Source organism: Eulemur rufifrons, chromosome 17 (assembly GCF_041146395.1).
Source record: "Eulemur rufifrons isolate Redbay chromosome 17, OSU_ERuf_1, whole genome shotgun sequence".
NCBI lineage: Eukaryota > Metazoa > Chordata > Mammalia > Primates > Lemuridae > Eulemur > Eulemur rufifrons.
The window spans coordinates 70,138,982-70,427,339 of NC_090999.1; the positions used below are offsets into that span (position 1 = coordinate 70,138,982).

Below are 288,358 nucleotides of genomic sequence, written 5' to 3' on the forward strand. Positions count from 1 at the left end.
AAAACCCAGAAGAAATTTACCAAGAATAAAATATACAGTTCGGCGAGCCTATTCTTCTTGTTCGTGTTGTTTTTTTTTTTTTTTTTTGCCTTAGCGCAGCTCTGCCCCTTCACCCCGAGCGCGGCCCCGGCATATCCCGTACTCCTGGCGTTGGTTCAGAGACCAGAGGAGGGCGCCGGGCAGAGAGAGCCGCTCGGCACTTTATGGCTCCTGAGCGGTTTCGCCCTCGCTTTCAAGATGGCGCCTGCAGAGCTCTGGGGCTGGAGGAGACTGGCTCCTCGGCAGGCAGAGACCACCACTGCCCGGGGGCTGGCGAGCAAGGACGCGCACCAGGGGGGTCACCGGCTGGAGAACCGCCGAAAAAGGCAGCACGGGCAGAAAGAGCCGCTGGGCACTTTTTGGCTCCCGAGCGGTTTTGCCTTCGCTTTCAAGATGGCGCCTGCCGAGCTCCGGGGCTGGAGGGGGCCGGCTCCCCGGCAGGCGGAGACCGCCACTGCCCAGGGGCTGGCGAGCAAGGACGCGCACCGGGGGGTCACCGGCTGGAGAACCGCCGGAAAAGGCAGCACGGGCAGAAAGAGCCACTGGGCACTTTTTGGCTCCCGAGCAGTTTTGCCTTCGCTTTCAAGATGGCGCCTGCCGAGCTCCGGGGCTGGAGGGGACCGGCTCCCCGGCAGGCAGAGACCGCCACTGCCCAGGGGCTGGCCAGCAAGGACACGCACCGGGGGTGACCGGCTGGAGAACCGCCGAAAAAGGCAGCACCGGCAGAAAGAGCCGCTGGGCACTTTTTGGCTCCCGAGCCGTTTCGCTCTCGCTTTCAAGATGGCGCCTGCCAAGCTCCGGGGCTGGAGGGGACCGGCTCCCCGGCAGGCAGAGACCGCCACTGCCCAGGGGCTGGCCAGCAAGGACACGCACCGGGGGTGACCGGCTGGAGAACTGCCGAAAAAGGCAGCACGGGGTACAACGCTATTTGCTGTCCGGGAGTCTTTTGTGTTTTTCTGCCCTGGGGCAGATCCGTCCCTCCTCGCCAAGCGCTGTCTCAGCTGAGATCCCCCAGGTTCTAAGGTAATTTCGCAAAAAAGCCTCCTGTCTGCAATGCGCCACGTATCCCTCAGTGATTCTGCGCTGGCCTGGGTCAGGGCTCTATTCAATTGGGAGCGGCGGTCAATGAGGACAAGCCGCTTTCCCGAGAGGCTGCACCCGCCCCGGCTGGGGGCGGGTGTATCCGACCCGCGCTCCGCTGGCTAGTGTCTGTCCCGCGTTCCCAATTTTCGTTCACCTCAGACCTCACTCGCTCCGTTTGTCCCACGCTGATTCTCCGTGGATTCACACCGCTGCTCCTGTGTGGGAGCGGTCTTCTAGCGTTGTGGCAGGTCCGGATCGATGCCTTCCTTCCCAGGAGCGCAGATTCAGGCAGTCACCACCACTCCGCCATCTTTGATTCAGCCAGCTGTTTAGGTATTGATACAGTTCATAGGAAAAATGTTTCCTAAAATAGAGTCTCATATACAAATTTATATATGTCCCCTGCTTACTCTCATGTATAAGAATGCATTTTATTTCCATCAATCACACCTTTCCAGTCTTCAAATAAAACATCATGAAAGAAAAAGAGAAAATAATTTTAAGTATAAGACAAGGAGGTAATGTCAAGACAAATTCAAATGCATTATACAGGTTGAATATACTTTATCTGAAATGCTTGAGACTGAAAATGTTTTGAATTTTAATTTTTTTTCAAATTATGGAATATTTGTGTATATACAATGAGATATCTTGATGATGGGACCCATGTCTAAACACAAAATTCACCTGTTTTTCATATATACTTTATTCACATAGATTGAAGGTAATTTTATACAATAATTTTAATAATTTTGTACTTGAAACAAAATTTTGGCTATGTTTTGACTGCAAAGTATCACATGAGGTCAGTCGTAGAATTTTCCATTGTGATATCATGTCAGTGCTCAAAAAGTTTCAGATTTTGGAGCATTTCAGATTTTAGATTTTCATATTAGAAATGTCCAACCTATATATATTAATCTTCACTACAAATTGAAAAATAATTTCATGCATTTGATAGAGTAGATATTGAATCTGGGCTTGATGAGTTAATCAGTCATTGTCACAGAACTAACTGGTAAGAACCCAGCTGAAATTGGAATCAAAGACCAACTTCAAGCCCATATGAACATCCTAGTCCATTTTCTTTTTACCACAATACATTGCCCTTAAGATTGCAAATTTCACATACCTTAGGATGGACACAAAAGAATACCCATAAGAAAATACCAAGGGATACCAGTAAGTTTGCACATAGATTTTCCCACTTCCCAGGTTGGGCTTTAAAAATGGCTCTCTCTACATCAGATGTTATCCATTTTGCTCTTCCAAGACATGAACAGTGTTGGACACCTACAAATATTGAGTCTGAAATTTCTGAAAATGTATATCTTGCAATTTTCATTAGTGTAAATCATGTTCTTTGCAAATATAGAAACATTCTCATACCGTTTAAATCCATATATGTACTAATTCAGGAATCCCAGACATGTATGTAGATGGGGATCCCCAACCCTGACTATTAAATACCCAAAATCAGATATATAAATTAATGAAGTAATGTAGCCTTTAAAATTTGAAGTAGGGAAATTGAAATAAAGGAAACATTCTCTATCCTGATAAATCTCTAGAGACATTTTATGTAAGTAATAAACAACCCCCTGTGGTATGATTGTTAGCCCAAGTCTGTTTGTAAAGTTTGGGTCTCTGGAGTGAAATATAAGACTAAGAAATTTTATGAGTGAATTTTTTGTTAGTGCTTATTTCTTGAAATATAGTTTCAATTGATTTTATATTTGTAAAATATTTCATAGTCAAAAAAGAACTTGTGAGTAAATTGTTATATGAACTAGTTTAGTTAAAAGAAAAAATCAGAGAAGTAGGAAATTTGGAAGTGAAAATCTGTTCATCTTAGGTGATTTTTAAAAATAACTTTGGGTTATAATGACAATTAGCATAGTATTAATATGTGGTAAAAACTGCAAATATTAAATCAACTATGATGAATTCATCAATATATACCATTCAAGTACATTTTATGTGCTACATTCCGTTGTTTTGGGTTCTGCAGCTTAGTGTGTATGTCCATTTATTTGTAGTCATGTGATTAAAATTTTCCCTTAAAGATTCATGTCCTTGTCATCCTCTGCTTGCAATCACAGTTAGTCAACAACATTTACTGATCAAAGTTTATCCAGCCCTCAGAGGAATGCTACTCAGCAGGGTGATTCAAATTTTGTTGTATGCATCAAGATTAGTTATGGAATTTATTTCCCTTTAACTAACACAAAGATCTGATTTCCTAAAGTCATTCTGAAGCCAAGGTATTCACAGAAGCCTGTGTTATAAGTTTTAGTTTCTAAGATATAAAAATCTTCTTATATCTTATTATGCTTTCATTAGTTTGTTATAGTGTTGAACTAATTAGTTTTATGTCCAAGACCAAATCTGCATATAAATAATGGAAGTCTATAAGGTTTACTATGATTCATAACTATCACTATTATGAATTTTTGTTATTAACATTTTAGTAGTATTACATAATCATTCCAATTGCTGAATTTCTTTAGGCTAGGCAGTATGAAAAGAAATTGAATTCCTTCTTAGATTTTGGTTTTATTCCAATATGGAATTTATATGGTATATATAACAAATATAATTTTATAGTATTAGTGTATATATGCATGTTGATATGTATATATTCCATTTCTATATATATGCATATAGGGTACATACACATATAATTTCTATATCTACACACATATCTTGTTCGTTGATGAAAAAATTTGAGGTAATTGAAAATGAGATTTAATCTAGTGTATGTTTACTTATGTGGAAATATTTAATTTATCTTTATATGGGAAAGAAATGCTGTTTTATATAATTCTTATATATTGCATTTATTATGTTCTCTTATTTTGTAGTGTATATTTCCTTAAGATTCTCTTATTGGTAATAATAACGCATTATCTACAAAGATAATGATAATTTGAAGAGCATTTGTTGCAGAGCTCTTACATTAAATTAAGAAAAATCCTTCAGTTGCAGAGGAGGTATAATAAAATTCTAATTAGTTCTCTTTCCCTACTTAACTATATAGAAATAAATAGTATCTGAGTAAAACTAGATGCACCTTAATCTATATTCAAAGACAGAGCCATTGAGACTGCACCAATAATTTGGATAATAAACGTTATATACCATGGTTTATCAGATAAGATAAACATTTATTTAGTGTATACTATATGGACTGCAAAGTAAGAATAAAAATAGCCACTGCCTTCAAGGAGTTCAACATATATTAATAATTGAGGAAAATAACAGCATAAAAGTTTAAATGACATTTTACAACTATAATGAAAGTAATGTCACAAAGAACTATGTGAATAACCACCAGATGGATTATTCAATAATATTGTATCTGGGTTATAAAGGAAAAAGTGTCCATGTTGATGAGAATGGTCTGGGACTTCCTTACGGGCAGAAAAGGGGAATGGAAGAAAGAACAGGCACTGCACAACCCTGCTGGGGAATTCAAGAAAGTCATCTATGAATAGATGAATTTATTCTTCCCCTGGGTTAACATCATAAAAACAAGTTACCTTTGTATCTCTCTTTTGGAACTGAATTTATGAAACCCTTAAAGCAGATAGAAAAACTTTAGATTCCATCTCATCCAAAGAAAGGATGATGATGTGCTTTCAAGGAGTTGCAATTAGCATTACAAGACATTGCCAAGTTTCCCAGTCCTCCTTCAAAGGTAGCAAGTAAAATAAGAACAAATTACCTAAACTTTCTAATGTGCAGTTCAGAAGTATCATCACTGGGGGTATAGCTCAGTGGGAGAGCATTTGACTGAAGAAGTATCATTATATTTTAGTATTTATTTACTCAATGAATAATAAATAAAACAAATTTATTGAGTGAATAAACAATATTCATTGAGTGAATAAACAAAATAAAATAAAAGTCTTCCATTGTTGGGCTTACCTTCTAGTGAGGGAGAAAAGCACTGGGGAAAAAAGTCTATAAAATCTGAAATGTTAATATGTGTGTGTATATATATGCACACACACATATATGTAAAATCTCTCAGTGATAAGAAAATGCAGCAGAGTAAGAGAATAGAGGATGAAGGGAGGAAGGCTATTTCAGACGTGGTAGACAGGTGTGGGCACTGTAAGTGTGTGGCGTTTGAGCAACATTCAGGTCTCAGCTCCCACTAAGTTTAGCGAATCAAATTATTGCTCAAACTTCTTTCTGGATGACATAGTCTGCACAAAGGAGTTAATAATTAAAGTTGTAATAATGTGTCCAGTGGGTACATGTGAATGTGTGTCAGTAGAGCTCTGTTCTAGAATGGTTATATGTTAGAGATTTATGTTCCCAATGTAAGTATATATGGCAAATGTGTCATAATGACATGTCACATTCCCTGACACAAGTGTTAAAAGGGAAGTTCCCTGTGTAAATATAATGAATAAGATTAAAGTGGAATTTAAAAAAGCGGGGAATAGGTAAGAGTAAAGAGAAAAACTCCAAAAAATCTTAACCTTAAAGCAGCCTCAGAGTAGCCTCAGTTATAAATCTGGAGCTGAGGTACCATCTGCTAGCTAGGCTTTCCTGTCCTGTCTCCTTCACATGACCTTCTATGGGTAAAAGGCAGATTGAGCAAGTACTCAGCTCTTATAAAACTAGGGTGCTTCAAGAGAACATTATGGAATAAGTCTTTTCTGCTAAATATGGTATCAAATTTTGATTCTTTTGGTAGTATGAGGCTATATATAAACCATTTCTTTCTAAAACAAACAAACAAAAAAGCATAGTCTCAAAAGGAAAGTTCCAGTCTATAATCAACCATAGATTATTCACAGTGCCATTTTTACCAACGAGGGAAACTGAGAGCGGGAGGATCAGGTTACATATCTGAGTTCACACACACAAGTTCTTTCTTTTTTCTCTCTTTCTTCCTCCCTTACTCCATTTCATCATTTCTCCCTTTCATCCTTTATGTCTTCTTCCCTTTTTTTCCTTTTTTTCCTTTCTTTTTTTCCTTTTTTTCTTTCTTTTTTTCTTTTTTCTTTTCTTTTTTCTTTTCATTCCTCTCTCCCTTTTATCTTTCCTTTTCCTTCTTTCATTCCTTCCTTATTTTGTTCATTTTTTTCCCTTTCTTTAATTTTAAATAATAGGAGAATACAATTGTCTCCATTTAAAGATCCAGTTTTTTTTCATGTTGCTTCTCAACAAGGAGCACTATCATCTATCACTTAAATCCTAAGCACAAATACTTCTCCATTCCCTCTTTAAAATTAATTTTGTTTATTATAAATTCTACCTATTTATAGAGTCAATTAAATTTCATTTTCTCCATTAGATAAGGAAAACTTTCCTGGCAGAATGACATAGTAAACTGTCCTTTCTTTTTACTCCATTGCCTTTTTATTTCTCCTACTACCTAAAGTTATTCACTGCTTTATGTTCCCATCTCTCCCCTTTAGTAGGAATTTTGCCAAAGAGGTCTATGCATAGGAAGTACTCAATAAATGTTTCGCCAATGTAAAAGAATGACAGAAACAAAAGCAGAATTTAATCTTTACTTTAAAGGTAAACTAATAAATGTTTTGAAAGTATCTCTTAAAATTGGCTTTATTTTAGTTTTATTATTTTAATTCAGTTTTCCATCCAGCTTATATGGGAAAATTTTCCCATCAGACGGCATATATGTTTTTTTAATTTAAAACAATACAAACATATAATTTTAAATTCTCTCTGGGAGACCATTAAGTACACACACACAAAAATAAGACCCTAAATTTAAGTTTTTTTCTTAAGTATATTAATATATCTATGTGAAAACAGTGTATTCAAAACTTATAAGTTGATTTTTTAACATGCCAATCATATAATGATTTTACTTTTATGAATTCACATCATTCACTGAGCATTGCTAAATTGAGCTTGTTTTCTTATTAAAATATCCACATTTAAAGTATAAATCAGTGTGCAATACATTGCTCAAGCACAAGATATTCCAAGGCATGATGTGAAATTCATAGTGCATTATTAAAGAAACTCACTTTACATCCAGGACCCAAAACAAATTGATTTTGCAACCTTCTAGAGAGTGCTGAAAGCTTGAAGAACTCTTAATGAGAGATCAATTCAGAGTTCATCACTGAAATGAAACACACAAAAAAAAATGCCAGCTTTATGAAAGTAAGATTAATTTTAAGTAGCATCTTTTATTTTATTAATGACTAAAATAAACTATAAATAGCATTTATTATACATGTTTTAAGGATAGAATATGAGCAGAAGAAAGAGTGGATGAGGGGAATATGTTTACATTAAGACAAACACCTACGTCTTTGCTTTTGGGAATATAAACTTTCTTATGCAAAGAGAAGTAAGATTTCTAGAAACATACTATTAAATGAGTTTATAAGCAGGTTTATATCCTCAGACATAGTTCCAAGATATGTCAGCACAATGAAATTATAGCCACCTCCTGGTAAACTTGAAAGGTGGTAAAGGTGATATTTGTTAAAGACCCCATCTGAACAAACACAAGAGAAAGTTTATTAAATAAATCTGTGAATGTAGTAACCAATTTCTACACGTACAGCCATGTCTATTAAAAATTTTTATTCCAAGAAGAGGCAATAATGTGACATTTCTAGTAGTACTGTTGTTTATGATTAATCATACAAATCTACTGTAGCCAGGGAAAAGTAGAGAAACAGAAAAGGTAGGCATGACCTGCTTTCTGGGCTTTAACTTCAGCCTTTCAGGAAACTAGCTTTCTCTAGTCTCTTTCTAACGTGAAAGGGCAGAGAAAAAGGAAGGGCAACTGGATGTTGAATAGAAATATCTTGCTTGAGTTCTGACCACCGATTAGGGGAACAAGGGTACAAGTTTTTATCTACACTTTTGCAATGACTGTTAGTTTGGCTTGGGAGCTCTGGGGCCAATACAACTGTCAACACCGCCTCACTGGGAAAGTTGAAAGCTTGTACTAGGAACGGGGTAAAGAACCACACACAGCACAACAGCCTTTGTTATTTAATCAGTCAAACTGAATACACAAAAGCCCACAGGATCATACACACACTACCCCAACCCTCACTCTACTGTCTATGTTCTCATTTCACTCATGGCTTAACTCTTTGTCATATCTTGAATTACCCTGAGAGTTACAATTCCCTCTGTCCCTTAGTTCTTGCCATTTGTTTTGTCTTAAACAAGATCAGGTGCAGACTTATCGTGCAGATCGTCCACCTCTTCTTCATGGGGCGCATCTTGGGTGCCTGGGAATGTCCGGGAGGCACCAGCTTCCTCGCCTTCTCTAGATAGAAAGGTTCTGTTCACTTGGGGGAGATTACAGCCCGGGGGAGGAAATCTCTAAATGCGAGTATTTCGTGGAGCTGGCATCCCCGCTGCAGGTTGGAGGATCCGTGGCGGCTGAGCCCTCCCTGATCTCCGGCCAAGCCCGGCGTCCTCCCTGCCAGTGGGCGCTTGCCCGGCCCCAGACAGGGTCGCTCTGCGCCGCCCCTCTGGGGCTCGGGTTTCCTTTCTGATGATCCGCCTAGTGCATTGGAGGGGGCAACCCATTCTGCAACTGGGCTCGGAGATGTTACTGGTCCTTCCCGGTTTCTAGCAGGGAAATGAGCAAAGCTGGCCAGTCGCCAGACTGGGGGTGGGGGGGAGGCAGCTATTGCCTGGAGTTGCAAGTGCCGGCAGGAGGCCGCAGGGAGGTCGCCAGGAGGTAGTCAAGCCTCCCTCCCAACCACTAAAGCGTGTCCCTGGACCCGGGAGCGCTGAGACAAGTATGTCCGCAACAGCATGGAGAGGGCACCTCGGCTGGGGACAGATTAGAGGCGCGTCCCGTCTGCGAAACGCTTCAGATAAAGCAAGAGGGGCAGCTTCTTCCAAACGCCTTTGCTGAACATGCACACGCGCACAGGCAGAAGCGTAACCTCTGAGGTGAAGTGAAACCAGGGAGGGAGAAGGAAGGAAGGGGAGATTTTTATTCTGTGCACAGTTCAGTCTGGAAAATGCAAATGCACACATGAACCGATTAGCCCATCGCCCACTCAGAATGGGTGGATGAGGACCGTGGCTAGGATTCTGCAGAAACACGTGTTGACAGTTCCATTAGGAACTTTGTATGTATTTACACAACTTTCATTGCCTCGTGGATACTCCTGCAGAGAAGTGAAGGAAACTACGTTCCCACTCAAGGTTCCCTGCGAAGAAACAATTTTAGGTAAAGGCAGCCAGCCCCTGAGAACCTCCCTTTTAAACTCGGGGTGCCTGCCTACATCTACATTTCCTACTCAAAGGAGAGAGAGAGAGAGAGAGAGAGAGAGAGAAGGGAGGAGGAGAGGGAGAGGAGAGATATCTCAGCAATCATTCGTTTTTTTGTTTTGTTTTGTTTTGTTTGTCTTTGTAATAGCTAATACTAAAAGCTGTTATGTTACAACCCTTCAATCCTTATTGAGGGAAGTTTGCTGTTCTACTTCTCCCACAGACTGGTACCATCTTTTACCTGCGAGATGGTTAGCGTGGAAATGGGGAAAGGCTTCCAACCTGATCTCCGCGGCCGCCTGTCTCCACTGCAGCTTCTTGAACTCCCAAGTCTTCTCAGGATGGGTAGTGGCTACAGCCGTGGATCAGCCCTACCTTTAGATTTTATGGGGCCTCTTTTCAAAAAGGCTAGGCACAACCACTGATCCTCTGCCCTAGGGGAGGGAGCTACCATCCCTTATTGAAAATTTAAGAAGTTAGATCTAACTGGAGTCCAGAACCTGTCCTTGCTGAAAAGTGAATTATGGAATTGGATCAAAAGTGTTCTAAGGAGCCAGTAATTATGAATGTTGTTTGACACATTGATTGTGTCTTTGGGAGCATTTCTTGTTTATTGATACTTGGCAAATCTATTGGCACCACCGCATTTCTGCTACTCTTGACTATTTCTCAGTGAACCAAAACTGTAAAGATAAAACAAGTGGAGATTAGTATCTGTTGTGGTGATTTTGGTTAGAATCTCAAATGCTCTACATTATTTTTTTTTATTTTGAAAACAGCAAGTGTGTATATTTTGAATTAAAACACTGATAGCATGAATATGAAGAAATGTTCAGCACTTAATTACATTCATCCAGCCTTGCTTGACCAACTACAATGGGGCAGGCTGTGTGAGAGAGTGTGGGAATATAGACATGAATATAGTATAGCCCCTGATCAGACAAGAAGGTTATTATCTCAGAAGGAAGTCAGAGTTTGAAAAAAATAAATTACAATATTTTGCAGCTCACTAACAGTAGCCTTAGAAGTATGTATCTACTACTTGGCTAAGCTCCTGGAATGATTAAGTTTTATAAGCAAGGGGGTTGGAGGAAGGGAGGACAACTGCTTGGAGGAGGAAAATTCTAGGCTATGTTTTCAAAGATGACTAGGGAGTTTGGCAAGCAGACAAAAGATAAAACATCTTAAACAAAGAAGACTATGTACAGTCAGAAGCACAAAAAGTATAATGCTTCAGAGAATATCAGGCTGTTCAACACAGCTAGAACAGTAAGTTGAAGGGAAACTCTCCAAAGATAAGGTTAATCATTCAAGTGAAAATGTTTCATTGTAGCAATGTTTTATCTAGCAGGAACTCTTTCAGTGGAACAGTTAGTTGGATGATAAACTTTAGATAAAAATCAAAACAAAAACAAAACACAAACTAGTCAAGAAAAGCAAGTTATCCAAGCAAGAACTTGTTATGGGAAAACCATAAAAAATTTAAAATCATGAAGAGAAAAGGTGAAACTGAAATTTTATAACATTATTCCTCCTGAAAATTGTGTATAATGTCACGTTTTATAAATACCTAATCAATACCATATCAGTAAGAATCCAGGAATTCTGCATCCTTTATTAGGACAAGATAGTGACTAGAAAAGTGTTTGTTACTTGGTTAATATAATAGGTACATGAAATACACATCCTGCCAATTACAAAAAATGTAAGATCTAACACTTACGACAAATTGAAGACAATTTGACCCTACTCAACATGCTGTAAGATTCCAGAGCTATACAGATTAGGTAAATAATGCTGTCCACAAAATGCATTTTTAAAGCATTTCTTCCACCTAGAATTATTTAAATCAAATGTAGTGAAGCAGGCAATATGTTTTACGTATTCATCAAGAGCTTACTATTCAGATAATTTTTATAATGCAGAGATCTTCACTAACTGGCAGCTTGGGTATGGGCATAACCCACAAAAGTGTTGTGTTTTTCTGGATAATATTTTAAAAATATACAAACAAGTTGCAAAGATTTCAAAACCATGAAATTTCACATGAAACAACTAAGATGTCACAATTCTCTTCCAAAAAAAAAAAATGCAAACTTGGTAACATTGGCCTAGTTTTCCCCCGTAATAGTAAATAGCAATTGTAGTTAAGAAGCTCTTTTGAATGGGAATCTTCCTACATTTTGTACCTATTGCATTCTTGATACTAAATATAAAAACTTTTCTATTTAACATCTTACTTTCTGTATTATTTTTCATATACATGCTCTTCTTTATTCACATATTTTAGCTACCAGTTCTCTTTCTACATTTGAATCTAAAACTTTCTCAATCAGAATTTCTCATCTGAACTATAATATAAGAAAATAATGTTAAGTGGTGATTTTCTCAATTTTTCCCAAGATGTTTTATAACTAGCACCATTCTAGATGCATAGGAGAGAAGTTAATTAATTATATATTATACAATGGATGCCTTAGGGTTTTAGGGCTTAATTCTTTCATGGACCTCACTTCAGAAAGGCTTGGGATAAACATTCTTTGATTTTCCAGTTTTGAGGATATAATTTTTCATAAACTGGGTTTACCTGAGGTAAATGAGTAAACAACCAAATGAAGCATTTGTGACTTAAAATGTAAATGCAGAATTTAGGAGAAGTCACATGCTGAGAATAAATCAATGACTACTTACTGGTGGAGGCCTAAGGGCATAAGAAACAATAATGAGTCTAATTTACATCTGACCTGCTTCTACCCAGAGTAATATAAATAATTGATCTCTTCTCACCACTGCCACAATTATCTTTCTTCACATTCCTCTCAAATGTTTTTGTCGATACATATGGATAACTTAGGGCAAATTGTGCTCTTGTAGTATGACAGCTTAACCAAATGGCATGTTAGTTACAAGTGTGACCTATAATCAGAAGAGTCAAAAAATCCATTCTAAAATTCCTTTAGGAAAATTCAGAATGTATCTGCTTGTTACCTTCAGTGAAACCTAAAGTGTAAACTACTTGTCTTTTAGTTACATGCCTGGATTGTTACAGAAGACATTGCGGTGGAGGCCTAGGGTTGGGAATAGGATGAATCTGTTTACCTAGGAGATATATGCACACACATACACATATATATAAAATATTTAAATATATAACACATTTACTATATTATACATGATAAATATAAAATGCATATTACAGATATCTTTATATATCCATTTACTTATGAGATATATATGTATGAATATATGATATATAATACTATGTATATATTATATATGATATAATATATATGTATCATAAGTAAATAGATATCTTCAAGGGAACGAGTGCACAAAAAGGAGAGTTCTCAGTATTAAATACATTAATTAAACATATAGGATGGGTATAATTCCTATAAAAAGGCACTTAGAATTTATAGAAAGCTTGGTTGCTTATTTAGGATACTACAGATACACATCACATTTCTGCTAGAGTAATTTTTTACAGAAAGAGGGTGATTGAACTGCTGATTGCTTCTAGCTTCTTGATGGATAGGCTTCTTTTTGGAATTAAAACAACTAACCCGTAAACAAACGTAGCCACCTCAAGATCCAGGCTTGTCACATCTATTCTCTGAGAAAAGAAATAGCAAAACAAGCTTAGTCACATCAGAGTACTACAAATTCAACTACCTGATCCCATTGGTAGAATTACTCAGACAGAGTAGTCAAGGAGTTGGAGTTGTGATTAGAATCATAGAAGAAACTTTGCATATTAGGTAGTTCAATCCTTTCATTTTACAGTTGTGAAACTTAAAGTAAAGTAGTTTTAACTGATTCACATAATGTATCATTCATTCCTTCTTTCATTCATTCATCAGAGATTTGTTGTCTACATCTTGTATGCCAGCCATTATGTCAGGCTTTGAGGATAAAGCAGAGAACAAAATAAATTTCATTCTTTTCTTACTTTCAAAAATGGAGGTAAAAATACAAATAAAAATACTTGAGAAAACAATTTTAATACGCGGAGAAAGGGAGGGGTACAATAGGGTGATCAGAGAGGGCCTTTTTGAGAGGATGACATTGATGTAGTGCCTAAAAAATAAGAAAGAGCTGGCTTTACAAAAGATTGGTGAAAACAGCAAATTTAAGGCTAGAAAGCATACAATAGATTGGCTAAAATGGCTGAAAATGAACATAAAAGCGGCCATTATAGCTAGTGAAACAAACTGGATAGCAGCATGAGAGGGATTTTGAAATATTTGAAAACTAAACATCTATTTACATCAGAATCTGGAATCTCTACCAAATTAGTAGAGACTATTTCTATTCGTTTTGAGGGGATAGATTTAAAGAAGCACCTTTCATATAATACATTTTGCCTATTCAGGTCTAAGTACAGACAATACATATGTGTTTGATTAAATTCTACAGAAATTGGGTATTTGTCAGGCAACATGACAGCAGGACAGAGAGACAGGGGAGGAGGGAATGTTGAAGGTGAATTATGCATCATGATTATAATATAGATAAATAATGGCCAAAACTGGGGAGTAAAAATAGAATAGAGGTGACAGATATAGAGGAATCAAGAACTAAATTAAGTGAAAACTTTAATGATGTAAAAGAATTATTATAATGGAAGTACTAGAAAAAGTGAGCTGAGAATATGAGATGGTCAGAAAATGGGGTGTTAGAATGTGGGATTTCAGAGGCAGGGCTGTAGGTAGTGCAGCAATGTAAGATAAAGGGTGTGTCTGTGGGAGTGGGACACGGAATGAATATAAAAAGACCATTTGCTAGAGCTGAAGAAGTGGAGAAGCAGAGAGAAGCCAGTGTTTTAAATGGAGCCTCCCTGTGAGTATTTGAAGTCATTGAGAATTACAAGTGGAATAAGTGTAGCAGAAACATGGAGAGGTAAATTGCATGGAGAAGCCCTTCAGTGATTGTGGGTGCAGGAAGGACTGGGAGCTAAAAGCAGGAGAAGAAACAGAGGAAGGCACCATTGATGACATCACTCTAGAGAAGCTGGAGTCTTTCTGAAAGAAGAAGAGGGAGGAATGCATTGAAGTTTATAATGGGAAACAAGAGGCTAACTCCTCCATTTTCTGGCCAGGTCTACATGGGTCGCAAGAGAAAATATAATCTTGGCTTGAGAGTTCTGCCATGGAAGGAGAAGTATCTCCTCAAATACTAAGGACTGATCATTAAATATTCAGAAGATGAGTAACTTCATCTTAAGTTGTCATAATCAAATGGCAAAGAAATCAAGCTTTTTAACAATTGTAGATTGTCTAGTTATATCCTCTTTTTTAATATAAATTTTAAACTAAATTCATTTACATTTTTGACATTTTAAGCAGTATTTCTCTACTCTGCTTTGACACATCAATTAAAATTGTAATTTATAATTACAATTCAAATACCAAAATATTTTCTTTCAGTTAGTGTTTCTTACATGAGTGTGTTAAGTTTATCAGCTAGCTTTATTTGTAATAAACAAATTCAAAATCTCAGTAGCTTACAATATGCATTTCTTCTTTCTTCTGATACTTGTCAATAACTGCAAGTCAATGGCTGTGACTCTGCTCCACACATCTCTTCATACCACGTTCCAGGGTGAAAGATCTAGACCTGTTAGGACATGGAAAAAATATTGGGCAGAAATTTCTATTGCCTTTGGTGTTACATTCCCTCAGATATCACTGGCTGAAGCTCACAGCATGGCCAATCCCAATTACATGGGGCATGGCACCGGTCACTTCCCTCAGTGGCACCATTTATGTCTCAAAGCAAAGGTTAATGATATAAATACCCTTCATGGAAGGTGAAAAATGAAAAAATCTGAGCCAATAAAAACAATCAAACACAAAAAGCACTGCAAATTTGCCCTAAATACATTACATAATTCCAGGCAGTATTTGCTTATGAATTAAACCCAAACTCATCTGGGAAATATATGTCTGTATAGCATAATGTCTATACTAACGAAAGAGATAATGAATATAATGAAAAAATAGATGTCGAAATATTTTTTTGTTTATATCATAGAAAAAAAATTCAAGTAAAATAATGTGGTTGTGCTGATTTGTTGGAAAAGGACAGCTGGCCAATCTGTATCCCTAAAGTCTTCTCCAGAGGGGAACCATTCTTTGGTAAATTTCTCATGGTTCATTGTTTGGCACAACATATACTGGTTCAGCTACATGGTTTGATCATTATTCTGATTTAGGGTCTACGCAATTGGAAGAAACGTATTTACCTTAGAGTACACAACTGACCAAGCAATTGAGATGTCATTTTAGGAGAGAGTTTCAGATTAACCTAGCACTCCTCTTTCAGTTAGCTCTTTTAAGACAGATACCTTGATTTTATGTTAATGAGTATTTTAGGGCTCCATCTTTGTGTTTATCATCAAAGTGTTTCCTATATTTATCAGGAAAATTAAGTAAGCTGATTCAAGAGCATAGCGGTATTCCTTCTCTGCTGTCAACTATGTTGACATATGTGCCAGCTATTTTAAATAAACTGTACCATGTCACATTCCTATGCAGATTACAAATGTTTCTTTGAAGAAAACCTGAACTAAATAATAAAAAATCAGCTCTTATTTGAAGCCTTTTCTAGAATATCACCCCACCAATTCTAACAGTTCTGAGGCCTGTACAAAAAATTAGGCTGCTGAATTAATTCCTAGAAGCCTATAAAGTAGATAGAAAGAAGTAAAAAAGGATGTAAAATCCATCCATGTATTACATGTGGATTGTGTACATCTTGCTGTTCGAAGCATGTCATTCTTAACCTTCGGATATTTCATCATTAGGCTTTTAACTTTCACATCAAATTTAATGCCACTGAGATTCATAGTCTTACCGAAATAAAGGTGTGGCAAACATCTCAAATTATTCTTTCTTTGCAGTGAGACAATAATGCTCAGAGCCATTGAACTAGCTATTATAGTATAATAGCACCTTATGGCTCATAGCATAATATCCCAAAAATGATATGTGCAATATAGTATAGTACAATATGGCATACTCTAATACTATATCAAAAACCTCACAGTAAGTTATTGCAAAAATTATGGTTAAATAAAAGTGCTTTTTGCAAGTCATTGCACATTCAAGCCTACTGAATGCTCATTGTGGCATTTACTTGAAAGGATGATGTAGGATTTAAGTAAAAGTTCATGAATAATCACACAACTGCACATTAGGTTCAGAAATACCTGAATGTTTTTGTATTTCTAAGAGCTGCATTAACGTGAAAAGCTATAAACACATATTTAAATGATGGATTAGCAAAAATAAATCTACTGTGTATTATTCTAGGCATCATCTATCTATATAACTTAACGTATTGAGGGGTCCTATGTGGGTTTCTAATATAAAACAAATATGGAAAGAATTTTAAAAGAATGTTTACTAGACTATTCCAAAGATTGAAATTTAAATTAAGAAAATGCAGACATATCAGGTGCCATTATATTGAATTATTCTCAGATTAAGGGAGATTAATGGGGGGCATTTACACAACGAGTATTTCAGAAGCTTGCAGTAAGTGGAAATGGCCTGACTTAGGTTTGAAAGCCTGAAAGGGTCCCAGTTATGGCTGCCCTCGAAACAAAAGGAATAAAATTCTTCTCTCTGTATTCTCTGTTTTTCCAGGTTAGAATGCTTGACTGAACAACAAAAATAACCCTGTGTTCACTAGTCAGGGCACTTTGCTGTGTAAGGCAGAAGGAACCTGTGGCAAACAGGAGGTCGGTACTTTCTATGTATCTTGGGGAAAGCAGAAAAAAGAAAAATAATCTTCCTGAGAAGAATGTCATGCATATCGTTGAGAAACTCACTTTTTGACTCCTGTCCTGGGACCTAAAGAGATGCTCAGACAAATGTAAAAGAAAAATCACCTACTTCGTATGGGCTGGGATGAGAGTTAGTTACATAAAGAGGGGAAGCAGTCTTTTTATTTCCAGAAAGAACCTGTATAAAGACAATTGTGTTTTCTTTTTGGAAATTTATACACTAACAAGTGAGGTACAAGAATTTCCTGTCCCTGGTTTGCTTAAAACTGTTAATGACTTATACTATCAACTTTAGCATGTGATCTGGTACAGTTTCTAAAATAATTATTGCTCATGAGTCTTCATGGGTGTACATGTGGGCCCCTGACTGGGGATGCCGTTTTGATAGCAGTACATACTTGAGTTATTTAATTAAAGAATGAAAATATATCACTGGAGTTCTTTCAAACATCTTCTAGCTGAGTAATTCTCATTTCAGTGCATTTGTCCCATAACATTCTTTTCTTCCTTTTCATTTCAAACTCCTACTATTTTAATCACATGAATATTGGTCAGATTATTAGTCACATTCATTTTAAGCCCTCTTTCTTCCTGTCTTTGTTTTATCAAGTTCTGAAGGGATGAGCACATTAGCTGAATTTTATGTTGTGAAACTGTACAGAATTTAGCCATACAAATTAAATCAAAGTAAATTTGAGAAAGTTAAACCCTGTCAAATAATTTATCCTCTCATTGTGTTCATTCTTTAATGGAAATAGCTTAGTCTCTTAAACATTCTTTGTCTTATCTGTTTAATGGAAACACTGATGTCAAACATGAGTAACAGCAATTCTTCTCAAGACAAGGGCAGCAAAAGTAACCCCCTCCTATTCTAATCCAGAATTGGTCCTATATAAAGCAATGGGGTTGGAGGGAAAAAGTAAAAGAAAAAAAGCAAGGAAGAATTTTCACAGTGATTCTCTGTCACTCTTGTCAGCCCATGGAGGGTGTCCCGGGCCCATGGCCCCAAACAATTCTGCCTTTGCTGTCTTTCTCCTATTATCCTGATGAATAGCACCTGGCCTCCTTTTAACCATGGTCATCTCTTTAGCAAATGCACCTATGCCCACATCCTTCGTATTGTCTCCTGAATAGGCATTTTAAAAATATTCTTTGCATGGCTAAGATGAAAATTTTCCAAATCTTTTCACTCTGCTTTCCTTTTAATTACAAATTCCATCTTTAAGACTATTTTTTTGCTCTTTCATCTCACTACGTGCTGTTAAAATCAGCCATAAAGCATACTGAATGCTTGGCTACTTAGATATTTCTTTTTCCAGATACCCTTGTTCATAACTTTTAAGTTTTATACTCCATAAAGCCCTAGAAAACAACCATAATTTTTCTAAGTTTTTTTTCTGCTACTTTGTAATAAGACTGACCTTTACTCCAGTGTTTCATACCTTATTTTTCATTTCCAATGGAGACCTTATCAGAATGACCTTCACTGTCCATATTTCTGGCCACAAGCACTTAGGTAATCAATAAGAAGATTCAGATTTTTCCTATAGCTCTCATCTTTTGAACCGTCACTGGATTCATGCTTAATGTTACAATCAAGTCAATATAGTCTTTTTCTAGCCTTCTCCTCCAAATTCTTCCCGCCTTTACCCATTACTCAGCTCTAAAGCTGCTTCCATATTTTTCAGTATGTGTTATAGAAACAGTCCCCTTCTTGGTACTAATTTACTATTTCATTTTGTTTTCTGTTGTATAACAAAATGCTACAGACTCAGTAATTTAAAAAGAAAAGAAATTTATTTCTTACAGTTTCAGAGGCTGGAAAGTCCAAGAGCACGGTGCCAGCAACTGGTAAGAGTCATCCCACAGTGGAAAGGCAGAAGGTAGAAGGTCACACATGAGATAGAAAGAAAAAGGTTCCAAATTCCCATGATAATTAACCCACTCCAGCAGTAATGTCATTGATCCATTCATGAGGGCAGAACCTTCATTACCTAAGTATCGCTTAAAAGCCCCATCTCTTAATATTGTTACAATGGCAATTAAATTTTAACATCGGTTTTGGCAGAGACATGCAAACCATAGCACATATATACAGCACTTCAAAATAATTGTTACTTAGCTATATTTTCACTGTAGAGACATGCAAGTACATATCTGGTTTGTCAGCATGTATTATGGTATGTCTCTATTGCACAAATGTAAATACTGATTCAGTTGAGAAGAATTTAATTAAACATATAGACAGACTATAAAATAAAAAATGAAAACAACACCAAAAGATTTGGAAATATATTAAGTAATAATTTAAATGAAAAATCACTCTGAAATTTATTTTTCATACATATAATAACTTTATCTTAAAATATAGGATAAGTTTAATAAAAATTATATTTTAATATGTGACTTAGTATATTTGAGTGCATTTTAAATATACAAGTAATTATAATATTTTTAATTATAACAAACTGCATTTATCAAGTCAATTATCTTCAATAATAATTCTTTTTCCAATAACTTTAATTTTGGAAAGTTTACAGGAGCACTGTTTCATAGGCATGCTAAGTACTATTACCCAGAGAATTAGGAAAAATAATTATATAAGAAGCCATTTGTGTTATATACATATTTAGTTTCCTTCTTCCTCTTTTGTAAATCTGTCTGAAAGTTTGAATCAAACAAAGTAATCATCACAAACAATGCATCTTTTGAACAGAGAAATTTCTGCATTCATAAATTATCTTCTACACTTTTCCCTCCTCACAGGCTTTTGTTTTATTAATATTATGGTCGACAGCCATCATATGAAGATTGAACTGAATTTTTGTACGTCTGGGAATTAAAAAATAGAAGACAGCAATGTTTCCTTCTTTCCAATAAATACTGTGAGCAACTGGATTAATTCACTGTGCCCCTGATTTTTTGTGTAATTAGAGAAAAGGGCCACATTTTGATTAAACCTTTCAGTCCCAGTTGCAAATGATTGAAGAAGTAAAGGTTAAGTATTTTATTTCAAGACTTCTGGAAGTACTGACATTCAATTGATCCACACCTGACCAAACTGTTCAGAAAACTGAATATACTTTTAGAATATCCTTAACATCTACCTCTCTATTCTCAACACATAACATCACTGAATGTTTTTTGAATATTGTACCCTCTTTTGTACCCCTTTTGTACAACATGGTAACTATAGTTAATAGCAATTGTGTACTTGAAGATTGTTAAGACAGTAGATTTTAAGTGTTCTTACCATCAATAAATGTGAGATAATGCATATATTAATTAGTTTGTTTTAGCCATTTTTACAATGTATACATATTTCAAAACATTGTATACCATAAATATATAAAATTTTATTTTCCAATTAAAAATAAAGAAGTCCTTTGAAAGCAGTATAATATATTATTTATCTTGTATATTCAGCTCATTGCAAGCTGTCTGAATCTGTGAGCTTAAAAATAGTTGTTGAATGATGCATAAAGAATGGACAAATAGGATGAAATTATTACTAACAAGGCACAGTTTATCTTCCCTCTTCTGAAATGTCTGTAAATACTTCTGCAGTATTTTTTGTGTGTGAACACCCTCAACACCTGTCGGAGCTCTGATTCACCTACTCCTAACACCGTAGGCATACATGTGCCTTTTTATTTCTGTACTTCACCCTCATCTTATGTCCATGTCTCTTTCTAATGTCTACTTTAGACAGCTGCAATACATTTTTTCCTCCATATCTCTACATTTTAGCTCTCCAATTTTAAATTGAACTTTTTGATAGTGTGTTCCTTTTTGGAAAAAGGTTTTTATTGAAACTGTAGTTCACAAAAGATACTTTGTAATTGATTTGCAAGCAAAGCATATAGTTGGAAATTTGATAAGTGGGAAACCACTAAATGTTTTTTTTTTCTTTTTTTCTTTTTTTTTTCAACTCACTATGGGGGTACAAAAGTTCAGGTTATATATATTGCCCATGCCCCCCCAACCCCCCGAGTCTGAGCTTCAAGCATGTCCATTCCCTAGACAGTGCACATCGCACTCATCATGTATGTATGCACCCATCCCCTCCCCTCACCCCTCCCCCCCAGTCAGAACTTCAAGCATGTCCATTCCTCAGACAGTGCGTATCGCACTCATCAAGTAGGTATACACCCATCCCTTCCACCTAGCCCCCACCTCTGTCCGATACCCAATTGGTGTTATTCCCAAATGTGCACTCAGGGAAACCAAGTACAATTTACAACATATAACTGCATATTTCTACCTAAACATACAAATGTACACATTTAAAAATGTTTCAGAAAGAGAATAATTTCAATTTTAAAATTTTATTTTTAGCATTCTTTTTTTTAATCAAAGCAATCATCATGAATTATGCATATTTTGAACACAATATAAAATTATAATAGAACTTGAACTTAAGAATCGCTCTGTATATATGGTTCATAATTGTTTATATTTTAGAACATTGCTCCTTTTCAGTCAATAGTATACTCTATGTAGAGCTAGTCAAGCACATTCATTTAAGAAGCTGTGAAGCAGTGGCAAATTTAGGAAAAATAATGAAATCAAAACATAATAAACATTCTTCTATCCTTGGTCTTTGGAGGAGGCTAAGAAGAAAATTACTCTCTTCCACCACATAATTCCCTACTAGAATATAAAAGCCCACCATCTTATGGACCAATACCCATGCTCAACTATGAAGGAATGGCCAAAATGGAAATAGCCTTCATCTGGTTACTCTTATCAGTAAAGTTCTCCAACATGTGTTCCATATACTTTCCCAAAGCTAGGCAATCCAGGGAACCCAACGACTTTTTCCACAAATATAAACATTTATATCTGGTACACATTATATATATATATGTATATATACACATTTTCTTTGTTGAAGTCTAGTGGTGTTCCCATTCAAATTTATGTAGACTCTGATAAGAGCGTTAGATGGAAAAAGAGGGTGTATAAGAATGGAGTCTTTTCTGCATGTTTTGTTTTTGCTCCTAAACAATCAGCTAACAATTTGTACTAAATAGCTGCTTTCCTCAGACAATTGTCAAACTACTTTTGTGATTCATGATGGTTAATAACAAAACAAAACAAAAATGTACCTTCATATGCTAATTTTGCTTTTTGACAGATTTTTATTTTTAGAGCCGTTTTGAGTTCAAAGCAAAATTGAGAGGAAAGAACAGAGATTTCTCATACACCTCCTGCCCCTAAACGTGCATACTTTTCCCTATTATCAAATTCCAAAATGCATTGTCTTCCCTGTTCTCAACATCCACCACCAGAATGGTATGTTGTTGTAATTGATGACTGTACACTGACACATCATTATCACCCAGAGTCCATAGTTTACATTTGGGTTTACTGTTGGTGTTGTACATTCTGTGACTTTGGACAAAAGTACAATGATGTGGATCCTCCGTTATTGTATCACACAAAATAGTTTCAATGCCCTAAAATTTTTCTGTGCTCTACCTATTCATGTCTTTTGCCTAACTCCTGACAACCACTGATCTTTTTACTATATCCATAGTTGTGCCTTTTCCAAAATGTCATATAGTTAGAATCATATAGTATGCAGCCTTTTTGAATTTGTTTCTTTCACTAAGTAATATGAATATAAATTTCCTCTATGTCTTCTGATGCCTTAATACTTATTTCTTTTTAGCACTGAAAATATCCCATTGTTTGGATGTACCAAAGTTTATTCATCTAGTCACCTACTAAAGGACATTTTAATTGCTTCTAATTGTTCACAATTATGAATACAGCTTCTAGAAACATCAGTATCTTTGTTCATTTGTATTGCTATAAAGAACTACCTGAGACTGAGACTCAGATTTACAACAAAGAAAAGAGGTTTACTTGGCTCGTGGTTCTGTAGGCTGTGAAAGAAGCATGGCACCAACATCTGCATCTGATGAGGGCTTCAAGTTGTTTCCACTCATCACTCACGGCAGAGAGGAAAGGGTCGCCAACCTGTGAAGATCACATGGAGAAAGAGAGAGAAAGCAAGCGAGAAAAAGAGAAGGAGGTGCCAGGCTCCTTTCAATATGCAGTTCTTGTCAGAACTAAGAGTGAGAACTCACTCACTCCTCAGAGAATGGCACCACATCATTTTTTTAGGATTCTGTGCTCACAATCCAAACACCTCCAACACTGGGAATCAAATTTCCACATGATATTTGCCAGGATCAAGCAAACCATATCCAAACCATAGCAATCTGTGTGCAGGTTTTTGTGTGGACGTAAATTTTCAGTTTCTTTGGGTAAATACCAAGGAGTATGTTGACTTGATTGCATAGTGAGAGTATGTTGAGTTTTGTAAGAAACCACCAAATTGTCTTCCAAAGTGGCTGTACCATTTTGCATTCACACCAGCAATGGATGAGAGTTCCTGTTGCTCCACATCCTCACCAGCATTTGGTGTTGTCAGCATTATGGATTTTGTTTTAATTTGCATTTTCCTGATGAACTAAGATGCGAATCATCTTTTCATATGCTTATTTTCCATCTGTATATTTCCTTTGGTGAGATGCCTGTTAAAGCCTTTGGAAAATTTTTTAATTGAGTTGTTTTGTTATCTTACCAGTAAGTTTTAAGAATTCTTTGTATATTTTGGGTAACAGTCTTTTATTTAATACACTTTTTGAAAATATTTTCTTCCAGTCTGTGGCTTGTCTTTTCATTCTCTTGACAGTGCCTTTCCCAGAGCAGAAATTTTTAATTTTAATGAAGTCCAGCTTATCAATTCTACTTTTCATTGCTTGTGCCTTTGGTGTTAGAACTAAAAAGTCATCGTCAAACCCAAAGTTTTCTACCTTTTCTCCTCTATTATCTTCTGGGAGTTTTAGAGTTTTGTGTTTTACATTGAGGTCTATGATCCATTTTGAGTTAATTTTTGTGAAGATGTAACATTTGTTTCTAGATTAATATTTTTGCATGTGAATGCTCAGTTGATTCAATGTCATTTGTTAAAAAAAAAAAAATCTTTGTTCTGTTGCATTGCCTTTGCTCCTTTTTCAAAGATCAATTGACTGCATTTGTGTGGCTTTATTTCTGGGCTCTCTGTTCTATTCCATTCTTCTATTTATCCATTCTTTTATCAATGTCTCTCATACTATCTCAATTACTGTAGCTTTATAGTAAATATTGAAGTCAGGTAGTGTTCATCTCCAACTTTGTTCCTCTCCTTCAATATTGTGTTAGCTATTCTGGGTCTTTTGCTTTTCTGTATAAACTCTAGAATCAGTTTGTTGATATCCACAAAGTATTAATAGCTTGCTGGGGTTTTGATTGGGCTTCCATTGATATTTTTCATCAGAATTTTGTAGTTTTCCTCATATAGAATGTACACACATTTTGTTAGATTTATACTTAACCATTTTATTTTGGGTGAAACTAATATAAATGATATTGGGTTTTTATTTTCAGATTTCACTTGTTTGTTGCTGATATATAGGAAAGTGACTCACTTTTATGTACTAACATTGTATCTTGTAACTCTGCTTTAAGTGCTTATTAGTTTCAGAAGTTTTTGCTGCTGTTGTTGATTCTTTTTTGGATTTTCTACATGGATGCAGATGCTCATATCTTCTGGATAGTTTTATATCTTCCATATATGTACACTTATATATATAGAAAATATGGCAAAATACTTTTTCTTCTTGAAATACCTTGTGAGTTATATGTTAATATACTGAATTTTTTCCATCTCTTCTAATATGGTAACTTTTCTGTTAAAAGATAGCATTTAATATCTGTTCTCATACGTATGTCATTATAGAGGAAATATGATGACATGAATTGACTTGTAGTTGCTGTACCAAATAAATAAATAAACAAATAAATAAAGATTCAAGCATTTTAGCAAGGGCATTCTTAGTCTTGTATTATATTAATCCATGATAAAATATCTGGAAATTATATAACAATGTGAACATGTGTGTTAAAGAATCTGTTGTTTCTCTCACCACTAACATTAAATTGAAATGAAGTGCCATCCAATTGAAAACTAGCTATGAGGTCCAAATTATTTGAAGATATTTCAATGAAACTTCTAGAAAAAAAGCAAAAAATATATTTTATTAGTCATTTATAATCGTTATCTAAAATATAATGTATTTTTTGCTAATAATTTCTCAATTAATGTGACTGTGGAATAGTTGATAACAAGTTACTCAAAAATAAATTTGAAAAAATAGACTGGTATCATGTCTTTCTAGAAAAACAAAAGTCATTAAAATGTCTGAGTATAAGAATAATCATATAAATGAAAGTTAAAAAATGGTCTACAGTTGTTTATAGGACAAACTGGAGGAAAAAAACAGATTAGAGAAGAAAATAACAGAATATCAAAATTATACAGAAACAGTCATAATAAAACAAACTTCAGTTGGTAGTGATGACTAAAAAATAGAAATGATAAACTTAAGTGATTCTAGGAATGTTGTATCAACCTGATTTGATGTAAGATGAACTAAAGAAATGGGAATCAAAAACTTCTCTAGATTTTGAACCTGAGTGATCCAGAGAATGATGATTTGAAAAGTGAGTAGAAGACAAATTTTATATTAAGAATGCTGTAGTTAATGCACTAGTAGTATTTAGTTTAATCGTACTAGTGGTTAAAAAAAAGATTTAGCAAGCAGTTGAAAATTAACAGCTAACATGGAGGAAATTTACAAGGGGTATAGGTATAAATTATGAGATTTTGGTGCTTATTCAAAACAATATTCATAGGTATCACTGTGACAGAAGATAGAAGATGACGATAACAGCAAATCTATTTTAAAACAAGTTATATTAAACATTAAAATGTACCTTTTCTGAAAAAATTGGAAAATGTATTCATACTATGTCTACAATTTTGGAAGTGGGAGAGTCAAGAGAATCCTGCAAATAAGGAAAATTTGGAAGGATGTAAGAGAAATAAAGAAAATCAGGGAGAACTAGCTATGTGACAATCCTTTGGGGGGAATTTGGCACTGATAATGCAACAAATATGAGAGCTCCTTCACTACAAAGGCAACATCCTTAGCCATTCACTTCTTTGTTCCTTGTCTAAATTATATAGAATTACAGTTAGGGTCACTTTATATCTCGTTGTCAAGTCCTATTTTATGAAAATAAAAGTATAAACTGGAACATTCCTGGTCAAACTAGGCCAGGTGATTACCTAAGCTATATTGTTTCAGCAGAAGTATTACTCACTGCAAGTAATATTCTGATTAATATAAGATATTCACTTTAGGATGGGCACAGTGGCTCACACCTATAATCCTAGCACTCTGGGAGGCAGAGGCAGGTGGGAGGATTGCTTGAGCTCAGGAAGTCAAGACCAGCCTAAGCAAGAGGGAGACCACTTCTCTACCAAAAATAGAAAAACTAGCCAGGACTTGTCACATGTGCCTGTAGTCTCATCTACTCGGGAGGCTGAGGCAGGAGGATTGCTTGAGCCCAAGAATTTCAGGTTGCAGTAAGCTATGATGATCCCCTCCACTCCCACCCCCAGCACCCAGGGTGACAGAGTGAGACTTTGTCTCCAAAAAAAAAAAAAATTCACTTTGGTTCACTCTGAGTTCAAGTAAGTGATGATAATAATCCATGGCATTTGAACTTTATGTTTAAAATATTTCCCCTGAAAAAATAAAGTAAGTACTTTAAATTTACAAATCATTAATAAAAATTTTTTTAATTCTGCCTTGTTCACTTTACCATGATTTGTTCCATCTCATGTCATTTCACATCCTGAATTACTCTGTTCTACTAAATTGTTTATATCCATGTAAATATCCACATTATAGTGATTGTTATTAGGTCGTCTCCGCTCACCTTGTCCTACTTTAAGAAGGCTTTTACCTTCAAGCAAAGAATTGGAATATTTACACCTGAATGGAAAACATTTAACTTTCTAATAAATATTTCCACATGAATACCTAACTGATTTGGTAAGGAAGTATTAAAAATAAAGGCTACTGAAAATATCCTTCAAAATTATACATATCATGAGATCCTTTGTAAGTCTATTACCTATAAATTTGATTTGACCTCAATTACAGACTACTAATTAGTCACATAACATATTTATTAATAATATGAAATATCTCCTATAACTTAAATAGTTATATAGTGGCTACAATTGAAACAGCTCTTATCAGTAGTTTCTTTTACCCCTTATAAACTTAATTTTAAGGAACAAATTTACATAAACAAAAAGATACAAATGTTACATATGTGCACATAATTAATCACCTTCACATATACAAATTTTTCTAAATATCTTCATTTATAAGTGAAACAAGTCTTTCAGTTCTTAATAACTATCCACATGGAGACCATTAACTATACTATGCTAATTCATTTTCCCTGCTGCAAAGTTAATTATAAGTAATCACAAGGGTTTCAGAATTGGACAGCACCACTAGTACCTAGCAATTGACAAGATCCATTGTTCTGAGGAATAAGTAGGCAAAGGAGATAGGGCAAAGGACAGTGAAAATGGCTTGGCTATATCGTTCTAATAAACCTAAATTGTCTGTGAACATTACAGTTTTAAATTCCTTTTCCAATAGTCTGGAAATTATCCACTAAAATTCACTGCATATGATAAATTGGCACAAAATCCTAAGGAGTATAGCAATTAGTTCTAATTAAAAGTTTTTAGAACAAATGCATTTGGCTGATTTTTAGTAACAGATTTTTTAAGAAAACCAATGACATAAATGAATCCAAGCAATCCAGTAGCAGAAAAACCCATCCTTAACTTTAATGACATACTGCTGCTTGATCCTTACACTATGAATAGAAGGTGTATGGCCTTGTTTTTCTACTCTCAATCTAATCAAAAGCACTCCAGACCTTTTAGTATTTTTATGTTATTATGAAACGAATCAATATTTCTGATTAATATAAGCCATTCTGTTTGGTTCAGGCTAAGTACAAAGTCAATGCCATTTATTATTTTAATAATAAAATATTTTATTTGTTGGCTTATAGAATGAATTTCAGATCTTAGGCAATAGAGGGGTACATAGTGTTATGAAACATGTGCTACAGTCTTTTTGAAATATCTGAAACAGAAAGATCTTAAAAGAATAATTAGAATTCTATATAACCCCAATATGTATTTTACATTGCACAATAGTATATTAATACACTTTATGTATAGCATATTGAAATCAATACACATAACTAATTTTAGATTTAGTTTTTCAAAGTATTTCTGCAGTCATTATTTATCTAAAATATATCTACAAAGAATCAATTGAAGTATAAATCTAGGGATTATTTCATGCATGTATCCAAAGAATATAAACTTCAAATTGCTAACTAAGGTATCCAAAAGTTTTCCTTGTATTCTTTTCTATTCATAAAATATAGTAGTTTGGAGCAAAATAGCTACTTTAAAATCATAATTGCTCCTTATCACTGACAAAATATTTGCCCAAAATGCAAGCATAAAGGACAAGGTCCCATGGATCCTGCATTTCAAGTATCCCATGCACAGCTTCCTAAGGTGCCACATAGCTATTCAAGATTACAGTACTTCCTGCTTCTTCAATCTATTATATACACTCATACTGCTATGCTTTTCCTCATCATCTATAATATCACTTCCTACTCATCACCCAATATTCAGCTTTACTATCATCTCAATTCTGTAGACAAATCAATAATCCCTGATTTGTGTTTCCAGAACACAGTAAACCCATAATGAAGGAGAGATAATGCAGGAAACAAACAAATAAAGAAAACACTTTAAGGTAAATATAGAAAAAGTCAACTAACTGGCTAACCTGGTTAAAAATAAAACCAGGCAGATATATTAAATATGGAGATTCAAAAATAGCTAAAAAAGAAGAATTGCAATGTTTTCAACACAAGGAGAAGATAAATGTTTAAGGTGATGGATATCCCAGTTACCCTGATGTGATCATTACACATTGTATATATATCTCAAAATATCAATGTGCTCCCAAATGTATACAACTCTGATATGTCAATAAAAAATACTCTGCCCAGAAAACCAGACAGTATTTTGGCAATAACTGCAACTGAAATAATAATAACAAATTATGACAATTCAAAGAATTTCCATTACCACAAAATGAGTATAAACATTTCTCAGATACTTACACAATTAGGATCAAGCAAAACAAAAATTAATTACATAAGATTAAATAATTGATGAAGATAATGAGATAATACTTTTATGACTTTTATTTGAAACATTTTGGATCTTTACTTAGATGATTTGTTTTCCAGATTTAAGGAAACTTTCTCTTAAGCTATCTATAGTTTACACTAATTTGGTATACTTTTATGAACAAAAGTGGAGACATTTACTTCTTTACCATACTTGAGCCCTCCAAAAGTCAGAAATTATTTCTGAGTATTCTTATTTTTTATGGAAATATAATTGTTTCAATTAGTTCAATAAGCATTTTTTCTCTTTTGGAAATTGAAAACATTGGTTATATTTGAAATATATTACCAAGGCTTTGCCTGGAATGTCATATTTGAAAATATGCATAGACTGTCTAGCTTGAAGGGTTCCCAGTCTTACAGTGAATTAGCAAAAATCATCACCTTCTGTCAGGCCTGGGAACCTTAAAATTGTAGATTAAATCTGAAGTTTGCCTTGATTTGTCTCCCTAGCCTCGAGAGCATTGTAAATCTGAGATTCCTATGTAATCAATTGCTCTCTTTGCTGCACTTACGTAAATAATTAAGCAAAATTGATGGGACTAAACTTATACAAAAAAGTTTGTTTTACTCTGATTATCTTTTGGAGAAATAAAGATGACTGTGCAGAAAAAATTATGTTTCTAAAGAAAAGTATAATATACCTGTAATTATAGATTGTTAATTAGATTGTAGCCCTGTGCTTTGTTTTTGAGTTTTTATCTATGTATAGACTAGACTAGATCCTGAGTTCTTTTAGTTTCTTCCAATTCAACTTTCTTCCATGAAATTACTAAAAATAGGAGCTCTGTTCCTGAAGCCCTATAAAGTGAAATTTTATAGAGAAATTTTAACGGACAAATCTGGTGCCTGATGTGTATTTCTATTGCAATGCTCATTCCCAAATAAATATCACTTTCTTTTAGAGATTCCCCCCATCTGTTATTTATGTTGACACACTATGTGATGTCTGAGGTCCTTGCCAGTATTGTTTTGTCAATTAATTGCCTTAGAATAGCTGTACTTAAAGCCTTTATGGTTAAATTTTTTTTTCCGTATTATAAAAATGTGCCCTTTACTGTGTTTAATTGATTTCCTTTCCCAATCTATCAGGCACGCTACCTCCATCCTCTCTCCAGATGATCAAGTGCAAAGAATTTATACATCTCTTCTCAGTCTTTGGTCCTGAATATGTGGTCATGCCTTAACATCTGTGCCTGTTTTTTAGATCTTTTCCCCAAAGTTACCAGAAGTCCTACCTGAATAAAATGAGGATCTCTACTTTGCTGATTTGAAATTAATCATTTACCAAATTGGATACAATTAGACTTTTCAGGATCATCATGAGCTGTGGTTAGTGCTCACTTTCTAGAATCAGTCATCAAATGTTACATATCCTTTCTTCAAAAATTTTTGAAAATCTGTTTTTCCCTAATTAATTCCTCTTTTTAAAGATTATCTGGGCTAGTACAGTAGCTCTTTTGTTCTACAGCCCTTCTTAGTTTCAGTTTTTTCTGACTGCAATCCATATTGTTGCAGGATTCTTAAGTAGGATTCTTAAAGCACAGCTTAAATCATGTAGTTCTAGTTAAATGGTCCTCTGTCTCTTCCAGGGGACTGTATAGTATAGTTTTTCTGGGAGGTGTGTAGTGGTATAACAATGTAGTTTTAGTTTTCATTTCTTTAATAAAAATTAGGTTGAGTACTTTTTAGGTGTTTATTGGCTATTTATATAATTTCCTCTGTGACGTATCTATTGAAATTCTATTCAAGATTTTTACTTGTCCTTTATTTTGATTTGTTAGTATTGTATTTTTTCTAAAAAGTCTTTTCCAGTCTGTAAGTTTAATTTTTACTCTCTTGATGGTGTCTTCAGAGAAACAAACATTCTGTTATTGAAACCGAGTTGATCAATATTTTCCTTTTTGGTTAATGGTTTGTTAACAAAATTAACAGAACTTTGCATACAGAAAGTCATGAAGATAATCTACTATTCCATCAGCTCAAACTTTTAATATTTTACCTTCTACATGGATATCTACAATCCATTTTAGAACTAATTTTTTTAGCATGATTCGTAATATTAAGCAAGTTTCTTTTTCTCACACTGATATCCAATTTTCTGAGTATAATCAATTAAAAATGAATTCTTTCCCTACCCTGAACACATCTAATTCCTAGAGATGTCATATAAAATATAAGGCTCCCAGTTATATTTGAATGTCAGATAAACAACAATTTTTAAGTGTAAGTATGCTCAAAATACTTGCATTAAAATATTCCATGAGACAAATTTGTAGTAAAAAATTTGTTGTTATCTGACATTCAAATGTAATTTGATGCAGTATCATGTATTTTTATTTGCTAAATCTAGAGACATTCCCAATTTTAGAAATTCAGATAAAGATAAATAGAACCAGCATTTAGGGACCCACAATTTAATTTGTTTCTTTATACCTTAAAATTACTAAGGAAAAAAGTCTGTTATCAGGATGGGAGTGGGAAAAAGTAGTTATTCTAGATGTTTCCCTGTTCTGCTAAAGGGGTAGAATTATGAACTGTGGTCTAGGGCAAGACTCTGTAATAGAAATACATTGTGGGTCATGTATATAATTTAAAATTTTCTATTAATCATGTTTAAATAGTACAAGGAAACAGATACCAAATTTTAATGTTATAGTATGTTTTCTTTAATCAATATATCCAAAATGTTATTTAACATATAATTAATATTACAATATAGTAATGAGGTATTTTATATTTTTTCATAGGAAATCTTTGAAATATAAGGTATATTTGACTGTAGATGCTATGTTTTTTCAGAAATACTTAATCTCTATTTAGATATAAAAATAAACTTGCTATTTAAAAAGTAGACCTACATATCCAAATTGTTCCAAAGTTACTTAAAAGTTTTGTGATAACTGAAATAAATGTCTGTGTTTAAATTTAAATTTAAAATAATTAAATTAGGTGGGAATTAAAAATTCATATTGTCAGTAGTACCAGTCACACTTAAAGTGCTCCTACAAAATTGTTTGATGTCAAAAGTTAATTTTCTTTCTGTTCCATGCTACCAACCCACCAGACATTGTCTAATAAGTTTCTTTTTCATAGCTCCTCCTTTCCTACTTCCTGTGTCATGGTTTAGGTGGCTGTTTATCAAATTTCAAAGGGCAGAACGCTTACCTGGGAAGTAGGCTTAAAACATATAATACATGATAGATCTTGAATGGATCTTTACCCTTAATCAATACTTCAGAATCAATGAACTAGGATCCCATGGTGAGAGGGACACAAACTCTGTGATCAAATGTGCTTTATAAATATAGAATTTAAAACTATTTCTTTTTTTACTATAGGAATTGTTAGATACTTTACTAGGATGGTATGCCTTTTGAAACCTTAATCTAGAAGTATAGAATGCAGATTTTTTTTTTTTTACAAAATTTCTATCAACATATTTCAAATCACAACTTTCTGATTAGTCTTATGTCTGTCAATATTTTAAAGAGTTTTTCCTTCAAACAAAATCATATTATTATTATATCCAGTCACAAAGTTTTCTGTTCACATAAATTTGATTTCATTTCTCATATTCTACTAGAGGATCATGCTCAAAATCTTCCTAAGGCATATTTTGAAATGCTCATGATTCATTAATATTTTCAGGTTTATTAAAAAGTTCTTTCTAGTTTTTCTTTTTGGTTTATTAGTTTAGTTAACTTCACTTTTGTGAATTGGATAATTACAAGTATTAAGATAATTGAAATAAATATAAATTTCTGACATGTTTAACATTTGGTACTTAGGCATAAACATATGGCTCTAGTGCAGATGTTTTCAGATATTTGACTATTGTTCCCCTGTGAATCATAAATCATGGTTACAACCAAAGACTACAGAGCTGAAGTTAGGAAATAACTAACTGAATAAATAAATAAATAAGCAAACAACAACTGATATAATTTTTTTAAAAAACAGAGAAAAGGATTCCAAGTTTTAAAAAGTATATTAATTCTCCATTTATTTATCTCCGTAGTTTTTATTTGTTTGTTTGTTTTCCTATACAATTAATATTTTCTACCAAGATCATAAAGGGTCAGGGTATACAAACAAGATCTCACATTTCAAATTCTGTTATTTTCTGGTTATCCCTACACAAGATTATGAACACACTTATGATAGTAATAGTTAATGTTTACTCTAAGTTTAATCTGCAGAAGGCACTGGTCTGAGTGCTTCCCATATATCAACATCTTTACATGCAAAACCTCTTCGTGATATAACCTATCATACTCTTATCCCTATTTTCAAGACAAAATTGAGAAGCACAGAATCTGAGAAGCCCAATTTCACCTGCTGGCAGAATCCCTATCCATTCCAGGGAGTCTGACTCCAGAATCCACAGCCTGAATACATGCTATAGTACTTAGTTTTATGGGTTCGCTTGGCTAGGCTACATCATCCTGTTATTTAAAAAGACACTTTGGGTACATGCCCAATAATGGGATTGCTGGATCGAATGGCAGGTCTACTTGAATCTGTTCAAGATATCTCCATAATGCTTTCCACAGGGGTTGCACTAGTTTGCAGTCCCACCAGCAGTGTATGAGTGTTCCTGTCTCTCCACATCCATGCCAACATGTGTTGTTTTGGGACTTTTTTATAAAGGCCATTCTCACTGGACTTAAGTGATATCTCATTGTGGTTTTGATTTGCATTTCTCTGATGATTAGGGATGTTGAGCATTTTTTCATATGTTTCTTAGCCATTCTTATATCCTCTTTTGAGAAGTACCCGAATGTTTATAGCAGCACAATTCACAATTGCAAAGATGTGGAAACAACCCAAATACCCATCAATTCATGAATGGATTAGTAAACTGTGGTATATGTATACCATGGAGTATTACTCAGCTACAAGAAATAACAGAGATACGACATCTCTGTGGTTCTCCTGGAGAGAGTTGGAACCCATTATATTAAGTGAAGTATCCCAAGAATGGAAAAACAAGCATCACAAGTACTCACCAGAAAATTTGTTTCCCTGATCATCACCTAAATTCACATCTGGGAATGATACCAATCGGATATCAGACTGAGGTGGGGGGTGGGGGAGGGGATGGGTGTATGCCTACATTACAAGTGCGTTGTGCATCGTCTGGGGAATGGTCATGCTTGAAGGTGCTGACTCGGGGAGGGGGGGATGCGAGGAGGGAATGGGTATATACCTACATGATGAGTGCGTTGCGCATTGTCTGGGAATGGACATGCTTGAAGCTCTGACTCGGGAGGATGGGCAGGACATGGGCAATATATATAACCTGAACTTTTGTACCCCCATAATAAGCTGAAATTAAAAAAAAAAAAGAAAGAAAGAAACACTAAGGAAGGAAATAGCACAGGTGATAAATAGATGGAAAATCATATCATGCTCATGGATCAGTAGAATCAGCATTGTTAAAAAGTCTATACTACCCAAAGTGATCTACAGATTCAAGGTAATCCCTATTAAAATACCAATATCATTTTTGGAGATCTAAAAAAAATAATTCTGCACTTCATATGGAACCAGAGAAGAAGCCATATAACAAAAACAACCTTAAGTATAAAGAACAAATTGGGAGGCATTAAGTTACCAGACTTCAAGCCATCCTACAAGGCTACAGTAAACAAAACAGCATAATACTGGCACAAGAACAGAAACATAGACCAATGGAATAGGACTGAGAACCCAGATGTAAAATCATCCTCATATAGCCATCTGATCTTTGACAAAGTAGAAAAAAACAGACACTGGAGAAAAGAATCCCTATTCAATAAAGGGTGCTGGGAAAATTGGATAGCCACATGTAGAAGACTGAAGCAGGATCCTCACTTCTCATCTCTCACAAAAATCAACTCACGATGGAAAACAGACTTGAACCTAAAACATGAAGCCATAAGAATTCTACAAGTAAACATTGGAAAAACTCTTATAAAAGACATCAACGTAGGCAAAGAATTGATGAAAAAGTCTCCAAAAGCAACCACAGCATCAACAGAAGTAAATAAATGGGACCTGATCAAATTAAAAAGGTTCTGCACAGCCGAAGAAACTATCACTAGAGCAAATACACAACCTACAGAATGGTAGAAAACATTTGCATGCTATACATCCGATAAAGGACTGACACCTAGAATCTGTATAGAAGTAAGGAATACCAGCAAGAAAAAATCAAACAACCCCATTGAAAAGTGAGCAAAGGACATGAACAGAAACTTTAATAGCCACTAATAGACAAGAAACATATAAAAAGATGTTTAACGTCTCTAATCATCAGGGAAATGCGAATCAAAACCACAATGAGATATCACTTAACTCTAGTGAGAATGGATTTTATCAAAAAATTCCAAAACAACAAATGTTGATGTGGATGCAAAGATATAGGAACACTTGTACACTGCTGGTAGGACTGCAAATTAGTACAACCTCTGTGGAAAGTAATATGGAGATACCTCAAAGAACTAAAAATAGAACTACTATTTGATCCAGCAATCCCACTACTGGGCATCTACCCAAAGTAAAAAAAGACTTCTGTAATAAAGACATCTTTGCTTGAATGTTTATAGCAGCACAATTCACAATTGCAAAGATATGGAAACAACCCAAGTCCCCATCAATACATGAGTGGATTAATAAAATGTGGTATATATATACCATGGAGTACTACTCAGCCACAAAAACAATGGTGAACTAACACCTCTTGTATTATCCTGGATGGAGCTGGAGCCCATTCTCCTAAGTGAAGTATCATAAAAATGGAAAAACAAGCACCAAAAGTATTCACCAACAAATTGGTACTAGTTGATCAATACTTATATGCACATATGGAAGTAACATACATCGGGTGTGGGGCAGGTGGGAGCAGGGAGGAAAGGATGAGTACATTTACATCTAATGGGTGTGGTGCACACAGTTTGGGGGATGGCCATGCTTGTAGCCCTGACCCAGGTGGTGCAAAGGCAATATATAATATGTAATCTAAATGTTTGTGTCCTCATAATATTCTGAAAAAAATAATTTCATAGGAGGCCAGAAAGTAGTGTAAAGGCATGATGTGTCATTCCAAAACTGACCTGACTTTGCTGAGCTGAATTAAAAGGAATGAAGCAAGGTGTTATTTCTTTATAAAGTTCCTATTTCACTAAATAGATTCACTCCAAGAATTCCACATTCAAATGTCTGCAATCTCCCCCAACAAGGGTAAAATGTACATAACAAACATAAGTCACAGTGGAAAACTTGATGCTTCCAGAAATTAGATGAGTTATCAAATGTCTTTACTATTATGGCAGTTTCCCTGCTAAAATTTAATATTGGTAACTTAATGGCTAATCAATCCAATTAATGAACAATGGAATATATGAAGTGGATTTTGTTACATGAGTAAAGTCACTTAGCCTTAAAATAGCTGTCTTAGCAGCTATTCTAAAAAGTGTGATCAATAAATTATCAATAAATTATTTCCTACATTAAAAAAGAAAAAAAGAAAAAGGAGATGCCCTTGATAATTCTATGATCCTCATACAATCAGTTGAGAAAACATAAGAGCAAAAACAATTTTCCCAAAGAAATTCTGCTTCAAGATTGACGCATCAACTCCTGCCCAAATTTTCAACCTGCCTGCCTGTCCTAAAAATTTAAGACTCGCCTGATCTATGAATTTGAAACCTGCCAGCTACCACAATCATGTGAGCCAATTCCTTAAGATAAATCTCTCAAAATATACACATATATTTCATTGGTTTGCTTTCTTTAGAGAACCTGCCTGATACATACACTGTGCTATAAAAGGCCAACATAGATTAGGTTTCTCCTCATTGCCAAAATGTGACTTTACTGACATAGGCCACCTAATAATGCTCAAAAAAAAAAAAAAAAAGCTGCCCTTCTCATTCAGCAGTTCGCTATCAAAGAAAACCTATTACACTGAGGCAAATGGATTCCTAAATCATGTTCCAACAGCAAATTCTGCTTAAATAATACCCTGATGTTCATCTCAAGGGATAGAGAAGAGTGCACATTGATTGGTGGCTCTTCATGCTCTTTCCACTTGCTAAAATTCTACTTATCTTTCAAGACCTGACCTAGCCATACATCCTCCATGAAAGCCCTGCTGATTATTCAAGTCACATTAATTTTTCTCCCCCTTGAAACAACTAAGCACATATTCTACACTTTCCACTTGCCCTTTAATTATTTATGACTGTGTATCTCAGCTCTACAATAGAATCCTCAGCTCCTGAACCATACCTGGCTAATATCCATGTGGCTTTTAACAGGCGATCCACTAAACAAATATTCAGAAGGTACTTGTTGGTTTGTCAGTTTAACTTGTAGCAACCTGAAATAAGGCTGGTTTCAGGAATATGGCCCTTGCAGTAATACCTGATCCCCAAACAATAACTGTCCTCAAACAATGACATCCTACTCAACTGACCATGAAAGCCCAAAATAGAGTACAGCATATTTGCAGAGACAGAACAAAGGATGATCCTACACTATACACTAAATAATGACCCAAGTATGTGTTGAAGTTCCAATAAGATTTTTAGTTATATTTATGATTCACATGTTATCTATTATGTGAAATTCTTTTTTAATTCATGTAGATTTCTGGTAATCTTGTCTTTGCTCTTTTTTCACATATGTCAAACCACCATAAATTTTAATTATCTTAGTGATATTTTACATGGTCTGATTATATTAGACTAGTGACATTCATGGTATGTTTATTCAGATGCATTTATGAATATAAAAATTCACAATTTTCTTTCTATTGTACACTTTTTTACATATTTATAACTTAATCCCTAGAAGCCATCATTGGTAATTAAATTTATTTTCAGTGACTTTTACATACAGAATAAATATTAAATCATCTCAAGGGAGTTTTTTCCATGTTCCAAGTAAAAAGAAGTGATAATTCATTGAAGTATACATGGTAACTGTCAACTGAGTAACTTGCTTCCTTATACAGATGTGTTTCAAATTTATAACTCAGAAAATTCTCACTTTATAACTTCTCCAGAATTATTGAGAGTATATTATTGGTGAAAATGACTACTATAAATGTCTTAGTTGGTAGATTTCATATACAATTCTATATGATTTATTTAGTGACAAAAAGATATTTGTCAACATAAGTGTATTTCTGCATGGGTATCACTAAGTAGCAGTTTTCTCCAAAGACAAGCATTTGTTCTTTCATAGACTATAATCCCCATCTTATTATATTACAACTGATCAAGGATAGTCGTTGAAGTGACCTGGTTGCCCTCTACAGGATTCTAAGGATAGTGACAAACTTTATCCATACTATTATTGTAGTTTCAGTTTCACCTTTAAGGTCTATCACCTGATTCATGGCCCAATATATGTGAGATTTTCACTATAATTTACTTTTTCTGTTCTACCTTCTCCACTACCATCCCCTGTGATATTAGTCTATAAAATATAATATTACTACTGAAGTCCCCACGTTGCTTTAGAAGATAAAGGGTATTTGCTGAATTGTACATTGGACTATATCCCCAGGACTAGTGATTTTAAAATTCACAATTTTTTTAAAATATTCTTACTGAACTACTTGCTTCTATTTTCTCATTCTTATCACTGAAAACTTATGCAAGGAAGGAGTTGACAGAATAGTTTCAGAGTATTATGGTAATAAGTTATTTAACATTTATTTTACTTTAATTAATTGAAAGCTTTGTGTTTTCATCAACAAGAAATCTCTACATGAAGATGTGATTTCACTGATAATAAGAATATTAAAATTTAGAAATGCAAAAGTGGCATCTAGCTGAGTAGACTGGCTCCAACATTAAGCATATCATGCTGCCCAATATGACATGTCTATAGCAGAGTAGGAGTTAGTTAATTCATCAACACAACAGGCTAAAAGAAAACCCATTGTGTTCATTGTCCTCATAAACAAAAACAATGCCTCCTTAGTCCCCACCATCATTGTATCCAGGCAGTGTCATGTCTGAGAGAATAATAAGTGATTTCACACACAGTGCCACACACCACACACAAAGAAACACTTTTATCTCTCCTTACCTCAAGCAACAAAGAATTTGTCCTGCATTGCAATATCTGAGTCATGTTTCTGAAAAATAAAATAGAAACACCCAACAGGTAAAAACTGAGGAGGAGGTCACATGTGCCAAAAATTTGAGTAAGTAAGAAGTTATTGGTGCTATCTTTCTTTCATCTTCTATTTCCTTATAAAATTTAAGACTGTTAGCCTGTCATTTCCAATTTCATGCTTGCATACTAATTTTAGCAACTACTTACCATCATGTTACAGACAAGGGACCAATAGGAAGAAGTAAAGTGTTGGATATTTTTATTTTTCTAAGTCAAATTGACACATCTCATTTATATGGCACACACAATACATGAACAAAATGTTTGAGGAGTTATTTTTTCCCTAAAAGAACAGACCAAGAGGAAAGCTACTGCTTTTTAAGTCAGAGGATTCAGCTACACTAGTCACTAAATAAGGGATTTTATCTAAGTGATATAACCTGCCCGAGCTTCATTTGGCTTTCTTATAAATAAAAGATAATAATAGAATACTTCACAGAATTATAAGAATATGTGAATATGAATATATAGATAAGCTGTACAAATGTCAATCTAAATTATAGCATATAGCATAGGTAGTAGAAATTACTATCCTGCAAATACTTCCTCACCTGAGATCCTTGGATTTTTCACAGTACTCCATCCCACTCCCACCAACGCCATCAAGTACTATCATGTTGAAATCATGTTGACTGTGGCCCTGTCTACAAGGGAAAAAATCCAAATCAAAAGCTTCTTCTTCCCCAATCCACTCTTCACTTTAGCTGGATAAATCTACATCCCATTTGATCAAGGCCACCCTAGGAGCTTATCAAATAAAGTTTTATTGCAAAGTTATCACTGGATCAAGGATGAATCAAAAACAAAAATAAAAATGATAGCAGCAATAATGAGGGCAAATACAATGCCAGGGTTTTTGAAATGGACAGCAGTCATTTTGCATGTATCTTTGTTTCATATAAAACTTGTATATGTAATTTATTTGTACATATTATCTCTTATATCTCATAGATATCACCTTTATTATTTGATATATAGAAAGCCCAAGTATTATCACCTTTATTTAAGGTCATACCAAGACTGAGTGCTGGATCTGAGCCAACAGATACAGTTTTTTATTCCCCAAAGCTGTAATACAAGACTACCTCTCTAATTTTGAAACAAATGGAACACAGAAAGTTCCACACAGTGGCTGTTAGCAGAAAGCCTTTAAAAGATTTCTCTTGGCAGAGTAGCCAAATGACTATCTTCCCAGACTACACAGAGGGCTGGAATAACATTCAGGCTGGTCTAAACATGTAATAAAAGGAGAAGATGTGAAACAATCATCTGGATGAGTGTAGAAGTCAATACACATCATCACCTAGTGTATTAGGGTAATGTATTCTAGCTGTCCTAGCAAAGACATGAACAGATCTCAGTGGCTTAATTATAAAAGTTTATTTCTCACTTTTTGTAGTCTGATGCAGATCAGGCATTTTCCCCAGTCTCACACCTAGTTAAATGAACTGTAAAACACCATCCCATGAGTATGTAGCAGGGAAAATGAGGTATGAAGAAGACACATCAGCTGCTACAGGCTTAGATCTCAAAGTTACACATTCACATCATTTCAAAAATGGCCACATGAGACTATCTTATTGAAAGGGAGGCTGAAATCACAGAAAATCTATTGTGGACATTCCACAGAGGGAAGATGGACCACTTGATCCAAAATTTGATTGAGATATCCAAACTGATGATATCACACATGCACCAAGCGGGTATGAAAAGATTTATTATTCATATAAGAAAACTTTTTGGAAGAATGCAGGGAAGAGTTTCAGACAAGTCCAAAAAAGTGCAGAAAGGGCCAACTGCTGACCAAAGTATCAGAGATGAGTGATCAGCTTGAGGTTTTATAGTTTTGAAGGGACAGATATAGGCTGAAAGTTTCCTCACAAGAATCAGGTTTCAGCTTCCCACCAGCACCAAAGGAGACAGTTTCTGAACCTCTTATCAGCATATCCACCTATAGGAAAGACAGGGAAAGGGGGTTAAAAGCTATCAGCAGTTGATCATCAAAATTGGACTCAAATTCTTTATTATAATTCACTCCTAATGTTTGATAGACAATAGAAATGTATCCTGTTTCATCTACTTGTATTTGAATTTGCTTATATAAACCACCATGGTACTCTATGAGACCTGTAGCCTCCGGCTGGTAAGAAAGGTAAAACTTCCATTGAACATCTTGTTTAAAAGCTAATTTTTTTGTATTGTGAGTAATGAAATTAATACTTTGGTCACTATGAAAAGTGACTAAACTCTGAAGAGAATAAGGATCACCAAGGTGAGGATGCACATTATTGTTTTAGTATGTATAGAAACGTGTGTTTTTGAATTATAGTATGTATTAATATTTTCAAAATCTGTGAGCAAGAGACTCCAGAATTCTTTACCCCAAAGGAGAAAACAGACAAGAAACTGTTGTGGTTTCCACTGACCACATCAGACAGCCAAATCAATGGAGATGGTCCAAGAATCTGTAAAAATGGGCTTATTGTTTTCCAGGAAATCCATTAATAAGATGACTACTTGAAGTGCTAATCCTTGAGCCTGATCATTTATCAGTGATTCCAATTAAGAAATGAAGAGCAGATCTATAGCAAGCTTCATCCCATGTAATGGTGGCACAGCCATTCAGAAGTATACTTTCTCTTTGATGTTCACCAGGGGTTCCCCAGGTAGCCAAGGGGTCCAAGAGATGAGTGACCTCCTCCAGTATCATGGGATTTGGCAAGGGATTGAAGATAGGAAAGACCCTTCTTTCTACAGGTATGATACATGAGAGGGCCCAGTCTTGGATCTATCCTATAAGTATAATTTTCATTGTAGCAAGGAGGCCACTAAAATTGTGCCTACCTTACAGGGTGCAGTTTCTATGAACCAATGCATAATGGGCATCTGGGTATGAAGGGTCATAGTTTAGGACCTGTGAAACAGTCTATTTCCAGATCGAAATATGTGATCACCAATTGCCAATCTGGTGGTGTATAGCATAAATTTCGGAAGTCAATTTTTTGCTCAGGAGCCAATGGACCATTTACAATCATCATGAATGGTACAGAGACTACAGGAGGGATGAGAAGATGTTAAGTTCTCTACAAAGAAAAAGGTTCTTGTGGGTAAAAATGAGAGTGGCCATTGTATTGCAATTTAGACAGATTCCAGGGCCTTTTTTATAAGGATTCCATTTAAGGTAAACCAAGTTTTAACACCATAAATGGGCTTAACAAAATTTGTTAAAAAAAGGAATTAGTAGCAACTAGAAAATATAAAACCCTAACAGATATTGGGCTTTTGAGCTGGTAAATAGATGCCTTGACAGTGTCTGAGGTAGAGTGGCCCTCAGATTACCAAGTAATTTCCAAAAATTAACTGAAGTATTATGAGGTCTTGCCTTGTAGTATGTGTGGGACGATGCAAAACTCTTTTTTGTTTTCTTCTTTTTGACTATTTGCATGCTTTGAATGAGTATTGACAAATGAATCTCAGAGGAAAAGATATCAGTGTGATGTCACACCTGTGTGCCTAGAAAAATGTGGATGGAAGACATGAGGGTACTTCAAAAAGTTTCTGGCAAATGGGATTAAAGAAGAAAAAATATATGAATTTTATTTCCCAACTTAAGCTTTATCAAGTGTAAGACATTTTGTAAATGATGATACCAGCCATTTAGTCCATCCTTAAAGAACTGAGGATCCTGGAAATTTAACCATGTCAATGCAGACTTTTTACATTATTAACTGAAAAATATCTGTGTCCTTTAAAGATATTTTAAGATTAGGAATCAAAAGGAAGTCAGAAGGAGCCAAATTAGGACTTTGAGGTAGTTGCCTGATGATTTCCCAGTGAAACTTTTGCAAAATTGCCCTTGTCTGATGAGAGAAATGAGCAGAAGCATTGTCATGGTGGAGAGGACTCTCTGGTGAAGATTTCCCAGGCACTTTCTACTAAAGCTTTGGTTAACTTTCTCAAAATGGTATCGTAATAAGTAGATATTATCATTCATTGGCCCTCCAGAGAACCAACAAGCAAAATGTCTTGTGCATTCCAAAGAACTTTTGCCAAATGCTTTGCTCTTACCTGGTCCACTTTTGCTTTAACTGGACCACTTCCACCTCTTGGTAGCCATTGCTTTGATTAATTATGCTTTATCTTTGGGATCATACTGGTAAATCCATGCTTTATCTCCTGTTATAATTCTTAGAGCAAATGCTTCAGGATCTTGATCTCACTTGTTCAAAATTTCCTTTGAAAACTCTGCTTTTGTCTGCAGCTGACCTGAGCACAGGGGTTTTGATACTCGTTGAGTGGAATCTTTGCTCAACTTTAATTTTTCAGTCAGAATTGTGTAAGCTGAACCAATTGAGGTGTATATAGTGTTGGCTATTATTTGTTCTGTTAATCATTGGTCTTATTCAATTAAGGAGCAAATAAGATTAATTTTTTTCCTCACAACTCAATGAGGATGGTCTGCTGTTGGGGCTTCATCTTCAACATTGTCATGTCCCTTCTTCAAATGAGTTATCCATTTGTAAACCGTTGATTTCTTTGGGCCGTTGTCACCATAAACTTTTAATAAGGATCAATGATTTTACCATTCTTTCAGCTAAGTTTCATTATAAAGTTAATGTTTGTTCTTGCCTTAATTTTAGCAGAGTTCAAGTTGCTCTGTCAGGAACTCTTTTCAAACTGAAAACTTAAAGTTCTCAGTGCCTTCAGCTAGATCCTATTCAGACATGCTATAACAGATTAGTACAAGTTTATTTTTGTGAAAAACATTTTGAAGACCATGCAAAGTTTTTTGATAATATGCATTTTCAATGAACACTGTGAAGACTCCTGATATTCATAAATTTTATTATTTACAGTAATCTCAGTTTAAAATTTGGAAGCTGAAAAATACTAGCTGTCCATCAATTCATGCAACCTTTTTAAATAAGCAATCATCTTTTGCTCCAAATAATCTCTCCTGACTGCCCCACATGGCCTTCAAAATCTTCTCTCTCTTTTGATATTATCACTCCACCTTCTCCACTTCTCACTGCTTCCTGTATGCTCTACTGTTCAGTAGAAGTAGTGTTTATATTTCTTTAGATTTACCCCTCCTAACTCAACTTTTTTCATTTATTTCTGTACCTTTGACAAAATCTGGCAGATTTCACTGCTCTCAAATATATTATGTGCCCTCAAAGCACACTTTTTCCAAGAAAGACTTCTTGGATTGAGGAACAGGCACAATGTCCTCTCAACCATAGTCCCTCAGAGAACCATTTTCTTAGAATTATTTCTTAGAATTATTTCTTAGAATTATTGAATATATTTGTATGTTGTTACCTGAAAGAAAAAATTCATTATTGTTTATACATTTTTATAGACCTTAGAAAGAGCTTTCAAATATATATCTTCATTAGATTATTAAAACAGACCTAAAGTAAAGGTAGCTATGTTTTATGTCTTAAAATAAGAGAGAACTGAGGATCTAGAAGGTAAAGTGGATTACTTAGGGACACGAAGCTTCTAAGTAGGAGAGACACAACACAAATCAAGTCTTATCATTCTCTGGCCTATTGTAATGTGTCTTGTGTTTGAATTCAAACCCCATAGAGTTATGTTTGCACCTTTCCAGGGCTAAGACCCTGAGGACTTGCCTTATATGTAGGTAAATAGGAGAATGTTTCCATGGCATATTTAATGGAAGCCATTAAAAGACTCTAACATTAAATCTTTTCCAGCACCTATTACTGTGATCTCACTCTGCTATTAACAATACCTCCATCTGAATTAAACCATGCTACATTCTAGAACTAATCTTGCAAAATGCAATTAGAAAAGAAATTCTCTTTAAGATATTACATATAATTGTTAATTATGAATTAATGTGCCATATTGCTTAGTGAAGATGTGAGAATATGGCCTATAGAGAATAGAATAGATTAAAAATTTGAAGATTCCAATTTTAGGGGCTACACCTAAACAAAGTTTCATTAAATGGTTCCTTAATAATACAAGGTCATGGTTTCAGGGGTAAAATTAATTGAAAATATGGGAAAGCTCATAAGATTATCTTTACCAGTCTTAAATTTTTGTGTAGGTTTACTAATTTCACAGATAACAATACAATATTAACATCATTTTAGAAATAGTCTTTAGGCCATAGTAGAATTTCAAGCAAACATTTTGAAATCCATAGAATCATAAATAGTTGAAATGTGAAAAAAAAATGTAAAGAACTCATTTGTCCACATCACTTTTCAGATAAGGACACAAGATCAAGCTAAGTAACTTGTTCAAAGTCAGAGAGAGGGTTTGGACCAAGGCTTATGTTATTGCCATCTATACTCTATAGTGTGGCCCCAATTAACTACTTGAAGTTCTCAAATTTGGATCATGTTCTTTTTCCTCTTTTCTCTGCCTATAAATCTGCTAAAGTCCTCTACTGTATTGTGCACAAATGGGCCCTACTTCTCTATAAGGCTAAGTTTGGAGATCTCAACATGGATGAGGGCTCTGTCTCAGTCTGTTTTGTGCTGCTATAACAGAATACTATGAACTGGGTAATTTATAAAGAACAGAGATTTATTGCTTATTGAATAAATTTATTGCAGTCTGGAAAGTCCAAGATCAAAGGGCTGCATCTGCCGAGGGCCTTCTTGCTGCATCGTAACATGGCAAAAAGCATCACATAGTGAGAGAGGGCATGTGAGAGAACAGCAACGGCCCCAACTTGCTCGTATAAGGAACCCATGCCTACACACGCTAAATTAATCCATTCGTGAGAATAGAGCCCTCATCTTCTAATCACATCTTAAAAGTTCCACCTTTCAACATTGTTTCATTGGTGTTCACATTTCCAACAGAAACTTTGGGTGACCCATTAAAACCGTAGCAGCCTCCTTTGGTATGTCTTTTTAGCAACATAAGTGTAACATTAGCACTTATCACAAGAGGTTACTTAAATGTTATTTACCTATTTTTCAGACCACACTTATAACCTTATATTCTTAAATGCTATTCCTCTTTGTATCCTTAACGCTAATAGCTATCCATAATTCCTATCCCTAATCCCTCAGTGGCTGACACAAAGTAGGTGCTAAATAAATGTTGAATACAAAAATGAATGGATACTTGTTAGAATTTTCATTTTATACAATATAAATTGTCTCTTCATATTTCTACTTAACTATAAGAAAAACATCCTTCTATGCAATATCAAATTTAAAATAAACCCATTCTTTTCTACCAGATCACAATTTATATTATAATGGATACTAGTATTTATTATTTCAAGTTTAATAATATGTCTCTTCACCACATGTTAATGAATTTATCTTATAACTTTAAAATCACTATTATTTCTCAAACTTACTGTAGCTCTGCCATTTACATTCCCCAGTAAGGTCTACAAAACAGAATAAATCTATTTAGAAGGATGCATTATAATTTTCAATTGTCATAGTTCCATTCATTTATTCTATATACCCGACAGGCATTTCCCCCTATATTTTGACAGTTTCGGTTCCACTGAAATATTCATAATGTTCCCAGCCTCAAGCAGTATATCTTTAGAAGCTTCTGTAAATTCAGATCACATCGGGAGGATAAGACATTTCAGGTTATTTCAACTATTTTGCATTGAACACAAACACATTCATCAAATTAAAGGGACATTGTCAGAGGCACAATAGAGCATTGGGACTCTCTGCAGAAAAAAGTAACTAATATTTCATATTTAGAGGAACATTTCATAAAAGTTTTATCTTGATTATTTTCCAAGTAGGAAAGAAAAGATAGATATTTTATCCAAGTACATGACAACTATTTTAATATTCTAGTATGCTCAAATTCTGTTATGAAAGAAATTTCCTTTGGCTTCTCTAATTATATTTTATTTAAAGTGTATGAATATATTCAACAAGTGTGGTTTAAATACTACACATTACACACTTCCTCAACCATGCATTCTATGAGACCACTATCTAATTCAAATCAATGTCTACATCATTTTCAGAGGATGTATTATTTGAAGTTTGTATTTATTGCCATTTTAAGACTTTAACTTAAACATATCTGCAATAGTAGAAAATGAGGTTGTGTTAAATTATAAAATCTGTAAAGTGTGGGTTATATCAAGAACTATAAGGATCTGAGATATCAAGCTACTCAAAACTAACAAATTAGCTTGTCACAATGTCATGGATATTAGAAGAATACAAGATATACTCGGACAAAGAAAGAATAATTTCCTGACAAATTTAAAAAATTAGAATCTTTCTATCCACTTCTGTCATTTACTTTCTTAATGGATCCCTCCAAAAACCTTACTAATGCCTAGAAAAGCATATAAGTATTTGTTTAACACATATACATGTCTCTTTATTTATATCCATATCTATCTATATCTATATAGAGTATTAGAAAGAAAATGATTGAATGTAAGTTATGAGAAAGGGTAAGTAAAAGTAGTATTTTTAAATGCTTTTTTTAAATTCAGGATAATAAGGGGCTACAAACATTTTGGTTACATGAAATGCATTTGCCTCACTCAACCAGGGCCACAAGTGTGTCCTTCCCCTATACAGTGTGCCCCATCTCCATTAGCTGTGAGTTTAGTCCCCACCGGCTCTACCCCCACCCTCCCACCCCTCTCCCTGACTGGCACCCAGTGAGTATTACTGCCATGTGAGCACCTTAATGTTGATCAATAGTACCAGTTTGATGGTGAGTGTGTGTGGTGCATGTTTTTCCATCCTTGTGATACTTCATTTTGAAGGATGGGCTCAATCTCTATTCAGGATAATATAAGAGGTGCTAGATCACCTTTGTTATTTGTAGTTGAGTAGTATTCCATGATATACATATACCACATTATATTAATTCACTCATGTATTCATGGGCATTTGGGTTGTTTCCACATCTTTACAATTGTAAATTGTGCTGCTATAAATATTCGAGTGCAGATGTCTTTATTGTAGAATGTCTTTTTTTTCTTTGGATAGATGCCTATTAGGGGGATTGCTGGATCAAATGCTATTTCTATATTTAGCTCTTTGAGGTATCTCCAAACTACTTTCCACAGGGGTTATACTAATTTGCAGTCCCACCAGCAATGTAAGAGTGTTCCAATCTCTCCACATCCACACCAGCATTTGTTATTCTGGGACTTTTTGATAGAGGCCATTCTCACTAGAGTTAGATGATATTTCATTGTAAATTTGATTTTCATTTTCCTAATGATTAGAGATGTTGAGCACTTTTTTGTATGTTTTCTGGCCATTATTCTGTCTTCTTTTGAAAAGTTTCTGTTCACATCCTTTGCCCACTTATTGATGGGGATGTCTGATTTTTTCTTGTTGATTTTCTTAAGCTCTATTAGATTCTTGTTATCAGCCCTTTATCACATGTGTAGAAAGCAAATATTTTCTCCCATTTTGTAGGTTGTCTATTCACTCTAAGGACAGTTTCCTTGGCTGTGTAGAAGCTTTTTAATTTGATCGGGTCCCATTTGCTTATTTTTGTTGCTGCTGTGATTGCTTTGGGGGTCTTCTTCATAAATATTTTACATAGGTCGATGAGTCTTCCTCGACGTTTTCTTCTTCACATTTTCTTTCAGAATTCTTAAGGTTTCACAACTTAGGTTTAAGTCTGATATCCAACGTGAGTTGATTTTTGTGAGAGGTGAGAGGTGGGGATCCAGTTTCAATCTTCTGCATGTGGATATCGAGTTTTCCCAGCACCACTTATTGAATAGAGATTCTTTTCCCCAATGTATACTTTTGTCTGCTTTATAAACGATTAGATGACAATATGAGGATGGTTTTATATCTGAGATCTCCTTTCTATTCCAAAGGTCTATATCTCTGTCTTGTGCCAGTATGATGTTGTTTTGGTTACTATAGCCTTATAGTAAAGATTAAAGTCTGGCAGACTGATGCCTCCCAATTTGTTCTTTTTGCTTAAGATTGCTTTGGCTATATGAGATCTTCTCTGGTTCCAGATGAAGCATAGAATTATATTTTCTAAATCTGTAAAGAATGATGGTGGAATTTTGATAGAAATTGCATTAATTCTGTAGGTCACTTTAGGAAGAATGGACATTTTAACAATATTGATTCTACCAATCCACGAGCATGGTAGGGATTTCCACCTGTGCACATTATCTATAATTTCTTTTGTCAGTGTTTCATAGTTCTCCCTACAAATATCTCTCACCTCCTTCGTTAAATATATTCCTAAATATTTAAATGTGTTTGATGCTATTGTGAAAGGTGGTGCATCTTTGATTTGATTTAGGCTTGACCGATATTGGCATATATGAATGCCACTGATTTATCTGCATTAATTTTGTGTGCTGGGACTTTACTGAATTTTTTTTTTTATCAATTCCAGGAGTCTCTTGGCAGAATCTTTGTGATTTTCTAGATATAATAGCATATCATCAGCAAAGAGTGAGAGTTTGACCTCTTCTGCCTCCATTCAAACACCCTTTATTCCCTTCTTTTGTCTGATTGCTCTGGCAAGGACTTCCAGCACTATGTTGAATAGAAATGGAGATAGTGGGCAAACTTTTCTGGTTCCAGTTCTAAGTGGGAATGCTTTCAATTTTTCCCCATTCAATATGATATTGGCTGTGGGTTTGTCATATATGGCCCTAATAATTTTAAGGAATGGCTCATCTATGCCTACTTTGTTGAGGGTTTTTATCATAAAACTGTACTGGATTTTGTCAAATGCCTTTCTATGTCTATTAAGAGAATCATATGGTCTTATTGTTCTTCCTTTTCTTATGTGGTGAATTACATTTATAGATTTGTGTATGTTGAACCAGCCTTGCATCCCTGGGATAAACCCCACCTGGTCATGGTGAATTATTTTTTTGATGTGCTATTAGATTCAGTTTGCTAAAATTTCTTTGAGAATTTTACCATCTATATTCATGAGGGATATTTGTCTGTAGTTTTCTTTTTTTGCTACATCCTTTCCTGGCTTTGGTATCAAGGTGATCTTGGCTTCGTAGAATGAGTTGGGGAGAATACCATCTTTCTCGGTGTTTTGGAATAATTTCTGCAGTATAGGTATGAGTTTGGTATGTTTGGTAAAATTCGGGTGTGAACTCATCTGGTTTGGGATTTTTTTTTTTTTTGGAAGATTTTTATTGCTGCTCCAATTTCTGCACTTGATATTGGTCTGTTCAGGAGTTTCTATTTCCTTCTGATCAAGCTTAGGGAGGTTGTGTGTGTTTCTAAGAATTTTTCCATTTCCTCCCCATTTTGTAGCTTTTGGGCTTGTAGATTTTTACAGTATTCAAAGATAATGTTTTATATTTCCATGATGTCTGTAGGACCTCTCCTTTTTCATTTCTGATTGAGTTTATGAAAGTCCTTTCCTTTCTAGTTCTTGTCAATGTAGGAAGAGAGCTATCAATTTTGTTTATCTTTTCAAATATCAGCTTTTGGTTTTATTGATCTTATAGTTCTTTTCTTCTCAATTTCATTTAGTTCTGCTCTAATCTTAGTTATTTCCTTTCTTCTGCTAGGATTAAAATTAATTTGCTCTTCCTTTTCCAGTTCCTTGAGATGGTTTATTACTTTGTTGATTTGTGAGCTTTCTGTCTTTTGGATGTGAGAATTTAATACTATTAGATTCCTCTCAGGAATACTTTTGCTGTATCCCACAGGTTTTGATAGCTTGTGTCCCCATTATCATTTAATTCAAAGAATTGTTTGATGTGCATCTGAATCTCTTCCTTTATCCAGCAGTCATTCAGCAATAGATTGTTTAATTTCCATGACTTTGTGAAGTGGTGAGCATTTCTCTTGGAATTGATCTCTAGTTTTATACCACTATAGTCTGAGAAGATACATGGTATAATTTCTATTTTTTTTTAAATTTGTTGAGATCTGATTTGTGGCCCCGGCTGTGGTTGATTTTGGAGAAAGTTGCATGAGCTGATGAAAAGAATATATATTCGTCTTTATTTGGGTGGAATATTCTGTAGTTGTCTGTTAGACCCATTTGTTCTAGAGCTCAAAGTCTATTATTTCTTTGCTTATTCTTTGTTTGGAGGATCTATTTCAGACAGTGCGGTGTTGAAATCCTCCCCTACTATGGCATTTCTGTTTATAATGCTATTTAGTTCATACAAGGCTTGCTTTATATATGTGGGTGCTCCTGTATTGGGTGCATAGATATTAAGGATTATTAAGTCTTCTTGTTGGATTTTCCCTTTCACCGTTATATAATTACCATCTTTTTCTTTACTTTTGCTATTTTAAAATTTATGCTGTCTGAAATCAGAATTTCTACCCCCACTCTCTTTTTGTTTCTATTTGCCTGAAAATTTGTTTTCCAATCCTTGACCTTAAGTCTGAAAGCATCTTTGTGGGTTAGATGTGTTTCCTGGAGACAGCAGATACTTAGCTTATAATGTTTTATCCACTCAACCAGTCTTTGCCTCTTCAAGGACAATTCAAGCCATTTGCATTTATTGAGAGGATTGATATTTGTGGTAGATTTCTGTTCATGTTGTTGGGTAAGTTTTTATTGTTTTGTTTTACCTCTCGAGCCATTGTGGAATCCAGGTTCTGGGCTTTAATTCTTGAGTGTTTTTAATTTTGTGGGTGTCATTGCACTATTCAGTGTATAATGCAGGTCTGAGTACTTCCTGCAGAACAGGTCTGGTCTTTGCAAATTCCATCAGTGATTGCTTGTCTGGGACAGTCTTTGTTTCTCCCTTATAGATGAAGCTCAGTTTTGCCAGGTAAAGAATTATAGATTGGCCATTGTTCTGTTTAAGAAGATTGTGAATGGGTCTCCAGTCCCTTGTCACTTATAGGGTTTCATTTTTGAAGTCTACAGTTAGTCTGTTAGGTTTTCCTTTGTAGGTTATCTGTTGCTTTCATCTTACTATGTGAAGGATTTCCTTTTTTGTGTTTAATTTAGGCAGTCTGATAATTATGTCATGTGGTGTTTGCCTCTTCATGTTGAGTCTCCCAGGAGTTCTGTGTGCTTCTTGTATCTAGATATCTAGGTTTCTGGACAAGCCAAGAATATTTTCCTCCAGTATTCCAATACATAGATTTTCCAGCCCTTGTGTATTTTCTTTCCTCTCCAGGATGCCTATAATTAGTATTTTTGTCTGGCTTTGGTAGTAGCATAATGCTGGCCTTGTAAAATGAGTTTGGAAGAATTTCTTCCTGTTCAATTTTTGGAAAGAATTTGACAAGATTTAGCATTAATTCTTCTTTAAATGTTTGATAGAATTCAGCAGTGAAGCCATCAAGTCCTGGGTTTTTTTGTTGGAAGATTTTTTTCTACCAATTTAAACTTTGTACTTGTTATTGGTCTGCTAAGGTTTTCTATTTCTTCATAATTGAATCTCTTTAGGTTGTATGCATCAAGAAATTTATCCATTTCTTCTAAATTATCCAATTTATTGGTGTATAATTGTTCATAATAGCCTCTGATGATCCTTTGTATTTTGGCTGCAATGTTTTTTTTTTTTTTTAATTTTATTTATTTGAGTCTTCTCCTTTTATTCTTTAGCTAAAGGTATCTCAATTTTAACTTTTCAAAAAAAAATACCTTTAGTTTTTTTTATCTTTTTTATTGTTTTTCTAGTGTTTATTTTATTTCTTTTCTGATCTTTATTATTTTCTTTCTTCTAGTAACTTTGGGCTTAGCTTGTTCTTGTTTTTCTAGATCTTAAGGTACAACCTTAGGTGAAGATGCTGCAAATTTTGTTAAAATGGCAAGAGAGGATTTAGAATGTTACCTAAACTTAGTTCATAAAATGGTGAAAGGGTTTGAGAGTATTGACTCCAATTTTGAGAGAAGTTCTGTTATCTATCAAATAGTATTGCATGCAACAAAGAAATATTTTGTGAAAAGAAGTGTCAATTGATGTGGCAAACTTCACTGTTGTCTCATCTTAAGAAATCGCTACAGCCATCCCAACCTTCAGCAAACACCACCCTGATCAGTTAGCAGCCATCAATATCGAGGCAAGATCATCTACTAATAAAAAGATGATGACTCATTGAGGGCTCAGATGATCACTAGCATTTTTTTAGCAATAAAATATTTTTAATTAAGGTAGTATATTACTTTAAGTTGTTGTACACTTAATATACTACAGTATAGGGTAAACATAAATTTTATATGCACTGGGAAACCTAAAAATTTGCGTGACTTAATCTATTGTGATATTTACTGTACTGTTGTGGTCTGGACCTGAACGTACAATATCTCTGAGGTATAAAACAAGACCCAATGCAAATTTACATGAATTCACAAACTACAGAATGATGCGACTAGCTATTTCTTAAATGACTACCCTATGGTATTGAACACATGACATTGAAATAACTGAAACCATTCTTCTAAGTGAAGTATCACAAGAATGAAAAAACCAAACACCACATGTACTCACCATTAAATTGGTACTAATTGATCAACACTTATGTGCACATATGGAAATAACATTCATCGGAAATCAAGCTGGTCGGGGGTGAGGGGAAAGAGGGGATGGGTAAATTCACACCTAACAGGTACAATGCACACTCTCTGGGTAATGGCAACACTTGTAACTTCGACTCAAATGGTACAAAAGCAATTTATGTAACCAAAATGTTTATACTCCTGTAATATTCTGAAATAAAAAAAAGAAAACCTAAAAAATAGAAATAACGTGTGGTACCTTTACTTCCAATTAAGTCAACAAATCTAGTTAACATTTGTCTTTTCATACAAAGGAAATATTCCTAGACATGAAAATGCAATTGAGTTGAGAAGTTTCTTCTTATTAGTTTTTTGTCAGTAAATAAATTGTAACTGCTCAATTCTCCTTCTTATGTAAGGGTGTTTTATTTTCAGTGCGAGTTTTCATTTTTTATTAAAATGAATAAGGCTTATAGTCTTGCTAGAATGCTGTACAATTTCTTTCTATATTTTCATATTTCTAGAATGTTATACATACAGCATATAAAAAGGCTAAACATTTTAAGGGGTAAAAATAATTAACAATAGTAAATGAAAGCAGGATTCCGATAACACCCTTTATGCTTTTAACATTTTTTTCTACACACATATTTACAATGCACTTTACCCATAATACACCTGATAAAAATTTATCCTGATATTCTTGTACTTTTATATTAGCCATTCAGGTAATAAGATGATGTAGTAGTGTGGTTTCATTTGCAAATCAAGGAAAATAACTTCCCTGAGTGGACGAATGTAGTTGACTCAAGGTTATACACTTTGATTAATAAGAAACAAAGTCAGCTGGCTTAAACAGGATTGTGAATTTATTGATTCACGTGAATTAAAGTTTAACAGTGGATTAGGCTTCAGGAAAGTTAAATCAAGCAATTAGGTTGGTTGCAATTTTCTCTGCTCTGCCCTTTTGTATGTACTGATTTTATGGTTTTTTCATGGTTACATGATGGCTGCTAGTAAGACCAAGCCCTACATTTTCTTTGTGCACACCCGATGGAGAGAATATTTCCTTCTACAATTCGGAACAAATGCTCTCATCCTTAGCTGGATTGTACTAATAACAGAAACATTTTACTGGGCCAGTGAGATGCCCTGATTGGTTTAGGCCTGAGTCAGTGCTCATTACTAACACATTTACTAACAAGTAGACTCCTACCTTGGGGCCAAGTCAATAGCAGCCCAACAGCATTGCTGCTACCTAGAAGGAGACACTGATTACCTGTAGAAACATTTAGCTATTATTTGTAAGAGAGAGAAATGGATACAAAACATCTAAGAAAAAGCCCAGTTTGTTTTAATTTTCAAATTTGTTTTAGGAAGACCACAGCTGCCTTCCCTCTACTCCTACTCTACTTCTTTCTCTCACAGAAATGCAGAAAAAGGATAATAACAAAATAACAAATGCAAGTAACAAAATAATGAAGACAAAACAAGAATGATAACACCAAATCATATTCTTAATATGTAACCTATTTGAATTTTTTTTTTTATTTCAGCTCATTATGGGAGTACAAAAGTTCAGGTTATATATATTGCCCATGCCTCCCCATCCCCCCGAGTCAGAACTTCAAGCGTGTCCATTCCCCAGGCAGTGCGCATCGTACTCATCAAGTAGGTATACACCCATCCCTTCCCCCCAGCCCCCACCTCTGTCCAATACCCAATTGGTGTTATTCCCACCTATTTGAATTTTTGACGACTGTCCACATATTGATATCCCTAAAGCTAGAAATGTGAGGATCAATTTTATTTTTGCCTTATTCTTCATTTCCAGTTGGTAATAAAGTACTCTTAAGTAAATCTGTTAAATATTGCATAAAATAAATAAATGAATGTTCCTTTTCCCTTTTTTGATGTTACAATTTCTTCCTGTCCTGCCCAAATTAGTGCAAAGGCACCATAAGTGCTTTTCCTCTACATTTTCTGACTTACCTTTCTTTCTTTGTTAGTATGATTTATTTAAAATTTTCTTTTCATCTAAGTTACACATATATTATGCTGAAGGCTTTCATCATATGACTTTTATTAACTGCTACTGAACATATAGTTATGTTTCTGTTTATATTCCTATCATTTCTTTGTATTCTCTTTTTATAAATCTTGCCATTTAGCCTAATTTATAATATTTTAAAATGATTTTATATTTTACTTTAATTTTAATTCCATTTTATTTTACTTTAGCTTTCATTTTTATTTTTATTTTACATTATTTTTAATTTATAGATTTAATTTCTACTTTTTCTCTAATATCTTCCCCTCATTTTGGACGGTTTACTCTGCTAAGTTTTTCTAACTTATTAAAGTCTAAGTCTCTTTTTTATGATGTATGCATTTGGGGCTAAACATAATCCTTTAAATATAATTTTAGCTACATCTTCAAGTTTTATTGTTAACTAAAAATATTTTCTAATATAATTTGACACAAAGATTCAAAATTTTTTTATAAATTTCAAAAGTTAATATTTAATTTTGCATAGTTCTTGTGTGTGTGTAATCTTAAGAATTTTATTATGTGGTATTATGTCAATATCTGTATATTTTTCTTCTGTGCTGTATATTCTCTAATTGTTGGCTATGAAGTGCCAAGTATATTGGAAAATGTATGTCTTTTACTTGGCTAATTAACTTACATTTATTTTGATTACTGTATGGCCACAGTTAGTTCTTTCAAATTATTTGATATGTTTCTCTTTTAATTTTCTTTTCTTATCATATTTTTTCTTTCCTGATTTATAGAAATTGATTATTTTCTTATTCTCCATTTTTACCTTATCCTTTCTCTACTACTACCACAAAATTCATATATTTTTTTTTTAATTTCAGTTAGTTACCTTGTTAAAATCCTTCAAGAATTCTGTATTTACCTAAAAAGATAAGTTACATACATTGAGCATTCCTACTGTTCAGTAGGAGTCCTAATATATGACAATCAAATAAAACTGCTTTTAATATAAAAGGAAATATTTTTAATTAGTAAAAGAAAAATGACTTTGTAAAATTCAATTTCTTAAAATACTTCTGAAATTTAACATTACTGAAATATATCAAGTTTAAATATCTTTCAAGCACAATAAATAGTGCTTGCTAAAGGCTAAGAAAAGAAGTAGCTATTAAGAAATATATAACTTCATTCTCCATGTGTGGACAAATAGCATTTAAAGCAGATTACCACAATTTACAGTTTTTAAAAATTCCTGAGTGTAGTACACAAAGTATAAACACACGAAATGTTTTAAATATAGAGAAATATTCAGTCAAATATATTTTTTAATGATAATGCATCTGCCTGAAAATGATGTTTAAAATGGACTGTTTTGTAGTATAGGTAATAATGAGAAAGTAATTTTAAATTTACAATATTTTATGCTTATTTTTGTTCTCCATCTTGAACTATAGAGAAGAGAATCTCTCCAAAGCATCTTCCAGCACTAAGCACATTGACTGGCTCAGGGATCTAAGCATTCTTGGCCTCATTTCAGAGGCTTGTAGTGCTTATAACCACAAATGTTAATTCTGCCTTGGTTTCCTCAATGCAAACACAGTGGAGGAACAAGGACGAGAATGAAGAGAGAAAGACAGAAGCTGGGGAAAAAGAAGAAGAAATTCTAGCCTGCATGTTTATGGATTAATCCAAATCACAGAATCAGGGCAAAGCTCCCAAACCTTTAGGTTGCATGGCTGAGCCTCCCTACCCTGTCGTCTTACTATAGCCATTACAGATAGACACATATGTCAAGAACGCTTCGCATATTAACAGCAAAATGGAGTATTATACTGTTTCATTCTCTGTATATACCCTTTTGAGCTCATGAAGATAAGTGATATATATTTTATTCTTTTTTTTCGGTTTATTTGGGTTTTTTGGGGTTTTTGGTTTGTTTGTTTTTTTTTCTTAAATTATTATCTCAAAGCCATGATTCTCATAGACGGCACTTTTTCCATTTTCTAGAATTCCTTGGTGTACCTTTACCCATACATAATCTTCTCCCATCTAAAACATGGACCCTGGACTCTACTGCTTGTAATAAGAGTTAAATGGTCATCTTTTATTATTTAGTTTATGAATGCAAAAAGATAAGATTAACATCTGACTTATCTCAATATCGCTTAGAAAAATATATGACATTTGATAATATTAAAGCATTTTTCTAACTTCATTTTAAAAAGAAACACTAAATATCTAAGAAGGGGAATAACATTTGCCTAAGTGCCTCCATTATATCAAAATAAATTTAAACCTTCATCAGTTCAATTAACTTATGAGAAATCAAATTGAAAATGCCACAATCAAGTAGGAATTCAACTTAGAGAAGAAAGGTCAAGTCCTTTAAACAGCAATTTTATTGAATACTCTTCTCTAAACTTTTATCATGAAGAACATAAAATACTTTTAGAAAAAAATAAAATTGTTTTATATTAGTGTTCAGATAGAGATAAGTAAATCCTCTTAAGAAAATGTTAATGAAATAGTTACATAAATTCTGAGATGAAGAAAGATATTTATAGTAAGATTTGTTACCACAACCTGTCTCTGGTTAGTTTATATAAGATGTGAACATTTCAGCATAGGTGGGCACTATTATCTGCCAGTATTGCTCAATGTTCCATTCTTTTGGAAATAGAAGCAATATGCAAACATAAAGTGTTGTTTATCTCCAATTTTTTATATATATATATATATATATAAATTCTAAATATTTAATTTTCTTTGATGCTATTGTGAAAAGTGTTTCATCTTTGATTTGATTCTTGGCTTGAGTGTTATTGGTGTATATGAAAGCTACTGATTTGTGTGCATTGATTTTGTGTCCTGAGACTTTGCTGAATTCATTTATCAATTCCAGGAGTCTCTTGGTTGAATCTTTGGGGTTTTCTAGATATAATATCATATCATCAGCAAAGCGTGAAAGTTTCAGCTCTTCTGCCCCCATTTGGATACTCTTGATTCTCCACTCTTGTCTGATTGCTATGGCAAGGACTTCCAGCACTATGTTAAATAGAAGTGGAGATAGGGGGCTGCAGATTTATTGTATATGACTTTAATAATGTTGAAGTATGGCCCATGTATGCCTATGTTGTTAAGAGTTTTTATCATAAAAATGTGCTGAATTTTTTCAAATGCTTTTTCTGCATCTATTGAGACGATCATATGGTCTTTGTTCTTGCTTTTATTTATATGGTGAATTGCATTTATAAATTTGCATATGTTGAACCATCCTTGCATCTCTGGGATGAAGCCCACCTGGTCATGATGAATTATTGTTTTAATGTGCAGTTGAATTTGGTTTGCTAAGATTTTATTAGAATTTTTGCATCTATATTCATAAGGGATATTGGTCTGTAGTTTTCTTTTTTCATTATGTCTTTTCCTGGCTTTGGTATCAAGTCGATATTGGCTTCACAGAATAAGTTGGGGAAGATTTCATTCTTCTCAATGTTGTGTAATAATTTCTGCAATATAGGTACCAGTTCCTTCTTTGTAGATTTGGTAAAATTCCTGTGTGAACCTGTCTGGTCTAGGACATTTTTTTATTGGAAGATTTTTATTGCTGCTTCAATTTCTGTGCTTGATATTGGTTTGTTCAGGAATTCTATTTCTTTGTGATTGAGCCTAGGGAGGTTGTGTGTTTCTAAGAATTTGTCCATTTCCTTCACATTTTAAAGTTTGGGGGCACAGAGATTTTTATAGTAGTCAAAGATGATGTTTTGTATTTCCATGATATCAGTTGTGATCTCTCCTTTTTCATTTCCAAATGAGTTTACTAGAGTCCTTTCCTTTCTACTTCTGGTCAATATAGCAAGAAGGTTGTGAATTTTGTTTACCTTTTCAAAGTACCAATTTTTTGTTTTATTAATCTGTGCAGGTCTTTTATTCTCAATTTCATTTAGTTTTGTTTGGATCATGGTTATTTCTTTTCTTCTGCTGGGTCTAGGATTAGTTTGCTCTTCCTTTTCCAGTTCCTTGAGATAGTTCATTAGTTTGTTGATTTGTGATCTTATTGTCTTTTGGATCTGGGCATTTAATGCTATTAGTTTTCCTCTCAGGAATGCTTTTACTGTGTTCCACAGATTTTGATAACTTGTGTCCCCATTATCATTTAGTTCAAAGAATCTTTTGATTTCCATCTGGATCTCCTCCTTGACCCAATAGTTATTCAGCAAGAGATTATTTAATCTCTATGACTTTGTATAGAGGTGAGTGTTTCTGTTGGAGTTGATCTCTGATTTTATTCCACTGTGGTCTCAGAGGATATACGGTATAATTTCTATTTTTTTAAATTTGTTGAGATCTGTTTTATGGCCTAGGATGTGATCAATTTTAGAGAAGGTTGCATGAGCTGATGAGAAGAATGTGTATTCAATGTTATTTGAGTAGAATGTTCTGTAGATGTCTGTTAGGCCCATTTGTTCTAGAGTTCTGTTTAAGTCCATTGTTTCTTTGCTTATTTTCAGCTTGGAAGATCTGTACAGTTCTGTCAGTGGGGTGTTGAAATCCCAGCTATTATGGCACTGCTGTTTATCATGTTCTGCCAATGATTTAGATGTTTTGCTATTGGTATCTAACTCTGGCGCATTCTGACAAATATTTTAACAAAATAATGTAGAGAACTGTATATATATTTTATTCTGGAATCAGAATAAAGAATTAGACAAGTAGATGAGTGATATTAATTATGAGGAGTAAAAAAAATTAAGAAGTAGTGGAAAAGAAATCACATTCTATAATCCAGAGATATAATGACTTTAATGAGGTATATTCACTTCACATTTTGTATATTGAGCAAAATTGTAATTAACTATATCAGTGGAAATTATTTGAAACATTAAAATCCATATCAAAATATTACTTATGCATTAAAATAAATGCATTTTATATTGAAGAACTTGGATGAATTTTATGAGTCTATCTTGACATAAGATGCACATAGGGCTTTTTCTCTCAAAATCATTAATATATTTTGATGAAATGTGCACTAATGTCTGAATAATTGATGAATTCTTGATTATAAATCAAATGGCAACATTTTCCTTCTGTTCCTCTACATTTTTGTGAGTGATGCTGCCTGCGTATAGGCAATAAATATTTGAATTAACATTCATATCTGATACATCTGATAAAAAATGCCAAAATATTGCCCTAATAGCTATAAAGATCATGACAGTTTCATGATTTACTAAGTGTCAAAACAATTTAACTGCTTAAACTTGTGAGTTATATGAATAAAAGTGGACTCATTGAAGAAATTAGGTCTATGATTAGCAATGTATAAAAATAGATTTCCTTAAAATAGGTTAGTATGGATTACTATGGTAACTTACATAAATGTGAAAATATTTCATGAGATGTTTACACGCCTATTTTACATTTAACATATTTGTACATCTCTGTACGACTAATCTCCATTATGATTGCTCACAATACATGTGACATTCCTTTAGTTTTCTTTCATGGGAAAACTATGGTTGAAATTTCTGTTGTATTCAAAACACTGTGCTTAATATATTGTCTAGGCACTCTTGAACTAAAAATTCACTATACATTACTCTACATTTAATGTTTGCTAGATAAGCAATGTATTAATAAAATTACTAAACAATATGGAATTAATGGATTTTGCCTTCACTTTTTGAGAAAATCAAGGAATGTTGGCTCACTATTATAATATTTCTTTCATGGTGTTTTGAGAGGATATTTTATTTTATCACAATTGACATCTTTGAAAAGTAGACCCAGGAGTTTTCTTCTTACATTATAGCATTTGTCAAAGTGTTGTGTATCTTTTGGTTTTTAAACTGAAAATATGTACCATGACATTTATATATCTTTGGGAAGACTATGCCATTTAAGCAGTACAGTCTAGAATATCACATATTAAGGATACCATTTTCTTTCTAAGAGAAAACATATTTAAATTGACTAATGCAATTTTAAGTTTTCCAGTACATTATCATTATCAGACATGAGGGGCATGGTTTAGAAATGTTATTTTTCAGCCAAATAGAATGAAACTAAATGCAGGTATTTTATACTCCATAAAGTAATTTAGGAAATCACTTAGCAAACACATTTTCATCAGTTTTACAATTCAAACCATTTCATGGCAGTTGCATTTACAATTCAATTTCCATAAAAACAGCCTACAAAACCACAAATCATTGGTCCACTAAGTAGTACCTGAATGTGCCAAGAGTTACACTTAATGTGCTCTGTGGATTGCTGGACTGCAGGATACAATGTATTCCTTTGTACTTCAGAATCTTTGCAAATAATAGGATTATAGCTGTTGTGTTTGACTATTTGTATTTTATTGAGTGGAAGAGAGTAGTATGAAGGAAGAGAAAGATGGAGCTCCTGAAATCCATGTGAAATAAACAGAAATATAATCGTACACGTTATTCTTTCTAAACTCATCCATTCCTTACCCCTTTGTATTACTTCATTGTGCAAATTACTTGCCTATATTAGGACATTATAAGACTGAGAGAAAAATCTGAGTGGAAGATATTTCTGTAAGTACCTTCTTCTTGCAATGGACCCATCACATGCTTATAAACAAAAGAGGTAAACTGGTTGTAACCATATTTATTAAGTACCATTTTTTGTAGAACACTAAGTGTTAAAAAGAAATGTCATTTTGGAATGTCTATTGTATAATTTGAGATTAACTTTGGACAGTGATAAATTAATTTTTCCCCTGATTATATTCTATTTATTAGGTTATTATAATATTTAAATCAGACTCAGTATCTAATATTCTCCTGGCCAAAAAAAATTAATGCTCTTCCACATAGTGATTTTCCAGCTCTGGTGATAATTAACACATTGGGAGAATCAGATTTCTTTTTAAGATAGAATTTATTCTATTTCATTTGATTCTGGAAGTCATGAAAGAAGCATTTTATGTACCTAAAAGCTAGTCTATTAACTGAAGTCATGAAATTTCTCTACTATCCATCCTGCACTTACCTTTTTTTTTTTTGTATCTATTTCTTGTTGATTTGGTTTCTCATAAGCCATTATGTAGAACTAAACAGTATAAACCTGTCACAATTTTGCACTATATGTTATGCAGTGAGTTTCTAAATAATCTTGTCATAAAAATACTTACTTCAACTTGTGCTTTCAGCAAGAGATATTACCCTTCATCTCCAGTGGCAAAATTATTTGAAGCTGATGAGTCATATAATAGTTCTCAACTCCCCAAAGCACCTTCATTATGGGAAACTACTCCTGTACTGTCATTTTGTTTGTGAAATATGAAATGCTGCTATGTGGTTTCTTCTCTGAATACCTAAGAGAAGAAAATATAGATGCCAATTGCTCACTAGATAGAAATCTTGAAAGGTTGAACTTATACTATTCATGCTAAATTTCTCAAGAGTGCTCTCACTTAAACTTAGGGAAGACAACCATCTGTTAGTATTTTGCTTTGCCGTTCAAAAATTTAGTTATCAGAAATAAAATTCCATTTTTAAAAAAATCATCTGCTATCTCTTCATTATATAAACTGAATATAATAGAAATCAACTGAAATAATAAGATCTAGAGAAAAAAGACACTATTTGAGTCTCACAGAAGGACAGTTTAGAAGACTGATTAATTTTCCTATTTATTCAAGATCCACGCTGGTGGTAGGAAGGTATTAAATAACATGATCAAACAGAAGAGAAACAACTTTAGGGTAAACAGAGCATTCTGTACACAATTTAATAAAATTTAAAATCTGAGAATAAAAGTAAAAAACATTTCAACTTATTTTGTAAGTTGATGTTATATTTTCCAGATACATTTATGTTGTTTAAATTTGACATTTACTTGTCAACTTTAATTGCCATAAGACTTTTCTCATTGTAATACTGCATTTCTTCTGTCTGATCAACACTTGAGCCATTATTCATGCTGGTTTAAGTGCAAGGGCAGATAAAAGAAAGTGAAGGAGAAATATAGAAATGGGCTCAGTTTGAGGAGAGAGATTGAGGAATGATTTGCAAATGTGAGAAGTAGCCGTTGTGCCATGCAAGGTAATGGTACCCAGCAGGAAGATAATACTAAAGTAGTTGTGTTCTTTCAAAAGGGAATTTTCTGCTTCTAAGAAATAGGAACACTCATACAATGCTGGTGGGACTGCAAACTAGTACAACCTCTGTGGAAAGCAATTTGGAGGTATCTCAAAGAGATACAAGTAGAACTACCATTTGATCCAGCAACCCATTACTGGACATCTACCCAAAAGAATAAAAGCCATTCTATAAAAAGACACTTGCACTCGAATGTTTATAGCAGCACAATTCACAATTGCAAAGATGTGGAAACAACCCAAGTGCCCATCAATACATGAGTGGATTAATAAAATGTGGTATATGTATACCATGGAGTTCTACTCAGCCACAAAAAACAATGGTGATATAGCACCTCTTGTATTATCCTGGATATAGCTGGAACCCTTTCTGCCTAAGTGATGTACTCCAAGAATGGAAAAATAACCACCACATGTACTCACCATCAAATTGGTTTTAACTGATCAACACTTAAATGCACATATAGCAATAACATTCATCAAGTGTTGGGCAGATGGGGAGGAGGGGATGGGTACATACACACATAACGAGTGCAATGAGCACCGTCTGGGAGATGGACAAGCTTGAAGCTCTGACTCGGGTGGGGCAAGGGCAATATACATAACCTAAACATTTGTACCCCCATAATATGCTAAAATAAAAAAGAAAAAAATGAAAAAATTCAAAAAAGTAAAAGGAAATTTTCCTTTGCCACATTTTGTGTAATTCAGAAAAAAATTAGAATACTTTACCATGACTTTGAATATTTAACAAGGCTGTCACTCAAATAGAACGTTGTACTGATCTTGGCTGCTAGACAGATTAGCTTTATGCTTGCTACATATGTTAACTAGCCAAATCCCTTTTGGAATTGTGGGAGGACGTAAATAAACATGTAAGTGTGACAGATGAGATTGCTTCCTAGTATAACGTAAGAATTCCATAAGCTTATTAAAATCTGATGATTAGGTTCTCAGCCGCCATCGCTCTCAAGCGCCAGCGCCGCCTCTCGCTCACGGAGCTCCAGCCAAAGGAGAAGGGGGCTAAGTAAGGAGGTCTTTCTACCATGGCTAGTACAAAGCAGACTGCCGGCAAATCGACCAGTGGTAAAGCACCCAGGAAGCAACTGGCTACAAAAGCTGCTCGCAAGAGTGCGCCTTCTACTGGAGGGGTGAAGAAACCTCATTGCTACAGGCCTGGTACAGCGGCACTCCGTGAAATTAGACATTATCAGAAGTCCACTGAACTTCTGATTCACAAACTTCCTTTCCAGCGTCTGGTGCGTGAAATTGCTCAGGACTTCAAAACAGATCTGCGCTTCCAGAGAGCAGCTATTGGTGCTTTGCAGGAGGCAAGTGAGGCCAATCTGGTTGGCCTTTTTGGAGACACCAATCTGTGTGCTATCCATGCCAAACGTGTAACAATTATGCCAAAAGACATCCAGCTAACATGCCGCATACATGGAGAACATGCTTAAGAATCCACTATGATGGGAAAACATTTCATTCTAAAAAAAAAAAAAAAAAAAAAATTCTCTTCTTCCTGTTATTGGTAGTTCTGAACGTAAGATTTTTTTTTTCCTCCATGGGGTCAAAAGGTACCTAAGTATATGATTGCGAGTGGAAAAATAGGGGCCAGAAATTAGGTATTGGCAGTTTTCCCGTTTTCATTTGTGTGTGAATTTTTAATGTAAATGCGGGGATGTGAACCATTAATGCAAGTTAAATGTTTCAGTGAACAAGTTTCAGCAGTTCGACTTTATAACAATTATAAACAAACCTGTTAAATTTTTCTGGACAATGGCAGCATTTGGATTTTTTAAAAACAAGTAAATTTCTTATTGACGGCAACTAAATGGTGTTTGTAGCATTTTTATCATACAGTAGATTCCATCCATTCACTATACTTTTCTAACTGAGTTGTCCTGAATGCAAGTACGTTTTTAATGTTGTCTGTCTTCTGTGCTGTTCCTGTAAGTTTGCTATTAAAATACATTAAACTATAAAAAAAATCTGATTGTTCAGCAAATCTATTTACATGCAGTTAAAAGCGATATTGTTTTATTCCAGGAAATGGATTGCTGTTATTTTAATAGAGAAAGAGAGATCAAGAATTATAAATTTGTGAACCACAAAATTTAAATTTCTTTGATTTCCTTTGAATATTTCAGAACCCTTTAAAAACCACTAATTTTGATTCTACCGGAAAAAACATGACATTTTTCTAGACAAAACAAATTTATACAGATAGGTAAAGTTTTGTTTTATTTTATTTTATTTCAGAATATTACAGGGGTATGAACACTTTGGTTACATATATTGCCCCTGTACCACCCAAGCCAGAGCTATGAGGATGTCCATACCCCAGATAGTGTGCACTCCACCCATTTGGTGTGGATTTACCCATTCCTTCCTTCACAAACTGCCTAGCACCCGATGAATGTTGCTTTCATATGTGCACGTAAGTGTTGATCAGTTAGTACCAATTTAATGGTGAGTACATGTGGTGTTTGTTTTTCCATTTTCATGATACTTCACTTAGGAGAATGGGCTCCAGCACCATCCAGGATAATACAAGAGGTATTAGCTTACCATTGTTTTTTATGGTTGAGTAGTATTCCACGGTATACATACACCACATTTTATTAATCCACTCATGTATTAATGGGCACTGTTGCGACCCGATTACAGAACGGGGGTTGAACACATAAACATACATACAGACACACATAGACGGTAAAGACTGCAGTACGGAAAGCAGCAGTCGCTTTATTTTTATACACCTTTTGTCCAGCAGCTATTTCCTGGTACGTGACTATCTTTAGAGCCCTGAGACTACATGTTCCATTTCTTATGGAAATTGCTCAAGGGAAGGCAAACATTTGCATCTTAACCTTTGGACTTCATTACCCATGTGCAGGACAATGAAACACACCTTGGCTATTTGCCACAGGAAACAGTTTGTCTATTTCAATAGGCCATTGTCCTTTAGCTCCAGGAAGCATTCAGCAGTCAATGGGCCTGTGTCTGACCCATTGACTTCTAGCCTCAAGGAGCATTCTGGACCCATTGACCTTTGGACCCAAGAAGCACGTCCATCTTAGCTGACTCTGAGCTCAAGCCAATTCTTGCTCAGGGAGGATCCCTACAGGCACTTGGGTTGTTTCCACACAATTTGCAATTGTGAATTGTGCTATTATAAACATTTGAATGAAGATGTCTTTACTGTAGAACGTCTTTTTTTTCTTTTTTTTTTTTTTTCTTTTTTTGAGACAGAGTCTCACTCTGTTGCCCAGGCTAGAGTGAGTGCCGTGGCGTCAGCCTAGCTCACAGCAACCCCAAACTCCTGAACTCAAGCGATCCTCCTGTCTCAGCCTCCCGAGTAGCTGGGACTACAGGCATGCGCCACCATGCCCGGCTAATTTTTTCTATATATATTTTTAGCTGTCCATATAATTTCTTTCTATTTTAGTAGAGATGGGGTCTCGCTCTTGCTCAGGCTGGTCTCGAACTCCTGAGCTCAAACGATCCGCCCACCTCGGCCTCCCAGAGTGCTAGGATTACAGGCGTGAGCCACCGCGCCCGGCCTCTTTTTTTTCTTTGGGTAAATATCCAGTAGTGGGATTGCTGGATCAAATTGTAGTTTTACTTTTAGTTCTTTGAGATATCTCCATATTACTTTCCACAGAGGTTGTACTAATTTGCAGTCCCACCAATAGTGTATGAGTGTTAATATCTCTCTGCATTCACATCAACATTTGTTATTTGGGATTTTTTTTATAAAAGCCAATCTCACTGGAGTTAGGTGATATCTCACTGTGGTTTTGATTTGCATTTCCCTAATGATTAGAGATGAGTATTTTTCATGTGTTTGTTGGCCATTAGTCTGTCTTCTTTTGTAAAATTTCTGTTCATATCCTTTGCCCACTTTTTAATGGGGTTGTTTGATTTTTTTCTTGTTGATTTTCCTGCATTCTATATAAATTCTAGTTATCAGCCCTTTATCAGATTTGTAGCAGACAGATATTTTCTCCCACTCTGTAGGTTGTCTGTTTGCTCTAGTTATAGTTTCCTTGGCAGAAGCTTTTTAATTTGATCAGATCTCATTTATTTATTTTTGTTGTTGCTGTGATTGCTTTTGGAGTCTTCTTCATAAATTCTTTGCCTAGGCCAATGTCTATAGAGTTTTTCCAAGATTTTCTTCTAGAATTTTTATGGTTTCATGTCTTAGATTTAAGTCTGCTATCCACCATGAGTTGATTTTTATGAGAGGTGAGAGGTGCACATCCCATTTCAGTTTTCTACATGTGGCTATCCAATTTTCCCAGCACCATTTACTGTATAGGGATTCTTTTCCCCAGTGTATGTTTTTGTCTGCTTTGTGTTTGTTTTTGCTTTTGCTTTGGTCACATGTTTAAAGTGAATTCACTGTTAATTGCTTTTATGAAGGAATTTCTGTTCTTAATTAAATCTTTAAGTTATGTTTTAATGCATTTTAAGATGATGAAATAAAAGATTTCATACCCTTCCCATCTATCAATGTAAGATATGCTATTACAAAGCAACAGACAATTCTATAATTTCAGTGGCTTAAAAACACCAAATATTCATATTTCTGCTCATGTTACTTGTCCATCACAGATCACTGGGTGGGGCAGGCTGTGGGGGTGTTCTGCTTGTTGTAGTCTCTCAGGAACCCAGGCTGATAAAATTTTTCTGCTGGTACATCCTTCTGTAATTACCAAGGCAAGAAAGTAAGACATGGTGAATTTTGCTTTGGCCCCCAGCCCTCCTAACTGTATGTAAATGTGATCATAATTATTCATATTTCATTGCCAAAAGCACATCAAATGACAGCACTTAATTTGAAGAGGACTGGTAATTGAAACTCTACATAATATCCAGATTTGGGCAAAACCGGGAATATTGGTAGCCTGTATGAATACTTGATATATCCTAAAAAAGAAATATTTTCTATATAACTCTGTAATAATATGTAAATCTACAGAGCAAACAAAACCAACATAACATGTAAATTTTAGTAGGAAAGGAATTTTGGTGAAGAGCATGGAAAGCGGGTGAAAATCACAGTCTCAAATGCCAATAAAGAAAACTTTCTCTTTCTTTCACATAAGACAAGTAATAATACTAATGTAACCGTTCAGAAAGAATCTGATGTATGTTATGTGAATTTAAGCATTTGTGATGTTACTAATACATTTTCAGGTCATTAAATTTGGCTTAGTAAGAAAAGAAATTTATTTGTGTGTACATGTGACATCATGACTAAACCAAATTTTCTCTAGCAAGGGATGACTAAATCAGCATTTCATTTTATGTTTTCACATGCATTTATTTTCTTCTTCTTTTTGTTTCTAATTCAGGAATCTCATAGATTTATCAGCAGTGACTTATTTTTATACCTTTTTCATACCTATTCCTATTAAACCATGATGACATTTTTCAGAAGCATCTTGTGGACTCTATTTTTTTCTTCATGACTTTTCCTTTTACCATGTTTATTTACTCCAGGTTTGATTATACTGTTACATCCATATGATCTTATAAGCAATATTTTCTCTACCCCTCCTGCTTCTCTTATTAAATATTGCATTTGTCTTCCACAAAGATCTTGCATACTCTGTCTATTCCATATGGCTTTTGATGTTGCCAACCACTGCCATTATTCTATTCATTTATTTCCCTGTTCTTATCTGTGCCTTGGTTTCTGAGGTTTGCATTAATTAAAAATTCTGTAACAGAAAAGATGTATCTAAAATTCTCTTTCTTGTATTATATTCTACACTAACAGTAATTGTGTATTTGTTCTATATGAAAGGATGCATTTCCCAGCAGTGCCACCATGAGAATGATTTCCCAGACAATAAAATAAGCACAGTGATATTGCTCTTCTCTTTAAAGAATTCTTGCTCCTATTATATGAAGCCAAATGGCAAAAAAAAATATTACAGAATTATTGAGATAAGAAAAATTACTCTTTCTGTTTTACTCTTTGTGTTTGTTAGCGCAATAAAGGGAATGAGGCATCTTTGACATACACCTTGATATCAGCTGGAAGAGTCTTGAATGTGTCTTGATAGAAAGCTTAAGGTATAGTGTAATAGCACCTGACTGCACATTCAATATGGCTAGAAATGTATTTCTACTGCCATAGTTAATCAAACAGAGGAGGGAGACATGTGTAAAGGACATCACTTTTGATAACCATGGTTTTCTTGTATTGCCTGTACAAAAACAAATAATATTTTAGTGAAGAAACTAAATAAGTTTTTGCCCAACTGAAGGGAAAGTTAATGAAAATGATAAGCTATTTTAGCTCTATATAGGGAAGCAAAAAGCAGAGGGTAACCTGAATCCTATAGAGAAAGAGATAAAGACGAACTCAATAATCCATAGATCCAACACTCCCATTGTGCATTGGAGGAAAACAGAGTTAAAAAATATATAGAAATTTCATTCATAGCTGAATTAGTTTCTAAAGCCAGTGTAACTAAGTACCACAAATGAAGTGGCTTAAACAGCAGAAATATATTGTCTCACAATCTAGAAACCAGAAGGTTGAGATCAAAAGTTCGAGCATAGTTTGCTACTTCTGAGGGATGTGAGGGAGAAGTCTGTTCTATGCCTCTCACCTACCTTCTGGTGGTTTGCTAGAAACATCTGAAGTTCCTGGTTTCTCTACGTCACTCTGAATCTCTGCTTTCATCTTCAAATGGCGTCCTCTCTGTGTGCATGACTGTGTCCAAATTGCCCCTTTTTATAAGGACATCAGTCATATTAGAGGCCCACCCTACTCCAGTATGACCTCATCTTAACTTAATTAATTACATCTGCAATGATTCTATTTCCAAATGAAGTCAAATTATGAGGTCCATGAGTTAGAACTTCCTATGAATTTTGTAGGCACACAATTCTACCCATAACACTAGCTAATGTCAGTACTTCTATTTAAGATACTTAAATCAGGATACTATCTTAAATAGAGTTTCAAAATCTACCCACTATTAGAATAACATGAGGACCTTTAAAATTACCTATCCCTGTGCCCCATTCCAACAAACTGTTGTTCAATTGGTCTTCAATGAGACTTTAGTGTCAACATATTTTTAAGTTTCCCCACATTATTCTAAAAAGCGGAAGAGATGAGAACCACTATGCTAAAGGAATCTGAAGTCTTTTAATAACAAAGCAACTAACAGTTTAGGATTAATAATCCATTACTCAAACCTGATACTGTTTTCCAATATTTGAAAACTTTAATTTAGGTTTAAAGTTGCAGCATATTTTCTATTGAAAGACACTAATTCATCTAAGCTTACTAAATTTTAAATTTTGTCTGTTTTTAATCTTCCTGTAAGTGCTAGTGATTGCATAGTTTGTCTCAGTGATGTGCATTTTACTACTAGATACAAGGGTGGTATTCAAAATAATCATTAACTGGTAGAGCAAAGACACTTATCCATCAGAATAGACAGCAGACTGATCAGAAGAGAAATGGCCATACACTGAGAGGCCATTCTAACAGGTGTCTGCTAAATGTCAAGCATGTGAATGTGTTTTTGCTCCACCTGAGATTGGCTTCTCTAATTACCCATTTATTAATTTGTGTGGTAAACTATTACTGCTGTATCACATGTCCAATCATTTGGTAGCTTCTGCTCTAAATCATGCTGCACAACCCCAAGGAAATTATATTTTCAAAAGCCGTGTTTACCTAATTCAGACATCTTAGGGAAATCTAGTTATGAAAAAGAAGGTTGTAGACAAAATGGTTCATTGATTTTTAATGGATGAACCAGACTCCACCGCCCCCACAATACTCAATTTCTTAGACTCCCTCTCTTTCTGTTCATTACATAGTACAGTGACTGGAAGAGCAGAATGGTTAACCGGCAAGGTGATCATGTATAGTGACAACACTATCTTTAGACACATCTGTTCGAAAATTACTTCAGTTCCCTCAGTTTTCATTGCTATAAATCAAGTAACAAGTCAAAGTACTGTTGATAAAGTTCTTAGGTAAATTAGACAAGCAGGAAGAGTCTTACAAAAACCATAAAATGGGCTAAGCTTTTTTCTTCTATTCATTAGCTTCGTTCTTTTTTCTTTTACTAGCTCATGAAGATATATTAAAACAATTTTATAATAAGGTGTATCTGAATGATGAACATGTTGGCATTAGGCTGAAAGATTTTGAGGGACTAAATTTTGTTGAAAAAACTATTATTCCCTGACCATGAAATTTCTTCAGACTGTTGAACATTAAAATGAAGCAATCTTTCTTTAAAATAGCTATCAAGAGTAAGGGAAGGTGAAATAATATATCCTTCACCAACTCTCCAGGAAAAATAGATCTACTTTGTCTATCAATTCAGCTCAAGGGAATAGTTAAATGTTATTTTTACTATAGCAGTTTGTCACAATGATCATCAAATCTGAAAGAACCTAGCTAAAAAGCTGAAACTAGGCATGTTATTGTAGTCTAGAAATACGTTATCATGGACATAAGAATCAAAGAGCTTCCTTCTCTGGTGTAAACTCTCTTCCAAAAGGTATCATTGTGATTTCTGTGACATCCAATACCTGGGAAAACTTAATGATTTTTATAATTCACAATATGCCTGCATCTTGAACTAATTCTCTCTGTGCAATGATGTTTTCTTGAGTCTTTGCCCAGTATGTATGGAATATTGCAGGAATGTAATATCTTTTTGAGTAAATTACTTCTGTTACATTACAAAATACTCTGCATTAGCCAGTTATGACTGAATTAATAAAATACCCATAGATAGGGTGGTTTAAAAAAAAATTTATTTATCACACTTCTGGAGGCTGGAAGTTCAAGGTCAGGTTCCCAGCATGATCAAGTTATTGGTCAAGATCCTCTTCTTGGTTTACACATGGTCATCTCATTTTATCCTCAAAGGCAGATAACAGAGAAAGGGTGAGCAAGTTCTCTTGTGTCTATACTTATAAGGGCACTGATCCCATTCATGAGGGCTCCACCCAATGACCTAATGACTTCACAAAGGCCCCACTTTCTAACACCATCACATTAGGGATTAAGACTTCAATAATAAACTTTTTGGGAAACACAAACATTCAGTTTGTAGCATAATCCTAGTAGAAGAAAACAAAGTCTCTATTATCTATATCTATTTTATCTCAGACATAATTAAACTATATGGGAAGGAAGTAAACATTTATGACTTCAGCAAGTAGGTGGGTAAGTTTCTCCTTATAGCTGTTATGTAATTCCTGCAAACTTACTCACGGTGCTCAATTATCATGCATTATGAGATAGCAAAGTTGACCTTGTTTATACACTTCCATGTTCGCTCTTTCTTTTTTTTTATTTCAAAGTATTATGGAGGGTACAAATGATTTTGGTTGCATAGATAGCTTTTGTAATGCATGAGTCAGGATTAAAAGTGTGCCCATCACCCAGATAGTGTTCATTGTACCCATTAGGTAGGTTTTTGCCCATCCCCTTCCCCCCAGTCTCTCCTGCTTGATTTCCATTGAGTTTTACTTCCCTCTATGTACATGTGCGCTCATCAGTCAGTTCCAATTTAATAGTGAGTATATGTGGTGTTTATTTTTCCATTCTTTAGATACTTCACTTAGGATAATGGTCTCCAGTTCCATCCAAATGGTTGCAAAAGGCATTAAGTCATCCCTTAGCATCTTCATTGCTAAGTAATATTCCATGGTGTGTTTGTGTGTGTTTATATGTACATATATATCACGTTTTTTTCATCCACTCATGAATTAATGGGCACTTGGGTTGTTGATTCCATATCTTTGCAATTGTGAATTGTGCTGCAGTAAACATTTGAGTGCAGGTGTCTTTTTGATAAAATGACTTTACCTTTGGGCAAATACCCAGTACTGGGATTGCTGGATCAAGCAGTAGGCCAATTTTTAGTTTTTGAGGAATCTCCATACTGTTTTCCATAAAGGTTATACTAATTTTCAATCCCATCAACAGTTTATAAGCATTCCTTTGTCTCTGCATGCATGCCAGCATCTATTGTTTTTGGACTTTTTAATAAAACCCATCCTGTCTGGGGTCAGGTGATCTCTCATTGTGGTTTTGATTTGCATTTCCCTGATGATTAGTGACATTGAGCATTTTTTCATATGTTTATTGGCCATTTGTCTGTCTTCTTTTGAGAAGGTTTTGATCATGTCTTTTGTCTGCTTTTTAATGGGATTGTTTGATTTTTTTCTTGCTTATTTGCTTGAGGTCTTTGTAGATTCTGGTATTAGTCATTTATCAAATGTATAGCTTGTGAATATTTTCTCTCATTCTTTTGTAGGTTGTCTACTTGCTTTGTTAATTATTTTTGTGGCTGTGAAGAAGATTTTTGATTTAATCAAGTCCCATTTAATAATAATCATTTTTGTTTTTGCTGTGATTGCCAATGGGGTCTTCTTCATAAATTCTTCACATAGGCCGATATCTAGAAGACATGTTTGCTCTTTCAACACAAGATACTTCCTCTGTGCTGACAATGCTGAAGTACATTGTTATTAAAACCAGTTCAGTCCCTTAGTCACTACCATCTTGCCATTAGGTAAATTCCAACATGCTGTATAAAAGTTATCTTCTATTGTGTACTGAACTTTCTTGGGCATCTTTCCTGGATCTGCTTTCATTCTGTCTTAGTGAAATAAACTGTAGAATTTTTTCTCTCTGTCCAGTCTCTTATTTACATTTTTGTTCTTCTAACTTGATCTTCAGTATTTAGTTTTAGAAGAGAGTACTTGAAATGTTCTGAACACATAGAAATGATAAATATTTGAGGTGATACTCTAAATACCTGACTGGAGCATTTAGCCATTCTATGAATGTAACAAAATATCACATGTATCCCATAATATTACAAATATTATGTATAAATTTAAAAAAATTGAAAAGGGCCGGGCGCGGTGGCTCACGCCTGTAATCCTAGCACTCTGGGAGGCCGAGGCGGGTGGATTGCTCAAGGTCAGGAGTTCGAGACCAGCCTGAGCGAGACCCCGTCTCTACTAAAAATAGAAAGACATTATATGGACACCTAAAAATCTATATAGAAAAAATTAGCCGGGCATAGTGGCGCATGCCTGTAGTCCCAGCTACTCGGGAGGCTGAGGCAGTAGGATCGCTTAAGCCCAGGAGTTTGAGGTTGCTGTGAGCTAAGCTGACGCCACGGCACTCACTCTAGCCTGGGCAACAAAGTGAGACTCTGTCTCAACAACAAAAAAAAAAAAATAAAAAAAATAAAAAAAATAAAAAAATTGAAATGTACACATTTGGCTTTCACAAGCCCGGGTTAGCGGACTATAGTATACCGCTGCCTATAGTAACCTCAAAGCCAAACAAGAACACAAGGTCTCTGGTTGAGGTCAGGCTCCCAGAAACTGAGGTTAGATAAAAAGGGAGCATATTTTAAATTCCCATTCTGATATTTCAAAATCTCTGCCAGACTGAGTCTGGTCATGCTACTTTCTTTGTTTCTTCAGATTGTGACTTTTGCCTTTTAGGATGCTATGAAGTTTTTTGTTGAAAGCCAGATATGATGTAGCTGGTAAAAAGAACTGAGGTAAATAGTCCTTTAGTGTTAGGTTCTATGTTTATTTGGTTAGGATTTAGAATATATTTACTGTTTGCTGTAGCTATAGATGTGAGAAGCTAAATTTTCTCTAGTGTTCTTGCTTTTGCCTCCTCTGTTGTTTTTAGGTTTTCTAGAGACTCCTTCTTCAATAGGGCTAAATCTTGCAGTTCTTTTAGCTGCAATCCACTGTTACCATACAGGATCCCAATGGATGTGATGGTAAGATGTGGGAGGAGGGGAGCAGTCTATAATCCTGTAATTAGGTGTTATTATTTTAGTAGGACTGTAACCCTGGGTCGTGACCTTCACAAGGGATTCTATCTTTTCCCCCAATCAGGTGAAACAAGAAGACTGCAGGGGGCTGGAGTTGGGTATTTCCCTTTGTGCAGGTCAGTTAGTTTCTGGTAAACCCCAAATTGGTTAGGCTTTGATAAAAGTTTTCTTAAATGATAGACATTTGTTAAGGAGAACAGAAGCTCTGCATGTATTTCAAAATTGGTACTTTTGTGCTCCCCCTTCCATAAGGGGATTTTTCTCCAATATTCTTAATGTGAACCTGGTGAGGTTCTTGGAGGAAAAACTCATGAAAATTTGGCAACTTATCTAAGGCTGGGCCTCCAGGAGCATTTATATCTCCAACTAGTTCATGCTCAGTCTCCAGAAATTAGTCACTTACCTTTTTAAGTGTTTTTACTTATATTGGCTCCAGCTGTTGGCTTCTGCTCCCTGTATAAGTTGTTCTTCCCTGTATTTGCCTATTTCTCTAGTTTTTAGGGTAGCACTTTACCCTATGACCTCAATTCTCTAGTAGATTAAAGGAGAGATGTTGATTTTCCATTTGCCTAGCATTTTTTCTTGTTTTGAAGATGGGAGTGACAGTTTGCAAACTCTTTATCTGTCAGACCAGACCATTTAATTTTTATTCTTTTCAGCAAACTGATTGTTATCACTTCAAAAATTATTAAACCATTTTGAACCCTATTTTATATCGCCACTGGGAAGGAAGCTTTGGGTTCAGATGAGAGGCTTGAAAGACTTAAACTGTATATTTCACAATTAACTGGGAAGACCTTGGGGACATAATTAACCCAGCTTCTCATGATCTCCTCTTCTACCAAATGGAGTAATAACAATTTTCATATATGATTTAGATGACTGTATGTTGTTTTATTTGTTACATACTCAGGCATCCAGAGTTGGTGTTGGCCAACTAAGATCTGTAGTCCATATATAGCCTACCATGTGTGTTTGGGTAATTAAAGTTTCATTACAACACAACCATGCTTTTTTTTTTTTTTTTTTTTGGAGACAGAGTCTCACTCTGTTGCCCGGGCTGGAGTGCTGTGGCATCAGCCTAGCTCACAGCAACCTCAAACTCCTGAACTTAAGCAATCCTCGTGCCTCAGCCTCCCAAGTAGCTGGGACTACAGGCACGCACCACCATGCCTGGCTAATTTTTTCTATATATATTTTTAGCTGTCCAGATAATTTCTTTCTATTTTTAGTAGAGACAGGGTCTCGCTCTTGCTCAGGCTGGTCTCGAACACCTGAACTCAAACAATCCACCCGCCTCAGCCTCCCAAGTGCTAGGATTACAGGCGTGAGCCACCGCGCCCGGCCTCAGAAATGGGTAGTTGTGACAGAGACTGTGTGGAACACCATGTCGGAAATACTTACTATCCAGCCTTCTATAGAAAAAGTTTTCTAATGCCTGGTCCAGATCATATTGGACTTATTCCACCACCATGTAAGTTTAAGGTTCTCAAACTTTACTAGATATCAGAACCACTTAGGGGCTTCATAGAGTACAGATTACTGGACCCCAATTCCAGTACACTTTTGATGAGGCCTGATAATTTACATTTCTAAAATATTGTTTGATGATTCTGATACTGCTGGTCCAAAAACCACAGTTTGAGAGCCACTGACCTAAACTATGCTATAATAGAACTAAGAAGCTGAAGAGTACATCTACTTCCTTTCAGCTGAGCTCATATTAACTTGTTTTGTTTTGTTTGTTTGAGTCTGATTCTTCATAGAAGCAAACAAAAAATTTCTAAACTCAGGGACACAGCTAGGAGTACTAGAGAGACTAAACATGACTTCCCATGAGATCTTTCTAATTCATTCCTGTCTCTACCTGTTTAAGCCATAAACTATTCCCAGTATCCTTTTCACCCCAACTTCACCTTTGAAGATGTTTCCCAGTCAGTATCTCCTACATGGTATTGTCTCTTAAAATCAGAAGCTTTTACAGTGGTAAGAACAAATCTTCCATAAGCCTGACCTAGGAAACCGTAGGTTACAATAACCAAAAGCTAGAGGAGCTCTTCCTGTGAACATAGGAGTTAGACAATTTTCTACTGGGAAATTTTTCTTTTTAATGAAGTCCAAATGATCATACTATGAATGAGATATATATTGAAGTTAGATTGACTTAGTTGTTACAGGAAAATATATACATTTTAGTTACTGGTTTTGGTGGTATGGGCTAATCCTTTCATTATATAAAGAAAAATGCATTTCAAATTATCAATTCTATTTGCAATTTTCTTTCAAATTAGACATTTTAAATTTTAAACAGTATAAAATAGATGATACAAATTATAGTTTTTAATCAGATGTCAAAATTTCCATAGACTCAAATGTATGAATATTTACTGAGCAATTCCTAACACAAAGAAAGCACTATGAGATATAAATAAAAAGATCAGTAAGAGACCGATTTCCTTATTTTTATGCATTTATATAAAAAAAGAATATAAATAGTACATAAGTAATAATATCATGATGTGGAGAAAGATAACATATAATTGTATGGGAGATCAAAGGAGAAGACAAACACCTATGGTAAGAGAAACCCAGCAAGTTACCTTGACTATGTAATGATGGCCATGGGTTTTGAACAGTGGTGGTATTTCCACAGGTAGTCATCTTGGATAAAGGCATTTAAGTTAGAAGAATCTGCATAAGCAAAATCAAGGAGACACAAAACATAAATTGTTCAGGATAGTAGGTAGTTTGACTATACATATGTAGAGGAGAAATAGAAGAAGAAAATAATGAAGGTAAGTTTTGTGGAATATGTGATTACTCTGGGTTGAAATAAGTAGCCATTTTTGAGTAGAAAAATATTTATTCAGAGATAATTTACAAGTTGCCAAATTCAGAAATTAGTTTTGCGCCACGTGAGAATGAATCAGAGATAAAAATATTAAAAAAAAATAAATATCTGAAATAGGGCAGTAGAAGAAGTTATAAAAAAAGGAGGTGAAAAATTAAGTGCCATATACTCTGAACATATATATCATGGTATATAGTCAAAGATTCAATGTATATAATTTCAGATACTATAAAATTATACGTACTTAGAAAGTGCTTAAAAACAAAGTGTAAATTTGATCTATTTTCTATGAAGCTGACATAATGGTAGAAACATTGAAATATGCATGCCAAAATATAAAAAAGGAAGAAATCCTGTTTATATCAGGATATATTATATAGTAATATTGGAAGTAATTTTTATTTTTCCTTTTTGCTTATTTCTACATTCTAATTTTTTCTACAGGAGACTGTGAGTTGTATTATAAAAATATTGAAGTTCATATTTTAGAATCATGCATACTCTTGAATTTCATTGTCATCCAGACTATTTTTTAAAAGTCTTCTTTAATGTGTGTGGCAAACCACTTGTTAGGTCAAAAGAAGTATGACAGCATAGTGATATTAGCTAATCACTTGTTAACGTTATTTATATCTCATTTCTTTATAATATCATGCTACTGAAATCCAGTCTGGGTATTTTTTCCACTTAACATTATCACTTATTGTAGAAACTAGTAAATGTTCTTTGTCATAAACATGAAAAATACTAAGGATAAAATTTTATAACATACTACATTTTGAAGGACTCTTTATTTTTAAAGGAAAATGAAATTATTTCAATGCCATTAATATTTTTTTAATTAATCACAACATAAAAGTAACATTATTATGCTTGAATATCAAAAAGAAGTATTCTTACACAATTAGAAGTTGTTGGTTTACTCAGGAAAAAGGGAAAATAAAAGACTATAAGTTAGTAATACTTGTGACTCTCATTGACATTATGATGATTCTATTTTCATCTTATTCAATTTTGCTATATTTTCACTTATTCCCTAAAAACTTCAAATGTATATTTTTATGATAATGTGAAAATTCTTAGAGATCATTATGTTAAATAGTAGCTGCAGCATTATATTTCTGGCACTTTGCCATTATTAAAATTAATTTGAATTAATTAATTCAAAGTAAATTTGAATGGTCATAAACTTAAGGCTCTAACTTATGTTGCATAAGTTATTTCAAATATATAATTCATTTATTTATTTATTCATTCTATCAAATAATTAAGCCCACACACAAACACAAACCTGAATTGTTGATATGGACTGAGTGTGGGGTTGATCACAGAAGCTGGTTAATACATAGTTCCTGTTCTGGAGTACCTTACAATATAGGAGGACTATACATTCACAGGCAAAAATTATAATAAAATATATCTGATAAATGTTCAGTAGAGAGATGTACAAAATTTACAATCTCACGCTAAATCTCCTCAGCTATATAGCTTTCTATACCTTGCTTAAGAAAAAAGAACTTCTGTTAGCATTATAGTTGGAAATTTAAACAAACAGAACAAAACAAACTAAAACCTTGGACTGTGAGTTAGGAGATTCTACTTCTGCCCCTGGCCCAGACACAAATGAGAAATGGGCTTTTCTGTTAGTCATGTGATCTCTCTAGACCTGAACTTTCATACACTCCCAGTGGTATGAATATTGAAGTTAGAAAACTAACCTTGGTTTCACACATGCTGAAAATACAAAAATAATTGAGATTACTAGTCAATCACCATAGCTTTAACATTGTTATCTTTGTTCTAGCCCTCTCTTCCAGTTATTTTTTGAGCTTCTTTTTTCTTTATTTTGTTTTTTAACCATGGAGCTAAAGCCTTCTTGTTCTCACCATCTGTACTCACTCCCGAGTGGTTCAGTTGACAGCTCTATGCAGAAGGCACAATGTGCCTGACTTTTCAATGGTTCACTGTCTTCTGTCTACTTTTGGTTGTAGCTCATGAATTCCCTTGATGTTTTTCAAGGAAAGAAGTTAAATTTTTATTACTTTCCTTGTTTTCTTTTATTCAGAAAGTAGATAGAGGTCATATCCTAGTAGGTTTTACAAAAATGCACATAGAAAGTACATAGACTAATAAAATGAGTTTATATAATATTTTGCCATATAAATTGATATCTCATAAAAATAAAATATATTTAAAGTAGCTAAGATAATTTTTAATATGCAGACTCACAGTAAAAGGTTAAGAAGGTAGGTGTAAAATTGCATCTGTTAATATAAGTTAGGTTTAGTTTTGCTAAGCCAAAACAACCATTAAAAAGATTGACAATTCAATTCAACAGAATATTTGATTACCATAAAATTATTTTGCAATATCTTTTTAAATAATCAAATTGACCTATGTGTTAGCATTAACTCCTCCTATGCTGAAATGGTTACTCCTCATATTTTATTTATTCACAAACTTTTCCAAAACAAAATCTTGCAAATGTCATACATAATCTATAAGATACGATCTTAATTTTCACTTTTGTATCTAAGGCATGTATAGTTTTTCAAACTCTCTTCCTTATTGTAATTCAACATAAATAGACCTCCTCAATACCTACATATGATATAATTTACTGATTTTAAGAGCTCAATGTGAAGATGCTTAGTGATTTTATACAGTTCTGTGGGCATCAGCACAATCTAATTTTAGGACCCTTCCATTACACCAAAGATTTCCTTGTGCCTTTTTGCAATTAAATCACTCTTCCATCCCTGGCCCCAAGCAAACACTTATCTAATTGCTGTCTCTAGAGCTTTGCCTTTTCTAGAAATTTTATATAACATATGATGTAGTATGTAGTCCTTTTTTTTTTTTAGCATGGTTTGAGATACATCCATGCTGCTGCATGTCTCAGTGGTTTGTTCATTTATATTGGTGAGTATATTTGATTGTATAAATATATCACATTTTGTTTGTCCATTCAACAATTGACAGACATTTGGATTATTTCTAATTTTTGCCTATTATGAATAATGGAATTACAAGTATTGACTTATAATTATTTTGTGGACATATGTTTTCATTTCTCTTGGGTAATAAAAACTGTGTCACGTAGGTAACTGCATGTTTAACTTTTTAAGAAAGAATCCAACTATTCTAAAATGACTGTTACATTTCTTCTGGTAATGTAGAGTGTTCCAGTTTCTCTATATCCTTGCCAACATTTGCTATTAGTCTTTTTTAATTTTATCCATTCTAATGGCTATCTCCTCTGCTTTGAACATACATCTCCCTAATGGCGTTCATTATGGTATTCACATGCACTTCTGTACTGACTAATGATGCTGAATCATTTATACATCTTCCTTAATGAAGCACCTGTTTCAATATTTTGCAAATTTTGTTCTAATGGGGATGTTTATCAATTTATTTTTCAGCTATGAAGTGTTTTATATATTATGGATAAAAGCCCTTTATCAGATATATGATTTGAAAATATTTTTACCACTTACTTAGTGGTATGTTCGAAAAACAAACATTTTGAATTTGATGAAGTCTTATCAGTTATTTGTTTTTATTTATTGATTATGATTTTCACATCATATTAAGAAAGCTTTGCCTAACATTTAGGTCTATCGTCTATTTCATTTGTAGTTTTTTTTTTGTTTTTTTTTTTTTTGGTTGTTTGCTTTGGCTTTTGTTTGTTTGTTTTGAGACAGAGTCTTACTCTTACACCCTGCTAGAGTGCTGTGGCATCATCATAACTACTGCAACCTCAAACTCCTGGGCTCAAGAGATCCTACTGGCTCACCACGCCCCCACTCCCCAATAGCTGGGACTACACACCTGGCTAATTTTTCTGTTTTAGTAGAGGGAGTCTCACTCTTGCTCAGGCTGGTTTCAAACTCCTGAGCTCAAGCAATCCTCCCTCCTCGGCCTCCCAGAGTGCTAAGATTACAGGCATGAGCCACCACGCCCAGCCTCAAGTTCAATTTCATAAAGTGTAAGACAAGAGATGGGGTTAATTATTTTTATATGAATATTTTCCAGCACCATTTTTTGAAAACATTTTTTTCCCTTCATTCAAACACCTTGTCTACTTTGTTAAAATAAATTTTCTGCACAGGTAAGAATCTATTTCTAGATTCTTTACATTATTCCATTGATCTGAATGTTTAATTTTATGCAAATAACACACTCTCTTCATTACTGTGTTTTATAATAAGATTTTCAATGAAGTGAAAACCCTTAATTCTGTTGTTTTTCAGTATGTTTTGGATACCAGATATTTTGCATTTCCATATACATTTATGATCAGCTTATGAATTTCTACAATTCACAAGTCTGTTGATATTTAGATGGAGATTTTATTAAATATGTATGCTAGGGAAAAATTACCATCTTAACATTTCATTTTCTAATATGTGAATTTTGTGTGTGTGTGTATATATATATATCCTTTTTGTTAAATTTATCCCAAAGTATTTTATTCTTTTTGGTATTACTGTGAATGAAATTGCATTCTTATTTTTATTTTCAATTATTTGTTGCTAGTATATAATAATGTAACTGATTATTTTACATAATAGTCAATTTCTGTATTTACTAAGAAGAATGTGATTTTTGTTATGTTAATACATATTAATATATTTAATTAATTGATTTGTGGATAATAAATTGCCCTTGCAATACTGAGTTAAATACAACTTAATCTTGATTTATACTCTTGTCTATGTTGCTAGATTTAATGTGCTAATAGTTCTTAAGGACTTTTATGTTTAAGTTTGTGAGGGATATTGATTTGAAGTTTTCTTTCTTGATTTTTTTCTTATGACTTTAGTACAAAGGTAATACTGGAATCAGAAAAATTGGAAAGTATATCCTTGTCATTATTTTTGGAAAAAGTTTTTGTAGGATTGGGATTTTTTCTTTTTAAATATTAGACACAATTTACCAATAAAATTTTCAAAACTTGGGCTATATTTTGTAGCAAATTTTTAATTAAATGTTACTTAGATTTTCTATTAATGTCTCCATTTGGTTTTCATAAATTTGTTTCTAATCATTTTTTATTTTATCTAAGTTTTACAGTTTTTTTCAGAAAGTTTTATTTTTATAATATTGCCACATAATTATTTTAAATTCTGTAGGTCGGTAGTGCTATATCACTTTTCATCCCTGATTTTGGTAATTTTATCTTCTTTTTTTCTCTCTCTCTCTTTTTGGCCAGTCTAGCTAATTATATATCAATTTTGATGATACTTACCAATAACCAGCATTTGGCTTCACTGATTTTCTCTATTGTTTTTTTCTGTTTTTATTTCATTGACTTCCACTCTGATTTTATTGTTTTCTGATTTCATTATTTTCTTTCATCTTCTTGCTCTTGGTTTAATTTGATCTGTTTATTTTCTGGTTTATTTGCTTATTTAGGTTTTGAAGACTGAGGCTTTGTTAATTGAGACTTTCTTTTAATGTATAAGTTTTTTTCTTGTTTTTTAGATGCTGTGCCAAGGATTTTAGTATTTATTCTTTTTTTTTTTTTGTCTTAATAGGATGCCAAAGATTGTTTTTTATTATTTCTGAATGTTTATGGCAGCACAATTCACTATTGCAAGGAAGTGGAAACAACCCAAGTGTCCATCAATCCATGAGAGGATTAATAAAATATGGTATATGTATACAGTGGAATACTACTCAATTATAAAAAATGATGATGGAACAAATGGGCATGGCTGATATCTATAGGACATTCCACCCAAAGTCCACAGAATATACATTTTTCTCATCAGCTCATGGGACATTCTCTAAGATTGACCATGTCCTAGGACATAAAGCATGTCTTCAAAAATTCAAAAAAATAGAAATTATACCATGCATCTTCTCAGATCACAGCGGAATAAAAGTAACAATGATCACAAACAGAAACCCTCACTCTTACTCAAAGTCATGGAAGCTAAATAACTTTCTCCTGAATAATTATTCTATAAAGGAAGAAATCAAGATGGAAATCAAAAGTTTCTTTGAATTAAATGACAATGGAGATACAACTTATCAAAATCTATGGGACGCAGCTAAAGCAGTCCTGAGAGGGAAATTCATATCCATAAATGCCTATATCCAAAAGACAGAAAACATGCAAATAGACAACCTAACGAATAGACTCAAAGAGCTGGAGAAAGAAGAACAGAACGACCCCAAACCCAGCAGAAGGCGAGAAATTACTAAGATCAAATCAGAATTAAATGAAAAGGACAACAAAGAAACTATAAGGGAAATTAATAAAACAAAAAGTTGGTTCTTTGAAAAGATAAACAAAATAGACACACCTCTGGCTAAACTAACCAAGAGCACAAAAGTAAAATCTCTAATAACCTCCATTAGGAACATGAAAGAAATCACAACCGATGCTACAGAGATACAAGATATCATCTATGAATTCTACAAAAATCTTTATGCACACAAACTGGAGAATGCAGAGGAAATGGACAAATTTTTAGAAACACATAGTCTTCCCAGGCTCAACCAGGAAGAAATAGAGTACCTGAACAGACCAATATCAAGAACTGAAATCGAAACAGCAATAAAAAACCTTCCCAAAAAGAAAAGCCCTGGTCCAGATGGGTTCACACCTGAATTTTACCATACATACAAAGAAGAACTGGTGCCCATCCTACATAAACTATTCTCCAATATTGAGAAGGATGGAATTCTCCCCAACACGTTCTACCAAGCCAATATAACATTGATACCAAAACCAGGAAAGGACGCAACGAAAATAGAGAACTACAGACCAATTTCTCTCATGAATATAGATGCAAAAATTTTCAATAAAATACTAGCAAATCGAATCCAAGTACTTATCAAAAAAATAATCCACCACGACCAAGTGGGCTTCATCCCAGAGATGCAGGGATGGTTCAACATACGTAAATCTATAAATGTAATTCACCGCACAAATAGAAGCAAAACCAAAAACCATATGATACTCTCATTAGATGCAGAAAAAGCATTTGACAAAATTCAACACTCCTTTATGATAAAAACGCTTAACAAAATAGGCGTAGATGGAACCTACCTAAAAATGATACGAGCCATATATGATAGACCCACAGCCAACATCATTCTGAATGGGGAAAAATTGAAAGCACTCCCACTTAGAACTGGAACCAGACAGGGCTGCCCACTGTCCCCATTACTTTTCAACATAGTATTGGAAGTCCTTGCGAGAGCTATCAGGCAAGAGAGCAAAATCAAGGGAGTCCAAATAGGGAAGGAAGAGATCAAACTCTCACTTTTTGCTGACGATATGATGCTATATCTGGAAAACCCCCAGGATTCAACCAAGAGACTCCTGGAATTGATTAACGAATATAGCAAAGTCTCTGGCTACAAAATTAATATACACAAATCAGAGGCATTTATATATGCCAACAACAGTCAATCAGAAAACCAAATTAAAGACTCAATACCCTTCAAAATAGCAACAAAGAAAATAAAATATCTAGGTATATACCTAACTAAAGAGGTAAAGGACCTCTATAAGGAAAACTATGAAACACTGAGAAAAGAAATAGCAGAACTTGCAAATAGATGGAAAAATATACCATGCTCCTCGTGGATCGGAAGAATCAACATTGTTAAAATGTCTATACTACCCAAAGTGATCTACAGATTCAATGCAATCCCTATTAAATTACCAACATCATTCTTCACAGATGTAGAGAAAATAATTATACACTTTGTATGGAATCAAAGAAGACCCCGTATAGCAAAAGCAATTTTAAGCAACAAAAACAAAATGGGAGGTATTAATTTGCCAGACCTCAAACTATACTACAAGGCCGTGGTTCTTAAAACAGCCTGGTACTGGCACAAGTACAGGGACACAGACCAGTGGAACACAACAGAAAATCCAAATATAGAACCATCCTCATATAGTCACCTAATTTTTGACAAAGCAGGAAAGAATATACTCTGGGGACAAGAATCCCTATTCAATAAATGGTGCTGGGAGAATTGGTTAGCCACTTGTAGAAGACTGAAACAAGACCCACAGCTTTCACCTCTCACAAAAATCAAATCACGGTGGATAACAGACTTAAACCTTAGGCGTGATACAATTAGAATTCTAGAAGAAAATGTAGGAAAGACTCTTACATACATTGGCCTAGGCAAATAATTTATGAAGAAGACCCCCAAGGCAATCACAGCAGCAACAAAAATTAATGAATGGGACATGATTAAATTAAAAAGCTTCTGCACAGCCAAAGAAACAGTCCAGAGAATAAACAGACCACCTACAGAATGGGAAAAAATTTTTGCATACTACACATCAGATAAAGGACTGATAACAAGAATCTATTTAGAACTCAGTAAAATCAGCAAGAAAAAATCAAGTAACCCTATCAAAAAGTGGGCAAATGACATGAATAGAAACTTCTCGAAAGAAGATATAAGAATGGCTAACAAACATATGAAAAAATAAATGCTCAACATCCCTAATCATCAGAGAAATGCAAATCAAAACCACAATGAGATATCACTTAACCCCAGTGAGAATGGCCTTTATCAAAAAAACCCAAAACAACACATGTTGGCGTGGGTGTGGAGAGACAGGAACACTCATACACTGCTGGTGGGACTGCAAACTAGTGCAACCTCTGTGGAAAGCATTATGGAGGTATCTTAAACAGATTCAAGCAGACCTGCCATTTGACCTAGCAATCCCATTACTGGGCATATACCCAAAGGAAAAAAGGTCATTCTTTAACAAAGACACATGTACCCGAATGTTTATAGCAGCACAATTCACAATAGCAAAGATGTGGAAGCAACCCAAATGCCCATCAATACATGATTGGATTAGTAAGCTGTGGTATATGTATACCATGGAATATTACTCAGCTATAAGGAATGATGAAGATACGACATCTCTATGGTTCTCCTGGAGAGAATTGGAACCCATTATATTAAGTGAAGTATCCCAAGATTGGAAAAACAAGCATCACATGTACTCACCAGAAAATTGGTTCCCCTGATCATCACCTAAATACACATCTGGGAACAACACCAATTGGATGTCAGACTGAGGTGGGGGGTGGGGGAGGGGATGGGGGTATGCCTACACAATGAGTGCATTGTGCACCGTTTGGGGAGTGGTAACACTTGAAGGTGCTGACTCGGGAAGGGGGGGTGGGGAAGGGAGGGATATATACCTACATGATGGGTGCAAGGCGCACGACCTGGGGAACAGACACGTCTGGAGCTCTGGCTTGGGGGGAAGGGCGGAACAGGAGCAACGTATGTAACCTGAAATTCTGTATCCCCCATAACAAGATGAAATAAAAAATAAATAAATAAATAAATAAAAATAAAAAAAAATAAAAAATGATGGTGATCTAGCACCTCTCATATTTTCCTGAATGTAAACGTTTAAAGCTATAAATTTCCCCCAAACACTACTTTGCCTGCATGCCATATATTTTTATATGTTGTATTTTTAGTTTTCATTCAGTTGAAGAAATATTATATTTACCTTATTGACTTCTCCTTTGATACATGGGTTATTTAGAGCTGTATAAGTTGCCAAATACTTGGGAATTTCCCAAATTTCATTTTGTTACTGATTTATCATTTAATTCATTGTGGTCAGAGAACATACTGTGTGTGATTTCAATCATTTCAATTTTATTAAAATATGTTTTAGAGCCATGTATATGGTCTGTACTGGAAAATATATCTTTATGCTTGAAAAAAAAGTATATAGTTCTTTGTATGGAATATTTCATAAATATCAGCTAAATTGTTTTACAGTTTTATTCATGTCTGTTATACCCTTATTGATGTCCTGTCAGTTATTAAAAGTGATGTATTAAATATTTCAAATCTATGTTATTTTCTGTATTTGATTCTTTCAATTTTTGAGTCCTATAATTTAAGACTTTGCTGTTGTTTGTGTATATTTATTATTTTATAACTTTCTGATGTATTGACCCTAGTGCTGTTATAAATATATCTCTTTTTATCTAATAATATTCTTGCCCTAAAATCTTTTTTGTCCAATATTAAAATAATTGTTCCACCTCTCTCAAGGCTACTATTTTCATGGTATAAACTTTACTATAGTAATTTATTTTTATCTTCCCACTTTCAACAAATTCTCTTATTCTTAGCTGTTAACAATTGCACTATGTTGCATCTATGTGTTTATGTTTATCCTATGTTAGAATTGCTGATATTCTTAATATTTACATTCATGTTTCTTATCAAATTTGGGGATTATTTTTACTATTTATTAATTTTTTTCATGTGCCTCTCTTTTTTCTCCTTCTGAAGCCCTCATTCTATATGTATTGGTGCACTTGATATTGCCCCACAGGATATTTTCTCTGGCATAGGAGTTGGGTATGTAACCTTCTCATATGTAAAGTCACTGTTCAACTATTGTGTCCTCCTTCTTAGAATGTCTTAGAATCTTTTTGTTGTTGAAAATTGGACATTTAAGGTAATATACTGCTGCAATTCTAAATTCTAATATTTTTTTCATAGAAGAGAATTTTTTTTTTTGCTTCTTGCTATTATTTTTAAGTAACTTAAGAGATGTGTTGATTTTCTCTCCCTCTCAGTATGCATCGGTTGGTGTTATTGATGTATCTGTTCAATTTTTTAATTCTTATTCTTATTTTTAACTTGGATCCCTAGGGAATGAGCATGTGTTTGCATAGCTTATCCACAAGTTGGATAGAAGTTATGTTTGAATACCTCAAATTGTTAATAGTAAGGTTTTCATTCTGTGTCAAAGGATCTCACAGTGAGTTGGACAGTGCATACAAGAATTAAGCATTTTCCAAGCCCATCCTAGATTTTACTTTCAAACAAGCTCTTTCTGTCACATTTGTGTGTGCATGCAACTTCTTAGTTCATAACTTAGAAGTTATGAACTTCTTTAAGAACTAAGTTCTTAACTTCTTAGTAAGTCATGAATTTATGCAAAAATAGTCCCATACATAATGGATCACCTGATTTTTGAAAAAGATACCAAAGTAATTCATTTAGAGGAGGGCATAAATTCTGATGGACACTTTACAAGAGACTTAGAAATGGCCAATAAGCATATGAAAGGATGGCTAACATTTTGGTCATCAAGAAAATGTAAATTATAATAACACTGCATACCACATGAATGGATACAGTAAAAAAAATTCCTAAAATCACTAAGCTGATAAGGAGATTGAATAACTTCAACTCTCATACATTTCTAATATTTATACTAAACATAAAACACTATTGAAAAGTGTTTAATAGTTTCTGTTAATTAAAAAATCAATAAGCACTTGCCATGTAATTCAAACATTCCACCCTTAGGTATTTATTCAAAAGAAATAAAAGTACAAAGGCTAATATACAAATGTTCATTGTAGCTTTATTCATAGTAGCAAAACAAAATATCCCGATTTCTACCAAACATAATGTTGTATACAATAGAATGCTATTTGGTAATTTAAAAATATATACCAGAAAAATAATTACTAATGCTTGCAGTATAGATTGATATAAAAATCAGTATTCTGAGTGAAAGGAGCTAGACTCAAATAAAAATTTATTTTACAATTCCATTTATATAGCTCTAGAGAATGCAAATGAATCTGTAGTGACAAAAACCCAATCAATGGTTGCATGGGCGAGTGATAGCATCAAAGATCAGCTGCAAATGGCCATGGGGAAAGTTTTGTAGAGAATGGAATCGCCCTGTATCTTGATTGTAGCAGTGGTTTCATTTGATAAAACTCATAAAAATGTAGATTCTAATTGCTGTATTTTATTACATCATATGTGTATAATATCATATTCATGTGTATACAAATAAATATTATATCTCAGTAGAATTGATAAAATATAATTTTTATGCATGTTATTACCCTTGATCATTATTATTCTGAATTATGTAGCCTCTTTCTCTTGGTAAACCTACTTATATAAATTACAGTCATCTCTCCATATACCAGCAGGATTGGTTCCAAGATCCCCACATATAACAAAATTCAAGTATACTCAAAAGTATACTTAAAAAGATGTGAACTTTAAAAAGGGAATGCTTTTCTGAGGATATATTTGACTAGTGTACGTATGAAAAGGAGTCACCTGTGTGACTATCCCCAGGAAGAGCATTCACAAAATAGGTCATAAATAGAAAGTGCAAAGTGCTGGGGACCAGAATGGGCTCCATATGTTTCATATACAGAAGGAAGCTAATTGAACCTAAAGATGGTAAATCAGACTGAGGTTTGGAGGGGGAGAAGTTGGGTGAAAAGAGTTGATTTACTAATTAATTTACCAAAAAGTATTTTTCCTAACTAAAATTCCAAATTCTAATTCTGCTAAAATATTTTTTAGCTTTAAAGATGACCATGTTGTAGTACAGAATACACATTCTGGATATACAAAAAATAAAAGCTAAATAAAATCTGAGAAGTTCTTGCAAAATGATTTCTTTAAACAACACAAAAACAATCTCTATAATTACAAAACCTACAACTACTTTAAATTGCATGTTCAGTATTTGCCTGGCTATTTGTTAAAAATGGGAGATGTTCACTTCATTAGTTGAACATGAGATTTAAAAAATTAAATTGTAGTATCTTGTTAATCTGAAACATTGATGTACACATTGGCAATTCAGATCTTAGTTTATCTGGAGCTCCAGGAAAAGAGCAGTTTAGCAATTTAAAGTGTGAAAGACTGTCTTTACTTCAAGCAGAAATTGCTCTTTTGATTTAACTTAAATCTTTCAATAATTTTCCATAATTTGAGCAAATGTGTGTCCAATAAAAGATGCATGTGCAAATATGAAGTTTAATTTCATATTCACTGCTCGATTGACTTTAAACTGCTCAGAAATCTCTGGTTGGCTGATTTGAAAGCTTTAACCTTTGGAATTTATTAAATAAAAATTTCATCATATGGCCCCAAATAGAAGATTTAATTAATGTTTTTAAAATATTCATTGCCTTAGCCACATTTATAATACTACTTAAAAAATCCAGCTTCTTTAACATGTCAGCTTCTAAGTATATAGAGTTCTAATATCAAGCAGGACTTCATGTGATGCTTGATTAGTGATCTTTAGCCAGCAGCTGTCTCCTTTTTTCTAGTCCCTTGAAATTTCTTACAGGATACAAAATACAAGTTCATTCTATAGGTCATAATCTAAAATAAATAGATTCTTTATTGCTAAAGCCATGTTTCATTGAAGAAAAAACTAATCTTGAATAAATAAATGAATACATAAACAGATATATACATGCATAAATAGATAACTAACAAAAAGAAACAAAGCAAGAAAAGAATTGGGGCCATCTATGAGGTAAGTAGTAAGGGTTAAGCATGTGGCTGGGTGCTGAATATGCATTGTCTTTAAAACTAAGACCTGTTATGGATATATATCATGATCATATCACATATGAAATGCAGGATTCCAAAAAATTTAGTTAAGCTAAATGTTTAATAAAGGCAGAGAAAAAACAATTCAAAATCAAGTGCTTATGACTGCAGGGCTCTGCTATTTCCTTTGTGCCTTGCTTCCACTAGGTGCTTTAATGTTAAAAGCTATGAATGAATTGATCTTTTATTGCCAGTATTCGTCTGCCTTTGTTTCATGTGTTGATAGATATGAAAATTTGTAATAGTATTGTTCATGAGGATAGTAACTTGGCCCTTGCCCTAGGCAGGATGGAGGTCATGTGTACCTACTGGGCCTCAAATGGCTCTTTTCAGGGCCCTTCATTTCACAAGTCACCAAATGACTGTCTCCATTTTATTCATCACCAAATGTATCTAGCAGCAGTAAAAACAAGTATTAATATTAATCAAAATGCATATTTTAACTCTTATTTTTCTACCTTTGCTCCTTCTTTCATTATCTGAGGATGGTTCTGCCTTATTTTAGTTAGTGTTTTCACTTTAATCTTCTAAAAAGGGTCCTATCACCAGGAATTTTAGCTGTAGGATTTAGAGAAACTAGAATAATAGAAATGACAAAAAGTATTTGATTAATTCTAGACAGAAAGGTTGCGAGAGCACAAGAAGTGCTATGAGTTGTGGAAACACAGGAAGGTGAGAGAGGACGGAGTCCAGTGGAGTAAGGTGAAAGCGCTGAAATGGCCGTGAGGACCAGTGTTGAAGGGAGTCTTGTCTGCAGTTTGGATAGTGAAAATCTGTGGGATCTGATAAGTCGATGGTGAATTTATGAGTTGATAAAAGGAAATTTTAGGAGGTTTACAGATGATTTGGTGTCCTAGATAATGCAACACTTTCATGACAGTCTCAGGCCGCATACCATTTGCAATATGACAATGCATATCCAGCTGTGTATATATGGACTCAAAACCTGTTGCTGGAAGAGCCTGGTACAACGAGCGATGGAATATCTCTTAAATGGATCTGTGCCCCCAGTGAGAAAGGAAAGTGTGTAACTGATTATCATTACTGTGGATGGCCTTGGGTATAAAAGATTGAGGCTGTTTCTTCTAAATTAGGGTTAGAGATGGTTAGACTTTTGAAGCTATTCCGAAAGAATGATCTTATCATCAGATTCTATTTCTGATAATGATTTACTCTCATTTTGAATACAATATGAGGTACTTTGTTAAAATACTCTTCTGTCTATGAAAGCTGCATATCTCATCCACTGTCTTGTATAAAGAATTTATTAAATAATCTATAGCCTAACAAGAAGAGAGTCTCTTACCAAGTTTTGAAAAACTATTCCTAATACAACACCCCTTAATTCTTTAAATATAATAAATGAATTGATCAATTTAAAAATCAGTATATAACTTTGGGTTATGTTCTTTTAAAAAAAAAAAAAAAAAGCCACAAAGCTGAATCCTATAGTTTAGGTTCATAAAGTTTACAGAAAGATAAAGAGATAGGGGAAATGAGGAAGTAGATTAATGAAAAGTGAGAGTAGTATTAAGTGAAAGCAGAAATGGTGTTATGTGGGAGAATATTAAGAGACCTAAACCAGCACACTCTTATCTCTCATAACACAAAAGGACAATATAACTTTAATTGATTAGAAAAATACTACAGTAAATTATCCATTTATGAGATCATTTCCTTATTTTTTTCAAACGGACATATAGTGAGCAGGTAAAAGCACATTAGGACATCACGTATGAACTCAAAATCATTACTTCTGGGATCTTATTTCAGAGCTATCACCTTGTAAAATACAGCTTGCAGGGCAGCATCTCTGTCTCAGGAATTGCCCAAGCAGTCAGGTGCACAAACGAATCCAGAGACAGTTTGGCCCACTCATTTGCTGTCATAGAAATCATTGCCAAACCCACATTTTCTTGAATTCAGTGGAGACATGAAGAAATAGACTGTGAATAACTCCATAAAATGGATACAGTGATATAAGCAAAATTTTAAAACTTGCTTGAGAAATACCTAGTAAAAATGTCACAAAACACTCAGAAACATAAAGCTTTATGTAATAGTAATTGATATTGTTTCTACCAACACACAAAATGCAGTAAACAGAACGGCATCTTTAGTGCTTTGGAATAGCATGAATACTCAGTTATATGTAAAGTATTTTAACAAAGTGATTTAGGCCTTTTCCAAAATCTTCAAAATAATTTTCAAATACTTTGTTAAAATATATATAAGTTCAAATATAAAACTATAGATATAATGTTATAATTATAACTCAATATAAAACTAAAATGCATTTATAATAAATGCAAAAGAAAAAAAAAAAAAGGAATAGATAGAATCCTCAATGTCTGTTTCTGGATTTCTTGCTTTCCTATCTCCCTGTCTGGAGCCACAGGATACTCAAGGAACCCTACTGTTGAATTTTGCAAAGTGAGTCTCAGCCTTGAAATTCTCAAATATCAAGGGGAAAACAAGTGAGAATTCCAACTGCAAAGGCTATGTAATCAGCAATATAAGACTCATCTTGCTTTTCTTAGATACAGGTAGAAAATGCAGTGGATTTCAAGGTGACCTGAGCCAAAATTGCTGGTTTATTCCATCAAAGAAGAATTGTAGGTGCCAACATGCTATTTATACTCTTGAAAGGCTTTACCTGCTGACATATTCTGCTAGAATAAAATAACAGCCTCCATTATGTTGGGAAGTAGATGCCTATCCCCTGCTCCTCCTGGCGGGTCTTAGCCCAGAGACGTGCCCTTGTCAAGACAGTAAATCTGCCAACTCATTAGCTACTGGCTCACGAAAGAAAAAGAAAACAAAATGAAATACAGAAACAAGACAAAATAGCAATGACAAAAAGATAACTTTTTTCTGCCGCTTCTGATTTATAAGGTGGAAGTAAAAAAAAGAGTGAGAGAGATAATATTCAAAAAGCAGAAGAGGAAGGAAAATGGCATAATACCACCAAAGGGTCAAGAATAAAGCTTTCAGATAAGCTTCAACTTTCAAAATTTGAACCCAGAAAACAATGCCATCATATGAAATAATGACCAAGATAAAATTGTATAACCAGTGTTATGGGTTGAATTTTGTCCGCCCAAAATCCATAATCCCCAACGTGATTGTGTTAATGATAGGTCTATAGAGAGGTAACTACTATTAAAGGAAATTATAAGGTTGAGTCACTAATAAGATTAGTATCCTTAAAAGAAAAGATACTAGAGTGGGTGTATGCCTTTTCTCTCTCTCTCTCTTTCTCTCTCTCTCTCTCATTTCTTTCTCTCCTCCCATGCACAAAGAAGTCATGTGAGTGCACAGTGCTGTGGCAGCCACTTACAAGCTGAGACGTCAGAATGACACCTACCTTGCTGTCATCTTGATCTTCAACTTCGCAGCCTGCAGAACTGTGAGAAATAAATTTCTGTTATTTAAACCACCTCGTCAGTGGTATTTTGTTACTGTGGCCTAAAAAGACTAACCCAGACAGCAAAATTGATCTCTCCAAATAAGACAGGATAAAGGCATTTTTGGAAAATAAATTTAAAGAATGTTCCACTAACAGCCATATTATAAAGGCATTATTTAGGAAAAGAATAAATGAGATCAGTTCAAAGATAAAGAAGGTAAAGAGTGATTTCTAAGAATTAACATGAGAAATCTAAATTAATATTATCTATGTTAAATTATAACACTATTGTTTGTATTAAATATATGTAGGATTTAAACTGGGTATGCTTGGATAGTCCTATCCCTCTATTTTGGAGACTCTAATGATCTAAAAAGATGTTTCTAATGTGGAAATTCCATGTTTATATTCCTCACACTTATTCAATGCTTTTATGAATCCATAAAAATGCATATTTTAAAAAATAAACTTTTATGCTAGGACAGAAAGTTCCCATATATCCCACAATCAGTTTCTCCTATTGTTAACATCACTATGCCACATTTGTCACAAGTAATAAATCAATATGTATGTGTTATAATTAAGCAACATATATGCTTTACACAGATTTCCTTATGTTTTAACCTTTTTTTCTGTTCCAGGTCCCAATCAGGACACTACATTACATTTAGTACTAATGTCTCCTGAGGCTCCTCTTGGCTGTGAAAGTTTCTCAGTCTCTCCTTGTTTTGTATGACTTTACAGTTTTGAGCACTATTGGTCAGCTATTTTGTAGAATGTTCTTTGATTTGGTTTGTGTGATATTTTTCTCATAGTTACAGAGGGGTTGTAGGTTTGAGGAGGAAAACCACAGATGGATTTCTGTTAAGATTTCTGCATTTGCTGAAGATATTTTCTCCATGAGTGTTTTGCTCATTGTAATCTTTCAAATGTGAAATAACAACATATTTAAACAATGATAAATGTTCAATTAAAACATTTGACTTACTCCAGTAAGTGTTATATCAGCCTAATTCCTTGTGAGAAATCAAGTGAACATAATTGGGTGAAGAATTGTCACCACTGAAGAGCAAGTAGAGCATGTCTATTTCTAGTTGAACATTATCTTTCCTTGGGGACAAAGAACTTTTATGTGAACAAATCTGGTAGGTTTTTTTTAAAAACTACTGTGTTAATACACTGAAAAAGTGAATTCCATTATTTAACATATTAATTATTTCCTAGAACAATTAAGCACAAAGCCATTTTCCCTCTACTGTGTCTATCGTCATTCACGAAATACAATACGTACACACGACAGCGTTCTAATGTAGGTCCAGACATAAAGTGTTTTATTTAAAAATTAAACCAAAGTTTTTTTTAAAAAGCATTTGATTCCCTTGGGGTGTTAACAATGGAGTTACTAATTTTACCTGATTAGTTAAATTTTACAACTATCAAATGAACAGGTGGTATTTGCTAAGTTCTTACTATATACCTCACACTTGTTAGTTCTGTATATAGTAGAAAATAAGATGATGGTTTCAGTATCAATAAAGAGAATATTTGGAGAAATGGATTTGATATAGATAGTAAGTACAAAATGAGTTTAGTGAATAAATAATTAGGAAAAGGCTTCAGAAAGTTTTGATGGAGAAATCAGAACGTATGCTGGATCTGACTTATATGCCTTGGATCACAGAGCAGAAAGAAAATGATATTATTCAGGGCAAGCATCACTCTATGTAGAGGTTGGAATGAGATAAATCATCCTGGAGACCTAGAAGGACCCGAATGGTCTGTGTCAGAGAGCAGAGATTAGCTCCAAGACTTATTTTGCTTCCTGGGCTAAAAACGACTCACAGAGGACACATGTGAGGACTCATAAATCATTTTTGACACATAATAGGTCAGTGTAATATAAAACATAATAGAAAACAATGACCTGGATTGTCAATAGCATTTACTTGTGGTGTTTTAGGTTTATATGTTCAAGTGAAACATGATAGCCCAATGAGTAAAGTTTGGTAATCCTGGAAACACAAAATTTTATCTCATCTTTACACATAACAAGGTAGCCCTAAAATTCTTCTTTTTCATGTGGTTATCAAAAATGGAGTATCAAGACAAGTAGTTAATTATAATTATGCATTTCAGTGTGGTAAATATTCAAAAAAGGAATAGATTTTCATAAAATCCTATGTGAAAATTATTGGTAAATAATTTGCATAACATTTAATGTTTTCCAATTCTCATAAAAAAATTCCATTGGTTTGGTGGATTACATGAAATAAGAGAGGATATGGATTTTATCTCTTCCAGAGTGCTACAGATGATTGTTAACCATAAGTGTTTGGTCACACTCTACACTATCACAGAATTGCACTAATAGCTATGGAAATACAATTTAGGAAATTGAATAATAACACAAATATCCAAGTCAAATTCCCACATTGATTCCTTTCGTGGTTTTTGGTACAGTCTGCACTTAAAGAATAAAACAGAAAGCCATTCTGAGAGAAGGAAGAGAAGATCAACCTGCCAATAGAAAAATATGCTTTGATGCTTCCTGAAAGAAGATTAAAACTCTAGCTTTTTCATGGGTGACAAGGAGTGAAGATTGCTGAATCACTCATTGCTAGTGTTGTTTGGGGCTGATAACAAGGCAGGATAAAGCCACCATGGAGCCAAGCATGACTAAACGGCATAGTGAGTTGGCAACAGAGCTGTGCCACTTGGAGATTGTTTCTTTTTGTTAGTTTTCTTTAAATCTGAGCTGTCAGCGAAGCAAACCTTGGTTGAAATAATCCATTGATCATGCAGGGAATCAGGATGGAAGAGTGGGCTTGTGTTGCTTATTCTTAGCCAAAATTTGCTTATTTTCATAAGAAAAGGCATAAAAATATTTCACATAGTTACATAAGTAAATCTCAGTTGCTGTATTTTTTTGGATACTAATATCTTTCCAGATTTTGTCGTGGCATCTTGACTCATGGTATCAGATCTCTGATGGGTTTGATCATGAAAGCCTCAACTTTTCTCTCACCTTCACTAAACTTTCCACAGGCTTCTTGGAGTGTTTACTTTAGAAAATTCACGTATTCTTTCTCTGCCCCTTTGAGATATTAATCTTTCTAAAAGCCTCTAGTCACTGTCCTCACCCTTTTACTCTGTTTCTATGACTGTGAACTTTTCATATTGTACATATAAATTAGACCATGCCAGGGAGTGTGGGTGGGGAAATCGGATAAATGAGGAAATGTTGGTCAAAGGGTACAGATTTGGTTATAGGTGAATAAGTTCTGAGGGTCTAATGCATGGTACTATAATTAATAATAATGTATTGTATATTTGAAATTTGCTAAGAGAGTAGATATGTATTCTTACCGCACACAGACAAAAAGATAACCATGTGAGGTGAAAAATTAGCTTGATTGTAGTAATCATTTCACAGTGTATATTATATCAAAGCATTATGTTGTATACAATTTTTATTTGTCAATTATACCTCAATAAAGCTAAAAACAAATAAATTGGAACAAAACAAACATAAGACAATGCTCTAGAGCTGTACTGTCCACTGTACATTAAATTTAAGTAATTAAAATTAAATAAATCACATAATCAGTCTCTCAGTCTCACCAACCACATTTCAAATACTCAGTAGCCACATGTATAAGGCAATGCAAATTAGAGAATATTTCCATCATCACAGAAAATTCTCTTGGGTAGCATTGCCCTAAGAGATGGTAGAACAGTAGGATAGAAGGAAACTGGACACCCAAAGAACTAAGTGGGTAAAGCCATCTGCTCATCTGCCATCCATGCTTACCTCAGAATGCTATCTAAAAAACATAAACATGTTCTAAATCAAAAAAATAAAATACATTCTTAAAGCTTCTGGCCAGTTTTCCAACCAAGAATACCTGGGAGCCATCCTGTGAAAGGCATTCATGAAGAAAGATAAAGCCCCTATCTTCTAGTTTCTTGGAAGAGCAGGAGGCTAACAAGTGTAAAACTACCTCTTGTCATGAAGATAAGAGAAAATTTACTTTTCCTCTGGGTAAGGTCAACTAAAAAATCACAGGTAGCTTGTGATTCCCTTCACCCCAGCTCTTACAAATTCTTCATTCCTTTGTTTTAGAAGAGTTTAGTTCAGTCACTCTTCTCTTATTCAATAATCTTAAAGTTTTCCCTGCCTATTTCAGTTTCTCTGGTGCCAGTTTTGCTTTGACAGGTTTAAGAACAGGGGTTGATTTTCAGCTTGTCCCGTTTTTCTTGTTGTAAGGATGTGAGTGACTATTTACTAGCTCTTTTTATGTCCAAGATAAAAGTAGAATTAACATATACTTTTAATAAACTATCATCTGAGTAGACCTAATTGATACTTACATAATCCAAACAGTATACAATATTTCTTCAAGTATACTTGGAGCATTCACCAAGACAGATCTATTCTGGGCCACAAATCATACCTCAACAAATTTAAAACAATAGAAATAATACTACAAATAGACAGAGACATAGACAGATTTAGATCAGAAAATAATTTAACTTGCAATTTTAAAATCAATTTAAAAAATTTTCATATACATAGAAATCAAGCAAGCCCCACATAAGTGAAATAATGGTCAAAGAGAATATCTTGGGAAAATTGAAAAATATTTTAAACTAAATGAAAATTCAAAATTTGTGAGGAATAACCAAAACAACTTGGACAAAAACTAATGCATCAAATGTGTACATTTGAAAAGAAAAAAAGTCTCAAACAATAATCTAAGCCTATAATTTAAGACGTTAGAAAAAGAAGAACAAACTAAATCTGAAGCAAGCAGCAAAGCAAAACCCTACTTGTTGTTATCCAAAAGACATTCTGAAAACCCATGATACAGTAACACTCCTTTTTCTTAATTTTAATTATTTATTCACAAAAGAGAAAAGTAATGCAAGCAAAGATCCATTTACATAATTAGCCAGTGGTGTGAAAATAATTATATTTATTCTCCAATAATTTACAAATGTCTTTTTATGGAAATTGCAATGCTGAAATACTACAGGGCACTCAAATCTAGGTTTCACTCACAGAAGAATAAATCAACCTTTAGCCAATTTTGTATTAGTCTCTGAGATGTTTAATAAGAACCATCTATTTGACTCCTACTAACAGAGTTTTTAATGAGCTCTGTTAATGGAGATTTATTCAGAAAATAAATGCTGCATTTATGTCCCTTATACATAAACATAGCCAATAGTAGTTTTCAATTTTACAACAACTTAATAATCCAAGTGTTTCTTATTAATGTATTCTGAATACATGCTGTAATGTATGAAGAATAAATAGATAAGAAAATATGGCAACATTAGCATATTTACAAGCTAAGAAATGAAAGGCAATAATGTACCATTTTAAGATTGCCATACTTTGGAACAAAGGTTACAAGAGTATTTGTTTAAATTGATTATGGTAAAGGAAAACTTTATACTTGTTTAATCCTGGGATTATATAGACCAAATCAAACATAATTAAATGAGACTAGAAAACAAACATTATCCATACTATTTTTATCTTTTTAGTAAGATACAGAGAGAGATCCCAAACAAAACTGAACCCAAAGCAATTACATAAATTTGGTTGACATACTGTCCTGTAAAATAATAATTTTTCACAGTTTTAAAGAAGAAATTGGGAAATATGTATTTGATGGGAAAAAAATCTAGATTTTGAGTCATTCTCTTAGTTAAGTAGGTAATTATAAATATCATTGTTTATTTATAAGATGCCCTGCCTATACCAGGAGAAAAGAAACATTCTTATCACCAGAGATGGGGACAAATCTGTACTAACAGATCTTATTAAAGTAATTCTTCCTTTCTTATCTTCCTTTTGTCTTCCCATATATTTTAGTTACTTTTCTACCATTGCCATTCTTTGTTTAACCTAGTATGCAAACACTTAGGCCTAGATACATTTTGAGTCTGCATGTATATGTAAAAATTACTAAATAAAATGTGTATGTTTTCCTCCTGCTAATCTGTCTTATGTCTGTCCCAGCTGGAAACCCTAAGAGGTTAGAGAAAGAATTTTACCTGCACTATAAATGAAAGGAAGAAACTGGTTTAAAGCATAAAAATGGCTGAAGTCATTTAGGGCCAGGTTCAACATTTAATTCAAATAATTTCCTGACTCTGTGCTAACTTACTGTTTCCTGAACAAGTGTATGCATAAAGCCTTAAACAATTAAATAGCAATTATGGAAGGCATAAAATTTCCTTGCTCTACTATAGAATAAAAAAGTTAAACTTGATGATCTCTAAAGTGTCTTCCTGTTCTCAGACTCTGTGATGTTTTGAATAACTTAACAATCTGAAGCCTATTTGCAGTGAGACAATTTAAATGATGGATGAGATCTTAAAATATAGTAACTTCCTCCTTTAAGGTAGGCACTTTTAGGCCCCTGGCAAATATTCTGACCAAGACGTAAATTAATTTCAAGCCAATGCAATGTATGGATAAGGAAGAAATTCCTTTCAAATATGTGCTAAAAGTAGCATTTTATCTTCAAAGGAAACAATGCATCATTTTCTCATTAATTTCCATTACTAAATAAACACACTGTTTTCTTTTTTTGACAGGAACATCAGTGTCTATTTTTCTGACTAATATTAGTTACTGAATATTAGTTTAAAATTTGTGTATTGACATGATTTAATTCTTTTTTTGTGCAGTCTTATATATCTCTGTATTTTCTATGTTTTCTTTGAGGACTCCTGAAAGCATTAGAGAGATTGAAATACTGCTACCAAAATTAATCTAGCTTTTGGATTTTTTATTACTACATCACACCAATAAAATGGCATATACTCATTTTTGGAGTCTATGTTTGTGATGTTTAGACTTAAATCATAAAATTATCTTACCTAATCAAAATTTAACTTTTGGGTCTTAGTAACTAGAACAAAGGTGGCAGCTTAAAGTATAGACAGTCACCTGCCGCATTCCCCAGAGAATCGTGAGGGACTGCAGTAGACCTTTGTTAATGCAAACCAAAAAGGACATGGCGGATGTATTGAGATATTAAACTTCTGAGAATTATTTTTTAAATACTCAAAAAATAAATGTACTATGGACAAACATGTAGAAAAAACAGCAGTTTCAAATATGAATCCTAAATTAAAAGCCATAAGATATCTTTAATGGCTGGCATGGATTTATGACCAAGCTACTTCTCAAATGGAAAATTCTACAGTTCTTGGTCAGTAGCAGCAGTGACTTACTTGTTTATCTGTTGTTCCTTTGCTGAAGAAGGCAGATAAGCACACAGAACACATGTGTAAGAACATATGTCAAATTTTTAACTATGATGTCATCTGGGGCATGAGGAAGGAGGGGTAGAAACACAAAACTCTTTTTTTCTTTATATACTTCCGTGTTGTTTATATTTTCTAACCAGAAGAATGTGTTGTACTTGTGATTCCTTTATTAATTCTACACAAATACTTTATGAAAACACACTATGTACTATGCATTGTTCTAGGCTTTGGGGGAAATTCAGAGAACAAAACACATAAATATTCCTACCTTCACAAACCTTTCACCCTGGTAGATTAATCACAAAATAAAAATAAGTTTATAGATGTAAAATGTAGAGGTAAAAACTCAGCTCCTACAATAGTTCTCATTAACGATAATGACAAAGTAATTGATTTTTAAACTAGCATTGTTCTTCAATCTTGCCTAATCTTTTATGATTCTTATGAAAATCCCAGTATTTAATTATCAGAAAAACAATTATGCCATAGTTTTGTTTAATTCATTATACAAGAATGAAATGATTCTTTATTCAGTACAAAAATGTTACTCTTTCTTTTGATTTATTCCATAATAAATGTTTCCACAATTCTTCCTTTTTACAGCCTGAGATTAAAACTCAACAAAGCTAATTATTATGTACAAATCTTTTATTAATATCTTTTTCTACTAAAAATTTATAACCTCACTCATTTAAAAAACATTCCATTTTTCCGCTAAATTGTATACATTTAGGAATATGTTTTTAGTTCTTTTCAACAACAAAACACAGTGAGGAACTTTAAAACAGGTTTTTGACTTATCATAAGGCTGAAAGTAGACATATACAAAAAAAAAAAAAAGAGAGACACGTACAAACATAAAATATGGTAAGTCCTCAATGTTGCCAATAGGCTCTCGGAAACTGACTTTGAGAAAAATGAAGTATGTGGAAACCAATTTTACCGTTGGCTAATTGATACAAACAAGAGTTATGTTCCTACAGCATATTTCTGCTCACAAAAACATCACCAAACTTCTAAATAAAGACCCAAAACATTATTAATATTACACATTGAAATAAATATGAACTATATATGCATTTAAGAAACATTAATAAAAATAAGTAAGGTCATTACTTACCCACTTATTTTAGTTCAGGGTTGTGTGATCAGAGCCTATAGCAGCAATTCAGGGATCAAGGCCACCCTGGACAGGAAGCCATCCCATCACAAGGCACTCACACAAACCCACACTCACTTAGACCATCTCAACACACCAACTCACCTAACATGCACAGCTTTGGGATGTGGGAGGAAACTAGAGTACCTGGAAAACCCATGCAGACATGGAGAGAACATGGAAACATCACACAGTGGCTCCAGAAGGGAATGAAATGCTATATGAGGACCTGTTGTATTAAACATACATGCAGGTCTACTTTTTCCCTATGTACAAACATCACCAGAGTCTATGATCCCTTAAGATTTCCTGAACTTCTTCAGGGGCTATTTTACTCTCCAAGTTTGAAGATATAAATAAGATTCAGCAATTGCATGTCATGCTGCCCAAATATAAAACGTATTGCATTAGACATTGAATTATTTCACTAGGGCTGCCATAACAAAGTAGCACAGACAGGGTGGCTCTAGCAACAGAAATTTATTTTCTTACCGTTCAAGACACTAGAAGTCTACGATCAAGGTACTGGCAGGGTTGGTTTCCTCTAAGTCTTCCTTCCTGGCTTGCAGTGGCTGCCCTCTTGCTGCCTCTTCCCCAATTGGTTCCTCTGTGCAAATGGACTTCTGATGTCTTTCCTAATCTCCACTTATAAAGACCCCAGTCAGATTGAATTAGAGTTCACCCTAATGGTTTCATTTAACTTAACTGGTTTGGGGGAGATTTTTTGCTTTCAATTATTCATAATTTATTCTCTACATTCTTTTTAATTTTTTTATTTAAATAGATTTGAAAGCAAAAGTGTTTATTTAAACATGGCTGAAATACATAAAGGAGAAGTCTAGGCTTTTAATATACCCATCACCTGAACAGTGTACATTGTACCCAGTAAGTAATTTTTCATCCCACCCCCACCAATCTCACCCTTCTGAGTCTCCAGTGTCCATTAAGTCATTCTGTATGACCATGCATACCTATTGCTCATACCTATTGCCCATTTATAAGTGAGAACATATGGTATTTGTTTTTTTGTTACTGCATTACTTCACTTAGGATAATGGCCTCCAGTTCCATCCAAGTTGCTGCAAAAAATATAAATTAATTCTTTTTGGTGGCTGAGTAGTATTCCATGATATGTATATATCACATTTTCTTTACCCACTCATCCATTGGTGGGCACTTAGGTTGGTTCCATATCTTCAAAATTGTGCATTGTGCTGCCATAAACATATGGATGCAGGTGTCTTTTTTATAAAATGATTTTTTCCATGGGTTGGATCCCCAATAGTGGGATTGCTGGATTGAATGGCAGGATCTACTTTCAGTTATTTGAGAAATTTCCATAGTGGTTCTAATAATTTACATTCCCACCCACAATGTATGAGTGCTCCCCTTTACCACATCTGCACCAACATATACTGTTTCTTGACTTTTTGATTATTATTATGTTGCTGTTTATTTCATTTCTTAGGTCTGATAGTATTTGTTTTATGAGTCTGGGAGCTCTGCTGTTAGGTGCATATATATTTAGGATTGCTATATCTTCTTGTTGAATTAATCCCTTTTATCATCATTTAATGACCATCTTTATCTCTTTTTTTACTTTTGTTGATTTAAAGTCTGTTTTATCTGGTATGATAACAGCTACTCCTGTCAGGTTTTAGTATGAAATGTGGGTTCTTGTCGCTTTCATGGCTGAAGAATGACCAGACGCACCAAAGTTAGGTAAGCATGAAAATGAACTTTATTGAGGAGAGAAAGATAAGATTATGGAGCAAGAGCAACATATAGGTTTACAGCGCATGATACATATGCCACAGATGATGACCAGAGCCATTGTCACAGCAAAGGGAAAGCAAAAGTAAGAGTGCAAAAAGGGACTGGTTATGGTCTGCATCTTGTTTTATAGTGCCCAGATTGTGACCTCCCTATGGTTCAGAGGTCACCGTGGAACTACTTTGATTGAATAGTTGGGAGCTGCATGACCTGAGTCTTATTATGCATGCATATCTCCCATGAGCCTCTATGAAAGCCCATTTGGAGGGAGTTGAATTGCAGCAGCACCCACTTTTGTCCCTAGGAGACCTGGAATCCTTTGCTATCTACCTAATACTCCTACTCACTTTTGATTTCCATTTGTATGGAATATTTTTTCCACCCCTTTCCCTTCAGTCTATAAGATTATTTACGAGTTAAATGGGTTTCTTGGAGCCAGCATATATTTGTGTTGTGGGTTTTTTTATCCACTCCATTAATATATATCTTTTAAGTGGGGCATTTAGGCCATTTACATTCAACGTTAATATTGATAAGTGAGATCCTATTCCAGTCATCGTGTTGATTGTTAGTTGCTTTGTAATCTCCATTGTGTTACTGTTTTGTAAAAGTTGTGAGTTTTTACTTTTGAGTGCTTTTACACTAGTGAGTATCAACTGTTGTTTTTGGTGTTTAGAGCACTCGTGGGACAGGTCTAGTGATGCCATATTATCTTCATGTTTGCTTGTCTGAGAAAGATTTTATTTCCCTTTTTTTAATGAAACTTAGATTTACAGGATATGAAATTCTTGCCCGACAGTTATTTTGTTTAAGAAAAATAAAAATGGGACCCCAATACCTCTGACTTGTAAGGTTTCTGTTGAGAATTCTGCCATTAGTTTGGTGGGTCTTCCTTGACTGTTACTTGTTGCTTTCATCTTATTGCTTGTAGAATTTTCTCCCTAATTTTCACTTTGGCCAGACCGTTCACTCTGTGCCTTGGTGATGTCCTCTTTGGGATGAAACTTCCAGGAGTTTGTTGACCTTCTGGTATCTAGAGGTCTAAATCTTTAGCCAGAGCAGGGACGTTTTCTCCATTATTCCTTCAAAAAGGTTCTCCATTTTTTTTCTTTTTCTTCTTATCCCTCAGGGATACCTATGTTATGTTAGAGCATTTTACATGATCTCATATATCTTGTAGGTTTTATTTATTTCTCTTGATTTTTAAAAAATTTTTGTGACTGGGTTAATTCAAAGGCCTTGTCTTCAAGCTCTGAAATTCTTTCTTCTGCTTGGTTTAGTCTGCTCTTAAGACTTTCCACTGTATTTTCAAATTTTCCAAATGATTACTTCATTTCCAGAAGTTTTGTTATTTTTTTTTTCAAATTATCTATCTTTTTAGTGAATTTTCATTCTAGTCCTGAATTTTTTTTTGTTTCTTTTTATGGTTTTAAACTTTCTCATGAGCCCATTGTGCTTACTTTCAATCCATATCTTGAATGCCATATCTGACATCCTGGATGGCTAGTGTGATCCTTTGAAGGTTTTGAAACAGCCTGCTTTTTCATATTTCCAGAATTCTTATGCTGGTTCCTTCTCCTCTGGAATCTGTTTCCTAAGGTCAAGTCAGATAGCTTTGCAGTTCACCTGTTCTCCTCTGCTGGGAACTCTGCTGCTCAGTGTAGAGAGGGAGAGAGATATAATGCCTTCAGCTCATGCAGATAGCTACCCACTATGGTGTTGTTGGCAATTTGAGTCAGTTGGGCCTCAGACTGCTGGGAGAATATTTAGGTGCCAGCAGTGGTGTACTAGTTTAGGTAATCCCCAGATCCCAGGCCCCTTGATTGTGTGCTTGAGGCCTGGGTGGATCAGACAGAGACCCAGCTAGCAAACTTTCCCTCAAGCCTCCCTGAGTTCAGGCACTGGCTGTGACAATGAGGGATGGGTCAATCTCCTGCTCTGGAAGAATGCTCAGGCAGGAGAAGGACAGATGCACTGTAAGCCTGTGACTAGAGGAGTGGGCCCCTCCTGATGGACCTCCCTCTCTAAGCAGTGACAGCAGTCTCTGTCCTTCAGGGGCACAAAAGCACCCAGAATGTCAGTTATTAGCCTGACCCAGCTGCAGCAGAGGTGTTGAGGGCAGCTCAACCTGCTGTGTGCAGGGCTACCAGATTAGCTGTGGGCTGTGGCTGAGATGCTCCAGCAGGGGAGGTGTGGTTGTGCCAGGGATTTGCTTTAAGGGAGGTAGGTTCCTCCCAGACAGAAGAGACAGGCAGCTCAAGGAGAGGACTGCTAGCCATTTCCTCCCTCAGCAGGGTGGTAGCTTTAGTCCTTGGGGAGCACAATAGCACTTGCTGTGGCTTTTTAGAGGAAAGGGAATGTGCCCCAAGCCCTGTGGAATCGTGGGTGTGATAAGTGCACTGTCAGGGATGGGAGAGCTGCTCCCAAGTGCCCTGACTTAATCTTCCCCTGTGGGTCCCTCACTGGTCCCAAGCAGAAACAGCCACTTCTGCCTTGGCAGCAGTAGGCAGAGGAAGGGAGGAGTCCAAAAAGGCCTCAAATGGTGGGGCACTCGTGCCCTGGTCCCCTTTGTCCTAAGGAGACATCTGGTATGCTTCACTCTCCTCTCAGTTAGAAGCAGCCCACTCTGAATGCCCAAGCTCCAGGATAACCACATTTTCACTGGGACCCCAAGTCTGCTGTGGTCCAACTAGGTGGTAGGGAGCATTGATTGTGGATCCAGTTATGTAGAGACTCAGAGCTGAGATTTCCAGGTGGGGACAGCTGCATAAAACACTGCCTGTCCATGAAAGAAGGGAAACGATCCACACCCTCCATGCAGAACCCAGGCAGGGTGAGCAGAGAACTGCTGGCCTCAAGTGAACCTCTTGCATCAGCCTCTCAAAGTGCTGAGATGATAGGCATGAGCCACTGTGCCCAGCCAATCAATTCCCAAAAGGGAATGATTAAAAATGTAGCTGGTTGAATTTTTAACTAGAAAGAATTTTTAGTAGGAATTTTTTCTATCTATCTAAACTTAGGGCAAAAAAGTCCATCACCCTCTAAATTATAAAAATCACGTTATATTTTTAATTTTCAGAGAAAGAAATATAATGAGGTCAGTGAGTTATCGGTATGCACCAAGATCCAAATTGTCCTTTATTCTTGTCCCCTAAATATATTTATGACTTCTGTCACCTTTTGTGATATTACGCTCCACAAAATTAATCATTTTAGCAACTCTGCTTTGCATCTTAAAAGAATTGGCTTATTGGTATGGAAGAATATTCATCAAATATCAGTAATCTTATTCCTTTTCAGGCTACAGTTATACGCCATTAAACATGAAATACATGCAGTGTAATGTGTTTTATAAAGAAAAATTCTATCAACAAACTGTAAATTATTTTATGTAGAAAAGCATTGGGACCAGGTTGAAATAATACATTTCTTCTTAAGAGAGAACAGCAAGGAGAACAGAGAATTATGATTTTTTCCCCAAACTCTAGTAATGCTGTAGCAACTGTATATACCATGCCAAGTTATAAAATATTCCTGAATTATACTGCAGTTTCCTGGGAAATAAATGAAGTGATTTCATATTAAAAGGGAGGATTCTATATACTGAGGTCACCTAAGTCTTACTTGAAGAGTAATACAAACTAGAACCCCTCTCTTTTTTCTGTAATGATATTATATTTGTCAAGGTCTGCCATAGAAAACAGAGAATACTTCCAGAAATTATAACAGAAGAAATTGAGTGCAAGAAATAGATTATATGGGTGATAGAGGTTATAAAAAAAAAGTAAACAGAAAATAGTGGTAACAATGAGATTAGCAATGACAAGAAGCCAAGACCATTCTTTTTGTTCAGCTTTGAGGTATAATTGACAAAAAAATTGTATATATTTAAGGTATACAATGTGATGATTTGATATATGTATACATTGTGAAATGAATACCATAACCAAGCTAATTAACCCATCTATCACCTCACATAATTACCTTTCCTATTATTTATGGTGAGAACAGTTAAGATCTACAATCTCAGAAAATTTCAATTATGCAATACAGTATTATCAATTACAGTTGCCATTAGATCCTCAGAACTAACTCATAAACTAAAAGTTTGTACCCTTTGACCAACTTCTACTCTATACCTTCAAAGTCCCAGGCAATACCCATTCTACTTTCTGCTTCTATAAATTCAACTATTTTAGATTCTACATGTAAGTGAGATTATCCAATATTTGTCTTACTATGTCTGGCTTATTTTATTTAGCATAATGTTCAACTATTATGTACATTGTTGTTGTTCAGAATGTCAGAATTTCCTTCTTTTCTAAGGCTGAATAATATACTATTGCATACAGGTACCACATTTTCTTTATCCATTCATCCATCAAAGGACACAGAGGTTGTTTCCAAATCTTGGCTATTGTGAATAATGCTACAATAAACATGGGGTGCACATATTTCTTCATAATAGTGATTTGATTTTCTTTGGATATATAGCCAGAAATTGGATTGCTAGAACACTCTTATTCTGTAGGAAAGAAAGGGAGAAGGATTTGGTGTTACCATAGCCCAGGGTTTGGATCATGGGATGGTAACTGAAAATAGGGTGTATATATGTATACAGACACACATACACTCATATCCCCATGGAGTACTACTCAGCTATAAAAAGGAATGAAATAATGTCTTTTGCAGCAACTTGGAAGGAATTGGAGACTACTATCCTAAGTGAAGTTATCTCAAGAATAGAAAAACAAGGCCGGGCGCGGTGGCTCACGCCTGTAATCCTAGCCCTCTGGGAGGCCAAGGCCAGTGGATCGCTCGAGATCAGGAGGTCAAGACCAGCCTGAGCAAGAGCGAGATCTCATCTCTACTAAAAATAGAAAGAAATGATCTGGCCAGCTGAAAATATATACAGAAAAAATTAGCCGGGCATGGTGGTGCATGTCTGCAGTGCCAGCTACTCGGGAGGTTGAGGCAAGAAGATCGCTTGAGCCCAGGAGTTTGAGGTTGCTGTGAGCTAGGCTGACGCCACAGCACTCACTCTAGCCCGGGCAACAGAGCAAGACTCTGTCTCAAAAAAAAAAAAAAGAATGGAAAAACAAACACCACATGTGCTCACTAATAATTGGGAGCTATTATAATTGATGGGCACACATGGCACAAAGAGATGTAAAGGTCATAGGAAATTAAGAAGGGGGAAGAAAGGGAGGAGGGCAGGGGTAAAATGCTACCTATTGGGTACAGTGAACATTATTCGGGTGAGGGGCACACTAAGAGCCCCGACTTCAGCATTATAAAAGGTATCCATACAAGAAAAACATTTATACCTCCTTAATATTTTGAAATTAAAAACAATTGCTCTCTTGCTGCCTTATTTTGCATGTTGGTTTTGAAAAGTTTGTTGCAAGTCAATTCTTTTATTACTGCAAGTTATTTGATTTTATCTTCAACTATAAATTAAATAATTTTAGAAGAATATGCTTCGGAGATGATTTTTTTTATTCTTTTTTCAGTATATTGTGGGGGTACAAAAGTTTAGGTTATGTATATTGCCCTTGCCTCCCTCCACACTCTAGTCAGAGGTTCAAAGGTGTCCATTCCCCCGACAGTGCGCATCGCATTCATTATGGATGTATACACCCATCCCCTCCCCCACCCACATCTGCCCAATTATGAATTGATCTTCTCTAGCAGCTGCAGGCCCTTTAAATGTATAGATTCTGACATTGTTCAATTTATTAAATGTTCTATTGAATTATAGTTTTAAACCTTGGCTTTGTTCTATTTTTTGTTTTTATTCTTCATGGATTCTACTACTATTAATATCACTCTTCTTTTGCCTGGCTAGGAGTTCTACTACATTCTCTATGACCTGTTTTGCTTCTTTCTTTATATTAGACTCATTCTCTTGTTTGTTTCCCTGTATTTCTCTAATGTTCCTTATTAAATTTCATTTGAATCTATTCTTCCTTGGACATCTTGAAATTTATTCTTCATTTCTGATTTTCTTTCTTCAATTTCTTTCCTGAGTTCAATTAACATTCTTGGCCAGGCGCGGTGGCTCACGCCTGTAATCCTAGCCCTCCGGGAGGCCTAGGTGGGTGGATCGTTTGAGCTCAAGAGTTCAAGACCAGCCTGAGCAAGAGTGAGACTCCATCTCTACCAAAATAATATAAAGAAATTAGCTGGACATCTAAAAATATATATAGAAAAAATTAGCAGGGCATGGTGGCACATGCCTGTAGTCCCAGCTACTCGGGTGGCTGAGACAGAAGGATTGCTTGAGCCCAGGAGTTTGAGGTTGCTGTGAGTTAGGCTGATGCCACGGCACTCTAGCCTGGGCAACAGAGTGAGACTCTGTCTCAAAAAAAAAAAAAAAAATTAACATTGTTTACATTTTATAGATTTTCAATTCCTGACTCAAGGTGATGTTCATATCCGCAAATACTTGTTTCAGTGTATATAATTCTATTTGGAATGTTGAATTATAATTTTCTTTTTGTCAAGATTATCTTCGAGAGGTGGGTTTTTGCATTTGATATGCATGAACTTTTATTTCCTTAAGTTTGTGCAATAGGTCTGTGTAATCTTGACATTGCTTTTGTTTATTTTTATAGCATTGGGGTGATATTCCTAACTTAATGGTATCTTCTCTCAGTTTTGCAAGTCCGTATATTCTGGTAGTTTTTCATTTAATTGTTTGTTTTGGTTCTGGAGTGAGTCCAACAATACTTCAGTTGACTTTCGTCCTAAAGATTTTTTTTCCTCTTCACCATCCAATTGCTAGTAGATACTCCTTTTGCTTTTTGTTGTTGCTGTTTGTTTTTGCCTCTGCAGAACTGTTTTGAAAGCACATCTATAAATCAGATGTGCCCATTGTATGCCAAAGTGTAACCATAATGCATCCCTTGAATTCACTTCCCTGTGGTTCATGCTGTGATCTGCTGAAATATTTTTTAGTATTTCCAGATGAAGGGTGACCTTAGTGTTTCTGGACAAGCTTTTGCTTTTCTCTTTTTCTCAACTTCTCTTACGCTTCTCCTTACTACACACCCTACCATTTTGCCTCAAACTGATTTCATTTAGTCTTTCTTCCAATCTCCTGATTCTGTACTGAAAAGCCTCAAAACCACTCTGAAAGACACATTTGCCTTGGAGTATAGGTAGAAGTTGAGCAGGCAACTCTTGGTTTTTCTAGCAGCAGGGTTATTGAAAAAGACTTAAAACACTTACATAAAAGTATGTTTAATATGGCATTTATTCACATGCACATGATATTAATACAAGCATGGATCAGACCACAATGCAAATCATAAATATTTTCTAATATCACTAAATATTTGTGACTAAAAGGTAAATTGTTTTTCTTTCAATGTATGCCACATGATGAAAAATTCATAAATAGTTATAAGTTTGCTAGAAAGAATTAATCAGACCTTTTTGCAATAATATAGAAATACATGTCTATATTAAATGTGTAAATGAAATATATACTTATCACAAATATGCAAACCACATAGTCAATGATCAGAAACAAATATCTTTATATTTTTTCATTTTCTCAGATTTAATCTTTCTTGAGAAACAGATGATACAATTAATATGTGTTATGTACCTATTATTCTTAAAAATGCTAATTTCAAATAGGAAAATATTGTGAACATTATGTTCATGTGAATACACGTAGATAAAATTCATTTACTAATGAATTTTTATACTATTTCATTATGTGGTGTGCTGCTTGTCTAGCTCTTGGTTTTGTTGTTGTTCTGTGTTCTCCTCTGTACATAGGGAGGATAGAAGCTAACAAATTATTATCTGAGCTCACTTGCAAATTGGCTGCAAGTTAGAGTCTCCCAGTGAGAGCCACTGGCAAGTATCGTACACAGAGGAGAAAGGGATCAACCGTTTCTTTTTTGTCTCTGGAAACAGCTGTATAAATGGCAAAGTGTGGACTCTGAGGTTCCTGTTGAGGCAGCATGGTTCCAACAGCCGCAGTGACAGCTGTGCTCCAGCATCTTAGCAGCACACTCTCTGGGTTTCTCTTTACAGCAGCAGCAGGTGGCTGTGGCTTACTGTGAGTTGCTGCCTTAATGGCAAGAAGTGGCCATGCATCTGAGAGCAGGGCTCCTGGTATCTCGTAAAAAGGTGGCTGGCGGTGTTTCCCATGGCAACATCTCCAGCTGCTGATACCGCATTGACCTCTGGGTAACACCATGTTCCATTTTGCTTCTCTAATCATACAGAGTGATGGCAGTTTTCTAATGTCATTGATCCCTCTATGTATTCACTTTCTCCTCTTCAGACCTACAGCCACTCTATTGCTTTCCTTTTTCTAAAAATATGCAGTCTTTCTGTGAAAACACATTGAATAATTTTCATTTTCCTACATTGAGATCAACTAATATATATACTATATATATCATATATATGACAAGTTTGCCAGATATATAATATAATATATATGATAAATATGTCTCTCATATATTACAATATTTGCTCAAGGGATTCCCTATAGATAATGGCTTTACCCCCACTGTTTCTTCTGTAAAGAATGTTCAGATTAATATACTTAAACATGAAAACTCATCATTTCCTTAGAATAAATTCAAGGAAATGAATGATTGGACAAGAAAGGGAATGTTTTTATGTATGTTCTCATATATTCTTCCCCAAATGCTGAAACATTTCTCTCCCTCCAATATAAGGCACTGTGCTTACCAACACTGAATGATATAATGTTGTTGTTTTTAAGCTTCAATATTCAAAAGATTAAAAATTATGGCTAGTTGATCTTCTATTAGGGAAAAAAATGTGATATTTTACAACTTGTGACTTAAAGATTTAAGATTTAAAATATTTCATAAAACCAGGGTTTTATCTTTTCTGTTTAATCAAATATGAACTTCAGAGAGAGAAGTTCCATTTCCTAAATGCTCTCCTTGGTTGAATTGTTAAGCTTATTTTAGGCAATCAGGCTTATCAGGTTCCAGAATAGCTGGGGAATAACAACCCATCACTCTTGTATAAAAATACTTTTAATATTTACTATGAAAATGTTCACATTTTCTCACTTTAAGGAGCACTTAAGCATGTCAGTATCTTTTTTTCATGGCATCCTTACACCAAAACGAACACTAATTGTTTATTTTTTAAAGTAGTTAAGTCCAAACAACTTAATAAGTTCTTACATCTTAAGTAGTGGGCACATGTTGGTCAATGCACAAGTTCTCAAACCTTGGAATCATAGCAGACATCACAATCTCATTTCCTAAACCACATAGATTTTCACATGACACCTCCGTTGTTATCAGACAAATCACTTAAAACTCAGCTTTGCAAATATATGTCATTATCAAAAGTAATCTAATATTGAAACTATAAACTACCTTGATCTAGTAGCTTGTGCTATGTCCAATAAAGGTAGTTGTGTTTTCCTTGAAAATGCAAAATACCATGAAGCACCCTGGCGACTTTGCTAAGGCTTTCTTGGTGCATTGACTCATAGTTTGAGGACCTCAAGTTTAGATTTTTTTGTTTGTTTGTTTTTATATTTCCCTGAGACTAAAGAAGCTGAAAGTTAGTGTCATGCCTGCTTTTGTCAAGCAACTTGTTCAGCTTGGAGTGAGGTTCTTGCTACTAAGATAAAGGCTTTCTAAAGACTTAGAAACTTCTACCTGCATTTTTAAAAGAATCGTTCTTAAGATAGATATGTCTGTTACATCTAGCAGGCTTTATTCCAATTTTATTTTAATAGCTGTAAAGCTTAATCTCCCTTTAAATTCTAATGGTTCCATGATTTCTGCTCTATATTTTACAGAGATGCCTTTTCCATATCTCTATGTCTTTTAGCTTTCTTAAAAATCTAAAACTTTCAATATTCTTCTCTTTATTAAATTGATAATTATGTTGCAATAATGGAATAGATTTATTTGCATGCTTTCATAAGGTATCAATTGGAGAGGAAAAAGCCTTCCTGTTGGCACATTGGCTACTAGTCTTCTTTATTTGGTTGGATGTCTTTTGAAGAAATTTGGGATGAGATGTTTTAGTCAATATCATATTCTCTAACTTTCAAACATCAAAGAATCCATGATAACACATTAAATAAAGATGCAGAATATCATCTTCATTACTTGGTTTCTACTTTTCTTACATTACAGGGGGTCATAGTTACAGTAGGTTTGTATTATTTTACTCTATCTAACAAGAGAAACTTTGGAGTCTTGATTGTCAAATAATATTTTCACCCTTACCACTTGTATTAGTTTCTTGGGGCAGCTGTAAACAGTACCAAAAGCTGGGTGGCTTAAAACAATGGAAATGTGTTGTCTCATACTTCCAGAGGCAAGGATTTCAAGATCAAGTTGTCAACATCACCCAAAGAACATACACTGTGCCCATTAAATAATTTCCCATCATCTACTCCTCCTCCCACCCTCTCACCCTTCTCAGTCTCCGTTATCAATCATTCCACACTCTATGTCCATGTGTACACATTAGTTAGCTCCCACTTATGAGTGAGAATGCGTGATATTTGTCTTTTTGTCCCTGTTTTATTTCTATGAAGATAATGGCCTCCAGTTCCATTCACGTCACTGCAAAAGACATGATTTCATTCTTTTTTATGACTGAATAGTATTCCATTATATATATATACCACATTTCCATATTTTCTTTATCCAATCAGCTTTGGGTGGACATGTAGGTTGATTCCATATCTTTGCTATTGTGCATAGTGCTCTGATAAACATGTGGGTGCAGCTATCTTTTCAATAATGATTTATTTTCCTTTGGGTAAATACTCAGTAGTAGGATTGCTAAGTTGAATGGCAGTTCTATTTTTAGTTCTTGAAAAATCTCCATACTGTTTCCGTAGAGCTTGTATTAATTTACATTCCTAACAACAGTGTACAAGAGTTCCATTTTTTTCCACATCCTTGCCAACATCCATATTTTTTTTGTCTTTTTAGTAATAGCCATTCTGAACTGGTATAAAATGATATGTCATTGTGGTTTTAATTTATATTTCTGTGATGATTAGTGATGTTGAGTGTTTTTTATACGCCTATTGGCCATTTGTTTCTCTTCTTTTTAAAAATGTCTGTCCGTGTCTTTTGCCCACTTTTTAGTGTGATTATTTGGTTTTTTGTTTGTGTGTTGAGTTGTTGAGTTCCTTGTAAATTCTGGATATTAGTCCCCTGTCAGAGGCATACCTTGCAAATAATCTCTCCCATTCTACAGGTTGCCTGTTCACTCTCTTTATCATTTCTATTTCTGTGCAGAAGGGTTTTAGTTTAAGTCCCATTTGTCTATTTTTGTTTTTGTTGTATGTGTTTTTGAGGTCTTAGTGATGAATTCTCTTAACTCCTGGCTTTCTTTTGACATCAAAAATTGTAGAAATATTAAAAATACAAAAAGAAAAAAGAGAATATTAAAGTAATAACAGGAAATAACTCTACTACATCATTATTTCTCATGTGCTTAGTAAAGCATAAACTAAACTAAAACTGAAAACAAATTTTATGGTACTCAGGTATTCCAAACTCTAAATCAATGGAACTGGCTCTCAATCCATTTAAGTGTTTATAATACCTTTAATAACTTCTTTAATTGTCAACCAATCATTCTGCACTTACTATGTTTATTCATAGTATAGGGCAATTTTTCAGCAATGGTGTGTATGAAACCCTTAGAAAATATAAACAGACTTCAAGTGGTTTGTGTCAAGCCTTGTTATCTAATACTGGATGTTTTAGTAAGTTTGAGCTGCTATAACAAAATACCATAGACTGGTGGTTTCTAAATACAAAAATTTATTTGTCATTGCTCTGGAGGCTGCAAAGTTTAAGATTAAGTTGTCCCTAGGTTCAGTATCTGGCAAGGGCTTGCTTCCTGGTTCACAGATAATTTTCTTTCTTATCTCACACTAAAACATTCTGGACCTATGTAACATTCTTTAAAATCTTAAAAATCCATTAACAAGCTAGAAGTCATAATGTAGGTAATTGATAAATAAATTATGCAACAAAAAAAAGAATAATATTCACTCAGTGTGAGAGGTAAAGCAGATATATATTTATTGACATGAAAAATAACAAATACATATTAGTTGAAAAAATGACTTAAGAACAATAATGTATCTACTGTTGTTAGCAAAGACACACATTCATACTGAAGATTTTCAAATATATTTGCCTATTGCAATTAACTTATTTAGGTGCTGAGATTGTGAATATTATAAATTTTCTCTCTTTGTCTCATCTTTGAGTTACAGTATGTACAAGATATACTTGTGCAGTATGTACAAGACATATTGTAACTCAAAGAGTGTAAAGATTTAAGAAGCTCACATGCTCAACATTGATTATATTATTAATACTACATGTTGGCCTGGATTAAAGTATAGTATTGTGGGAAACAATCAAAGATGTGTAGCATAATTTTTATACACAGTTGAGTCTGGTCAGGAATGAATAAAATTAAAACAGTGTCTCCTCACCTGTGGAATAAAGTGATAAAACTCTGTATCCTGGAGATGTTAGTAAGAAAAATATATACATACTCATGTGCACATGCATGCATGTGCACACACATGCACACATCTATTTTAGAGACAGGGTCTTGCTATGTTGCCCAGGCTGACCTCAAACTCCTGTGCTCAAGTGATCCTTCTGCCTCAGCTTCCCAAGTAGCTGGGACTACAGGCATCTACGAAAATATTTTCTAATGTGCTTTGTAAACTAATGTTAGATCAAACTTCTTTTACAGTTATTTACACACTGGTTGAAAAGGAAGTAACACATTAAATCAGCCCCCAGCACTTATTTCAGAAACAAGCATGATAGCTCTTCTACATCTTCTTTTCTTTTAAAATTAAATCAACCAAGCTTTTTAAAATCATATTAACTAGGCTTAATAAAGTATATCCTCTTGCCCAAAATTGTTACATTTTATTAGCATTTAGAAGTCAGAACCACTATTCCTAGAAATTAAGTAACATCATTTGTTTCTAATAACCCATGGTGGCATTCATTTATAAATTTTTATTGTGTATCGCATCTTCCATTGTTTTTCTTTGTCTTTCTCTTTCTCTCTCTCCTCCCCCCACTCCTTTCTTTCTTTTCTTTGCTTTGTTGTTTTATTGCTTTTGTTTGTTTCAGGTACTGGAGACTAATTTCCTTTGCAGAGCTAACATGATCATTAACGAGACAGGATATGAACACTTGCTTTTGCGTAACCAACACTGGGCAACATACAGACAAAAGGAAGCATTCAGTTAAAACTACAGGAGGGGCTACAGTTCCTCTCTTTCTTTTTTCTAAATTTTCCATAGGAACCAATAATAATATACTCTCTGTATCTATGTGGAGAAATATGTCTGCATGGTACAAAGAGTAGACTACAGCCTCCTGGAACATACACAGTTCTCCCAACTGGCTCACGTCTGGATCCACCACAACGTTTGCACTAAGGCCATTCTTCTCTCTGGCTGCTCGCAATCAATAACTAAGCACGATGGGGATAGTTCAGGACTATCCATGTGGGATATGGTGCTCTCTTAAAGCATAACTCAGCTTGAGGACTCCTGTTAGCCTGGCTGAAATTACTCAAGGCTGCACTACAGTACTTCCTAGCCCATCTTGTTTTTAGTTTCCTCTCACTTTTCCTAGGTGTCAGATCTGCATCAACTCTGAAGTCTCTTCATGCCTATTCCCGCTTCCCCTTCACTTCTCTGGCATCTGCCTAGTAAATATGTTGCACATCCAACCTTGTCTTGGCATCTTCTTCTTGGCGTAACTGAATTAGCATATTCCTAAATTAAATCATAAGGTCCTATGGTGCATGTAGGAAGAGTATATTTTCTTTGTGTTCTCAGTATAGCTCAATGCCTTTTTACTTAAATTCCAGGTGACATTATAAAAGTGAACCACTCTCACTCACATAAGAAACTTTCATGCAGTATAAACCAAGAATAAGATGCTTATAAAGTGTTCTAGTTAAAGGATCATTGAATTTCCCCGTGTCAATTTCATTAAAAGAAATTTTTTAATTTCAAATAAACTCGAATTATTATGGTAATTGTCATAATTACTCTGAAATGGCCACTTTTCAACAATGAACATTAACGTTACACCAGTATAAGGTAAATACGGGATTTTAAAATAAGTTACAAAGAATAGTAATGGTTTTGAATTTGTTTTCCAAACAGAAAAATACTAAATCATCTTATATCTCCATAGATGTGCTTTACTGCTAACATTTATTGAGATTCTATTACCACATTTCACAAGAAATAGGACCAGAAGGAAATTCCAAATCCTATTCCTATTCCCATGGAATTTCTAGGCTATGCGTAAACTGGAATGAATAATGAAGTTGGCTTTTTTCCTCCTTCAGTAACCCTGTGACTGAGAAGGCACTTGAGAATAGCAGAGCTTTTCAGTTTAGCTTTAGGTTTTAAAATGTGTGTTTGAGAAAATTAGAGAGTGTGAGGATTAATGAAGTGACATTTACAAAGGCTCCTTGGCATGCCTAGTGGCTTTTTTCCTCTCCCAATGTCCCAGAGGTGACTTGACTTAGTTATCTTAGAACAGGTCTCCCCCTGTCCCTTAGACCCTTTGTCAATGCCCAGCTCTGGGAATTCTTTATAAGACCCTGTTCAGAACAGTCTCAGCAGCACAACATGATTTTTTTCCTGGAACTGTATGGAGAGCAGTAATTGTGCAATATTCATGGATATTGCAAAATGAGATCTGTGTGCCAGAAACAAGAGAAAATATTCCAGAGCAGCAATATATATGTTTTATGTTCTCTGTTGCCAGGTTTCTGCAGCTACTTACAAAGATTTTTCTTTGTCACTACCCAGATTCTCAAGAGACCTGCTTCAAAATAGCATAAATAAAACAGTAAATGTGTTATGCAATGATCTGACTGCTGTTCTTAATATATGACAAATAAATAACTTCTAGCCAGGCACAGTGGCTCATGCCTACAGTTCTAGCACTCTGGGAGGCTGAGGTAGGAGAATGGCTCGAGGTCAAGAGTTCGAGACTAGCCTAAGCAAGAGGGAGACCCTGTCTCTACTAAAAATAGAAATAATTAGCCGGGTGTGGTGGGACATGCCTATAGTCCCAGCTACTCACAAGGCTGAGGTGGGATGATTGCTTAAGCCTAGGAGTTTGAGGTTGCCATAAGCTATGATGACACCACCACACTCTAGCCAGGGCAACAGAATGAGACTCTGTCTCAAAAATAAATAAAATTAAAATAATAAAATAAAATAAAAATTTCCACCTTGATGCCTAAAAGACAAAAAACCTCTAGAGGGTCTCACCATTTAATTGGAAGTCATCTATTGTGAGTAATCTCCAACCACCTAACTTTGTGTATATAGTTGGTACTTGAACAAAATGGGTTTGAAATGAGTGAGTCTACATACGTGTGGATTTTTTTCAATGAAGAGACTGGAAAGTTTTTCAGAGATTTGTGACATATTGCAAAAACCCGTAGATGAACTGCAGGGCCTACAAATATTGAAAAAAATTAAGAAAAATGTATGTCATGAATTCATCAAATATATGTAGGTACTAGTCTATTTTATCCTTTATTACCATAAAATATACACATCTATTATAAAAAGTTGAAATGTATCAAAACTTACCCAAAGAAACACTTATGACCATACATGGCACCATTTGCAGTCAAGAGAAATGTAAACAAATGTAAGGATGGAGTATTAAATAATAATTGCATAAAATTAAATATGGTACATAGTGTACTACTGTAATAATTTCCTAGCCACCTCCTGTTGATATTGTGGTGAGCTTAAGTGTTTTGGGTATCCCTTTAAAATGCCATGTGACACTAATCATCTCCATGTGAGCAATTCTTCTCGCCACTAAATTGTGTATTGTAATAAAAAATGCCTCTCATGTATTTTTCATCGTGTTTAGTACAATACTGTAAACTTTGAATAACACCCTAGAACCCATACAAAATACCACTAGTGAGATGCTAGAAGTGCTTCCAAGAAGCAGAAAAAAGTCAAGACATTACAAGAAAAAGTTTAATTTATTGAGATGTACCATAGATTGAGGTCTGCACAAGTGATTGCCCTCCATTTCAAGATAAATGAATCCAGCATAAAGACCGCTGTAAAAATATAAAATAAAAAGGGAAATCTGTGAAGTTGTCATTGTAGCTATGTCAGGATGGATGGAAACTTTGCACTCTTTGGAAAATACCTTTTTCTCCCATGTTGAAAATGCACCTTTTGTGTGGGTGTGAGATTGCCATATGAAAGGCATACCTTTCTAGACTCTCGCATATAATGTGAGAAAAAGTGACGTCATATATGACAACTTAAACCAAAAAGAAATGAAAGACCTAAAGCTAGAGAACTTAATGCTAGAAAAAGATGGCTTGATAATTTTAGAAAGAGGTTTGGCTTTAAAAAGTCACAATAACAGGAGAAGCAGTTTCTGCCTGACAGGAGGCAGAAATCGAAACTTCCAGATTTGATTAAGAAAATCATTGAAAGAAGGCCAGGTGTGGTGTCCTAGCACTTTGGGAGGCCAAAGGGAAAGCATAGCTTGAGGCCAGGAGTTCCAGATCAGCCTGGGCAATAGTAAGACTCCTGTCTCTACAAAAAAAAATTAACAACAACAAAAAAATAAATTAGCCTAGTGCAGTGGCACATGCCTATAGTCCCAGCTACTTGGGAGACTGAGGCAGGAGGATTGTTTGAGTCCAGGAGTTCAAGGTTGCAGTGAGCTATGATCATGATACTTCACTCCAGTCTGGGCAACAGAATGAGATACTGTTTCTAAAATTAAATAAATAAATAAATAAATAAGGAGAAAGGATATCTGCCCGAACAATTTTTAATTCCACCAAAAGTGTCCTATTCTGAAGAAAATTCCACAAAGGACATTTATTAGTAGGGAAGAGAAGCAAGCACCAGGATTTAAGATGTAAGGGGGTAGGCTAAGTCTACTGTTTTGTCCAAATGCAGTCTGACTTCTAATTAGGACTGCCTTTACATATAAAGCTGCCAGTCACCGAGGCTTGAAGGGAAAAGATAAACACTGGCTGCCAGTCTTTTGATTGCACACCAAGAAGGCCTGGATGAGAAACTTTTTTCTGATTGGTTTCATTGATGTTTTTTCCCTGAAGTCAGGAAGTATCTTGCCAGTAAGGAACTGCTTTTTAAAGTTCTTTTGAAATTGGACAATGCCCTTGAACTCCCAGAACCTCATGATTTCAACACCAAAAGGGTTGAGGTGGTCTACTTGCCCCCAAACACGTCTCTATTTTAGCTTCTAGATCAGGAAGTTGTAAGGACCTTTAAGGCTCATTACACACAGTACTCCATGGAAATGATTGCCAATGCTATGGAAGAGAACCCTGACGGGAGAACATCATGAAAATCTAGAGGGTTATACCATTGCAGATGCCAGCATTGTTATAGAAAAAGCCGTGAAAGTCTTTGAGCTTGTAACAATAAATTCCTATTGGAGACAACTGTGTCCAGATATTGTGCATGACTTTACAGAATTTACAACAGATCCAATTAAGGAAATCATGAAATAGATTGTGGATAAGGCAAAACATGTGGGGGTGGACCTTGGAGAAATTCAAGAGTGAATAGACATCACATCGGTGGAATTAACAGAAGACCACCTGATGGAGATGAGTGCTTCCAAACTAGTGCCAGACTATGAGGAAGAAGATGTAGAAGAAGTAGTGCCAGAAAACAAATTGACATCAGACAATCTGGTAGAAGGATTCTGATTATTTGAGACTTTGTTTCACTTTTTCTTATTTTAGAATATTACAGGGGTACAAACGTTTTGATTACATAAATTGCTTTTGTACCACTTGAGTCAAAGTTGTAACTGTGCCCATCCCCCAGATAGTGTGCACTGTACCTGTTAGGTGTGGATTTACCCATCTGCTTCCCCTCCTCCCTCATGCTTGATTTCCGATGAATGTTATTTCAATATGTGCACATAAATGTTGATCGATTAGTTCTGATTTAATGGAGAGTACCTGTAGTGTTTGCTTTTCCTTTCTTGTGATATTTCACTTATTAATAGAAGTATGGTCTCCAGTTCCACCCAGGTTAATACAAGAGGTATAAGTTCACCATTTTTTATGGCTGAATAGTACTCCATGGTAACCATATACCACATTTTATTAATCCACTCATGTACTGATGGGCATAACTTGGGTTGTTTCCACATTTTTGCAATTGTGAATTGTGCTGGTATAAACATTCAAGTTTACAATATGGACCCTTCTATAATTCAGGCACTGAAACTAAAGCAAATGATGGGAAAAGGATTGGCACTATATAGATTATTTTTAGGGAAATGAAAAAGCAAAAATGTTTCTAAAGTTACACTAAGTGTGCCTGCCTCTCCTACCTCCCCTTCTACCTCTTCCACCTCTCCTGTCTGCCATCCATGAGACAGCAATACCAATCCCTTCTCTTCCTCCTTCTCCTCAGCCTACTCAACATGAAGACAAGGATGATGAAGACCTTTATGATGATCCACTTCCAGTTCATAAATAGTAAATATATTTTCTCTTGCTTATGGTATTATACTAACAGTTTCTTTTCTCTAGCTTACTTAATTGTAAGAATACAGTGTATTATATATATAATACACAAAAATATGTGTTAATTGACTCAAGGCTTCCTGTCAAGAGTAGGCTATTTTGGGGGGAGTTTGGCTAAGTTTGGGGGGAGTCAAAAGTTGTAGTCAGATTTTCAACACAAAGAGTCAGCACCACTAACCTCCATGCTGTTCAAAGGTAATCTATTTAAATTACTTTAGGAGTTTGTTGAACTCTTTAATATGAGCCCTTTATAAATCCATCCTGATATAATAATAAAGAACATACTTTGTATTAAATGTATCATTTATAAATTACCTGTTTGGTTCTCCAAAGACACTTTTTGTTCTTTATCTCTGTGTGTGTGTGTGTGTGTGTGTGTGTGTGTTATGGCCACTGTGTACAGAGCTTTGGGAGGCAGCATTTGCATTAGTGAGTGTCTAAACAATAGTTTTCAAGCAAATGGAAGTAAATTTTCCTGAACAAGGAGGAAAATTCTTATAACATTTTTCTGAGATTCCTTTTATAGTATATATATTCTTCTTGAAATATATTAGTTTTTGAACTTTTAGTGTTACTAATAGACTGAAAGCTTTGAGAATAGAGAATGTGTCTTACTTACTTATTCATTTCCTGAAACATTGAGCATATCAACTTGCCTAGTATAAGAACACAAAAATATTGGTTAAACTTCATGGAGTAAAATTGAATTGAAATTGGTAGGGTAGAGAAAGCAGAATATGAGTAGCTAAAAGTCATAAGCACCAGAAAATACCTTTCAGAATCATAACAACTTTTCTCAACTCTGGAATATTTTTAGGTGGTATAACTAAGTAACTGATAACCCAATATGAATTAGCATGGGAAGACAAGAACATAATTCACCATGGTATCATTCTTCAGAACATGGGTGTTTCATTCCTCAGGAATATCTTAGTTCTCCTGTTTTCTTGGTATTTATGATATCTACTGGAATTGAGCATTAATAACCTACTTGGCCTTTAGATACACTGTCTATAACCTGATAAACTCCAGTTTACTATTCTTATCCTCATGATTTCAAGTCACTCAAGGTGAGTGTGTTCCTTATTTTAACATTTCAATAATTCACCATTTGGGGGTATTTATTATATGGTCTTTGTGTATATTGTCAGAATTCCTTTAGAGAGCAGTTATTTAAAGTCAAATGGTCTTTATACGTGATATTTTAATCCTTTCTTCACCAAATTCTTTTGAAAGATTCATTTATTTTTGCTATGAGGCAAGTCTCTATATCATTGGAATAGAAATTTGTGAAGATATGCAACTGTTTTTTTTTAAGTATACAACAACAAAAAAAAAAATGAGTAGTTAAACTATGGTTCTTTTCCAAAGCTACTTCATTATTCCTTTTCCTACATGGACCCCTGCAAAAGGGAGTTAGCTAACCCTCAGCAGTCACCAGCCATTTTTCACTCCGAGGAAAGATGACAATTTTCACTGCCGCAAGTTGTATGACTCAGCCCTAGCCTGCCCCACTCCAAGGACTAGCAATGCCCCCCTCATTAAGCTGACTCAAGCCAGTGGTTACCTGCACAGGTATTCCTGTAATAATAGGCTTCCTCTCCTGGCAACTTCTTTTAGTGAAGTCTGTAATTATATATGAAAGTTTATGTTTTCAAATTACCTCTGTGGCCAAAGTCTGCACTACATGTGAGTCTTCTCATAATGCCTGGCAGAGATATTTTCAGATTAGAAATAAATGGGAACTTTTCCACAGGTAGGACTTTTCTATTTTCAGAAAAAGTTCATTTTCAATTCCAGCAACCATGAACATTGTGTTCTATACCCGCGTTCAATTTAGGCCAAAGTGCTTTCTGATGTAGAGCATTGCAGTGGACTATGCTCTTTTCAGCCTGACAAATGGTAATTTGGTACAGTAGGAAGTTCGTATTTAGCTGTAGTGGGTTAGGGAGTCCAGGGCTAATAGAATTCTCCTAAATTAGTGGCTGAGACATTTCTATTACCTTAATTGTACATTTGCCCTTTGCCTAAATTTAGAGATTAAGTCTACTCCCTGGGAACTTCATCTTAAATTAGTAAGAAGTAAGGCTTCACCATCTAATCTTTTTCTATTTTTTTAGGCCAAAGACTTTCTATCCTTATAAGAGTAGTTCCATTATGTTCCTTTTCAGATGTTTTTTTCCCTTCGTAATTTAGTTGTGCATGAGGCTATCTGTATCATTAATTTTAATAATAGAGCTCACCCATCACTTTCTTAAACTGTAATTTTACAGCATGTAGGAGGCTGGCTGACAATTGAGTTGTAGATATCTTGCAAAGCATCTTTAGTTGCCTTTGTTCATCATGTTAGCTACAAATAGAATTACTTCGTCCTATAAAAGAAAACCTTCTGTGGCTGACTGATGGCTGATTAGAGCAACAGTCACAGGGATTAGCAAATGATGTAGCCCTGTGTAATAACTGCAACTACTCAGGTTAATTTGGGAAAGATTTACATTATAATATTTGCTTTTCAAATGCCATCCTTGAACATAAATATTGATAACCATAGAACCTCAAAAGAACCAAAAGAATTACTATCCCAAAGGAAAAAAAATAGTAATGACTTCACAACCACATAGAATTCAGTATAATGGATATAGAATAATGTAAAATAAAATACAGATTATTGAGGTTATTTGTGAGATAAGTTCTCCCTATTGCACCCTCACCATTCTTTCCTTTTTGTTGTTTTTTTGTCTAACTAACTATGTGGGGGATGAGGGGTGTCTCTGCATTCTGTGTAAGCGGCCACCAGCCTGTATGTTCACAAAGAAGAGACATAAATCTTAAATAATCCCTAAATTTCTTCTGCTTTCTTTCTCTCCATCCTTAGCAAAGGCAAAACAAAATGAAAATGAAATAAAAAGAGCTGGAGAGCCATATTCTGCCTTGAGTATGGTATGTGTGTTTACCAGTGCTGAAACATTCTCTTGCTGTTGCTTACACCTCTTTCATGTCTGGGTAGTGGGTCACTTGTACAAAAGCATAAGAACAAACCACACTGGGAGAATCCAGCCAAGGGTCTCTGCATAATTACCATGTAGAAAAAAAGTAATTCTTTCCATTTGTGGAAAATATTTCTTTGATTTCCTCCATTATACCACAAGGTGATTGGGAAAATTAATCTGTAAATCCCTTCAGGAGCAAACATTCTAATTTTCTTTAAAGAACCTCTATTGTTACATAAGATTATCTCATTAAGCTTTACTTGTCCTAGGGAACAGGAAGGCAGTAGGTGATAATGAAATAGGAAAGAAAACGATTTCAAAAGTTATGCTTTTACTAGTGAAAATAAGGTGTTAAACACACTTTTAAATTAAGCGTTTTCTTAAATTTAGGATTTGAGCATCTGTTTGATTTCCTTTCCAGAGGCTTTTTATGAAAATTTCCTCTCTATGAGGAGGCAATGTGAAATACATTGACATTATTAAACCTGCTAAAGCCTATTCCCAAACTGAGGATTTATCTGGTATGCTGACTAAAGAATAATTTCCCTTTTGATGAGAGTAAACTATATAGAAACTTTTCATGTCTTTGAGTTTTAACGTCTTGAGTTTATCATTTCTATTCAAGAGTCTCAAATAGGATGTTTTGTAGCCTTCAGGCAGAAATAGTATCTAACTAATACATAATAAAATCAAATTCTTGATATACATTAAAGCCTAACATGTTTGAAAATTCATCATACAAAGTGCTCCTGAATTAAACATCATAGTGGATGTTAAATTTGCATTATTTTAAATTCTAATTTGTGATTTTCAAATGAAACTATTTTTTGTTTTCCACATTTAAACATGTTTTTCTCATTGCATATTAAATATTTCTGCACTATTTTGCTAATATGTTGATAGAATCTTAAGATGTGGTAGTTGGTAAACATCCATGTAATACATATGGTTTTCTTTATCTTCTAGGATTATACTCCCCTTATAACTCTTATTCTGTAACTCCTAAAAAATCAGTTCAAAAAGTGTTACAATGATGCAAGGACATATGGTGATTTATATGAGAAGTATGTTCCCTCTGCCACTGTCACTTTACTTCACAAAGGGCAGGGTTGCAAGATGGAGTATCTATATTTATATGCATCTATACTCAAAACTTGGCCGAATTTTAATGGTACTATAAATAGGTATTGATGAAAGAACTACTAGTTCAGTGTGCTTTTTCTTTACAACTGGAATCAGGCCATGGGAATCTTTATGAATTGTATTTTTTTAAGTAATAGAAAACTTTCCTCATTATATACATGAGTCTACATCACTATCTTTCATTTTTTAACAGTGTGCTATAATATTTTTGTAGCATGATTTAATGAACAAGTCTGCTACTAATGGACATTTAGTTAAGCTGCTCCAAGTTTTTTTAAAAATATAAAAATACCATGTATTTCTCTTTGCACATGTTTTTCAGAATATTTTGAGAAAATATTTTTGAATTTAAAATTACGTAAATTTTAAACTTAATAGATATTGTGAAAATGATCACAAAGATATTCTCACAACTTGGCCAATTCTGGACTTTATCAAATATATCAAATGTATCTATTTTTCTTCTTTTTCATTTTGTAGCTTGTTGGAGGAAAAACATATAATTATCTTTGTTTTTCTTTCTGGAAAGCATGTGAGGTTAGATATTTTCATATGTTTAAAAGTAATTTTTATATATTGTTTTACATTTTTCTAGTCCATAAACTTTATAAGTTGTTTGGTTAGATTTTATCTCATTTTCTTCTTTCCATTATTTTCTCAAACATTCTTTGTCTCTTATATGTTGTGCTTCAAATATTTTCCCAATCTGTTACTAGTTTTTAAAATGTGTTTCTAACATATTTTGTTAATAAAATTGTTTAATGTTATGTAATCAAATGCATCTGTCTGTTCCTTAATTCCTTCATCTTGTGGCTTGTTATAAGTCTTCCTTATCCTAACATTATAAACATATTTTCTTCTAATATTTTTAAAGTTTTATATTTTATATTTAGGGTCTGAAATATATTTATGCTATGTGATTAAAAGTAGATATCCAACCCATTTTTTCAAGATGAATATCCAAGATTTATTTTATCATTTTTTGACTTAGTCCATATTTTATTAATGCGAATTTATATACAGTAATACACTCTTTTTCATATACAGCTCTATGATTTTTTTTATAACAAACGTCTACAGTTTTGTTGCCTTCACCATAATCAAAATATAGGATAATTCAGTCACACCAAAACATTTCTAAGTGACCCTTTGTAGTCCAATGCTCCTCAAGCACAATCTCTGGAAACTCCTAATGTCTTTGTTATTCCTAAAAGGTTTTCCTTTTCCAGCATGTCATACAAGTGAAATCAAATGGTATGTTGACTTTTCAATCTGGATTCTTTGATTTACCACAATACATGTTGTCATGCGTATTCATAGTATATTCATTTTTTTCACTGAGTGGTGTTCCATTTTATTGATGAACCAAAGTTTATTTATCCCTTCTCTAGTTGACAGACATGCGGGTAATTACCAGCTTGTGGCAATTTTGAATAAAGTGTCCAAACATTAGCATAGGGGTTTTGTCTATTAATTTTTATTTCACTTGGGTAATCTAGTAATAGGATTGTTGGACTACAATAAGTGTGTTTTTAATTTTATAAGAAAGATCCTATTCAAACTCTGGAATCTATGAAGTCTAATATGATTATTTTCGACAATATTCAATTTACCAATTTTTATTCATTTGTACAATTCGCATCTTATTTAAGAAATTTTTGCCTAACTGAAGAGGACTATGTTTTTCCTATGTTTTTTTCTAGAAGCTTAGAACTTTTAATCTATGATCCATTTGTAGTAACCTGAGTAAAGTTAATTTTTTCATTTGATATGAGGTAAGGGTTAAGTGTCCTTTAAAAAAAAAAAAAAAGTGGCCATCCAGTTGTTTCCTTTCCTCTAGTGGTGACCTTGTCTAAGAAGAAGAAGGAGGAGCAGGAGGATGAGGGGAATGGGGACAATTACCACAACAGCAAAATGCCTGTGGGGAGGTCTGCAGGCATTTCAGTAGGGATGAACCTGTTCCGTATCTTGACAGTGATCGTGACCACACAACTGTACACGTGGCAAAACTGTACAGAACTAAATACACACATATATTAATGCTACTTCCCCACATGAGTGCATTTAAAACTGATGAAATCTGAATAAGTTAAATAGATTGTATCAGTGTCAGTATTTTAATTGTGATACTATACTACAGTTACACAATTTATTACCATTGAAGGAAAACTGGGCAAATAGTATATGATATAAGAAATAACATTTCCATATTATTTCTTACAATTGCATGTGAATCTCACATTCACATTTTTTAATTATCACAAAATAAAAAGTCAAAATTATTGTTTAAAACTTTCTAAAAGTTAATACTTGTCACAAAAACAACTAGAAATCACTGAATCCTTAAAATGAAAGCCAGGGGTTATAGGAACAAATTATGTGTTTATCAATGACCATAGAGCAATAGCAGAGTGAAACAAATTTTTCAAATGAAGATCTATTAAATAAACAAGCTACTATTAAAAGACAAATTATGTTACTGATTTACTCAAAATTCTCATTTGCTAGAGTAAGCTTTTTATCTCAGTAGAATGACCCACAAGGAACAATACAGGGTGAAAAGGTCAATAGGAATTAGTTAAGACTTTCATAAAGTAGACTAACGACCAGTTAAATTCTGTAAGAGGAGATATTTACTCCATATCTCCATGCAGCATTGCTTTGATTATCTGACTCTCCAGTCAATTAGTTCAAACAACCTATTCAGTAAAAGCTATGAAACCAGTTGTGCATGTAAATGAAACGGATAAAAATCCAGTTGCAACAGAAAAGTAATTAAGTGATTAATTAATTAGGGTTCTAACTTCCTTACGATGATTAAGACTTATAATCATTTTGAGAAAAATCTTCTTTCTTCGGGAAGTCTATAAAACACCTAGGAAAAATGATTGCACAATGAGTTTCCATGAGAATTTTTTAAAAATATGCATAGCGACACATCTGTTGGGCTGCTATAGGAAGGCAGATGACTATTCAATACAAAGTAAATATTCTACCATTCAGACATGTTAAAAGATAAGTGAGTTCTCTTTCGAAGATAGTAGGCTTTTTCTGGATGTATTCAATCAAAGCATGTTATTTAACTTTTACCAGGAAAATTTTTATATGGCTTTAAAGGTGTAGATTGTATTTAATAAAGTAAATCCTAATTAATATATTTTAAACAGAGAAAATTTTAAATCTGAATGACTAAGTAACCACGCAGCAGTTCTAGCCCCAAACCGCATTTGAAAATGAGGAAACAGAAGCCTACATGCTAGTGGTATAGCTTAGAAAAAGGCCCGGTATCTTGAAACAACAATAAATACTTTGTTAATTGGCCTTTTCGTCCTGAATATCAGCCAATTGTAAGTCTCCATTTCATATATAACTTCTCAGTTCCAAAAAAAGAAGAAAAAAGAAAAAAGTTGTAAATGTAATAAATGGTTGTTAACATTTTTCATATTTCCTTCCTCTTTTTTAGTCCACCACTAATGGCCTCCCCTGTCAGGCACTGTACTTGAAACTTTACACATAACCTCATTCAACCCTCACAACAACCCTCTGAGGTATGTACTAATTACTCCCCCATAGAGCAGGCGAAGAAATGAGTCACAGGGATGACAAATGACTTGCCTAACATGGCACAATATGTGAAAAGAGAACATGGGATTTTTTTTTCACCATACCATGCTTAAAAATCAGGGCTGCAAAGCAATTTTGTTGCAAACTTTTTAGTAAGTTTAAAGATGTTTGCACCCTATGATGCAGAATTCAACATTTACATATATACTCTAGGACTACGCTTGCACACAATAGATGTAAATAACTATTTTATAGGTCAAAATTGAAATAAACAAATAAAACATTGCACATTTTGTAGTAGAAAACTATAGTGCACTTAAAATACTTAATGTACATTCTAGTCTCCCTCTCCTCCTTCTACTCCTTCTCTTTCTCTCTCTTCTATCCCTATTCCACTCTCGTGAGATAAGCTTGTGTGCCCTTTTGGAAAATTGCTCAAAAAGCTTGCATACAGAGATGAATTTTAGAGAAAATAAATCCAAAGACTAATATAATAAAAGGCCAGGTATCTATGGCAACATCAACAAAAGGAGCTTAATTCTAAATGTAAAAATATAGAAATGTGAGAAATTGATTTAAACATGTTTACAAATTGCAAACATAAAAACCTGCAAAAAGAAAACACCACTTCAGAGGCTGTACTCAAAAAAAAATTGATGCAATTAAATTATAAAGAGAAAGACAATAGGCAAAACAAGGTAAGATGGGAAGATTGCTTAAAGGGCTGTAAGTGAGATAATTCTCTCTCTCACCTCAGTATGCTGCGATGTCCTAGCATATCTTCTTAAACTCTTAAATCAATTTGTCTAAGCCTCTGATGATTTGTTGAGTGCTTCTAAGTGGTTTTGTAGGAGTCACAACACATTATTTCGGTTATTAATCCTCAGGTTTCCAGAAGTAAGTTGATTGCTTCCCAGAGCCAAATAAAAGTATCTCGCAGTGCTATATCAGTGACTAGATGCAATAAGCACCACATTTTGCTTCCTATTTTCCCATTTAGCAGAATAGAATGAACAGTTTTCAGACTAGTTTGCTAAATACATATAAACAGTTTCATCCCCAAGAGCCACAAGTTCAATGCTCAATGTCATGAATGCTGTTTCTCATGCTGTACTCCTTCCTCTCTTATTTTCATTTATCTCCATTTGGTGTTTCGTTAGTGTCCTCTGTGAAACTGTGCAATGCTGCTAAGAGATCACTTGCCCAGACTTCAGGCAAGAAATCAGTGAAAATGTCATTTCCAGGTTCCTTTTTCTCAATGACATTTGACAGGCCATGAAATTTGAAACGTTTACTTATTTTCCCAGGGCACTAAATTTGGTCAGTATTATTAATGAAACCTCACCTTTCATAAATTACATATGCTTTGCAGAATACATTTACGTAGGTTGTGTCATTTTATTTTCATGACATACCTAGCAACTAATCAAGGGAGGTATATATGACTTTTCTTTATGCAGTTTATGAAAATGCTGCTCAGATAGAATTGTTGACTTGCAGAACATGTCACAGTAAGAGTCATAAGTTGGATCCAGCATTCTTTTCGTCCATGTACTATGTATTCTTTTTATCACAGGACCTTGTTTCCTATAATAAGCAATGCTTTGTGGTAGGCAGAATAATGGTTCTCCAAAAGTGTCCACTTCTCTTTAAAATCTGTGAGTTTGCCATGGTAACTTCCATGGCAAAAGAGGCTTTTCAGAAGACTAAGTTCAGAATCTAAAAACAGGGAGATCATCCTGGATTCTCTGAATAAATTCAGTGTAATGACAAAGGTTCTTGAAAGGAAAAAGAGAGGCAGGAGAGTCAGAGTTAGTGAAGGAGATTTGACAATGAAGAAGAGATCTGAGTGATATGGGGCCCCAAGTGAAGGAATGCGGGCACCCTCTAGACTTTGGAAAAGGCAGGGAAACAGCTTGTCCTCTAGTACCTGCAGGAGGAACACATCCCAGCTGACACTTAGATTCTAGCTCACTGTGACCCATTTTGACTTCTCACTTGCAGAACTATAAGAGAATAAATTTGTGTTGTTTGAAGCCACTAAGTTTGTAATAATTTGTTATAACAGCAATAGGAAACCAAACAAACATTTGGGATAATAATTCTTATAAATTAATACCTCAATAAAATTTTATAGTAAGTATCATATCATGATTAAGAACTTTCCCCTTAATAGAAAACCATGAAGAAATCAAAACTAATAATATTATCTTCTTGATTTATTCTATTGTTTTTCTTTCTCTTGTCACTTTTCACTTCTTAAAGCAAACTTTCTTCATTAATAATACATAAGGAATGTGTTTTTTACATCTTTACTCAATACCCTTCCAGTCTTCAGATTTTTTCTGGGAAATTTTATAAAAAGGGAGGATGATCTTTTCATTGTTGCATAAAAATAAATATTGTTTTATTTTAACTACTCAGACTAGTATGGGCCCCCATCACATTTTGTCTATGTATAAGTTAATCTTGGCAAGTGGGGATCATCCTGGTCATATATGTCTAAGGACACTAATACAATGTTATTCCCATAAATTTGTGCCACACTCCCTTTGCTTCAGACATGACAGGTAGGTACTAAGAATGGTCATGCAATTTCCTGGCTTAAAGACAGGCATTTTGTCTGAGGTTAACATCTGTCTAGTTGTAAAGAACCACTCAAACTACGGTTTTAAGGGATATCAGGATATTTCCTTGAGGGCAAGAGCTTTATTAAAATTATCTCAATATGAAGCACTCTAATATTTGCTGCAAAAAATAAATGGTGGTTAAAATGGACCATGGAGCTAACCTCTGTATGCCTGGGTCCATATTCTATTTGTCACAGATTGTAAGAGAATATTTGTAAATTCTTCCAAACAATTTAAAAAAGAATGAGCAAGGGGGTATTTAACATTATCAATAATTACTCATATTAATGCATTCAAAATAGAGTTTAAAAACTCAAGTTCAATTATTTCCTTTCTCAGTTACGATGAAACTGTGCTTGGTTTCTTCTCAAAAATGTTTCATTAAAAAAAAATAAAAAGCAGTGTTTATTAATCAGCCCATAAACTGTGTATATTCTTCAAGAATTTAGTGAAAAACCCTGCGCTAAATTATCATATCTGTTTCATGCTGTTTACCTTCACTTGTCTTCTGTGCTTTTATGAGATCATTGACTACTCTAAATCAAAGCATTTAAATAGTCTTACAAATATCTACTCACCTGCTCATCCAGAACTCATTATTATTTATGTTGAGAGAATAAAGAAGTCTTTGGTTTCTTTGACATTATGATTTATAATGCCTTGAGGAGTAAAGGGAGATTACAATAATTTAAAGTTATTACTATTTGTCATTTTTTTCAATGCAAACTTCAACATTTTTGTAGGTAATAGCTCCTCTTTTTTTCTTGCAATAGTCTGGAAACATTAGATCAATGAGTAAAAGAAAATTGCTTGTCTACTCACTACCAATCTTCTCATTACCCCACTCCCGAATTGACAGGATTACATTTTACAGTTTTCAATAAACCCCGCATGCATATGACTCATGGCAATAATCCTAATAATATTATGTTAAAGAGAATTAGTACTTTAATAGGTATCTGTAAGGTAAATAATTTGCATTGGAAAAAACACATTTGTAAAGTTTCTTTTAAAGTGTATAGGAAATCAGATTATACTTGTTGCTTAGGACTATCAAAGGGAAGACAATGATAAAAATCAAAGTTTAAGTAAGTACTGTAAATTCAATAGTGATAATCTTTTTTTTTTTTAATAGTGATAATCTTGACATCTCAATTTGTTATGTTTTCACTATGTTATAAAAATTGGAAATTATGATTCTGAGAGAGGTCTTCTCTAAATTGGACATGGCACAATAATCCAAGAATTAATGTACCTCAAAGCATAAAAACATCTATTAAGTACATAATCCCTAATCTACATTTTTTTACTTACTAATTTACACACACACACACACACACAGACGCACACACACTGATAGGGGTATGTTAAAGGGACACAAAAGCAAACTGAAAAAGCTTTCCATGGCCAAAGCTGAAAGAATTTAAGCAAAAAAACAAATGAGGTAGTACTACATAATAGCCTTTAGTATAAAATAATTATTTATTAACCATGATTGATTTGAATAAATAAATAAAAGTGGGACAAGAGACGTATCTTCTGTGGAGAAGAATTTGAAAAACTTACATAGTTATTCTGTCCTCAGAAGGGGGAGCATAACTCTTTATTTCCTAAGAGTGAGTGTGCATAGCAATTTCCTTCACAGTATGGTAAGGGAATGGGGACAAGAAAAGTAACCTTACGGTGAAAGCACCTGGAAAACACTACTTTAGCCACATCATTAAAATCGACATCAACAGCAATAAATCATGTTGGCGATACCCTTGATATGATGTGAAGAAAACGACAATTTATCTCTGGAGTATTACTCCCTAAAATCATAACCCCAGTCTAATTATGAGAAAGATATTAGACAAATTCCAACAAAGAAGCATCCTACAAAATACCTGATCAATACTCCTCAAAACTGTCAACATCATCAAAAACAGAGAAAGAGAAGCTGTCACAGTTTGGAGAGACCTAAAGATAGATGATGACAAATGTAATGTAGTATCCTGGGTAGTGTATAAAATAGGGACTTATGAATAAACTATCAAGTTTAATTAATAATATTTAATAATATATTTGTCCATTAATTGTGACAAGTGTACCAAGTAAGGTGTTAATAGGGGAAACTGGGTGTGGGGTACATGAGAACTCTCTGTACTATTTTCTTAGTGTTCCTATGAATCTAAAACTGTTCCAAAAAATAAAGTCAGTTTTTAAAAGATAATATGGGAAAAGATTAAGAAGAGGAAACATGGAAAACTGAGAAAACGCTACTTTTGATAAAATGATGTTGAAATATTTGTAGTCATCTAAATTTCTTGGGGCATTGAGTTGCAGAGATTTAAGCTAAATGACGTAATTATTAAAGTGTAAACAATATAAAATATATTTATATTATATGTTACATTTCATATTATTAATAACTAGGACATTGATTAAAATGATATTGTTAGGTCTTTTTAAAAATAATACAAATATTGGAAGATAGCCAACTAAAGACATAGGTTGCCAGATAGTCCCAAATAGAGGCAGAAGTTTCAAGTGAGAAAGCATAACCCAGGGGACATTCTGAGAAAAAGGAGCCAGAAACTACCCTTCCCAGAGATCTCATGGGAAGGAGTGGCAGAGCAGAATAAGAAGGAGCAAAGTTTTGGCAGAGGCTAACTCCTGAAGGATTCAGAATCCAGTGAAAAGCGTAGTGATTACTTTTCTTCCCCTCACATCTATGGTGGTCTGCCAGCTCCCAATCTGTCAGAGAGCCCTTCTGCCCTGACAAATCCAAGTGCTGATGCCACTGGTGAATTGAGAGCTTCTTGGGAACAGAGCACCAGGCTGCAGGCCCATGTAGTGTCAATTCCCCTCACCATGGGCCTGAGCTCAGCTAACAGGTGCCATATTGCCAGCACACATGCCAGGCTCCTCTATCCAGCTGGAGAAGTCACAGTCCTTCAGTGTCCTTATCACTGGATCCCACATAAACTTTCCCCAGCAACTGCTTGGACTGTGACAACTACAAAGAAATGGAGAGACACAGGAGAATAGCTGTGTTCCTGCAATTCTGACTTGTGGGGTGAGTGACCTGAAGGGGACTAGGAAGTGTTGCAAATGTTCTTTAGGACAGAGGAAGGCAGAATGCACATATTCCTACACCAGAGAGGCCCTGGCTCGTGATTTGAAGTTGTCTGTGCCCCTCCTAGTAGAGACACTCCCCACAATTTAGGGCCTTTTCCTCCTCCTCCTCCCCTTTCCCACACACTGCTACAGAGGCAGCCACAGTTGAGAGGCTGTTTCCACTTGGGGCTGGTGAGTATTCCACAAGGATTGATTAAGCCAAGGCACCTGGGAGTGGCTGCCTCGCCTCTGACAAAGCACCTATAGCCACCTGGCTGCTTCCACTTGGGACTGGCAAGTGTTTCATAGGAGACCACTAAGCCAGGGTACCTGAGAGCAGATGTCCTGCCTCTGACAGAGTGCCTATGGCACCCAGGTTTCCACCCAAATGAAAAGTGGTTTTACAAAACCACATGGCCCGTGATCTCCTTACTGCAGCCCAAGGGGGCACATGTGCAGTCACACGTACTGAATGCTGTGTATCTATACCTGATCACCAGGAAGATCTCTCCTTTGCCTTAAAGAGAGTTGATGGGGAGGTACAGGCCATCCGACAGTTAACTGGAGACCCACTGCAACAATGGTGGGGACGTCTCTCGTCATCCTGGTATGGGGCCCTCCTAATATTAGGAGCTGTTTACTACAGTCTGGTAATACTACGCTGTTCTCTGTATTGTTGTTGTGGCCTTCGCACTAAAGGAAGCCAACCTATGGGGCCGTGTGTTGGCCACGAAACCTACTACCTAGGGGGTGGAATGTAAAGGAAATTCATTTGTATAGGCAATAGTTTCCTTAGGCCAAACTAAAGTGATTGCCAGAATGTCTTCCAACGGCCTTTCAGGGAGGCGTAAGTCAGTACACTTATGTAACCAAGATGTTATCTCCTATGTGAACCCATGTGATCACGCTTTCCCATGGCATGTTGCCACTGTTGTTCTGAGCCATATATAAGTGCTTGCCATGTTCTCGGCCAGGCTCTTGCCACGGCTGCATCCCCCTGACAATAAAGGAACATGTCTCAGCTGCCGGCTACCTCCCTTCTCTTCTTTCAACTCCCAGAAGCCTGCTCCGGTGCACTCTCTAGCCACAGAGCTCACTCCTCACACTGGGTCTACACCCAAAGCAAAAGAAGTCATTTTACAAAAGAGACACATGCACCCAAATGTTTATTGTAGAACAATTTACAATTGCAAAGATCAACCTAAGTGTCCTTCAACTGATGAGTAGATAAAGAAAATGACGTATATATACCATAGATTACTACACAGCCATAATAGGAATGAAATAATTTTTGCATCAACTTGAATGGAACTGGAAACCATTACCCTAAGTGAAGTATTTCAGGAATTGAAAAATAAATACCATATGTTCTCACTTATAAGAGGGAGCTAAGTGAGGGATATATATGGTCATGAAATGGTATAATGGACATTAAAAAATAAGAAAGAGGAGGGTAGGAGGGGAGAGAGTGATAAAAACCTACCTGTCAGGTACAATGTGCACTATTTTGGTGATGGGTACACTGAAAGCCCTGTCTTCATCATGATGCAATCCATCCATGTAACTAACCTTTGGACACCCTAAAATTTTTTCAAATAAAAAAAAGTGTCTATTAATTGATTATTTCATCTGCTTACCTATTTACTTATAAATGTATCATTTATTCATCTATTTATTGACCCATTCATCTATTTATTCATTCATCTATCTATCTGATTGATTGTGTGTCTCATACAGTTTATATCCTTGCCTTGGCGGTAATCCCTTGTCATGTTGGAATCTTACTGTTATTTGTCTTTTCAATCAACATATTAATATTCCATTGATGTTTTCACTTTTATTTGATGGAAAGGCACAGGATAGAGTGAATTGGAGAAATTAAAAAATGGGAAATTTCAAGAAATCAAGAAATTTTCAACTATTACCTCTTATTACAATAAAAAAAAATCTGAAGGAAAGTCTGTTATGGAGGGAGTGTAATAAACCTGGAGGAGAATGCCTAGAAGAGGGGGCTTCACAATGGTTGGCAAAATTCCTTTTAAATAACACCATTTAAACACTTTTAATCACCTTGTTTTATAAAAGATGTCTCATAGGAAAGAACCAGAAGAATACAATTTAATGTATTAAATGCTATTTCTGTACAAGAAGACTCATAAACGGAGGTCAAGAGCCCTGGCATGGGGCTTCTGCATGTTAGTCTGAATTCTTCCTCTAGCAGCATAGATACATGGATTCTATCTCATAGGTGTATGTGCTCATGTGTTTATTTTATTTTTTTCTTTTTAAAGACTTTATTTTTTAGAGCGGCTTTAGGTTCACAGTTAAATAGAGAGGAAGGTACAGACATTTCCCATATATATAGCTCCCCACACATGAATAGCTTCTCCCATTATCAAACATCAACATTTGTACATTTGTTACAAAAGATGAACCTACATTGACACATTATCACCCAAAAGACAGTCTACATTAGGGTTTACTCTTGGTATTATATTAATATATTCTATGGGTTTGGAAAAATGTTTATTAACATGTATCCATCATTATAGTATTATACCGAGTATTTTCACTGCCCTAAAAAATCTTTTGTGCTCCACTTATTCATCCCTACTTTCCCCCTGGCCACTGGCAACCACTGATCATTTTACTGTCTCTATAATTTTACCTTCTTCAGAATGTCATATAGTTGAAATCATATAGTACATAGCTTTTTAAATATTGGCTTTTTTCATAGATTGATAGCTCATTCCTTTTTAGTCCTGAATCTCTTAATTTTTTTTTAAGCTTTTACCCATCTCTTACATCCTGGGACATCCTGCCAGCTCTCCTCATCATGTACTTAAGTCTATCCATGCCAATTCTGATTTCACAATGCTATTAATTCTGTAATTCTACTTTGTCTGTCTTTGTGCCCTATACTTATTGTCTCAGTCCATTTGTGCTGCTATAACAGAATACCAGAGACTGGGTAATTTATAATGAACAGAAATTTATTGGCTCATAGTTCTGGAGCCTAGGAAATCTAAGATTGAGGGGCCAGCATCTGCCAAGGGCCATCTTGCTGCATTATAGCGTGACAGATGGCATCACATAGTGAAAGGGCAAATAGACGGTGAGAGAGAGAGAGAGAGAGAGAGAGAGAAAAGGGGGCCCCACTCATCCTTTTATAAGGAACCCACTTTTGTGATAACATTAATGTATTCATGAGGGCAGCACCCTCATAACCTAATCACCTCTTAAACACCCCACCTCTTAATACTGTTACAATGGTAATTAATTTTAACATGAGTTCAGGAAGGAACAAACATTCAAACCACAGCCCTTATATTTCTCCTCCATTTTTCTTGCCTACCTCTCCCCGAGATCCCATTTTTTCTGTTTGTCGTTTTATGAAATTTTTCATCTCTTATCTAATGTTTCAATTTTTATTTACTTCTTCTAAACAAAAAAGTAAGCTATATACAATTTCTCTTCTTCTATAATATATATTACTTATCTTTCAAAGTTAATTGTCATAATTAAAAATTTAAGCTCCAGAAGTCAGACTATTTTCAAATCCTGACTTTACCACTGTGTGGTAAAGCTGTGTGATGTTGGACTTATGTAATCATGGGATAAGGGTAACAATCTACTCACATGTGAAGTATATAGAATAGTAATGATTAAATTAGGTATCATATGTCAGAAACCTGGAGCCAACCCAAGCACATGGTAGGTGCTCCATGTTGTTAGCACTTCCACTGATGGCGATACTGGCAACAATGCTGCTCCTCCACATCCTCCTCTCTGCTTTGTTATTTTTCCTGCATCCTAGTGTGACTCAGAGGCCTTACATTGCTCCTGGGTGTTCTGCTGTTGATTTTTTTTCCTGTTTACTAATTCCTAAACATTAAAAATCTAACCGATTTTGTTAGGTTTTGTTTTTTTTTTTTCAATATGGGGTGACCTTTAACTCCACTTTCTGAGAAAGCAATAATGGCATAATGGAAAATAAATAGAACATTATTTGATGCCACTAGACTGATTGAAAAATCCTTAGAAGTGAGAGCCAGGAGAGGATAGACGGGAAGTAGCCTACATATAGCAATGTTACTATTGCAGATCGAAAGAACAATTGAAAAATACTAGATTGAGAACTGAAATATCAGAGTCACTACCCCAAACAAATAATATGGCTATTGATAGGTACATGGATCTGGAAGACTCAATTAGACTCTTACAGTTGGGTTGATGGTTTTCAGAGAAGGTAGAACACATAGATATATTATTATATTTAATTTTCACATTCCCTGTTTATAGGAAAAATATCCTCCATAAAATGTTCTTCACCTTCTATATAAAGCTTTAACTTTGGATCTCTTTATCTATTTTCTGTCTCCCAAACTATGTTTCTCTTGTGTATTTACCTTTTATTCTCCCTTGCTTTGAGTCTGGGTTTTCATCTCTGTCTGATTCCCAAGGACTTCAAAATATTAAACAATTTTTATGTTCCTTGGGCTGCTTTACTCAGAATCCAATCTTCATCTAGCTTTTTCTATATGATTCCTTTTTGCTCCATAGCCACAGCCAAAGGACAGAGCCACTCTATCTCCTGAATCATCATCCTGGGATGATGATCCTAGCCCAGCAGCATCCTGGGAGATCAAAGCAAGGGACAGAAAGTATTTCCCTTCTCTAGAAGGGAAATTTGAAAGCTTTTAGCCATGTTTATTTCTGCCCAGAGTGATATAGGTCATAGGGCTTTACTGTCTTCAAATATCTGGAAGGTTATTGGATGAAATAAACACCGAAGTGAACAATAGATAAATGAAGAAGTGTTTTGGAAGTTTAATATAAAGGATACTTTTTATTTTATTCATATAATAATTGAGACATTTCTTAAAAAGAAATGGCATCTCTTATAAAGTATCATGTCCCTGTCCCTAGATGTATTACCGATGAGACAATATGATCATCTGTCAAAAAAAGGTTTTATGAAGATTCTGAGCAAATTGAGCAAATTGGCCAGGTCAATGGTTATCAAACTGTGCTCTGGAGAACTTCTGAGTCCTCCTGCAGGGGATGAGGCCAAGGTTGCTTTTTTCTCTTAAACCAGAACTGCTACACTTTCAATTCACTTTATTATTAAGTTTCCACATACAATTTTATTTGAAAATAAAAAAGAGTTCTACTGGTAAAATAAAGTTAGAGCTCAACTCATTGGGCTAGATGACTTTTAAATTCCCTTTTATCCCAATAATTCTATGTTATGATTTTAAGTGTTTATGATTCAATGTGCAATACCAAAATATAAAGTTAAGGAAACAATTAAAAAGGTAAGCTTGTCGTTTTTCTTCAATTATTATTTAATAACTCTTCATTTTTACTATAATACAATAAAAAATATTTAACAGAGTTTTGATACCATTTGACAAATGCACTATCCTGGGTAAAGGAGGCTTCAGCTAAAGTGTTCCATGTGTCAGGAGATAAAGGGAGGTTAGTAAGAGGTTAAAAAAAATGAATAAAGTATAAAAATTATTTCCTAAATGTGTATTTATGTCCAATATCCTATAGGCACTCCATATATTAGTTAAGGTATATTTTATAAATATTTAGATGCATTATGATTCAATTTTAAAATAAAGTGTTTTCAAAGGAACCATCACAATATATGCAGTAAAGAAATTTTCTTATTAATATAATCTGAAATACTGGTAAACAGTACATTATGCATTAACAGCATGATCTGGGCCCTCTACAAAATTTGAAGAAATAAAAAGTACATTTTTATCATGGTATACTTGAAGAATAGAAATTTCCATATGAAAAGCCATTATGGTGAGTTTCAATATGAGTAAAATTCTCAATTCTCTAAAATGGAAACATCCAATTAGTTAAGCATATTTGTCATAAGGAAAAAGTAAAACAAGAATTTGACTCAGCATTTATTGAGTGCAGATGATACAGAGGAAGTATGTATGCTAATTCCTTTTTTATATTTGTTATTGGTAACATGAAGCATTCTCAGCTACATTTCAGCTTTTTTGTATTACAGAATTTATCCTACTCTGTGACTCCAGATAACTATGAGCATCATATAGAAATAGACTGTGTTCTTTTATCATTGTTTTCCTGTGGTGAGAACACTTAAGATATACTCACTTAGCAAATTCCAAGTATACAATACAGTATTATTAACATACTCCCCATGTTGTATTTTAGATCTCTAGAACTTCTTCATCCTATATAACTGAAACTTTGTACACTCTGACCAACATCTTGCCATTTCCATCCAGCCCTGGAAACCACCATTTTACTCCCTGCTTCTATGAATTTGACTTTTTTAGATTTAACATATAATTGATATTAAGCAGTATTTTTCTTTCAGTGTCTGGATTATTTCACTTAGTATAACATCCTCCAAGTTCATCCATGTTGTCACAGATGGCAGAATTTCCTTCTTTTCTAAGGCTGAATAATATTGCATTGTGTATATATCCACATTTTCTTATCCATTCATCCATTGATGGACACTTAGGTTGGTTCCATATACTGACTATTGTGAATAATGCTGCAGTAAACATGGGAGTGCAGGTATCTCTTCAAGATAGTGATTTCATTTCTTTTGAATATGTACTCAGAAGAGGGATTGCTGGATTATATGGTAGTTCTATTTTTAATTTTTTTAATATCCTCCTTACTTTTTTCCATAATGGCTGTACCAATTTACATTCCCACCAACAGTGTACAAGGGTTCTGTTTTCTCCATGTCCTCACCAACACTTATCTTTTTCTTTTTGTTGATAGCCATGCTAACAGGTATGATGCTATGTCTCATTGTAGTTTTTTATTATATATATTTAAGATGTCCAACGTGATATTTTGACATACTTATATATAATAAAGTGGTTACTATAGCAAGCAAATTGCCATATTCATCATCTCACATAGTTACTCTTTTTTTTGTGCATATGGTAAGAGCACCTAAAATCTACACTCAGAAAATTTCCAGTATATAGTACAATTTCATAACGATAGTTCTCATGCTGTACATTAGATCTTCAAATTCATTCATCCTACGTATATCCAACTTTGTACCCTTTAACCTGTTTTTCCTCATTTCCTCCCCAAGCCTTCACCCCTGAAAACCACCATTTTATTCTCTGTTTCTGTGTGTTCAACATTCTTTTTCTTGGATTCCACATACAAGTGAGATCATGCAGTGTTTTTCTTTCTGTGTCTGGTTGATTTCACTTCGCATAATGTACCTCCAGGTTTATCCATGTTGTTGCAAATGGCAGGATCTCCTATTTCATCTTAGTTTGATTTGCATGTCCCTGATGATAAATGATGTTGAGCACCTCTTAATATACCTATTAGCCATCTATATGTCTGGTTTGGAAAAATGTCTGTTCAAGTCCTTAGCTAATATTTTAGTTGGGTTATTTGTTTTCTTGCTACTGAGCTGTATGAGTTCCTAATATATTTTTGATATTAACCCTTTAACAGATATTTTCTCCCACCCTGTAGGTTGCCTTTTCATTTTATTGATTGTTTCCTTTGCTGTTCAGAAGCTTTTAAGTTATATGTACTGTCTATTGATTATTTTTGCTTTAGTTGACTGTGATTTTGGTGTTATGTAAAAAATAATCATTGCCAAGACCAATGGCAAGGAGCTTATTCCCTATTTTTCTTCTAGGATTTTTACAGTTTCCAGCCTTAAGATTAAGTCTTTAATACATTTTGAATTAATCTTTGCATACTGTTGTAAGATAAGAGTCCAATTTTATTCTTTTGCTTGTATATATTCAGTATTCTCAACACCATTTATTCAAGGGGCTATATTTCCCCATTGTGTATTCTTGCACCCTTGTCAAAATTAGTTGACCATATAGGCATGGATTTATTTTGGGCTCTCTATTCTATTCCATCAGTCTATGTGTCTGTTTTTATACCAGTACCATACTGTTTTGGTTACTATAGGTTTATAGTATAATGTCAAATCAAGAAGTATGGTGTCTTCAACTTTGTTCTTTTTTCTTAAGATTGCTTCAGCTATTTGGGGATTTTTGTGGTTCCATACAAATTTTAGGATTGTTTTACCTATTTCTGTGAAAAATTCCATTGGAATTGTGTTAGGAATTTCATTAAATCTGTAGATCACTTTGGCTAATGTAGACATTTTAACATTAATTCTTCCAATCCAGGAGTACAGTACCCTTGCTGCTTTTCAGATCATCCTCATGGCTCTTTCTTGAATCAAGTTTACCCAAAATTATCCAACATATGTGCACTCAAAAATCTGGCAACTGATTTTTTAAATAAAGTATAATATACTTTAAATTCCCCTCAGTTAATCTATTGTTAAAATAAACACTCCTTTAATATATAAAAAAAATTTCACTGATATGGTTAATTATCATGAGTTATCTGTTTCAGCAATTTGACTTTCACATAATTTATTATTAGGGTTTTTCTTTAGATTTTCATTGTGTTGGAATATGTGCCCACAAAAAATGATTAAATTAAATAAGCATTTTTAATGTCTCATAACGTGATATCTGTTTATCCATTACTAGCTGTGTAAACCTGAGCCAATCACTTAATTGCTAAACAAAATTTGCTCCTTTGTAAAAGGAGGAAAACAATAGTATTAGACTCATGAGGCTCTTGGGAAATTATAGAGAAATAGTGTAAATAAGGTGCTGACCACTGAATCTGGTATAAGATATGTACTAAATGGCACACATAGTTGCATTATTTTATATCACATCATGCACAAAATGCATACAACCACCATGAAGTTCAATCATTCATTACTTTCTTGCAAAAATTACTTGTAGTTATTTAGATGTTATTAGAGGCATTACTAAGTTTTAGTTACAGGCAATATTTAAACATATACAAATACCCTTATATATTCTATGACATGATTACATTTTTAAAAGACAATATATTTTGAGAAACTTTACTGTGATCATATGAAGTTATGATTTAAGTAGCACATAAAAATAAATTTAAGTGGTATTTACATAACTGTAACTCAATCCTAATATTCATAATAAAGTCAGAATCATTCTACATAAATGAAACTTTATGAATGCAGTTAATTAGCTTTAATTTGCAAATGATTACTTTTAAATAATGATTTTCAGTTTTCATCTAATAGAGAAAAGAAACACATCATTCTCTACCAGTTTTAAAGTATTATCCACTTATAGGACTAGTGTCTGGATGCAAAATAATAAAATACATGAGATTATCTAATACAGCATAAATATTATAATTATATGTCAACTTTACAAGACCTCTCAGTTGAGTAGACTATATGTCTCCACCCAATAACTTTGGTCTTGCTAACATGACTTGCTTTGACCAAAGAAACATGTGTAGACATGAAATGGTGCCGTGCCAAGCAGAGACTATGAAAGGCATTACATACTTCCATTTGCCCTCTTGTATTCCTGTTATCCACCATGAAAAGAGCATGCCCCAATAACAGCTATTCTTTCTACCTCAGTTTTAGAGTGAGAGATAAATAGAGCAATACTGACCCCAAACCTAGCCAATTGCAACTAAACCACAAATTAATTATCTACTTCATGGGTAAGAAATAATTGTTTTTACAGTAAAATGACTAACAGAGATAAAGACTCTGTTTTACTGTTTCTTCATATACAGAGATATTTTTCTGTCAGGATGAGATGGATAAGCATAATAAAAAATTTCAAAAAGATGTAAATAGGTACCTTATATAACAGGATAAAAACTTCTCCATTCATGTTAAAGACCAGTTTTCCAGATGTCAAACTTATCATCAGCATTTTAACACAAACTTGAGTTTACTTTCACTGCTAAAGCACACTGCTACATTTCTTTAACAAGAGCATACTTTGCAGACATCAAATTCATGTGCTATTCTCAAAAAAGTATACAATTGGAGAGTTGAGATCATAATAATGGTTTTATGTGTGCTTTGAAAGTTTACCTGTGAAAACTGAGGTTAGACTAGCTAACTGACAAATTTAAGACTTGTAACTGAAAAATGATCTGATTAATTATGGGACCTATCTGTGGGTATGTTTGCCAGATCTTCTCCCAAAATTTCCAGCATGTAGGTGGTCAAGTCATGATTGATGACCACAGTTTTGACACGTTTATGTGCTTTATTCACTACCTAGCTTCTTTGTTATTTGAATCATTTAATAAACTCAGTGATTTCAGCTCCCCTATTTAGTAGTCTTTTTTTTCCTATTTAGTAGTCTTAAAAACATATCCTAGTACTAGAGTAGTCATAAAATAACTCCACAGACATTTTTCTTTTATTTTCTCTTCTTTCTTTATTTCTTACTTTTTTCTTCCAATTCCCTCACTTTTCTAATCATATAAAACTCTTTCTATTTTCTTAGCTGTTTAAGTCACAGAGAGCTCTGAAAATTAGGCTAAAGACATTACTGTTCATGGAAGATAGCACATAAATTAAAAGACAAAGTATACCTAAATGAAAATGATTCAGTTACTTTCATCTTAAAACATACCACACAGTGAATCAAAGGGATTTGATAAATAGCTAATGTATATTGCATCGTATTTGTATAACTTCATTTTCACAGAGGTTTACCCATGAAGGTAGAATAAATATATTTCATCTCCCAATATACCCACAGAACACCAGCATAATAATAGTGATAATTATCATTTAATAGACAGGGTGTATCAAGACATTATACGGTTTTCAGGATCAGCTAGGTTCTACTACAGTAATATATAAACCCTGAAATATCAGGGACTAGTACTATAAAAATTTTATTTCTCATTTATGAAAAGTCAGTGCAGCTAGGGAGGAGTTTCCCTCCATCTCCTGATGGCTACTTTCCGTGCTACTTCTAGCATCGTCAAGGCAGGGCAGAGGAGACATAAAAGAAACAAAGAGATGCACTGACTCCTAAATGCCTCAGACTACACGTGACTTTCATTTCCTCTCACATTTCCATTTGCCAAAACAGGCATATGGTCCTGCACGAACTCTGACTGATGCTTGTGAATGCTGGCATCCTGTCTGCCTGGAAAGTGAAAACGGTCAGTTGAACAATTAGAATTGTCTTTACTAAGTGAGTAAAATATGCTATCCTTTTATGTATATTTGTATTTCAATGAATTTATTCTCATGACTACCCCAAATCAAGACAGATTTTGTGCCTATGACCAACTATAAAAATCATAGGATTGTTGCAAAATTTTCAAATATAATGTGTTTCCAGAAACAGTTTAGCTAATTGGCCGTCTTTAGATGACCTGAGTGCATATATCCCACTCTACCATTTTCTTGAGACAAGGATTTTGTGAAACCCCTGTCCCAGGTGGAGGGCTGCCATTTTCAGAATTGGATAGGTTATGGTATTCAGGGTTGCATTCATCTTCCCCATCCAATGCAAACAGGAACAAAGGAAAAAGTTCTAGCAACCATTATTAGGAAAATTGAAAGATATAACACGAAGGATTTAGTAAAGATGAAAATTTAGAAAGAAAAATAAGACAGGAGTAAGCAAAGAGAGACAAAAATGAACAGCGATAGGAAGAAAAAAAAGGCAGCAGATGAACTGAGATGGACTGAGTTGAAAAAGGGCAGAGGGACCCCCGCCATCTCTAACAATACTGCATCCTGGTAAAGACTTCTCATGCTCTCATTTCTCTTTCCTTTCTTTCTTCCTGTCTTTTACCTTGTTCTGTTTCTTCTTTTCTCTTCTCTAGCACTTATAGTCACATAAACAACTATACAGAAATATTATTGAAAAATTTTCTTGTTTTAAAAAAACTTAATGAGTTTATTCATCAAATTTATAAAAGTTGATAAATTAATATTTAGTGCAAGTTTTTTAAAAAAAAAGCCAAAACAATTTAAAATTTTCAAGTGTCTTCCTAATTCCTGCTTCCTCTCTCATTTCTCTACGCTGACCTCTTTTCCTTCAGACACTTGCCCCTTTTCACCTCCTTAATAACAACTGAATGAATGTCAGTGAGACATTCATTTCTTAATGTGAGAGAGGAGACTACAAAATCAGAACTTTAATCTGAGCCTCAAAAAAAGCTGGGTTCAGGCAAGCATGTGCTGCACTGTGTACTCTAAATGCTGACACACCTGTATATCTCTCTATTTTTAGGGACAACATTTGAAGTAATTTCAGCAGTTGATAAAAAAACGAATGACTTCCTACACCATTACCATTAGAGCATTTTATGCTACCATAAAAGAGACACTAATTACCATAGGAAGTCAGGGACAGCTTTATATTTTTCCTTCTAAATGACATAAAACCTTGTAAACTCTATAGTTAGTATCATTCTTGTCGTGAGTTCTTTGTAGATTTAAATATAGATTATTTTCAAGCTCATTTTGCAAAGCTTATATCTGGAGAATCATGAATGACATATTTACACCAAAAGCACTTCTTAAAAATAGATAAAGGGAGTTTATTTTAGTTCCAAAACAAAAATGTCCACTTGTGCTAAATAATCACCAGGAAGAGTTTCATATTCAGGCCTCCAATTTTCTACTTGATTTTTTATCAGCATCAATGAAACTTTCCTAAAAATGGAAAGGATTTAAACACGGCAATTTCCAATTAGAATAATTCAAAAGTTGTCTTCATACTGCAGGCCTTAAACGTAGATTGGAGAGGAGGGGAGGATTTTATTTTATTGGATTGCTACCAAGTGTTGTCTTGAGATCATGGTATTTTTGAGACTGATTAAAATCATGTTTAAATGCTTTAAAATGAAAATTGTAATATCATTATCATACCATAGGTTGTATGACAGCACAGTGTGTGACGTTGGCACTGAGAATGTGTGATTTGTTTCACTATGAATAAGCAAAGATATGATGTAAAAACTTTGCATTACTCATTGGGAAGAGATTTAAGGAAACGCCACAGGGTGGGCAGGTGTGGATTTTGCTAGCAAGAAGCTCCTGTGGAAGAAATTTCTGTGCCTCCCAGGAGTAAGCCCCTAGTTAAGTAACCTCTAGTAAACTCATCTAACTAGTCAAAAAAAAAAAAAGTACTTTTGCTATACTGTATTTTAAAAATAAGAATTCTGTAATGAATACTTTTAATGAAATAAAAAGGAAAACAAATGACCCTGTATGTACTACTAGCTGAAAACCAAGATATGTTAAATCAAGGATTAAATACAATCACACGTCAGATATAGTCTGTTGTTTCTTACAGTGTTTAATTCTATTTTAGACAATTTCAAATCAATTTTTCTCTTTCATGATCAAGCCACAATTTTTCAAGTTATTCTATTTTACCATAGAAATGTTCTGAGCTTAAAGTCATCAGTTACTTAAAATCTTATTAGTAATGATTGACACAGAATATAGATCCACAATTTCGTCAAAGTCCAGCAGCAAAATAGAAAAAAAAAAAAGTAAACTAAAAAAGCCCTAGCATTAAAAATGTAACCATTAGCTATAATAGTATTGTAAGATATAGTCTTTATAATAAAGTATGCTGTCCCACTGAGTAGTCTTGAAAAGAAATGGAGTATAGAAAAACAACTCGTCTTTGTTTTATTAGAAATATTCTACATGTTATTATGAAATATATTCTAGTATTCCTAAAGGAAGTAAAAAAGTGATAAATAAGAAATATCACACATTCATTAAATGCCAACTATGTGCCAGGTACTGTGGTCTTTGCTTGAAATTAAAATATGAAATGCGTTCTGCTTGCCTTTAATAAGCATGTTTTTGGAGTAAGCAGAAAAATATACACATAATTCTAATTCAACTTAATAATTATTATAAAGTGGACATGTAAGAAATGTAGAAGAGTTTAAATATTTCTTTTTGTCTTAAAACCTCAACTTATTCTATCTCATCATAACTTCTATATATGCTTTTCAAAATATGAAGACTCCAACAAAAGATACAGTTTTCCTATGGATTATTTTTCTTTTTGCAAACCAGGCACAAGTCTTCATCAAGGGAAGTTTCTGGGAGAAAATCAAAGGGAGAGTGTCTATTTCCCTATTCTATGAGATTATATTGCCAATTTCTTCTATTTGGCCTGGAATTAAATGAAAATGAAAGTATTAGCAGAGATAATACATCAAGTTTTATGGGGTGTGTACTTTGCAAAAACTATCTGGAAAAATGAGTTTGTAAAGGTAAAATCCAACCTGTATTCCACATACAGAACTGTGCACTTTAGCCCTGAGCCCTGTCCATGGGCTGCGTCTAATCCAGGTAAAGACTCCTTATGGACTAATGACAGCCCTGAGTGTTAGGGTCCCAGTTATTGGGCATGCCATCAAAAGTCTCTCCCTGTGAAGGATCTCCAAAATAAGCCCAAGCTTTCTAAACAATTAGTCCACACTCAGCTCCTGGGGGTCACAACTCCAGTAATAGTATTCAGAATCACCTTAAGGAATGTATCTGTTCACGTCACACTTCCTTCTTAGAAAGTATACAAAAAGGTCCAGATACCATAGGGCTATCAGGAAAGCCATCTTCCTTAATAAATATAACACAGAATGTTTAAATGTTAATTACTGGAAGAAAATTTTCCAGATAGCACAATGTTCCCTCATGTCAAAGTGACCCCAATTATAACCCTGGAGAATTTCATACATTGTTAAATACGGTCTCCTAAATAGTGAATCCTAGAATCCCTTTTCTCATATTCTCATACTGTCATTCAACTTGTACCCAAATACTTTTCCTCATTCCCTTGGTAGCGATGTGACATTCTAGAAATGTTAAAAAAAAAAAAAAAAATACATAGATAATTGAATCATTAAGCAAACAAATAATGGCTTGTTTTACAACTGTCCTTCTGCACCTTTCCCAGCTTGCCCCAGGCCCTGCTCTGTCATGTACAGTTTTGAGATAGTCAAACACTGGATGCAAAGACTGGAAGTCCCTCAGAAGCAATTGGCCTGGATTTTTCATTTTCTTTCTTTCACTTGCTGACTTAAACTAGAGGATATTATTTCATATTTCATGATTAAGTAGTACTCATTGTGAATATTAAAAGTAAAAATACTCTGAAGCACCTTTGCTCAGGAAGACCAAAAGAGACTGATTTCCATTCTGTATTCCACTTAGACTTTCCCTCATGTCTAGTTTCTCTTATGAGAAATGCTCCCAACCCACATCCCACCCCACTCCCAGCTGCTCCAGTGACAGATCTTAACCTCCTGAAGAGAGTGGTCATGGGGGCTTGACCTTCCCAGTACCACCGGCATCATTTTCATCTCTACCAACGTGGATTGGGAAGAGCATTGGTCATAAGGTTTTCCAGAGTCCAACTCTAAATAGAACTAATTTGAGAAGACCTCACTGTCCATGGACCAGAAATGAAGAAATTATTATGAAAACCTTTCTCACCACCAGCAAGAAAACTTTTAGAACAGTCTCAGCTCTTAGTGATGTTAAAAGAAAAACTTTAGACAGATTAAATTTAACAGAGTTTAACTGAGAGAGAAAAAAGTAAAAAAGAATCTGGCAGCTCCAACTGCAATAGAGTCAGAGACTCCGAGACCACCACACGGTCAGATTTGTGGACAAAGCAAAGAAATTGATGAACAAAAAACAGAAGACAAGTACAGAAACAGCTGGATTGTTTACAGCTTGGTGTTTTCCTCATTTGAACATGGTTTGAACAGTTGGCTACCTGTGAGTGGTTGAAGTATGACTGCTGTGATTGACTGAGACTCAGCTACTATTTCAGAAGCATAACCCTCGATTAGGTTTTCAGTTTGTTTGTGTACTGAGTTAGGTTGTGGTTCCTGCAAGACAACTAAAGTATGAGAGTACAGAGGCTTTCTCAGGCCAAGTTTTAGTTTGATTTAGCAGTGATATTGGCTAATTCTCCAAACTCCAGCCCCTCTTAGGACACAGCTTTCATGCTGCCCTGAAAAACTGATTTGTTTCAACAATAATTTTTGCAGAACTCTAACTTTAATCTCTGCTGAATGGAACACATTTCTCACCTCAGTTTACTGTTAATTTTTTTTTTTTTTTTTTTTTGCAATATTGTCAGCTTGATAAAAACCAACATTTCTACACTGGAAAAGAGGAAATTCAAAACCATTACAGAGCAAAACATTTATCCCTGAAAATTATACAGGAATTTTAAATTTCAGAAGAAGAGAATTGTAAAAATGCCTATCAGAACCACATTTGCAGAGCACTAAATAAGAAGAAAAAGTTGATTAAAGGTAGTCACATGTAAAAATCACAAAAGCGAGGAGAATGTCTAGTAAATTTGACAATTTTTTAAAGATAGAACACAGAGTCAGTAAGGGAAATATGTAGACTATTATGAACTATTCTGCCTTAGAATTGAGAGCACTTTCAATAGAGTACAAAACACTGAAGACTAATCTATGGGGTCAGAAAATATAATTTGTGATGGGCATTGAGAATAATAATAAATAAATATGGGATGGCATGTGGTTTTAGGCAGTGAAATTGCCTTAAAATGAATAGAGAATTGTTGCTCAGACAGGGATTCAGTTCTAGGCTACTTAACTTTAATACCTAGGATGATGGATATGGCATGAAATAACAAAATGTGCAACTGCAGACCAGTGATACATCAGTAAAATCAAGATAAAAGTAAAATAAAATGGAATGATTTGAATAAAATAAATTTGCATAGAGCTTAGTATTTAAATAAGTATTCATGGAGTGAATACAATTTGTAAGGCAATAAAACAAGAGTAGTATATGTAGGGTAAGAATAAACAAAAAAATAAAGAAAAATACTATATAAACATTTTTGCAAAGAGGTTAGCAAAGGGCAATAGGTCTTAATTCTTATTTTGAGTAAAATACCTCAAAAGCACAGGCAACAAAAACAAAAATAGACGAATGGGACTTCATTAAACTAAAAAGCGTCTGCACAGCAAAAGAAATAATCAACAGATGAAAGAGACAACCTGTTGAATGAGAGAAAATATTTGTAAACTGTTCATCTGACAAGGGACAACTATTCAGAATATACTAGGAACTTAATTCAACAGGAAAAAAAAAAACAATCCATTAAAAAGTAGGACAAGGACATGAATAGGCATTTCTCAAAATAGGACATATAAATAGCCAACAGGTATATGAAAAAAAAAATGCTTGACATCTCTACTAAATAGGATTTTGGGGGGGAAAGGCTCAACATCACCAATTATCAGAGAAATGTAATTCAAAACCACAATAAGGTAACATATTATCCTGGTCAGAATGCCTAGTATTAAAAAACAAACAAACAAACAAAAAAAACGGATAATGGTACAGATGAGGAGAAAAGGGAACCCTTATACACTGTCAGTGAAAATGTAAACTACCACAGCCACTATGGAAAACAGTATGGAAATTTCTCAAAAATCTAAAAATAGAATTGCCATTCATTTCCGCAGTCCCACCACTGGGTATCTACCTAAAGGAAAAGAAATCGATATGTCAAAGGGGTACTTGCATTCATGTGTTTATTGCAGAACTGTTCACAGTAGCTAAGATATGGAATCAATCTAAATGTCCATCAACAGATGAATGGATAAGAAATTGGGGTACATAGATATAATGCAATACTATCCAGCCATAAAAAGGAATAAAATCATGTCATCTGTAGTAATATGGATGGAACTGGAGGTCATTATCTTAGGTGAGATAAGTCAGGCACGAAAAAAGAAAAAAACAAGTATCTCATGTTCTCACTTAAATGTGGGAGCTAAAAAATTTGAACACATGGAGGTAGAGAGTGGAAAAATAGATAACAGAGTCTGGGAAGGCAGGGGTAGAGAGGAGAATGAAGAGAGGTGGGTTAAAGAGTATAAACATATAGTAAAATAAAAGAAATAAATTCAGTGTTTGATAGCAAAATACCAAGACTATACTTAACAAAAAGGCATTGTACTCAGGTGATGGACACCCTGTATACCCTGACCTCACCACTACCCATTATATACGTGTAACTCAGGTGATGGACACCCTGTATACCCTGACCTCACCACTACCCATTATATACGTGTAACAAATTTTCTCATGTGCCCCATAAATTAGAACAAAAATTTAAATATTAAGTTATTAAAAGTAAAATAAATTGTTGAAATAAAGTTATTAAATTGAGCATATGTAAAGACGTAGGAACTGTGTTGAATAACAAAACCATTGCTTGCTATTGCAAAATAAATTTTTTATATTTTTTGAGACAATAATTTATACATTTTTAAAATTTTCTTCCATTTTGTTACACTTTTTAATTTTCCCAGGCAAGTATAAGTTATAAATAAAATATTATTTTATTAAATGTTCAAAAGGAAAAAAGCATATTATTGACACTAGTATTTTTGACAATATAAAGCACTTAGATCATTTATTTTAAGGATAAAAGATGAGATTGGAGATTGTTTAAATATAAGGCATTATAAAGACAAAATTGTTTTTAAAATTCTGTTTATGTTGAATCTTTATATATTCTCTATTTTGGCAGAATAAAATTGTGTTTCTGGCTGAACTGATTGGTATAGTGAAAATGGCTTTCTATAATAGTGAAACTTTTTTAGTTATTTCTCAGAACTTTATCTTAAAGATTACATACCTTTCTTTATATACATGCTATAATAATGATTTGTAATATGTTTCATTCATTTTTTACTAAAAAGATATTAAGGAATGAAGCAGAATAGAGACTTCTGTGCCCATAAGAATATACAATGAGAATAAAGAAGTTTGTGCTTGTGCAAATAATAATATCTTACTTACAGTGAGTGTCTTCTATCTGTTGTTGGAGAAATATAATTAAAAACAAAATCTTCCCCCACCCACAAAATCTCTCCACACATGTAAAAGAGAAAAAAAAATCCACAAATATGTTATCAAATAAGCATTAAACCAAAATGTGATGCTCATCATAGACAATCTGCTAAGAGATCTAAAAACAGAAGGAAACCACCCTTTTTATAACTAAGTAGATACAACTCATTACATACACACTTTGAAGATAATAACTAGTCCTCAAGTGAGAGGACTTGACCTCATAATTTGTCATACATGGTTTACCCTAAATTGACCTGATAATTTTAGTGAACATCTGTGGTGGCTATTTGGCTTTATACAAAGGAAAAAAAAGGAACTACTCATATTTTTACCATAGGAGATAGTTTTGCAATTTAGAGCAAGACCCCCAGGGAAATTAGGCTCATACCTCCCACAGAAACTGAAGCGATGGGGTCTATCTTCCTGGCTTCCTGGGATGTTCACATTCCAAAGAGATAGTTTCCAAGTCCTGGAGAAAGCCATTCCTGGGCTAATAAACTGACAAGACATTTATTTAACTTTTAAAAAGGTGCTCATACATTTCAAAGATACAAAGAAAGAATTTACAGGTTTTAAAGTAAATGCTTTAAGAGAAAACAAAAGGGAGAAGTCTCTTCCCCTATTTTCAGCAAGGAAAATTAAGCCTTTTGTTTTTGATTTATATTTGTCCTTAAGGTGCCAAGTCCTGTTGAAGGCTCTGGAACACCACAAAGAATAACGTGTAATCACTGCCCTCAAGGAATTCGCACTGCAGCAGAATAATAGTTTAATCTGGTTACTATGTTCTTTCTGTGAAATCATAATATATTATCTTATTATTAATACAATGTTAATAAAGACTGGCAAACATGAATATTGTGGGTACCATAAGGCATCCAACATCTGTTTCAATTTCGTTTAGTGTGCTTTTTTGTACTGCAGAATCTGTAAGGATAGAAGCTAGATTGTTCATATCTCTTGCAGCTATGTTTGTAGAGGGGAATTAGGTTCCAATAATTAGAAGTATTTATGTAAGATTCAGGAGGCAGAAATGAAGCAGAGGCCATCTTTCTCTGCTTTGGCTCCTGTGTGTTTGGAATAGCACATAGGTGTGCATTTGTTGGTATCATGGATTTCAAGAGACAGACACAGTGGAGAAGGAAGGATTGGATGTTGGAATTTCCTGTCCTAGATTGAAACTAGAACGGTGTGTCGTGGACCAAACAATTTCCATGGCAACCTCCTGATGCTTTACCTCAGCAGAAGCAGCATTTAACCTTGAACACCAGTTAAGTGATCTTGTTCAAAAAGTCTCCTGATAGTTCAAAGCCACTCTGCCAGGACCTTCAATGTTTTTGTAAGACACTAATTCCACCTAGGTAAAATCCACTTCTATTTAAAAGTTCTAGAGTAGTTTCTATTTTCTGTAACTTAGTCTCTGGTTTTAAGGTCAATTGTTTTATTTTGTTTTTTTTTTTTTTAATCAGTCCTTGGTGCACTTAAAGCCCTCATACAGAGACTTAAAAATTACATAGAGAAAAGAAATATCAGTCCAAGTAATGTATTAATCCAGGATGAAGTAGCCAAAACCATAAATGTTCTTAAATAAATTCCATTTATAATTATATATTTTACTTGTTTTTTTAGCATATACAATATATTTTAGGCTCATTAAAACCAATGGCTTTCTTGTTACAATGGTTTCATATGTTGATTGACATATGCAATCAGAGATAAAAGTAGGCATAACAAGTATAAATTCAGCACTTTTTTCTCTTTTTTAATGTCACTTTTTAAATGAGGCAAACAGTGAAGAAATTAATGCAAGTAGGTCAAGAAATTCCAAGTAAATTATACTATGCTCTTATTTATTCCATTATTTGCACACGTTTGCATTATAATGCTGTTTTGACAATTAATAAGCTCATGACTAGCTCATGATCTGACTTGAGTAACAAACAAAAAAATACATTTTAATTTCAATACATAAGTTTTAAAAATAAGTTTTAAACACGAAGAATAGTAAATGGAAACTACAGATTTTGAGAACTCATGTTTTCTTTGTTCATATTTTTCTCACATTACTATTCTAAAAACAGAAAGGAGGGGCATGTGATACTTTTTTGTTTTGTTTTGTTGTTTTGTTTGACACAAACCTAGAGATTTTTGCATTGATCAAACTGGGTTCTAGAACACCTTTGTAAGAGACAAACACATATATATGTTCCAGGATCTAAAAATAAATAAATAAATAAATAAAACAAAACAAAAACAAATTGAGTATTACTGTTTGTGGAACAGAGGCATACTGCAGATAAGTATATTTCATTTATCAAGCATTTTTATTACAAAGGCTACTAATGAACATTAAAAATGCCTGATGAAAAATGTTGCTAAAATGACATTTATGATCTTTCTTAGGAACCAAGTCATGGTTTTATCATATTCTTTTCATTGGAAAACTTGGAAATTTCAATTTGTCTTATGAGATACTAAGATTTTCTTCATACCTTTTATCTTTTCTGGTATAATGAGCCTGCAATACAGGAATTTCTCTTATTTCTTCCTTAGACTGCTTACTCAACATAACACCACCAATTTTTCATTAAGATTATTCATGGAAATCACAAGAAATTGTCTAAATTTTTTTATACTGAACATCACACCATAAACAGAAAATAAAGCCAAAAAGACTGAGGACTTACGCTGCTACTTAACAGGCCAAGATAGAGACAGGCAACACAGTTTAAGACTGCCACAGTTTAAGATTACTATCAAGGAAGGTTGAATGTCATTCCAGACTGAATGTCATTCAAGACTATAATAATAAATAGTGAATCAGAAAATCAAATCTAGAAAAGTCAGGATACTCAGCGGCATACAAATATGCCTTCAAGATCAGCCACTCTGTTTTTATTGCCTCTTGAATATTCATTAAGTTCACTAGTCATTCAATAGTTATTGATTATGTCCCAGTTAAAGTGGACCATAGAGTATAAGGAAAATGAAGGTAAATCAGAGCAGGACACCTATAATGAAGTATGTGTGAAAGAGGGAACATTGGGATAGAAAGTTGCAGAAAAGGGGTAGCATATGCAAATCACAAGGAAAATTTTGTTGAAATGCACATGGTCTTCTCCTAACCCATCCCAGACCCTGATAAAACCTCTGGAGGCAGGTACTAAGCATATGCATGTAAGATAATTTCTAAAAGCCATTCATGCCTCATTCCTTTCAGAAGCACTGGTCTGGAACTAAAAAAAAAAAGATAGCAGAAAGCAAAAAAACCATTAGAGGTAAAGGGAGATTTCATTGGATATTAAAATAAGGGATCTCTTACTTCTAGCTGAGAACACTACAGGAGGCTTTATGGGAGAGTTAATGTTCCAGCTGAATGTTAAAGGTTAGAAATGGTTTAGATAGAGAGTTAGAAGACAAGGGTATTGCAGGTGGAAATTATGAGCATTATCCTGATTAACATGAAAAGTTAAGGTAGGATTAGTACTAAGAAAGAAGTTAGAGTACAGTTAACCAGTTTCTCAAGGCTGAGTTATCCCAGGCCAGCAACGCAACCGCAAGCTGAAGTGGCCCAGTCTACCATCAGGAGACACACTAAAAATGCTTTCAATCAGTGGTGGCAGCAGGACCCAGGACTGCAGAGGGTCACAGCAGCTGACCCAGTGACCTCATAGCCCACCAAAGGGAATAAGTGGCTTTGATATTAATCTCACAGGGAGAAAAACATAATGTTTCAAATAACTAATAAGATTTACCAAAACATTATGCAAGATAGTAAATCAAGGAGTTAGACATCTAGTCTGACCTGTTCTGAAGCAAAATAGTGATTATTCATTGATCTTTCTAGCTAGGTGTGTCTCTAAAGGTCACATTCTTTCTACATACCATCTTCAAATGTAAATTGGATTTTTTTTCTAACAAGAAAATAAGGATGCCTGTTTTATAAGACAGATGTAAGTAACAGAGGAGATGGTTCCCAAGGGTTTCCCCAAAAAAATGTAAAAAAAAAAAATCACATATAGATGTTTATCTTCAGCTTTTAATCAATGCAATTATAATCAATATACCACTTAATTTGTAGTATAGTTTCAAAAAATGGGTAAAGATTTATAAATAGCACGTGTTGTGCACATTCTACTTCATTTTTAAAGAATACTACACTTTTTTCAAACTTAGCGGTTATCAGTGCAACACTATTTAGACTTAAGTTCAATTATATTAATTTTTCTTGCTATTCCTTAGTGAGAGTATTAAGATTCTTGCTTAAAAACCATAAACCATACAGCAATTATATCAATATCTTAGTGAGGTAAGAAAAACAATTCCTCAGATTTAATTTGATTTAAACACTCACGTTGACCTTACTAATATCAGATTTTTAAGCACTCAGGGGATGCATGATGCCCTAAATGGAATGATCACCACTGTTTACGTTGAGGGGGAAAGGCTTCCTTTTATCTGGGGAGGTGTATTGCAGAGCAGCTGAAGCGATACCACTGTGCAAGTACACAGGGGAAGAAAAGAGGAGGCGCCAACAAACACAGGTTATGGGGAACATTAGCACGAGGCAGAAGGAGAAACATGAAAACATCAATGATCTCAAATTTTAATATAATGAATTACAAAAGACAATGGCAAACAATTGTCTAAGCTTAATAATAAAAACACCTTGATATGTGTCTCCTATTCTGACCTTTGGAATACTCTCACCAAAACAACCACATTAATGTCTTAAAATCCAATGTTATATCAACTAGTTTCTTCAAACTAATCTCTTTAGTAAGTATATATAATTATTTTATAATAATGTAGACCTGCTTTATTTCCATTGGCTTAATTTGAAGTTAGAAGCATTTTACATTTCGATTAAATAAGATAATTTGACTTCTATTAAATCAAGTTGTTATTTTTTTAATATTCTGTTTGAGGGTTTGCTTTGGTTGGATTTCTTATGAATGTTGATGTTACCCTAAAACATCACACTATTTTTATTTTAATGAAGAATATATATTTATGCTTGTCAAGATCTATAATCTCATTCTTGTGCACATCAAACTAGATTAAAAATGGAATAAATTAAAACCTATATCATGTTGATATTTTTAATGTAGTATTTTCTAATCACCAATCAGTACTCCTAATCATAAGCGTGTATGGTAATGATTAGTGCAAAAACAAAGGCATTATTTGGCATTTGCTTAGGGAGCCATTAATTGATAATCCTAAAAATAATGTTTATTTATTTAAAAGTAGCCAGAGGCTGACTCAGAGCATATATTTTGATAGTAGATAAATGTTGCATGCATTTGCACCTATAATATTAACTTTCTATTAGGGTCTGTACAACAAGCAAATAAAATATATACAAATTTTGTGCTGTGTTCTTTGGTCGGAGTGTCCATTAAATTGTTATTATTCTTTATTCTGTATTCTCTATCACATAAGATAATTTGTATATGCTATCACCGACAAAAGAAAACAAAATGAAATTCTATCTTTACTATGAAAAACTATCTTCATTTAAACCTTTAGTTTTATATTCCCAAATAGAGGCAACTACCATCTTATGAAAACAAAACCCTCTCTTTTGCCAATTCATTTGATTTTTAGTATCTATGTTTTTAGTGTCTCTATCCATCTATCTATCTATCAATCAATCTATATCTATGTATCTAAATGTCCTAAGAAACGAAAAGTTCTAGTTTACGTAGCCATAGGCAGTGACAGGAAATGGAAGAAATATTAAAAAGTCCTCTGTGCCCTACTCTCTAAGAGCTCATGAAATAAAATAAAAATTTTAGACCAAAATTTTATTAAATTCTTAATTTTAAAGTAGAGATATATGTATCCATGTGAGCCTAAAACAGTGTCTATTATACTGTAGTATTCAATACTAAATAAAAAATATTAATATGTCATTCATGACTTTTAAACAGTTTTAGAATAAGATATCTCTGTTTATATTCTGAGCTAATTTTACTTTTGCTTTTAACCAAGAGCAAATATGCATTTTATACTATTTAAAAAGTATTGGCAAAATATTTAAAGAAGCAAATAAAAATGATAGCTCAAAGCTAGAATGAATTTGTTAGTAAAAAGAGCTTCATTTATTTTTGACAATAATCATAATTAAAAAAAGAAAATAATATTGAGAGAATACATGATGATAAATGAAGGGAAAAAGGAACATGATTATCTAGAGAAATAAAAACCTTGGCATCCCCCAAAATGGTGTGATTAGGAAGAGAGGGGAAATGCTATAGACTGATTTCATCTTTTCAAAATTCATATGTTGAAACCCTAACCCTCAGTGTGATGATTTTAGGAGCTGAGGCCTTTGAGAGGTCATTAGGTCATGAGGGCGGAGCCTTCATGAATGATATTAGTGCTCTCATAAAAGAGACCTCCAGAGCTCCCTCTGCTAGTCCTCCATGTGAGGACACAGTGCAAGACGGACAGGACGAAGGCCCCTACCAGACACTGAATGTATCTGGCAGCTTGATCTCAGACTTTTCAGCTTTTAGAACTGTAAGAATTACCTTTTTACTTTGTATAAACCACTCAATTTATGGTATTTTGTTATAGTTATCTGACTGTACTAGGACAGGGGGGAAAAAATCAATTTAGTGCTTTATTGCTTTCATGCACTAAAAGTTCTTGAAACCCAAGAGTGGCCTGGGACACAGAGTTCAAATTTGCCTTTTATTCAACAAACGTGTCTAGGTAGGTAGAAAGTAGAAGAACATAATCAATGTGTGATGATTAGGATTCCTGGTGGGGGTTACAATTTTAAACACAGTGTTCATGGAATAGTTTTTGTGAAGGAGACATTTGAGTAAAGATCTGAAGAAAGAGATATTTGCTGCTATCAACTAGTAGTCAATGATCATAGAATATTTAATCTATTATTGAATATGACTTTCATATTCACCATCAGCAGCAAACAAAAAAGTATAGCGCATTAAATATTACCATGCTCATCTCTTCTGTGTTTATTGGGGAGGTAAAAGAGAAACAATTGAAGAGAAGAAGAGAGTACAAGGAGAGATTAAAGATGACAGAAGTAAAACAAACAAAAAAACTGTAGTCATTGATCTCTATATAACATTATATACTAGTACTTTATTATTTTTCTATTTTTTGAGTATGAGTCAATTAACTACTACACAAATAATGCAAACTTATATAACATATATAGAATTTCAATAACAAAATTCTTGATTTTCTTGAACTTTCATAAGGATTATAACTTTCTTAGGAGCTAAGGTAGAATACAGTAAAATTTTAAATATAGACAAGAGAAAAATCAGCCTCTGAATTTGTAATTTCAATTCAATGACAAATAGCTAAGTATTAACATTTGTATTTTATTCTTTTTGGTATTCTTTGAAATTTTTTCACATGCATGAATTACATTTGAAAATAATTTTGATAATTTAAGAAATTTGTATATAAAGATCTGTGATCTGTAAGACAATGTCCAAAGTAGAAACTCATATAGGACTATAAGTTAAAGGCTTCCATTTTACATTTCAGTTCCCCTGTCTGCCTGACCAGTGACACTGTGGAGAAAAATCATTTGTATTAACCTTTCACAGATAGGCAAAACTTTCATATATCTCACTTTGCTATGCAAATGTTCTCCACTATGAACTCTCTTCCGACCTTTCATTATTTAATATATCTCAAAAACTTATATGCCAATATAGTTACTTCATGTGAATGTCTGCAAAATATTATGTCAATTATATGGATTTTACATATGAATTGTAGTTTTGAAATTGAGTTCCATATTGATTTTGCAGAGAACCAAGTGGTAATACTGCAAAAATGTGGTTAATGCCTAATGTCAACTCTGCTAACAAATAAGAGGCCCCTAGAAAAACTTGTTAAGTTTTTTCTGTGTCCCCTGGTAAGTAAGTGTATGCAAATTATGGCTGACATTAAGCCCACTCTTCCATTCTGATTCCTGCATGATCAACATATTACTTTACACAAAGGTTTACTTAGCTTACAACTCAGATTTAAAGAAAACTAACAAAAAGAAACAGACTCCAAGTGGCACAGCTCCATTTCCAGCTCATGGTGTTATTTAGTGATGCTTGGCTCTGTGAGCCACACAGAGCGACGTCTCCATGTTAGCTTTGTTCTGCCTCGTTTTCAGCCCCCAAACATCACTGAGCAGTGGGTGATGCAGCAGTCTTCACTCCTTGTCACCCATGAGAAAGCTGGAGTTTTAATCTTCCCTCTGCCATGAAGCACTGAAGCATCTTTTTCTACTGGCAGATTGATCTTCTCTTCCCTCTCTCAGCATGATTTTCCATTTTATTCTCTACTAATAGACTCAGTATCAGAAAACAGAAAAGGAATCAATATGAGAGCCTGAACTAAATATCTATGTTCCTGTTCAAACCTCAATTTTATTTCAGTAGGTGTATTTGCTAAACCTTGGCTGGTATATAATGTTCTCCTAAACATCCATGGCTAACAAATGTCTGTTGCACTCTGGAGGAAATAAAAAACACAGACTTTTTGATTTCACATAATCCAACAAAACAACACAATTTTCTCACAAGGGATATACAAAACATTTCACAAATTATTTACCAATAGTTAGCTAATAGGGTTTATGAAAACTTGTACCCTTTGTTATAATTCCTACACTGATATATGAGGGCTGTGCAGAAAGTATCCATCCATAATTTTCATAATTTTTCATATTACATGACTGGATACTTTCTGGAAAGCCCTTGTATGTCATTATAGTCAGCAACTTGTTTTGATACTCCATTTTTAAAGACTGCCAAAAAAAACCTTAGGGTTACCTGATATGATTAAAGATGACACAAAGATTCTTTGCTTTTGAGATTACAAAGTTTTATTCATTGGAATATTATGTTTTACTTGAACATATGAACCTAAACCACCCCAAGTAAATGCAAGGTTATTGTTTTTCGTAATGTTTTGGATTATGTTGATATGCTATTTGTCAAAAACAATTATGAATCCACACATGTCCTTACATATCTCCTCTGAGTAGTGTCCAGCCTAGGCAGCAAAATAAAATCTTGGAACAAATCTCCACTCCGTGACACAGATCATTCATTTCAGACCCTTCCATGTCCTAGTATAAAAGAATCAAAGATCATTTCTTTTATTCCAACCTCCACACAGATTGATCCTTGCACTGAAAAATATCTTTTCCTCTCTTCTGGTGATCCAATGAACATTTTAAGTCAGATCTAGCACACGGCCTCCCTCCTCAATCAAACGTTTTGGACAATTCTAGTCATGGAAGCCTCTTTCCATTATTCATTCTCTAAACTCATTTTGAACTTAATGTCTATCTCAGTTTAATGATTAATTGTCTATTACTGAATTTTATGAATTATACATATTTTTCCCAAACACTGTGTTTTATTCAAATATAAGAACTATACCTTGTTTTCCAATATATACCAAAGTGACTACCACAATGCTAGGCACATAGTAAGAACTCAGTAAATGCTTGTTCGTTTGATAGTTGTAGGGTTAGTGAAGAATGGTGGCTTCATTATTAATATCTGAATGACAAAGAAAGAACCAAATGCTGCTTTAAAATTTTAATTTAATCTTTAAATATAACAGCTACTCAAGAACCCTGCTGTGTATTAAAAAATCTATTTTTGTGAATAATTACAGATGAAGTTATAGATAAATGGCCTTATGCTCAGTTATTCTGGGAAATGCTTAACATTTTCAAATATTGTAATTCACTTTTTTGATGCATAACAGGCTTTTAAAAAGCTACTGCCAAAGATTGTTTACATAATACTGCTTTGTTCTTAAGGAGAGGTGATATTTAACTAGAAACAAATATGTCCCACTTGGTCTCCATTAGTAGCTCTTAACATTATCAGATATGTTCCTTTGATTGCATGAGAAGCTTTGAGCTGATATCATATCCTACAGTAAATCAAATACTTTAGCTGAGCATTTCTCATTCTGTTCATATATCATTATTCCATATTCCAAAGATTACAATAAGCCCAATACTTAAATAAAAATTGGTCTTGGACAAATGTAAAAAGCATGTGCTCTGTTCTCTTACCTATGTACTTGCTGCTAAAAAATTCTACAGATACATGCAAATATCTAATAAAATTTATTACCTTTCAGGCCTGGATGTGGTGGCTCACGCCTGTAATCCCAGTATTTTGGGAGGCCGAGGCAAGAAGATTGCTTGAGGCCAGGAGTTTGAAACCAGTCTGAGCAACATAGTGAGACACAATCTGTACCAAAAAAAAAAAAAGAAACTTATGAAAATTTCACAGTTTAATTTGACTAAACTATTTGACGCTTTGCATATTGACTTTAATATACATTCTTACAGAAACCCTTATTTCTTTTTTGTTGTATTTATTATTATACAGTATGTATAAAGATTGATTAGATATATGTATACTTATTTATTTAATGACTCTTTTCCACCTAAGATCCGTAAGGGCACAATTCATGCTTATTTTGTTTACCTTTTCATCCTTAGTGCTTAAGAATTATTTGCACAAAATAGGTTCTCAACAGATATTTGTTGAAAAATGAATGAAAAGATAAATTTTTGTTTTAGTTCCAACTGTAAAGAGCTTGTAAACATCACTGCCATCCTTCCAACAATAAAGATGTGCAGAAGCTTGAAATTAATAACTCTGTGGACCTATTGGAAAACTGAGGTCATGAGGTAAATTGCTACCCCAATCTGGAGAGACATACACATCCAGAAAGGTGCGCATCCAGCAAAGATCTGCTGAACAGAGGTCAGTGAAGTCATAAACTGGTAGGGATATTTAAATGACAATTTTGACAGACTGCTGGAGGTATACTGAGGACTTTCATGAGAATGAAAAAATTTCTAGGGGCTGTATTCTTTTGGGGGAGAAGGTGGTGGTGCATACTTACCTTCCTTCTAAGACCCTACCAAGTTTTCACAGTGAAGATTCAGGAAAGATCTGCCCCTTGGCTCAAGCAGGGGTAGAGAAAGAGTAAACATTTAAAACACTGGCAGAGATTTGTCCTTAACAAAAGGATTTCACCAAAATACAATTCTAAAAACTTATTTAAATTCTCAAACTTTTTGCAGCTAGGGGAAGAAGGTAATTCCTTCCCATTCCACCCCCCTCCAGCCTTTCTGTCTCACTTAAGAAGGGAAACACACACACACACACACACACACATACACACAGAGAGTAAATCCATAACAAGTCTTCAAGATAATAGATTTGAGACAGTGCAAGAGAACAAAAGCTGGAGTAACAGAAACACTTCTGTCCTAAGGCACAGGCTCACAAAATAGGAATATTATAGAATGTTTAACCTCACCCACATCCTATCACCCCACCAACAAGCCTCCAGTATAATAACTTTATTATGGCTGAGAGAGTTTAGAGAAACATACTCTCTCTGAGTAGCGGCATATAGCAAAGTGTCAAAGGCAAGAGGGAAAAAAAATGAAGACATCAGAAGTAGGAGCCAGGTTTCTCACTATAGTGGGAGATTACAGGCAAGCAAAGGGGGGAAAGCAAGTATTAGATTATAACCCAAAGAATAGAATAAATATCCCTGAGTCCATACTAATATAACTGATTGAATAAATAAATAAGTAGGGAGAATAAATACATCTCCTTTACAGAACATCCCCCAGAATTTATGTAGATACCTCTAAAGGAAGTAGAACAGGCCAGTGGTGGCTCACACCTGTAATGCCAGTACTTTGAGAGGCCAAAGTGGGAGGATCATTTGAGCCCATGAGTTTGAGAACAGCCTGGGCAACATAGGGAGACCCCAGCTCTACAAAAACTAAAAACAAATAGCAGGGCATTGTGGCACATGCCTGTAGTCCTAGCTACTGGGGAGGCTAAAGCAGGAGGATGGCTTGAGCCCAGGAGTTCAAGGTTACAGTGAGCAATGATCATGCCAATGTGCTCCAGCCTGGGCAACAGAGCAAGATCCTGTCTCTTAAAAAAAAGAAAAAAAGAGGTAGAACATAACTATTCATTCCTCCCATTTCATAAATGTGAGCTGCACATAGCTACTATTTATCAAAGATTGCAGTAAGGAGAATGAGGCTGAGTAAATTTACATTAGAGAAACCTGATGCGCATTATCTCAGCTAGTTGATCAATCCTAACACACAGTGATAAATCATGTCCATAGTATATATCTTAATGTGATGTGATGAGAATGCCACTTTACGTGTATGGTCTTCCTCATCATAACACATAACCCTAGTCTTATTGTAGAAATATCTCAACAAATCCCAGATGAAGGACATCTTACAATACCTGACCTGTATTCCTCAAAACTCTCAGAAATAAGGAAAGTTTGAGAAGTCTAACAATAGAGAGAAGCCTAAGGAGACATCACTAATAAAGGCAATGTGACATCCTAAATTAGACTCTGGTTTAAAAAAATTTTTAATGGTTATTAGATAAAAACTAAGGAAACCTAAATAAAGTATGGACTTCAGTTAATAATAGTGTGTCAATATTGGTTTGTTATGTCTGAGATATGTATTAATATAGCATGTTAAGAAGAGGGAAATAGGGTAAATGAAAATTCAGTATTATCTTCTGAACCTTTATGGAATTCTAAAACTATTCTAAAATAACAGCTTATTAAATGAAGTTGACATTTCATTACAAAACTAAAGAGAAGAATGAAGAAAACAAACACACTAAATTATGCGATGCTTAAATGTGGCAAATTAGAATCCCCAGGGACAAATACTGATTGCATTCACTATCACACAGCAGATATACCCAAACCTGCAAAGTTATTGATGGCTATTAGTTTTCCAGAAATTTTACCTTGTTCTCTGCCCTTTTATGGTGTTTATAGAAGTTAATGCTGTCTAGGCTCAGCTTCACCACTCACTGGATGGATGACCCCAGGCAAATACTGAATGCCTGAACCTTTCTTTGTGTCTGTCATGTGAGCTGCACAATGTAATTTTAGTGTAACTTTCCCAAGTATCTTACCCCCACATTGAAGTACCCTCGGGAGTTCTAGTGTTGTGCTTGTTGGATTGTTTGCTTTCTTTCACACCAGGGCAACTAACAAGTTGATTTCATTTCTCTTGGTTAAATACCTTGAAGTATAACTTGCTGGGTTCTATATTAAGTGTATGTTTAACTTCTTAAGAAACTGCCTGTTTTTCAAATTGTTTGTAGCATTTTACATTCCCGCCAGCATTGTATGAGAGTTTCAATTGCTTGACATTCTTCACAATACTTGCTATGGTCAGTAACTTTAATTATAGCCATTCTATTATTAATACTAATAAGTGTGTATCTATCTCAATGCATTTTCCTACTGATTAATAGTGTCAAATATCTTACCCTACAATATTAAACCAGCCTTTCTTTCCCAAGATAAATCTCATCAGCCCTCACTGATTATTCTTTGTTATATTCTATTGGACATGTTTTTTAAAAATTTTATTAGAATTTTTGCACCTATGTTCACAGGAAGTATTGGTCTATAGTTTTCTTTTCTTGTGATTTCTTGGTCAGGTTTTGGTATCAGGGTAACACCAGGCTCACAGAATGATTTGGGAAGTATCTCTCCTGAGGCAAGAGTTTAAGAAGGGTTAAGCCAATAAATCCCATCACAATTTAATAAATATACAATCACAAATATATCTATTCAAAAAGAAAAACGTTTCCAATTATCTTCAATAGAAGGTTAAAATTGTACTTTTCCAAAGAAATATTTTGTTGGTTATATCTCTTACTATATTATAGCATTTTTCCAGGAATTTTAACTTTCTTTATCCAATAGTTATGCTTTATTTTTATCAACCAATTACATACAAACTGGTAAGTACTGCATTACACTGTTATAGAGCTAGAAACTTTTTTTTACTCTCCTATGTGTTGTAGTACAAGGCCCCATTACTGGTGAATCCAAGGTTAGCTCTATTTTGAGTGTGACAAAAATACCTCAGAGTTGAGCCAAAAAAAAAAAAAAAAAAGATTCTGAAGTTAATTAATTTGTCTCCTGTAAATTTTCTCTTCAATTTGTGGAATGTCAACTTCTAGTAAGAGGGGAAAACGTCTCCACATGTGAGTCTCTGAAAGTATCATGCAAAATGTCTTGGAAAAAGGTTATGCTAAATAGATGTTTATTAGAACAGTGATTGATGCCCTGCTGAAAACATGTGTTAAAGGCCTTGTTTGGGGAACGTACACACCAGAAAGTATAAGGTACAGGACATATCTCTTTATTCTGTTTCCCTCTCCCCAGTCCGTGCAGGCAGGGACATGCCTTTTGTTCTGATTAGTCCTCCCATAGAGTGTTCTACACTCTATTTCTCTCCCTTTACCCTCTACATGCAAACAAATATTCTTTCCACTAGATATTATTCTTATAAGAAACTTAAATTTCATGTTAAATTATTAACAGTTGTTAACAGTTAAATTTTTCTTATCCAAACAAACATGTAGTGAAAATTCTAGGCATGGATATTGTTGCATCAGCAATAGATAGACAAGATATATTTTGGGCATTCACATCCTTCTATTTAATAATTCTAATGGAATTATGGGATTTATTTATAAACCAATTAATTCACTTATTTATATTTTCCTTTGTTCATCAATTGAAATCTTACCATGTAGGCCTTGAATGCCTATTATTCAACAACTGAATGCTACTGTGAAAGCTCTGATGATACAATGATTAAGAAAAAAACAAAAATGAATTTCTACCAGAAGCCTAAAACTAATGCATAAAGATAGCTAACAAATAAGTAAGCAAATAAAATACAGTATATTCATAATGTGATGAGTATTATAATTAAATAAACAGAGCTATAGGAAAATTAGAAAGCTAGAGTGTACTAATTTAAGTTAGAGTGGTCAAGGAAGTTGATATCTGAGCATATGATATTTAAGCTGAAATAAGAAGTTAGCCACTCCAATGGCTTTCCATGAAGTTCCTTCCTTCGTAAACTGTTACCCAATAAATTTCCCCACCTTACTCATACATTTAAATATCTGTTAAATAGTACTCCAAACAGGATACTAGTTTGAGCCACATCATATAAGATGAAAACTTAACCAAATGTTACCAAAAAAAAAAAAAATCAACTTATTGACAAAGAAACATATGATCCATCAGTCCTTTGTCTCATTGTCTCAATGGCTGATCTTACCAAGGCTCTATCTCTTCTTGAAAAATAGGCGACAGACAGGGTGTCCTGTCCCCTCAGCAAAACATACTGCCAATTTCTTGTCCATTGATATCCTGGTTTTAGACTTTTCTTTGGTTCATTAATGCATTATTGCTTCAAATCATCAATGTCCTTTTGTAGGTAATAGAAGATGTTCTCTTTATAATATCTTTTAGAATCCTCTAAGATCCTTGTTATAAAGACAATTTTCAGAATCTACCCCACAGAAATTCTAATGTAGTAAATTTCAAATGCAATCCACAAAAATGTAGTTTCCACAACCAACAAAGGTAATTCCAATGCACCTACTAAAATACATTGATAAAAATGAATTACATCATTTTTCATGTGAATATATGTCATACTTATTCTCTTGCTGTTTTGGTGTAGCAGAAACCAAGAATTTAAAGACTTCTATAGAAAGTCGCTCTAAACCTTTATGTGTATTTCCTCTGTGAGCACATGAAACTCTCTTAGCTGAACAAGCACACTCCAGGTCTGGGCATGTCTGACTGTTGGAAATATCAGATTCCTCACTGGTTGCTCTTCTTTAAATGTTCCTTTTCAAATATGCCTCATAAATTACCATTAATTAATGAGACTTTTCTGACCACTGTTACCTAAAAATATATTTCATGCAATTACTGTAGTTCTAGAGGTCAAATAATTCATATTATATTAGAATTTGATGAAGCCTTCAAGATAATTTAGTTTAACCCAGACATTTTTATAAAAACTGAGACTAAATAAATTGCACATAATTCATTTAATTAGTGGCCTATCTAGATTATCTTCTAATTCATGATATGGTGCCTTCTTGAGCAAGCCATATTTACTAATAGCTCCAATTTAGTACTAAACAAGGTATTCATGGTTTTGCATTTTTTTTTCTTCATGACTTATATCTTAAATTGGCTTGTAAGCTGCTTCAAATCATGGCCTAAACTTCCTTTGTATTTCCTTCAGCAGTGACCAGTGCATATTGGTTACTCGAAAATGATATACACCACATTCTTTTTGTTTTTTTCTCTATTTTTCCCAGAAGACACAGTGTAAAACTATGTGCGTAAAACAAAAAAAACCAATTATTTGGAGGAAGAGAAACAGAAGGAAACAGGCACAAGGGAAAGCAACCAGACCAAGCTAAGCAGATTGCCTTGGTAACACTAGGTTAAGACCTTTGTTTTTTCAAAGAGCTTGACATTTCTCTGATATTCAGGATACAGAGCACCATCTAGTGGTCTTATTTCAAATTCAAGCAATCTAGACTTTCAGGCTCAATTTCAATCAAACAAAATTAAAATGAGGTGATTTTTGTTCTTTTATTTTTTGTTTTGTTTCATTTTTTTTAATAGCAAGCAACTCTCCAGTTCTGAAATACATATGTAGAGACTCAGTAACAGAGTCAGAAATTGTTTTGTGTGCTTATGCAAAATGCAGGCTTGGAAGATTTGTGATTATAATTTGCTGAAGGGTTTAAAAATATCTACTATTTGTCACAAAAGACTAACCATATGAGGTTTAAAAAAAAACTTTTGAGAATGTGTGTATCATATCTAAAATTACAAGTTTATATGTCAAATATATAAAAGCATAAGTGTATGACATACACAGAACTCCATTCATGTAAAGTACCGATTTTGAATACATTGATTAATTTATATTGCAGAAAGAAAGGGAGAGGAAGGGAAGAAGGGAGGGAGGGAGGAAGGGAAGAAAAACAGCAAGAGAAAGACCCTTTATTTTGTAGAAATCTGGATGTATTTGCAAGTGTAAGGGCCATGAGGAAAGTTCACCTTTGCCCTCTGAAGGTTCACTGAAAAATCAACTCATAAAAGGCAGATTAATTGGAGAAAAGGCACACAAATTTATTTAACTTGTATACATCAGAACCTTCAGAATGAAGACTCAAAGATGGAGGGGAAATTGTCCATTTTTATGCTTAGATTCAACAAAATATAGAGAGCTGTGTGGAAGTATGATTGAACAAAAAGGGTATGCCCTAATGCTAACAGACTGAGTGGGGAAACCCAGTAAGGCCTGTCTCTAGATTCTTCTTGGCCTCCCTGGGCTTCCATTCATTTCTTCTGGTTATAGTACAGAGCTTTCTGTGGCATGGGGGTCTTATGACCTACAGCCAAATAAGATAGGTCAGATAATTTCTTTACGGCCAGTTTTTACACAGAAAGGCAAAGGGAAAGTTAGAGTAATATTTTTTGGTTTTATGTCTGGCTTTGGAGAAAAAGAGTTCTGATTTCTATGCCCTGCCTTAGGAAAGAGGGATTCTACTTCCTACGGATAGCCTGCTGGGGGAGGGGGGTAATGAAGGGTGAGAGACTGGAGGGCAGAAGGTCAGAGAAAGCTTTTGCTTCTCAGGATGCTTCTGAGGCCTTCATTTTGGGGCCTTCGTATTGTTTTTTGAGTCACAACGCAAAGGATATAGAGCTTCAATTCTATCAATAGTTTTTTCCTTATGCCAATGATACTCAGCCTGCTTTGGGTAACAGCTACCCAACCATATATATAAATAAAAAAGTATACTGCAAGCAAAAATAATGTATTCCAAAAATATATTCACAATAAAAACCTAGCCAAGATTATTCATTTCACACATTGAATGTAAGCACAAACATACCTTGTTTTTTAAGTCCACATAAATTATGTATATTCCAATAGAGTATAACTTGTAAAGCATTGGGGTAAAGATTTTCAAATTTTATATTTTGGGTTCGTATATTTTAAGAATTTTTTTTCAAATTTGTACCATATATCATGTATTTGGGGACTCAGGCTGGAGAAATACTAACAAGAGCTAGAAGAAAACAAGTTTTCTGAGCTCATTTACATAAACTTCAAGATCTCAAATAAGCAGAAAGGCTTTTGGCAATTTTCCAGGATATTTTCTCTCCTTGGAGTGTCTATTTCACCTTCCTTGTCCAGGATAACTCTCATTCATCTCAAAAGATTTATATCCCTTGCCAAAAAAAAAAAAAGCTTCCAACTTTTTATCCTTTTATATATTTTTTTAAATTTTCTTTTTATGTTCTCATTAGCAACTGAAAATACATCTATCTCTCAGTGATCTTCAATCTTAGCTGCATATTGGAATCTTTTGTGGGACTTTGGAAACTACCAGAGATTTCAATTTAGTTGGTCAGGATATAACCAGCCTCTTATTGAAAAAATTTCAATGAGCCCTATTTAATATCTCCTTTAACTAACTACTTGAACTTTTGAGTTGTTTCCCAGAAACAACTTGAAGGTTTTCTTCAAGATAAAGGAACTGAGATTCTGAATACCCCTGTACAAACTTCCTGACAAGATTCACTGTCCTCCACAACCTACTCCCAATGCACCTTGTTGGTTACACCAGGACCTGCCTCAAGGCACATGGTCCACCTTTTAAAGCCCATGTTCTCCACTAGTCAGAGAGATGGAATTGAGGCAACTTCTCCCATTCTCTTGACAAGATATCTGTCATATTAAAAATTCCTTTCTTTCTTGGCAATCCTTGTTGTCCCAATAATTGGATCTTTGTGCAATGAGCAAGTAAATGTAGACTGAAATCCTCTTAGAGTTTCAACCATAAGGATGAAGCCTAGTTATTGGTATTTTTAAAATTTCTCCAGAGATTCCAATGTATGGACAAAATTAAGAATATCTACTCTGTATTATCCTTTCCACATTACAGTAAAATCGGGTGTTTATGTATCTATCTGTCTCCAGTTGATTACAAACTCTTTCAGGGAAGAAGAATCATATTATTTGGTGTTTTTCCCTATAACTCTTAGAAGAGTCTTTGGTATATATTAGATACCTAATAAATATGAATAGTATTGAACTGAAATAACAATCCTGATGGGACCTCAGGTTAATGAAGGAGATAAAGAATTTAGAATTATAAATCCTGCAGTTGAGACAGACTAGTATAAGGTGTTAACAGAAAAATATGGAGAGAGAGAGAAGGGCAAGATGGCTGACTAGAGACATCGCTTGCCAGACTGTCCCAGAGGGAAGGTAGGGTTTCAGATAAAGAAGAGAGGAAAGGGGTTACAGCTCAGGTGTAGATCATAGAGAGAAGTGCCAGAGCCTGCAGAGACCTCATGGAGGAAAATTGTGAAGCAGAGAACAAAGAGTGTAAAAGGGGAAAAAAAGACATAGGTGAACATCAAACCCAGAGAGGCTCAGAGCTTAGTGAAGGGGTAAGAGGGAATTCCTTTCTTCTTCCCACACTTCTTTACTGATCAGAAGGCTGATTAAACTAAAATGCTTCTGCACAGCCAAGGAAACAATCAGCAGAGCAAAAAGATAATCTACAGAATGGGAGAAAATATTCAGAAGTAACACATCCAATAAAGGGCTAATAACCAGAATTTACAAAAAACTCAAGCAAATCTTCAAGAAACAAACAAAGAACCCTATTAAAAAGTGGACAAAAGACATGAACAGAAGCTGCTCAAAAGAAGAAAGATGAAGGGCTAATAAATATATGAAAAATGCTCAATGTCACTAATCATCAGGGAAATGCAAATTAAAACCACAATGAGATATTGCCTTACTCCAATTAGAATGGCTTTTATTAAATAGTCCAAAAACAGTAGATGCTGGCATGGATGCAGAGAGAAAGGAATGCTTATACACTGTTGATGGAACTGCAAATTAGTATAACCTCTATGGAAAACAGGATGGAGAATCCTCAAAGAACTACAAGTAGACCTACCACATGATCCAGAAATCCTACTATTGGGTATTTACCCATAGGAAAAGAAGACTTTTCATCAAAAAGAGTCCTGTGCTTGAATGTTTATTGCAGCGTAATTCACAACTGCAAAGATGTGGAATCAACCCAAGTGCCTACCAATTCATGAGTGGATTAATAAAATGTGGTAGATATATACCATGGAGTACTACTCTGCCATAACAAAAGATGAATTAGATGAATTAATACAAATATCACATGTACTCACTATTAACTTGGAACTAACTGATGAGAACATATATGCACAGAGGGAAGTAAAACTCAGTGGTAATCAAGCAGAGGAGAGGGGAAGGAGGCGAGGGGAATAAAACAACTTAATGGGTACTACAAACACTATTTAGGTGACAGGCCTACCTATAGCCAGAACTCAAGCACTAGAAAAATGATCCATGTAACCCAAAAGATTTGTACATCCTTAAAAAATAAAATTTGAAATTAAAAAAAAAAAAAAAGAAAGAAAAATGTAGAGGGAGCTATAAGCTCATGAATTCTGAAAGTGATGTTGGTCAGCTGAGATAAAGGCCAAATATATTGGTGAGAACTAAAGAGAAAGCAAGAATTGGGGGCAGGGGATAAATTTTAATACTTTCAACCACCAAATGCAGAGGTAGCAAAGAGAGAATAGCATCAAGCTATTTAGCTACCACTTTGCCATGCCTAATGCTAATTTGTGCTAAGGGATGCCTGGCATCCAACTATGCACTTAACTTCTGAGTTCTTTCATTGTAAGATCCTAAAGGAAAGAGAAGAATATTAAATGGGTGAGAACTCTGGGTCCAATAGCCATCCCCTCCTACCTATTACCAGCACATGGAGCTCCAAACATAAGGAACAAAATGTTCAGAATTAGACGTTTTCAATAGCACTTTATTATAAGGCACATGAACATGAAATTTGTAACTGTCTCATGTTACTAAGATGCCTGGTCACTTAATATTTACATAAACATGCTGAATTATGCCACTGTTGATGCTCAGTGCAATCAGGCTAACAATATTTTCTATATTTCTTTTTAAATGAGAGTTCCCCAAACTATATTAAATGTGGGTTTTTTTCTTAGCATATCTTCTTTCATTGAAAAGGATATTAATATTAACTGTTGTAATATCTCATAGTGTTAACTTGTGTTTGCCAAACTAGTTTACCCTAATAAATTTTCAGCTTCTTTAGAAAAAGCTCTGAGTTTTATATTTCTTTGGTTAAAATATGATCACATATACCCACTAACATCCTATCCTTAAAAGAACTAATATTAAGAACTCTCAAAGCATTTGTAGAATGATTAACAAGTATACCTTATTCACTGTTCAATGACTATCTTCTGAAACCACTGACTCAAAAATGTAATAAAAATAATTATTTATACTAGTATCTATAGTGATAGAGCTAAAAAGACATTGTCTTCAAGATATAGAGTCCTAGAAAATTATCCCCAACTTTGAAATATTGAGAAGAAAATAGTATCCTCTAGCAACTAACTTTAAAATTATCGCTATTCTTTCATTTACTCACGAAATGAAATTGAGAGCTTGTGAAGTATCAAGTGAAGATCAAGTGAAGTAAATGAAGTAAAAATCCTTTGTAAAATTTATGAAATTTCCACTGGAATTTGAAGGACTAGTGAAGATGGAGATGTTTCTTAAGACTGTAACTGATTTATTGAATCTAATTTTTCAGACCATTAGAATGATAATGTTAATTTTATAGCCATCAGATCATTTTAGAAGTAACTAACTTAGAAAAAAATGGCTCCCATCATTAACGAATCAGCCATAGCAATATTAATAATAATTTTATATTTAATAAACATATAATAATAATGCGAATGTTACCCGAGTTCTTAATATTTGTCAGGTTGTGCTAAGTTCTATGTGATCATCATATAATACTGATATCTTCAAAAAATTTGCCAAGGACATATAGTGAGGAAAGGACAGTCTCTTCAACAAATGGTGCTGAGAAAACTGGATATTCACACGCAGAAGAATAAAACTAGACTCTTATCTCTCATCATATACAAAAATAAAATAAAATGGATTAAAAAGTTACATTTAAGACCTGAAACTATGAAACTACCAAAAGAAAATATTGAGGAAACACTTTAGGACATTGGTTTGGGCAAGGACTTCTTGAATAATACCTAGAAAGCACAGGCAGCCAAAGCAAAATTGGACATATGGGATCACATCAAGCTAAAAACTTTCTGTACAGCAAAGGAAACAATCAACAAAATGAAGAGACAACCCACAGAATGGGAGAAACTATTTGCAAACTACCCATCTGACAAGTGATTAATAACTAGAATATATAAGGAGCTCCAACACCACAATAGGAAAATGCAAATCCAGTTAAAAGATGGGCAAAGGATCTGAATAGACATTTCTCAAAAGAAGACATACAAATGGCTAACAAGTATATGAAAAAATGCTCAACATCATTAGTCATCAGAGAAATGCAAATCAAAACTACAATGAAATTTCATTTCACCCCAGTTAAAATGGTTTTTATCAAAAAGACAGGCAATAATGAATGCTGGTGAGGATGTGGAGAAAGGGGAACCCTCATACACTGTTGATGGGGATGTAAATTAGTACAGTCACTATGGAGAATGGTATGATTCTAACTCAAAAAACTAAAAATAGAAATACCATATGTCCCTACAATCCCACTGCTAGATACATATCCAATGGAGGGGAAATCAGTCTATTGAAAAAATATCTGCACTCCCATGTTTATTGCAGCACTATTCACAAGAGCCAATATTTGGAACCAATCTAACTTTCCACCAGTGAATGAATGGATAAAGAAATTGCAGTACATATACATAATGGAATATTCTATAGCCACAAAAGAGAATGAAAATCCTGCCATTTGAAACAACATGGATGGAATTGGAAAACATTATGTTAAGTGAAATAAGCCAAGCACAGAAAGACAAATCTCACATGTTCTCACCCACATGTGGGAACTAAATATAAAAATTTATTGATCTGATAGAGATAGAGAGTAGAATGATGGTTACCAGAGGCTGGGAAGGGTAGCAGGAATGGGATGTGAGGGTGGTTCATGGGTACAAAATATAGTTAGAATGAACAATATTTGGCAGACAACAAAGTGACTATAATCAACAATAAATTAGGGTATACTTTAAAATAACAAAAACAGTGGAATTGGAATGTTCCTAACACAAAGAAATGATAAATGGCTGAGGTAATGGATAACCCAATTACCCTGATTTGGTTAATTCACATTGTATGCCTGTATAAAGATCATATGCACCCTATAAAGATATACAACCAGTATGTATCCATAATAATTAAAAATAAATTTAAAAATATATACATAATAAATAACAAGTCATGCATAATAATTTCCTGGAAGATATATAAAATTAGAATTATATATATACACACATATGTGCGTATGTATTTATGTATGTGTGAATAGATGGACTCCAACCCCAAAGAGAAAAAAAAAATGGCGTTTTTTTTAATTCTGTAATTACATCTTGCTTTTTAGACACTGTTCGGAAAAATATATTTCTAATGTGTCATATTCATTCTTCACTTATTATTTTATGTTTCTGTAAATTAAATAAGCTAATTTATATCAGAATGATGTTAAAATTTATTATTTCATATTGCTTTCATTATCTCCTTTTTCTCCTATGCATTACTTCTTATTAAGAACCACTACTTTTAATCTTTCTGTTTTACATTTTTTTTTTACTACAGATTGGATGAAGGAAATAATATTCCTATAAGTGTACCAATGATATTTTGAAGATAAAAAAAAAACAATTGACTCAGCTGAGGCAAAACTGTTTGCTGTATGTCAATTTGACCATACAATAGCTTTGGATATATTTCATCAGCTAATGTACAAAATTTGAAGTTAGGTACTATAAAGGAAGTTTTGTAAAGTCCGTATAAGGAAGTGTGAGCTATATAAAAGATCAATATAAGGAAGGTGCAAAATTAGGAAAAGTGTAGTTCACATCTCAATATAAAGGTAATTGTTGCCAAGTCATCTCCAAGCTCTAAGTCCAGAATTCTCAAATTTCAACATTTATTGAATCTCCTGGGGCTTCCTGTTAAAAATTCAGGCTCTGTAGCTTCAACTCAAATAATCTGAATCAACAGTTCAAAAGTAAATTAAGAAATGATATTTTTAACAAGTACCTCAGGTATTTGGGTTTAACTGGTCTAAGAACCACACTTTGAAAAATACTTGTCTAGGGAAAATTTGGTAATATGCTTTTATATTATATAAGTATCGGACATCTTTTGTTTTAGAAATATATGCATGTTTTTGATATATTATTTCCCCATCTTTTTTTGGATTTCAAGCTAATAGGAGAACTTTAACTTCTATTTCATAACTGAATGAAAGCTGTTGGAGGAGTTTCACTTTCTCATCTTCGCCTCCTTCATCTTCGCCTCCTTCATCTTCCCTAAATGAGAAACATGATTAATTTTTTGCTATCATACTCATTTTTGGAGAGTGTAGATAATAAGAATTTGTCTAACACTGTCTTGTAAGCCTTAAGCTATTGGGTATCAACATATAACCACAACTTCAATTACTCTGTCAGAAAATATTGCTCCATCCTAAGGAAAATACCATAATGGAGATTTCAGAGGATACAATTTCTGAGGCTGAGAAAGATACAGCATTTAAAGTATGGATAAATCTTCTCTTGGCAGAAACTAGAACTATTTCAAGGTCAATTTAAAGGTTCTACATAGCTAGAAGTTCTGATATGATGAGCTACAATGCTACAAAATCTATATTTATTATATACAAAAATTATTTTTCAAATCAGAAAAATAGATCAAATTAAATTTTCCTCATGAGACTTTTGTATGCACACTAATTCCTTACCATTTATTTTTATGTATGTTTAGTGTTACTTTATTTAGTGTGTGATCTACACACACAAAAATATTTAAAAATAATTGAAGATACAATGCTCCTTGAAGGGTAATATATTAAATTTTGAATTAGCACACAATTAAAATCTTCTAACAAACCATAATTTTACCATAGATTAAAAATAAACTACTAGATTTCTTTTAATTGTATTCTTAACTAAATGAACTATTTGATTCTTAGTGATTTTTTTCTGATTTGTTACATGTATATAAACATTTTGTGTGTGTCCTCAGTTCATAGAGATGCCTGAAAAATCTGAATTTTAACAATAGTAAAAATAAAATTCTATTATTAAATAAGATAATGCACAAGTAAAGAAATATGAAGGTAAAGACAGCAGTTACATGGTATTATATATATTAGAGAATTTTCAAATGCAAAATAATAATATGCCCTACTTGAAATGGTTTAAAGAGAAGAAAATTATAGTTTTTATTAAAGTGAGAAGTTCAGTTATGACTGAACTGCTTTACTCTTTTTTTTTTTTCTTTCATCACAGGCCAACACATCTCATGGAAAAAGACGTCTGCTTTATAGCTCTAGGCCTACATTCTATTTTGACAGCAACCAAAGCAGAAAAAGAGAGACCCCATTTTCCCAAAGGTATTTATAAAATCAGCTTAGCAATACCAACCTTGACTACCCTTCGCAATCTTTCGTGTTATGCTTTTAAAGAAGGTCTAAATTTTTCCCAAGCATACCAGCAACTGCTTATTGTAGTAATAGAGACCAATTGTTATGGGAGAGATAAAGGAAGGGAGAGAGAAAGGCAGAGAAAGAGACTTCCTTATGCCTACTTATCTCATTTTTTTTGGTTATGCATAATACATGTGCTTATTTGGGAATTATAAGACAGAATGAAAGCATCATGTAACCCATAGAAGCTCTGTCATCATATTTTAAAAGTTGTTCTCCATACTCTCATAAATTATGATTTCTGAAAGCCCTTTACTCACTCTGGGTGGGGGGAGAGTTAAGATTAATGTATTTTCAATCACACAGAACCACTAAAGAAAACCAATTTTTATATAAAGAAAAAGACTACAGTTGACACTTGAGCAACATGGGTGATTAGGGATACCAAGTCCCCCTATAGTTAAAATTCCATGTATAGCTTTCAACTACCCAAAAATTTATCTACTACAACCTACCGTTGGCCAGAAGCTTTACTGATAATGTAAATAGTAAATTAACACATTTTGTATGTCATATGTGTTATATACTATATTCTTACGATAGAGTAAGATACAGAAAAGAAAATGTTATTAAGAAAATCAGAAGGAAGGGAAAATATATTTACTATTTATAAAGTGGAAATAGATCAGCCTAAAGGTTTTCATCCTCAATGTATTTGTGTTGAGTGGGCAGAGGATGAAGTGAAGAGAGGTTGGTCTTGTCTTAAGGGTGGCAGAGTCAGGAAAGATGCAGGAGATGAAACGGAAGGCATATTCGGTGTGATTTTATGGAAATACATTGTACTTCCTGACTTTTTTTGCTCTTTTATTTCTCTAAAAATGTTCCAGATGGTACTAATCCTGCTTCCACCGTTGGCTTTAGTTTCAGTGCCCATATCATAGGAGGGTTCATGTTGTAAAAGATGTCAAAAATAGTCTTAAATAATCAGAACCCTTCTGCAAATTGCCTAATGTCAATTTGTTTTCTGGCACTGTTTTTTCTACATCTTCTTCCTCATAGTCTGGCACTGGTTTGGAAGCACTCATCTCCTCAAGCAGTCTTTTGTTAATTCTTCTGTTGTGATATCTATTAGCTCTTGAATTTCTCCACGATGCATATCTTGAAACCTTTCACCTCCACCTTTTTTGCCATCTCCACATTCTCTGTGATTTCCTTGATTGACTCTTTCATAAATTCTGTGAAATTATGTAAAACATCTGCACACAATTTTCTCAAGCAGAAATTTATTGTTTCAGGCTTGAGGGCTTTCATGGCTTTTTCTATAACAAAGATGGCATTTTCACTCGTGGAACGCTTTCATACTGTCACGATGTTCTCTCTCTATGAGAGTTCTCTTCCATAGCACTGACAATATTTTTCATAGAGTAACTTGTCTAATGAGCCTTAAATGTCCTTATGACCTCTTGATCTAGAGACCGAATTAGAAACTTAGTGTTTGGGGACAAGTAGATCACTTTGTCATCTTTGATGCTGAATTCATAGGATTTTGGGTGGCCAGGGGCATTGTCCAATGTCAAAAGAACTTTAAAAGGCAGTTCCTTACTGGCAGGGTACTTCCTGACTTCAGGGACAAAGCGTCAATGGAACCAATCCATAAAAGTGTTCTCTTGTCCAGACCTTCTTGTTATACAACCAAAAGACCAGTGTTTATCTTTATCCTTCAAGGCTGTGGGGTTAGCAGCTTTATAGGTAAGGGCAATGCTGATCATAAACCCAACAGCATTTGCACAAAACAGTAGAGTTGATCTATCTCCTCCTGCCTTAAATTTCTTGTGCTTGTTTCTCTTCCTTATTAATAAATGTCCTTCATAGCATTTTCTTTTTCTAAAATAGGGCACTTTCATCCACACTAAAAACCTAGTCAAATAGCTATCCTTTGCCGTCAATGATTTTCTTAATGGCATCTGGGAACTTGTTTGCTGCCTTTTGGTCAGAAGATGCTGCTTCTCCTGTTATCTTGGCATTTTTAAAGCCAAACTTTTTTCTAAAATTATCAAATCATTTTTATCGGCACTAAATTCTCCAGCTTCAGATCTTTCACTTTCCTTTTCTTTTTTTTTTTTAAGTTTCCATGTAATGAACTTGGTTTTTTCTCAGATCATATTAAAGTCTATATGTGTGTGACACTACCCATCTCTGCATGAGCAGTTCATCTCTTCAGTATATGACAGTAAAAAGTGGTCTCTTGTCATTCTCACATATTTTTCATTCTGTTTAGTGCAACACCATAAACCTTGAATAACACCATGGGACCCATATAAAGTGTCACTAGTGATCCTAGAAGCATTCTCAAGAAGCAGAAAAAGTCATGGCATTACAAGAAAAGTTTAATTGCTTCATATGCGCCGTAGATTGAGGTCTGTAGCTATGGTTGCCCACCATTTCAGACAGATGATTCACTTGTACACAGATGACATAAACTTATAGCACTGCTAAATACAGTATAGTACTGTAAATGTATTTTCTCTTCCTAATGATTTTGTTAATAACATTTTTTCTTTAGCTTACAGTATATGTTAATAATATATATAGCATACAAAATATGTGTTATTGACTATTTATGTTATTGGTAAGGTTTCTGGTCAACAATAGGTTTCTGGACAATAGTAGTCAAGTTTTGGGGCAGACAAAGTTACATGGAGATTTTTGACTATGTGGAGAGTTGGCTCCCCAAATCTCCGTGTTGTTCAAGAGTCAATTGTAATTAAATGGAAAAGTAATGAATATGTCAATAGCTGTAATTGTAATATTTGAGGCTGAAGGTTCTTCTCAATTTCAGAGTAATTTAAAAATAATATGTTATCCTTAATATAATATTGCTCAATTACATAATAATGTCAATCTGTCCAAATCTTTCAGTCTGTTCCAAGAGCTAGAAATTAATTAAGTTATTAATTGTATATTTAATTATTACATGGTCCACATTTATGGAGGTTCTAAGTGAGTATAGAAGAAGAAAGACTCTGTTTCCCAAAGCTTTAACAGGTAGATCAGATAAACAAATTATATAGAGAAGCCATTTGAAAAGAATACAGAGCAGCATATGATAAAGGGCTACACTGTTATTCAACTACATAAACAGGCATTTTGAAAAGGGTAAAAATAAGACAATTCATATAAATGTTATTTATCTAAATTTCTTACATTCATTTTCTCTTGTTTCTCTTCTACCCTTCTCTAAGACAGTGGTTCTCAAAGTGTGTTTTATGGACTTCTGGTAATCTTTGACACATATCCAGAGAGTCCAGAGGTCAAAATAATTTTCTCATTAATACAATGATGTTATTTGCTTTTTCCACCATATTGGTATTTGTACTAATGGTGCAAAAGCAGTGGTAGGTAAAACTGATGACTGTTTAGAAACAATCAAGTCATTGGCACAAATGTACACTGGTAGTCACTTTATTCTTTGCGGCCATCCACTCTCAAAAAAAAATAGTAACAGTTTCACTTAAGAATGTCCTTGGTGAAACAATAAAAATTAATTTAACTTCATAATCACATCTTTTTAAAATATTTTGAGTAAGAAAATTGGAAATACACATAAAACATTTCTTTTGCATGTTGAAGTACATCGGTAAGCTGGAAGAAAACCATTGTGTGATTGAGTTTTGAGTTGCTTTTTTTTTTCATAGAGCAAAATATTTACCTGATAGAAGGATAAACAAACTACAGTTATTCAGACTTGGGTATTTGTCAGACATTTTCTCAAAAATGAATGTTGTGAGGCTGTAAATTCAACTAAAACAACTTATAATATTTGTTGCTAATAATAATATTTGTGCTTTCAACCAAAATTAGGATTTTAGAAAACTAGTATTCCGCACCCTTAACCTGACTGCTTCCAAATGTTTAAAGGTTATTCTGGTGAGATCATGGATAATAACAGATAAGATTTTCTAAAATATTGCATAAATTAAATTTGTCAATATTTGGAAGATGTGGATAATGCAGTGATTCAATATTTTCCAAATGACTAATTAATTATAAAATCATTCATGGGGAAATAATGCATTTAAAGTGCAAGATGATCAAAGTAACAGTAAATGAAAAATTAATTGCTGTAGTTTTAGATTCCACATTAAAACTAAAATTTAATGAACTATCACTTGTTAAGTTTTGGTGTAGTATTAAGGAGGAATATTCAAGGTTATCTGAAAAGATTATTAAAGCACTTCTTCCTTTTCCAGCTTTTGTCTGTGTGAGGCCAGGGTTTTTTTTTTATATACATCAACCAAAACAAGATTGATTGTATTGAATGCAGAAGCAGACATGAGAGTCCAGGGAGACATTAAAAAGATTCACAAACTGTAGAATGATTCCACTTTTTCACTGATTTTTTTTTAATTTGGAAAATATAGTTATGTTTTCAGAAATACGAAACATTTCTGTAGTGGCTTTGTTAATGATATTTTAAATTAATTAGTAATAGTAATTGCTAAAAATCTGTATTAATTTTTAAGAGAGAAAATATTTTAAAAAACAAAATCGCTTTGCACCCTCCATAATGTTAACAGTGTAAAGGGTTTCCAAGACCAAATGGCTTGAGAATAGCAGCTCTAAGTCTATCACTCATCAAAAACTAATTGGATGATTACAGCAATCTCCTCAAGTAGACCCCCTGTCTCCATTCTCACTTCAATCTATCCATGCTGTTATTAGACCAACATTTCTAATCCACACATCTGACACAATAATTACCAGTAAACAACCTTTTAATAATGGTTCTCCACCCATGTAAGCAAAAGATCATCTGGATCTGATGCCCAACTACCTGTAATATTCACTGCAATTCTCTTTAAACCATCAGTAAACAGAATACCCAACAAATACTTTTATATCTCTTAGTCTTGCCCTTGTGGCTATTTATGTGAAATGTTCTTTCTTTTTTCATCCCCCATTTCACACATCGCACCACAGTCATTCATCTTCTTTACTTCAGGACTTTTGCAAGCATCTTCTTTAGAAAGGCTTTTTTGCTGTTTTTGCTGCCCACAGAGAAAACAAAACTACTACTCTTTCTTTGGGGCCATTTTTCTTTACTACATTTTTTTCTATTATGGTGTTTCTAACCTTGTACCTACTACATCTAAATACACAGATAGTTGGGTTCCTCATAGTTCGATGGAAACAGAATTTTGACATCAACATTGTCACGAGCGTATTGTAGTTTTCAGTTGCTATAATTCTTGTATGGTTGGATATATATAGTTATTTAGATGTGTTCTTTAAGCTGCAAACCCACCTTTTTTTGTTCCACTGTATAAACCACAGTTCTGCCTTGCCATCTGCCTCCTTATTAGACTCTGTGTGATAGTCAGTATATTTTTTAATTTAAACACTTCTCAGATTTCTATATGCCTTTGGTTAAATTCCCATGTGCTGAAATATGTTTCTGTTTATTTGATACAACATTATGCTTGCTTTTGGTGAGATTATTTCCCAATTATAAATCACTTGTCATAGCCTAAAGTCCTACCCTCTGATACTTGTTTTTAATTGATTTATTACTGAGTTGTCACCTTTTTAACATAGAAGACATCCTCAAGTGTTTTTAAGTCATTGCGATATTCATTGTATCACTATGTAAATCATGGAATGGTAATTTTATGCATTTAGGGAAGATCCTGACAACACATATTTCAGAACACACTCTGAGAGTTTTGCATTGTGAAGAAGGCAGCTGTCATATTTTCTCTAAGTAGCATTATAAAGGGTGTCCCATCCTTCTGAGTACAATTAAGGTGTTTTATGTTATTATTTGAATGTATCAGTACATTAGGTCAGAGACAAACTGAAAGGAGTTCAGAATAACAATAAAACTAATCAGGGAACTGAAGAGGGAATTTTGAAAGGAAATGTGGCTGAGTCATATTAATTAAGAAAAGAGTGGATTTTTGTTTAAAGAATAGAGAAGTTTTAGAAATTAGAATACCCTTTCTTCCTGTGCTATCATGTCAAAAATACAATTTGAATGGCCAATAATATATTGTTGGTGTATCTGGTGTCACTCCACTGTTGGAATACTAAAATCTATATTCTTTACCTGCAGATAAAGGTAAAGAACATTAGGATATGATGCTTTAAAGACAATAAAAATCACAGTGCTGTTAGAAAGTCTAATTGAAAGTGAGGGAGGATTTTAGATTCAGATTTCCCAGAAGGATGACAAATGGCTGCCCAGGCAAATATTATATAAGATCATAACAGGACCTGAAAATTTGATTTAGGGAAAGAGATGTTCTTATAAATCTTTCTAAATCAAAGTGAAAGTAATCCACATCTTCTATCTCACATAGAGCAGCCCTTTCTAAGGAGGTTATTGGGTATTCTCCTAAACCCATTAACTGAGTCGTTACTATACCTTAATCCTATTTTCCATGTTTCTTATAAGCCATAATGGTTTATAGACATGATATTAGTACTCTCCTTATTACTGTCTTCTAAACCAAGTGAGACCAGGTGAAGGTTCAATGACTATTTCCACTACAGAAACAACAGTTAATTGAAGGCTTGCGTTTGGAACTGATCCTTAAATGTTTATTTTTCTTCTTTTCTCTCTGAATTCAACTAATGGAGCTACCCTGAAAGGAATGGAGCAGTTGGAGAACAGACCCCACTTATCCACAAGTGTGAAAGCAGTTTTGCCCCAGTGTCTACAGAAGGGAGAGGATCATCAGAAGGAGATATATGAGTCCATTATAGGTAACATGAGTGAGAGAGAGAGAAAGAAAGAGGGGAGAAAAGTAGAAGAGAAGAGATAGGGATATGTAGGAACTATGAGAGTAAACACATTATAGCAGCAGAAATGTAGTAATAGTAGATATAAGTCAGCAAATTCTTCAATATATTTACTTTCTTTTTTTCTTTTTTTTTGAGGGGAAAAGTCAGTGAATGAAGTGGAGTGAGAAAACAAATGTATTCTCTTCAATACTATTCCCTCTTGAGGATGGAGATTTAGAACAAAAATCATGTCAGGGAAATACAGGAAATACAAGGATGAAGAAACAAGGTATCCTCCTGTCAAAGATAAATTATTCTAACACTTGTTAAAAACAATGAGGAAGACTTTCTTCAAGACGATTGCAATAGAGGGAGGGAATAAGCTCAACTCTGAACAGAACAAGCGGGGATTTATACCCCAGGAGTGGAGTGAGGAGGTCAGTAAATTACTAAGAGGAAGCATTAAGGATGGGGGGATGCCTGCTAAGCTGGCCTAACAGAATTCTTGCTAAAAGCTGGTCAAGAATTTGGATATCAATCACGCCTGTAATCCTAGCACTCTGGGAGGCCGAAGTGGGCGGATCGTTTGAGCTCAGGAGTTCGAGACCAGCCTGAGCAAGAGCGAGACCCCATCTCTACTAAAAATAGAAAGAAATTATATGGACAGCTAAAAATATATATAGAAAAAATTAGCCGGGCATGGTGGTGCATGCCTGTAGTCCCAGCTACTCGGGAGGCTGAGACAGGAGGATCCCTTGAGCTCAGGAGTTTGATGTTGCTGTGAGCTAGGCTGACGCCACGGCACTCACTCTAGCCTGGACAACAGAGTGAGACTCTGTCTCAAAAAAAAAAAAAAAAAAAAAAAAGAATTTGGATATCAAGGGTATGGGATGGTGAACATGATCAGATATTAAGGATGGGGGATTCTCGCTAAACTGACATTAAAATTCTTGCTGAAACTGTCCTTGGCAAAGGTGCAGACAAAAGGCTGAAGTTGAGGTTGAGTCAACAAAGAGGCTCAGAAAAGCCTAACTAAAGTTTGGTCAAGAATACAGTCCTTGTCACTGTATGAGGACATTCTGTACGAGAAACATTTATTTTTGTCTGCCCAGCATGCAGACATGCTACAGCCTGAAAGGTTTGATGAAATTATCAAAGATATGAGAAAATATATTAAGAAAATTGACCATGACTCAGATAAGATTTATATTAATTTTGGGTTAGAATGTAGTTAATATCAAATTAAAAATTTCATATAATTTACACATAAAAATGGTAATCTTATTTGAAATGTATTGTTTGAAACTTAGAATTTGCACTCTGCCACCAATACAACCTGCTAAGTCCCTATCTTTACCTGTTTTTTGTTTGTTTGTTTTTCTGAGACAGAGTCTCACTTTGTTGCCTGGGCTAGAGTGCCATGGCATTAGCCTACCTCACGTCAACCTCAAACTCCTGGGCTCAAGCGATCCTCCTGCCTCAGCCTCCAGAGTAGATGGGTCTACAGGCATGCACCACGATGCCTGGCCATACCTCTTAAGAGTTACTTTTTTTAAAGTTAGTGATTATATGGTAACTAGGATCTCAAAACATGTAAAATTGACTCTTGTCAATGTTGCAATTGGAAATAAATATGTTAATATACATCATAAAGCATTAAGCCCTTTCTGGTGACAATGAAATTTCCAAGTTAAGAACTGATCTATCAAAGATGCCTGCACTGACACTGTGGCTATAGGAAATAGGACTTAGGGTGGGTCAAAAGTTACTAGCTTCACTACTCAGATCATCATTCTAAATCATCCAGGTCGTATCAATAGGAATATTAACAGTCTGCTTATATTTCTTGCAAGTCAATCATTGTTTTTATTCAAAGCTGAAAAATGGTTTGTTTCTGAAATCCTTTGATGCTAGTTTCCATAACAGGGCCTCAGGCAAGGCCAAGGCTTTTTGAGTGGTTTCTTTTGGTTTATTGGGGCTTTCTGTGTTGTGAGATATATGTATGCTTTTAGTGTTATCAAGGCAGAAAAAGGAACTGCTGGAGTTGATAACATCACAGTCTGCCCAAAAGTCCCACTGAATATTCTGCACAATACCTTCTTCCCCAGATTTCATCAGCTATGATAGAATGAATCCAAATATCTATTTAAATTAAAAGTTGAAGAATGGTAGATTATTACAGTATATTTTACATTCTTAAAAGAGGAGAAATGTTTTGTGAGCCATTTGTTTAATGGAAGTTATATGTTGCTAGCATTTAAAAATTTAAAAAGCTTTGCATATAACAGGGAAATGACTTTTCACATGATTTTGAGAAGATTAAGCCAAAGCTCCAGACATAAATAAGATACTTAAAAAAGGGAAAAGGGAAGAGAGAAAGGGAAGGAAGAGAAGGATGAGGAGGAGGAGGAAGAAGAAGAACAAGGGGAGGGAAAGAAGAAGGAGGAGAAATGAAGAGAGGAAAGAGGGGAGAGAAGAATCTAGGCTTCCTTAAGACAGAACCCTCACATTTGTACTACCTAGATATGTATGTTACTGGATCCTGTGCCAGAATTAATTCATTTATTAATGATTATCCTTGGCTGTGTACATTTGGAAAAAAATGAATTCATCAGTGTTGTTAATCTTACCTCTTTCTCATCCTCTTTCGTGTTCTCTCCCTTGAAACTCCTCCTTCCTTCCCTCCTATCTCCCATACTTATTACTAATTTCATCCAATACTCTGTCATATAAAAGAGTTGTCAATGAGTATTCATGTATCCATGAGTGTTTTCTTTCACAAAGGTGATCATCATATTCAAAAGAAGAACAAAAAGTCCCATACTGTTCATAGCATAGCCAAAAATTTCCTAGTAAATTTGTGAGTAGTAACTATTTTTGGTATTTCTGTTATCAATCTATTCATTACAGAAATCATAAATGAACACATTTGATACATACAACGAAAGTTGTTAATACTGCTTCTGGTTTAAAAATTTTTTGAAGAAATATGAAGTTTTATTTTTTAATTTTTTCATGGCAAGTGGAAGCTAAAATAAGAGAACTGGTCAAGGAAAGGGGAAAAATACATATAGGTCCAAATGATTGTTTCTGATAACTAACCTGGAAATGTTAAAATCCAACTTGTTTATTCATATTATGTCTTCTAGTACTTTGGATTACTTTCTGTCTTTCTGATAATATCTAACAAATATTACCTAGAAATATTTTAACTGGCTCCTGGCATTGACATTTCACCCTCTGTGTTCTAGCAATATCAAATGATACTCTTGTTGCATTTTGTTTTGTTTTTTTTTTTTTTTTGAGACAGAGTCTTGCTCTGTTGCCTGGGCTAGAGTGTTGTGGCATCAGGCTAGCTCACAGCAACCTCAAACTCCTGGGCTCAAGCAATCCTTCTGCCTCAGACTCCTGTGTACCTGGGACTACAGGCATGCACCACCATGCCCGGCTAATTTTTTCTATATATATGTTTTTAGTTTTCCAGCTAATTTCTTTCTATTTTTAGTAGAGACAGGGTCTCACCCTTGCTCAGGCTGGTCTTGAACTCCTGACCTTGAGCGATCCTCCCACCTTGGCCTCCCAGAGTGCTAGGATTACAGGCATGAGCCACCGCTCCCGGCCTCAAATGATACTCTTAATGAAAATTTCTGTCAGGTCACCATGTTATTCCATGATCCATGGTAGAAGTGACCTGAAAAAATGTAATTCACTGTTTTATAAAACAAACTCTTTCCAAAGAATGTTAGACATTAAAGATAGCTTAGTTCATGTTAAATGAAGAACATCCACTAAAAGGTTCACTTTACATATTAAAGGAAAGCTAAATGTAAAATTATTTTGTTTTTACCTTGGTAGATATAGTTGCTGGAGAATTTGTCTTTTAAAAATTTCAAGCATTCTGCAGTCTTTGAAAGATGTAGAGGAAACTCTAGTATGTTATCCATAACACCTCCCCCATCAAGACTGATGCCATCTTTGAGCTGTTAAAAGATTGGCTGATGATAATGGCCCTAAGATTTGATGACTAGAATTTGTGACACAGAATAAATTCAATGGATGTTAAGCCTTCTTTCTGTGCTCTTTATTTCATTTGGCTCTTCAACTACCAAGGATTTTAAACAAAATTTTGATATTGATACATTCTTTTATTTCTCCTCTCAATAATTCAATCCAACAAACATTTCATGATAGCCAACTCAGTTGGCTAGAAAAATACAAGGACGATGAAGTTTAATTTTCTTTGGTGGACAATGATGTTTTGTAGGAAATGGAAATTCAGTTAAGATTGTCTTAAAGGATAGGTTCTGGTGAAACTTGCAAGTGTTTTGGCATGAGAGAGGATATTCCAGGAAAAAAACAAACAAACAGGTGCAATACACTGAAAAACACTATGAACATTTTCCATTATCCTAAATTAAAATGATCACAGACTTTTGTAGCTGGGAAGTGTCTTGGAGTTCACCAATTTCATTGCTGTACCAAACATGTGTCTTATATCCCAAGAGTTGGCAGAAGTTACTCTAGATCATGGAAACAAAGGAGTGGCAGATTGTGTTTCATAAAAATGTATTGTCCTAAAGTTAAAATGTTAAAAACTGTAGCCCCATTCAATTTATTTTACATATAAGAAAGCAGCACAATAGTAACTTCATATACACACAGATCCTAAGAAGAACAGAAGAACTGTATGCTATAAATTTCACTGTTAAGCCACATTTATTGATGCAATAGAGCCTTGGGGGAAAAGATCCATTTTTCAATAATTTTCAAGAAATGGAAAATAAAAGTCTTTTTATAGTCAAGTGCCACTGTGAAGACAAGGAAAGACTAATTTCCCAAAGTCATTTCATATAAAGGACAAATATATCAGCTCAAAACAGTATAATCCTATCAATATCAAGACATGAAATAAAAATCTACTGACCAAATTAAAAATATTCATTATACTGGGAAATATATTTCTGAATGTTGTTATAGAAATAGATTTATTATCCATCTTTAGAAATATATTAATTATTCATCTTTTGAAAGACAATAAAAGCAGGAATACTTTCTAATGAGGGTTAATAATGGAAGAAAACCTCAAGACTAAAAATTGGTAACTGAAAGAATTCTCATAAGTTCTACAAATAATTCAGTTGATCGAAATATATTAATATGATTGAGGAAAATTTATTATGGAAACATACTGAGTTTCTTTTCCTTTTTTTACTTGTGGTGGCTGTAGATTAAGAATTTCAACAGACTCAAATGGTCAAGTCAATTAAATAAAATATCTAATTTTATTTCCTTACAGATTTGGCCAGTAATTTGACTAAACCTTCATCAGACCAAAAAACAATCTTTCCTTTTTGTAGTTATGAAAATGATAGTCAGAAGCAAATAAAAGATTAATTTATTCTTTCTTTCAAGTTTTGCAGAAAACATAAAATATTGGATTTTGAAAAGTGAATGGTCTATAATATAGCCAGCTTTATAAAAAGAAACGTTCAGATTTAACAAATATTTGATTAATCAAGAAAACAATCAATGGTAAATATATGCTGAAATTTTAAAAAACATTTAAAGATCTCTCTTTAAAAAAATTTATTATGGTAAGGACACTTAAAATGAGGCCTAACTCATTTTACTTAGTAACGTTTTAAGCGTACAACACAGTATTTTTAACTATAGGTACAATGTTCTACAGCAGATCACTAGAACTTATTCATCTTGTTTAACTGAAACCTTTTGCCCATTGATTAGTAACTCTACACTTTTCCCACCTACAGCTACTGGCAACCACCATCTCATTCTTTGATTCTATAAATTTGACTGTTTTAGATGCCTGATATAAATGGAATCATGTAGTATTTGTCTTTCTGTGACTGGTTTATTCCATTTCGCTTAGCATACTGTCCTCAAGGTTCATCCATGTTGTTGCAGATTGCAGACGTTCCGTCTTTTTTTAAGGCTGAATAGTATTCTTGTTTAGGTGTATACATTTTTTCGTTATCCATTGATCTATTGATAGAGATTTATGTTTTTTCCACATCTTAGCTATTGTGACTAGTGCTTCAGTGAATTTGAGAGTGCTAATATCTGTTTGATAATCTAATTTAAATTCCCTTGGATAAATATCCAGAGGTGGGATTGCTAGATCATATATTCATTCTATTTTTAATTTCTTGAGGAACCACCATACTGTTTTTCATATTTGCTGCACCCTTTTGCATTCCCATCAACAGTGTGCAAGGGTAATATTTTCTCCACATTTTTGCCAACATTTGTCACTTTATTTTTTTTTAAATAATATCCATTCTAATATGTGTGAGATAATATCTCATTGTGGTTTTGATTTGCATTTCTGTGATGATTGGTGACATTGAGCATTTTTTTTAATATATCTGTTGTTAATTTGTATGTCTTATTTGGAGAACTATCTATTCAAGCACTTAGCCTATTTTTAATTGGTTTATTAGGGTGTGATTTTTTTTATTTTTTGCTATTGAGTTGTAGGATTTTTTTATATATTTTGGGTATTAACCCTTTATCAGATATATAGTTTGCAAGTTTTTTTTTACCATTCCATATAATGCTTTTCATTCTGTTAATTGTTTCCTTTGCTGTATAGATTTTGTGTTTGACGTAGTCCCACTTATTTATTTTTGTTTTTTGGCCATGCTTTTGATGACATGGTCACAAAAACACTGCCAAAACCAATGTTATGAAGATTTTACCCTATGTGTTCTTCTAGGAGTTTTACAGTTTCTGGTCTTACGTTTAACTCTTTAATCCATTTTGAGTTGATTTTTATGTATAGTATAAGAAAAGGGTCCAATTTCATTAGTTTACACATGGATATTTAGTTTCCCAACACCATTTGTTGCAGAAACTATCCATTCTGTTGACACCATTGTTAACAATCAGTTGACTGTATATGCATGGATTTACTTTTGAGCTCTCTATTCAACACAGTACTGGAAGTCCTAGTCAGACAATTAGACAAGAAAAATAAATTTAAAGGCATCCAAATCTGAAAGGAAGAAATAAAATTGTCTTTGTTTGTAGACAACATGACCTTATGTATAGAAAATTTTAAAGATTCTGTTTAAAAAAAAACTGCTAGAACTGAGAAACAAATTCAGTAAATTTGCAGTATACAAAATTAACACACAAAAATCACTTGCATTTCTATATACATGAACTATCTGAAAAAGAAATTACAATAACACTAAAACATAAAAAAATTAGGAATCAAATTAACTGAAGAGGTAAAAGACTAGCATACTATAATAAAAACTATAAAATATTGATGAAGGAAATTAAAGACACAAACAAATGGAAAGACATCACGTGTTCATGATTGGAAAAATTAATGTTGTTAACATGTCCATACTACCCAAAACAATCTACAGATTCAATGCAATCCATATCAAAGTACCAATGGCATTTTTTATAGAAACAGAAAAAAAAAATCTAATTCACATGAAACCACAGAATACCACAAATGACAAATGAATCTTGATAAAGACAACAAAGCTGTAGACATCACACTTCCTGATTTTAAACTAGATTACAAAACCCCAGGAGATAAAAAAAAAAAAAACCCATATGGTATGGGCATAATGTCAGGAATTTCTTTTCTTACTATGTGGCTAAAATCAGAAAATTTAGGAAACTATTTTTATCTATGTTAATCTTATTTAATTTTCTTAAAACCATGCATTAAAAGATCTTCTCAACATTGGTTTATTTTCTTACCATTTTTAGTTTTAAATTTAAAAATAAAATAAATCACAATTGTATTGTGATTAACATGTATTTCAATAGTTTTGAAATCAAAGATACATTTTTTCAGTGTATTAGAAACCACAAATGTTCAAGGGTTCACTATATTTCTCTTTTTATTCTGGTAATTTTTCTTCCATATCCTTTAGATTTATTAATTTTGGTGTTTAATTTTCATTCTAGAAGATTTTGATACTTGCACATGAACTTGCATTTCTAAACGAGTTAGGTTGAAATTATATGAAAAATATAACGTAAGTTTAGTTTAATTAGCAAAAAGTTAAGCAAGCTCAGGTGACATTTATTATACCAAATCTTACATATAATAAGTGCTCTAATTAGTTAAATTGATTACTTTATTTATTCAGAAAGGAATACTCCCAGAAATTTAATTATAGGGTAAATTTGAGTATTTTCAGATTTATGCTATGTCAGAAAAGGTGAACCTATCTTAATTCAAATATCATCCATTTACCATGTGCATATATTGACTCTTGCATAGAAGATTCTATGCATATATGAGCTGCAAATGTTTTGGTTCAGAAAAGAGTCTATTTATAGCTGACACCTAAATTCATGATTAAAATTATGTATGAAAGGGTTGACTTTATTATCAGCTGTAGGAAAAAGGCATAAATGAAAAAACCCAATTCATACTACAATTATTTCTTCCTCTACTGACAACTTCTTTTTTTTTTTTTTTTTTTTTTTTTTTTTGCTGCAAAAAGGCAAAGGAGTTTATTGGCTAGCCCAAGCTAGGATCCAAATTCCAGAGCACCAACTCAGTGGCCTCTCCACGAACTAGGACCCCGCCCTGGGGTAAAGATTAAGCTTTTATACTTTTCTGTATGCTAGTTTTCACACGACACGTTAGTCTGCACACGACACACTAGTCTGCACTTCATTCCCCCTTTAGTTTATTTGTCCTTTTTTTAGAAGTGGCTGATCGCGTTGGCTCCTGATTTGTTGACTCTAATCTTTGGGCTTTTCGTGCTGGCCGACAACTTCTTTCTTATAGTTTTCTTGGGGCCTCATCAATTATTGCTTATATTTATTAGCTGTTTTCTTTTCTCTTTGTCCTCTACTTAACTTGATTTAAACCTGTGTGAGTTCAAGAAAGTGTCTATTCTTTAATATCCCATTAGACATACTTATATTAATCATATGCAATTTAGCAATGCAGCAATTGTGGAGGTAAGATATTGCCTAAGGAAACAGTCATCAACTTATTACTTTCTTTTTTCACTCATTTCTGTTCCACCATGTATTTTATTTCATTTATTTATCCTTTCTATATATTTTGTTACCTGATCCTCTTTACTCAAAACTTAGATAAAATTGTAATTTATTAGGAGGTTTTCTAGGACAAAAATCGCCAGAGATTGTAGGGGCTGGGCCTAGAAGAAAGGATGGATGGATGGATGGAAAGGACCTGAGCAAGTGAATGAAGGAGCAGGTGAAAACACCTGCCCAAAGCTGCTTGTTTGCTCTGTAAAGGTCAACTGTTTAAAACAGCTGGGAGTTGCTAAAGGAATTAAGAAACGCCCTGACCCTTTGCACGTGTCCTTGGAAATAAATATGGGGAGGAACTTAACTGAGGAGGCCATTTTCTCCTTTACATTGTGGTCTTTCCCCTTCTCTTGAAACACTATGTATTTTGAGTAATTATTCATTCCTTTGCTACCGAGCTCAGGAGTGAAAAAGCAGGAACAATAAGAGATGACTGAAAATATGTCGAATGGCAAAGATTTAAAAAGTTGTTCTAGATCTTAGAAGATACACTTTTCTTCTTTTTTTTTTAAGTTTTTAATATTCTGTGAAACTTTTTGTTTTCCCTCTGACTAAACACAAGTTCAAACAAAAGATTGAAATCATTAAGAAATAGTTTTTCAAAAGGTGTATATGAAATAATCCAACATAAGGCAGTAAATCAAAGGCTAGACATTTAGAAATTAAAAGTTGAAATCCTAATTATGATACCTTGCACTGCAAACATGCCAGTTTGGGGGAAGCTAATTAGCCTTCTGTAATGAAAAACAGTATAATTGAGCCTATATGGTTATGAGATGAAATTGAAAACAATTGCATATTTTCTGAAATTCATATTCCTAAATTATCAAACATAATTGTTTTTAGTTTTGCAGGTAATTGACTTGCAATTTTATAAAGTTATTGGAATATATTCCTGCTTTGAAATATTTTCATAATCCTTATTCCAACAACTTCTTCATTTCCAAGACTTCAGAATATGTTACAGTTTTAACCCATAAGTTGTTTGCAAGGAAATTTTTTTTATAAAAGGCAGTCACTTTATGGATAAACTAATATTTTTTTATAGATGGCAACAATTTATTTTTTTATTGGAAAGTCAATACAAATATTTTAGGAATATCTAAATTAGAGGAGAAAAATCCTTAATGCCAACAACCTGAAATAATAGCACTGCAATGTTATTCTATTATTGAAACTGTTGTATTAATTTTTCTATAGCTATGTGTGTAATTTTGTATTATGTTTGACATTTTCAAGAATGAAAATGTGAAGAAAGGAAAAGACCTATGAGAAGGTCATTTATTCAAAGAGAATCAAAAAAGAAGAAAATATTATTGTATGTTATGAGTTCACAAAGGATTAAATTAAGTAACGTGTACAGGAAAACAGGGTAAAATTTGGAAGAGGGAGAAGAATTGTTTGGTTAAATTGACAAGTAAGTGAAATATTATCAAGTACTGTATTGTTCAACTAATGGGTGAATACAACCAGTAAAATATTAGGTTATCAAAAAAACTCCAAATCACAGAATGACGCTTGAATAAACTTTTATTTTGCATTTACCTCATCACTCAGTGTATGTCCTGGGTGCGTCTGCCCCACACAATTCCGGAGACACAGGCCCATAGAGGCTATGTTGCCTTATATGAAGCCATCTTGTTCATTGCGCCAGGGGAAGAGAAGAGAGAATCCCATAATTAAAAGCTTTACCCAAGAAGTAAGATACATCACTTCTCACAGCCCATTTGACAGAATTAATTATCTATCTCTGGCTTACCATCAAAAAGCTAAAAGATATATTCTCTATGAGATCTAGAAAGAGAGGAAAATCAGATACTACTGATCTCTAGTTTGTCATTGCATAAAAATAGAAGCATTTCTGTAATATTTTATCTGATTCATTAACATTTTCTGTCTTTAAAATATTTAACCAGGTTCAAGTATTCAAATTTTAATTAATATTGCTTCACTTTAATGACACATTCATATTTCAGCATTCTAAGTAGTATTTCTTCTTTTATAAAACAAATTATGTTAAAATTACACTATTCTCATGTATTTCTATTTCAATCTGCTATCTCAAATATAGATTGTTCATCTGAAGTTGTTGCTGTTCATTTTTTAATTACTTTAGAAGTGACAGTTCTTATTCTAAGACTTAATAGGTAAAAAAGAAAGATGGTTTAGAAACCCAATTTCAAATTGACATTCCACAATTAGTAAGAATCTGTTAAAATTATAATGGAATTATTAAATCGTATATTTTGCTAATTGTCATGTAAGTATTACTTTTTACAAACAGCAGATTTTCTTAGTATTTATCAAAAGCCATTTTTTTTTAACGTTTAAATGATCAACTTTATTGAGGTATAATTTACATATGATGAAATGCACTGATTTTAAGTATATAAAGTATGAATTCTGACAAAAGTATATATCCATGTAACCACCATCAAAATATATTGATAGATATAGAATAATTCTATTACCCTAGATTGTTCCTTTGTGACTCTTCTAGGCAATTCACAAGCTCTACTCCTACCCCTAGTCAACCACAGATCTACTTACAATTTTATATAAGATTGGTCAAAAGCCATTTATGATCTGATTGTACTGTCGTGGCATAACAAAATAATTTAATAGAAGGAAAAAGCTCAAGCATGAATACCTTCATTTGCACATAATTAAAAATGATGAAAAATACTACAAAAAGAATTAGACGTAAAGGATGACAATATAGTAAAAACTTTATTCTACTATTAAAATTATAATTATGAAAATACAGAATTTGTTTAGAGTGACTGTTAAGTTGGAATTAGCAAAATAGGTAATCGCATAGATGTGGAAAATATTTAAAAAGAGATTCAGAAAAAAAAGTAGGTATTTGAGGAGCCAGGGTTATAAAATTATAAATGAATTTTAGTTTTTTAAGTTTTTTTCTGTGATGCTTGTAAAATAAAAGAATATAAAATACTTAATAAAATATTTTAATGGTTCTTGGTGTGTTTGTTAGACATTTATGAAAGTTCTATCAACTCCACTGGCCCTTTCTATAAAGTATAGTGAGGAAGCCAAGTAGCTGATAACATTCATTGAGCAATTACTGTCTTAAGCACATTTAATGTCCCACCTTAATGCCTTGACTTATTCCATTACCACTCTCTTTTTACAGATGAGAAAACCGAGCTGCAGAGTTTCACTAACAGGTTTAAGGTTATCAAAGTAGTAGGTGCTAGATCTGGTGCAAAAAACATTGAGTTCGCCACTCACTGCTGTAATATATTCTTTCCTAAAGCTTACTGAAAACAGGGTGATAGAAGTTCATACTAGAACCAAAAAGGGTCAAAAAGGAAAAGAAGGAGGACAAAAAGGGGGAAGCAGAGGAAGAGAAAAAAGAGGAAAAACATGAGATGCAAGAGGTAAAGAAAAATGAAAGATAAAAATGATATAAAAAGTATGACAGGCCAGGGGCGGTGGCTCATGCCTGTAATCCTAGCAGTCTGGGAGGCCGAGGCGGGAGGATGGCTTGAGGTCAGGAGTTTGAGGTTGCAGTGAGCTATAATGACACCACTGCACCGTAGCCCAGGTGACAGAGTGAGACTCTGTCCAAAAAAAAAAAAAGAAAGAAAGAAAGAAAAAAAAAAGTGTGACATTGTATGACTTTAATGACGTTTTAATGCTAATATAAAATGGAAAGTTATTTAATGTATACAAAATTTTTTTCTCTTTCTGCAAGCTTTGATATTTAAGCCTTGATATGATTTCTTTAAGGAAAAAAAAAATTTACCACCTTTAGCTTAGCCCTAGTAACACCAGATTTTGTGTCAAAGCAATTTTTCATGGACGAATGGTCCATACCTCATATTTTTGGACCAATCTTGAACTTAAAATTCTCACTGCCACTCCATAATTCAGATTCAAGGCTGGCAAAGTAGGAGCTACCTCTTTATGGAAGATTGAGACAGTTTTTATAATTTATATCTGTCTAGGAATTTGCCCATTTCATCTAAATTGTTAATTTTTTTGCATAGAGATTTTCATGATACTCTTTTATAATGCTGGTGATATTGCTATGGTGACTAATTCTGCTTCTCTGTTTTTGAAGATTGGTATTATTTTAACTTTATAGAAACAAAAGAATTATAATTAATGTAATTTATATTAACTGAAATAACATTTTGGGGTGGATATATAACAAAAAAATACTGGAGCAGTTTTATAGTAGTTTAGTAATAGAAAGTAATGCACATTTAATAAACACAAATAAGTTCATGTACACTTTATTCACAGATGTAGCCATAAACTACTTTTCTAGAGATACTATGGAGTTACAGTTAATAATATCAGGACACATTCCTTAGGAGGAAGCAGATAAAAATTAAATTAATTCTGCTCCCTGTACTGTGACTACCTGCTGAATGCTGAAGATACACGTAGACAATATTGCCTGTTTTAGTGAAGCAGATCTGTCTACCTGTGGCCACATCCAAGAAATGCTTTACTAATAAATCCCCGCACTTATTATTAATCATTATTCATGCCTGTGCAATGTTAGGAAGGAAGAATGACAAGTCTTTTCTGATTGATATCAAGCTTAATTATTTTTTAACTAGGAAGAGAAAACACTGGATTCTGCCAGTAAAGTCCAGCCAATTTCTCACATTCATCTCTCCTTCATAACAAGATGGGCCATTTGTTACAGAAACACTTTTATGTTGCAATTAAAGTGCATAATTTAAAGTATCATATCTTTTCCAAATTCTTATGAAGTGCTTCACTTAAAGCACACATAAGTACAAATTCTTCCATCCCAATATTTTTAAAATTTTCATGATAATCAAAAGATATTCTTTGTGCATATATTTGTCCATAAACATTTAATGTATCTTTTTCATATGTTTGTTGTATATTATACTTTTTACGTTATACTTTGTGTGGTTATTTGTCTGTTAAATTCATAGAAATAGACGTGACATACCAGAAAACTGAGATCATGCTATGTAAGTTCAGGATATGAATTTTCTTTGGAGGATGATTTATGATTCTATAATTTTATAAAATACCAAGATACTATGATAACAAAGTATATTTTATTAAAGACTGAAGCCTTTGATTTATCGAACACATAAATGTAAAAATTATACATGTGGTCAGAATGTGTATGTATACACATATACATATATACATAAGTGTATGTACACATATTTGTGTTTCTGAGTACATTCATGTATAAAACTTTGTATATCCATTAAATGCAATAAAATAATTTGATTTAATAAACTCAGCCAAGCTGGTAATAAAATATGTTATTTTTATATTCATGTTTATTTTAATAAGTATTTTAAATTAATAGGAAATAAACTATTCCTAAATACTTTTAAAGATGTATGTTACATTTGTTCTTAAAAACCTGGGCTTTTGTATGATTTTCACTGGGAAAAAAGTGCTAAATCACATTGGTAAAATTATCTAAAGATATACCTTATTAGAAGAAATCAATAGTCTCTTAAAATCATTCACAAAATATAAGCCTTGGGAATATAATCTTCTTTCTTTATATTTTTCTATAGCTGACATTGCCCTCCCTCTGAGATTAATTCTCATGTTGTTTAAAAACTAATATTTTGATTATCTCATACCAATGTCAAACTATAAAAAGTAAATTCTTCTGGCCTAGGACTACCTCATAAACTTTGTTCCCACTCTATGTTGATGGTTTCACCATCTACCTGCTCACTGAAGGTAGAACCTTCAGATGCCTAAAATCATATGAGATTCCTTTCTCTCTCAAAAATATAGTAAAACCTCCTTAAAATCAACTAACTCCAACCAATAATCTCATCCCCCCACACAAATATGCACACTTTTAATTTCTACCCTATAAGACTATTCAAAATTATTTCAGTAAAGCATATACTATCTTATTCCTTTACTTTGGTGGGCAAAGAATATATCTATTAATTTATTTAAGGCCTACCATGTTCCAGCAATTGAGACACACAAATGAACAACAGAAAAGAAAAATAATTGCCTGAATAAAGTATTTTAAGTTTAGCCTAGAGTTCAAAAAAAAGGTATAGGCTAGAGATATGAATTTGGTGTATACATGTTATATAAATAGAGGAGATGAAATTAGATCACCAAAGGAATCAGTTGTAGATACAAAAAAAAATGTGCAAAGGTTAAGGAAGAGAAGAAGAATGACCAGCAAGAAACTGGTAGGCTCAATGGATGGGAGGTCACAGCACGGTCAATAGATTTTGGATTTGGAATTCTAGAGGAAGTAAGCTAGAGAGAGGGGGGAGCAATCAAGGAATGAGATGCACAAAACCTAGATGATGGAAACTGACATGGTCTAGGCTATGACCATACAGGTGAGTGGCTGAGATAAGTGGTAGTCAAGCTCCTTGTAGGGGAGTATTAAGAGGAACAGAGAAGACAAAAGGTTGGCAAGATCACCTTTGCATTTATTCAAATCACCAAGAAATGAGATGTAAGTCAATTTGGTGAGAATGATAATGAGATAGTAGCTAAAAATTATTGAGAGATGAAGGCAGTGTCCAGATATTTGTAAATGACAACACAATGAAGAATAGTAGTCATGTACTGTAAGACAGGAGATTCACAAGTCTTAGTTTTATAGAAACTGAAGGGAGAAATGTCTTGAATTATCTATGAGGGAACTGAAGAAAACATACTTTACCTTTAATCCCAGTGGACTTAGAGGTGTGAGAAAAAAATAAATACCACTTGAGAAACTTCAGGGAAAAAATTTGTCATCAGGAGAGATCGAGGTTTCTGTTAGAGTAAAATGTGGAAGGAAAGCTCAAAAAGACTTCGATAATATAGACAATATAGAACATTTTGTTATAGACAGATGGACCATGAATTGTAGAGAGTTTGAGAGGGGTCAGAGATAGGGACCAAAAAGGTCGTCTGTGGGGCTAGACATTATTCAGGAGATACATACACCAGGAGGTATAAGGAAGTTTGAGGCTTCCTGTAGTAACTGCAACAACCTCGTGAGTTTAATCGCAATAGAACCAAGTTATATAGTATTAACAAAAATGTGATTGTTTGGGGCATGGAGTAGGTAATAGGAATGAGATCCTGGTCAATGAACAGGGATAAACCTGGTCACGGGTTGTATAGATGTACTTGGAGTATGCAGATGTAATTGAAGACTTCATAGGAAGTTTATCTTACCCTAAGAAGAGTTCCCTCATACTCTCTGCTGATGAAGGGTTGAAAGCTTGGGGAATACTCCCCATCTTTTAAGGCCCAGTTGAAATGTCAATCTCTCTATTTCTGACCACCACTAGGGAGTAGATTTATTTTCTCTGCTTGTTTTCCTCTGTTCACCCAACTACCACCATGTGTACCTGCAAGTCTTTTCTACTACTCTGTGAGACTCTTCTATGTAGAAATAATTTATCTTAATATCAATAATGTCTAGTATAGAGTCTGGCATATATTCAAGAAGAAGACTTTGTGGTTGGAGGATGAAAGCATAATATTCTAAATAAGGGCTTCTAAAACTTTAATTTGCACATAGATCACATAGGGAGAGATCTTTATAAAATGCAGATTCTTGTGTATGGTTTGAGAATGAGATTTCATGTTTTTAACAAGAGCTCAGGTAGTGCTGATGCCTCAGCCATAATTTGAGTTGGTGGGTACTAGAATATACCAAATAGTAGACAATTTTATATTGAAATTGTGATTATAGCACTTTGTTCTTTGGGTCATTAAAAAAAACAAGAACCACGCTTTTGCTGATTTGTTATCAATAGATTTTTTTTCTTCCCTTTTAAATTTTGCTTTGCTAGAATCTTTGATAAAGCTTTACATTTAATGTTGAACTCCAGGTAATAGTATATCATTTTCCCTAGGAGACTGAATCAGACAAAATAACTATGGAGTTTTATGAAGAACAATAGAATAGTCAGTTGGCTAGTAATTGATCAGAATAATGCCCTCTGATGAACTTGTCTTTTGTCCATAGTGGTCAAGGGCACACAGCCTCAAAAGAACTGATCTGACATGAAAACAGAATAAATTGCTTTGGAACGCATTTAACAAAAGAAGCATAAGACTCATTTACTGAAAATTATAAAGCACTGTGGAGAAAATTCAAGATCTAAATAAATGAAGAGAAGCTTTATGTTCCTTGATTATAAGACTCAATATTGTCACAATGGCCATTACCACCAAATTGATCTATAAATTCAATGCAATTTCTATCAAAATCTCAGTAGGCTTATTTTTAGACATTGAAAAGTTTATCCTAAAATTTGTATAGAAAAACAAAGAAACTAGAATATCTAAAATAATTTTGAAATATAACACATTGGGAGGATTGAACTGCTAGATTTCAACTTATTTTAAAGCCACAGTAATGAAGACAGTGTGAAATTGTAACACTGATAAACATATAGATTAATGGACCAGAATTGGGAATGCAGAAATAAACTCATACTTTAAGTTTATTTATTTTCAACAAAGATGCCAAAATAATTTAAGGAGAAACGTGTATTCTTTTACAAATTGCACTGAGACAATTAGATATTCACACACACACGCACACACACACACACACACACACACACAAAACAAGTGGGAGGAAAAGGAAGAGCAGAAGGAGGAGAGGGAGGAGGAGGAGGAGGAGGAGGTAATGACTTACTTCCCACTATACACAAAACTTCACTCAAAATGGATCATAAACCCAGCAATTCTACTTCTTGGAGTCTATTCAAGAGAAAATGTTTAAATGCCTACACAAAGACATATATTCAAATTTCATAGCAGAATTAATTACTCATAACAGCCTAAACTGGAAATAATCCAAATGTCTATAAGTGGTGATTAGAGGAAAATAATGGAGTATAGTCATAAAATGAAATAATATTCAACAACTAAAAGCAAAGAAATACTGATAAATGCTACATATGAATGAACCTCAAAAACATTATGCTAAGTGAAAGAAATGAGACACAAAAGAATATGTAGTGTATGATTCTTTTTCTATGCAATGTTCAGGAAAGGCAAATTTGAGACAGCAAGCAAATGAGTGGTTTTCTAAGGCTGGGAGCGGGAGTGGGATTAACTGTAGACAGGTTGAAGCCACTTTAAGGATGATTAAGATGTAGAGTTACTAATAATTTGGGCTTGCCTCAGACTAAAGTGTTTCCTGGGATGTGGGACTTTCAGTACTAAAACCAGGAAAATCTGAAAAACCAGGTGAAGTTCATCATGTTGTGAAATGCTCTAAAACTGAATTGTGCTGATGGTACACAATTCTAGAAATTTACTAAAATCATTGAATTGTCACCTACAATGATTGAATTTATGAAATATAATTTATATTTCAACAAAGCTGTTAAAAGTAAATGAGAGACTATAAATGTTAAAAAAAAGAAAAACCTTGTCTCAATTTACTGATATAATAAATTGTAAACAAACTTTAGTTTTATATTGTATTAATTTTTGAAAGTTATAAAATTGTATATTAAATTTTCAAGAAAAAGCAAATTTACTATACAAATTATATAAAAATAAAACTAAAAGTCAGTGTCAATCTAGTCCTAAGCTAAAGATGGTACTGTTTCGTAGAGCAAGTTGAGACTTTGGTAAATTTGAACATCTCCCCAGAAATAACTTATTTCTTTGTGGGGGAAAAATTTCCTTTGTGTTAAAATTTTTTACTTCTTTTTTTTATGTAAATATAACATGTAAAAGTGGATTGGTCTTTAGTGAATTGTTTTCTTAAATTTTGAATAGTTACTTGAAGAAAATAAAAATAGCTTCTTCTTTCATATAAAAACACGCTATGGTATTGCAAAATAGTTTTATTTTACTCATGCACACTTCATTTCACAGTATCTTATACATCTCTAATAGATTATAGTGGTTTTGTTTAAAGAATTATAGCCAAGGGTATTCCACGATTATAAGGTACCAGAAGGAAAGCATTATTGCAAACGTGCAACTCCAACAAAACTTCCCTCTGATGGCCCAGTACAGAGCTTAGTTCATGCCCTGTTTCAAGGAATCCCTTTTTTTCCCTGCCACTCTTTCTATTTCTACAGTTATATAAAATCCCCACCCAATAAGAAGTGAAGGGGGAATTAGAAGAAAAAAAGGGATTAGATCAAGTGTCAGTTCATCCCCAATACCTTTGGAATGAGTTTGAGGGGGCTGAAGAAGCACCCAGACAGGTTAATGAGAAATCCCAGTAAATTCTGCAGACATTTCTGGAGGATTGAAAAATTTGCAAATATATTTGTCAGTGCATCCAGTCTAGCACGAGAGCATCCCTGAGCTTGTGAGTTTAGAGATAGCTGAGAGACTCATTTTTCCACCTATTTTTCTCTCTTCTCACTTCTACTTTGTCTGGTTTTCATTGCTACATTTCTCTTCTTTTCTTCCCTAAAATTGTATAGACTATACTACCAACTTTCATAGAATTTTTTTACTAAACATGATATTCTGACAAAAGATTTATGAGTTGTCATAAGCTATTAGAAAAAAATCTCCAAGGATACAGATGAATACATGTCCCTCATATTTCAGACCAGCAAGTGCACGAGAAATGATGGGACAGGGTCAGGATTGCGTTTTCTCCCGAGTTCTAAAAAGTTCATTGGCAAAAGCCCTATAGAACTTGCAGTGAAGGATCAGACTGAAAATTATTTAACATTTCATGTCTAATGCATAGTTATTTATATCTGTGTTGTTTTTTAAAAGTTTTTTGATAAGTCACATATCAGTTCACATTCTTTGTACTATAATCATGCTCCTTTTAATTAAACTACATCTATGGAAATAAATCGGTGAGGAAAAATTTAATATTATGAAGCATACCATAAAAATATCTAATAATTCATAAGGTTCTTCACTATAAAATGGAATTCAGGAAAAATATCTGTGCATGGTCAAAAAAAGAGTAAACACTCTAATGTATCAAATATGTAACATGATGTAATCTAGAGACTTTCATGGTATTACTTGTGTCAGATGAGATTTTGAGGAGTCACATAAATAACTAATGGACAAAATTATGCTGTAAATAACACACCTATAAATGTCCAAGAAAGCAAAGAAAACCTGAAGTGCAGTGTAAAATTCAATTATTTTCTGTTCTAGAGAGTAGTCTGTCATCAATGATTTTACAAAAGAGACAAGATTCTACCTCAACAGAACTAACACAATTTGACTGACATAAACATCCATAATACAAAACAAATTTCTCTAGACAGATTTATGCAGTAGCTGGGATGTCTATTTTGTGCATTTGCAGCTTTAATCTTCTGGAAACTAGGTGCTGGAACATATTGTGCTATTATATTTCCAACTCAACAAGCTACAGATAACCTAAGGTACACCATTTTTTAGGATCAGTTAAAAAGAAAACAAAACGAAACAAAAAAATCATAATGCATTTCAACAGTAATAATTATAGAGCTGCAAATGCAGCAGGTAAATTCCAGAATTAAACATGGATTTTTTTTTTTAAACAAAAGTTTTTCTGTGCAGCTTTTTAATGCAGGAAGACCTCAGCAATTGCTGCATATTTGATGATTTTACTGAGGTGTGAAACCCTATAAAACCTTTCTTGAACAGGAAATAGAAGATTCTGGCAATTGAAATGCATTGATCTATTTCACATACCCTGACACATTTCATCATTGTCCTCACTGTATTAAACAGTCAAGTTCCCTCTCCAAACTTTGCTCAAATTCTGTTCAGCAAACTTCATTCCACTCTTCCACTCTTCATCTAACCTTTTTCTTCACCCAACCATTTTCCCAGGAAAATGACCCTGTGATAGTTAATTTTATGTGTCAACTTGAGTGGACTAAAGGATGCCAAGATAACTAACTGGTAAAACTTTATTTCTGGGTGTGTGTATGTTTTGGGATGAGATTAATATTTGAATTGGTGGACTGTGTAAAGAAGATTCACCCAGTTGTGGGCCCAAATAGAACAAAAAGGCTAAGGAAGACAGAATTTGCTCTTTCTTCTTTGAGCTACGACATCATTCTTCTCCTGTCCTTGAACATCAGAGCTCCTAGTTCTCGGGCTTTTGGTCTCTGGTACTTACATCAGAGACCCCTAGTTCTCTGATCTTTGGATTTGAATTGGGAGTTATACCATCTACTCCCCTGGTTTGCAGGTTTGGGGGCTCACATTGAATTATACTAACAGCTTCCTGGTAATTTATTATGAGAATTGGCTCAGGCAGTTATGAAGGCTGAGAAGTGCCACAATCTACTATCTGCAGACTTGAGAACCAGGAAGATGTAGATATGTTTATCTATCCATCCATATATGTCCCTGCATATGTATGTGTGTATATATGTATAAGTATGTGTGTGTGTTTCCCCAAAGAACCTTGATTAATATAGACTCCTTAGTTCATCTTTTCTGAGATATGTTGTGCCCATGTTGTACTCAATTATATCTCCTCTTGAAAATCATTGTTTAGAGGGGTACTCATAAGAAGGAAATGCCTTCAGAAAAAGTGCTAGAGAAAGGAAAGGTTTAGACTTTGTCTTGCAGATTGACATTCAGCAACATTATCACTTTGAGAGCTTTGAAGAAATGCAGAATCCTAAGCTTTATTCCAGACCTACTTAATTGAAATCTTCGCTTGAACAAGTTCTTAAGGGATGCTAATGTACATTAAACATCGTGTAGTGCTGGCCCACAATACATGTATGTGAAATCAGACCAATCTGCTAGCAAGCTATGGAGGCAAAAGGTGTACATAGTAATACATATCAGCCCAATCTGCTAGAAAGTTACTGCAGCAAAATGTGTACATAATAATATATAAATATTCTTTATGGGAATGTAGATAGATAGATATTAACCAGAAAGATAATTAGAGAAGTAGGATTAAGAGGTTTTCATATATGTGTTAAACTGAAAACAGAAAAATTAATATTTTACAAAGATAACTATGGTAAGCATATTTAACTGATTGATATAATATTGTTAAATAAACTACCATATAAGGTATTTCTTATCTAATCAAATGATGAGTGATTAGCCACAGAGCATTATGTATGTATGTATAGATAGATATATAGATAGAGAGGTAGTTAGATACTTTTTTTTTTTTTTTTGAGACAGAGTTTCGCTTTGTTGCCTGGGCTAGAGTGAGTGCCATGGCGTCAGGCTAGCTCACAGCAACCTCAAACTCCTGGGCTTAAGCGATCCCACTGCCTCAGCCTCCCGAGTAGCTGGGACTACAGGCATGTGCCACCATGCCTGGCTAATTTTTTCTATATATATTTTAGTTGGCCAGATAATTTCTTTCTATTTTTAGTAGAGACAGGGTCTCGCTCTTGCTCAGGCTGGTCTGGAACTCCTGACCTTGAGTGATCCACCCGCCTCGGCCTCCCAGAGTGCTAGGATTACAGGCGAGAGCCACCGCGCCCGGCCTTAGATACTTTTTTAATCACTTAAGAATAGGTTGCAAATACCATATTACTTTACTCATAAATATTTATTTGTCTTAAGAATGATGGATTCCTCTTACATAAACATACTATAATTATCAATGTCAGACAATTCAATATTGATACAATATTGAGTTATAATCCTCTCCATATTTCATATATAATTTTTTCATACTGTTGCAAAAATGGCTATTATAAGTATTTTCCCCAATTCCAAATTTCCACCCAGGCTTTTGAATTAAATGTAGCTGTCATGTTTCTTTAATTTGTCTTATCTAGAATAGTTTCTTAACTTCTTCTGTAATTAATGAACTTAATATTTTTTAAAAGTACAGGCTAATTATTTTCTCGAGTGTCCCTCAATTTTGACCTGAGCAACATTTCCTCTTATTTAGATTCAGCTTATGGATTTTGGCAGAAATGCCAGAGAAATGATAACATCTTTGTCAGTATAGCGTGTCAGGAGACGTGTACTAATAGGTTTGCTGGTTCCTCACAATAATAAGTGGTGTCCCCCCCATCAGACCACTGTAAAGTTACTATTTTTCCTTTTGCAATCAATACATAATTAGTGAGAGATATTTTGCAATTGTATATACATCCTGTTCATCATTAAATATTCATCCACTAGTTACAACATCAAGATGATTCTTGCTTGAATTAATTGCTATAATAACTGTTGCCAAGTTGAGCACTTTATATATTTGACAAAATGTAGTTTTGTTCCAGGAAAGGCTTATTATTACATTTCATTTACATATTTCTTATTTTTCCCAGGTAATACCAGTGTAAAGATCCTGCAACCAAAAACATCACTATTATTATTATGCCAACACATAAGATCAACTTTTGGCATGTGATGGCTGATTTTTATATTTCTAACTTTTAGCATTTAATTGCTCTGGAATTTAGGGTAGGTAACTTACTCTCCAAACTTCAATTTCTTCATTTCAAATTGGAAATTATGTTGACTCTGCAGGGTTTGTGGGATTGAAGTGGTGTATATAAAGTATTCAGCATTGGCGTAATACCTGCCAGGTAGAAAGCATAGTGAGTGGATGTTGATACATATCCTGGAGAATTCATCAGTGGCTGTTAACACAGGGAGACAGTTGAGAGAGCCAAATTCTAGAGTGTAACTAGAACCCTATACAGGTCTGTGTCTATATAAGGAAAGTGTGAACTTTGGTCATTCTAATAGCAAAAACAAAACACATTTTACAGAAATCAAGTAAACATAAAAGCTCCAAACATTACCTATTCACTCAAGAACATAATAGCTTTGTGATGTTGGTCAAGTTATATAACCTCTCTAGGTGTCAGTTGTCTAATCTGTCGGATATACGTAAAGTGATTAACATGCCTTTGCCATGTTGTTCCTGCACGATAAATGCTATTGTTACTAATATCTGTAATGTATCTAAAGATTCTGTTCCTAAAACAGCATCTTTGGCCAGGCACCTTCACTCATGCCTGTAATACCAGTGCTTTGGAAGGTTGAAGTCAGAGGATTGTTTGAGCCCAAGAGTTCAAGACCAGTCTCGGCAACATAGTGAGACCCCATTTCCACAACAAATAAAAATTTAAAAATTAGCTGAGTGTAGTGGTGCGTGTCTGTAGTCCCAGCAATTTGAGAGGCTGAGGTGAGGTGAGAGAATCGCTTGAGCCCAGAAGGTTGAGGTTACAGTGAGCTATAGTCATGACATTGCACTTCAGCTTGGGTGACAGTGTGAGACACTGTCTCCAAATAAATAAATTAATAAAAACATCTTTAACAACAAAATTAAAGGAAAGATGTCCCTGTAATTATCCATATTGTTCTTGGTTTTACAGTTGGCTCTTCCAAAAGTAATTTTATTTCAATTTTTAACTAAGCATATGTTCATTTGCTCAAAAAATCAAGTCAAAATATTTTGTAAAGTACTTTCAGCTAGCCAAGTTGTAATTTAAAAAAAAAAAAATCAGCTCCATTGAGGTAGAATTTATTTATAATTCTCCACATTTAAATGTAAAATTCAATGGGTTGTGACCAGTACATACACAATTGTTAATCACCTGTGCAATATACACAATGTTTCCATCATTTCAGTGTCCCACAAGATCTTATTGATTTTTGTGTGGTTTGTTGGCTCTTCCATTATGACTTTAATTCAAGGTGCTTTTAAGTATTTAAAGCATATTATAAGATAAAATAAAGTTTGTGCCAAGAATTACTTCCTTCATTTCTCTACAACTTAACTCCTTTAAGCTTCAATGTGGTGGATATTAAAACTACAGTGTTTAAATTATTTAAATGAATCTATTGTAATGGATTTAAAAAGATTCAGGGCCCGGGGCGCGGTGGCTCACGCCTGTAATCCTAGCACTCTGGGAGGCCGAGGTGGGTGGATCACTCAAGGTCAGGAGTTCCAGACCAGCCTCAGCAAGAGCGAGACCCCGTCTCTACTAAAAATAGAAAGAAATTATCTGGACAACTAAAATATATATAGAAAAAACTAGCCGGGCATGGTGGCACATGCCTGTAGTCCCAGCTATTCGAGAGGCTGAGGCAGTGGGATTGCTTAAGCCCAGGAGTTTGAGGTTGCTGTGAGCTAGGCTGATGCCACGGCCCTCACTCTAGCCTGGGCAACAAAGCAAGACTCTGTCTCAAAAAAAAAAAAAAAAAAAAAAGATTCAGCTATAAAGGAGGAAGCCATCTATAATATCTCCATAATATGCTCCTGAATTCCAATTTCCAAGTATCATTTCAAAAAAATTGTTATAAAAAAATTGAAATCCTGGAGTATTGTTTATCATTCAACTAATTCTCTCAGATGTTAACACTGAAGAGACAATAATATTATTTACTGTCAATCAATAATATGCACATTATAAAAGTTGGTGTAGCCACATGGTAAAGGAAACCTTCCTTTAATCAATTTTTAGGCTTTGATTTAATTACATTTAATTCAAATGTGAATCCCTCAAAATAAAAAAATTAGTTACATGTGCACTTTTGACATAATTCACAGTTGTTTGTTTTCCTCCCAAATGGAAAAATCATTTTTAACATTAAAAAATATATTTTTGTTTTCAAATACTTTTTTGTGCTTCATTCTCAACTGTGATTTTATTTCACCTTGAGATTGGCTCATTTTTTTCAGGAAAATATAGGTAATTTCATAGTTGTAGGCATAAGAGAAAAAGTATTTTTGGCACATGCTTTTGATACCAACTTTTTTTGCTTTTTAGTAATGTGTGTATTTCATTTTCTGCAGATTTTATGAAAAACAACATTCTCTTTAGCCTAAAAAACTAGCAATATTTTTATGTATCCAAGAATCACTTCTCATATTTCTACTTAACTGAATATACATATTGTTATTAATAATGATATTAAGAAATGATAGACTCTTTCATTGATACAAAACCTGCTATAAATCAGTAAAAGACTTTTTCATATTCAACAGCAATTCTGAGACATATGCGACTTTTTAAATAGCTCTTTCATTCTTTCATATAACATGTAAACAAGGTTACTACTAATATGGAAATGAAAACTTATGAAGCAAATGCAAAGTTTAAAATTTATGAAAATATTTCAAACTATTTCCAGGGGAAAGGTCTAAATCCAACTAAGAAAATTACACATTGCCATCTTAAAACTAAGTTGTCAATATGAAAATCAATTTGCAAAAAACAAGTTGGTCAGGTCATTTAAAAGCAAATATTTGTATTTATGCAGGAAATTTAATATTTTGTCTCAAATTCTAATCATGTACTAAAAATGATGATGATTTTCTATTAGGCAGATACATAATTTCAAACTATTAGATGAACCCAACATACAATAATATATTGTTATTCATATTATATCTTTGGGCTCTCTATGAGTTTATCGCAACTGAGTTTGGTCTGGTTATAAGTAACAACATGAAAAATATCCAAGTATGTTATAATAATTTATTATTGAAATATTGGAATAAAAATGTCATGTTCTCCTTAGCAAACAATAAGAACATTTGCAGATAAACTAGGCCTGTATCTTTTTAAAAAAAATGTGCTTGTTTTGGGGTAAGTCTGGCTTTTAGTGCAGTATAATATAAAAGTCTACAATAAAAGTAAAATAAAAGAAAGAAGCAATGAATGAGGTGAGGAGAGAGTAAAGATAAAAGTAGTTAAAGGAGAGTTCAGAGTGTTTTCTAGAGCAGTGGAGACCTGAACGCTGCTTTTTGGCATTGCTACACAGAGAGGAACTGACGGAGCTATGGGCATCCTTGCAATAGATTCCCGTAGCCCAAGCGTAACCTGGAATCAAAAGCCTAGAATAAAGGGTGTTTTTCTAACAACCTGGAGCTATGTGGATCTGAGTCCTTCCCACAGAATACCCAGCCTTCACTTGAACCAGGGCCCATCCTCAGGATTCATTGCCCAAGCAGCTTTTAGTGAGATTTCTAGTTTCTCAGAATTCAGCACTTCTCCTGGTGAGCTCCAGCAGGCATGATGTCCTATTCATATTTCAAGGCTTTCTTCAGTTCCTTTCTAACTTAGACTAAATACACACACACACACAAACACAAAAAATATCCTACAAACCTAGTAGACTTATAAGCTCAAAGAAATGGGGAAGGCCTAGGGCATCGATGATAGCTTTGGTGGTGGATGTTTCCCTGAATCCATACTGGGGAACAGGCTGAAGGGACAGGGTGGCTAAGTACAGTAAGTTTCTCTTCTTGATGATTCGTTTCTTTTTTCAACACCTTCATTTATCTGCCTTATAAAAGTTATTCGTTTGTTAATGTATTTTAGAAGCTTACTTCTGAACATGATAGGTTTATTACATGGTTTATATGTCTAGTCAAATAGTTAATAATTATCCTATCCTACCGTCTCACTAGAAAATTTAATAATTACACTTGGTGATAAAATTAAACACCTTATACTGAAGGAAAAAAGAGGAAAAATATATTTTCATTCATTTAGAAAATAATGGGAAAGTAGAAATTAGGGTAGAATTTCACTCAGTTAAATTTGCATTTTAAATCATCATGAATAATTTTTATTATAAGGATATACCAAATACTGCATGGGATATGCTAAAATTATTGATTGTTTACCTGAAATTTAAATTTTTCTGAGTGCCCTAAATTTTATCTGACAGCCCTAAATTAATGTAAAGGTTTGTGTGAAATTCACATGACTGTATTGTATATGAATATTACAATATGAATTGCATATTGTATATGAATATTACACTTATACTTAAGGATACAAGAAATTTAAACTATACACTCAGAAATGCTGTTTTCCCAAACATAAATAGGAGCTCTATGTATGCTGCATGCATACATTGACATTTGAAAACTTGATATTTTGACTCTGGTTGTATTAAAAGTGCATTGAGAAAATATCACTAAAGGATTGTGATCACTAACAAGATCTGTATTAAAGTCAAGATTTGATGAGCCTTAAAACATATGGGTAGTAGATTTGTTGATTTTTTTGAAGGTTGTACTTTATAATGTATTTGGGTTATTAATGAAAAAGAAGAGATGGAAGATCTCCTATCAGCAGATTGAAAAATGTGTAGCAAAGTTATAGACCATAATGCTTATGTTACAGATTATTATTGTTATAATTTTCTTAGCACAAAAGCTAATAAGAATACTCCTAAAACAAAAATATAACATTCTACATATTGAATATAACTTTTACAATATCTTTTACTCAAGAAAAACATTTATCTAGACAAAATATTTACCACAACCACTACCTCCACTGTTAGTTTCACTGGACGCTCCTTGAGGTCATATGTGCTCCTGAAGTTCAGGGTCTCATTCATCTTCAAAGCTCACTCTGTGCCACTTCCCACAGCACTTTGCCCATTGTATAATGTCAGTAATTAATCAGCATACTAAATTCACATTATTTATACTAAACTTTGACCAAAGCATACCAGGTTGTATCATTCACAAGGTGCAACAGGATTTGGCACAATTTTGATAACAGTTAAGCAGAAGAACAAAAACCGTAGGTCACTGCCGTTAGGGTATGCATGCTCTTGACACCAGTAAATTAGAGAGAAAAACTGTCTATAGGATTAGCATATGTTCTTGTTATGCATTTTTACCAAAGACAAATAGAAAATGCCAAATAAAGGCATTATAATCTCCAAGTAGTCTATATTTTCATGTTGTGACAAATAGTCAAGATTTAAAATTAGCGTTAGGACATTGAACACACTAATTACAAATGAGTTCTTTCTACGTTGAGAAGTTATCTTAATGTCTTAGACAAGGTAGCATGGGGAAACAAACCAAAAAAGTTAACTTAATGTATTGTCTCTACAAAGTATTGTCTAACATTAGATAAAGATAAACCTTTGCTATCTTCTCAATAGGGGAAAAAAACCTATTTTTTAAAGCAATGCATTTACTTTAAAACATAATATTTCATACTTTTACGAAGAAGTTCATCTTCTTTGTATATTTATTTCCATTGATTATAACAGCAAAATATATTGCTAGAATATTAGATGAACTAGAAAACATCTATTCTTCATATCCCTTGTTTATGAATTATGAATTGTGTTTCACAATAGTTCTGATTATTATACTGTTCAAAATTAACTTTGAAGAGAGTCTCTTCAAAGAATATTTATTAGGACAAAGTATTCATATAAAGTGTTATGTTAGGAATTCTGATATGTCTCAAATGTGAATTCATTTTTTTTTATAAAATGGAAGTACTGTTCAACCCTCTACTGTGCTTAAACCGGTAAGAACATTTCTGCTTGCCAAGACAAACAAACCTTTTAATGTAAAGTTCAGAACCTTTATATGAGAACATTTGGAAGCAAAGCTAAATACCGAATCTTCATATCACATTTTCTTCTGGTGTTAGCAGAGGTATCAAAGGCAGTGCCCACAGTATAAACACCGGCTGTATTTGATCACTTGCTAATGTGAATGCAAGCAGGGTTGGAACCTTGGTTAAACTATAAGGCACAGCAGAAATCACAAGAATAACAAATCTCATCAAATGAAAATTCGTATTTAAATGCTGTGAATAATTAAAGTGACTTTATTTTACACATTAGAAATGCATGTGTAAATCTGTTCAATTGGAAAGCAGAAAACTTCAATGAGCACAACTAAATGCAGAGTTTCTGTAGCAAAAGATGACCAGTGGAAGAGTCTCATATCCTTCAAATGGGTTGGGGCAGGAAAAGGTATTAATTTTCTATTGCTGTCGCAACAAATTCAGTAGCTTAATCAATGCAAATTTATTATTTTATAGTTCTGTGTGTCAGAAATCTGACATGGGTCTCATGGAGCTGACATCAAGATTGTTGGAAGGATTGTGTTCATTCCCGGAGCTCTAGGGGAGGCTCCATCCTGCTCACTTAGATCACTGACAGAATCCAGTCCCTGCAGTTGTAGGACTGAGATCCCTGTTTCCTTGCTAGTTGTCAGCTGATGGCCTCTCTACTCTCAAGAAGCCACCCACACTTCTGAATTTATGTTTTCCTTTCACATTTTCAAAGCCAGCAACAGCAGATCAAGTCTCTCTAATAATTTGAATTTCGCCTCCTTCTTCCATCTCATCTCTCTGACCCAGTCAAGAAAGGCTATCTGTTTTAAGGACTCAAGAGATTACATTAGACCCCTGGATAATCCAGAATAATCTCCTCATCTCAAAGTCAGTACTCTAAATCACATCAGCAAAATCCCTTTCACCCTATAAAGTAACATATTAGCAAAATCTGGGGATTAGAACATGGACCTCTGGGGGGAGGTGCATTATTCTGCCTACCACAACCATCATAGAAATAAGTTCTTTAAGAGGAAACTTCATAATTTATACATAGTTGTATAAAATAAATAGCAGAGTCATTTTCACAGAGTAAGCAATTATGTTTCTCCTATGAGAGTAGATTTTTAGGATTCTATAAAATGTCAATAAATTTAGCAAAGCAGTGATACCTTCTGATGCCAATTATAAGGAAAAAATATATATTACTACTCAGATTATTTTTGAGATTTCTAAGAAGAGCAAATTGAAATATATAAAATCTAACAATTGTACAAAAGTTCTCTAATATTCACCTTTAGGAATATTTACATTAATAGTACTGTGTATTCAGTAAAATCTCTCATACATCTACATCTACTCATCTAAAAATCATATTTCTTTTGAGTGAAACCATTTTCTTTAGCATTGTCATCACATGCTCATTGGGTTCTTTCCTTATAACACGTGAATTGACACATAATTATTGTTACACATAGGTTTCAGGGACAGCATCTTTTTTCTCAACTAGCCTGTAATGTTCCAGGCCATGGACCATGTCCCATATATATATTCTGTAACCTTTTTTTAAAAGTCTCTCACAGGCCGGGCGCGGTGGCTCATGCCTGTAATCCTAGCACTCTGGGAGGCCGAGGTGGGCGGATCGTTTGAGCTCAGGAGTTCGAGACCAGCCTGAGCAAGAGCGAGACCCCATCTCTACTAAAAATAGAAAGAAATTATATGGACAGCTAAAAATATATATAGAAAAAATTAGCCGGGCATGGTGGTGCATGCCTGCAGTCCCAGCTACTCGGGAGGCTGAGACAGGAGGATCGCTTGAGCTCAGGAGTTTGAGGTTGCTGTGAGCTAGGCTGACGCCACGGCACTCACTCTAGCCTGGGCAACAGAGTGAGACTCTGTCTCAAAAAAAAAAAAAAAAAGTCTCTCACAGCCCTCCATGAGGATTGCCACATACCATGCAACAAACATACTGATTTTGTTTACTCCAGCAATGAGGTGCACGCATCCATTCAATTTGTGTTATATAATATCCTGCCTATTCACAATTATAAAGAAATTTATTCTGGAAGTCATTTAGAAGTTTCTTTCCTGGGAATAAAACGACATATTCTTGGTACGCATAGACCACCCACTCCCTTACCTGAGTTTGAAACTTGAGAACACTAGGCTCAATTACCTGTTTACACAAGTCTAGTGAACGTAATTACCATGTCGGAAGCACCTATTTTGAAAACACCTACACATCTAGCAGAGAGTAGGTGTGAAATTCAAATTACATGTTGGTATCCCTAGCTATATATTTCATGTCAAACTTAAAAGCAGGATATGAGCGTGAACAGATTTGCTCGTACAATCATCCTGCTACTGGAGAAATTTGGCCGACAAGTTTGACACCCCTTGGAAAGATAGCTTAAATGCATCCTATTTCCCTTACATTTACTGCCGCCTTCTCTGCCTGCTTGGAATAAAATTGCTAAGTGTCTTATTTGTAAAAGTAAAATACAAAATTTCTTCTTAAAGAGGTAACAAGACTAGAAAACCATAAAGATTATTCACAGTTGCCAAGCTGATAAATGAGACTAAAGAGAAAATAGATCCTAAGCACAGAAATCAATTGAAGCTTCCTATTAAGATATTTGCTGTAATTATAAAGTCATCCTTGAAAGATTGACTCTTCCATTTCTCATCTATAACCTCTCTAGTGTTTCCCCCAAAGAAGACAAAACTAATTGAATTGAGTATTTTGTTTGGAAAATCAGATGTTATCACAGATTTATATGGGGACTTATTTTACACACGCAAATAGGTTAATGAAAGACTACTTTGTGACAATGACACTTTTATATTCACTTAATTTATAATTTAAGTATTTTATAATAAAATAAATATTTTAAAATACATAAAATAAATACTTTAAAATAAATTAAAATAAATATTTTATAATAATTTAATAATAAACATATAACTTTCATGTTATAAAATATATTTTATTATAAATAGTCCTATTACTGTCTCTTACTGTTTTATAAATCAAAGAGGATGATACTTTCAATAATTAATGTAAAGTATCCCATAATTAATACATCACATTTCTGATGATAGAAAATTATTAAGAATCTTGGTAACATCAAAAATATCACATTTGTTAATATCACCACAAATTTCATCAGAAACTGTCAAACACAGTAGCCCGTTCAAATTTTCAGACATTTGAATTTTCCCTTAATAGATATACTTTTCTCTTTGGCTACAAAACTGTCAGTTATTTTCCCATTCAGTGCCAGAATCACTTTGTTTATTTGCAAGAAAATCAAATACTCATGTCTGAATGATTCTAGTTTGCTTGTCAGTCATTTTTATGGATAAAATAGTGTTCCACGAACAAAGTAGACTCAATCTCACCAGTGGCTTTTCTAGAGACAGTCATACTTTGGTTTGCAGCAGAGCTTTATTAAAAATAAGTACATTTATTAGATATTAGTTGAAATATTTATATTATAAAAATAGTAAAAATATAAACATTCAAAGGTAAAGATTTCTAAAAGTTAATAATTTTTACTGCTTCAACAAGACATTCTTAAGTGAAATTGGCTTTTTTTGACTGTGAGTGTATGGTGGTAAAGATTATATATATACCAGCACAGCTGTGTACCAGTGTCTTCATTCATGCTAAGGAGCTAGACATTTTATCCACTAATATTTTTGCAACATGAGTGTAAATATTAATATAATTAAAAAGAAAAATAACATTATAGTATTATTATGATAATAGTTTTAAACTTTTAAAACCCTTCAAAGAGTCTCAGTCCCTCAAGGTTTCATGGACCATACATTGAAAAACGAAGCTACATTTTTATGCTGACTTTGTGTGTGTGTGTGTGTGTGTGTGTGTGTGTACAGGTACATAGACATGAATATGGATTTATGTTTATTCAATTTTATGACCTATGAAAAATAATAAAGATATCTTTTTTCTAAAGTTCAAGAAACATTTACTAAAATAAATCTTATATTGATATATAAAGAAAATCTCAATAAACACCTAAGAGCAAAAATAATACAAGAGCACAAACACTGACTAGAATGTAATTGATAAGATTTTTTTTCAAACAAAAAAAAATCAACCCCAAACAATCCAAACATTGGAAAATTTGTAAAACATTCTAAATAACATATGAATAAAAGAACTCCATCTAGAGACTATTTAGAAAGTAATTACTATATATTTTATGTACTATATATATAATAACTATACATAATTTCTTAGTATGTGGTATGTAGTCCATGATGTCTTATGATATCTTTAATATATGTTATCTTAATATATGATATTTCACAAAGCCACATGCAGAGTAAAACTTATTGCTTTACTGTTTTAATGAATGAAGAGGAGTTAATACACTGAACATTCAATTTACATCATAAATAAGAGAAAAAAATCACAGAAAGTGTCATTTTTAAAGTAATTAAACTGGTAGATTTATTTTAAGATAAAAATGCCAATTATTATCAATTTTAACACATAATTTGTCTTGCTATTATTATTGAAATATCATGTCCTTGATAGATTGCAATGATGATATTTCCTATCCAATTATGTCAAAACAAATATTGTTAATCTTGGAAAAGATGTGTATTTCTTTGATTATGATAATAAGAGAAAAATTATTAACATTATCAAAAAATCAGGAAATATAAAAAATAAAAAATGTTTCTCAACACCATACTCCTTCAAGTTTGTTCTTTTAAGATCTAGCTAATGTAATAAAAGGAAAAATAGTTATGAAAAGTAAGAATATGAATGTGTTAGTAGCATTATTTACATATGCTAATTTATCAGATAATGATAGAAATTTTATGAGGTTAAACTTTTTGAATATAATGGCAATTACTAACTAGAAAACAGAAAGATACATGTAAATTATATAATATTGTTTTAAAGAAATAAAAACCCATGTCTGTGTGTGCACTTGTATGCATTTTTGTATATGTATTTATTGCAGCACAAAGAAAAGAGTTGTGAAAAAACACACATTGGCATACTAAAACAGTACACGGACAATGGAGGTTGAGGACAGCTGCAACTGTTTTTCTCTATGTCTTTGTTATAATGAAACATGTATTACTGATTTTAATTTTTGAAAAATACAGAACATTTAAAGGAAAATAATAAATCATGTTAATTTTAAAACTAAAACAGCATTAATGATTTTTACACTTAAGTAATTCATAGCATTAACTAAAACAATATACAAAAATTTCTGCAAAAACAATATTTTTTGTAGCTAAGTTAATATTAAAAGTAATGAATGGTTATATAAATTGCTTTTGTACAGTTTGAGTCAAAGTTATAAGTGTGCCTATCACCCAAATAGTGCACATTGTACCTGTTAGGTAACCAAAACTTTTGTACCCTGTAATACTCAAAAGAGAAGAGAAGAGAAGAGAAGAGAAGAGAAGAGAAGAGAAGAGAAGAGAAGAGAAGAGAAGAGAAGGAAAAAGAAAATTTACTATCTTGAAAAAAAAGCAATGAATGGTCAATATAATTATTGAATTAAGCTGACTTCTGACACTGACTTCTAAATTGAAGAAATTGGTTCAACAACAAAAACGCTTCCCAAAGAGAATCTCCTTTTCTTACAAAATTTTTTCGTTTGTATATTCCTGATTTTCTTGCCATATTTTTTTTGTTTATAAGGTTTTATTAAAATTAGCTTTAATATTAATAATACAGAAATTCAAGGGTAAAATTTGGCTTTCTCATTTAAACAGGATTTTCTTTTTTTTTTTTTTTATTTCAGCTTATTATGGGGGTACAAAAGTTCAGGTTATATATATTGCCCATGTCCCTCCCATCCCCCCAAATCTGAGCTTCAAGCGTGTCCATTCCCCAGACAGTCCACATCACACTCATCATGTAGGCATACACCCATCCCCTCCCGCCACCCCCTACCTCTGTCTGATACCCAATTGGTGTTATTCCCAAATGTGATCTTGCCATATTTTAACCGTGAAACAATGTGCAAAGTTACTACTTAACTTCTCCTGTTTGCTTCTTCAACTGTATAATAGGAATAAAAACAATATCTTTCTCACTGTATTCCCTAGTAATTAAATTAGTTCTTAAATTTAAAGTGTTTAAAATAGTTTGCCTAACACAAAGTATGTGCTTGAGAGTATTAGATAATATTGTTATTGCTAGCTGCATTAGTATGTTATATGATGATGTTCAGAGTTCTCAAAACATTTGGTTTTATTATTTCCCAGTAATATTTTACTAGTCAGGAGTTTATGTTTTTATTTATTTATCTATCCTATTTCTTTAAAGCTCTAGGCCAATGCTTCAAGGATTTGATTGTTCATTTAATTAGTATATATTTTAGCATTAGTTGATGCAAGTGTATTCTATTTCTTTTTCAGAGCTTCAAGCTAATCAAATCTAGTGTCTCTTTTAGTTTAAAAATATTGGGTCACTTTCATACTGTTCTTGAAGTATAACTTTCAATAATGTTTGCATCCTGTATGGCCTGAAAAAAATCAAGACATTTTTATTAAATTTTAAGTAAATAACAAATTTCATTACAATCATTTCAAAATTAAATAAGCATAGCAATAACCATTGCATTGTTCATATTTTTAATAGATTTTATTTTTTAAAAATGCTTTTAAAATTTTAGAACAGTTTTAAGTTCACCGAAAAATTAAATAGAAGGTACAGAGATTTCCTATGCATTTCCCTGCTCCCATACATTCTCAGATTCCCCCATTATCAACATCCTGTAACATAGTGGTACATTTGTTGCAATTAATGAACCTATGATAACACATCATTATCACTCAAAGTCCATAGTCTACATTAGGTTTCATTCTTGGAGGAATACATTATTTTATCTAAACATCAGACTCAATCATTACCCTTTAAAGTCTATAGAACAAAAGTGTTATAATTCCCAGATATCATCACCACCATTATTGTCATTATTAGTATTATTATTATGAATTATGTTTCTCAAGCAGAACCTTAAGTAATATTCTTCATCAGAAGCCACACACACACACGTGCACAACATACAAACACACACAAGGATGAAAGATGGAAGCATTAGTATTCTTAAATGATCATATGGGGACATTACAAGAAATATTAGAATGTTACAGACTTCAGAATCCTGCTATGCCTGGTTTCCTGCTGTGCCACACTATTCCTGCCTTTCACAGTAAGATGTCATGCACAGCAGGAGAACTAGACAAAAAGGCTCCTAATAATCAGTAATGACCCAACATTCAAAGATATTGGCTCTGCAAACCTTGAAAATAATCATAGTTTTCGCTGGGGTTTGTGTTTATCTGCAGCTTTTAAACCATTTGTTAGAAGACAACAGAGCAATTAATGATTAGTTTCCATGCAATCAGAAGGCACAGAGCATTTTAAACACGCCTTCAGTCCCTAAACACTCTATTAGTAGTACCCACCATGTATTATGTGGGAATATAGGCATTCACATACTATTATCAGTTCGGCAGTATATATGATACCTATAAATAAAAAACCTTCTCTACATTACTCTTCACATATCTGGAAGAATCTATTCAAAGAGATAGAAAAAAAACATGCTACTTCCTCTATATCTGTTAAATATGTCAGCAAACAAAAAAAATTAATTTGTTGCATTTATGTCCAGATAAAATAATTTAGAACATTGTAGAAATTATGGAGTGTAGACTAGTGTTATTGTGAAACCTATCATTAACAGTATTTGCTTTTCAAAATATATTGCTTGGTCAGGCGTGGTGGTTCATGTCTGTAATCCCACTGTTTTGGGAGGTGAGGCAGGGAGGATTGCTTGAGGCCTGAAGTTCAAGACCAGCCTGGTCAAAGTAGCGAGATGCCATCTCCATAAAGAATAAAAAAATTAACCAAACACATGCTTATAGTTCAGCAACTTGAGAGGCTAGAGCAGGAGGATCGCTTGAGCCCAGGAGTTCGAGGTTACATTGAACTAAGACTGTGCCACTGCACTCCATCCTAGGTGACAGAGTGAGACTCTGTCTCAAAAAAAAAAAAAAAAATACATTGCTCAAAGAAATGAATATTAGTATTAAAGTACTTTCATAAGCATTAATTTTTTTAAAGCAAAAAGTTACTTTTCCATGTTAAATTTTGGGATAGTAATATGGAAAATTGAACTAAGGTTTTAAAAACTTTAGGTGTCATTTAGGGAATAAATGAAAAACAGGATCAAACTACTGAAAATGCATGTAAAAACTCATTTCCTTGAAGTAGTAACAAAAGAACAACTAGTTCTGTCAAATCTAGAGGTTGGAAAGAAACTACAATTTTATTGAATTAAACTGAAAATCTCTATTTCTCCCTATAACATATTATTAAAATGGTAGTCCAATCTCTTTAAATAAGTCCCATGACAGAAATATCACTGCTAATTATGCAATCAAAAAGCTAATAAAATTATTCGCTAATCATAAGGGAAATGCAAATTAAAACCACAATGAGGTACCACCTCACACCTTTTAGGGTGGTTCTCATCAAACAGACAAGATATATAATATCATATGTTGGTTAGGATGTGGAGAAAAAGGAATTCTTATACATTGTTGATGGGAATGTAAATTGGCACAGCCATTATGGAAAATAGTATGGAGGTTTCTCAAAAAATTCAAAATAGAACTAACATATGATCCAATAATCCCACTTCCAGGTATATATCCAAAGGAAATGAAATCAGTATGTTGAAAAGATACCTCCACTCTCATGTTTATTACAGCAATTATTTTCAGTAGCCAAGATATAGAAACAATCTAAATATCCATCTAATATAGTTTGGACATTTGTTCCTTTCAAATCTCATGTTGAAATTTGATCCCCAGTGTTGGAGGTGGGGTCTAATGAGAGGTGTTTGGGTCATGGTGGCAAATGGACTTGGTGTTGTCCTTGCAGTAATGAGTAAGTTCTTATTCTACTAGTTCCCACTGGAGTAAACAGTTAGAGTCTGGCACCCTCCCTCCCACCTTGCTTCTTCTCTTGCCATATGATTGCCACATACCAGCCTTCCTTTGCCTTCTGCCATGAGTGGAAGCAGCCTGAAGCCCTCACTGGAAGCAGATGCTTGCACCATGCTTCTTCTACAGCCTGCAGAACGATGAGCCAAATAAAACTCTTTGAGAATTTGATTATTAAATACTTGAAGATAGTCTTGTTTGGGTTCGATCTACTTGGTATTCTATGATCTTCTTATACCTTAATATTGATATCTTTCTCTAGATTTGGAAAGTTCTCTATTATAATTTCTTTAAATAAACTTTCTATCCCAAACTGTCTCTTTACCTCCTCTTTATTTCCAATAACTGTTAGATTTGCATTTCTGAGGTTATCTTATAGATCTTGTAGGTGATAATTTCACATATCTTCATCACTCCAGGATTGGTCACTGGATTAGTTCTTTTGGTGAGGTCATGTTTTCCTAAATGTTTTTGATACTTGTGGATATTTATCAATGTCTGGTCATTGAAGTGTTAGGTATTTATTCTAATCTTTGCAGTCTGGGCTTGTTTGACCCATTCTTCTTCTTTTTTTTTTTATTTCAGAATATTATGGGGGTAAAAACATTTTGGTTACATGTAATGCCTTTGCCTGGCCCAAGCCAGGGCTAGAAGCATGCCCTTCCCCCATACAGTGTGCTCTAGCTCCATTAGTTGTGAGTTTACCTCTCCCCTGCCCCCTACCTAATTGGCACCCAATGAATATTACTACCATGTGGATGAAACATTGAGAAAAGAAATTGTAGAAGATGTAAACAGATGGAAAAATCTACCATGCTCATGGATTGGCAGAATCAATATCATTAAAATGTCCATACTATCTAAAGTGATCTACAGAATTAATGCAATCCCTATCAAAGTACCATCATCATTCTTTACAGTTCTAGAAAAAATGATTCCATGCTTTGTATGGAACCAGAGAAGATCTCATCTGGCCAGGCTGGTCTAAATGGTCCCTCCATGGGCGCTGGTAGAATTTTGCCCTGTGCTCTGTTCCCCTGTGACAAGGCGACCCTGATTTCTAATGCAAAGTCCCACAGTCACTGTACTCTTTCCATACCCACCCCCATGGTAGTGCTGAAGGATGGGGGAGAAGTAGCAAAAGCAATACAAGACTGTCTTTTCTGTCCTCTTCAGTGCCTTGTTCTTTGATATCATGTTAAAACCAGGTACTGTGATTGCTCACCTGATTTTTAGTTCCTTTGAAGGTGCTTCCTTGCCTAGATAGTTGTTGAATTTTGTGTTCATGCAGAGGAACGATTACTGGAGGTTTCAAGTTGGCCACCTTGCTCAGCTCCCTCTCCTTTGACTCATTTTTTGACTCAAAAAGATATATATGCCATGCTTAAGGCTCCCACATTTTCTTACGTCGCATGAGAATTTTGTCTCAAGTCAATTCTAGAAGAGATCTAAGTAATGTTTCAAATAGCATTTTAACTGTTTGTTTATGTGTTTTATTTATTGCATTAGTGCCTAGCTAGGACTTAGCTATTACGTACTATTAGCCAAGTTGCAGAAAAGTTTGTAATTTTTTCCTTTAAAACTGTACATAATTACTTTTTAAATGTAGCTGCAAGAAATATGGTTTCATGCATTGGGATGCTCTCTGTTATCAAGAATAACACTAATTTATAGCTTTACAAAAAAAGAAATAATTTTTAAATTAGTATCCGAATATACCTATTCTTTTAAAGTGTGTTGTTATTGTTCATTGCTCCTCTGCCTCCAATCCGCAACTAGGACAACGCTTGACCTTTGCAAGTTGACCTAAAATGTCTTCTCAGTCCCCTTTATTTTCCTTTCCTCCTATTCCATCCTAAAAAATGAGGCTGCAGGTTTATAACAATCTTATCTGAAATCATGTATGCAATATAGTTTTATGAAAATTTAAGTACTTAATTATCTTTAAATGAATACTCAGGAAAGGACATGTAGGAACTCTAAGATTACTTTCTAGCTCCATTGCCTGGGAAATATATGGTAAACTCTATATAAGAAGATGACTTGCATAGCAATTTTACTCTAAAATGTGGGGTAGATTATTTTCAGTTCTTTAGTTTTAACATTTCAAGATCTGTCTTCACAAAGCTTTGGGGAAAAGGTTGAATATATTCTGACCAAGCAGTATGCTTTGAACTTCAAATAAGTAGAGAATACATGGGATTTCCAACATAAATATTTAATTTTAATATTTCTATTTTTAATTTAGCTTTTGAAAAATAGGCTTTTCCTTTTTATCTCAGTTTTTAGCTATTTACATACTTTTTCAGTTTATTCATTAATTTAATTATTATTACCAGAAACAAACACATACACGTGCAAACACACACACACATATGCAAATACACACACACACACACACTCACACACAGTCCTTGGATGAATTTTTTAAAAATCCCACAGTGCTATCTCTATCAGCCAAGTATGGTGGTCACCTAAACCTCGGATGGAAGCCACTTTTGCTTTTTTTCTTTATCCTTAAATTCTCAGACAAAGTTAATGGGAAATAAATCTACCCCCCACCCAGTAAAGATGATTTGAAGACTGTACATAATGTGGTTGTTTAAGAACCAAGGCAAATACCACAGACTTATTTTTAATACCAAGTTATGCAAAGTATTAATCCTAATCATTTAATATCATGTTATGTAAAATATCAATCCTAATATGTTTCTGTTGGAGACCACATTGTTTCTCCCATGAAGAGTCTCTCTCTACCCAGAGGGACAGGAATTACTTCAGGATTATATTTCTGTAATCATTGCATCACTCTCCGATAATAGCTTCCCTCCTTAGATGCTCTCCAATGATATGCCTCCTCTGGGAGCATTAAAGTAGCAAGTCCCCTAGACTGAAAGCTCATTTATCAAGTCCAATTTCTCAGACAGCCATCTGTTAAGTATAAAGATTCATGATTTGATAATCACTGTTCTCACTGTTTTTCAAATCACTTCTTTGAAGTAAATAATCTCTATGCCATTACTAGAAAATAGATTGAAATTGTCCCAATTCAATACTTTCTTATATGGATGATGATTAATTTGTAGCAATAGCAAGTACAGCATTAAATAAATTATAGGATTATATACATAGTAGAGGTAAAAGGCTCATTCTCCATTCTCACATTTGAAGAATTAACATAATAAAAAATTGTGTTACTCCTAAACTGTATATTACTAATCTATATTTTTCTACTTTGAAATTGGTAAGTACTTAACTATCATTACTTTTTAGAGTCATCAGAAGACTTAAATAATCTGTGGCACTTGTCCATGAAGATATGTTCACAAGCAGCATCTAGTGGCTAAAATTTATTTTATATTGGCAGGTGTTGGCCTGAGAGAACATTGCTAGGCTCCTCCTGTCTTGAATGACATTGTACATCATTAATCTTGACAATAGGAATTGCACCTGCTTCCTGTGATTTCACCATGCATGTTTCACCAAATGCTTGGCATGACTATTGTTGAAACTTTAAATATTATGCTACCATGCAGAAACCCTGACCAGGCAGGCAATGTTGAGCTCAGGCAGCAAAATACTGAGATAGGAGAAATAAATAAACTAAATTGAGTCACAGGATAGTTTGTTATTGTTTAAGATACATGCTTTAATCTAACAAAGCTGCCTCATCTCTCTTAACATCCTGATAAGAGTCCGTATAAGACAACTCAAGACCACAAAGAAGTAAACTATGATGAAAACACATAATATCAACTCACAAAAAATATGGATGATACCTCCTGGTTGTGTCTGGAATTAATTTATTTAAATGAATAGTTTTAGGGATTTATTGTAAGGGTGTCTCTGCTAAGGACATCTAATTATAGGCCTGAATATAGGATGAAAAATAACAATGAGACTTTGGAGGTACTCAGAAGTTTGCAGAATTAGCAATCATTTGGAGTTGCCCAAAAACTTACTTCATGAAAGAACCAAATCCAAAAGTATAAAAGGGAAGAAAGAAGACATCAGAATTCCCCTATTCTGGGACACAGAACAATATAAACAGCCATGGCTTTGAGGTAAGGGAAGGCAGTTAGTACAGCATCAATCACAATCTCTTTTAGAAGAAGAGAGCTTGTATGTTAAATAGATTGGAATATTGTGTTCTGTTCTTGCTAAGAAAATGTTTGGGAAATAGATAGAAAGATCCAGAGATGATGACCTTGCATTTTACTACACCCACCAAATACCATCATATCTTAAACCAATTACACTGTGATTTAACTTCCTACATGAGAACTTCATTTCTAGTATACAATTTCATCTTCTGTTAATCAACAAGAAATATGATCACCTCTGAATCACCAGTGAATACCGTGATCTCACCAGTTTTTCAAAGTAATTAAGAAAATAGTACATATACAGGAAACTCCATTGTCTTTAGTAAAATAATGGCTGAAGATTTATGATATTTACATACAATTTTCAAAGGATCATTTTCTGTAATGGCAACAACAAAAGAAAAGAAGGGTACTATTTAAGATAATTACTAAACATATTTAAGGCCCATAAAACATAAATTGAAAACAAAATAATAGGATAGGATAATAATTCTATCTGCTTGAGATGTGATATAAAGTTAAATCTGTGATCGCCCTTCTTCTGTAGGTGAAATCAACACATACTCTTTCCACTTGTATAAACCTACTGCAACTTGGCAGCCAGATGATATTGGTCTACTCATATGGAGAGGTCATATACACTCCCGGTCAATTCTGATCATTTTTAAATTTGATTTTCACCTTTTTTCTCTATTTATGTGTGTGTGTGTGTGTGTGCGTGTGTGTTTAAATTCATAGAATTATAAGTGTATCCAGAGATGAAATATAATGACATATAGGATCTATCACTAATTCCAGTAGAGTATACACTAGCTAAAAGTCTGGGTTAGCTTCTTTAATCTTAGTCACTTCATCTATAAAATGAGTTAGAAAGATAAACTGATATTTTTGCATTGCAAGGTGTTTTTGCTTGTTTTATTCTGGGTTTTTTTTTGCTTTTTGCATTTTTTGTTTTATTCTTGTTTTTGTTGACCAGCACTTCTTTTTTTGAAAACATACATTGTTTCCCCCTCTTTGGAAGGAAAATAACTCCTCTCCATTCTCATTTCATTTGGTTGGGGCAGAAGCAGAGATGATATATTCTACCCCTCTATTCCTCAATCCTCCTATCCTATTGAGTACAGGGTTTATAACATAAGCTTAACTAATCACTGTCTTCCAATCTCTTGGCTAAAACTATTATGTCAATGATAGGAGATGGAATTGGCCCAATTAGAGTGAAACTTAGGGCTTTTGCTAAAATTATTAAGAAAGAAACACTCTTTTTATGTTGGCATAGTCAACTATTAATAGTTGAATACATGAATGAGACTCTGGGTGATATTATCAAACATGCATATCAAGATTCTACATGAGCATAAAAATATAATAAAGGATAGAGCAGAGCAGTGGAGAGAAATAGTTGCACCATTTCAAATAATGCTGTCGTTTCAAATCTTGGATCCAGTCATGTCTGAAGCTAATGAGTTTCACTCTCTTGAACTCTCTAGTTTCATGAGCTAAAATATTTCCCTCTAAATCAAATATGTAGTTTGAGTTAATGTTGTATCATCTATAACAGTGAAAGCCCCAGTGGATCCACTCTCAAAAGTAGAAAGACTTACATAAAAAATATATTCTCTATAAAACCTGGATTACTTAATTCCGTTAATTCCATTTTATGCTTTGCTTCGTTCTTTGACACACAAAAAAGAAGTAATATTATAAGCTAGTCCAATATTCATGTATTTAACTAAAACTTTATGTGGATAAAATAAAATTGTTTCTATATTTTAAGTTTATTCATTTTAGAGTGATTTTATTTGTAAGTCATTAGAGACTTGGCTACACAATAAGTTAGCATATTGAAACCCCAACAATTGCCAACACTATACAAAAAACACTTAATATCTCTTTTATTCTAGAATTCTTTCAGAGCTGGATATCAGAATAAGAAGATCTACTATTATCACACACAATCTCTACCCTTAGATAAGCAGTTATGGGTAATGTGAATCGGTTTCTGTTCCTTGAAGTGCTAACACATATCCTAGTAAAAAAGTACTAAGAATACCAAATATCTACATATTTACTGTAAAAGTAAGTTCTAAATCCAAGGTTCTATAAAGATATTACAAACCTGCTAATAAAAAAGCTGCCACTCTTTAGGAACAAGGCACTCTTTTTCAACACAATGCTTGAATTCCCAGCTAATTCAGTAAGACCAGAAATGGAAATAAAAGGTATATAGATTGGTAAGAAAGAAATAATACTATCTTTCTTTGCAAATGACAAGATTGTCTATGTAGGAAATCCCTAATAATCTACAAAAATATTCCTAGAACATATAAGAGATTATAGCAAAGTTGCAGAATGCAATATTAATATACAAATTCAATAGCTTTCCTATATGCCAGTAATGAACATGTGGAATTTGAAAGTAAAAATCATTTACATTAGCACCCCCCATAATGAAATACTTTGGTATAAATTTAGCAAAATATGTACAATATTCATATGAGGAAAACTACAAAACTCTAATGAAAAAAATCACAGAAGAACTAAATAGAGAGATAGATATTTCATATTAATGGATAAGAAGACTCAATATTGTCAAGATGCCAGTTCTTTCCAACTTTATCTATATAATCAATGCAATCCCAACTAAAATTTCAGCAAGTTATGCTGATTCTAACGTGTATATGGAGAGGGAAACGACCTAAAATAGCCAGCACCATATTCAAGGAGTAAAGCAAAGTCAAAGGACTGATGCTACCTGACATCAAGACTTACTATAAAGCAGTAGTAATGGATACAGTGTGGCATTGCTGAAAGAATAGATAATTAGATCAATGAAACAAAATAGAGAGCCCAGAATTAGACCCACATAAACACAGTCAACTGATTTTGACAAAGAAGCAAATGCAATACTATGGAGCAAAGATAGTGTTTTCAACAAATGATGCTTGAACAATTAAATATCCACAGGTTAAAAAAAATGGATCTAGACATGGACCTCACACCCTTCACAAAAATTAACTCAAAATCAATCAAAGATCTAAATGTAAAACATGAAATTATAGAACTCCTAGAAGATAAATAGAAGAAAATTTAGATGACCTGGGATTTGGTGATCACGTTTTAGATAAAACACCAAAGGCAAGATCTATAAAGAAATATTTAATAAGTTGGATTTAATTAAAATTAAAAACCTCTGCTTTTCAAAAGACACTGTCAAGCAAGTGAGAAGGCAAACAACAGACTGGGAGAAAATATTTGCAAAAACATATGACTGTTATTCAAAGTATGAACAGAACTCTTTACACTGAACAATAAGAAAACAAACAACCCAATTTAAAAATAGGCCAAAAATCTGAACAGACCCTCACCAAAGAAGATGTATAAATGACAATTATGCTATGAAAAGATGCTCCACATCACATGCCATTAGGGAATTGCAAATTGAGACAACAAAGAGACACCACTTCACACCTCTTAGAATGGCATAACCTGAAACACTGAGAGTGTCAAATGCTGGCAAGGATATGGCACAATAGGAACTTTCATTCTTCACTGGTGGGAATGCAAAATGGTGTAGCCACATTGGCAGATAATTTGACAGTTTCTTACAAAACTAAATATACTTTTGACATATTATATAATAATCGTGCTCCTCAGTATTTACCCAAAGGAATTGAAAACTTATGTCCACACAAAAACCTGCACACGGATGTTTATAGTAGATTTATTCATAATTGCCCTAACTTGGAAGGAACAAAGATGTCCATCAGAAGGCAAATTGGTAAATAAACTGTGGTACATCCAGACAATGGAACGTTAATCAACACTAAAAAGAAATGAGCTATCAAGTCATGAAAAGACGTGCAGGAAACCTAAATGTATATTACTAAATAAAAGAAGCCAATCTGAAAGGGCTCTATAATGTATGATTTCAAATATATGACACTTTGGAAAAGAAAAAACTATGACTATGGTAAAAGATCAGCCAGTGGTTGGCGGGGAGGGAAGAATGAATAGGTGGTGCATAGAGGACATTTTTAGGGTAGTGAAACTAGTCTCTATGGTACTACAGTGTGGATACATGTCATCATACGTTTATCCAAATCCATAGAATGGACACCACCAAGATTGAATTCTAATGTAATTGAGGGACTTTTAGTGGTAATGATATCTCAACATATTCATTGATTGTAACAAATGTATCACTCTGGGGCAAGATACTGATAGTGAGGGAAGCCGTGCATGTGTGGAGGAAGGAGGTCTATGAGAACCCTTTATATTTTCAACATTTTCTGTGAACCTAAAACTATTATACAAAATAAGTTTATTTAAAAAAAAAAAACTGCCCTCAAGAAAAACAGGACAGATAAAAGGAAATTTTAACTAGAAGGAAATTTTAAATCATGTGTGAATGTGATGCTATGGGCTTTTACTAACCATAGAGAATATATTTTGAGTCATTATAAAACTCATGTAACCCATTATTTTTTTCTAGTAGCTGATGCCATTTGTATGAGGTTCCCATAGAAAATTTGTTTCTAAATATAATATCAAGAAAATTTAATTTCCTTAAAAATAGTGGTGGGTCGATCACTTCTGATAAGACCCTTTATGAAATGGCTGCTAAATCATAGTCCAAGGTAAAAATCACAAGAATGACATCACTCTTTCAGGGTTTGAGCAATTGATTCCCACATTTTAAGTTCTTAGTTTACTAGTTAATAGGAAAGGGAAAGTGTCAAAAAAATTGCATGTTTATTAACATTGAATCCATCATTTCTGCATTAGGTCATATCAAATCTTACTAAGAAGGTATGTTTTATGGTATGAAAATTAACACTATTATTGTTTACTGTGATGTTCTGAGTATTAGAACAGAGTTCACTTTTATTTTGTCCACACTTGAAACTGTTAATATGTTGTGGTGCTATCTAGTTTAAAAGTTATTTATTTCCAATGCTCCAAAATTATATATAGCCATATAAAAAATTGCTATCCTATGGTTCCAAGAAATTTTTGTGGATGTAGAAAAAAAATGCAATGGCCTCCATTCTTGCATTGTTTTTCATTTGAACATTCTCAGACTTTAAACCACTACCATTAAATCGAAGGTCATCATTTTCTTTTATGTCTCCTTATCTGAAAGACCATTACGAACATATCAGCTTAAGAAAGAAACATCTAAAGCCATGTAACATTAGTTTTTTGGTCTCTGTATAATATCCAGTGGACAGATATCAATATATCATACTCACTGCCATCACCAATAATATGCCTCAGGTGGGGATGATGAACCAGGTGAATCTGCAAAGTGAAACCCAGGGTGAAGGTTGTAGCCATTAATTTTGTTTTATGATGTTCTATATTTTGGTTCCAGAGGATTAACCTGTAGCAATAAAGGAAGCTTAGAGTTTGTTCTCAGAGCTGGGAAAACACATGCAAAAGAAAAAATATATAAAACAAAACAAAAACTAACAACAAAACCCATGGAGAATCAGAATGTTAATTTAAATTCTATAAGGAGAGCTATAAATAAACCACTCCATTCACCAGAGACAATGGGTTGAAAGGAGCTTGTACAAAGGCAGTGCTAAAGAAAAAACTTTAAAATAGTTCTTTGCTAAGAATTTGGTAAGAGTGCCTAATAAATCTTTGTTAGGAACTACAAACTGCACATGAGAATTCTGCCTTAAGAAACCACTTGGAACCATTGACAAAGAGCTTTAAAAATTAAAATTTCCAGGCAAGATGACTCTGCAGCACAATGGATAGCACACTGGACTTCTAGAGCCTGGAGACATTCAAAATTTCCAAGCAGTTGATGGAAGAAAATTGCCATTATGTATGCCCATTTTCAAAATAATCATAGCTAGGCTATTTACTATAATTTCTTTCAGTTGTAGAAATTGACACTTCATATGACTTTTCAGTAATTCCCTAGACCCAAAGACAATGCTGTATTGATGTCAGTGCTATTTTTTCTCCTTTCAAATAAAATATTTTATTACAATATAAATAAATGTAATGGTTGTTAAAAGGTCTTTACCTGTCTTCTCAGAGAGTTTAGCCCCAAAACTGAATGCAATGTACATTAAGTTCCTACACATTATAAGCAGAGACATTAGACATACCACTGCAAGTTTTAATAAGAGGTACCCCAAATGGTTCAGTAAGTGCCACTTCATCCAGCCTAAATAAGAGAGGCCAGAGGCTCATTAGTATAGAAGATGATGCTTTGAAAAAGTTTGTAGAAATAGAAAATATTGAGGTAAAGTAAGGTGGATATCAAGAGAATGCCTTGGTGTAATTGGGCAGTGTTTTTCTCTGGAAGGAGAGATGAGTATTTTCCTGCAACCTCAACCTTTGCTGGGCTGCAGAAATGAGATGCATGACCCTGCTATGACACCTGAGTTGAGCACAATGAGAAAGAGCTTAGAAAATCGTCGTGGTTATCTAGAATTTTGAAGAATATAAAGACTGGAACTGGACCTTCTCTTGAACTCTGAGGGGAAGTGACTGTGTGGAGCTTTCCATATCACAGGATAAGGAAAGAGGAAAGCAATGGGTTTAAACTTGCACTTCCAGGTTTAGATAGGGCAATGATGTCTGAATTCCAGTGCCCCACATGTTCTGGGGCATGATGATCATCTTGTAAAGACTCTGCCCAGTATGTCATCAGCTTTCCAGATCTAGGCACTCCAGCAAAAAGAAGGGAGGGATGGGATAATGCCAGAGGGCAGTTGTTTAGGAGGACATGTAAGAGCTTATTCAAAAATATCACTAACTACAGAAAAGGATGGTGCAATACAGAAGTCTCTAGAGGAAGGGTCTTAAAAGAACTTACTAAAAAACTTCATGCAAAAGAAAGTGAACATTTGGTCATGTATCCTACAGGACCCACTGAGAGCCAGATTAAATCAGTTCCAGGCAAGGAATAGTTAACTCATTATCTCTAATCCACCCTCTCCTTATTCCCTGACCATGAGGAGCCAGAAACAGCAGAACTAACAAGGAGGACGAATTATAAGAGCTTAAGGACAGACTATAGCTCCTCTCCCCAACTATCCTAGGAGTTGAGCAGATGGAGATCTGAATTGACTGACAGATTAAAATTTTTATTTAGATTGGAAAGAACATTTTAATGATGGGACTGTTCTAACAACCGAAAGATGAAAACTATTCTAATAGCTGAAAAGGATGAGAATGTTCTAACACCCAAAAAATCACTGGAAGTACATGAGATATTCTTGAGATATTGACAAGAGAAATGGGGGATCTGGGAGAATGAATTGTGAAAACACCATGGGAAAAAAAAGTAAAACAATTTCCATATTGTTTCATAGTGAGGCCTAGTTATTCTATAAGTCAGATACATAAGTAAAGAAAATAAAGCAGAGCTAGGCTTGTTGGAGAGTGATATTCCCAGTCTCAGTTGCTCATCCCTTCCTTTCTCACATCAGTCTGTGGTCATTATAACCTGAGGTGTAAGAAGTATGTATTTAAAGCCACCTGTATATGTCAATAGTCCTCTACCCATCCACAGCCTTGCACCAGTCCCTCATAAAGTTTTATTGGTTCAGCAGGAAAAGAGAAAAAGTAAAGATGTGGTGCATTTTATTAAAACATTTTTTCAATTTAAATCACTACAATGTATTCTACTTCTTACTTTTAAATGTTAATTATTTTAGAAAATGATTGAATAAGACAGTAGGAGGCAACTTTTTGGTTTTTGTAAAGAAAAATTCTTGGAAAAAAATTAAAAGTTGGCATCCCATATCTAATACCACACCATTTTTTATTGTTTCATAAAGTCCACTTATTCGCCTAAAATCCTCTAGCTAATAGTTTTCTATTCTCATTTTACTGATTTAAGAGAGACGTAATTTTTTTTAGTTTGATATGACAAAACTAAAAAAAAAAAAGCAAGTGTTGGGCAATGTTATAGATTTCAATAACAGAAGCAGATTATTTCACATTTTCAACAGATAGACCTGAAGTTTAATCTTGCCATGCAGTAAATTTATGTTCACTCCATTTACCTCTTCTTCTATAAGATTCCCTTATCTTCATCCAACCCTCAGTTGAACTATCTTCTAGTGCCATGTTACAAAATTCTCTGTAGCACATGTACACCCTACTTTTACATGTAAAGTAATCATTGAATGGAGTGATTACCTGAACACCATATTTAGAATAACTCAGTTCTTGTTCCAGGAAAAACATTTTGCTTCAAGGAAAAATTCTGATTGAAAATTCTTGTGTCACTCTCCTATAACATTGCATTTTGCCCTCTATTCCCAGACACAAGGACATTTTTGTTCTTTAAATGCACATAGCTACTCAAGCCATATTGCTGATTATTACAGACAAGACAGAATTATTCAATGTTAAATGAGTCTCTTTCAAGAATAAACATCAAGTAGCTTCTCCTCTCATTTTTGTTTCCACCAGGACTTTACTTCATATCCCAGTAAATTATGTCAATATACCTTGTTTATGGAGCTGGAAAAAGAGACGGGAGAATCTAAAAACAATTTTGAATTTAATTGAAATTTGTAAATTCATACTCTAATCAAATCAAGTTGTTCCTTTTGTCCCATGGGTGCATTTTGCAATATGCCTTGTTTCTTGTCATTTTCCTAGAGGAGATGCTTCCCTGTTTCTCTCCTTTCCACTATGATTTCCACACTGAATGGTCAATTTAAAACTTCTTTTAAAAAGCTATCTATATTGATGGACATTTAGATTGCTTTCATGTCTTTGCTATTATAAATATAAATGATGTGGTAATTAACATGGGACTGCAAATATCTCTTTGAGATCCTGATTTAAAATGTTTTGATTATATACCTAGAAGTGGGGTTTCTACACCATATGGTAGTTCTATTTTTAATTTTATCAGGAACTTCCATACTGTTTTCCAAAGTAGTTTCACCAATTTATATTCCCTTAAACGGTGTGAATATGTTTCCTTTCCTCTACATCTTTGTAAACGCTTGTTATGTTTGTGTTTTTTTGATAATAGCTTTCCTACCAGATAGAAAGAGACATCTCTTTATGGTTTTGATGTGTATTTACCTAAAGACTAGTGATGTTGAGTACCTTTTTGTATACCTGTTGGTCATTTGTATGTCTTTTATTTTTAATTGACCAATAAAAATTATACATATTTATAATATGATGTTTTGAATGATGTATACATTGTGGAGTACATAAACTGTGGTAATTAGCATATACATTACCTCACATATGTTTCTGTGGTGAGAACATTTAAAATCTCTTAGCAACTTTCAAGTATACAATATAATGTTATTAACTATAATCACAATGTTGTACAAAAGATATTTTGAACTTATTCCTACTGCCTGGTCGAAATTTATATGCTTTGACCAACATCTCCCCCATCCCCCCTGAACCCAACCCCTCAGTAACCACAATTCTACTATGTTTCTATGAGCTCGACTTTTTTAGATTCCACATATAAGTGAGATCATGCAGTATTTGCCTTTCTGTGCTTAGCTTATTTCACTTAACATAATGGTCTCCAGGTTCATGCACGTTGTCACAATGACAAGATTTTTTTTTAAGGCTAAATAATATTCCACAGTGTATATAGATCACATGTTCTTTATCTATTCATTTGTTGATGAATAGATAGTTAGGTTGACTCCATATCCTGGCTATTGTAAATAAAGCTATAATGAATGTGGAAGTGCAGATATATCTTCTACATATTGATTTCATTTTCTTTGAATATATAGTCAGTAATGGGGTTGCTGGATCATATGTAAATTTTATTTTTAAATTTTTGAGGAATCTCTATACTCTTTTCCATAATGGCTATACCAATTTACAGTTCCATCAACAATGTGCAAGGGTTCTGTTTCCTTGAGATCCTTGCCAACATTATTGTTCTTGTTTTTAATAGTAGCCATCTTAACAGGTGTGAGGTGACACCTTGTTACAGTTTCAATTTGTATATCCCTGATAATTACTAATGTTGAACATTGAACATTTTTTATATACCTGTTGGCCATTTATATGTTTTTACAGAAGTGTTTATTTAGGTCCTTTGCCCACTTTTTAGTAAGGTTATTTGTTTTCTTGCTAGATCATATGAGTTCCTTATATATTTTGGGTATTAACACCTTATGAGATGTATCATTTGCAAATATTTTCTCCCATTCTGTAGGTTGTCTCTTCACTCCATTGATTGTTTTCTTTGCTGTGTAGAACCTTTTGAGTTCGATGTAATTCCATTTGTCTATTTTTGCTTTTGTTGCTTGTGCTTTGGGGATAGTATGTCCCCCCCAAATATAATATTGCCCAGACCGATGTCATGGAGCTCTCTCTGTTTTCTTCTAGTAGTTTTACAGTTTCAAATCTTATGCTTAAGTCTTTAATTCATTTTGAGTTGATTTTTGTGTATGGTATGAAATGTCTACTTTCATTCTTCTGCATGTGGATATACAGTTTCTCCAATAAAACTTGTTAAAGAGACTGTCTTTTCCCCATTGTGTGTCCTTGGCATCTTTGTCAAAAAACAATTGATTGTAGTAACATGTAATCCATGAATATGTACAATTATTATGTATAAATAAAAAAATTTTAAAAAAAATCAATTGATTGTAAATGGGTGAATTTATTTCTGGGCTCTTTTCCATTGGTTTATAGTATTAATTCTTATTGAAGATTTAGTGTACAGCAGCTGTGAAGCCATCTAGTCCTGAACTTTTCTTTGTTGATGGTTTTTAATTATGGATCATATCACTTTTGTATATTGACAGATAAATGGATAAAGAAAATGTGGTAGGCCGGGCGCGGTGGCTCATGCCTGTAATCCTAGCACTCTGGGAGGCCGAGGTGGGCGGATCGTTTGAGCTCAGGAGTTCAAGACCAGCCTGAGTAAGAGCGAGACCCCATCTCTACTAAAAATAGAAGGAAATTATATGGACAGCTAAAAATATATATATAGAAAAAATTAGCCGGACATGGTGGTGCATGCCTGTAGTCCCAGCTACTCGGGAGGCTGAGACAGGAGGATCGCTTGAGCTCAGGAGTTTGAGGTTGCTGTGAGCTAGGCTAACGCCACGGCACTCACTCTAGCCTGGGCAACAGAGTGAGACTCTGTCTCAAAAAAAAAAAAAAAAAGAAAATGTGGTATATTTGTGTACATATATACCCACACACACAGTGGAATAGTATTCAGCCTTTAAAAAGAAGGAAATTCTGCTATTTGCTGCAACATGATGAACTTAGAGGACATTATACTAAATGAAAGAAGCCAGACCCCCCAAAAACAAAGAGTATATGATGTCTTTTATAATAGAAATTTAAAATACTCAGACTCATAGAATCAGAGAGTAGAAGGGTGCTTATCAGGGGCTGAAGGGAAGAGGAATCAGGGAGTTGTTAGTCAAAGGGTTCATAGTTTCACTTAAGCAAGATCTACTGTACAGCATAATGCATATAGTTAACAATACCATATGTATACCTAAAATCTTAAGAGAGTAGATCTTATGTTAAATGCCCTTGTTACAAAAAGAGACAGAGGAAACTTTTAGAGGTGACAGTTATGTTTATGGCATTGTTTATGGTGATGTTTTCACTGGTATGTACTCATCTTCAAACTCATCAAGATGTATGCATAAAATATGTATAGTTTTGTTGTGTCAATCATACCTCTATAAAACTTAAACAATAAAAATACAAATATTTCTAAAACTTACCTCCATTCCAGTGTTCACTGAGCTATTTCTATTTAATTCCTCAGCATTTATAGTATGTGCCACACATAGATCTATGCTTGTTTGTAGGTGATCTCCATAAAAGCAAGGTGGGGTTTTTTTGCTGGTTTTGGTTTTGGTTTTGGACAAAAGATGAGACTCTTTTGGTGTCTATATAAGGCATTTAACATAAGACTGAAGGCACAGTGTCAGTCTGTCAGGATTTGGATTATGTCTTTACCAAATGCTAAGGCTATGGCTTTGGTATTGTTATGGAATTCAAAGCAACTTGAGCATTAGAATAGATCCAAGTGCAAATTAATCAACAACAGTATCAATTGGCTGGGAGAAAATAAAGAAGAGATATAAGGAGAAAAGAAAGAAGGAGAAGAAGGAGGAAGGGTAAAAAAAAAAAAGAGGAGGAGGAGAAGGAAGAGGAGAAGAATAAAAAGAATTGGATTTCATTTTTTTTTCTCAGCAAGAAAACTGATGTCTGCTGATCAGGGCATCTCGTTGTCTCTGCACTTCTGGTATCACTTTCTCTTTTTTGCGAATTATTTACAAGTCCTTTCAAATAGCATATCTCATTCTAACACTATATAATGTGACTCTCTCTTTTCTGAAACTCGGGTTCAAGTTCTGAAATAAAATTATATAAAGAGAAAACACTTGCTCTCATCTTTTTCTCTTGTGTGTTTGATTTAAGAAACAGCATACTTCAGGCATGGGTGATATTATTTTGTCTTTTCCATCTATCATCTGCCAGATCAGGTCTCCTAAAAGCATATTCTTTTGTTTCCAGGATGAGAGAGGAACCCACTGGCCTTAATGAAGTCTTTATCAAACTCCCTTCCAAGTCCCAGGAAACTGCCAAGTATCTGCTGTCAGGAGCAGATGCTTTTACGGTTACAGTACAAGGTTAAAGTGCAAAGTCTAATATTCTCATGGAGGAATAGTCCAATATTCTCATGGAGGAAATGTGTTTATTTTTTCCAGAAAATAGAGCAATTCCAGTAAATATGCAATTTCAAAAGTCTTACATGAAAACACCACATAATATTTAGTGCTCTGTATTTGCACAGATTCACCAAGAAAACAACATTTTGGTGTATTCACATAGTTTTGAATATTCACTATCAAATGCTTCTAAATTCAACAGAGATTTCTACCTCCAACAGGTGATCCTAGTTATTACAAGGAAGAACATACACACATACCTACACAACAGCAAATAGGAACAGGATAGTGATTCTATTCCAAAAAAATCTATCTATTTACCACCTCAAAATTTAAATCTCTTTAGTAATCTGGAGATATAACATTACTTTAAAAAGCTTTAGCATTTAGCTTTCATACAAAACAGAAAAAAGTCATAGGCATTGTAAAAGAAAAGAAAAAAATTGAAATATTGCAAAAGCCCATTTCCTCACTTTACTCTGAGATGTATGCTTTTAAACTGTGAAAAGGTACTTGATATACGCATAATAATGACATGGTTCCCATTATTTTGGGAAAAGGTTACTGTCAAAGCAAAAACATCCTCCAGGATATCTGATGGTTAACTTATTTCTCTGCACAGCAAGCACTAAAGATTCTGACATAAATATGAAAAACATTAATTAAACAACACTAAAAATGTCATAAAAACAGATGTTGACTTAGTAACTAAAATTTTATTCTAAAACAAACCATACATCAAGAAGAATAATTCAATTCATATAACAACACATTTTTCTACACATGGAGATTTAACCTAACCTTGCAGAACAAGTGAATCCTTACACTCTACAAGAATTGCCCAGAGATAGCATATGCTATTTATCTCAATGGATTTATTCAAATATATTTTAAAATTCTCCTACCTAATGAAGATATAATGCCAAGTTACTACACAAACAAATAGTACTTACACTTAAAAACAAGCTGTTATATATTAAATATTTTTGTCAGAAAACATGGAATTATATTTGAACAGAAGTTCAAAATCATAAAGAAACACTTAAATAATACAAAGTGTACATTATCAATTCTTAGTTTATTTTGTTTTTATTGCTGTTTTTCTCCTCTGCATTTTGATGTGAATTCCTTCATGAATATTCATGAGGATTGCTTCCAAATCTTATTTGCCCACTCAGGTACCTGACAATACAACAGAAGGATCACGCCAGGTCACTTATTAGTGAGGCTCAAATGTAACATGGCTTATTCTAATATGTAATAATGATAAATAAAAGCATGTAGCTCTTATGGATATATCAAAATCTGAAATGTCTATACTGATTTATCAAATATTTATATGTATTGAATTGCAAGGCTAGGTACCGACCATACAAAAATGAATAATGTATTTCTATTTTTATTTTCCATGCCCTCAAGTAAATGAATAGACTGGTGGCTGTGACTGGCATGTAAATAGATAACCATATTGTTACTATAATATGTTTCAGAGCAAGCATGGAATAGAAGGATTCCACCTGCTTATGAAGAAGATAATTGAATTGGGCTTTCATGAATATGTAGGAGTTCACCAGGCAAAGAACAGAGTTCACAGAAAATAAGAGGTAAAAAAAGCTCTAAAACAAGTTAAAGAGTTCAAGGGATTGCCAAAAGTTAGGTAGATATGCAAGTGATGAGATGCAAGAAGTGAGGGGGGAGAAGCAGAGGCAAAGACCAAATCATGGAGCCCTGAAAAGAAAACTGCCCTTTATCCACAGAAGCCTCCAACTGATCACTCAAGGCATCAGATAAGCATTTTAAGATCACCTAATTCAGACTTCACAATGTTAATATTAATTACAATAAGGAAAGTCAAGGAGAGCAGATTGGTGCTCCTATTAAGATGTTGAAGGTCTTGCCATTTGACCCAGCAATCCCATTACTGGGCATATACCCAAAGGAAAAAAGGTCATTCTGTAACAAAGGCACGTGTACCCAAATGTTTATAGCAGCACAATTCACAATAGCAAAGATGTGGAAACAACCCAAATGCCCATCAATACATGATTGGATTAGTAAACTGTGGTATATGTATACCATGGAATATTACTCAGCTATAAGGAATGATGAAGATACGACATCTCTATGGTTCTCCTGGAGAGAGTTGGAACCCATTATATTAAGTGAAGTATCCCAAGAATGGAAAAACAAGCATCACATGTACTCACCAGAAAATTGGTTTCCCTGATCATCACCTAAATACAAATCTGGAAACGACACCAATTGGACATCAGACTGAGGTGGGGGGTGGGGGAGGGGATGGGGGTATGCCTACACAATGAGTGCATTGCGCACCGTTTGGGGAGTGGTAACACTTGAAGGTGCTGACTCGGGAAAGGGGGGGTGGGGAAAAAAATATGAAACTATTGTTTTTAACTTGCACTGTTGACTTAATAATTTATCATGAATATTTCCCATATTATTTCATATCATTGTACAAGAAATAATGTATACATTATGAGGACATACTGTATCTAACAAGATATACTGTTAGACTCTTTGATTCCGTAAAATTAAATTGAAAAAAAAAAAAAAAAAAAAGATGTTGAAGGTCTAAACTGAGACCATGGCTAATATAGAATAGACAACTCATAGAAGAAACATCAACCCAAACTAATTCCTACCTTCTCAATGAACCAAGTGTCCCCAAAGTTACAGATGTATGAACCTGAGGAGAATAAAAGAGGGAAAACAAACAAACAAACAAACAATTACAACTCCTGCAATTTCAAAGAAAGTATAACCACAATAGTGAATGTGTGAAATGTTTCATTGCCTCTTGGAGTTAGTACGAGCCCCTAATACAAACTAAAATAAAAAGAATAATGTATGTACTACTACTGACCCTAAAACTAATTTTCTGGAAATGGTCAGTCACTTCCCTCTAGGTGCCTTTGTTGTTTATTCCACAATTAAAACCAAATTCCTATAATATACACAAGCCAATATTACAGAAAAACAAATTAAAAGAAAATACTAGGCCGGGCGCGGTGGCTCACGCTTGTAATCCTAGCACTCTGGGAGGCCGAGGTGGGCGGATCGTTTGAGCTCAGGAGTTCGAGACCAGCCTGAGCAAGAGCGAGACCCCATCTCTACTAAAAATAGAAAGAAATTATATGGACAGCTAAATATATATATAGAAAAAATTAGCCGGGCATGGTGGTGCATGCCTGTAGTCCCAACTACTCAGGAGGCTGAGACAGGAGGATCGCTTAAGCCCAGGAGTTTGAGGTTGCTGTGAGCTAGGCTGACGCCACGGCACTCACTCTAGCCTGGGCAATAAAGTGAGACTCTATCTCAAAAAAAAAAAAAAAACAAAATACTATTACTAATCAGGTCTCTCTCCTTTTTAAAATTTATATAAATTTAAGGGATACAAGTGTAATTTTGCTACATGGACATATTGCATATGGATGAATTCAGGGCTTTTAGTGTATCCATCACCCAAATAATGTACATTGTACTCATTAAGTAATTCCGCATCATCTGCTCCCTCCTACCACTCCTTCTGAGTCTTTGTTGTCTATCATTTCACTCTCTGTGTCAATGAGTACACATCATTTAGCTCCCATCTATAAGACAGAATGTGTGATATTTGATTTTCTTTTTCTGAGTTGTTTCACTTAAGATAGTGGCCTCCAGTTCCATCCATATTGCTGCAGAAGGCATGAATTCATTCTTTTTTATAGCTGAGAAGTATTCCACTGTGTATATATACTACATTTTCTTTACCCATTCATCTATTGATGGCCACTTAGGTTAATTTCTTTTTTTCCACTATTGTGAATAGTGCTGCAATAAACATACTAATGCAGGTATCTTTTTGATATAATGATTTTTTTTTTCCTTTGGGTACATATCCAGTAGCATAATTGATGGATCAAATGGCAGTTCTATTTTTAATTCTTTGAAAAATCTACATACTGTTTTCCATATATGTTATAATAATTTTCATTCCCACCAACAGTGTGTAAGCATTCCCTTTTCTCTACATTCTTGTCAATACCTGTTACATTTTTGTCTTTTTAATAGTAGCCATTTTGACTGATGTAAGATGATTCCTTATGGTGGTTTTAACTTGCATTTCTCTGATGATTAGTGATGTTGAGCATTTTTCATAAACTATTGGCCATTTATATGTCTTCTTTGGAAAAATGTCTCTTCGTGTCCTTTGTCTACTTTTTAATAGGATTATTTGAGTGTTTTCATTATTGAGCTGTTTGAGTTTCTTGTAAATTCTGGATATTAGTCCTTTGTTGGATACACACTAATCTTTGACAAAGTTGACAAGAATATACACTCGAGAAAGGACACCTTTTTCAATAAATGGTGCTTTGAAAATTGGATAGTCACATGTGGAAGAATGAAACTGGACTCCTATCTCTCACAATACACAAAAATGAACACTTAATGGGTGCAGTGCGCATTGTCTGTGGGATGGACACACTTGAAGTTCTGGCTCAGGTGGGATTAAGGCAATATAAGTAACCTAAACATTTGTACCCCTGTAATATGCTGAAAAAAAAAAAAACAATAAACATAAGATGGGTTAAAGATTTACCTGAAACTGTAAAAAGACCAGAAGAAAACCTAGGAAAAATTCTTCTGGATGTTGGTCTGGCAAAGAATTCATGACTAAGACCTCAAAAGCACAGGCAATAAAAACAAAGTGGGAATTAAACTAAAAAGCCTCTGCATAGCAAAAGAAGTAGACAACAGAGTGAACAGACAACCTGCAGAATGGGAGAAACTATTCAGATTTTTAACTGGTAATCAGTTTATTCAAAAACAGCCCACATAATTATAAAACAGGGTTTTCTACATATTCTAAATATTGTGAATTGGATTGCTTAAATTGTAATGCCAGAATTATTAAAATATTCCTCCTGAGTTATAACATAACATCACCTTTTTTAATATTCACCTTTCTTATAAATTAATTAACAAAGAAGGAAAGATAACTTTTTAAAAATAAAGAGCCCCTGAATTTGAAGACCATTTGATTTTCGTCATCTTTTCTTCCATCATACAGAAATCATTTAAATAAGCTACATCAATAATGGAAACTGCCAATCAGGTTACAGACACTTAAAATCTACCAACCAAAGCTAAATATCCAGTTTAAGAGAATTTAAACTCTCTCATGCTATCACTGGGATATCATGAGGGCTATTTACTGAGCAATGAAAAATGAATGTCTTGACAGCTGAGTTAAATATGATTATAAATCTGCATTTCTGAAACTGGAAAAGTCTCTCTTCATGCCAGCACCCTGACTCAGAGAGTAGACATCCACAAGATGACTACAGATAGCCCAGATATTATAGGGAAGTTCCTGCCCAGCCCCTGGGGCATTTAAGTGCTGCTCCTGAAGGGTTAGAGCTGTTCACAAGTTCCCCCAAACAACACTGTAGCTTGTTCCTTCCAGCAAGCACCACCTACTAGCAGGGAGATCAATTTGCACAGCCCTTTATAACATTTACTGACTCAATTGTATAGGGTGTGGCTGATTCTTACCCACAAGCATCACCTACCGTCTCAGAGATTAAACTGGGCATGCCAGTATAATTCACACTGTTAAGAAGACCAGAGGGCTGGGGAAAAAGAAAAGATTTCAAAGACCTCCATCCTCCCTCATCAACAAGAGAGAGGAAATCTGCCCACATACATAGCTCACCACTGCTACACCTTACAAACAACTAGCAACTGAGAAAAACACCACACTAAGGCTATCTATAACCACGGCATCCATCCAGAACCTAGATTGCCATCAAAGCACCCACAAGCAAAGCCAAAGGTTCTTACCCAACATATGGTACAAGCACAACCCTAAGTGGGAGGTGAGGGGACCTTAAAATTAAAAGATGTAAATTGAATTTAACAAAACTGAATTTTCATATTTTCTTTATGGAATCCATGTATTAGCATGAACTGTAGCAAACATCACAGTTGAGAAGGACCTGTTCAACATTGTTACAGATTAATGAGTGTTGTGATTATCTTCCGTGTGGGTCTATTCATTCCTGATTGCTGCCTGAAATCCCTAGATTCTTAAGAACGAAAATAATGACTCGTTTCTTAGGAGCAATTAGCAACCTCATATGAGAAAGCAAATTTGAGAAACAAACTCATTTGTGATGTATTTCTAACCCTGCTTTAATGTGGATGCCTCTCAAATATATTGTTTTCAAATTGACAGAATTACACTAAATCTTTGAAAACAGCAGGGATATCTGTCCCATGGAAATAGATGCATACAGAAAACTGTTTACAGATAATGAAGGGAACATAATTTGTGGAAGAAAAGTTCAATGACTAAACCATAAAGTGTTCAAAACATTTTCATGCCTAATTGTTAGGCCCTCAACTTCTGTCCCATTATGACAAAAGTCATGTTGTGTGTGTGTGTGTGTGTGTGTGTGTGTGTTTGGAAACTATTATGTTTTATTAAATCTATTTTCATTTATATTTCCTAAAATGGCTATTGTCCCTTAAAAATCAAAAGCAGATGTGGGAGAAAACATAAAACCTGTTAGATACAGCAAGAAGAAGATCCAAAGCAGAAACTCAGAGCCATGCTGTGCCTATTTTGGTGATGCATTGAGAAGGAACATCATCAATTCAGAAATATTCTAACATCAAATGGCAAAGGACTCAGGTATAATTCTATATGCCCAGAGAGGAAGCTGGAAGCTGTCTTTAATTACACAAAACACACATGTGTACATACACACATAGTTCTGCTATGCAAGCCATAGTTGTGTGGAAATCCATCTGTCCTTCAAGGGGTGAGCCATTTTCTAATTTTCACAAAGGTTCATCTAGGCCAGCAGAGTCCTTTAACTCGGTTAAGTGACCCTGAGCTTCTTCTGTTGCCAAAATTCTAGGGTTAGCATCTATGTAATGCAAGTGTAATCGACTGTGAAGCAACAATTTGAAAAGAACTGAAGTTAGTCACTAGATATGGGTTCTAGTTCCCACTTCATCACCACTGACCATTCTGATCCTCAGCCTTCTCATTGGCCACATAGAGATATTGGCTTTTTACGTATCACAGAGGGTGGTTGTATGCCTCAAATGAGATAAAATAATGACATGAAAAGCTGCAAAGTACTATGGACTTTAACACATAGACAAAGAGGGAAAAGTAAACTTGGAAGGGTAAAGACAACTTTTCTTTACTTGGATAATATTTATGAGTCAGCAGAATAAGATTTGTTCCCCAAAAACAAGATTAAAAGCTGGAGCAAAGCAAAAACTCCACATAGCTCTCAAATTTCAAAGCCGAAAACCAGAATATTCTGTGAATGCTCTCGAAGAATGTTTAATATTGGAAAAGATTCAGGCTAAGTTAGAAGTTGTTTCCTTCTTATGCTTATAGTGTCTTATCATATACGTTTTGAAGTTAATGAGATCTTGAGAGAAAGAACAACAAACAGAAGACAACAAAGAAGAATTTAAAACGTGGGAGAGAAACTCCACTCCTCTCAGGGAACATAGACTCTGTTGCAAGCTTGAGTAAAGAGATGTAAATTATTGTTCTCTCAGTTGTTCTCGATTCCAATGTGCTTCTCTTAGTGTAAGCACCTCATCAGGATGAGTATTGAGAGATTTAAAGATGCATAAGGCAGCTACTTATCTAGTGCTCAAAACAAAGCAGTGATCTAGTCGAAGCTGGGGTCAGAAAATTTTTGTTAAGACTCTGTGCTGCAATATGTGAGAGGCCTGAAGAATTGTCCATAGTAATTTTTATTATATTTGAATTGCACTTCTCCATTTTAGAATTTAAATCAAATGTAAAATGTGATTACACTCTGTTATATTAAATAATTCTAAAAACTATTTGAAGGACTTCCTAACTAATCTCATCTAGTTCTAACCTTGGCCCCTTCCAAATGACTCTTTGAGAGCTACCAAAGTGATACTTCTAAAACAAAAATTGGATTGTCTGTCTCTCCTGATTAAAATCTTTCCCAGTGAAGTTTTATTACCTAGAGTAAATGCCAAGTTATTTAGTTCGGCATAAAAGTTTCTCCTTAATTTGACCTCTAACTGTTTATTTTCATCTCATTCGCACCAATCTTTCCAAGTTAACACTTAATGCTCCAGCCAAACTGAACAGTTTATAGATTATTCTAGTCAACACACACTCTTCCACATGTCTGGAATTCCTTTATACCTTTCTTTCTGCATGCACAACTATGATTCATCTCTCAAATCTCAGCTGAAGTATTACTGTCCTTAGGAAGTCTTCCACAAGCTCTAAACCAAATTTATTTTTTCTTTTATCTGTGCTTCCTTTGTACCTGTGTGTACTTGTAATCTTGTATGTTTAGACCTGCACTCTGTTTATTAGACTGTGAACTTCTTAAAAGTGAGCGCTCGAATATTTCTTTACTTTTCCAGTGCCTGTTACGATGCTTGCTTCATTAAAGGTGCTCCATAAATCGTTTATAAATGAATCCATAAAGTGCTACTCCATTAGCACCTCACTTTGTATTCTAGTGCAGCAGAATCCCTTTACCATTTTATCCTCCCCTAAGGTCAGAACTCCTATGCTAGTTCTCACTCCTGACTTGGGATTCTTTATAATTTCTCCCTAAAACCTTTTTCTGTCAGGCAGATTTACAGAATATCTCGAACTGATTCTATTATTGTCTTATTTCGTATGTTTCTTAAGCTTTGACTGTAGTAACTAAGCTCACAGTCTTAATAGTTCACAACAACAAAATTTATTTCTTTCTCATGTTACATGGGGCTGCATATTGGCTGCGGGACTGAAGCGGAAAGGAAAGAGGTCTGCTTCGTGTGCCTTCTAATTGCAGGAGTTAGGCAGAAAGGCAGCCCTTACCTGGCACGTATTATTCACTTGTGAACAAGGGCAAGAAAAAGAGACGAGAGGGCAATTACACAATCACATTCAAAGTTTCTTCACTCACGGTGCATTGGAGAAGTAAGTCACCTGTTCTGGGCTGACAACAGAGGAGGAAAATATCCTTTACTTACAAGGAGGCATGGTAAAGATGAATAATATTCTTATATGGAAGGAAACAGAGGCTTGGTCTTAATAATACAATCTACTACAGAACATTTAAAACTTGCCATATCCTTCCACTGCAATTTGATCAGATCATAAGACACAAACTGACAATCCAACCGAGTCTGTCAATTCCCTGGTCCTACAACCTCTAACTCTGGCCTCTCCAACATATGGACTGAATATGGCCCCCGTAGGGCACTATAGCTAAGGCACATTCTTCTGTTTGATGATGGCAGAAATGGCATCAAACCTAAAGGAGAATAAAACACTTGAAAACTCAAGTTTATAAATCCTCAAAAAGGAGAGTTTTTAAATTTTTTTTCAAGTATTTGACCTCTATAGTGGTCAACAAAGACAATAATTACCATCGAGTTATCTATTTTTAATAGTATATGTTATGCAGAAGCATTATTTCACAAAACTATGTTTTCCTATAATTGGAACAAATGAAATGGTCTCAATTACATTTTGTGTGCACTGAGAGTTTTGATTGTCTCCCTGTCTTTACAAAAGGGAGAGGGGAACTGCCAAGATAAGATGTTTCTGAAACTTACCTTCTCAGTTAAGGAAAATCATGCCATCATTCCTGCATCTTTTTATCTAGCTGTAGGAGCCTTTGCTTCTATCTAAATTTTATCCACATTGACTCTAATTCAAAATTACTATGAAACAAACAAACTTTTTAGAATAGAAAACTACCTCCACTCACTAAATCACAAATGTTAATCAGATGTCTAGAACGGACCAACACCTTGGAAAAACATTGGCCATCTAGGCCTGAATGACACAGGTCATCACATCCACTGGTAAATTCTGGGAGGGTATAAAATGTGCAATTTTGATTATATATATCAACTTGATGGTGTAAAAACATGAAATTGTCTGTCTTTCCTGTATAAAGTAGCAAACTGCAAGTGCTTCTTTGCCACTAGATAGATGATTCCCTTGATGATATCGCAGGCCAATTCCATTAATCTAAGATATGAAAACAATGGTATATCAATTATTAAGATACATTCTTATTCATTTTAAAAATCTATAACATATCTGATAAAAAATCAGCATACAGCCCATGTGGGCTGGACTTGTTGCCCTACTGGCTTGGTGTAAGGGTGTGTTGTGTTCACTCTCCCTTCTCCCCATCCATCTTAATTTACCTTAGACTCAAGTACTAGGGTGAGGAGGAGGGAAGGAAAAACCAATATCTATTTATGTGAGTGCCCATGCAAAGTTTGCTTTCATCATTATGTTGATATCATCATTGAGCTAGACTCAGTGGTGAGCACTTAATTGTGAGCAACTGCCCTAAGCAAGTATTAATGTCTTCCAGATGAACCGTAAATTCCCACCTCTGCCCTCCCACACCCCTCAGTCTCACAGAGTATCCCTCTGGTGTGTGCACCTTTTGGTTCTGGTGCTATGATGAGCCCCAGAAATCCCACTGCTACTCATTTGACGTCTACATGGTGAAATTCATCTTCCCTAGCCCTTGAGACTAGAAGTTTGAGCGGTGTTCGTATGTCCTCTCTGCCTGGCCTATTATCACATATACTGTACTGGTATCTTTCCCTGGTGCTTTTTCTCTAGTTTCAGGCAAATGGACAAATCTAGTGACCAAGCACACGTGCAACAGAGGAAAAACTCCAAACTCCTCTTCTTGCATGTACACACAAATTTTGTGAACAACTGTTTTCCCACCCCATTCTTTAAATTTAAAAAGGGAAACTTTTTTCCTTTCCCAAAAGGAAAAGAAAGGGGATGGGTTTGGAATTACTTGAACACTATATACTCCATAAAGGTGATTTGCCTTACATCTCAGTCCTTCTCCTGTGTATCTCATGGGGGGAAAAATATATTTTTTGGTTTGTTTTACAACTGAGGCAACAGCTCACTCCAAAAATCAGGCTTTCTTTAAAACAGACTCCGGAGAATTTAGTAACTGCTTCTATCAGGCATTTCTGGTGTAATCCGCAGATAAATTTGTACTCTAAAGGTCTCATATTATATTGTAACATGATACTTACCCAAAGTAAAATATTCTATAAATAATCAATTGCAAATTTAAATATACACACTGGATCGTATACACAAACACTCTTTTGGCCATGGCCACAATGTTTAAAAGTCCTGCAGCTTTCTAGATTCTTCTTGTAATTTGGCTTCAGAATTACATGTCTTCAGAGCAGTAGTTGCATATCTAGGGGAAGGAAATGATGCTACTGAAATAACGATTAGAAATTATTACTTCTTGGATGTTCTCACAAATTTGCTATACACAAGATCTGTTGGGGAATCCCATGAAAAGGAAAACAATTAGTAACTAGAAATATAATTTTGACAGAACATGAGCCGTCTCTGTTCAATAGTAGTAACATCAAGCATATGTCAGTGTTATAGACTTGTTTCAAATCAAGAAAGAGATTGATGAACAGACAGCCATTCCCCATCCACCATGATTTACACTAACAAATTAAGTGCCTAGAGGCCATGGTTTTAGAGAAGCTCAGAATGGAGCGTAATAACAATTTACAGTCACTCTTCTAAACTTTAAATCAGTGCTTGATTACTGAAAGCTCTGTAGAAAGTGCTTTTGGATATGCAGAAAGCATTTAGGAATTTTTATAGCAAAAAAAAAAAAAATCCATGCATATTTTCAAGGCATAAAACAATATTCAGGTCACTCAAATTTGAATGAGAACATGTCCATGCATAACAGAGCTACAGTAGTACATCCTAAAAATATTTTCTATGCAATGTTATTTTATTTTCCAATTTCCTCTGAAATTAAATGATTTTTGTTTCCGTGAAATCACAGCTTTTAACAGCAAGCCTAGAAACCACTGTCAATACGTTTATTGGCCTATGATATTCCAAGAAAAATGAGTATGCCCGGAACATACACATTTGGAAGTGCTTTTGTTAGAACTAAATAGAATTTAGTAATAAAACAAATAAATCTTCCAAATAAGACAGTATGTCTGGGGAGTGCTCAGGGTAATCTTCATTCCACATTCCTTTATTACCTGCATGTGGAAGTACTCAGCATTACAACCTCCAAGTGCGGACCCTCAGAACTTCACAGAGGGTCACAACAGAAGTGTCAAAGTGCTGTACATGGATTGTGTTAGCATTTCCTCAAAGTCTGACGGTATGAATATTACATAATTTTTACATAATTCTGTGAAATACCTTGAAATCACAGACGCTTTGTTCAGTCTTGCACATATAAAAACTTTATTATAATATTTTCTTTTTTCTCTTTCTTTCTTTTTTTTTTTTTGAGAAGGAATCTCACTCTGTCACCTTGGCTAGCATGCCGTGGTGTCAACTTAGCTCACAGAAACCTCAAAGTCCTGGGCTCAAGTGATCCTCCTACCTCAGCTTCCCGTGTAGCTGGGATTACAGGTGTGTTCCACCATGCCTGGTTAATTTTGCTATTTTTAGTAAAGACGGGGTCTCGCTCTTTCTCAGGCTGGTCTCAAACTCCTGAGCTCAAGCAATACTCCTGCATTGGACTCTCAGAGTGCTAGGATATTATAATATTTTCAATCATGGTTCTAATATAGTTCTTTTAAAAAATAAACTTTATTGAGGAATAAATTACTTCCTATTCGATTTCCCCCTTAGTTCTGTCAGTTTTTGATTTATAGTTCTTGAAGTTCTGTTATTTGTGACTTTAGAATTGTTATGTCTTCCTAACAAATGTCCCTTTTATTATTATGAAATATGATACTTTATCACATGTCTTAAAATCTACTTTATCTGGTAGTAATGTAGCCATTCCAGCTTACTCAAATGTGTGGCTTACGTGGTATTTGCCTTACTACTTTTACTTTCAATCTATTTGTGTCTTTATAATTGAAGATCATCTCTTGTGGACAACATATATTTGAGTCTCATTTTATATTCAGCCTGACAATCTCTGCTTTTTAATATATATACTGATGTGATTGGGTTTATGTCTACCATCGTATTTACACATTCTCCATCCACTTGTATCTTCTCTTTGTCTCTTCCTTCATTTCTTGTTTGGAATAATAGAATATTCTTTAATATTACATTTATTTTCTTATCAAAGTTTATTTAAAGTTTTCATTTCATCAATTCACACTTCCTACTTTTCAATTCTCATTTCACACTTCTCAACTCAAGATGTAATACCCTTAAGGGAGTATAATTCCAGTTTCCTGCACTTGTTCTTTATACTGTGTTACTTTGCTTGTATTTCTATATATGTTACAAACACCAACTTAAAATGTTATTATTCTGGCTTTAATTAAACCTTTAACTTTTAAATAAATTATGAGAAAGGGGAAAAAAACAGAATATTTGTATTTTTACATGTATTGGCCAATTTTTATTATTGCCTATAAATCTGAATTCCTATACAGTATCATTTCCTTTTAGTACAAAGAATAACCTTTAATATTTAATATACCACATTCTCTTAGCTTTCATTTATCTGAAATATTTTAATTCTATTCTCTTTTTTTAAGGATTTTTTGGGGACTGGTTGAGAGTTACTATTGTTTTCCTTTCAATACTTTAAAAATGGTACTATTGCCTTTGAGTTATCATTATTTCTGATAAAAAGTTAGTCATCATCAGTATAATTATTCCTCTCTATGTAATATGGCTTTTGTTCTTTTTGTTTTTAAGATTTTCTTTTTTATCACTAGTTATCAGCAGTTTGTGATATATCTGGCTACAGCTTTCTTTGTATTTATCTTGCTTGGGGATTAATAAGATTCTTACATCTATAAATGTTTTTTGCTAAATAATAGAAATAATACTTCATATATTTTCTGCCTCATTCTTCTTCTGAAATTCCAATTACACACGTTTGTTGTGAACTCAGTATTTTCTTGTCTTTTCTTGTGTGTGTTTTGGCTTTTTTTTGAGTAGAGGAGCCATGCAGTATTTTCAACAGTCCTAATGTATGTATATGTTCATTTTAATTCAATCTATTTCCTCTCATTGTTCACATTAGAAAACCTCTCTAGATTTGTCTTCAAATGCTAATTCTCCCTTATTCTATCTCCAATCTCCTGTTAAATTAATCCAGTGGATTTTTTTATTTCAGTTATTGTATTTTCCAGCTTTTGATTTTCCATTTAGTCTTTTTGTTATAATTTTCATTGCTGCCCTCAGATTATATCTATTCACTTAATGACCTTTTTTTCTTCTAATCATTGAACATATTAATAACATTGTTTTAAAGTTTTTGTTTGCTAATTTCAAACTCTGGGCTATCTCAGAATCTGCTTTTGACCACTTTTCTTCTTTTCACATTTTCATCACATTTTCTAGTTTCTTTGAATATCTGTTCATTGTTATTATATAATGAACATCGTGACTCTGGACAGCTTTACCTTCCTCTGAAGATACTTCATTTTGTTTAAATAGGCAGTACGGCTGCTGGTGGAGTTTGTGTAGGCTTGTGTAGTCTTGGTTTATGCTCTGTCAGAATGAAAGGTATCTCTCAAGCCCCTCTATATCATGGGATTCAACCTCCAAGTTCTGACTCCATGAGACTCTTATCACAGCTTGGGTTTATGCTTTCTAAAGGAGAGTCTAGAATCGGCAATGCCATAGGAAGCGGTCCTAACTCCTAAGTCACTTCTTTTCTTGTTTCTCAGCTGAATACCCAGGGAGATACATGATCTCTCCACTCTGACTGCACCAGAATGAGAGTGTCCAGAGCACTGCACAACCCCAGGACATTCTTGTCCATTCTCAACTCTGTAGCAGCTGCTCTCTGATAAGCCCTGTGCAGTCTTGCCTTGCACTTACGCTGCCCAGCCTACAAGCGTGGACTTGCCAAGGGCTCCTAAAGGTGCCCTGCTCCCAGAGAGTCCTTCAGCTCACCTGGACTACCATAGTGAGGAATCTGAATTGTGAAATTTTGGTTTGCACGAAGATTAATAAAAACTATTAATAATATCAAAAGATACATCACACTTTCTAAAAGACAGGCCTCATACCAATGTACGACATTATGATGTGCTAAGACATATTAATAAGTTATCTCTTTCATATGTTCTGATCCATTAAAATTAATTGGAATGCCTGTATTTTAAAATATTATATACATATAATGTAATATTTTCCATGTTAACTATTTTAAATGTGCAATTCAGTGTCACTAATTATATTCACAATGTGTGTAATCATCACCACAATCTATTTCCAAAACTTTTCATTACACCAAACAGAAACTCTCTATCCATTAAGCAATGACTTCACATTGCCCTATTCCCAGACCATGGTCACCTCTAATGTACATACTTTCTCTCTCTATGAATTTGCATTTTCTGGGTATTTCATATAACTGAAATCATACAATCTTCATCCTTTTGTGTTTGGCTTATTTCATGTAGCACAATGTTTTTAAGGTTTATCCATGTTGTAGCTTGTGTCAGCAATTTATTATTTTTTTTGGCTGAATAGTATTTAATCATATTATATACTACATTGTATTTATCCATTTATTTGTGTTGTTTTGATCTTTTGGCTATTATGAATAACGCTGCAATGAACATTGGGATACGTATATCTGCATGAATCCTTGTTTTCATCTCATTCTGAGTATACATACACCTAGGAGTAAATTTTCTGGGTCATGTAATAATTCTGTGTCAAACTTTTTGAGATGGAGTGCATATTTTATATAAAGCACATCAGTAGGCATTAGAATCCAACAGTCTTTCTCCTTAAACATGTTTAAATATGTTTCATGTGTTTTACTTTATCATTTAATTTTTTTTCTTTTCGTGTTATTCACCTATACACATACACTCTGCCATAGATGTTTTCTGCTGTGCTTTGTTTTTAATTTATTATTATGTATTTATTATGTATTTTATTATAGTATTGAGAATACATAAGTATATATTTTATAATTTGACTAGTTCCATGCATTCTCTAAATTGGCTAGAGTGCTTAAGGTTCCTTTTGTCCTTATCTTCATCCCTTCCTAAATCTTAGCTGCCTTTTACCCCCTGCAGTCTGTTGCATCTAGTTACGTAGCTCTTCAGTTAGGAAATTAGAATTTTGCTACTCAAACTATGGCACCTGAACTGGGGTAACCCATGGGTCATATAAAATAATGGTGACATTTTCTCGTCTCTTAAAAGAAAAAGACACTATCGTCAATCTCAATTTTAAAATATTTTATTAACTTTTAATTTCTCTATATTGTTCTTAAATTGTTGGAAGCCACTGCCACTTATTAGTAAATGCAAGCAAATGACAAATGAATGAATATCTACAGAACAAAGCAGAAAACGCAAAAGACAGATTCCATTTTTATGCTGTGTGTATTTATTTCTATTGACATGATGTACTGAGAGCTTAGTTTATGATTTTATAGAGGCGTATGATATACAGTAATTTACCAATAGCTGAGCAAGTTCATGTATGTATGCTAAAATTGAATCAACCCACGTTTCACCAGAGTTCCTTAACTTCCAGAACTGTATACCTGAGCACACCTTACACCCCTGAACTTGGGACACTAGAATTATGACTCTCAATTGTTTGGCAGTTCCTAAAATCAGGGAAAAATGCCATTGCAGAATAGTTGGAGAGCAGGAAGGAGACAAACCAGCGGAGCAAATCTATTGATATACACCAAGTGCAGAGTCACTCTGAGCCACCCAAGACTGAGACACACAGGAAAAGCGTTAGGGAACAACAGGTTTTTTTGGCCCTGTTACATGTTAAAAGACATCTTGATAAAAGGGAAACGATTAATGAGCAGCCATCTGAGACCTCTGCTAGAATTAACAAATGGGAAACCTCTATCACCAACCCCATCCAAGGAGGCACTGATCATACCTTGTCATCTTAATAACATTTTAATGCCAGCTCTAGATTCATTGCTTTTTTGTGGAACTTTAAATCATACTCAAGTGTGAAACGCTTCCAATAATAAGCATAAAAATGCAGAGAGATTTTGATTAACATCAGCTACTTTAAAACCAGGAATTTTTCATGGGGAGCTGAGAGGCTGCATAAAATGTCTTAGGGGTCTTTTAATGACGTCAGTTCAACAAAAGTTGCTATATTTATAGTATGTGTGTGCATTTGAGTTTGTTTCTGTAAATATTATTTTTTACTGAGATTTAAGATAGGACATTTTTCTCATTATGAACAGTTATCGTCAGGAAGCATTCTTACAAGTTTTATTCAACAGTGCATTTTGCACAGAAAGGAAATTTCTATTCACTGTATTGCTAGAGCTACATCAAGTAGAATATAACTCCTTCAGTTTTCTCTGAAATCGTGGTAGAAACACAAAACTTCTTAATGTAAGATTATGGAAGCCAAGAAAAATATAAATTATGGTAGTCCTAATTAATAAATCACATCACTTCAAAATGTCACTGAGATCACCCAATTTGTATTAGCAACATGAAGTGCAATGACTCACTATGACCTTTTTTTCCTTTCCAGACAAATTATAGCATTGTCTACACTGCACTGAGAAATATCTAGAGTATGTAGTGCATTCACATAAAGATTTCGAAAGCAATATTTATATTTAAATAGGAGAATATGGTCATCAATTTCTGGATTTTACAATAATAATTTAAATACTATATTGTTAATCAGGGTGAACTATTACATATTATTAACATATAAGAAAGCAACAATAGAAAATAGACAAATAGAAACAATTCCCTTTGGTGTTATTTTTAGGACCCTGCAGGGAAAATAACAGATGTGGAGCAGCAATATGCATTTATCTTATAAAGACAATCTCTTGGGTGGCTTTGTCTCTTACCATACCATTAGCAACTTCCCATGTCATCACCAACTAAGGCAACACAGCAAGAATGCTAAGTATAGATTGGAAATTTTGCTTATCTGCATTTGTAGATTTTTCTTGGCTCTGTGTAATCTGCATAATCTCACTCTCAGCATCCACAATGTTAATGGAAACCAGAGTATTTTAATGGGTAACCTCTATATACTAAGATCTTCTCAAGTATTATCACATTCAATCTTCCCAACCTGGAAGAAATTAACCCATTTTACACATAAGGAAATAGATGTTCAGACAGATTAAAAATCTTCCCTGTAAATACCCAGAGAGTAAGTGATGGGGCCCAGATTCAGACTTAGTTCTTTCTGACTCTAAAATCTAATTTTCTTCTACAAAACAACCTCAGCTGCATGTACTTCTGGAAACCAGAAGAAACATAGGGAGTTGATGTAAGAAGTGCCACACCAGAGCTGGTGAAGTCCAGTCAAAGACCCTCTATATAAGAAGTATCCAATAACAAAGTGTTTTAAGAGGACATTTTTACTACTGGTCATCTATCTTTAGAAAGCACATAATTGTTTTCGTTGCGGTTGTCTCTACCACATTCTGCAGTGCTGGTAGATATTGTGATTTTTCTGGCTACAAACTACCACGTGGGGATGTCACAGTGGCTCATCTATAAACACAGATGAGGCAGCAGAGGTCATAGGAGATGGAACAAAATGGCTCTGTCCAAAACAATTTCATGTTATGAAAATGACAACAAGTTCATGAAGCTAAAGCCATTTATTACAGACCGTGAGATTCTCTAGAGCATAGAGTAAAAGGGAAATGTGGGAACAAAAATTATACTGAGAGCAAAGAACACTAGTTTATTTTCTTTAAAAGACTCTTGCATTATCCTCACCTTAATATTCTACAGGTTTAGTACAGAAAATCCTGGTGATAAGTGATTTTTCTACACCCTTAAGTCAATGGCTTCCCAGGAAATTCAGATTTTATACATTTTTATTAATGCATTGTGTGTTTTGCCATTTTTAAAGAAATAAAATATTTTCTAAAATGTGTATGCTTTTTAAACTAGTTTACTGTCTTTAGACCTTATGTTCTAGATAACCTACTATTTCTAAAACTGAAAAGTCTCATTCTCTTTATTGTCCTTTTTTTTTTTTTGGAGTTAAGATGTCAGTATTTTGGAATGCTTGGAATATGAAGGTCCCAGTGGAAGTGGATGGGAGACAAGACTAAATCAATCCAGAGATGAGCTCAGGTCAGGGAACATAGGAAGACAGATAATAAAGGAAAACATACCCAAATCAAAGACTCCAGACATTTTTTTCATTTATTTATTTTTTAACTATATTTAACAGTTATACATATTTTTTGGGCTACATGTGATATTCTGATACTTGTACATAATATGTAATAATCAAATCAGAGTAATTAAGATATTCATCACCTCAAAAATTTATCTTTTCCCTGAGTTGGGAATAGTACAAAACTTCCAGCTTTTTTGACATATACAATGAATTATTGTTAGCTAAAATTTCCCTACTGTACTATCAAATACCAGAATATATTTCCTCTAACTTTATTTTGTCCCCCTTTACCAACTTCTCTTCATTCCCCCTTCCCACTTCCCTTCCCAGCCTATAGTAGCCACCATTCTGCTCTCTACCTTCATGAGATCCACTTTTTTAGCTCCCACATGTAAGTGAGAACATGTGATATTTGTCTTTCTGTGCCTGGATTATTTCACCTAACATAATGACCTCAAGTTCCATCGATGTTGCTACAAATGACAGGATTTCATTCTTTTTTTGTAGCTGAATAATATTCCATTGTGTATATATGCTACATTTTCTTTATTCATTCATATAATGAACACTTGGGTTGATTATGTATCTTGACTATTGTGAATAGTGCTGCAATAAACATGGGCATGCAGATATCTGTTCAATATATTGATTTCTTTCCTTTTGGATATATAACAAAAGTGAGATTGTTGGATCATATGGTGGTTCTATTTTTATTTTTTTGAGGAAAGTCCATACTATATTTCATAATGGCTATACTATTTTACACTCCCAACAATAGTGTGTAAGTATATGACCTTCTCCACATCCTTGCTAGCATTTGTTCTTGTCTTTTTTTTATAATAGGAGTTCTAATTGGGGTGAAATGATATCTCATTGTGGTTTTGATATACATTTCCCTAAAGATTAGTGACACTGAGCTTTTCTTAATCTACCTGTTGGCCATTTGTATGTTTTCTTTTAAGGAATGTCTATTCAGATCTTTTGCCCATAGTATAGTCAAGTTATTTGTTTTTTGCCGTTGAGTTGAGTTCCCTATATATTCAAGTTATTAGTTCCTGGTTAAAATGTAGCATTTCTGTAATGTTTTCTTTTAATAGTTTCATAGTTCCAACTCTTACATTTAAGTCTTTAATCTATTTTGAGTTGATTTTTTGCATATGGTAAAAAATGGGGCTCTAGTTTTATTTTGCTGAATGTGGATATCCACTTTTCTTAACACCATTTATTGAAGAGACTGTCCTTTCCCTAATGTATGCTCATGATGCCTTTGTCAAAAATGAGTTGGCCATAAGTGCCTGGATTTATTTCGGGGTTCTCTACTCTGTTCCATTGGTCTATGTGTCTTTTTTTATGCCAGTATCATGCTATTTTGGTTACTATGGCTTTGTAGTATAATTGGAAATCAAGTATGCAATGCCTCCAGCTTTGGTCTTTTTGCTCAGGCTCAATTTAGCTATTGGGGTCTTTTTCAATTCCTTACAAATTGTAGAGCTAATTTTTCTATTTCTATGATGAATGTCATCTGCATTTTGATAGGGATTGCATTGAATCTGTAGATTGATTTGGGTCTTTTAACAATATTAATTTTTCTAATCTATGTACATGCAATATCTTTCCATTTATTTGTGTTGTCTTTAATTTATTTCATTAGTGTTTTATAGTTTTCCATATAGAGATCTTTTGCCTCCTTGGTTAAGTATATTGTTATTTTTTTTTTTTTTGTAGCTATTGTAAAGGGGATTGTTTTCTTGATTTCTTTTTCAGATTGATAGCTGTTAGTGTATAGAAATACTACTAATTTTTATCCTTTGATTCTGTATCCTACAACTTTGCTGAATTAGTTTATCAGTTCTAAGTGTTTGTTGTGTGTCTTTAGGTTCCTCTAAACATAAGATCATATCTTCTGTAAACAAGAATAATTTGACTTCTTTTTTACCAATTTGGCTTTTTTTATAATTTCTTTTCTCTTTATGGATATTCTCTACTTATTAACACATAGTCATCACACCTTCGTTTATTTTTTATACATGGTTTACTTTAGTTCTTTGAACATATTTAAAATGACTACTTTGAAGCGTTTGTCTGTTAAATACTATATCTGGATCATTTCATTGGAAGTTTCTGTGGCTTGTGTTTTGTCTTGTGTATGGGTCACCTTTTCTTCCATTGCATGTCTTATAAATCTTTTGTTGAAAATTGGACATTTTGGATAACATTGGATACTGATATCCTTCCCCCTCCCCACATGCCTCCATTGATTTTTGGTTGGTTATTTGTGATTTAGCTGAACTGTTTAAATGAACTCTATTTCTCCCACAATGTGAAGCCCCTATTGCCTTTCCTCATTCTTGGGGGTATACACAGTTACCTTATATCTTAGTTCATCCAGCTGTTATAACAAGATGCCATAAACTGAGGGGCTTACATTTATTTCCCTTATTTCTGTAGGCTAAGAAGTCAAAGATCAAGTCTCAGGCAGATTCAGGATCTGATGAGGGACCATTTCCTTATAGATAATGATTTCTCACTGTATCCTCACATGGTAGAAGTGACAAACAAGTTCTCTCAGACCTCTTTTATAAGAGCACTAATCCCACTCTTGAAGGCTCAGCTCTCATAATCTAATCCCTTCCTGAAGGCGCCACCTTTTGGTACTATTACATTGGGGATTAGGTTTCAATATATGAATTTTCAGGGGACACATACATTCAGCACCCTGGTATAACAGTGGTTTTATGTGGGCTTTCTTGAACTATCTCTTTCTCTGATCTCTCTGGTAAATTGCCTTCCTTTATTGGTAATATACTCAACTATTAATCTCCACTAATTACTGAGTGGTTATTCTATTGTTCTCAAGAATGCCTTGCACCATAAATTGCTCCAAAGCCTGATCCAATTAAGTTCTGGACTTTTTGCAGGGATAATTTTTCGGGATAATCTTTGGTGCTTGTTCTGGCTGAAGCAGGGCTCCTCTTAGCTTTCTCTTTTTCTGGTTTACTCTGTTAAACTTCTAACTGGTCTATGGTTTAGCATGTTTTTCTCATGAACCTATCAACTTCCATTTACATGCTTACCACCAAAATTCCTATTGTTTTCAACAGTGCCCTTAGAGTTGGACTTCCTTACATTCTGTTTCAAATAAAGTTAATTCTCTTGAAGAGAGCTATGGAGCTCTCTGCTCTTCAGGCCTGCTTTTCCCTCTGAGCAAAACCTTGTGCCACTGTTATGTCACTTGAGGTAGGAACAATGGTCCAATTCTCTGAGTGACACCCCTGCTTTACAAGTGAGGCACAGAATGGATGCAATAGCCCCTGGTATTATAGGCTCTTTTTTGTTAGAGTAGAACCTCCACCCTATGAGTAAGCTGGAGCACAAGTGACAGGGGCCCAGTATTCTTGGCCTGCCATGCCTAGAGTAGAATTTCTACCCTGCAGGTGAGAGATAAATGGGAGAAGAAAACCCCAGCTATCTCAACTTTTCTGGCATAGAATAGAGCTTTTACAACATGGATCTAGGAGTAGGGAATGAGAAATGCTGATTGTCTGCCCATCTCAAGGTAATACTGTAGTTCTAGACTGGGAACTGAGGGAAGGAGGAGCCCTTTTTCTCAGTTGCACACACCTGGAGTGGAGTTTCTTCTATCCTGAGCTGCGGAGAGGGGAGGGGGTGGGTTGTAGCTCAAATACCACAGATTCCCACTAGCGTAATTTAGTAAATTTCCTTTAATTAACATTTCTTACACTTGCTGTAGCCCTTATGACAATTTAAAGACATTTTAAATGATTGGGTTTTTGTATGTCATTATTACTTGTTTGGTTGTTTCACTGGAGAGATCTAAAGAGTTCCTTAAGCTGCTATTCTGAAAGTCACAGTCCCCACAATTTTTTAATTGAAAGTTTTTAATAAGTGTTTTTGTATACATATGTGTATATATATATACTTTTTTTCCAGAATAATCTTTTCTCAGATCATTTTTAATTGAAATACAATTTCCATGCAATAAAATGCATAGATCATCAGTGTTCAGGTCACTGAGTCTTGACAATTTTATTATGCTTGTATAACCACCACACAAAAGAAGATATAAATTATTGTCATCACCCTACAAAGTTCCCTTATGCCTCTGTTGAGGCAATCCATGGCTTCTGCTCTGACCCTAGTCCCCCTCCAAAATAAAACATTTTTTTACAGTATGGAACTGGGGGTTTTTGCTCAGCATGTTTTTGAGATTTGTCAAAGTTGTTATATTCACAGCTACATTTTAATCCCTGACTCTTTGGATTTATTGGAGAGAATATGAACTTCACGTTGTTACTCAGAGAACAATAAATCCTTCGTTGGCAAGATCATAAATTATTCTTTTGGAATGAATAAGAAACATCTATATTTGACTGACTGGACATTTACAAAGGATAGCAATTGCTTTGGGAAAAAACAGCACCAATATGGAAATAACAGACCAGTTACTGGCAACAGCAATGCTTAATTCAGACTAAAGTTTAGAAAACATTCATATTTCACTAAATTCCTTAATTTAGAATATTTAGCTAGGATACCTAATTTTCTACTGCGTATTATAATAAATCAGTGCTACTCAAATGCAATACTGAGTATTAATCTACCACTGTCATTGGAAAACATAGTGATCTTCAGAAGCTTTAAATTGTACTCAGATAGACACAATTTCAGGACTGATTTCTGTGACCTGCAGAAAGATGCATTTCTTCTAATACTGACTGCAGTCATCTACCCACAATTCTTACTCTAAGATATATATTTTTTAAAACAAACTGTTAAGAAGCACAGAAAACTCCATTTCACTTAACTCAACCAAGGACACTTTAAGACCTTGACTGCCACAGTAGCATTGGCATAAGTAGCTGGAAATGCATTGGCGTGATGGTGTAAAATATGTCAAGAGTTACAGAGAGGACCATCTTCTTGATATATGTTGTTCTTTAGGTATAAAACTATCAAGAACAAGTTGATATAAGGCCCAGTGGCTCCAGTAAGGTATGCAGACACTATTTCTCATTTTTTTAAAGAAGTAGCTAAATATATTTTAAAGCAAGTGCAGTACTAAGGACTCAGAGTTCAGCTCAGGTTTGAATCCTTTATTTAAAAGGAGAGTGGTGGCCGGGCGCGGTGGCTCACGCCTGTAATCCTAGCACTCTGGGAGGCCGAGGTGGGCGGATCGTTTGAGCTCAGGAGTTCGAGACCAGCCTGAGCAAGAGCGAGACCCCACCTCTACTAAAAATAGAAAGAAATTATATGGACAGCTAAAAATATATATAGAAAAAATTAGCCGGGCATGGTGGCGCATGCCTGTAGTCCCAGCTACTCGGGAGGCTGAGACAGGAGGATCGCTTGAGCTCAGGAGTTTGAGGTTGCTGTGAGCTAGGCTGACGCCACGGCACTCACTCTAGCCTGGGCAACAGAGTGAGACTCTGTCTCAAAAAAAAAAAAAAAAAAAGGAGAGTGGTAAGAGCCATGGTAAAATCACATAATGTGTGACTGCTAAGAAGCTTAGTATTTTAAATACCTCATTGTACTGGTGAATAAATCGAGTCCACAAGGTCACACTGCTGGTTGATGGCAGAGCTGGAACTACAGTTAAAGTTTCCTGATCCCTAATCCTATGCTTCTGCTATGACAATATATTATATTCGTTTGAAAACCCTACAACTACTCACACCTACAAAGCTTATTTTGATACTCCTACTTCTTTTAAAATTATACCTGTTTCCTAGGCTTCTTCAGTTACTGAATTGTAGGTAAAACCCCTCCCAAAAGAAAACAAGACAATATTTCTTCTTGAGCTCAAAACAATATAATTGTGGAATCTCCAACTCCTTATCATCCTTCCAAGCCCCCAGCAAGTGATATTTCCAATAAAATAACCTTAAGAATAGAAGAAACAAAAAAATAGACAGGGGGGACAGGAATGGTGAGTTCAAAAAAACATTACTAGAGCCAGTAAAATTGTTCAACCACCCCTTGCTATTCCACTACCCTGACCACAAGGAGGATTTTTGCCAGTGCATTGAATTTCAACACCAAATTCTATAAGTATGCCAACCAAGATGTATTTATTAGACTGAGATTCCTGTCATCACTGCACTACTGTTGCCAAAGCTATAATTATACTACTGATTCAATAGTACAAATAGCTCCTTAAGCAAGTGGTCTAGGCCCTTTGAGATTCCAGCTCAGCTTAGAGAATAACTAGGGGGACCTCAGTCCCAAGGTCTTGGTTCATGTTGCTATGATAAATGTACCATAGACTGAGTGGCAAAAAAAAAAAAAAAAAAAATTCATTTTTCACAGTTTTGGAAGCTGGGAAGTCCAAGATCAAGGCATCAGCAGATCTGGTGTCTACTTGAGAGCCCACTTCCTGGTTTGCAGATGGTTGTCTTCTTGTTGCATCCTCATGTGGCAAAGAACAAAGAGAGATCCCAAGATCTCATGTCTCCTCTTTTTTTTTTTAATTATTATTTTTTTTTATTTCAGCTTATTATGGGGATATAAAAGTTCAGGTTATGTATATTGCCCATGCCCCTCCCATCCCCCGCCCCGAGTCAGAGCTTCAAGTGTGTCCATTCCCTAGACAGTGTGCATCACACTCATCATGTAGGTATACACCCATCCCCTCCCCCCTCCCCCCACATCTGTCCAATACTCAATTGGTGTTATTCCCAAATGTGCACTTAGGTGATGATCAGGGAAACCAATTTGCTGGTGAGTACATGTGGTGCTTATTTTTCCATTCTTGGGATACTTCACTTAATACACTGCTGGTGGGACTGCAAACTAGTGCAACCCCTGTGGAAAGCAATATGGAGATACCTTAACCAGATTCAAGTAGACCTACCATTCGATCCAGCAATCCCATTATTGGGCATCTACCCAAAAGAATAAAATACATTCTATGACAAAGATATCTGCACCCTAATGTTTATAGCAGCACAATTCACAATTGCAAAGATGTGGAAACAACCCAAATGCCCGTCAATACATGAGTGGATTAGTAAAATGTGGTATGTGTATACCATGAAGTATTACTCAGCTATAAGAAATAACAGTGATATAGAATCTCTTTTGTTCTCCTGGAGAGAGTTGAAACCCATTCTATTAAGTGAAGTATCCCAAGAATGGAAAAATAAGCACCATGTGTATTCTCCTCTTTTTTTATAAGGACATTAATCCCATTCATGAGGGCCCCACCTTCTTGACCTATTTGTCTCCCAAAGGCCAAATACCATCATTTTGGGGATTAGACTCCAATATACGAATTTTGGAGAAACATAAATATTTAGTCCATATAACCCAGGCTGGGGATTTAATATCTTATTTAGTTTTGTTGTCTGTTTTTTTGTGTGTGTTTGTTTGTTTTGCCTTCTTGATAGTAGTTACTGCCTCACAAAGGCACATATTTATCAATGTGGTCTTCTACCTTGATGTATTATCAAACCCCTGACTGTTCACTTGAATTCCTAGTTTTTAAGGAGCTCTCAGTCCACATTACTTGTGTACTGTACCCTTCTAATATTGATAATAATGGATTGCATCAACTAGGAAATCAAATAACAAATCCACTATTTGACACTTTACTCAAGGAACATAACAAAGTCATCTACTTTGCCACTGGGAAACTCAATTTCAATAATTACACTTTCATCTGTGGACTCTTTAATTTACCAATGCTATAGCTTATACACCTCACCAATACGAACAGCTTTTCAAATTTTCTAGTGTAAGATGCCTATTCATCCATTTTGCAGATATTAATATTTATTGAGTGTCTACTCTAGGGCCAGAGCTGAAGACAGAGATTACTATCATAAGAAGTCACATGCCAGAGAGGCAAACCAAGTCTTTTGAAACAATCCAAGGATATAGATCTGTCCCATTAGCCATAATGGGTTTCACAAAATGATGTACAAATAAAAGAATCACACAAAATTAAAGGCTGTTAGGATAAAACCTTACATTATTGGAAGGTAAAGATAAATAATATTAACAAAAACAGCACAAACCAATATAGAAAATGAATGTCTTTTAGACATTTGATATGATCAAAATAAAATTTTTAAGTCCATGTGAGAAATTAAATTTTGTTATGTGGTATTTTCTAGAATAGATTGAACCAACCATTGAAACTCCATTTTAAAGAAAGAAGAGAGAAAAGTTTTCTTTAAAGCTTATTTCATAGTATTAGAACTTTATTATTGTGCTGCTCTTTTGCACTCAATTTTCGATATTTGTCTAAAAAACTGTTTTCATATAGATCCATCTAATTTGACAGCACAATCCTTCTTACTACAACAATCAAGTTGGAATTTGATTTCACCACTTAAGTGGAAATTGGTTTCCTAATGGGAAAATGCTTGAAAATTGAGTCAATATAATTCCTGTGAAAAGTCATTTAACAATGCAAGATTCAACACCACTCCTCACTTTGCAGAAAACCTCTGAAAATTGCTTTCCAGGGCACCTGGAAAGGTGCCCTTTTGTTTGTTTAGTTGGCTTGTTTTTGTTTATGTTTTACTTTATTAGCTATTATCTTGTCAGCCCATTTTACAAACCTGGCTATTTAATATAAGTACTAGCAAAAACAAGCCTTTGGTAATAGCAAAATGAATCAAACAATTTCTTTTTAATATTTCTTTTTTGAAAATAACAGTTTATACTTCTAACCTAAAAGAGCATATTGCCTGTAGCCAAGCTGCAGGTGTGGTAGCCAAGTACCAAGATCACTGGCAATTTCAAAGAAAGTTTCCAGAGGAAACTTTTGGAGTCTCTTTTTCTTTTTAAATTTTAGCTCTTTGTTTATATCCATATTTTAGAGTCTTGACAACTTGCATAGAAAATCAAAAGCATCCCAAACTCAAATTTTACATTTTCTTAGTCACATGTCAAGTTAGGCATTCATGTCTTCCTATCTAAAATGTCATCAAAAATACTGAATAAAGAGAGAGCTTGATGGCTGACTGCCAACCTAGGGCTGCTTGCCCAGGAAAGAGGAGGAAGTTACTGTTTCTGAGGGCTAAGGGGATTGAGATCTGCATACCTATAACTAAGCTGCTGCACACCAGAGGGAAAGACATTTCCTGAACTACTCTGCTACCAACTGATGCCCCAACCTCTGCCAACCAGCAGACCAGTAGACCTATTCTCAGTTCAGATGACTAACTAGAGAGATTGGATGCCAGTTCTCTTCAGAAATAAAAACCATAGTTACAGGTGAATAATCATGGCCCAAGTGGAATATTGAGGGAAGAGTGTCAGAACTTATTGGTGATCCCAAGGGAAGACGCTGGGACACACATACACAAAGAAAAAAGAGTTTGGCAGAGATTGACACCTGAGGTACTTGGAGTCCCATGGAAACAGTAGGTGAAAGTGATTTTTGCTCCCCTTACCCCACCAGCAGACTGCTGACTTCCAAACTGTCATGAGCCCCTCTGTGCACATAATCCAAAGCACTGCTGTGAGCAGCAGTTTAGGAACTTCTTCAGGGCAAAGCACTAGGCTGCCGGCTCACTCAGTGTCACTCACCTTCCATTCATACCTGAGCTTAGGCAGCAGATGCTATACTGGTTGTGCCTCAATTATAGGCCTTTCTCCTGCTCAAGGAGTCTCAGTCCTTGAATATCAAAATAACCTGATCCCCTGCAGACATCCTTTAGCACCTGTTTGGACTTTGGCAACCACAGAAGGCCAGCAAGACCCAGGAAGCTGCAGAATTCCAGGAGGTCTAACCCTCAGGGTGGGCTACCCCTAGTGGAAGGGAGAGTGCAGCACACCAAAGAGCCCTTTGAGAGCATGTACCTTCCTATGCCTGAGAGCTCCCTGCTTGTGAGCTGAAAGTAACTGTGTCCTTCCATGTGGAGACATGGGTACAGCACTGGGCTCAGTAAAGGAAGAGTGTGGTTACACCTAAGTGAGCAGCTGGCACCATGCCTGGGAATGGACATGAAGAGGGAGACTTCTTTTCCCCACCCACCAACTGCTGAAGAGGCAGCTGTGGCTGTTCTCACAGGGTTGGCATGAATGAGCAGAGAGATGGCCATTCCAAGGATATTAGGAGAAGCTGCACACCTACAGATTGTGTGCCCACCGTGCCCATGTTTGCAAGAAGGGTGAGGCCCATTCCACTCCCTACAGTGGCAGTTTTCTTGCACAGAAGTATAGGCAAGTGACAAAGCTGTCTGTTTGGGGCTGAAGCAGGTTGTTTTGTTCTGAGGTCATTTCAGTGGAGAGCCATGGGACAGGCGTTTTCTGAGGCCCTCAGCTACACTGCAGTCTGGAAATAAATGACAGTGTCTATCTGAACTGAAATTCATGAGCCTAGGACAGGGGTATTATAGGGAAATAGGTCACATTCCTACCTTCCCAGGATGGGGTGCAGCTGGTGCAGCTCCCTCCTCTGCACCAGCAGAGAACTTGGCACATTTCAACATGAGCTTCCCCTCCATGCGTAACAGGGCTGGTGCTTTCACTCATCATTGTGGTATCTGAGGGTGAGATTGGCAGCCCTGCTCTGGCCAGCTTTGTCCACCACTTTGGAGCTGAACAGGGAACTCAGGGCAGCCCACTATCTGAAATAAATGAGAGCCCCTTCCCATAAATAAAGATCAAACTCATACCCACTGGCTACTGCAGCTGCTGGCTATTACCTGTAAGTGCCACCTACTAGCTTGGAGATTGAACTGCTCAACTCAATACAGAACCTCCTACCAGAGGGCACAGTGCTGGGGAATGATATAAGCTTCCTGAGACCTCTACAATACCAGTCCTACAGAAGGTAGTGAGCCTGCTCATATGCCTAGTACATTGCTACTCTAAATGGTATTTGAGAAAGCCACTGTACAAAGGCTATCCGTAACCAAGGAACTCATACAGAGCCTAGGACCCTTGAAAGCATCCAGATTTTTTTGGTTTTTTTTGGGGGGATGGGGTGGAGAAAAATCAATTTTATTTGAGCTCTAATATGTGTGTTACATATCCATATAATTCTCTAAAAGTTTTCTAATTAAGAAAGAATTTTCATTATACCTTAAGGAAACAGCCCTCAACACTCTAAATTATTGGCCTATTTTATTGAAGATAACATCTTTTTTTACTAGTATTCCATGTGTTCAGGCTGATGATCTTGAAGTGGTGAATCTTGTTTTTTATTTATTCTTCATTGCAGTTCTTATTTTTCTCTTCATTTAATAATTTGTATAAGTTTTCATTTTTTTCTTTAATATTGCAAAGAATAGAATCCATAGAGTAGCCAAATTCTACAATGGCATCATTCTTATGTCCACATCTATAAGAATGCCCAAAGGCTTGCATAGCAACCAATTTGCCAGATGTGTTAAACCCTGGGGAATCAGAGGAACCCTCAAAGAAACAAGTATCGTAAATAAGTGTGTTCCTGTCCCAAGCCTGGGATAGGAAACTTCTTTTGGTAAACACAGAACATTACTAGTGGCAGCATGGGGGTCTACCAATTCACCATAACAATGATCTCAATACCTTTCTAACTGTTCACTTAGAGAAATCACAGCACAACCATTCATTTGCTTGACCTGGCCTTCAGGATGACCAATTATATAAAGCACACCAGTAGATGGTTGAAGGGAAATTTGTCCAAACAGAGGAAATGCAAGAACCCAGATTTGAAGCCAAACAACCAATCACAATATATTATAGTCACATCCTCAAGGGGGGAAAATTAAATTAAATTAAAAAGTCCCAACAAAATGAAAGTAAACTCAAAAATGAGAAGTTACATTTTCTCTAGATGAGAAGGAATCACCATAAGAACTCTGGCACTTATATAAAAACAGAGTGTTTTGACATCTCCAAAGGAACAAACAGGTCTATAGCAATGGATCCTAAGCAAAATGAATATTCTGAAGTGACTAATAAAGAATTTAAAACATAAATTGTAAGAAAGCTTAATGAGATTAAAGGGAAAGTTTAAAACCAACACAAGAAAATAAGAAAAACAATTTGGGATATGAATGAAAAATTTACTAAAAAGATAGATATTTTTAAAAAATAAACAGAAATTCTGAAAATAAAAATTTTATTTAAGGAATTACAAAATGCAGTTGAAAGCTTTAACAATAGACTAAACCAAGCAGAACAAAGAATTTTAGAGCTTGAAGACAAGTCTTTTGAATTAACCTAGACAGAAAAAAATAAGAAAAAATAAGTTTAAAAAAAATGAAAAAAAGGCTTTGAGAAATACAGGGTTATGTAAAGAGACCAAACCTGTGAATTACAGGCATTCCTGAGGAGGAAGAAGAAAAAATATAAAGCTTCAAAAATCTATTTGAGGTAATAATTCAGGAGAACTTCCCTGGTCTTGCTAGAGAATTAGACATCCAGATTTAAGAAGCTCAGAGAACACCTATGAGATATGTTGCAAAATAAAACTCTCCAAGGCATATAATTATCAGATTATCCAAAGTCAATGTGAAGGAAACAATCCTAAAAGCAGCAAGAGAGAAGTGTCTAATAATGTATAAAGGAAATCCTATCAGACTAACAATGGACCTCTCAACAGAAACCTTACAAGCCAGAAGGGATTGGAGTCCTATTTTCAATCTTCTTAAAGAAAAAAACTGCAAGCTAAGAATTTTGTGCCCTGATAAATGAAGCTTCATTAATGAAGGAGAAATAAAGTCTTTTCTAGAGAAGCAAATACGATGGGAATTTATCATAATTAAACCAGCCCTACAAGAAATCCTCAAAGGAATTCTAACCATGAAAAGGATAAGATGATACTGACTACCATAAAAGTACATGAAAGTATATAACTTACCGATCTTATAAAGCAATTACACAAAACAAGTAGGTAACAATTAACATTATGACAAGAGCAAAACCTAACATATAAATACTAAACTTGATGAAATAAATTTTCACTTAAAAGATATAGACTGGTGGAATGGATACAAAGAAGAATACCCCAATATATGCTATACCCATTATGTGGGCTACAAAAAACCCACCTAATGGGTATAAATATTTATAGACTCAAAGTAAAAGGGTGGAAAAAGATATTCCACAGAAATGGAATCCAAAAATGAGCAGTAATAGTTAGATTTATAACAGATAAACCAGACTTTTGAGCAACAATGGCAAAAAAAGGCAAAGAAGGTCATTATATAATGATAAAGGGGTTAGTTCAGCAAGAGAAGATAACAATCATAAATATTTATGCACCCAAAACTGCAGCATCTAGATACATAAAACAAATACTAATAGACCTAAGAAATAATAATAGTGGGGGACATGAACACCCCACTGACAGAATGAGACAGATTATCAAGGCAGAAAATGAACAAGGAAACTCTGGATTTAAAATAGACTCTAAACCAAATAGTTCTAACAGGCATTTACAGAACATTTTACCCAACAGCAAGATAAAATATATTCTTCTTGTCTGTGCATGGAACATTCTCCAAAATACATCATATGCTTGGCCACAAAGCAAGTCTCAATACATTTAAAAAATATCAAAATCATATTAAGTGTCTTCTTGAACTACAGTGGAATAAAACTAGAAATCAATACCAACAGGAAAGAATGATCTTTGCATAAATAATTAGATGAGAGTGAAAATTTTAATAATTTTTTGAACAAATAAAAATAGAGACACAACATACCAAAACCTCAAGGATATAACAAAGAAGTGTTAAGAGGGAAAATTACAGCATTAAATATCTACATCAAAACTACATAAGGATCTCAAATTAACAATCTAACGTCATACCTCAAGGAACTAGAAAAACAAGAATAAACCACAACCAAAGCTAACAAAACAAAAGAAATAACGAAAATCAGAGCAGAACTAAATGATATTGAGACAAGAAAAACAATACATTCAATGAAACCAAAAGTTGGTTCTTTGGAAAGATAAACTAAATTGATAGATCACTAGCTAGATTAACCAAGAAAAATAGAAAAAGATTAAAATAAGCATAATCAGAAATGAAAAAGGTGGCATTACAACTACATAATACTACAGAAATATAAAAGATTATCAGAGACTATTATAAACAACTATATGCTTACAAACTGGAAAACCTAGAAAAAAATGGATTCATTCCTGGTAACATACAAACTGAAGATTGAACTAGGAAGAAATAGAAATCAAAAACAGACCAATAATGAGTAGTAAGATTAAATCAGTAGTAATAAAAAATATTCCAACAAGAAAACCCCAAGACTATAGGGATTCAGAGCCAAATTTTATCAGTGAAACAGAGAAAAATGGGTAACAAACCTAGTGAAATTGTTCCAAAAAAATCAAGGAAGAGTGAATGCTACGTAATTCATTCTAGAAAGCCAATATCATGCTGATATCAAAGCCAGGCAAGGACATAACAAAAAAAGACAACTACAGTCCACTGTCCCTAATGAACACAGATGCAAAAATCCTCGACAAAATATTAGTAAATTGAATCAACAGAACATCAAAAAGATAATATGTAACAACCAAGTGGGTTTTATACCAGGGATGCAAGGATGGTTCAACATATACAAGTCAATATATGTGATTTAAATCATAAACAGAATTAAAAACATAAACTATATTATCATCTCAATAGATGCAGAAAAAATATTCAAAAAAATTAAAAAATGCTTCATGATAAAAATCTTCAACAGACAAGGTATAGAAGAAACATACCTCACAATAATAAAAGCTCTATATGACAAACTCATAGCCAATACCATACTTAATGGGGGAAAGTTGAAAACATTCCCACTAAGAACTGAAACAAGACAAGAATACCCACTTTCACCACTCCTGTACAATATACTCCTGTACAATATATGATATCTTAGAGAGAAATCAGGCAAGAGAAAGAAATAAAGGCATCCAAATTGGAAAAGACAAAGTCAAATAATCTCTGTTCATACAAAATTCTAAAGATGTGATAAATGATTTCAGTAAAGTTTCAGGATACAAAATCAGTGTACAAAAATCAGTAGCATTTTCGGACACCAATAACATCAAGCTGAGAACCATATTATGAACTCAGTCTCATTTACAACAGCTGTAAAAAATTAAATACCTAGAAATACATTTAGCAAATAAGCTGAGAGATCTACAGAATGCTGATGAAATAAATCAAAGATAACACACAAACAAATGAAAAAAAAAAACTCATGCTCATGGATTAGAAAAATCAATATTGTTAAAATGACCATATGACCCAAAGCAATCTGCAGATTCAATGCAATTCCTATTAAATTATCAACATCATTTTTCACAGAATTTAGTACAAAAATTCTAAATTTATATGGAATTAAAAAAAAAGAGCCTAAATAGTCAATGCAATCCTAAGTGAAAAAAACAAAGCTGGAGAAATCAAAATACCTGATTTCAGATTATATTACAATGCTACAGTAACCAAAACAGCTTGGTACTGGTATAAAAATAGACACAAAGATCAATGGAGAACAGAGAACCCAGAAATAAAGCCATCTACCTACAGCCAACTGATCTTTAACAAAGTTGATAAAAATACACCCTATTCAATAAATGTTGCTGGGAAAATTGGATAGCTACATATAAAAAAAAGAAATTGGACTCATTTTGCTCACCATATGCAAAAATTAACTCAAGATGTATTAAAAACTTAAATGTAAGACATGAGACTATAAAAGTCTTAGAAAAATACCTACGAAAAACTCTTCTGGACATTGGCCTAAACAAAGAACTTATGACTAAGTACTCAAAAGCAATTACAACAAAGACAAAAATGGACAAATGGGACTTAATCAAACTAAATGCTTCTGCATAGCAAAAGAAATAAACCACAGAGTGAAGAGGCAACCTGTTTAATGGGAGAAAATACCTGCAAACAATGCATCCAACTAAGAACTAATATCCAAAATCTATAAGGAATTCTAACAACTCACCAAGAAAAAAAATAACTCCATTAAAAAGTGGTCAAAGGGCATGAACAGGCATTTTTCAAAAGAAGACATACAAGCAGCCAAGAAACATATTAAAAAATACTCAACATCACTGCAAATTAAAGCTGTAATGATACCACATTATACCAGTCAGAATGGCTGTTATTAAAAAGTCAACAATCAATAGATGTTGACAAGGATGTGGAGAAAGGGGAATGCTTATACATTGTTGATGGGAATGTAAATTAGTACAACCTCTATGGAAAACTATATGGAGAGTTTTCAAGGAACTAAAGGGAGAACTACCATTTGATCCAGATTTCCCACTACTGGGTATCTACCTAAGGAAAAGAAATACTCATATGTTTATTGTTGCATTATTCATACTAACTAAGTCATGGAATCAACCTAAGTGTCCATCAACAGATGACTGGATAAAGAAAATGTGGTGTGCATATATATATATATATATAGATAAATAGATGATATAGATATAGATATAGATATATACACACTATGGAATACTACTCAGCATATATAGAGAATGAAATCATGTATTTTGCAGCAACATGGATGGAACTTGAGGCCATTGTCCTAAGTGAAATAACTCAGAACCAGAAAGTCAAATACTGCATGTTCTCACTTATAATGGGGAGCTACACAATGTGTACACTTGGACATACAGAGGGGAATGATAGACATTGGAGACTGCAAAATGTAGGAGAGCAGGAGATGAATGAGAAATGAAAGATTATCTATTGGGTACATTGTACACTATTTGGGTGACAGGTATACTGAAAGCCCAGACTTCACCATTATGCAACACATCCACGTAACAAAACTGTGCTTGTGCCCCTTAAATCTATAAAAATAAAAAAAAGAAAGCTGAATACAAAAGTATCCTATTAATCAGCTAAGAATTCAAGTATTATTTAAAAATTATATACCAGGGAAATCTTCACATAATAAATATTCTAGAAATCATATTACAAAGAAGGCCAGAGTTATGTGGTATTTAATGGCTTATAATTATTTCTGAGCAATTTTAAAATTCTAATAGAATTTTACAAACCTCAGTAGATTCTTCATCAAGAGCAAATTAATTCCACTTTATGAGGAATTTTCACAAGCAATGGAAAATAGCTCATTTTAACACCCTAACAAGGTGTTTGAAAGTTTCATTCACATTTTATCCCATTATTTTTTTCAAAATCTTAGATAAAAACTGTTTATAACAAAAAAATATTCTGCTTCCTTACTTTCCTGTTGACACAGGAAAAATTGTTTTCCATCTTAAAGGAAAGATACACTTTATGCAAATTTACCTGCAGTCATATGCTGAAAAATGTTTACCAACCAGAAATTAAGAAGGAGGAGGTAGCCCTGATTTGTAGCATTTACCAGTTTCCATGAAATATATTCCACCATGGCCAACTTTAACCTACTAACATGATGTCTCTGAATAAGAAGTTGAGAAGAGACAAACAGTATCATGCTACTACATGGTATTTACACCATGTATATTTAACAGATACAAATAATTTTTAAAAGGACAGATAATAAAATGTAGTAAAATGAATAAGAAGCAATGAAGTTTTGAGTGCTTATTAATTTTGTTTTTAATATAATCTACATTTAAGTTTACATCATTTAATTTTTTTTTTTTTTTTTTTTTTTTTTTGAGACAGAGTCTCACTCTGTTGCCCGGGCTAGAGTGAGTGCCGTGGCATCAGCCTAGCTCACAGCAACCTCAAACTCCTGGGCTCAAGCGATCCTATTGCCTCAGCCTCCCGAGTAGCTGGGACTACAGGCATGCGCCACCATGCCCAGCTAATTTTTTCTATATACATTTTAGTTGGCCAGATAATTTCTGTCTATTTTTTTAGTAGAGATGGGGTCTCGCTCTTGCTCAGGCTGGTCTCGAACTTCTGACCTCGAGCGATCCACCCGCCTCGGCCTCCCAGAGTGCTAGGATTACAGGCGTGAGCCACCGCGCCCGGCCTCATTTAATTTTTATAATGGTCCTATTTAACTAACAACTGTCTCATAAAATTTCTGAAAATTAAACAATTAGCTCTAGTGAGTCAGAAGTGCAAGCTCTAGCATACTACTTGTCACACAGGTTGTGAAAAAAGTGGGTTTTTTAAATCCTCAGCAAGAAAGAACTGAAGATGGTAGATTATCAAGACAGGGGCTCAGGAGGAGAAATTTGTCCCAGCAAATTTGTATAGTCCAGACAAACATTAGCTGATAAAAAAAACTGGGAAACTGGAAATTTACTGAAAGAGTAATAATGACCAAAGCTGCAGTTCCCAAAATACCTATGAGAGAACATTACTTTAATGAGCTATTCCATTAAACAAGAGTTCCATGAGTACATATGAACGTTGGTTTCTGTTTCTGGCAGGTTACATATTCAGTGGCAAGAGTACTGAGATCAACCTTGGTAAGTGGAATCCCATAGCATTGAGCCCATAAATAGGCTCCATTCCTGTTATACAATCATGGCCATTTCAATCATATGCATATTACACCACAAGTGATAGGGGCTGGCTTTACTGCAGCTATCTTCCATTTTCAGTTTTACATTCACATATTCAGCTGATCCATGCATCAGCAAAGCTTAGGCTTTATCTTCTTTTATCAGCTAGTCTTAAGAGATTTCCTATATGCTCAGAAGTATAAATTGAGGAAGAGGCATATTGTACGACATGTTACATGATGGATTATAGAAAGATCTGAATTGTCTACTAATACAGCTTGCTATGTCTAGTTCTGCATGTGCTCAATACTAAATATACTAATTATACTTTACAATAGACTTTTTCTGGGTCAATGAGACTTTATAATAAATCCCAGCTCATGATGGATCATGGAGTTTAGTTCAATGTTTCTTAAATTGACTTGATGTCAAAAGACCATAGTAAACACATTGGGTGTGATTCTTAGATTGGTCTAAATCTGGATCCCATCTTCTGGGCAGGATGGTGTTCCAAACATAGTGCCTACCTATATCAACGTTGCCTGAAACACTGGAGAAGCAAAGTGTATATAAGCCTAATACTTTAGAATTAGCTACCATACAGGACAAGAAGTGAAAGCTACAACTTTAATTACATAGCAGCAGATTAAAATCTTGAGTTGAGTCGGGACTCAGATTAAATGGATAAATTAAAAAAGGGGATAAATTGCCTCACTAACTGGGAGCTCCAAAGGGACGAAATGACTTCACACATGACTGAATCCTGGCATCAATGTTGTTAGGAAACTGCTGCTTCCTTAATCTGTCATATCTATTTCCCTCCACATTAGCTCCATTGTCGAGTTTGTTCTTCCCTTTTGGTGACAAAGATAGATATGGTCAGATGGCCTTATCTTGCACTTATTGCTAGAAAATTAGTTTCAGCAAAGTTTCCAAAAATGACTCTTATTCATTTAGCCTGAGTCTTAAACCCATCGTTAAACCAGTCACTGTGGATAAAGAATGTAAAATATTCTTATTGGTAGAACTTCGTAAAATGCCAAGCCCCGTAGTAAGATAATTGAGTACTGAGGAATAGTCATCCATAATCAAAGTATAAAAAGGAAGGTTCCCATAAAAAAGAGGAATTCTATTATTCAAAGGAGAGAAGGAAAAGAATGATGGCAGATAAAAAATGCAACATCAAAGATAATTATGTATATTTTTTAAAAAAACTGTCCCTCACTCCCTTCTGCCAGTTTGTATCATTGGTCTTGTTTTAACCCTCATCCTCACATTCTTAGGCTCTGATGGGTGACTTAAGTGTCACAGAATGACTCACCTCTTCTCCTAAATCTCTCACATTTCATCTTGATAGAAGGTGGCACCTGGGAGCAAACTATAATTTTCTTTAAAAAATGAGCATACCAATACATTTCTTCTCCAGATAAATTACAGTTTGACTTCATCTTCTGCTTTATCCATTATCAGCCCTTTTCTTGCTTTCTGTACAAGTACCCTACAGTTTATGCAGAAATAAACTTAGGAGGATTATTGAATGTAATTGTAGTCTTTGTATGAGTCACTTGATTAGCATTTTGTTTTCTCCACAATCTGAAGAATTTCAAACACGGAGAAAAAGGCTGTTGGAAACACTGTTCTTTCTCTTCCTTGCCCTAGTTGCCAACCTGCTGCTTTTCATTCCGTATTAATGTGACATTATTGTTGGAAAGTTTTCATTTTAGTCATCACTAGTAGTGTTACTACCTTTTTCCGTGACAGCTCAGTAAAGAATCCTGGAATGCCTTTTTACTGAATTGTAATTAGAGGTAAAGTGACTTTGTCATCTTTTATAATCCAATTTACCAAACTACTTAGATAGTTTGGTGGATTAATGATATTGACAGGTTGAAAAAAAACATTGTATAATTTTAGACTTGTGTCTCAATATATATCATGATTCCTATAGTGACTGTAATTAATAATATTCATAGTTATGTCAGAAGTAACAATTCTACTAGATTGCATTATATGCAAGATAATGATAAGATACGTGTATTAAAGAATAATTGTATATTAAAAGCACTATTTTGATTAATGTAAATAAAATAATATCAGTTATGTAATAGTGATTAGCATTTCATTTTTAATAACCTATTTATTTTATTTTTGAACAATTTTATATTTTCAAAAAAGTTACAGAGTAGAGAGTTAATAGATGCCACTCATGCACTTTCATATCTTTCTCCTGTTGACTAGAGCTCAGAGTTGAAGAGTTTGATATAAAACCTACACAATGGGGATGATATAATCCTAAAACAATAGGGACAATATGGTGCCTCTTAGTTTTCAGAAACCAGACGGACTCAATTTTACAATGAACATCAAGGTCAGGAGTGGGCAGTGAGGTAGAGGGACTAACCTGGACATAATTAATGGAACTTGTTGTCCCCAAATAAATGGGAAGCCAACAAGAGTACAAATCTACTTGCATCAAGAAGTCAAAGATGGAGGCTGAAGGTAGTTTCCCCAATAAAAGATTTTGCCCAGTTTCCATTATAGAGTCAGTTTTCAGACTCAGACCCACTTTCTGAAAAAAGAACAGTTCCTTAAGAGGAAAAAGCTAGCAAAATTAGTGTTAAATATATAATTTCCCCAGTCCTTCTAGAACGAGATCTATGTTCATTTACTCAGGGAGCTGTGCACTTAAGGAAAATAAATACTCAAATATTTTGAGGATTGTTTAATGAATACAAGATTTAAACTAATATTTTTATATGGATGCACATGGTGTTCAAATCTTGCTCCAACAAGACTCTTTTCTTAACAATTACCCAATATGGTCCCTTGCCAAATGATGAAAGTAACCCCTCTCTTCCATCTCCCTCTTTCCCTGAATTTTTTTTCCTTCTATTGTTTTTTTCTCCTTCACAAGAAATGCCTTCCTTTGGCATCTTGTTGTCATTCTATTTTGCCTTGGATTAAACAGATGTGTGTAGAGGTAGGGAAAAGCAGTCTTGATTAGTTACTTTGGTTCAAGCACTGTGCTGGGTTTTTTATATACATTTGATCATTTAAGCCACATATCAATTTACTCAGGTGGGGATTATTTTCTTCATTGCATGAAAGGATTGCACAGAAATGTGGATAAAGGTTGAGACCCTCTGCAACAAGGCTGCCTGGGCTCAAGTCCCGAGCACTGTAACCTGGCCTCATGGAAATAATGGCCCCAAAGATTATGCACTTTTGCATTCATTATTTACATTTTCCCAGTTTTATTTTTTTAATATATAAATCATTCTAAGTGCTTCATTATGAACAAGTTAGACTAAAAAGTTGTCTTTTCATTGTTTTTTCCAGACCTGTGACAATCAATAGTAGGAGAATCTCCTCAAAGTAAAAGCATGCTGTCCTTCTTGGTTCAAAGTATGTGAAAGGCAGAAAAATGCCCCCCAAAGATGTTCATGTCCTAATACCTGGGAATTTTCAATCTTACATATTCACATTTGCCAATGCGATTAAGGGTACTGGCCTTCAGAGATTATCCTGGATTATCCAGGTGAGCCCAACCTCATCACATGTATCCTTAAAAGCAGAGAAATTTTTCTGGCTAGATCAGAAAGATGAGATTGATGCCTTTTAAGACAGGGGAAGAAAGTAGAAGCCAAGGAATGCAGATTGCCTCTAGAAGCTGGAAAAGGCAAGAAAAGAAATTCTTCCCTAGATCCTCCAGAAGAAAAGCAACCCTACTGCTGTTTTGCTTTAGCCCAGTGAGAGCAATGTCAGATTTCTAAACTAAAGAACTTCAAGAAATTAAATTTGTGCTGTTTTGAGCCACTAAGTTTGTGTTAATCTGTTATGGAAGCAATAGAAATATAATGCAAAGTGTTAGAAGATACTTCTGAGTTCAAACATTGCCTGCAGTCATCTAAGAGAGAAAAATGTTTAAATTTTTTGTTTACCTTTGAAATAGACCAAACTCAAAGAAAATAAAATGTTATCCAGTGATAATGAGGATTATGCACATCCATTTGTATCTGTACTTTTATTGCTCTTGAATTCAATTGTGGAGAAGAATTAGTTTCATGCTACACAGGTTTTTCATACAGGTTTTCACTTAACCTGCTTGGAAGACGGTCAGCTCTTATTGTCTTTTAAATTTGTCAAGGTTTGAATAGTTTTAAAAAATGGAAGCATTTTTCTTAAAAAACTAAAAATAATAAACATCAAGTTTCATCTTTTAACTAAAATAGCTTCCTACTAATTACATAAAATTATTTGAAATATACCAACTATACCAGGAAAAATTGTGATATGCAAGAAGACATTTATTAGTCATTTACCATTATTCTAGTTTGTGCTATAATCTGACCTCTTCAAATTTAATAGCCTTCTGCTATCCTGATAGGAATGTATCCAATTGTACACAAACTGAATATGTCTCAAGTCATTAAGGAAAGGTAGAAGAACTTACTCTAGCAAATTTCAGTGTTCTCAGCACTCCATTTCAAGTAAAGCTTAAGAATATGCATAAACACAATTTTGTTATGGGAGGTTTTTTTATTATAGTTATTAAGGCCTGTAGTTATAATCTCCTTAGGCTCAATAGTCTGTTTTAAAAAATTTCTCTGCAATTTGTGTGTATGTATTGTCATAACAACTTGAAAATAAATCATGACACTTAATATAAAATCTCCCTTCTGTTAATTAAAAGACAAACCAGTTCCATGACAACATCTCTTCTATGGGGATAAAAATAACTCATCAGGTATTTGTACTAACTATCCTTTGTTTCTTTTGAAACTAGGGTAAATCATGCAATAAAAAACCAAAAAAAAGAAAAGGTTTGCATTTTTCAATTTTCCTTTCTATGGTTTTGTTTTCAAATAATTTCAAACTGTTAGAATAAATTTTTGTTTACAGCAGGGAAAATAGGACAAATCTTGGAGGAAGAAATAATTTTTAAATTTAAGTCTTAAAGCTTGAATAAGATTTCAGCAGGTGGAAATGAGGAGAAAATTGCAGAGAACAGTTTTAAAAACAGATGATTATGATTAGAGCTGCTATTTACTGCTTACCTACTTTGTCCTAGTACTGCTATTTGATTTTCTCATATCATTTGGTTATATTTAATTTTTTTAGAGCACTAAAAGTTAGGTGAAATTATCTCCATTTTACAAATAAGGAAACTGAGTGTATGATATTATAGAAGAATCACCAACAAATATTTCAATTCTAAATATAAAACGCAAATATTTAATCCAAGTCTATCTCACAGCAAAGGCCATGTTCCACCCACAGTGAAACATGAGACTCTTTGTTTCTAGTTTATGTTATGGTTGTTTTTTTATTTTTTTGGCAAGGCATAGACTTTGTGCAATACTGATATAAAGTCTCACTTTTAAATAAATCTTTAAAAACATAAATTTGAGTCTATGGTCTAATTTCTAATTTAGTTCCATTGTGATCTGAGAACAGACATTATAAGATTTATATTATTTTAAACCTGTACAGGTATGTTTTCTAACCTAGAATGTGCTCTATCTTGGAGACTGTTTCACGAAAGCTTGAGAAGAATATGTATTCTGCTGTTGTTAGATGGAGTCATCTGTGGATGTTGATTATATCCAGTTGACTGATGGTGCTGTTGAATTCACCTATGTTCTTACCAATTTTCTGCCTGCTGAATCTGTCCATTTCTGATAAAGAAGTGTTATCTCCAACCACGATAGTAGATTCACCTATTTCTTCTTGCAGTTCTATTAGCGTTTGCCTTATGTAGTTTGATGCTTTGTTGTTAGGTACATACACATTATATTTTCTTGGAGAATTGTCTCCTTTGTTAGGTTCGTCTGGGTGTTCCCTGGTTGCCTGGTTCCCAGTGTCAAGAATGAGTGCTGGCACCAAGTCAAGCCAATGATGGAGTGATCACAAACACAGAGCAATTTTATCAAACAGTTTATCACATAAAAGAAAGAATTAAAGTAAAGAAGAAAGCTACACAAAGTGAAAATATACATTCCAGAGAGAGTGGTATGGGTCAGTCTTCACGAGTGGAGAAAGACCCCAAAGGCTGAGTGCATGCTGCCTTTTATAAGCTCACTATTGTGATAAGGCATAGTAATCACTATAGCTCTGTGAGCCACAGTGAAGCCATCTTGTGTACAGGCTCACTGCTGCTGTGTGATTCATAGGCCCATGACCTATGAGCTGAGAGAAAAATACATAAATAACAGAAAAAAAAAATAAAGTGATTAACTTATAAGTGATTGTTTAAAATCACTAGGTGTGTATAGTTACATTGTACTGTTCCTTGGAAAAATGTTCCTTGGATGTTTCTCAAAGAAATGTTCCTTGATTTAACGGTTGCTATTTGCTTCTGTAAGTTTGTTTGCTTATGAATTATTGTAATCAACATGTTCTGAGCTGTATGTGTATTGTTAGTATTGTTAGTGGTGAAAATATATAACCCCTGCCCACTTTAAGATCAGGGCCATTCTCTGTCTCTGGACTTTCCCAGAACAGGGGTGGTCGCTGGCCAGCTAATAAAGACTCCTAATTTGGCTCAATTCAGTCTTTAGGTGGTCATTTCTCGCATCTTAGGCTATAACAAC

At 34.2% G+C, this 288,358-nt stretch overlaps 1 protein-coding gene across 1 annotated transcript; it reads left to right on the forward strand.

The window, feature by feature from the left end:
- The first annotated feature begins 65,162 nt into the window (after nt 1-65,162).
- Nucleotides 65,163-65,573, forward strand: LOC138398267 (histone H3.3A-like). Its single transcript, XM_069492579.1, has one exon. It carries the CDS (start codon nt 65,163-65,165, stop codon nt 65,571-65,573), a length of 411 nt encoding a protein of 136 aa, XP_069348680.1.
- The last annotated feature ends 222,785 nt before the right edge of the window (nt 65,574-288,358 follow it).

Bases quoted from the DNA above. Each gene is read 5' to 3' on its own strand.
- LOC138398267 (XM_069492579.1), top strand. From the start codon at position 65,163: ATGGCTAGTACAAAGCAGACTGCCGGCAAATCGACCAGTGGTAAAGCA.